The sequence below is a fragment of the Chlorocebus sabaeus genome, chromosome 24 (genome assembly GCF_047675955.1).
Source record: "Chlorocebus sabaeus isolate Y175 chromosome 24, mChlSab1.0.hap1, whole genome shotgun sequence".
Classification (NCBI taxonomy): Eukaryota; Metazoa; Chordata; class Mammalia; order Primates; family Cercopithecidae; genus Chlorocebus; species Chlorocebus sabaeus.
Window position 1 is genome coordinate 69,187,422 of NC_132927.1, and position 282,007 is coordinate 69,469,428.

Consider the following 282,007-nt stretch of genomic DNA (forward strand, 5'->3'; position numbering starts at 1 on the left):
CTGGTCTTGAACTCCTGAGCTCAAGCAATAACACCACCTAGGCCTTCCAAAGTACTGGGAATACAGGCAAGAACCACCATGGCTGGCTGGAAAAATCTCTAAAACAAAGTTTTCACATTAGGTCTCAAGAGTGACATCCAAGAGACATTAGCCTTGGGACATGTGTTAGTGAGAGTTCTTTCATTTACAAAGGATGAAAACTTAAATGAGCTTAAACACATTTTTTTTTAATGTAAGGGAGGTCTTATCCTATAAGTAGATGATGTGACTTGGAAGGAGGGGTAGAGTTGCCATTAGGCAAGGTGGGTTTGGGGTTGGCCCAATTTCAGGCTCCCTGGAGTACAAGGGCGTGAGCGAGGGGCATGGACCTGGGAAAGGGGCTGAGTCAGCAGGGCTCAAGCCTCCAACAGACTCAGGACTGGGAATAGGAACGTGGGTGTCAGAAACACACCTTGGGGCCAGGAGGCAGAAGGTGCCAACATACTTGTGGGCTGGTCCTCCGTGGGTCCCTTAAATCCCAGTGCCCTTGAGCTTCTGTTCTGTCCCCTCCACTCTCCCCAGCCCATCCTCCCCATTTCACATCAGTGCCTCTGGACTTGGTCTCAGGCCCTGACCCTCACCACAACCAATACTACTTCCATCTGCTCCAGGTCAGGTGCTGCCCTTCGGGACTGCAGCCACAGGCAGCGCCATCCACTTTACCACCTGAGCCTGAATCCAATCTTCACCTCTTCCCCCCTCGCCAAGTCACCTCCTAACAAACCCTCAAATCTGCATTCCCACAACCTCCACCTTGCTCCCAGCTGTAACCCCTCTTCCCTGGATGACAGAAACCACCCTCAATTGGCCTCCCTGCTGCCTGTTTTACCTTCCCCTTTTCTATCCACACCTGCAACATTTGCGCAAGTCATCTGCCTAAAACAGATGTCGCTGGGATACTAATCCCACAGCCAACCTGAGCTCCCAAGATGCCAGCAGCTCCTTCATGCTGCACGCTCTGACCCTGAACTCCATCCTGCCTTAGGCTGCAGGCTCTGGCTTTGTGCAAGGAACCAGGATGCCGGGGGCAGGATGGAGTCAAATCACCGGCAGTTTATTTCTTCGTAAACAAAGAAGGTCTGAAGCAAATGGCAAATGTGAAAATGTGAAACCTGGATTCTTTTCTGTATTTAGGAACTATTTCATGATTTTAAAATACATTCTCCGTAATCCCAGCACTTTGGGAGGCTGAGGTGGGCGGATCACCTGAGGTTGGGAGTTCGAGATCAGCCTGACCAAAATGGAGAAACCCCATCTCTACTAAAAATACAAAATTAGCCGGGCATGGTGGCGCGTGCCTGTAATCCCAGCAACTTGGGAAGCTGAGGCAGGAGGATTGCTTGAACCTGGGAGGCAGAAGTTGTGGTGAGCCGAGATTGTGCCATTGCACTCCAGCCTGAGCAACAAGAGTGAAACCCCATCTCAAAACAACAACAAAAAAAATTCTCTAAACGCAGGGGAGCGGGGCATGATCCTATGTAGTAGGTACTGTTGTCCTCACTTTACAACAAGGAAGCTGAGGCACAGAGAAGTAAAGTTACTTGACCAGGGTCACACAGCCGATCTAAAGTGGAGACAGGATTCAGACTCCAGCAGCCTGGGTCCTCCTGGACCCTGCAGGCACGCCCTGCAGTCAGGTGGGCGAGGCAGACACAGCCTCAGTCAACTAGGAGGGGTGCAGGCAGTCTGTGGGTGGGGAGTAGGACTGCCATGGAGGGGAGGAGGTTAGGAGAGGAAACTCATATTTGTGGAGCCCTGACATCTTCCAGGCACTGTGCTGGACTCTTTATCTATATTACCTCATTTAATCTTTGCAACAACTCCAGAAAATGTTATTGGCCACATTTTTTACACATGTAGAAAGTGAAAGCTCATGCCGTGAGCCAAGATCGCGCCACTGCACTCCAGCCTGGGCAACAGGGCTGGACTCCATCTCAAAAGTAAAGAAAAGAAAGAAAGAAAGAAAAAGAAAGCTCAGGGACATGATGTGACTCACCCAGTGTCACACAGCTGTGAAGGATGGAGGCAGGATCCAAGCCCCAGGGCTGCCGGACTCTGCGCTTCTCAGCTCTGGCACACTGAGTCCCTGCAGCTCAGCTGAAGGGTCTTGGGCTCAGGACCAGGTCTCCAGTCCACTGGAGGGGAGCAAAGTGAGGACTTCATTAGCCTGGTTTATGGTAGACTTTCCCTTCCCTTGTGTTGGGGGATAGACTTCTAGTAATGCAACCTGAGGTGACCCTGGCTTTGGGGTTTCATCTTCCCAACTGTAGAATCAATCCAACCCTGGCTCACCTCTAGGCCAACGCAGGACAGCCCCGTGCCAGCCCCCCTTCTGTGTCATACTTAAAATTGACTTTCAGTTGCAGCAAGTCCCAATTCATGCCCTGCCCCCAATGGGTCAACATAAGGATTTCCACAGCTCAACAGCTCACAGCTCTTGGTGCTGGATGATGGGTGTATGGTGGGGTGGGGGCCCTTTTCCCTCTGTGGGGATAACTTCCATCTGTTGCTCAGCTCAACTCAGCAACCACCCACCTCCAGCCTCCCCAGCTAATTAATCACTCACTTTCTGTCAGCCTTGATGCGATTCGCCCAAACCACCACCCTGAGCAGCACGAAGTCTGACTCGGACTCCAATTAGCAGAGGAAGTGGCTGACTCCAGGAGGCGAAGGGGTGCACAGGGCAGAGAAGGGAGGGATGAACAGAGTTGTTGGGGGCGCAGAGAAAATTCAACGACCTCCCTGGAACTTTCATCCTTTGGAAGTCACAGAGGACAAGTTCAGACTTTCAATAAGTATTAAGTGAGCACCTACTGTACACATACCCCGATTCTTGGCATGCCAGTAATAAACAAGACAGACAAGGTCCCCATCCTGTCTTCATAGGGCTGATGTTCTAGACAAATAGAAAATACTCTGCTAGTTAGTGATAATTGCTGTGACAAAAAATGATACCTAAGCCACCCTCCCTGTCAGAGCCTCGTGGAGGTTTAAAGTCGCCTCTCACGCCCCCGTCTGATTTTTCTCCTGCGGGCACAAGCCCTCTACCTCCCCTCCCCACTCCTCATGTGGCACGTCCTTTATTATGGCGTGTCGCCTGCTGAGCCCAGCACTGGTCTGCCCTCAGATGTTTGGTATTGTTATTCTACAGAAAAGGAAACTGAGGCACACGGGAAGAGAAAGATGGAGCTGGAGTTAGAGACCAGGCCCCGGTGCCACATTCCTCCTCCTCCTGAGGGCTGCTTTCCTGTTGCAGGAGGGCGTGAGATCAGGAGGCCAAGGGGAAGCTGTGCCTCTGGTTGGCCTAGGAAGAGCCATGCAGGGAGCTGGTGGCTCACACACTCTGGACACACAGGCCACATCCACAGAATATGTGTCCTCTTCCTGCTGTTCATGCAACTGCACTCCAGCCTGGGTGACAGACTGGGCAGGAGAGAAAGCCCTGTCTCAAAAAAAGAAAAAAAAAAAAAAACTATTTATGAGCACTAGAAATGCCAACCATAGTTCCCAAATCTACAAAATAGTCAAGATAATATCTACCATCTTTTCTTTCCTTTCCTTTGTGTGTGTGTGTGTGATACAGTCTCACTGTAGTGTAGTGACGTGATCTCGGCTCACTGCAAACTCTGCCTCCCAGGTTCAAGCAATTCTCCTGCCTCAGTCTTCTGAGTAGCTGGGACTACAGGCACACGTCACCACACCCAGCTATTTTTTGTATTTTTAATAGAGACCAGGTTTCACCATGTTGGCCAAGCTGACTTCAGGTGATCCACCTGCCTCAGCTGCCCAAAGCGCTGGGATTACACGCGTGAGCCATCACGCCTGGCTTAATTTCTTCACTCACTCATTCATTTATGCATTCAATCCATGAATTTTGAGTGTGTAAGGTGTTGTAGGTTTGGAACTCAGGTCTCCTGACTCCTCAACCAGGGCATCACTCTCTTCTTCCTCCTCTTTCCTCCTCCTCCTCCTCCTCCTCCTCACACTTTCCACAAGTCTGGCTCACATTTTGGTCTTAGCTTGAGCTCTTCCTAAAGCGGAGCCTGAGACAAGGACTCAGGTGCAGGGAGTTGACATGGAATCCATGCCAGGAAACCAAAGTGAGGGCGTAGGAGAGTGAGATCAGGAAGGACAGAAAGCCACTCAGTGTGCATTACTGAGCTGGTTACCGATGTGGCTAACTGGGGCTTGATTCCACTGGGGACCATGTGAGGAATGGTGTAAAATGCACCTCAGGATTGTCTTGAATGATGATGAGGCCTGGGTGTGTACCCATGGACCACTGTCCCCCAATCCCCACGCTTTGCTGGGAAAAAATCTGAAGTACAGAAACTGAGAGACACAGTAAAGCTTTCAGTTGGGAAGCCACCATCAAGCATGAGGACAAACCACCAGGGACACAGCTGATGTCAGCGGGGGGCTAAGGGGACGAGGCTCAGAGCAACAGCGTTTACTACAGATGCCAAGGGAGAGGCGACGCCTGTCACGAAGCCACGTGGAAACCCCACCCAAACCTGGCACTGGCCAATCAAGGGCGGTGCGCGACTCGGGACAGCTGTCGCGCTATTTTCTTCCAACCTCCTTTCCCAATTTGGAAGGAGGTAACTCCTCCGCGTGAAAACAATAAGAGAAAACAACAGAACTTGGGGACCAATTGATTCAGGCGTGGGAATGGGATGGCAGGCAGCCACAGGTGCCCGAGAGGGAGGCTTCTTGCCAGCTCAGGCACAGGCTGTTCAGAAGTCAGGAAAATGTAAATGGGACATTCAAGGACACAGAAATATGTCTATTAGGACACCTTCTGTGATTCGCATGCTAGGAATTCCAAGAGATAGAGGACACCGCCCCTGCCTCTCTGAGAACCTTTTCCACAGCAAGAGGCAGAGTGCTGCAGGCAGAAGAGTCCCAGCCTTGGAAGCAGAGATCTCGGGTTCAAGTCTCGATGCCACTAATCACACAGAATATTGTGTGCAAAGCTCACAGCTGGGAGGCGCAGTGATGATGTTTGTCATCTGACCTTCACAAGCCATTGCCAGCCTCCATGTCCCACGATGCAGACGAGGCACCTGAGATCAGAGGGTGAGTCACCTGCCCCAGGTCCTGCCTCCCAAACCATCAGACCTCAGACTTGAACTAGGCCTCTTTGAGTCTCAGCTCAAAGGTCCTCTGATCTCATGTTTCTGGAATAAACCCAAAGGCAGCTTTCTGGGTGGAGACACCCACAGGAAGACCTGTGCTCTCCCGCTCTGACTTCCTGAGCAGGTGAGGAGGAAGGACACACAGGAAGGGGGGCGACCGTATGACTGGGCTGCATTTCTGGCAGGACAAACCACTCCTAGGGTATTGGAAGGAGGCAGGGAGTAAGGACCAGGGCACAGGAGTCGCGGGCTCTGGACTCTGGTCCAAATTCCACTTGCCTTCTGGCTGGTCTTGGTTTTCTCATCAAGGTAATTGGTAGGGTGCCTTCAGGGTCAATGATCTGATGGCCACAAGCTCTGAGAGGTCCACGAGGGCTGGAGGGGCAGCAAGGCCTCCCTGGGAGCTGGCCTTGGAGGACAGCAGGGATGGGAAGGGAAGGCAACCCTGTCCCCAGGGCTCTAGTGACACTGTAACAAATGAGTACAGACCCCCTGGATTTCAGCACTGAGGACCCTCCGGCTTGTTCCCTAACTCCCAGGACCTCTGGATAAGAAGTGGGCTTTCGTTGCACTCTGTCTGGCTCAAATCCCTGCAACCTTCTCACCAGACTCAGGGCCTGACTTCTACTTGGTCATGTATGAGGACTCGGGTGTGTTGAGGTGTGGGAAGAGGCTGGAGGGGAAGGGAAGTCACATGTTCCCCCACAACGTTTCTCAGAGACCTCCTCCTGTCCTGAGGCCATTGGGTGTGTCAGTGTTGCTGGAAATGCTCCCCAGCCCCCCATTCCAAGCATTTAGTCTAGGTAGGCCTTGTCGTGGAGCCAGCTTGTGGGCCTGGGCCAGGGGGCGTGTGCTTATTTTCATGGCAGCCTTATATAAAAAGCACATGGATATAAAAGATTGATGCTAGAATCAGAGACCAGCAAAAGGAAGATGGGGCTTGGGACCTGGGGAGAGAAGTCTTAACTCTCAGATTCACCTACATTTGGATCACCAGAAATCAGATGGTGACAGATATCTCTTCAATATTATTTTTGAGTGGGCAAAATCTTTAACCTTTCTCCACCTCAGTTTCCTCGTCCTGTACAGGAGATAATAACAGTGCCTCCCTCAAAGGGCTGTTGTGCAGTAAATGAATTAATACCTGTGCAGCACTCAGAATAGTGCCTGGCACATCAGAAATTCTCAATCATTGGGCTGGATGCAGTGGCTCACGCCTGTAATCCCAGCAGTTTGGGAGGCTGAGGTGTGCAGATCACTTGAGGTCACGAGTTTGAGACCGGCCTGCCCAACATGGCGAAACCCCATCTCTACTAAAAATACAAAAATTAGCTGGGTGTGGTAGTGGGCACCTGTAGTCCCAGCTGCTTGGGAGGCTAAGGCAGGAGAATCACTTGAACCCAGGAGGTGGAGGTTGCAGTGAGCAGAGATTGTGCCACTGCACTCCAGCCTGGGTGACAGAGCGAGACCCCATCTCAAAAAAAAAAAAAAAAGAAAAGAAAAAGAAAAAAGAAATTATCAATCAATGTGAGTAAATCTTTTTGGTTATTGTTATGATTATTACTATTAATTTTTTCATTCAAGTACAAGGCCTTGTAGGTGCTCAGTGTTGAATGAATGATTAAAATAAATGTAACTAGGCCGGGCGCGGTGGCTCACGCCTGTAATCCCAGCACTTTGGGAGGCCGAGATGGGCGGATCACGAGGTCAGGAGATCGAGACCATCCTGACTAACACGGTGAAACCCCGTCTCTACTAAAAATACAAAAATTAGCCGGGCGCGGTGGCGGGCGTCTGTAGTCCCAGCCACACGGGAGGCTGAGGCAGGAGAATGGCGTGAACCCGGGAGGCGGAGCTTGCAGTGAGTGGAGATTGCGCCACCGCACTCCAGCCTGGGCGACAGAGCGAGACTCCGTCTCAAAAAAATAAATAAATAAAAATAAAAAAAAAATAAATGTAACTAGATAAAACGTTAGAAGTAGATGACATCAAAGATTGAAATAAACACTTGCTTTGGCCTCATTAGTTATGATCTGGTGTCTATGGAAACTGCTAAATATTGAGACTCAAAATAGATAGCTTTTCTCTGCACAGAATGAACCAAGGTGTGTGTGTGGTCTCTGCACTTTGTATCCCAAGATGAACCACCTCATTCATCTCTGTCCTCCAGTGAATCCTTCAAGAGCAGGGCCTGTGGCTAACGGGCATTCAGAAACCAAGTGTCTGGCTGTTGGTACACAGCAAGTCCTCATTCCTATTTGTTGAACGCGTGAACGAATGCATGAATATTGTCTGATCAACTCAGGAAATGGCAGGACTGAGCCTTCAGATAAAGGACCTCAGAGCCTTCTTTAGGGAGAGGCTGGGGAAGGCAGACAGTGATTACTTCTTGCAGAGGATTAAGTGGTGAAGAGCCTGGGCTTCGGGGACAATCAAATCTGGGAGGAAATACTGTCTCAACCACTCCCTAGCTTCGTGAACTTAGGCAAGCTGTTTAATTCCTCCAGGCCTCAGTTTTAACATCTATAAACTGGGCCTAATAATGTTTACTTGTTGTACAGATAAAATGGTCCAATGCACATCAATATCTGTTTCACCCTAGGAAGGGAGCCGTACCATCTTCATGGTAGACACGGGGGTAACAACAGTCCTCTCTTATTTCAAGGGTTTCGGAACCACCCATGGTACAAGTAGTAATGAAAGAGTTCTTTGTAAACTGTAGAGCTCTGCACACGTGAGGAATCATGGGGTGGCTTGAGTAACAAGGAGTTGCAGAGAGAATCCGAACTTGCATCCCTGCTGGGGAAAGCATCCCAACTAGTAGTGATGGGATTCAGAAATGCAAAGACCAGAAAACTGATGGGGAATTTTAGCTGCAAGACAGGGACTTGGGAGTCAGGCCGCCTGGGTTCAAGACCTATCTTTGCCTGTCTACTTTCTGTGACCTTGGATGAGTGACTTGCTCTTGGGAGGCCTCAGTGTTCTTCTTGGGGAAGCTGGGAGGACAGTGAATAGTTCATGGGGCCATTGTGGGGATTAAAGGGGACAGAGCGTGGAAAGTGCTCTGTCCAGCATTGGGCTGCAGGAAGTGCCCAGCAAACAGGGTTGCCCCATTTCTCACATTCTCCTTCTCCCATCCACTCTCAAGGCTCAAGGCCTCCTGCCTCAGCTTGTCCCTTCTCTGGTTTGCAGAGTCTAAGGAGAACATAAACTAGAAGAACAAGCAAGGGGAGGGCAAGTGGGGTTGACCAAACCTTACAGGCAGGGTCACATGGGGCAGGGACCGTTGTTACCTCCATTTCACAGGGGTGGTCACTGAGACCCCGCTATTTTGACATGTGTATGCACCAGGATGCACACCCAGGTCTGTCCACACGTAAAGCCTGCATTCATTCAGCTCTTCCAGGATCCCACGCCAGCTCTGACTCCAAATGCCGTGGGGGGCCCTGGAGCTGGGGAGGAACACGTGGACAGAAAGCAAGTGTTTCTAGGGCCCAGCCTGGCACCCCCACCCCTACCTACCCCCACCTCCTATCATCTCCTTCCCCTCTACCCCCCACTATGACCCCTGCCCAGGAGAACTCTTCTGGGCAGGATGGCCCTGCCAGCCTCTCAAGGACATGGGATGGGGCAGGAATCCCCAGCTTGGCCTGAGTCCTTCTCTGCCATAGACAGCAGGTTGTTAGATAATTGCCTTTGTCCCTTATCTCATTCTCACTCTTTATTACTTCCCTGGGGAGATGCTGCAACCACAGCCTCTCTGCAAATGAAGCCAGCCTCCTGGCTGCAAACACAGGCTGAGGGACCACGACTGGGGGAGGAGTGTGAACTGAAGGGGAGAACATACCTTCAGGTGACAGGGACACCCTGTCCCTCAGCTCAGGGCATGCTGATAGGTTCTGGGAGGCTCCTGGAAGCACACCCAGTGCTTTGCAAAGAAAGCATTGGATCCAGAGAAGAAAGAATCTGGCCATGGGCTCTGCCCAGACTAGCACTTAACCCCTCTGGGTTCCAGGTTCTGTGTGGATGAGATGAGGACAGCGATGCTCTCCCGTGATGACCAAACCAGCTTGAAACTGGGAGGCATTGGCTGTTTTGCCTCTGTTCTCGTGGCAGCCTCTGTTTTAAAAACAGCTTTATTGGCATACATTTGTGCATGTTTAAAGGGTGCAGTTTGGCAAGTTTTGACATATGTATACACCTGTGAAGCCATCACCACAATCAAAACAGTGAGCACACACCCCTCACCTCCCAAAACTTCCTCTTGCGCCTTTCCAATCGCTTCCTCTCTCCTCGTTCCTCCCTCTCCATCCCCAGGCAACCATAAACCTGCTTTCAGCCACTGCAGATTCATTTGCATGTCCTAGAATTTTATATAAATGGAATTATCCAGAATGTATTCTTTTTGTCTGGTTTCTATTTTGAGATGCATGCATGTCATTGCATATATCAATAGTTCATTTATTTTTATTGCTAAGTAGTATCCCATTATGTGGATATACCACAACTTATTTATTCATTTATCCATTGATAGATATTTGGGTTGTTTCCATTTTGGGGGTATTACAAATAAAGCTTCCATGAATATTCATGTACAAGTATCCAAACACTTTTATTTCTCTTGGGTAAGTACCTAGGAGTGGAATGGCTGAGTCATTTAGGAGGTATATGTTTCATTTTTAAAGAAACTGACAAATTGCTTTCCAAAGTGATTGTAGCATTTCACGTTCCCACCAGCAGTGTATGGGAGTTCTGCCTGGTGTGGGGGCACATGCCTGTAATCCTAGCACTTTGGGAGGCCAAGGTGGGTGGATCACCTCAGGTCAGGAGTTCGAGACCAGCCTGGCTAACATGGTGAAACCCCGTTTATACTAAAAATACAAAAAATTAACCGGGTGTGGTGGCATGCACCTGTAATCCCAGCTACTCAGGAGGCTGAGGCAGGAGAATCACTTGAATCTGGGAGGCGGAGGTTGCAGTGAGCTAAGATCACACCATTGCACTCCAGCTTGGGCAACAAGAATAAAACTCTGTCAAAAAAGGAAGGAAGGAAGGAAGGAAGGAAGGAAGGAAAGAAAAAAGAAAAAGAAAATACCACTGGGACTGGGCATGGTGGCTCATGCCTGTAACCCTAGCACTTTGGGAGGTCAAGGAAGGAGGATTACTTGAGCCCAGGAGTTTGAGACCAACCTGGGCAACATAGAGAGACATCATCTCTAAAAAAAATTTAAAAAAATAAAATAAAATAGAAAAGAAAATACCAGTAGGCATAAAGAAATTTTTTTTAACACCCACAAACCTACCACCTTAAACAACTATTGTTAACATGATGTGTGTCTTCAGACATTTTTCATGTACATAGGAAGTTGTACCATACATGTCTTCTGCATTTATATATCATGAATATTTTACCATGTTGTTACATTTCTTTTTGTGTTTTGAGGTGGAGTCTCACTGTCACCCAAGCTGGAGTGTAGTGGTGTGATCTCGGCTCACTGCAACTTCTGTCTCCTCGGTTCAAGTGATTCTCCCGTCTCAGCCTCCCAAGTAGCTGGGATTACGGGTGCCCACCACCACACCTGGCTAATTTTTGTATTTTTAGTACAGACAGGATTTCACCATGTTAGCTAGGCTGGTCTCGAATTCCTGACTTCAGGAGATCTACCCGCCTTGGCCTCCCAAAGTGCTCGGATTATAGGCATGAGCCATTGTGTCTGGCCATGTTGCTATATTTCTAAAGCATCAGTCCAAATGACTGTATAATACTCCATTGTGTATGTGAATTAGTTGATCCCCAATAGATGGATATCTGAATGTTTTCCATTTGGGGGCTTTCATAAACATTGCCATAAGGAACTTTTATTTTATTTTTCATTTTATTTTATTATTTTGGAGACAGAGTCTCTGTCACCCCAGGCTGGAGTGCAGTGCCATGATCTCGGCTCACTGCAACCTCTGCCTCCTGGATTCAAGTGATTCTCATGCCTCAACCTCCCAAGTAGCTGAGACCACAGGTGTGTGCCACCACACTGGCTAATTTTTTTTTTTTTTTTTTTTTTGCATTTTTAGTAGTGATGGGATTTTGTCATGTTGTCCAGGCTGGTCTTGAACTCCTGAGCTCAGGTGATCCACCCGCCTCGGCCTTCCTAGCACCTCCCAAAGTGCTAGGATTACAGGTGTGAGCCACCACACCCAGTCTGAACATCTTTATATACTCATATTTGCATCCTTGATGAATGTCTGGGTTCGAGGGTATGCACATTTTAAGACTTTTTTTTTTTTTTTTTTTTTTTGAGACCGAGTCTCGCTCTGCCGCCCAGGCTGGAGTGCAGTGGCCGGATCTCAGCTCACTGCAAGCTCTGCCTCCCGGGTTCACACCATTGTCCTGCCTCAGCCTCCCGAGTAGCTGGGACTACAGGCGCCCGCCACCTTGCCCGGCTAGTTTTCTTTTTGTATTTTTTAGTAGAGACAGGGTTTCACCGTGTTAGCCAGGATGGTCTCGATCTCCTGACCTCGTGATCTGCCCGTCTCGGCCTCCCAAAGTGCTGGGATTACAGGCTTGAGCCACCACGCCCGGCCTAAGACTTTTAAATTAATACCGCCAACATATTTTGGTCACTTTTAAAATCTGAGTGTTTTGGCCTGGATTAGTGATATCAACACATTAACCACTCCCCTCTCTTTCTTTTTTTTTTTTTTTTTTTTTTTTTTTTGAGACGGAATCTCGCTCTGTCGCCCGGGCCGGACTGCAGTGGCCAGATCTCAGCTCACTGCAAGCTCCGCCTCCCGGGTTCACGCCATTGTCCTGCCTCAGCCTCCCAAGTAGCTGGGACTACAGGCGCCTGCCACCTTGCCCGGCTAGTTTTTTTTTGTATTTTTTAGTAGAGACGGGGTTTCACCATGTTAGCCAGGATGGTCTCGATCTCCTGACCTCGTGATCCACCCATCTCGGCCTCCCAAAGTGCTGGGATTACAGGCTTGAGCCACCGCACCCGGCCTCCCCTCTCTTTCTTACACCACATGAAGAAGCCAAAACTTTTCATTCATTCATTCATTCAGTCAATCAACCTTCCATATCATCATTACCATCCTTTTCATCTTCCTCCTTTCCTCTTCCTCCAAGGCACTGGCCAAGAGAGACCCTGCCTTCCTCTGAAGCAGTCTCACCAACTGGCTCAGAGCTCTCTGAAGTCTCCCCAGGCACTAGAGAGCAAGCTCTGTGAGAAGAGGGGCCCTGCCTGTGTTGTCAGTCACCGCATCTCCAACACCAAACACTGGGCCTGGCACGTAGTGAGTGTTCAAATAAATAGTTGTTGAATTAATACATGAAAGAGTGAAATACTAAATGGTCATTGAACTGAACTGAGTATTCTCCCAAGTTAGTAATGGGGAGGGTCTTCTGCTTGTGGGGCCCACTCTTATCGCAGAAGGACATCCCAAACACTTGCTCCTCTGCACACAGTTCCAACTGGCAGATGAGAAAACTGAGGCCCAAAATGTTTAAGAACTACGCTCAAGGTTGCAAAGTGAGCTCTGCTCAGAGAAGCACCTGCATCCCCACGCCCCTTTCCCAGGACTAGGTTTTCTTTGTTAGTTAGGAGGTGAGGTCGGGCTTGGAGGTCCTGGAGTGTTTGTTTGTTTGTTTGTTTGTTTGTGACACAGTCTTGCTCTGTTGCCCAGGCTGGAGTGCAGTGGTGCAATCTTGGTTCACTGCAACCTCCACCTCCCGGGTTCAAGAGATTCTCCTGCCTCGGCCTCCCGAGTAGCTGGAGAACTACAGGCATGCACAACAACACCCAACTAATTTTTGTATTTTTAGTAGAGAGGGGTTTCACCATGTTGGCCAGGCTGGTCTCGAACTCCTCAAGTGATCTGCCCACCTCAGCCTCCTAAAATGCTGGGATTACAGGTGCCACACTCACCCCCACCCCGCATCCGGAGTTTGCTGTATGCATCTTTTGTTCTTCCTTTCTGCTATCAGCAAGGCTATGAGGGACACAAGGTGACGTCCTGAGGACTTTTCTGGCCCTGTGATTCTGGGACAAATGCACTTGAGGCTCGGCTCCCCACCTTTGTAAAAATTCTCTGGCCTCTCAGTATCATTGGTCTGTGCCTACTGTGGCATTTATTATTTATTAGCACTCAAAGCCTCAGGAGGAAGATCTCTCACTGGGATCTCAGGATGAGGTGGCTGCAACACCCGGGAAGTCCAGGCTTAAGATAGGGATTTATCTACCCACTGGCCCTGAACCACTTATCCTGGAGCTGGGAGCCAAGGGGACTGATAGGAGAGGGAGGCTGTGGATTCTTCTAAGCCCCTTCATCAGGGATATGACAGCAGCTGGAGGCCTCTGAGATCCTCCATGCTGGGAAGGCTCCCTGGTTCTGAGGCCAATTCAGTAGCCTTTGCTGTCCTCAAAACCTCCTGTTCAGGCACAGACCTACTCCAGAATGTGTAGACACCACCCCACTGCTTACATTTGGGACCAAGTGCTTTTTATCCTGTGACTTCCACCAGGAAAGCTGGGCTATGGGTAAGGTCACTGCTACATGAGAGATGAGGAACAGGTGTTTTTGGATGCCCTTCTGTGATGGGAGCGGGTCTCACAGGCAGAAGCCCTCCGCTTATTACTAGCAATTGAAGTAAGGCCATCCCTGAGAAACTGCCTTTGAGCTTGATGCAGGGAATGACCTAGATTTTCTTGTTTATTTTAAAGAACTTGGGAGGAAACGTCCACGGAGATGTGGGAGACAGGGGCATTGAATCAGGAGCTACCATTTCAGCAAAGAAAGGGATCTCTGAGGTAATCAAGTCCAAATCTTCTGCACCATCACTCCCACCATTTTACTTTTTTTTTTTTTTTTTTTTTTTTTTTGAGATAGAGTCTCGTTCTGTCACCCAGGCTAGAATGCAGTGGTGAGATCACAGCTCACTGCAGCCTCCACTTCCTGGGATTAATTGATCCTCCTCCTTCAGCCCCGTGAGTAGCTGGGGCTACAGGCATGTGCCATCATGCCTAGCTATTTTTTTTCTATTTTTTGTAGAGATGGGAATCTCACTATGTTGCCCAGGCTGGTCTTGAGCTCCTGGGCTCAAGGGATCCTCTGCGTTGGCCTCTCAAAGTGCTGGAATTACAGGCATGAGTCACTGTGCCTAGTCACTGCCATAATTTTAAAAAGAGAAAATTGAGGCCAATATAGGTGAATTGGCCTAAGTTCACCCAGTCAGTAAGAGATAAAGCTAATACAATGTTTACAAAATGATGCAAAAACGTGGGAATGCACTCCTTCATGGAGTACACTGGGTCTTAAAATCATAAAAATATTGTGAGGGACATGATGGAGGAGACACATGACTCCACCTCCAGTTTCTCAGAGGTGAAACATGTCTGACTATTGGAAATATGATAAAGTTCCATGAATTTTTGAGAAACAAAGCCATGATTCTAATTAATCTGTCGTTATCTGAAATTTTCAAAAGTTTAAACAGCTAGAAAAAAAAAAGTAAGATGTTAAAACTATAACCCCTGGGAGTGTTTAAGTAAGAGTCACCAAACCAGTACCCAGCTTTCCTCCGCAGAAGGTGTTGGTTCAGGACCACGGACAGCAGCCTGAGAACCTTGAGCGCTGCATTCCGCCCACACTGGAGCAAACCCACAGAGCATCTCTTGACCTACTCATCTTTACATGAAAAGCCAATGTGAGTACTATTCACAGGGTGAAACACAGGCAGGGGATCCAGAAAGGACCCCCCGTCATCCCCATCAAACACCTCCCAACCAGTCTCCTACCTTGTGAAAAATGCCATTGTCCTCATATTTGGGTTAAGCTATTTTTCACCTCCATGAAAAAAAAAAAATAGGTCATATGCCCATGGATGTAGGGTCCAGGATGGTTTGAAGCAATGTCCTTCCCCTAAAAAGGCTTGAAATCTAGTTGGGCAGATAAAAGATCTGCATAAGTGACAGGTGCGGTGGTTCATGCCTGTAATCCCAACACTTTGGGAGGCCAAGACAGGCAGATTACTTGAGCCTAGGAATTTGTGACCAGGCTGGGCAATATGAGGAAACCCTGCCTCTATGAAAAAATACAAAAATAAGCCGGGTGTGGTGGTACACACCTGTAGTCCCAGCTACCCCAAAGACTGACGTGGGAGGATTGCTTGAGCCCAGAAGGTAGAGGTTGCAGTGGGCAGAGATCATGCCACTGCACTCCAACCTGGGTGACAGAGTCAGACTGGGTCTCAAAAAAAAAAATTCATACAAGGTAATCTACACAAAGAGAAAAACAGTATTTGGCAAGAGCCAAATAGTGTTGAGGATAGTAAGTGCTAAAAGATCTCAGCAGACAGTGATCTCTTGAGGTGGAAGGCATGGAGTGGAATTGAGCTGAGCCTTAATGTTTGGGGAAGATGAATGAGCAAGAGGAGAAGGCATTCCTGGCCAGGGCACATGTGGAAAGGGATGGAAGCAGAAACATGCATGGCACGTGAATATGCCACAGGGGAGGTGGGACCCCCCTAGACTGGTGCAGCTGAGGCTGCATTGCTGATGAGGGGATGAGAGTGGGATAACAAGAGAGAAAGCCAAAGAAATATGAGAGGATCATTCTGAGGGTGTAAATTTCTAGTTTTTCTGGAAGATAAAAGTGGTTTGGTGCCATTGCCCCACCTGCATGGATCCCCCCATACAGCAGAGAAAATGACCGAGAATGCCTGACATGTGGCACCTCCTGTTGGGAGTGAGTTGGGGTGGGGGTGCTGAGCTTTGATCACAGGGATGAAGTCCTCATCATGGAATTCAGACGCAGAAGGAAGAGAAGTCTTCTTGGGCAGGTGGATGAAGATAAAGACACCAGGTCAGTGCCTGGACTGAACTGGGTCCAGGTAAGGAGAAAGGTCCACGATTAGGGCCCATCTGGCCCTGGCTTCTCTGCTGGCCCTTTGCAGGTTGGGGATGCATGAAGAGAAATGGGTAACCAGACCGCTTAGTCTCTGAGCTATGGGGATGAGGGCAGGGCCGAGGAACAGCCTGTCCTTTAGTGGGGAAGCCGCTTAGCCAACTGATTCTGAAGCATCATTTGGCAGAAGACAAGGGGACTCAGCTCTGCCTTGCAGGCGCCACCATTAGGGAGTGCACTGTGCATCCTCTCTCCAGGCCAGAGCTCCCCAAAGACCTTTCTGTCTGTGCCTCTGACCCCCAACTGGGCTGGCTCTGGAGGGGCAGGGTCTGAGGACTAAGGTCATGAGCTCACCCTCCACTCCTCAGTGGAGAGCAGGAGCAGCACCCCTCAGTTCACTAGGGGCCCCCATCTCCTTTCTGGGCTCTCCTTCAGGGGGCACTAGACACGGCCATGGGCAGCTCAACCATCCTGAACGTTAGAGATCCTCGGCCACCTGAAAAACTACATCCCAAAGCTACGAGAAGAACAGGCAGGTGCTGCCACTGAGTCCACAGTCATCTAAGCCAAACCCTGTGTGATGCGCCTGATGCACAATAACTCCACGAGGCCCCACGAGAGCTCTAGGAGGTGGGCACTGATATCAACAGCCCCATTTTCCTAAGGAGAAAACAGTGGCTCTCCCAGAAGCTGTGCTGCCGAGTGCTGCTGATGCTGAGGCTTGCAGGGTATGGCTGACTTAGTCAGTCAGCTGCAAATGGAGCCAGGTGAACCCAGGGCTGCAGCTGAGGACAGAGCCTGGGGGAGAGAGGGAAGGGAAGAGCTATGACATCCACCTGGGGACAGTCACAGGTGCTGAACACCCTCAAGGGCCAGGAACTGTGCTGGGACTTCCTCTTCCGTTGCCAACACCGCTGAGCCGGCCCTGACATAGTAGCCACTGATAAATGTTGGTGAGACTGAATCCTCTTAGTTAAATTTATAGAAATCACACAAGGGATTATTTGGGTCATTTTGTAAAAGAGGAAGCAGAGGCTCAGAAAAGTGATGTAATGTTTGCAAGGCCACACAACGAGTATAGAAGAGCCAGGGTTTAACCCAGGTTTCTCTGGCTCCAAAGTGTAGCTGTTCCCACCATTCTTAGCTGCTTCTGCCACCCAGCAAAGACCTCTAGGGACAAAAACTACCTTGAAGTCACTGGAAGGTTCCTCCCTAGGAGGCCCTACAGGTCAACCATTTCAGAACCCACAGAGTTGAGGGGTTGGAGCCTGGGCAGGGGGTCGTCTCTTGTTCAGAGACTTAGCTACTGAGCCCATCTTAGAAGCACCTCTACTTTGACCTCCCTCTCCACCACAATGACTTATCTAAGCGGCCATGCCAGTGCCTCCCACGATCTTCCACCCTGGACCCAACCTGCAGCTTCCTATGTTCTGGTTTGCCTGGTGTGAGTTTGAAGTTTGCACATCGCTAAGCAGTTCCCCCGTAGCGCCTTCTTTATGGAGCCTCTGCAGTCCCATCTCTCGGGTGATCTCCCCTTGGAAGCAGAAGCCCTGACCCAGCGGTGTCACCCTAGAAGACGTCATGTTCAAGAGGGATCAGCATGCCGCTGGACCCCGGGCAATATGGCCCTGGGAAGGAGAGGAGGCGGGGCACAGGCAGATGTATCTCGCCTCTCAGTGTGGGCCAGGCCTGCTTCTTCTTCCCAGCCTGCTGTGCCTCGTGCCCCAGCCAGCCTCGGTGTCCAGGGCTTGGTGTGCCTGGCATCCTCCCCCAACCTTTCCCAACACCCTCCTGGGCAGAAGCCTACCGAAGCCCTCCTACACCCACTGAGGAGGCCTGCAAACTGTTTTATTAGATTAAAGCAAACATCTGCTGAAGAAGAAAAGCAAAACCTTAATTGGAAGCCCCCAGGGATGTTTGCAGAGACAGATGGGAGAGGATATAATGAAATCACCTCGCTCTGGCCTCCACGCAGACCTTGTAGATAAGGCAACATTGCCAGGCAACAGGGCTTTTCCACCTGGAGGTCTGATAAGGGGCTTGGGGGAGCTGTGTGTTTGGAAAATATGATTTTGTAAGTGGGACAAGGGTGTATTGACTCTGCTGTTCCATGGCCTGGGCCCCAACATCAGATAAGCAGCTGCCACTTTCCCTGGGGCACAGGCAGGACCCCCTGGCAGGAACCACTCACATGGAGAAGTCCTGAGCCTCAGCCAGAGGAGCAGCTCACCAAAGGGGACACTTCTGGCTACCAGGGCCCGGTGGTGACAGTGGCTTTCTCTTTTCCTCTCCTAGACTCTGATTCAGGCCTCCTGGGATGGAGTTGGGTGCTAGGGCTGCTGGGAGTTTGCTAGATTGGAGGGCCCATCCATAGGATGCATTGCAGACCCCAATGCCTCACGCCCTCCCCACCCATCTTCTCCCAGTGACTCCCGCCCCTCTCAGAGTAAAAATCAGAGACCCTGCCAAAGCCCACTAAGCCCTGCACGATGCAAGCCCACACCACCACATCTCCTACCACCCTGGCCTCGCGCTCTCCCAGCCACCTCGGCCTTTTTGCTCTTTCTCAAGCCTGCCAGGCATGCCCCTGCCCCAGGGCTTTTGCACTGGCTGTTCACTCTGCCTGGAAAGTTCTTCCTCCATACGCCTACGTGGTTCGCTCCCTGGACCCCTTCAAGTCCTCATTCAAGTTGCTGTCTTAATGAGGCCTACCTTGGCCACTTAGTTAGTGAGACCCACGCCCTCCCACTCTGGTATTTTACAGCCATCACCACCTTCTACCCCACTCTTTTATTTATTCTACCCCACTCTATTATGGGGTATTTATTACCCCATAATAAATACTGCACGTATTTATTATGGTTTGCTGTTGATGTCTGTCTCAGCCTAGGACATAGGCTCCAACAAGGCAGGGGACTTCCCTCTTCTCTTTAGTAGCATATTTCAAGAATCCGGAACAGAGACAGGAACACAACAGGTGCTCAAGACGTGTTGGTTGAATGTCTCCCCTTCCCAGACCCCAAACAACTTTGGTAGAACTGCGGAAAAAGAGATCCAGGGAGGCCAGAGTGTGGCAGGGCCTGGACTGCTCGTCTCCAAGGCAGCTGAGCAACCCTGGGCGAAAGCCCGTTCCCCTACAGCACCATCACACCTGGGGGAAGCCCGTTCCCCCACAGCACCATCACACCTGGGGGAAGCCCGTTCCCCCACAGCACCATCACACCTGGGGGAAGCCCGTTCCCCCACAGCACCATCACACCTGGGGGAAGCCCGTTCCCCCACAGCACCATCACACCTGGGGGAAGCCCGTTCCCCCACAGCACCATCACACGGGACATTCGGGGGAAAGCAACCTTTTCCGGGAAGGAAAACCAAGGCTGGGAGCTTAGCTCTCAACCCAACCCTGCTATTGATTTGGACTTTCTGTGTGACTTGGGACAAGACACTATCTGTCTCTGAGACTCAATTCCCCCTTTTGTCAGACAAAATTAGCATCTACCTAAAAGCAATAAACTTCCACATTTATCTAAAACCAATAAACATCCACATTACTGTGTTGGGGACCCACAGCCTGAGGTTAAATCCTTCCTCTGCTACTTGCTAACTCTGTGCTGTTAGGCAATTTAGGTAACCTCTCTGACCGTCTACCTCCTAATCTATAGGTGAGGATAATGATAGTGACTGCATCACAAGTGTGTGAGCCTTTCACCTGCATGGACTGCTTTACTCTTCACACACTTGTGAGCAATTTGATCATCCTCCTCCTCATGGGAAATCCTGGGAAAGTGGCTGGCACAGGCCGCTCAGGAAGTTGACAGTAGCCCCAGGATAGGCTGTGTGTCAGGCTGACCCTAGAGCCCAGGGCTCTGCCCACCCCTTCATTCTGTCACTGCACCTTGGTTCATGGAAGGCCGTGTTCAGTTTCCCAACCAAGTGCATTCTGGCCTGGGCCAACCCTCACCTTTTGGGCCACAACCTTGGTCGGAGGCATTGCAATGACCTGGAGCTGACAAGACACCTCGTAGGTAGGACAGGTGTATAAAGAGCCACCCTCCACACTAACACCAACCAAGCCCCAGAGCCAGGGATGGAGAATAAACCTGCCAGGGCCTGAGAAGGGACAAGGCTTGAAGGGCACTGAGTTCCATGTGGTCACAGTACCAAGGACCATTGGAGGAACGGGAACACAGTCAGACCACCCACACCTCAGACAGAGCGCTGGTGCAGGTCAGTGTCTTAGCTTGGGTTCCCTGAGACAAGGATTGAGTGCATGTGGCTGATAAGGAATCCCTGGTAGAAGACCAGGGAGGGAAAATGGGGCTGGAGGGTGAAGGGGTCGGGAAGGGAAAGGAAGCCAATGAAGTGTGTGCTATCAGTAAAATGCACGCTGTCAATAAAGTGGGCACTATCAATAAAGTGTATGCTCTCAATAAAGTGTGCTCTGTCAATGAAGTATGCGCTGTCAAAGTGTGTGCTGTCAATAAAGTGTGCACTGTCAATAAAGTGTGTGCTGTCAATAAAGTGCGCTGTCATAAAGTGTGCCCTGTCAATAAAGTGCACGCTATCAATAAAGTGTGTGCTGTCTAAATAAAATGTGTGCTGTCAATAAAGTGCACACTATCAATAAAGTGTGTGCTGTCATAAAGTGTGCCCTGTCAATAAAGTGCACGCTATCAATAAAGTGTGTGCTGTCTAAAAAAAGTGTGTGCTGTCAATAAAGTGCACGCTATCAATAAAGTGTGGGCTGGCTAAATAAAGTGTGCACTGTCAATAAAATGTGTGCTATCAATAAAGTGTGCAATGTCAATAAAGTGTGCGCTGTCATAAAGTGTGAGCTGTCAACAAAGTGCATGCTATCAATAAAGTGTGGGCTGTCTAAATGAAGTGTGTGCTGTCAATAAAGTGTGCACTATCAAGCCAGACATCACTGCTGGGAGATGGTACCAAAAAATCCTCCTCAGAATTATCCCACCCAGGGGTATTTACAAGAAAAAAGCCTGATATCACTGACTGAGGGCTGCTCCTGGGGGTAACTCCCTGAACTTGCAGCTTTCTGCAGCCTTCTGGGTTTTTAGATTGCAGTGAGCTGAGATCGTGCCATTGGACTCCAGCCTGGACTACAGAGCGAGACTCTGTCTCAAAAAAAAAAAAAAAAAAAAAGAACCTGTGTGTGGACACAGAAGGGTACATCCCAGCAGTGGGAGATTGGTCAGGGCCCTCAAAGCACCAGGAGACATGGGCAGGGCTCTGACCGCACTGTTAAGAGTTAGACTCAGGCCTGGCTTGTGGGGGGCCCCAGGGGATCCTGGCCAGCTCTTAGCCTGCATCTCCCCATGGGGGAGAGAGAGGGCTACTTTTGGGACCTCTCTTGGAATGAGCATTCTGGGGAGCTGAACATCTGTGAGAATCCTCCCTGGATCCCAGAAGACCAAGCTCTGGCAGGGGCTCTGGTGCCTCTCCCCTCCTGTTCACCAGGTCCAGTGCCTGTGGTGCTCCCAGAGATGCTGGTTGGACACCAGCTCTGCCCCCTGCTCTCCATCCTCCAGGTTAGAACCAGCCACCTTCCTGCAGTCAACATCCCCACAAGATATTGAGAGTGATTTTTTTATTGTGGTAAAATATCGCCAACCTAACATTTGCCATCTTAACCATTTTTAGGGACACAGTTCAGTGGCATTAAGTCCAGTTACGTTGCTGTGCAGCCATCACCACTCTCTATCTCCAGAACTTTTTCATCTTCCCAAACTCTGTACCCATGAAACACTAACTCTGTTTCCTCCTGCCCCTCAGCCCCTGGCAACCAGCATTCTATTTCCCATTTTTGTTGTTGTTGTTGTTTGTTTGAGACAGAGTTTCACTCTTGTTGCCCAGGCTGGAGTGCAGTGGTGTGATCTCAGCTCACTGCACTCAGCCTCTACCTCTTGGGTTCAAGCGATTCTCCTGCCTCAGCCTTTTAAGTAACTGGGATTACAGGCATGTGCCACCAGGGCTGGCTAATTTTGTAGTTTTAGTAGAGATGGGGTTTCACCATGTTGGTCAGGCTGTTCTCAAACTCCTGACCTCAGGTGATCTGCTCGCCTCAGCCTCCCAAACTGCTGGGATTACAGGCATCAGCTGATTCACCCTATTTAAGTATAACCACACCCTCTCTCAGCACAGCCCTCCCCTTCCCTGCTGACAAATTATGGATGTTACTTCTTATTCATTTTCTGTCTTCACCATCTAGAACGTAGGGCTCCTGTCTGTTCTGTTTAATGCTGTACCCTCAATTGAGTACTGTTCTAGGATGTTCTAAGCACATAGTAGATGCTTAACAAATGGTCGTTGAATGAATACATAAATGCATGAAAGTGGCCATTTCAGTCTCCTTTGAGCTCCCACCAGGTTCTTATTTAGGGACAGGTGTGAGCACAGGTGTGGGACAGGAAGTATTAGTAGAAAGCAGCAGCAGCAGATGGAGAGGGGTGGGCAGGAAGGAGGGACTCTGGACGATGCCAGCCAATGATAAACCGTCACCCAGATCCCTGGTTCCCTGTGACACTGGGGTCAGGTGGTGAAGAGCTTCCAAAATGGCCCTGAGGGTGAGAGTAGCAATGTGGCTGGAGCATCGAGGGCCCCAGAAATAAGGGAAGCCAACCAGGAAATTGACCTTTTACATAAAACATCTAGGTTTTGAGAATGCTCAGGAAGAGGTGAGAGCTGTTCTCAAATTCAGATGGGCTGCCAGTGGCAAGAGGGCAACCCTAAGGGGTTGCACTAGGGCTAACGAGTAGGTGTTGCAAGGACTCCTATTTTGGCGGATGTAATAAGAACTGGCCCCCACTCCTCCCTCACTACCCAACAAAAGGTGTCCCACAGTGGCTTAAGCTTCCTGGTGAAAGTGAGCCCCCAGTTCCCATGTGCATGCAGAGCCCAGGATTCACTCACCCATGGCTTGAACCTTCAATGGATACATTCAACAGTTACCTGTCAAGTGCGTTTCCTCTGTGCCAGATTGTGTGGCGCTCAGCCCTGTGGAAGTAATGATGACTAAACATTATTCAAATAAATACACATTCAACAACAAAGTGTGAAGGCACAAAACTAGCTTGCCAGAGAGAGAGCCTCACTCAGATAGGGGATCAGAGGCCCCTCTAGAGCCTCCTAGATATTGGAGGGAGCCATGAGTGATGGGCGTGCCTCCAACCTGTGAGACCAGGGGGAGCACACCCCGGGCAGGAGGCACTCCGGGAAAATAGCACGGGGTGCTAGGGGTGCTAGGGCTGCCAGGGAACTCAGTACACATGGAGGAAGGTAAGGTCCAGAGATCGGAGTGACTTGCGCAGGGACACACGGCAAATCGGTGGAACCGTCGAGGGGTGGAGAATGAGCCACAGCCCCCCTGTCTCCCATGCCACCTCTTAGAAACCAGATACCCGCTTCGCGGCCAAGACCCACCAGCTCCGAGCGGCGGAGGCCAGAGGTAGCGAGGCGTGAGGTTAGAGGTGGGGCGAGCGGGGACTGGACCCCCAGGGGGTGGGGAAAGGGGCAGGGGGCGGCACCGCTGACGTCATTTCCGGGGTCGGGGTATATAAGCGGGGCGCGCGGGCGCTGCTGCTGCTGCTGCTCTTCCCACTGCAGTACTCGAGCCCCGTGCAGGGAGCTTGCGGGAGGATCGACCGACAGACGGAAGCACGCCAAGGCACTGCGCCCCCAGCCCCGCGCCGGTGCCACCGCAGCCCGACCCCGGCCGCCAGTCCAGCCGCCCCTCGCCCGGTGCCTAGGTGCCCGGCCCCACACCGCCAGCTGCTCGGCGCCCGGGTCCGCCATGCGCTCCGCCGCTGTCCTGGCGCTTCTGCTCTGCGCCGGGCAAGGTGAGCGAGAGCGAGGGGCTCGCGGGAGAGGGTCCCGGGCTCCTCTGCCCACCTTGAGGTCCGGGCACCGCGCAGCGCCCAGCGCCCCTCCACATCTCCCTTCGGGCGCGGCGAGTTTTCAGCACCGCGGACAGCGCCGCCGCCTCCCGCCCGACCCTGCAGTGTGGCCTCTGCCCGGGACCCACAGGACACTTGGGCCTGACTCCCAATCCCGCGGGGCAAGGCCCCCTTGTGCCCACCCCTTGTCTGGGCTTGGCGCCTCGGCTACATCAGGGCCAGTGCCGGTTGCGCGGTGGCCGGCCAAGGTCATTCGGGGAGGTGGGAGGATGGCTGCTCGCACCCCTCCACCCCTCTTCCCCTTTCATCTCACTCTCCCCTCCTTTCTGCCCTTGACTTCTACTTCTCCATATCATCCCTCACAATCCCCCTCCTCCATCTCTTCCCCTCCGCCTCTGGGGTCTCTCCCTTCCCCTCATGTGTCTCCCACCCCAGTCCCACTGTGCAGCCCTTGGCCTTGTTTTGATAGCGCTCCCTGCTCCAGAGCACACCAGCTCCAGAGCAGGAGTTTCCCAAGGGGGAGGGGGAGGACCTCTCCGTGCAGCCTCTGGGGACCACCCCACTGTGGGCAGCAACCAGGGAAAGGAAACAAAATCAGCCCCAGCCTCTCTTTTTGGTGGGAGCAGTTTTGAGGGGTGGCATTGGGTGGACCGGCCCCAGTGAGCCCAGTCGGGAAGGACTGGGCTCCACTTGGAGCAGAGGAGTGACCCCAGCACTCTCTTCTTCTTCCCAGTCACTGCCCTCCCTGTGAACAGCCCTATGAATAAAGGGGACACCGAGGTAAGAAGGGGTGCTGGGGATGAGGGGTAGGAGGCTCCAGTGGACACTTCGCAGCCAGTTCTTGGGCAGCTGCAGGAGTAAGTTCGGCATAAAGCCAAGAGCCAGCACTGCGGCTGCTGAGCCTGTGGGGACAGCTTGCAAAAGAAGATATCAAAGATTGCTTGCTTTCCCTGCTGTCCTGCTGTGGGGACTTCCCCAGCTTCCTCTGAGCTGCATGTGCAGCAGAAGAGGCCTGCATCTTACCTACTGGGCCGAGGTGCCTGACCTCAGGCTGTCTTGAACACTCTGAATCCAGTAGGCCCACCAGGGGCTGGTGGGGGTGGCTTCTCTCTAGTTGTGGTTGTCCACAGACCTGTAAAAATGGCCTTTGCCTGCCTGGCTCTCGCCTCCCCCTTTACTCTTTCTTTCCCCCTGAAAGGCTCTGCCAGCAACTACCCACACCCAGCAGGCTCTCCAGCCCTGGCTCTCCCAAAGGAACACAATGAAAACATCTTGATCATGGCTCCTGCACCCACGGTCCCGCCATAGGGGCTAGTCATGGAGGTCACCCAGGAAAGGGCCTTAGGAGACACTGGTAGGGGTTTCTCTAGCAGCAAGAGACACGCCACGCTGGGTGTGTACTTGGAATTCATTCATGGCTGAGCTGGGGCTGTTTTTTCCAGGCTTTAGTGCTCAGCCGAATCTTCACTTGAGGGTCAGAGAAATTTCTACTCCCCACCTTCCCAGAAACTATTTTCTTCCAGTAGACACCACAGTTAAAATCGAAACCGTCCAAGGGATTCCAACCTCTGTTCAATTATATTTCCTAGGTTTTAGTTGCAGATAAGACAGAACTTAAACCTCTACCACTCATTCTAGCTGTGTGACCTTGGGAAAATTCCTTAATTTCTCTGAGCTCTGCCTTTTTCTCCTTTTCCTTGAGGGGAGGTGTAAAGAGTAGGAATCATGGATGTGAATTGCCTAGCACATAGTAGGTCCTTAGTAAATAGGCACTGTTATTCCTACAGCTGCCTTGCTGATCTCCCCATCCCTCTCCAGACCCTTTACCCAATTCCTGCCTCCCAGAAAATGCCCTCACGAACAGATGGTTATCTGATATTCCCAGTACAAAGTCCGGGGTTGCAGGGAGATACAGGGTACAGGCTGCTGGGCTCTCCTTGCCAGATCCCTTATGGGAGACACTCTGGTCACCATATTATACCCAGCAGTCTGTGGTCAGGGGCACCAGAACAGCTGGTTAAGACCTGAAGATTCCATATAATGTTGTTGTGACTACACACATTATAGAGCACTTGCCAGTTTGCCATCTTGGATCCTTGGACCGGTTGCCTTGGCATCCCGTAGACACAGCCTCCCACCCGCTCACTCCGCGCCGGTGTTGCCTGATGCCTGTCTGACACCTCCTGCTCTCTACTCAGCTCTCGGCTGTGGAAGCAGGGCTGGAGTTGTGAACCCCTCCCTGGGCATGCTGACACTCCATGCTTAAGAGAGTGTTTTTCCATCTGTACCTCATTACCCTGGGAGAGCAGTTGGGAAGGTATTCTCACTCCTGTTTTACAAATGAGGACACTGAGGCTCAGAGAGGTTAAGTCACTTGTCCAAGATCACACAACTAGGATACCACATTACAGTGGGCACCATCATCAAAGATCACTCATTTATCAGGTGCCTAATTATCCACAGCACCTTTGCGGGCACAGGATAGGACTTTCAGAGGTGTGGCTGTGGTCGACCTGGGACGTGCTCCCAGGTGTAGTCAATGTTTGCTCACATGCCGCCAGGGGATTCATCCATCCCATGGTGAACATGGAGTGAGAATATGAAGCTGTGACTCCTCGCATGTGACAACACCATGGGTGTTGGCAGACAGTAACCTACATCCTATTTCCAAACAAGGTAGAGACAGGGAAGGTCTTTGTCTCCTCTGGGCAGTCCAGAAGGACTTCCTGGAGGAACTGACCTTTGGACATCTTCACGATCAGAGCACTTTCGTAAGAGCACTTTTGTAAGACATCCTTTTAGTGCCCACAAGCAGCTTTCTCATGTTTAGAGAAATAGCACTTGGGGATGAGAAGGTACCAGGTACCATTCCCTACAACCCATTCTCACCATGATCCACCTTAGAGGGGAACCTGCTGGCCATGTGGTTGGAGTGCCTGACACGTGGTAAGCACTGTATAAGGGTTTTCTATTATCATTGCTATCACTGTCTGGCTAAGAAAGCAGAGCTGTGTACCCGAGCCAGGGATCATGGACTCCCAAAGACAAAAGCAAATACCCTCCGTCCTCACTAGAAATTCACCTTAGAGCCTCCAGGGACTGAGCCCCATGATCAAACCAACCCCAACCTGCCCCCGCACTCTGTTCCCAGGTGATGAAATGCATCGTTGAGGTCATCTCCGACACACTTTCCAAGCCCAGCCCCATGCCTGTCAGCCAGGAGTGTTTCGAGACACTCCGAGGAGGTATGAACTGGAAGCTAGGGGTGAGGGCTGCTGCCTGCTGGGCTGGGAGGCTAGGACATGGGTGTGTGGCTTTTGGTGGAATTAATGATTTAACTCAACAGTCACTGACTGAGTGCCCGTCATGTCCAGGCACTGCACTGGGGTCTGAGGTGTATAGACAGTTGGAGGGGTTGTAGCCCAGGTGCTTACAGACTGGCAGAGGGGATGCATATGAACATAATTAACTAGAACTCCAGGCAAAATGAAACCAGGGCTGGAACAGCAAGCCCCAGACTGTGAGCTCCCTATGGACAAAGATTTTGTGTACTGTATCCCAGTGCCTAGAACAGCCTCTGGCTCCTGAAGACACCCTCTAGATGTGTGATGAATAAAGGAATGTTATGGGTGGACATGAGAAGGACAAAATCTTTCCAGGCAACCAGTCAAGTTTTTACTAACTGCTGGATAGAGCCAGCAGCATTTGGGTTGGGCTTTAAAAGAAACATTGGAAACCGACGGGTGGAAAAATGAAGACAAGGTTGTCCAGGTGTGGTAGACAGTGTGAGCGCAGGCATGGAGATGGGAACCTATTGTATTTAAAGAGACCCCCACTCATCCTCAGGGGCTGCCACCCCTTGGCTAAGGTCTGGGTGCTGGGGCAGTGGCTGACTTCTCTGATGTAGTAGGAAACTGACACACACCTTGGAAAGGAGGTAATTTCAAAAGTGTTATCTCAAGACCCAGTCTTGCTGCCGCCACCCTAGTTTTGAGTTTCCAGAGTAAATTCCTTGTGCTCAGCTGAAAATATTGATGGTAATCTCTTTCTCGGCCGTTCTCTGGAAACCACCCGTGACGACTCTTCTTCATTGCAGATGAACGGATCCTTTCCATTCTGAGACATCAGAATTTACTGAAGGAGCTCCAAGACCTCGCTCTCCAAGGTATTTTCCAGCCACTGCACATGACTCTGGGTAAATTCCAGTAACTGAGAGTCAGAAAATGTGGTGGAAGGTTCAGCAAGTTCCTCTCTGGGACTGTCATTTCCTTTCAATTATAAAGCGGAAAAGCAGGATCCGCCGTGCCACCTGGCTCAATCTGTTATTGGTATTGTTAAAGAAATCAAGGCCCAGAGAGGTTGAGTGACTTGTCCAAGGTCACATAGTGAATAGAGACATGCCAAATGCAGCTTCCCTAGAACCCATGGCCTCTGCAGTTCAGTCATTTTAGGAAGTAACTTTATGCAGTAGTGAGCCGTTCATCGCTGATGATGACATTCAAGCCAAGCCTGGACAGGATACTGGGGTGGAGGGTGAAGCTGTCATCATCCCACAGTTAGCCTCTGTGCCCAGCCCCCCAGCTCCTTCCAGGCTTGACGCAAAGCACAGCCCTACCCTCGCAAACCGGGAAGCCTGAGTTCGGCCCTGCACCTGCCCCAGCTGACTCCCTGTGGGAAGTGGCAATTTCCACCAGGGCAGGACCACTGGTGGTGGTGTGTCTCTCCCTGAGAACAGGGCATGATAGCATGAATCCAGCATCTGCTTCCCAACGAAGCAAGAGTGTTTTTCAGGGCTGGGCTTGTGTCTGGGGTAGGGTGGGAGTATGAAGGCTGCTCTGGCTCCAGGATGGGCCCCACTCTGAGGCCTCTGGGGCAGACCAGGCCATGTGTGAGAACAGAGAGGGCTCTGGGGAGGAGGCGTGTAAACACAGCCACAGCAATAGGATTCCTATGGCCTTTTCCAAGCTAACACACTGTTCTTCCTCCCACTCACGAGCCAGCCTGGGTGGCAAGCACCCATCTCCTATTGTTGTTGGAGGGGGCAGGGTGTGCTGGCGCAGCTGGGACTATTACTACCTGGATGTTTATGTCAGCATCAGTGACCTTGGACTAGTGTTTTTTTTTTTTAATTAAGCATTAAATATTTTATTATAATATGATAACTTTAAAATTAAATATTGAATGACTAACTGATTACATTTAAATAATTAAATAGATTGTCAACAGAGACTATTATAGGAGAATGTGTCCTGAAACATCTGTATTCACATACACATGTGTATCCAGTATAAGCAGCATCCAATATATGTATATATGACTGTTTTCCGTTCACAGAGTCCTGGATGTATTTCTGTCCATCCATCTATCCATCCACTCCCTCTTGGGCTCCAGTAACATCTTCTGTGTGCCTCTGTCTTAGCATTTACCACACAGCAACCCTGTTTTCTAGATAAGCACCCAACTCTTGGAGAGCCCAAGTTGCCCAAGGAGCTAGGAAATAGCCAGAAGGGAACTGGAACCCATATTGCCTGAGGCCAGGGCTGGGCATGGTCCCTGGCCCACAGCTGCCACGGAAAGCCCATTGTTGGGGAAGAAATGAGCCCAGCTGCAGAGCTGGGCTAGCTGAGGGGCCAACATCAGGAATTAGGCACAGGTGTGGGGACAGTCAGAGGAGGCAGCAGCGGCGTGGGGAGAGGGGTCTCTGGGTCACGGCAGCAGGCGCCAACCCTGGGCTCAGATGTGGGCACAGGGCTTGGCCTTCTCCTGGGGCCTGGACTCACAGCGTCCAAGGGTAGCAGGGCTTGCCTGAATCAAGAGCTGCCACCATTACTGCCTGCTGCAGGGTTCCTAGAGCTACCGGCCAGGTCCTGAGGGGTTCCCCACCCCCAACTCCTGCCCCTGGGCCCCATGCTCCATCTGAGCCTTTCTGGCTGTGTGAGGCCACAGCACACTTGCTCTGGCCTCCCGGGGAGAAGCTGAATCTGGCGAGGCAGGGTGGCTGCCTGAGGGCCCAGCTGAGAGACAGGAGGGACGCCAAGCCTTCACCGCCCCATCAGTGTCTCATTGGGCAGGCCCTGAACATGATGTACCCAGTTTACAGATGCGGAAATGGAGGCCTTCACTCTTATAGATGAATATGCCAGGGCTGGAACCAATGGGACTTTTCCCTCTTTTTCTCATACCAGGTGCCAAGGAGAGGGCACATCAGCAGAAGAAACACAGCGGTTTTGGAGACGAACTCTCAGAGGTTCTTGAGAACCAGAGCAGCCAGGCCGAGTTGAAAGGTCTGTCCCAGCCAGTCTGGCCAGAGGTGGGGAAGGGAGGGTGGCAATGGGAACAGTGGCTATGATGGACCCAGGGGTCCAATGAGTTGGGAGCCCCACCCATAATCCCTTATTTCCCTCTCGATACAAGTGGGAAAAGTGCTGCCCAGACAGACTAAGTCCCTTGCCCAAGGTGAGTGGCATGACCAGGGGTTTCAATCTGGGCCTGCCTCACACCAAAGCCCTCGCTCGGTCCCGTTTGCCCAGAACAGAGGCTGACACTCTAGGGCAGGAGGTCTCTGGCATGGCAGGTGGACAACTTCAACTCTGGGTCTACTCAGTGGCTGGAGCAGAGCCCCCGCCCCCAGTGCCTGTCCTCCTGGGAAGCGGTGGGGCCTCAGAATAGCCAGGATGCAGGAGGATCACAGACAGACTAGGTGTGAAATGTGAAATGAACCCATATCATCTTTCTTGAAACCAAAGAGCTTCTAGGAGTCCAAGAGGTCATGGCTTAGGTCAGTGTGACACTCTGAACCATCCTCCCTGCCTCGGGAGAGCCACAAACCGGCCCCGTGGCGCCTCTGCTCTCCATGTAGAAGATGGGCCGGTAAGGCCGGTGTTCAGGAGGTGTATCCCGGTGTCTCCCGTCTGGGGCTGAGAGGGAAAGCCCTCAAGTGAGGCCCAGGTGCCCTCACATTGGCTGAAGCTTTAATGAGGCAGGCCGCCATGTGTCAGTGCAAAGAGATCCTGAACTTGGCATTTGGAGGCTTGGGTTCCAGGCTCAGCTCTGCTGCCTGCAAAATGCGTGAGATGGACAGGTCATCTTACCTTTCTGCAGATCATTTTGGGTTTCTGTGAAATAGGCATGGGAGCACCTTTCACCAGAGTCCTGGTGAAGCTCAGATGGTGGAATGTACTTGACAGCACTTTGTTCAGTGGTCATTATTCTAATGACGGGAGGAATTTTTACTTATTCAAAGGCTGTCTTTAAGGCAGCCACGATAAAATGCCTTTTAACAAAACCCTAAAATTTTGCAGAATTGAGCCCTTTCACAGGACGCTGAAGACAGAGAAGCCCCACATGGAGGGGAGAATGAAGTTGCAGACATGGTGCCTCTTACACAGAGAGGTTAAGCAACTTGCCCAAGAACACACAGCTGACATATTAATTTTCAGTTCAGGCTTTATCTCCTGGATTAATTCTTAAGGTCTGGATTTTTGTTTTTTGTTCTTTGAATAATAACCTGTTTTTTTTTTTTTTTTTTTTTTTTTTTTTTTTTTTTTTTTTTTTTTTTTTTTTTTTGAGGCGGAGTTTCACTCTGTCGCCCAGGCTGGAGTGCAGTGGCCGGATCTCAGCTCACTGCAAGCTCCGCCTCCCGGGTTCACGCCATTCTCCTGCCTCAAGACTCCCGAGTAGCTGGGACTACAGGCGCCCGCCACCTCGCCCGGCTAGATTTTTGTATTTTTTAGTAGAGACGGGGTTTCACCGTGTTAGCCAGGATGGTCTTGATCTCCTGACCTCGTGATCCGCCCGTCTCGGCCTCCCAAAGTGCTGGGATTACAGGCTTGAGCCACCGATAATAACCTGTTTTAAAAGTCAGGATTAAAAAGAAAGAAACAAATCCAGCTGTGCTCAGATCAAGCCTGGACATGGACAGAGGGGTAACCCTAATCGTTGTCTGGGCTGGGCTCGCTGGAAGCCAAGAAACATAATGAATATGATCTGAAATTAGCCTGTGGGGAGGCCCCACACGTGGTCCGGTCCTCAGGGCCTGACTTGGCTGTGCTGTGTCTGCAGAGGCGATGGAAGAGCCGTCCTCCAACGATGCTATGGAGAAAAGAGAGGATTCCAAGGAGGCAGAGAAAAGTGGTGAAGCCACAGACGGAGCCAGGCCCCAGGCCCTCCCGGAGCCCAGGCAGGAGTCCAAGACTGAGGGGAACAATCAGGCCCCCGGGGAGGAAGAGGAGGAGGAGGAGGAGGCCACCAACACCCACCCTCCAGCCAGCCTCCCCGGCCAGAAATACACAGCCCCACAGGCCGAGGGGGACAGTGAGGGCCTCTCTCAGGGTCTGGTAGACAGAGAGAAGGGCCTGAGTGCAGAGCCAGGGTGGCAGGCAAAGAGAGAAGAGGAGGAGGAGGAGGAGGCTGAGGCTGGAGAGGAGGCTGTCCCTGAGGAAGAAGGCCCCACTGCAGCGCTGAAGCCCCACCCGAGCTTTGGCTACAAGGAGATCCAGAAAGGCGAGAGTACGTATGATGGCGGAGACCTCAACCAATGCATCTGGGAGAGGGGGATGGGTGGGAGGGGAGCCTTCTCCATAACCTCATTCCACCTTCATAACAACCCTGAAAGGTAGGTATTAGCTCCATTTCCCACTTGGACAAATGAGGTTCAGAGAGGTTAAGTAACTTGCCCAAGATTTTGTAGTAAAAGCTGAGGTTCTACCCCAGATTTCTCTGACTCCAAAACCATGCATTTCCTACTATTCCACATAGCCTGCCCCCACCAACCCTGGAAGCTAGGGGTGGGTGATGGATGGGCTGGCTTTGGGAACAGAGACCATGGCAGGAGGGCACAGGCTGATCTGGGAACAGTGTCAGCGTCCACTAGGGTTTAGGAGAGGCCCTGGCTCCCCCTGCAGGTCTTTCCTCACTCTCCAGCTGTCGGGCTTCTGGGGTGAGGATGAGGGGAAGAGGCAGGCTCCAGCTAACCCACCACTCTGAGCTGAGAGGGTCTTGCAAAGCCTGGCATCAAGAAGGTTTCTCCCGCTAAGTGTCATCACTGTGGAGAGGCTGGGTTGGGCCCTACGAGCCAAGGTCTGTGGCCCTAAAAGTGGCCACAGCAGAGGCCCCCGGGGAGTGGCAGAGACTGGGAAAATGGTGGTCCCCCCACCCATTCTTCTGCTCTTGCCCACCAGCTGCTCCAGGTCGGTCAGAGGCTCTGGCTGTGGATGGAGCCGGGAAGCCTGGGGCTGAGGAGGCTCAGGTCCCCGAAGGGAAGGGAGAGCAGGAGTACTCCCAGCAGAAAGAGGAGGAGGAGATGGCGGGGGCCCCGCAAGGCCTCTTCCGGGGTGGGAAGAGCGGGGAGCTGGAGCAGGAAGAGGAGCGGCTCTCCAAGGAGTGGGAGGACTCCAAACGCTGGAGCAAGATGGACCAGCTGGCCAAGGAACTGACGGCTGAGAAGCGGCTGGAGGGGCAGGAGGAGGAGGAGGACAACCCGGACCGCTCCATGAAGCTCTCCTTCCGGGCCCGGGCCTACGGCTTCAGGGGCCCTGGGCCACAGCTGCGACAAGGCTGGAGGCCATCCTCCCAGGAGGACAGCGTTGAGGCAGGCCTGCCCCTCCAGGTTCGAGGCTACCCTGAGGAGAAGAAAGAGGAGGAAGGCAGTGCCAACCGCAGACCAGAGGTTGGTATGGGGCGGGAGCCAGCTCGGTGCTGGGCCGCAGAGAGTGGGTCCAGCAGGGGCAGCCACACCCAGACACACTGCTCCTACCCCACTGAGGGGACACGGCCCCCTGGAGTCTGGGGATGGAGAGATGCTCAGACCGGGGGCTCTCAGGGCAGGAGAATGCCTTGGCTCCCAGGGGGCATCCAGCAAAGCTGGCTGGGAGGTGGGAGGAGCTCAGATCAGCCTGTGGCAACAGGGGAGGCGCCGAGTGGGGACTTTGTCCCGAAGGCGGTAGGGAGCCTTGCAGGTTGTGCCCTGGAAAAACCACGCGGTGGGTCTGGCCATGTCCCTTCCTGGCCCCCAGGCACAGCCTCCTCCCAGGCTCAGGCCCTGCATCTGGCCCATGAGGGTAACGGGGCAGGGCAGGGGTAGGGCCGGGGACCTCTTGCCTGTGGGGATCAGGTGGGAGCCACACGATGTGAGCCGGAAGACCTGGGCTCTGCCTCCTCCTGGCTGCATGGACTCGGGCAGGTCACTCCCCTCCTCTGAGCCTCTTGGGTTCCCCCATTTATGAAGTAGGGGTAAGGAGTCTCCCCTGCCCACCTCATTACCGTGATTGGAACACACAAGGGTTTGAAAACCAGCGACCCTGGAGAAGATGAATGGGGCGTGGGGACACAGCCCGCAGGAGCAGGGTGGGAGCTGGCGTCCCTGGCAGGTAGGCGGCTGGGATACCTGGTTCAAGTCTTAGTGTCCAGGTGGGAACCAGGGCTCTGTGGGAAGGCTGACACCCGTCCATGGCCCCGACCCCAAGGCTCTTCTCTGCTCACCTAGAAGAGGGTGCGGCCCCTTCTTTGGGTCCCCGACCCCTTCTCTGGGCCTGGCAGTCTGAGAGGAAGAAGGCTCCACGTTGGCAGCTGGAGCAGGAGAGGGCATCTGCCCCTGTGCCTGGGAGCCCAGGGTGAGGGACTGAGGACAAAGCTGGAGAGAATGGGGGCCCAGAGGTGCCACCAGTTTCCTTTCTCCGCAAGCACCGGGAGCTCCAGACAACAGGGCAGAGAAATGGGACCCCTGAGGCATGTGGACAGGATGGGGTGGGGGCCTCCTCGACACAGCCCAAGGGTCTTCATAGAAACTCCAGCCTCACAGAATACCTGCCCCAGGGCCTGCTTCAAGACGAAGCGGCTGCAGGGTCTATTTCCATGGCCTGCAGTGATCAATGTTGGGGTCCATGGACCAGGATGCCCTTGGCAGCAAATGACCCCTCCCAGGTCAAAGGAGGCAGCCTTCCCTGCGCTCCTGCTCTGAGTCTTGAGGGTATGCTCTGTAGGTGTCCAAGTTCTGAGGCCTGGAAACTTCTGGAGACTGGGGCATAGAACAGGGCTCAGAGGAGGGGTCCTGCTTCCCTGAACTTGGGCAGCCAGAGCTCGGGATCCTCTCACAATCAGGACCAGGGATCAAAGCCCAGCCCTAGGCAGGCCGACATGGGGTAGCTCCGCCAGCATGCAGCCCTGCCTCAGGCCCCCCATTCCCCCCAGGTGGGAAGGCTGCAGAAGACAGACCTGGAAGCCCCGGGCTGGCCTCACCCTAGGTCCTGGCACCCATGGGCCAGGCTGAGGGAAGGGGGCTCTTCGGGACACTGTAAGCTTTGTTTTCCATGTGCCCTGAAAGAACAGACTCCCACTTGTCCAGAACCATTTGAGAGGAAGTGGCACCTGGATAAGAGGCCACCAAGCACAGTGTGGGAACAGGGTCCCCGACATCAGCCACCTTCTTGTCCATAATAATCCCGAGAGCAGCAGGCTCGTATCACTGTCTCCATGACCGATGAGGCCCCTGAGGCTCAGAGAGACGAAGCCACCTGTCCAGGGCCACAGAGCTAACCCAGTGCCTTTCTGACTTCATGTGCCTTCCGTACCACTGGCCAGGCTGGCCCGAGTGACCTCCAGTGTCTCTCCTAGGACCAGGAGCTGGAGAGCCTGTCGGCCATCGAGGCGGAGCTGGAGAAAGTGGCCCACCAGCTGCAGGCACTGCGGCGGGGCTGAGACATCGGCTGGCAGGGCTGGCCCCAGGACACCTTGTGGTCCTGGCTCTGCTGTCCCCTTGGCAAGTCCTGGCCAGACAGCCCGGACGCTGCTTCCGGTAGGGAGGTAGCCTCCAGCCTGCCCAAGCCCAGGCCACTCTGTCGCCCCCCGCCCCACGCACCTTGTCTCCTACTCAACTCCTCCCTGCCCTGGAACATCCTCTGCAGGGCAGCCTCACAACTTTAAACATTGACGACTCCTTCTCTGAACACAGGCAGCTTTCTAGAAGTTTCCCTTCCTCCATCCTATCCATTGGACACAACTGCAATAACTTCTGACCTTTTGGTGAAAGCTGAGAACTCCTGACTGTAACATAATCTGTATGAGATTTATCTAAAGAAAAATAAATCTGTTCTGGGCTCTTCCCTCTGAATTTTTTCCCCTCTCAACTTAGAGTGGAGTGGTATGCACTGGATTTGGGCAAAGGGACAAAGGGAGGTTCAGTCTGCCTAGGGGACTCCTTTCTGGGCCACTTTCTGGCTGTGGGATCTTGAGCAAATGACTTTGTTAACTCTGAGCCTCAGTTTCCTCACCTGTAAAATAGGAATGCTGGCCTGCCTCAGAGTGTTTGTAGGGATTAAAGCACACTTGCCGAGGGTGTCCGGGTTCCTGCCTCTTCCCATCCCCAGTCACATCTGAACTGGGCCATGCACAGGCAGGGCCAGGTGGGGACACGGGCTCTGCTCCTGAGCCCAGGTCACCCCTCCCTGATGGTCCCCTGCTGTCTGATCACCTGTGGTGCTGGGTGGAGGCCCTGACAGCCCAGCCTAGTGCCTGTTGCAGGCCACAGGCATCAGACTCGAGTCTCTGAGCTGCAGGGCCCGCTTGGCACAACCACTGATTGTTAGGAAAGTGGGGCGTTATGTGCATAGGAATGTGGGGCATCTGAAGATCTCGTGTATGTAACGCTTCACTGGCACACAGGCTGCTCTTAGTCCCAGTTTTGTGAATGAGGAAACTGAGGCAGAGAAGGTGAAATGACTCACCCAAGTCACAGGCAGGGATGATGCTGAGAACACTGAAACATGGGGACTGTGAGGATTACTCAGTCAGGACCTGTGTGTGCTGGCTGAAGATCAGGGCCCATCATTCAGTCACTCATCAAACATTTATGCATGGCTGCTCTGGGCCTGGTAGGCCTGAGCATGGCTGCGACAAGTCCTGGCTTTAAGAAGCTCACTGCCCAGCGGGGACAGCTGCATCCTTCAACAGCCAAAGCAACCCACAGGGACAAAAGTGCACTCAAGCAGGAGGAGCACACGCCCACGCTGGAGGGCGCACCTTGCAGGCCAAAAGGAGGAGGAGGTTGGGTTCGAGCCAGGCTCTGCTGGACTGGCTGGTTGGCCTTGGCCAGTCACTTCACCTGTCCAGGTGGCAGTTCTGGGGCTGACGTCCTTGGCCTTTGCAGTTCAAACACAAGCAAGCTGGGGAGGGTGATGATCCCAGGCAGTGGTGGAGAGGGTGCAGGGAGGGGCCTCGGCCTTCGAAGGCTGCCCACGTGGTGTCTTCCAGGTAGGAACGGGAAAGGCATGGGCATTGTGGGTGGGTGAGGCTCAGAGGCATCGCTGCCACCCTCCAGGGGCCCAGGCAGAGCCAAGTCCAGAGGCCAGTTGGGATTTGGGAACCAAGTCCCTGAAGCTCTGCCTGGTGAGTCTGAGCAGGCAAGGTTCCATGGTGGGAACCCAGATTTGGACCTAAGACTGGAGTTGAACTCCCCAGCCCAGCCATTGACTAGCAGGAGTCTTTGGACAGGTGCTCCTGGCCCTCTCAGGGCCTCAGTTTCCTCATCTATAAAATGGAGACAATACTTACTATCTCCTTACCAGATGACCGTGAGGATTGTGAGCCCACACAGCATGGCCCAGAAAACCACTGCGATGGTGTTGAGTCGTTTGAGGGGTCTTGGCAAGTCTGGGTTTCTCCGATGAGGATGGGCTGCTCGTGGCGGCTGATGTGCACTGCCACCCCCTGCCCCCTGCAAAGCACAGAAGGACACCCTCCGAACGGCTGGCTCTATTGTTTATTTCACGTTTCCAAAAGGTAGGTTTACACTCCACCCCAACAGTTACAGAAATAAACACATTAACTGTACTCCACTAGACTGTTAGAAATCAAAACAAGAGCCGGGCGTGGTGGCTCATGCCTGTAATCCCAGCACTTTGGGAGGCCGAGGCGGGTGGATCACGAAGTCAGGAGTTCAAGACCAGCCTGGCCAACATGGTGAAACCCCATCTCTACTAAAAATACAAAACTTAGCCAGGCGCAGTGGTGGCAGGCACCTGTAATCCCAGCTATTCAGGAGGCCGAGGCGGGAGAATTGCTTGAAGTCAGAGGGTGGAGGTTGCAGTGAGCTGAGATCACACCACTGCACTCTCCAGCCTGGGTGACAGAGACTCCATCTAAGAAAGAAGAAGAAAGAAAGAAAGAAGAAAGAAAGAAAGAAAGAAAGAAAGAAAAGAAAGAAAGAAAGAAAGAAAGAAAAGAAAGAAAGAAGAAGAAAGAAAGAAAGAAAGAAAGAAAGAAAGAAAGAAAGAAAGAAAGAAAGAAAGAAAGAAAGAAAGAAAGAAAGAAAGAAAGAAAGAAAGAAAGAAAGAAAGAAAGGAAGGAAGGAAGGAAGGAAGGAAGGAAGGAAGGAAGGAAGGAAGGAAGGAAGGAAGGAAGGAAGGAAGGAAGGAAATCCAAACAAGACTAGTTAGTTAGCAAATACAGAGATCACAGAACACCTTGTCCCTGAAACCACCCATCCCAAAGCCACCTGCAGTGTCAAACCTCGTGGAGTGAACATGCGACCAGACAAATGAGCCAATGAACAGAAGCCATGGCGTCTGTATCTCGTACATGGTCACGTATAGTATGCATATGTACGTACACAAATTACATGCGAACTAGCTTGGGGTTCTGGTGAAGCTGCTTGTGAACAGCTTGAAGCAAACAGCATTTCTCACAAAGCACAGGTGTCAGCACGAACAGCAGCATCCTGGTGAAATCCCTGTGACTGGCTTTTCAGAGTGAGCTTCCGAGAGGTGAGTCCACACAGCCCCGGAGGAAGGGGGTCGGCCAGGCTGTGGGAGGGGACAGTCCCTCCACACTGCCAGGTCACAGATGACTCTTGAAGGGAAAATGCAATCATTTCTGAAAAAGGGGGGTCTGGGTGCTCCTGCTGGTGAGAATCAGAAGGAAAAAGACCCCAGTTGGCAGGAGGCCATGACGTCATGCTCACCAGCTCTGCCCTGAGCAGTGTGGGAGGCTCACTCACTCCAAACCACACTGACAAGGGCTGTGCAGAGAGAAGGGACAGAGCACAGACCCTTTCTCAAAAGGGGAGGACCCATGGGAAAGCCTTGCTTGTATCAGCTGAGTCGAGCTTATGCCCGGGCGGGGCAGATGACTGTGGCATCGGGGTGCGGTCAGGCTGGCCTGAGGCGGTGGAGGCTGGGCCTTTGTCAAGGATGGCTGCACTTCTCTACCTCCCAATCACCAGGCTGGAGGGGTCGTGCTCCTTTAGGGCAGCCGGCACCCAGCTCAAGGTCTCTGAATCCAATGGCCCATGAGCCACAGCTCAGGAAGCAGGAGGAGCTGCCGGGGATCCCACCGGGTGAACTATCAGGTTTTTTTTTTTTTTTTTTTTTTTTTTTTTTTTTTTTTTTTTTTTTTGAGAAGGAGTCTCATTCTTTTGCCAGGCTGGAGTGCAGTGGTGCAATCTCGGCTCACCGCAACCTCCGCCTCCCAAGTTCAAGCGATTCTCCTGCCTCAGCCTCCTGAGGAGCTGGGACTACAGATGCCCATCACCACGCCCAGCTAATTTCTGTATTTTTAGTAAAGATGGGGTTTCACCATGTTGGCCAGGATGGTCTCAATTTCTTGACCTCGTGATCCACCTGCCTCGGCCACCCTAACTGCTAGGATTAGAGGCGTGAGCCGCTATGCCCGGCCAGAGTTTCTAGGGAATAGAAGAGAGGGCAGATACAGATCCCAGGGACATCAGTGAAGCCATTCAGTGGTTGCGGCCAGTGGCCAATGTGAGTGCCCAAGAGTCAAGAACCGGTCTTCCAGGCTAGAAGGACAAAGGACAGGCCAGCTCCCTTGGTCTTGCAGTGGCCATCTGGCAGCTTTGCTCAGTGGGCTCACGTGTGAAGCTTCCTACTTGGGTCGGTCTTCCAGCCTTCTATAAAGCACATTTGGCAGTCCCCTGGGTACAGAGAGGAATGTTCTTCCCCGGTGGCTTTCTCCTTCATTGACAGGTATGAGACACAGGCAGGCCCAGGCACAGGAAGCCCCATGGAACCCGCCAGGTTGCAGCTGGGTCCAATCCCGCCAGCCATGCTGGGTGAGTGCAGGCCCAGCCCACCCATCACGTGTGGACCCAGACACCTCTGTGACACCAAGGGCAAAGCCCCAGCTCCAGGGTGGCCTCCCCTTGGCTCTGGGGGTGGGAACACCCAGCAGCTGGCACTCAGTGGGGGGTTATGTTCGCAGAATCACATCACCATATAATCAAAGCACTGTCAGGAAGAACTTGACCCAAGGCCTCGGCCCCAGGGTGCTCAATGCAGACTGTTCAGGTGACCCTCTGAAACTACCCAAGGACTCAGCCAAAGTGTGGGCCGGCCCCTTGCTCCTGGAGCCCTTCAGCACCCCATCCACGGACCACCATCAAGACAGGTGCCACAGGGCCACAAAGCCAACGTGCTGACCAACTCGGAAGCAGAAGCTTAGGAACCAGAGCCCCAAGCCACCCCGATGCTGGCGGGGCCAACTTTAGGCAACGTGCCTCCACAGCACCACACAACAGCCTTTGCTAAGTGGGCCCTTTCCTTGGACCCAGACACTCTCAGTGACTCTGCTCAGGAGGCAGCACTGCCATGCGCTGGAGGAGGCCGCCAGGGCCCAGGTGGTTTCAGTGGGTCTTTCCCTGAGGCAGAAACTCCAAGGCCAGGGACAATGAGATTGAAGGGGAGACAATCTATGGACACTGTCCTGGGATCACAGACGGTCAGAGCGCACCTAGGAAATGTTTAGTGAACTGGGCTCCATCTCCACCGCTCCCAGGTGCGAGTCCCACGTCGCTGTCCGGGCCTCTCCTTGCCGACATTCCCTTGGCTTCACTGGGCAGAGTCCACCGGCCCCCCAGCCCTAGGTGCGGCTGGCCCCTCCCTACCCGCCTTGTAGCTCCCAGGCCTTTACGAAGCAAATCTCCATCCTCCATTTCCACCCTTGGAAAATGCAGCTGCCCTGTACACCCACAGCCCCGCCCCCACCCCGCCACAGAGGGCTGTGGGTGCCGCCAGGACACCAGACAGCAGTTACTCGGTATCTGGGCCCTGGACACACATGACCCAGGAGGCCACAAACGGTACAGGAACACAGCCAGGAGTCAAGCTGCACACCCCATCCGTACCTGAGGCAGACTGGGATTGAAATTTTATTTTTAAAAGGTAAAGCTGTTTTATTAAACATCTTTTAAGGACTGGGAGAATGACATAACAAACTTGAGCAACATGTGTAAACACGTGTGAAATGCGGTTTGATTTCAGTAGTTTATTTTGGAGACAAAGCAGTGCAAGAGGCCGGCCACGCTTTCCTGCTTCCCCAGGGCTCAGGGTCAGAACTAGGAAAGGTGACGTACAGACATTAATCGGGGTTCAACACTCAAGTTGTGTAAACGTGGTTAGTTGTTGGGTCCTCAGTTTCCAAAAAAGCCAGGCAGTTCTGATGGCTTCTGCCCCTCGCCCAAGCCCTGTGCCTCCCTCTGCAAAGGGGGCGCCCCGCAGCCCAGCTGAGCCAGGCTGAAGGACCTCCATGCACCGGCTCGGGGGCCTCTCTTGGGACACTCAGCACTCTCTCTCGTGTCCTCCGTCTCACTGGGCAGAGGACAGCCCAGAAGCCTTTCTCTCATTTTCAAAGTAAACTGGTATCTTAAGACACAAAAACATACTTGGGGGGGCCGATGCCTCTCACCCAGCACTCCACATCTTCCAGGGGCTGTGGAGGCTTCTCTCCAGCCCTTTCTCTGTGGAGGGGCTGCCTGGACCAGGGGTCAGAGCGGAGAGCCAGTGCTTTGCTGCCAAGGTGATGGGGTGAGTCTGAGGCGTGCAGGCGCGAGGGGCGGGGGTGGCTCCCTGGCACCTGGCTGGCTCAGTGCTTGGGGCTTGCAATGAGAGGTGGACTGGGCCTGCTGGGTGAGGAGGGATCCAGCAGGTGTGAAAAGGAGTGAACCCACTGGGAAGAGGGCCCCGACCTCCACGGTGTCATGCCGAGGCTCCCACGCCTGTCCTCACCTAGGTGACTTTACGGAAAGGCAGGCTGCATCCCAGGGGTTAGAGCGCAAAGCCAGCCCCGTGGTGCTCTCTGGTCTCACCTGTCCACTAGAGGCGAGGAGGTGGAGGCCCAAAGACCTGGAATGATTTGCCCAAATCACAGCCCAAATCCTCAGCACAGGCGCCATCAGCTTGGGGCTCCCAGCCAGGCAGCTTCCTTCCGGGGCTCCAGGGAGCGGCAGTGCTGGCTTGGGGGAAGGAGGCCGCTGTGCAGGGCTAAGTGGGATGTGTGTTGGGGGGCCCAGAGGACGCCCAGCTTCCTTTCCTTCCCTTTTGTGAGGGAGCACAACCCAGACCCCAGCATGGAACTCCCCTGAGGGGTCTGTGGCCTCCTCTGGCTGTGGGGAGGGAGGGGTTAGCTACACACCAGGCAGGGTTGGGGCTTACAAAGCCTTGGTGGAGACCAGTAGGAGGAAAGACAAGGAAGGGGCAGGTCAGGGGGTGGGGAGTCAGGGAGAGGGGAAGCCACTCTCACGCGCACTGATCAACTACCCACAGCCCTGCTCAGCCACCCACAGCCCGACATGGGCAGGCTTCCCTCCAGGGTCCCCCAGGGGCCTGGTCCACAGCGGCCATGGAGACCAATAGATGAGGATGTGCACAGACACTCTCATGGCAGTCACACGCACACCCCCCACCTCCCATCCAGACCTAGTGTTGCAAACACAAGCGTGTGTAAACTCAGTGAGGTGGTCTGTACAGTAGGGAGCAGGCAGACGGCCCCGCTCCCCAACACTGGACCACCTGGTACTCTCTTCCATTCCCCCCCACCCCTCACTTAGATCATGACATCAGAAAATCAGGTTAAAAATTAAAAAACAGAAGAATCAGATCACTGGGGAATCTTAGTAGTAGCATCGCCGTTGGGAGCTGCTGGCCCAGCGGGTGTGCTCTGCGCCCCGCGCCGCCCCTCTGGGTCCCGGCTCCGTGGCTACTGGGAGGAGGCCTTGGTGGCCAGGGAGGCCACGCAGTGCTGCTGGAAGCTGGGCGACATGCCGGTGTTGCAGCCGAGTCTCTGGTGCGGCAGCTTGGCGGTGCCGCCCGCGTCGGCCTCGGCCTTCCAGGGCGCGTCCTGGCCCATCATGCTGCCACAGCAGCCAGGGCTGGCGCTGCATGTCCGCTCGCCCGTCAGGCCGCCCGCTGGCTCAGCCAGAAGCTTGCTGTGCCTCAGCGGGGCCACGTCCCCTGTGGCTGCCGTGGCTGTGCTCTGGCCCTGCAGGACAGTGGCGATGTGGTTCAGGAGGTCTGTGAAGAACTCGCTCACGCCCTCGTAGCCTGGGGGTGGGAGAGAGAGACAGCACAGGGGGCGTGAGCCAGGGGCACGCATCATGCAGAGAGGAGGAGGAAGATGCAGAACCAATGGTCTCCCAAGATGAGGCAGGACGTGCTGTCAACGTCCCAGTTACAGAGAAAACGTGAGGCTTAGCAGATAAGGGGGGTATAGGGGAGTCACAGAGCTTGGACGCCCAATCAGGTGCCTGCTCCTCGACCTTCAGCTGTTATCAGGGTGTGAGAAGTTGAAGAACGTGAACTGAGGATGAAACTTGCTTGTCCCTGTTCCTCTGGGGCACAGCTCCACGATCTCACCCACCCACCCACTTGCGTGGTAAAAGCCAGTACGTGTGCAGCGGATGTTGGTGTGGCTGGAGGTAGCAGCACCAAAGCCAGCTCCACACACTTAGAGTAACAAATACCCCTCCTCTCTTTGCGGCTCAGCTGAGTCTGGCCTCAGGCTGAGTCTCGGAGCCCGCTTCCACCCGCAGCCTCAGCTTCCCCACCTACAAACTGAGAAGAGAACCGCCTCCCACCCAGGTGGAGGCTGCTGTGGCACCACTGAGCACGGCTGGGATGTGAGTGGTGTCTGCCTCCCAAAGCAGCTGCCACCCCAGCTGAGTCTGCTTCCTTCTCACCATGAAATACCTGCAGGGAGGCCGTCTCTGTGCCCCATTCTCTGAGGATCAAGCCAAGGGACAGAAACGCTGGGCATCATTAGCAAGCTCCAGGCCTGAGATAAGCTCCACGGTGCAGCAACACGTGCTCCCCTCAACAGAGGGGAATAGAACAGAAACCGTGGTACCTGCCTGGGGCGAGCGCTTCCTAACACAGTTGCGAACGTTGGCAGAGCCCTCGGGAGCCACCAAGCAGGTTTCGGATCTCAGGTGAGGATTCTGCTGGCTTGGCTCCCCGCAAACTGTTCCAAAAGAGACTCACACAGGGTGAGCGCCCTACCTGCCGAGCCAGCTGGGAGGGGCGGGAGTTTTCAGAAACCCTGGGCTGTCCTCTGGGACAACACTGACAACCATCAGCCCCACCAGGGTGGGAATGAAGGTTTAGACGTGGGCACCCTGTGCCACCTCTTATGGGGCCCAGGGGCCTGGCAGATGAGGCTGCTGAACCTGCCCATGCCCTTATTTATTCAGCAAACAACTGCTGTGGTTTGACGAAGCCCAAGTCTGAGAGGGGATGCAGGGGTGCCCATGGTGCAAATAAAGACGGCTGTTCTGGCCGGCAAGCAGCGCCTCCCCAGCCGGCACTGTGCGAGGCCCGCAACATCCTCTCGCCTAATCTTCATAATGCTGTCTCCATTTCACAGATGAGGCGGCGTGACTGTTCACCACCACAGGGAGGGCAGTGACGATGTCCATGGTGTTCACGGCACTCGGGAGGTAGCAGCCACCGGGCTGTGGTCGCCACGGTCCTCAGCTCACTGCATTCCTGCAGCCCATTTTACAGGTGAGGACACTGAGGCTCAGGGCGGCTCCCAAGAGGCAGAGTGGGATCTGAAGGATGCCCTTGGTCCTGTGTGTGCCTTGGATACCACATGGTGGCAGGTCCTCCACCATAGGACCAGGGCAGTCCATCGGCCCTGCGCTGGGGCTGGAGGGCAGGGTAGGTGTCCCGGGCAGAGGCATGGCTGTTGGGTGCCTAGGGAGAGATGCAGCGGAGGAGCTCCACCATCAGGTCAGCGCCAGGGAAGAGAGCCGTTCCCCAGCAACCTCCTCCGTCATCCCCAGACGAGGCCCAGGGCCCAGGGCAGGGAGGCCGCTTTCTGTGGTGGTGCAGAGACAGCTGCCTCTGCAGAGGCCTGAGGATAAATGGGAGCCTGGGGAGCGGACTGAGGCATGAGCCCACAGGGCAGAGTGCCAGCTCCACACCAGCACTGTGCAAAAGCTGTCTCCTCTGTCTGCAGGGTGGGAAACTGGTTCCCACTGCAGTGAACACTGAGACTGAAACGTTAGTTGTGCCATCAGACTGTAAAGGCTGAGACAAGATTCGAACCCATGGCTGGAGCTGAGAGGTGGAAAGGCTGAGGCTGACAGTCTGGGTCCCATCCGGCTTCACCATGTGATTTTGGACAACCCACTCAACCTCCAGCCTCACATTCTTATCAGCAACACAGAGATCCTAGCGGCCCTTTGCACATCGCTTCGTGAGGATGAGTGAGGTGTCGGGGCAGGCCTGGCTCACAATGTCATCAGCACACGCTGCTGTTGCTGTTATTATTCCAGAGCCAGTGTGCTGGCCCCTCTCCCAGGCGCTGCTGGACACCCATGGCCCGAGGGGCCTCCTATGGGGTGCAGAAGAATAGGCCTGTCCCTCTGCTTGGCCCTAAAAGGGTGCTCTATGGTAAGGTGGGCACACTGAGTCATCTCCCAGGGAACCAGCTCTGCCCTGCCAGAGCCCTGGGCCTCCCCTCAGCACCAGGCTCCCTCACCAGTCTCCACCAGGCTCAGCCATAGCCCCACCCCATCTGGGTGGCCCTTCTCTTGGCTTCTCTGGAAGAACCCTCCCTGTCCACACTGGTTCACAGTGCTCCACACTGGCTCACAAGGCCATCCCTTGTCTGCACCCACAGATCGCGACCATCCACACATTTTGTGTCGGGAGGCACTGGCCTTGCTCAGGTGCAAAGCTTCCCACCCTCTCCTGTCTCCTTTCTCCTTCTAGAATTTCTCTTCCAACAGGCCTCCCTTTGCCCCCCGGCCCGCCAGCCACTGACATTGTCCCCTTTTCATTCTGCCACTCAAAACATGCTCCGTGGTTTAGATCCTGCTTCCTTACCCTGAATGTCCCCTGCATTATCCTGAATGTCCCTTGTGCCCTGGTTCCCTCACACCTGCACAGCAAAACCCCATGATTTCCCAGCTCCAGCTAAACCCATGGTTTCCTCCCCACTGCACCCAGAGGCAATGGAGAAAAATACGATTGTCCCACGGGTCTGCTCTCTGGTTCACAAAGGGATCTCATGGTGGCTGCTCCCCGACTCCCAGGGTGAGCTCCAACGTCCTCAGCTCACCACACGCGGCTCCCCTGACTCTGTCCTCCACCCTTCCTGCCCCACGGCTGCACCTGCTGTAGACAAAGGGCTCCACGGTGCCTCTCTTGGGACCTGCCCCTCTGCTCCAGTGTCACCACCTCACAGAGGAGTCCCCCGACCGACCACTCTGTCCTCCGCCTCCTCCCGACAGGGGCAAGCCCTCCCTAGGCAGGGCCGGGCAGCGGAGCTCACACTGCATCAGCATCTGGACCAGCTGGGGCACACAGCAGCCCTGGGTGACAGCAGCCCCGGGTAAACACCAACTGAATGACAGGAGCCAGTGCACTCCTCTGAGCCTTGGCTTCCTTGCTGTAGCCTGTGCTGCTGACTGCGCCTGCATATGCTCTCAGACCAGTGGAGGTGACACACACAGAAAGTGCCCAGCCGGTGCATGGGGTCAAAGTCCTGCCTCACCCCCACGACAAATAACCCCGAGCCCCCACCTGCCAGGCACAGTCTCTGAAGGCGGGAAGCATCTCCTAAACGTTTTTGCACCTCAGCAGCGAGCAAGGCTGGCTTCACCTCCACAGCAGGTGCTTAACAAGGGTCAGGATGGAGAAAGGAACAGGGGACCCCCATCTGGGGAACAGCGGGCGCCGAAGCATGCAGCCTGGTGACAGCGTGCCTTGATGTCACACCATCGTCCCCCATGCCCTGTGCTAGGGCTCTGCTCCTGTGGTCCCCATAGAACCCCTCACTGAGAGCTGAGGGGCACATGGCAGAGCTGGCTCAGTGCCAGTGGGCTCCTAGGACCCAGCTGGCAGCAGGGAACAACCCCAGTGCCTGATGCTGCAGTTCAGGGTGGCGGAGGCAATGTGAGCCTGGGAGTCTCTGGCCTGCCACCAATGTGCTGTGGGGCCTGAACAGCTTCCTCCTCTCTGGGGCCTCAGTTTCCCAAAATGTAAACTGCAGGGGGCTGTAATCCCTTCACGGTCCTTCCTGCTCCTTAAATCGAGGAGGGCCTGGGGGAGGGGCTGATCTGCTGACGACGCAGGTGGAGAGAGGTGAAGGACATGCGTGATTGCAACACTACACTCCAGTCTGGATGTTCCCCAGGTGGATGTGCACCTCTCCCTCCCTCCTCGCACACCCCGTGAGCCCATCGCGCAGGTGAGGCTGAGGCTTCTCAAGGCTGCACCTCCCTGGACCCTGTGGTAAGGGAGAAAGCTGGCTTTCGGGCCTCGGTCACCCCGCCTCACCTGCCTGGTCACCTGAGGACAATCACTGGAGGCCGGTCAGTGGAGGTGGCCCGGCCGCCACTCACCTGGGAAGGCATTGATGTCGATGACGGCGTGCTGCCCTGTCTGGTTGTTGATGATGATGTCGATGCCGAAGAGTGACACGCCCAGCGCCTGCCGCAGGGCCCGGGAGAGCTCCCGGATGACCTCATCGCTCGGCCGCTCGAACACGCCCTCGATCTTGTCCAGCTGCCGACATACACAAGGAAGTCAGGCCGTGAGCTGAGGAGCTGCGATGTCGCACCACACAGAGAGACCCCCACCCCAGGCACCACAAGGCCCTGGCATGCTTCGGGCCAGGAGGCTGGACAGACCCACTGTGGTGAGCACGGGGCGACCACTGGCCACGTCCTGCCCTCTGAGGGTTGCCGGGCACCAGGTGTGTGAGGCTCATTACCTCCTGTGGGCTCATCACAGCCTGGAAGGCCAGTGCCAGCACTGCACGTTACACACAGGGAAACGGAGGCTCAGAGAGGGTCAGGGCTGGTCCAAAGTCACACAGCTCAAAAGCACAGGGCAGAATTTGGACCCATATTTTTTAGCCTGTAAAACTAAAGCCATTTAGCAGGGAGGAAGGAGATGAAGAGTGTGGCGGGGGCTAGGAAGACATTATGGTTCAGAGCACCAAAGCCAGAACTTGAAGGCAGGAGGATGCAGGCCCCTGGGAGGGGTGGGAGAAGGAGAGAGGCCCCAGGGAGGACGCAGGGGAGGCAAAGGTGCAGAGGCCAGCAGCTGCAGGACATGGCTAGGAGCAGCTGAGGGGCAGAGCCAGGCAGAAGTGAGGAGTTCTGATCAGACCGCCACTTGCCCACCATCACGGAGACCTCCAGGGAGGAGAGGGTGAGGGCCCTGGGGCCCAGCAGGCCAGTCTTCCTCCCCAAGAAACGCTGTTTCCAAATGAACTCACCCCAAACAATGCGGGCTCCCTAAAGAGGCTGCTCTGCAGCTCCTGTCTGCCTCCTGGGGTCCAAGCTCAGCCTTCCTCAAAGCTTCCATGTGCTGCTCAGGCCATCCTGCTCTGTCCTCCCTCCCAGCCCGGCACTCCCCTCTGCCACTCACATCCTGTGCCTGTCGTGGCTGGCCTGGGATACATACTGTCATGGGCTCAGCCTGCCCCGGCCAGGGCCTCCAAGGAACTGGGGCACTGCACTGGGAAGGATTCTGGAGTCAGAGAGACGTGGGTTCCAAACCTGACAGTGAACTCCTAGCTCTGTGGACTCAGGAAACAGTACCTAGCCTCCCTGTCTCAGGTTTGCTCTTCTGAAAGAGGAAGCAACAAGGCTTCCATCTCAGACTTTATTGAGAAGGTGGGGACAGTATGTGCCTGGCTGGGAGGAGATTCATTTGAATTCTAGGGCAGGAACTGCATCCCGTCTCCTCTAGATCAGCCAAGGGAGGGCTCACACTAGGTGCTCAATGAATACTGAAGTTTTGGGGGTTGTGGGCTTAGGGGCCAAAAGGGAAGGGAGTGGCTGATCCATGAAAGACAAAAGTGAAGCTGGGTTCAAAAGCTGGACATGGAATAGCCAACTGACCCGGCAGTGTGCTCCAGGGTACACACCCCAGGGCTGAGACCGTGTACTCAAACGGATGCTGTCCACCCATGCTCGCCGCGGTGTCATTCCTACCCCAGCGTGCATCCACACATGAACGGCTGCAAAAACCGGTCTATCCACACAATGGAATACTGTTCAGCCATAAAAAGGAATGAACTTCTGACACGCTACAATGCGGAGGAACCCTGAACACATCACGCTGACTGCAGGAGCCCAGACACAAAAGCTCACATATTGTGTGATTCCATTTCTATGGAATAGCTAGGACAGGTAACGCCACAGAGACAGCAATGAGCTCAGTGGCTGCCAGTAACAAGAGGTGGGGGAAATGGGGAGTAAGTGCCTGGCGGGCCCAGGGTTTTCTTCTCGTGATGAAAATGTTTTGTTTTGGAACGAGATAGAGGTGGTGATTGGACAACACTGTGAATGTACTAATTGCCACTGAATTATTCTCTTTGAAATGGTTAATCTTATGTATGTGAATTTACCTCAGTTTTATTTTATTTAGAGACAATGTTTCACTCTGTCACCCAGGCTGGAGTGTAGTGTTGCAATCACGGCTCACTGCAGCCTCGAACTCCTGGGCCTCAGCCTCTGCAGTAGCTGGGACTACAGGTGTGTACCACCATGCCTGGCTAATTTTATTTGTTTTTTGTAGGGACAGGGTCTCATTATCTTGCCCAGGTTGGTCTCAAACTCCTGGCCTCAAGTAATCCTCCCTCCTAGGCCTCCCAAAATGCTGGGATTACAGGTGTGAGTCACTATGCCCAGTGCACCTGAATTAAAAAAAAAAAGTGAAAGCAGGTCAGCAGGGCTGGGGACAGAGCCCTGGTCACCAAGAAAAGTGGCCCTTACCGAAGCACAGGAGGCTGAAGTAGCCACTGGGAACTTCCAGGGAGGGAAGTGCTGAGCAGGGACCCACGCCCGGGCACCACCCACGCTCTGAGGCCTACACCAGCACATCTCCCATCCCGGCTCTGCAGGACACGCAGGGCCCCCCTGCTCACAACCTCAAGGCCTTGGTGTCTTATCCAGAAGAAATACTTTCTAGGGGGCAGGAGTGGCCCGGCTGTGAGAGGCACTCATCCCTTAGCACTTTTCTGTTTTTTTCTTTTTGAGACAGGGCCTTGCTCTGTTGCCCAGGCTACAGTGCAATGGCGAGATCACAACTCACCGCAGCCTTGACCTTCCGGGCTCAAATGATCCTCCCACCTCAGCCTCCCAAGTAGCTGAGACTCCAGGCGAGCAACGCTGCGCGTGGCTCATTTTTGTATTCTGTTTCGGTAGGGATTAAAGGTCTCACCACGTTTCCCAGGCTAGTCTCAAACTCTCGGGCTCAAGCCATCTGCCCGCCTTGGCCTCCCAAAGTGTTGGGATTAAAGGCATGAGCCACCACACCCAGCCACTTAGCTTTTCTGAGCCTCCTGGGTCATTCTTGCCAGTGGCGGCCAAAGGCCAAGCCTAGTGGGGCAGCTCAGCCACTCGCCCTGCAGCCCAGGGCCCTCACTGAGTCAGAGAGATGCTGGTGGACACCTTGGGGCTGCCCATTCTCTACTGTGTACCCTAAGCCATAACAGAACCCTTCTGGGCCTTGTTTTCTTGCCCCAATAAATGGGGTAATAAAAACATCTCACTGAGAGATTGTGGTGCAGACGGGAGGAGCTGCTGCCTCAGGCTCACAGCACAGGCTCGGGAGTAAGGGAGCTCGGTTCCTGCACTGCCACACGCCCCATGGCACGCCATTTACAAAAGCGCTCTTGGCTTAGCTGCAGAATCTCAGAAATCCTTCTGAAGTTGTCTGGTTATCCAAAATCAAACAGCCATCCTAGGACAAGATAAAGGCACGGAAATCCTGCCTGGGGCCCTCAATGCAAGTGATCTGGTGACATTCTGGAAAGCGAGGAGGTGACAGGGGAGCTGGGAAGGCGTTCACGGGTCCCCAGTGGGCCTCGGCACCCGGTGAGACCATGCCCGTACTGCACACCTGGCACTGTGGTGGGTGCTTCTCACCCAGGAACTCCCTGGACTCCGGAACCCTTCTGGGCCAGGAAGAAGAAACCAAGGCTCAGAGAGGTGACGCGACTCGCCTTAGCTTGGGCCGAGGCAGTCCCGTCAGAGTCTGTGCCCTTACCTAATACCCTAGACTGAATTTTGAAAAGCAAAGGGTGCGTGGGACCCTGCAAGTTAGGTGGGGCTAGGCCCATCCTCAGGGGCTCCCACAGGGAAGGGAGGGTGCTTTAAGGCCAGAGGAGGGCTTCCCGCACCAGACTCCCAGGGAGGCCAAGGCAGGACTGGAGGAGCCCCAGGTGGGCAGGGGCAGCTGGCTGTGTCAGGCCAGCCTGCGGGCGTCCAGGAGGGGCTGATGTCCCAGTGGAAAAGGTGGTGCTGACCGCATTTCCCTTTTCTATTTTTGGAAGTCGTCAGTCCTGGCAGATTCCTGACTAGCAGCCATGCGCTGAGGGAAGGAGGCGACTGCAGACCTCAGAGGTGAAGGGAAGGGCCCTGCAGTGTCTCTAGGCCCACGCCTTCCCGTTTTACAGATGAGGAGATTGAGGCTGAGGTCAACACGTGCTAATCCAAGACAGTGACTTCTGGATGGGCCCCTCTGCCATCATGGCTGCTGGCCCTACCCCTGAGAGGACACTCAGTCTGCAAATGCCAATTCCCCTCCATCACACGGGCTGCCGGGGCCCCCAGAGCAAAGCCACACAGGGAAGAAGCCCTGTGATTCTGAAGCTTAGAAGAAAGCCGTCTCTTGCACAGAACATCTTATAATATGCTCAGCCAGGCACTGAGGCTCTGTTTAAATCTGTTCCCAAAGCCTGACATGTTCCCAGGGGACATGTGTCAACATCCTGAGGATGGCGATGTTCCCTCTAGGTCCTGCCCACGCCTGTGCTCTGTCTAATGCTCGGCACACTGCTGGCTCCTCAGAGGACCCTGACACCAATGACAGACAGGCCGCCTGGGTTCTGGGGCAGCCCCCCAGGGACACGAGCACTGCCGTTGGAATGGAGGCTGGCTCGTTGGAGAGGCCAGACAAGGACAGGGAGGAGGACACCAGCAAAGTCCCCCAGAAGAGCAGTACACACGTATCCTCAGAACAGCGGGCTCCCTGGCAGAGGGCTCTGAGTTTAGGGACGTGGCCGCTGGCTCTCTGGACTTCGGGGAAACAGCAGAGGATAGCTTTTCCTAAATTCTTTGGGGTCAGGGGCTCAGGAATCACTGGTGAGGTCAGAAGTCCTAAATTCCTGGGAGATCCCACTTTGGAATCAGACCTGCTGGGGTCAAATCCCAGCCTTGTGAACGTGAAGAGGTCACCGAGCCTCTCTGATCCCATGAGGCCTGACTGCGACCTGCACTGCAGGGTACCTGGGCTGACACTGGTCACAGTGACACTCACTGAGCGGCCAGGATGCCCACTACCCACAGTGCTGGGGGCAGGGGTGACACTCCTGCCAGCCTCAGGACCACTGCAGGACAAAGGACTGAGATGGTGTTGCCTCCACAGCCTTTTGAAAAATCAGGAACGAGGCAGATGAGAGAGCAGTTCTTCCAATTCCTCACGCTGGGAGAAGGGTCAGCACACCTCCTGCGCGGGCAGCTTGCAGTGAGCGGTGTCTCCGCAAGCCCAGCGTGCCCCTCACCTCTCCCTGTGCTGGGCCGGGCTGCAATGGCTGCTAGCACGAAGGCTCGAAGCAAGCAGAGGAACACGGGTCTCTGGAACCTCCCGAAGCCCCTGGCACAGAGGCAAAGGTCTTTCCCACCCTAGCCTGCTGGAGAGCTCGGCTAAGGACCCCATGGCCACAGCAGCCCACACCTAGGCCCAGGGGAGGGCAGTTTTGGGCCAAGCCACCCCAACGGAGGGACCCACCTCCGTCAGGACTGATGACGACTCCGGCTTTGACACGTTGTGGCTGTTGAAGAAGATGGACTCACGGTCTGAAAAAGCGACAGGAAGGAGCTGACGTTAGAACCTCAATGCAGGGACCACACTGCCGCCACCTGACACCAGGGGGCAGCACCACCCCAGGCACACAACACGCGGCCCCGGGCTCTGCAGAGCTCTGGGCTCTAGTGAGCTGGGCACCATCAGGGCCTCTGATTCACCTTCTCCTCCCACATAAAAGTGACCGATGTAATGAGTCAAAAGACGGTAACCTCTGCTACCGTCTCACAGCATCACATCTGCTTTTCCCTGAGGCCCTGTTCCCAAAGTGCCCTGTCACCATACAGGGAAGGTTGTGGGGGGTGGGGAGGGCCGGGTGGGACAGCTAAACACCTGAATATCACCCCAGAGAGGGCCCAAGGTAAAGCGGTCTCAGTGTTATTTAGGCCAGTGCTCCCAGTCCACTCCCCAGCCCACAGGACTCTCTTTTGGGGAACGTGCTAGAGACATAGGGACAGGCTGCCACCAGCACGTGGGCACTTAAAATACAAAGGGTTCTGGTGGTTCTTAGCGACTTAGGGAAAAAAATAGGAAATCAGAGAACGCAGGCTTCCACAGGATCCATCCAAGAAAGCACACAGCACAATTTCTCTTTGGCACTGGAAGCTGGCAAAGAGAGTCTGAAATACCCTCACCCCACATGTCTGGCTCCTGCCTGCCTCCCACAACACCCAGCCCACTGGGGACCCGCAGAGGCAGACCAATCCCAAGAACAGTGAAAGTGCAAGTAGATCCCACAGTAGAAACGTCCTTGGGGAGTAAACCAAAGTCACTTGGGGGAACTGTCAGGTCGGTTGGTCAGAAACACACTCGTAGGCACTGGGAAGCACTGGCACGTGAATGCAAGAATTGCAGAACCATGAGCCTCAGGCTGAGGTCTGGAAAAGGCTGTCTGTCACCATCCCACAACCTCCCCCAACACTGGCACAGGACTGTCCTGGGCCGCTAGCCCCAGCAGCACCTCGAGTCCTTGCAGGGCAAGGCGTTGTGGCTCCTGCCCCCAGGATGCCATGCACATCCCTAGGACCCATGTGCGAGGACAGGAGGGCACTGGCTGAGGGGCGCTGCATGCCAGGGGCCATGCCAACGGGGCACCTGCTCTGGCTGCCAACAACCCCACCAGCTCCAGGACTCTACAGCGCCACAACAATCATGCATGAGAGAATGATTCGGGTGGAAGCCAAGCGGGCAGGCGCTGAGATGTACCTGGCGTCCTTCCCACTAGCGGGGCACAGAGGCCCGTGGCTGCCCTGGTGTGCCCGACAGTCCTCCTGCCACTCTGACCAGAGCCAGTCCAGATGGGGGGCATGAAAGATGGTCCTGGGGAGGAGCCTGGGGAAAATAAACACCCCGCAGGACATGCGTCATGAAGCCCCCAGGATCTCTACTCCCAAGGTACCGACAGCCAAGAAGAAGCCTGCGGGGATGGCATAAGCCCCATGGGCTTGAGGCTGGAGCAGGCTCGAGCAGCTGGGAGGGGAACACTGCCCACCTGCTCATCCTGTAGCCCAGCCTGGCTCAGCCCCTGAGCTCAGGGCACCTTCCCACCCATCTCCCTGCAGATCCTCAATAGCAGTTGCCCAGTGGCAGAGACGGCCCAGGGGGAAGAAGGGCCACCAAGCGCAGGTAGACACAGTATAGATCAGGGAGGCTGGGAAGTCTGCAGGAGTCACAAGGAGAACACGTGGGTGCTGAGTGGGTGCCAGGAAGGGCCAGAGCTGGGTATTCAGAGGGGCCGGCCAGTGTCTGCTGACCTGGACAGATCATGCAACCCAACAGCTTCTTCTGGTAGGAAGAGCCGGAGTCCAGGCCATTTCAAGAGGGGCTCGTTTCTCCTCCTGGCTAATTCTGTTTTTCTTTTTATTTTTTTGAGACAGAGTCTCACTCTGTTGCCCAGGCTGGAGTGCTGTGGCCCGAGCTTGGCTCACTGCAACCTTCGCCTCCCATGTTCAAGTGATTATCTTGCCTCCTGAGCAGCTGGGACTACAGGCACCCGCCACCATGCCTGGCTAATTTTTTGTATTTTCAGTAGAGATGGGGTTTCACCATGTTGGTCAGGCTGGTCTTGAACTCCTGACCTCAGGTGATCTGCCCACCTCAGCCTCCCAAAGTGCTGGGGATATAGGCATGAGCCACCGCACCCAGCCCCTCTGGCTAATTCTGACCTAGGAGCTCTGGCCAGACCATTTGGCAGGGCAGTGAGAGATGGCCTGGGCTCAGTTCCTCTCTATGTGCGGTCTGAGCAGGGGTCGGAGGGAGTGGGAGCAGCCTCCCGCGGCTGCCAGTCACCCCGGCGACGATGGACAGCTGAGGCAAGTGAGAAGGCATCAGGGAAAGAGACCTGGTGGCCAGCTCCAAGACAGCCGTTTCCTCCAATCCACCAGACCAGGGCGCTCCTCCCAGCATGTAGCGGCAAGCCCTCCTCATGACAGCACCCTGGATTTCGGGTGCCCCGTGCAGTGTGTTCCTGGACTAGCCCAACAGCGCCGGTGGAGAACTACCACCAACGTTCTACAGGGAGGGAGGGCAATGAAAGGAAGAATACGTGCTTTTCTTCTCAACTTATGGATTTAAAAAATAGGTTTAAAAGAAGAATTAAAATGATAAGATGAGCCCCCAAATATCCCAGCAACTCAGCAGTACAGCCATGAGCTGGGGCCACACTGCATTTAGTCTTATTTGCTTAATCTCCTCTCTCGGGAGGCAAATGGGATGGGAAGAATGTGTCCAGTGCTACAGATGGTGACCCAAGTCATCTTCCAGTTGCCATGAGTATCATCTCTGCAGAGGGACCACCTGAGCTGCCCTTTCCAAGTGGCTTCCCTCACCCAGTGGTATCCCAGGACACATTCTCTTTCCCTCAGAACCCCTCATCTCAGGCCACAGCTGACCCTTTTATTATTTCTCTCCTTGTATGCAGTTTCTCCCACCAGAATACAAACTAGAGGGCAGGAAGCTGGGTGCCTATCTAGTCCCTGACTGGATCCCCAGCAGCTCACGCAGGGCTGGGCACATGGTAGGTTTGACAAATGCTGTATCGCTGACTATTAAGAGGCTCTGGAGTGGAGTTCGGCAGACTATAGACTGTAAGCCCGGCCACCTGCACTTGCAAATAAAGTTTCATTGGAACACAGCCGTGCCACTCATTTACATATCTACAGCTGCTTTTGCACTACGATGGCAGCATTAAATAATTGTGATGGAGCTGGAAATGTTTATAATTAGGCCTTCTGCAAAAAAGTTTGCTGCCTCCCGCTCTACATGGTAGGAGGTACCACTCATACATGCCCAAGAGAAACAAGACTCAGGCTGGAGAAAATAATGGAAGGAACCTGAATAAAGCTGGGAGCCTGCGCCGCGTCCTCAGGGTAAAGATGAACAAGAAATAAACCCACTACACAGAAAGGGGGAGCAAAGGAACTCGCCCATCTCTACCCTGGCACAGGGTGGAGGGAGGGGAACAATCTCTCCCTGAATGCGAACCATGGGCAGAGAACACAAAATGTTCCTGGAGGATGGCACAAGCCACAACCTGACTTTAGCTCCAGCCAAAGCCTCTGCATGGATGCCACTGGCTATAAGGCACACTTGATTTCAGACGTCAACATGTAAAAAACAAAAGTGCAGCTGACAGGCAAAGGAGACTGGCAGTTGTAGAGTGAAGGCTCGTCTCCTTGTCTCTATCCCAGGTCCAGAAAAATCCCACTCAAGGAGCCCCCATCCCTGCGTGGCCATGGGAAGCTGGGGGACCTGTCATCAGGCAAAGGAAATTGGAAAGCTGGGGTGGGGGCCGGAAAGAGGCCACAGTCCCAAACCCCCTTTTCAGCTGGTCCAGCTTAAAGGGCTGCTGTTGCATTACACTTCTTATCCAGAAAGAGAATATACACGTAGAACCCACATTAGCTCCCTGGCACCATGCCCTAGAGATGGGGACACAGAATCCACTTTGGGGATGCAGAGACACACTAACAGTTACTTAGTTCACGTGAACAGAATAAACACTTCTCCTTTTTAGCTCTGTGTGTTTCTCTACTATTTGGGCTTAGTCTGCTTTTTTTTTTTTAAGAGGCAAGGTCTTACTGTCACCTAGGCTGGAGTGCAGTGGCACGACCACAGCTCACTGCAACCTTAAACTCCTGGGCTAAAGCGATCCTTCTGCCTCAGCCTCCTTAGTAGCTGGGACTGCAGGTGCACGCCACCATGCCCAGGTAATTTTTTATTTTTTATTTTTTGTAGAGATGGAGTTTCACTATGTTGCCCAGGCTGGTCTCAAATTCCTGGCCTCAAGCAATCTTCCCACCTAGGTCTCTTCAAAGAACTGGGACTATAGGCATGAGCCACCATGTCTGGTCTCCTGGCCTGCATTTTATGGCAAACCGGCAACCTAGAAATGGCCACACGAGAAGACGCACAGGCAAGGAGTTCTCGTCCTCACAGATACAGGGCAGGAGCCCGCACTCTGCTGCTAATGGTTCCCAGCGTCGAGACGGAAACTGATCCAGCATTTTGCAACCAGGAGGAAAAAGGAGAAAACAGAAAAAAAAAAAAAAAAACAACAGAAAAACCCAGGATGTCCCAAACCCTGAAAATACAGCCTTGAGTCCAGGAGCCACATGCCCAGCTAGGAAGGCCGTCTGCCCTCAGGAGGAAAATGAACACCTGCATGTTTCCAGAGTATCCACGCTCTGTATTGTGTCCACGGAAAGAGAAGAGGCATCTAGGGGAAGAAGGGCCGAGAGGGCGACCACAGCAGCTGCAGCCCCTCCACGCCGGGCGGCACACCAGCCAGGAGGTGTGGACAGCCACAGGCAGTCCCCGGACGAGGGATGCCAAGAGGACACATCTGCTTGCTCAGGTGGAGGTAAAGCAGCTGGTGTCTGAACGCTTCTGATGAGGTGGGTTCCCCTTGCTGAAAGAAATGTGTGGCTAATTTGAACAAGCCACAGCGGGGCAGTGAGTGTTCTCCAAGGGGTCCTCCTGGAAAGCTACTTATCCCAAGACACTGCCACTGTTCCAAAGGTTTCCAGAACGTGCCTTGAGATGCCTTCAGAAGCCACTAGAACATTCTTTTGAGCAGCTCCACTGCCAGCAAATCTTTAACTCAGTGTCCGTTTTTAAAATGGCTGAGGCTGGAGAGGGTGGTGAGCAGCGGGTGGAAGGAAGGCCCCTCAGTGCAGCAGGGTCCACAGGCTAATCCCTGGGGAGCTGCTTCTCAGGCCCAGTGACAACAGCTGAGAACGCCCTACGAGACACCCACGGGACCCCTAGACCACCGTCCACTGACTCAAAACCCGCTCACTGGCACAGTAGGAGTCCTGCACCTAAGAAGACCTGTGATCCGGCAGCTGCTGCTTCTAACAGAGCGTAACTCACCCTGGCAGCTACGCAGGCAGCAGCAGGCAACTCTGTCTCAGGCTTCCCCAGGGAAAATGAGACCCAAGGTAAAGACAGCTCAGTGGGAAACAGCAGGCAGCACCTGCCCTCGCCTCCCTGGAAGGCCAATACACACCATGCTGGCCACACCTGTCCCAGCGTGTTCCTCCGTGAATATCATTATTGTGTGGGTCCTCAGGAAGCGCCCTAGGGATAGAACACTTCTGGATGTGTTCTGGAGTCTATGGTGGTTCAGGTGGGTGGGGCCCCCTACAATAACCCAGGGAACAGGGACATTTTACTAGTTCCCCAAGACCTCTTTATCCACCGTACACAACTCTTTCCAGGGATGGAGCACCTCTCCATCCCACCAAGAACACAGGGTGGTGGGGGCAGTGCCGAAGGACAGGCAGCTGCTGCCACATCCCAGCTGGGCCCCCGAGTCTTGCTCAGCCCAAGATGACGAGAGGAGCGGTTACCTGATGTGCCTGCGGAGAAGTTCTTGAGTGAGGGCCTCTGGACCACAGTGTAGGACTCGCCAACCACGAACACCTTGTACAGGACGGCGTTGTGGTTGATGAAATTCTGGACCACACAGGGGGGCTGGATGGCATTCAGGCCCTCCTGGTTGAACACGATAGCCATCTGGGAAGACAAGGGGTCAAAGGCTCTGTCAGAATCCACCATCCTCTCAACCTCCAACACACAGGTGTGTCAGCTGTCCAGAGCACCTCCACCAAGGCCCATTCCTGGTCCCGTGGCATGAGGACTCCCCGAGAGGAGCCTCAACCCAGGGTGAGTGGAGTGGAGCGAAGAACACCTGGGGATGCATCCCTTCTGCCACGGGGTAGGAGGTCCTCCCTCCACTGGGTCTGCCATGTGAGATTGAGCTGGCTGTGAGCTGCACAACTTCCGACAGTGTGGAGCCACTCGTCGCACTGTGGTCCAGGGAATGGGACCCCTGAGGTTGTGTGCTACTCAACCCTCTGACATCCTAAAGGATCCTCCACAAAGACCCGGGAGGAGGGGGAAGGAAACAGATGACTCAGGCACAGGAGTCAGGAGGCCTTGGGTCAAAGCCTGTCTGATGACAACGGCTGCCTCTTGTCGAGCAGCTGTGACAAGCCGGGCTCTGTTCTGAGCACGTACACGAGTTACCTCGTGTCTCCCTTACAATGCGCCTCTGAGGTGAGCATACAACCTTTCACAGATGAGGACGATGAGGCACTGAGAGATTCAGTGACTGCCGGACCGTGAGCGAGCCCGGGATGGAATCGGGTCTGCACAGCACCCAGCCGCACCCCTACACACGGAGCCACAGGACACTCGACAAACAACAGGCCTTTGCGCTTCTGGTCCCCGACTCCTCTAGGGAAAAAGGTCCCCGACAGGAGGATCTGGTAGGGGCTGAGGTAGGGAGTGCACAGGGGCAGCTGCCAAAACCCTCTCAGCCCCGGCCAGCACGGGCTCTGCCCAGGGCCTGCTCTGAGGACAGAGGGGTGGGCCCTCGGCTTAGTGGATCCAGCTGCTGGTGCCAGGGTCACGGCTAATCCCTCAGCCCGAAGGGCCCCAGGAAGGAGCCACCAGACGGCTGGGGCTGCTGAGCAGGGATAATGGGCCCTGGACAGCTGGTTGCCTCCCCAGCTGCCACCCCTCATGTCAGCTGTCACGGAGCGCCAGCCCTACGTGCCTGGAGCTCAGCTGGGCAGGACAGACGTGGCAATCCAGGCCACATGGGAAAAACAGAAAGTGTGTGTCTGTGCTGGGAGTGCTGGGGGGCAGCGAACGTCTCCTCAGCCTTCTGACAAGAATAAAGGACAGGAAAAACACAAGCAGCTCTGGAGCCAGGCAGGGGCTGGAGTGCCTGCTTGGCACTTGCTGTGTGAGCCCAGGCTGGGCCCCCGCCCTGGTTAAGTGCCACTGTCTTCCTCTGTAAAATCATGGGTGGCTGCAGGGGTGCTCCGGGACTTTCAGCTAAGTTATAGCTAAAAAAAAAAAAAAAATTTCCACTATGGAGCAAATGAGTACCCTCACACTGGCCCCAAAACAAAACAAAAACCCAAATGGTTCTGTGAACATAAAATGAAGACAGAGTGGTTTAGCAGAAATGGTCCTGATTTTGGTTGGGTCTGGGGCTGGGAGATTCAGAGGCAGGGAGTGGGTGGGCTGGGATGCAGATGAGGACTCTGGATCAGAAGCACCTGCTGGCCTATCTAAAGCCCACCATGCACAGTGCTATTCTCCACCCCTGCTGTACTTGGCTTCCCCGGGTACCCCTGGAATCTGTGAGAAGCTTGTCCCCCAGCCTCTGCCTATCTGGTGGACAGTGTCCACCCCAGAAGGCACGTCCCTGTAATGCTAACACACCCCGTCTGTACACAAGAGTCTGCTAGGGGTCTCTGAGTACGTGGGACATGGTGGCACACCTTGTTGGCAGTGGACCCAGACAGCCTGCTGGGGAGTGTGGGGTGGGGAGGGATGCCTGTATGAACATCCTGGAGGCAGACGGCTAGAATGAGGGGTGATTTATAGCTTCCCCAGAGTGTGCTGACCCCATACTTGAGGGCTAAGAGTCCTGAGGCCCAGAACCTCCATCCCCTTTGGCAAGTACCCGGCAGGCTCCAGGGCAGCTGGTTCCGACAGCTCATCCAGCAGTCCACCCAGGCAACCCTGGCAGTGACCCCTCATCCTTCACAGAAGCCGCTACGTCTCCAATCACAAACGTGGACGGATACTCTGGGTGGCTGGGGAATTTGCCAAAGTCGCACAAACGGCAACACACAGCACCAGAATCAGTCCCAGGTGTGGGATTCCACAGCCCCGGCCCTCAGGCCTCAAGTGACTCGCAGAAGTGGCTCCCTCCTCCCCGGCTGCCCGGTTCTGAGTTAGGCTGATCTAATCACACTGATGACTGCGCTCGTGCTTCCGTCAGTAACACCCAAGCAACTGACACACAGAGGAACCACCGGGTGGTGGAAAGGGGTTGCTGGAAGGCGGGCAGGCAGGTACTGGGGCCGAGGGGGGCCTTCCTGCTCCCTCCCTGACCGGGCACATCCCAGAGGGTGCTGCCAGCACCGGGCACAGAGCCCAGGCAGGCTGCGGCAGGAGGGCCAGCACCCACAGGAAGACCACATGAGGGCTCCCGATTTCAGACAACTGACAACGGGACGGGCGGGCTGTCCCCACACTCCTTCCCATCACAGCACGCGCCACGCTACGCCAACACTGTCTACTGACAGTTCCCTGGAAGTACAGGCCAGAGACAAAGAGCAGTACATAACCCAGGAAAGGCCCATGCTGCTGAGTCTTCCCCTTTTAGTCGTGAGCTCTGGGGAGCATTTCTGTTGGTGGGGCCTTCCAAGGACAGGCCTTCCCCAGAGAGCCCACTCCGGTCAGATGCCTGTTGCCCAGCACACCTCCACATGTGCCCAGTGGGGAGACCCCAGGCAGGGCTATGTCCAGGGCAAACACAAGGCCCCAGGTGTGGCTCCTGAGGGTGGTGCGGGCCCTGGCCCCAGCGAAGCCCCTAAATGACCATCCACTCCTCTAGTCCCCAGAGTCCTCACAGGCTCCTTAGCTCTCTCTAGGGACAGGACTCACATCCTATGCATCTGTTCCCTGGTCCCTGTGGTCCTCAAGGTGGTCGGGAACATCATAAAGTGAATAAAAGAACGAATGGGTGGGTGGGTGACTCGTGAATCAAAGCATTCCATGGGGTTGATTCCAAGCGGCCCCCCCTTTCCTCCCTGGCCCGTCTCAATTCAGCAGCATGGCAGACCCCTGTGACAGTGACAGCCTTCTCGGAGCTAACAGCCCTCATGTGGGCCCAGCCCAGTGCCTGCCACAAAACAGGCCCTCGAGGAGATGACACTGATGGCCCAAAGGACAGACAGTCCTGCAGGGTGGGCTGCACTGGGGCATGACTCGCATGAGCTCCCCATGGACCAAATGTGTGCCCCAGAATTGCTACGCTGAAGCCTGCGCCCCACTGTGGTGGTATCTGGAGGTGGGGTGTCTTTGGAGGTCTTCAGGGCGGGGCCCTTAAGATGGGATTAGTGCCCCTATCAGAAGAAATTAGAGAGCTTGCTCTTGCTTTCTATCCCTCCCCATTGACACACACAGGAGGCCATGTGAGGACACAGGGAGAAGGTGGCCATCTGCAAGGTAGGAAGAGAGCCCTCACCAGAAACTGACCCTGCTGGCACCCTGACCTGGGACTTTCAGCCTCCAGGGCTGTGAGAAAATAAATGTGGCGAAGCCACCCAGCGCCTGGGGTTTGTTATGGCTGCCAGAGTTCAGACAGGCTCCACAGAGGACAGGTGGGTCCCGAGCACATCCTCCTGCCTTAGGGACAGGACAGACATTGGGGTGAGGTTGCAGACAGTGTATGGCGCCACAGCACTCCTGCTCCATTCCTCTGAAGTCCCGGGAAGGGAAGGAGGCTGTCTACCAAGGAGCCGGGACTAACAGCAGGGCAGGAGCAGTGACAGTGAGGAATCTGGCAGGGTCGCAATGAGACACGACGAGCTGAAAGGATGGGGGTCGGGGGCCACAGACAGTCAGATCTTCTTCCACTCACCTCATGAGAGTTGGTGCCATGAGCCACTCTGGTTTTGCAAACTATGGGTTGGGGAGAGAAAAGCAGAGAGAAATTAGTGAGGCCATTCACCCACAAGGAGGGGTATTTGGCACGTCTAGAAAGGAACTCTAGCTGAGACACACACTCTGGACACCTGGTCTCTGCACTGAGGGTGACGTGCGGGTAGACACTCCCAGGCCAGGCAGCAGAGCACATTGCCCTGTGCCCCCCACCAGGACCCGGTTTCTGTGGTGTGGGTGGAGGTGGGACCCAGGGCCATGTGCTCGTCCATCCCCGGGTGAGCTTAAATCCAGAGGGGACTATAAACCCCGCCCCTCCCCCATGCTGGCCTAGGCCTACAGCGCCTGCCCTCAGGTGGAGCTGGGGTGGTACGCACTGAACGGGAAAGCCAGGCCGTTCTTCTCCAGCAGCCGCATGGTGTCATCCCCGCACAGGCTCGTGAGCTCCATGAAGGGCGGTGAGCAGATCCTGTCGTCTAGGGCAGAGGGGAGGCCTGGTCAGCACAGCTCCTGGACAGCTGCCCCAGGCGCACATCCTGCAACAGCCCACCCCGCCCCAGGGGCCTTCCACGCCCTCGTGCTCCTGGATCTGACCGTCCTCAAACTCTGCAGTCCCATGTGCTCGTGTGTGTGGACAGTAACCACAGGCCTGCCGTTACACTGTCTAATAACATTTCTGTAATTACAAAACTCGTGTATGATCACTGTGTAAAATCCAAAGAGCACAGAAAAGTAAAAAATGGACATATTCACAGACATTACAACTACTACCCCACCACTGTGGCCTTTTAGCCACGTGTACATTTACACACAGAGCGCTTTATAAACAGGATCCTGTTTTGTAACCTGAGTCCTAACTTAATAAGCCATGACCATTTTTCTGGTTCAATAAAGACTTTCCCATCATGTGATACACTTGCTTCATAATAATCGCAGTGACAATACAGCTCTTAGCATGTGTCTAGCGCTGTGCCGAGGGCTTTGCCGGCATCACCTCTACGTTTGCAAAATAATCCCATGAGGAGGAAACTGGGGTCAGAGAGATTAAGAACTAGCTGGTGGTAACACAACTGTTTCCACATGGACACTGCCTGACCCCTCACCTGCCGACTACTTAACATAATTGAGGGCATCACATGGAGCTCCAGAGGTGGCCTCCCCGGCATGCTCACTGCATTTCCGCTGCACGCTCCAGCCCAGGCCGCGCCTGGTCCCCCTGCCAATGGCTTCTCGCCCTTCACAGGTTGGCCCCTCCCAAGCCCCTCTCCAGGCCCACCCAGTGGATTCTAAGGGTGAGCCCAACTTTCTAAAACCCTCGAAAGCTGACCTATTCTCTTCATCCTGACTCATGCCCGGCACCGAGCAGAGGGAAACAAGATTTTTTATGGGATAACAAAACGTATTTGGAATTGCTCTGCTGATGATAAAACTACTGGTTTTTTATTATTGTTTCTTGTCATTGTCCCCCTTCCCTGATAAGACCACAGAGGTGGGACCACCCTGTACTTCAGGGCACAGGGGCCAGGAAAGGCTGAGCGTGAGTGGGGCGGGGGCGACTGGTCTGCCACCCACAGGCTTGGAAACCAAACCAAAAGTAAACAGAGCGAGGCGGCCTGTCTCGAGCTGCTAGCTACTTGGCTGGCTAGGAGGTCAGGACATTAAATCAAGGTAGATCCAGCCTCATTTATCTCATAAAAACAAATGCCAAGAATTACACAGAGCATATAAAAGTGCTTTTATCTCCCTCCTCATCCTCATTCCCCTTTTCCCTCACTCCTACCCTCACAGTCTAAACTCCAAACAGAAAGATTTGGGGGGTTGCAGTTTCTCTGGGGCACTGGGAGGGTGGTCTGGAGCCAGCGTTTCCCCAGCCCCCGGCAGACAGTGATGCAGGCCCTCTGCACAGAGGCCTATTCAATCGGCAGCAGTCCCTGACAGTGTGCAGAAACAGAGGCCCCAAGGTCATACAGTGGTCAACGGCAGAGCCAGGACAAGGAGCCAGGCTCACCTGGCAGCCCAGGAGAGGGGAAGTCAGGAAAGTTAGGGCCGGGGGCGGGTGGGGAGCTGGTGCTCAGCTGAAAGCCATTTTCCAAACGAGGCCCCAGGCCGGGTGGGAATGCTGTGAGGGCTGGCAGGCCCTCCATGGCTGTCAAGGGAGGAAGCAGTCTGTGCAAAAGCCTCCTTGCTGCAAACACACAGCCCCTGCAACCCAGTCCCAAAGGATATGGTGCTCAGGCCTGAATGAACCGGAGGGTTCTGCCGTAGGCAGGCTTCAGACGGGCGCTCACCAGCCTGGGCTCCACCCTTGGCCCCTCCTCCCACAGGAAGATCTGGAGGCTGCTGGGGTCAAACAGGCCACCTCCTGTAAGAGCTTCCAGGCTCCCTACGGCCCTCAGAGTTTTTAGAGCAGGTGAATCAGCTTGGCTTTCAATTTCAATGCCCTCCTCAACTGTCCCTCCCCAGCCTGGCCCATCCAAGCTTTTACATAATGTCACTAGTGGCCAGTAGCCAATGTCTCAAAACACGGCATGTGTTCCATGCCAGACACTGTCCCACGTAGTTACACAGTAACTCATTTACCCTCATAAGAACCCCACAAGGAAGCACTCCTGTCCCTTAGAATTTTACAGATGAGGAAACTAGGGCACAGAGGTGGCATTTCCCTGCATAGAGTTCCACGGTGAGCCAGTGGTACAGCCAGAAGGTCATACCCGGTCCATCTGACTCCCAGGCCCCTGCTGTTGGCTACAGCCTCCCTTGCAGAAAAAGTGCCCATGGAGCTCCCTGGCTCCAGGGGTTCCTAACAGCGTGCTACTCTGCTCTGTGGCAAACCTCGTAACAATAGCAGTCGCAACACACAGAATCAACCAAGGCAATACACCATATTAATAAAGGACAAAAACCACACGATCATCTCAATGGATGCAGAAAAAGCATTTGAAAAAATCTAACACACTTTCATGGCAAGAACATTCCACAAACTAGGAACATAAGGGAGCTTCTTTAACCTTCTAGAAAAACCCAGACTCCTCAGTGAAAGACTAGACACTTCCCCTAAGATCAGGAACAAGATAAGGAGGTCTGCCTCTGCCACTTCTATTTAACACTGTACTGGAGGTTCTAGCCGCGGGCATTAGGCAAGAAAAATGAAACAGCATACAGAGTGGAAGGGAAGAAGTGAAACCATCTCTATTTGCAGATAATAGGATCTTATACATAGAAAATCCCAAGGAATGCACATATTTAAAAAACCTCCAAAACCATTAGAGCTAATAAATGAGTTTAGTAAGGTTGCAGGATACAAGAAAAGCAACTGTACTTTTTTAATTTTTAAAAAGGATATTTATGGGTCTGGTGTGGTGGCTCATGCCTGTAATCCCAGCACTTTGGGAGGCCAAGGCAAGCAGATAACCTGAGGTTGGGAGTTCAAGACCAGCCTGATCAACATGGAGAAAACCTGTCTCTACTAAAAATACAAAATTAGCCGGGCGTAGTGGTGCATGCCTGTAATCCCAGCTACTCAGGAGGCTAAGGCAGGAGAATCGCTTGAACCCGGGAGATGGAGGTTGAGGTGAGCCGAGATCATGCCATTGCACTCCAGCCTGGGCAATGACAGCGAAACTCCATCTCAAAAAAAGAAGAAGAAGAAAAATATATATATATATGTATGTATTTTAGACAGGGTCTCACTGTGTTGCCCAAGCTAGAGTGCAGTGGCACGATCACAGCTCACTGTAGCCTCAACCTCCCAGGCTCAAAGGATCTTCCCCACTCAGCCTTCTGAGCAACCGCACTACCATACCCAACTAATTGGTAGAGACGGGGTCTCACTATGTTGCCCAGGCTTGTCTCAAACTCCTCGGCTCAAGTGATCTTCCCACCTCAGCCTCCCAAAGTGCTAGGATTACAGGTGTGAGCTACCATGCCTGGCCTCAACTGTATTTCTGTACCCCAGCAATGAACAATCCAAACATGAAATTAAGAAAACAATTCCATTTACAAAAGCATCAAAAAGAAATTTAACAAATAAATGTAAGACTTAAACACTGAAGACTACAAAATACCACTGAAAGAAATCAAAGACTTCAATAAATGGAAAGATACACAAAGTTCATTAATAGGAGATTCAATATTGTTAAGTGGGCAATACTCCCAAATTGATCTACAGACTCAGTACGATAACCATCAAAACTACAGCTTTTTCTATGCAGGAAATGAAAAGCTGATCCTAAAATTCCTATGAAAATGCAAGCGACTCAGGACCACTAAAATATCTGGAAAAAGAAAAACAAAGTTGGAGGACTCACACTTCCTCATTACAAAACTTACTACAAAGCTAGAGTAATTGAGGCAATGTGGTACCAGCATAAGGATAGACATAAAGATCAATGGAATAGAACAGAGAATCCGGAAACAAACTTGTGCATCTATGCTCAACTGATTTTCTACAAGGGTGCCTAGACAATTCAACGGGCGGAAAGAATATTCGTTTCAACAAATGGTGCTCGGACAACTGGATATTTACATGCAAAAGCATGAAGATGGAACCCTACTTCACATCATACACAAAATTAATTCAAAACTGATCATGCTCTCATTATAACAGCTAAAACTACAAAACTCTTAAAAGAAAACATAGATGTGAACCTTCATGACCGTGAATTAAGCAATGCCTTCTTAGATAGGACACTAAAAGCAAAAGCAACCCAAGGAAAAATAGAATAAATTAGGCATCATCAAAATTTAAAATGTTTTGCTTCAAAGAGCACTATACAGAAAACGTAAAGACAACCCACAGAATGGGGGGAAATATTTGCAAATCATGAGAAGGGTCTCGTATCCAAAATATATAAAGCACTATCAGCAACTGAACAATCAAAAGATATCTCTATTTAAAAATGGGCACAGGATTTGAACAGAAAGTTCTCAAAATAAGACATATAAATGGCCAATGAGCACATTATTAGCCATCGGGGAAATGCAAATCAAAACCACAATGAGACACCACTTTACACCTACCAGGATGACTACAATAAAAGAGACCAACAGTAACAAGTGTTGCTGAGGGTATGGAAAAAATTCCAACCCTCATCCATTGCTGGTGGGAACAGAGAAACGGTACAGCTGCTTGGGGAACAGTCTGGCAGTTTTTCACACAGTTAAACAGAGTGACCATATGATTCAGCAATTCCACTTCTTATGCCCAAGAGAATGGAAACATATGTCCACACAAAATCCTAAAAATGGTTCACAGCAGCATTACTCATCATAGTCCAAATGGGGCAACAATCCAGAAGCCCATCAACTGCAGAAAGAATAAACAAAATGTGGTCTACCCACACAATGGAATATTACTCAGCCATGAAAAGGACAAAGCATTGAGACACGCTACAACATGGAAGAACCGTGAAAACACTGGGCTAAAAGGAAGAAGCCAGACACAAAAGGCTACATACTGTAATACAGATTTCATTTATCTGAAACGTCCAGAGCAGGCAAATCCATGGAGACAAAAAAGAGAAGAAGTTGATTGGTTGAAGAAGCTGGGGAAGGAAGGAGCTGGGAGTGACTGCAAATGGGTACATTCCTTTGGGGGTGATGAAAACGTTCTAGAATTAGTAGTGATGACTGCATAATTTTGTGAATATAATCAAAATTACAGAACTAGATGTACACCTAAAAAAGGTAAATTTGGCTGGGCACGGGGGTTCACACCTGTAATCCCAGCACTTTGAGAGGCCGAGGCGGGCCGATCACCTGAAGTCAGGCCAACATGGTGAAACCCTGTCTCTACTAAAAATACAAGAATTAGCTGGGTGTGGTGGTGCATGCCTGTAATCCCATCTACTCGGGGAGGCTCTGGAAGGAGAATCCTTTGAACCTGGGAGGCGGAGGTTGCAGTGGGCCTAGATCGCATCACTGCACTCCAGCCTGGCAACAGAGTGAGACTCCATCTCAAAAAGAAAAAAAAAAAGTAAATATATGATACATAAATTATATCAATAAATTACAGGGGAAAAAAAACTAGTAGCAGTAGCTGTCATCCAGAGTGCTTGCTCTCTGCAGGACACTGAGCTAAGTAAATGCTTCACAACCACGGTCTCCTCCAGTCCTCCCTATACAAGCACTAAGTCTTGTTCCCCATCTCCACTGGGTCCACAGTGAAGTCAGAGAAGGAACAAAGGGAGCCCATCTTCCTCCAGAGATGTCTGGAGTCCAGATGAAATGCAAGAACAAGACATTTCCAAAGAACGGGCCACATCCAGTATCAGGCCAGACAGCCCCCTACCCTTCTGAAATCCCAGGCTCTGGTGCATAAGACAGCAGCCTAGGTAGGAGCAGGAATTGGGTGGCCAGGAAAGCAGGGAGGTCTGCATGGTCATTCTTGTTCATTCATCCCAGTCTGGAGCTTGCTGACCACACTCTGAGCGGCAGACACACCGGCTGCCTGGACCACTCCTGCTCTGGCATGGGGTCGGGGCTCAACTCAGACCCGTCCAGCCACACTGCTAGGATGAGCTCGTATTCCAAACTCAGGCACCAGCCTTCGCTGAAGGCAGTCTTGAGCCCACAGAGCACATGCTAGGAAGGACTCCATCTCTCAGTGGCTGCAGACTGTTTTGCATCCTGAGCTGCCCCGGCTTGGGTTGCTGGGCGTGGCAGGCTGCAATGTCTGCACTGCTTGAGTCAGTTTCTGGTAGCCAAAAGCATCCTGACACATCCATGAAGTCGGAGTAAATAAGAAACATAGAGTACTACTGTTCCAATAACCATTCACCAACAAAAAAGTATGTTGAGCCTCTACTAGATTCCAGGAGCTAACAATATAGCAATAAATAAAACGGAAGCATCCCTGTCCTTGAGGAGCTTCCATTCTAGTGGAAGGGACCCAGACAATAGTCTAGAGAGGTAAGTGAAATGTATCACTGGCCAGAGCTGGCAGGGAAACATCAAGCACAAAATGGGGGTGCCGGGGGTGTTGGCAGAGGTGGGGTATGCGATCTGAACAACATGGTGAGGGGCACCTTCCAAAGACGGGGGGAGGGAGCCAGAAGGGCTGCATATCTGGGGGAGGCGCACCCAGGCACAGGGAACAGCCAGTGCAAAGGCCCAACCTGCTGCTCTTCGGACGCACGAACTGGACCCAGCCTGAGAATGCTCCGGCAGCGCATGAGGCTGGGAAGGAACCAGGCCCGGCTGTCTCCACTGGCAGGTGGCGCCCAGGTGCACCCCCACCATCTCGGTACCAGCAGACAAGCCCCTTCTGCCTGCCTGAGGGACAGCGACAGCAGGGGTTCCTCCCTGTCAATCACGAGAAGCTCACAGCGGTGGCGCCAGCAGCTCTTCTCTCAGAATAGAGACAGAATGAAGACTCGGGAAGCCAGAGCGGGGAGCCCGGGAGGCTATTTCTGGTTCCCTGAAAAAGGCCACTGTTGCTTATTTCTCTACCATCCTTATTTTTGGATGGGAGGTGGAATGAGGCTTTCTTTGGTTGGATGGTGGGTTGTGTTCTTTTGAGAGCGAATATCAGCCCATGGGAAACGGAAATGCTCCCGTCTTCCCTCTCTGCCTCTCCAAATCAGACACCATGAAGCAGGAGGGCACGCGGAGATGGGCAAGTCCCAGCCACAGCCTTCCATAAGTCCAGAAAGGGGAGGGGAATAGTTCAAGGCCACACAAGTTACCAGCAGAGCCAGGAACAGGCTGGCCTCCCGCGTCACACCTTATTACCCATCCACTCCACCAGGTGATTTCTCCCTCATCCAACTGGTAGCAGCTACAGAACTTACAAGAAAACGAAAGTTCAGTGACAAACAGGTGAACCCAAGAGGACAACAGGGGTGGAAGGAGGAGGAAATGAGCACCTGAAGGGGCAGCTTTGAAGCCGGCCGGCCCGACAATGGACCTGGGGCAAACTTCCACTCACTGAAACCTTGGGCACATGACCTAACTCTGCTGAGCCTTGCTTTCCTTGTCTGCAAAATGGGAGTGTTGCTTCCCTAGAGAGCTGCTGGGAGGCCTGGCACATTACAGGGACCCAGTGGGGGATGCCCTCAGGGGAGCAGGCCGGTGTTGAATAGCGGCTACTGGTCCACATCCCAGGGCACCCCTGCACATAGGAGACCCCAGCTATGTGTGCCTGGGACACCGGGTCTTAGAGCTGGGCTCAGTCCTGCTTCCTGGGCCACTGCCGATTCCTAGGGGCCCATTTTGTATGGCAGGAAACTGGGGCAAGAGGGACCACCATTGTGTTGCTGACAGCAGGGTGAGCAGATTCTAAGTTCTCGCAGCATCCTTTTTTTTTTTTTTTTTTTTGAGACAGAGTCTTGCTCTGTCACCCAGGCTGGAGTGCAGAGGCACTCACTGCAAGCTCTGCTTCCCGGGTGCACGCCATTCTCCTGCCTCAGCCTCCTGAGTAGCTGGGACTACAGGCGCCTGCCACCATGCCTGGCTAATTTTTCCGTTTTTTTTTTAGTAGAGATGGGGTTTCACCCTGTTAGCCAGGATAGTCTCGATCTGACCTCGTGATCCGCCCACCTCAGCCTCCCAAAGTGCTGGGATTACAGGCGTGAGCCACTGCACCTGGCCTCGCAGCCTCTTTTGAAAGCGGGGGTTGGAGTGAAACTCACGCCCAGACTTCTCAGGCCCCAGAGTCCATACAGGTGCAGCTCTCTCAGCCCCACGTGCCCTTTCTTTCCCCTCCCGGCACCAACCCATGGCCTGGGAGACTCCTGCTTATCCTCCAACACGGGTCAGGCACCCTCTTCCTGCTCACCTGGGAGCAGCCCCCTTGCTGTGCCACCCAAGGGCCCCACGCTGCTCATCTTGGCCAACTAATGATGCATCCACCTCCCCCACCTTACTGGGCACGCTGCAGGATCCGTCGAGGACCTGGGCTGTCTGGGTTTGAATCCTGGTTCCATCTCTTATCAGCTGTATCACCCTGGCCAAGAAACTTTGCCTCGCTGTGACTCAGTTACCTCACTGTGCCTCAGTTTCCTCGCTGTAAAATGAGGACTAGAACAGCACCTAGTTCAGAGGGCTGTTACCCCTCCCCCCACTCATTGTCGTGGTCCCACTGCCCTCACTCAGAGGTGGCCAGCATCCAGCAGATGCTGAGGACAGGCGTCATGTTTAAAGCCGGCACTAGCAGGTATGCATGAAAAGCTAGCTGTATTACTGTCGTCATGACCTGGACCGTCATACACAAGGTCTACTGGGGAGGGTCCAGGAAGCAGGTCAAATGTCAATAACACACCAAGGAACATGGGCATCCAGCACTGATGCCACAATGCCCAGGGTCAGGGAAGCCAGGGACACTGCAGGGAGGAAGCCGTCGCGGCAGAGAAAGCCCAGGAAGCAAAAGGAGGGCCAGCCCAGTTGCTGTGACTGGGACTGCCAATGCTCTGATCTGATATCTGTAAACTAGGCCAGCGATGCTGCCCACCTCCCAGGGTGGTTGCAGGGACGCGGTGAGGCCACGCCCATGAGGGGCATTTGGAATGATTGAGAATTGTATTATCCAGCCCTGTTTCCATGGATGCCCACCCTCCCTGGGGTGCCTGGTACCTACCAGCACAGTGCCCCCAGCCTGCTGTGGCCTGCCTTCCTTGGACACTGATGGAACAAGTGCTGTGGCCCAGCACCGTGACCCCTTCCCAGCTCCTGGAATCAATGTTCCTGAAGTCTGTTAATCCAGAAAGCCCCTTGTTGGTCCCCTCACTACATACTCATCTTCTCTGCACACAAGCTCCTCTGCCCACAAACCACCGTCCTACAGCTCTCACCTGTACTGAGGCAGCTCCCAGCAAGGCATCCATGCCCCACGAGTGAAGCCCACAGCCTTTCTAGGCCTCCGCAGCCTGACTCTGCACCTTCCTGTGATGGGCTGAGCGCTGTTTCCAAGTTCATATTGAAGCCCCAATCCCCATGCCTGAGAATGGGACGGTACTGGGATATAGGGTCTTTAAAGAGGTGAAATGAAGTCACTAGAGTGGGTCCTAATCCAATAGGACTGGTGTCTTTATAAGGAGATTGGGACACAGGCACACAGAGGAAGACCATGTGCAGACATGGGAAGATGACAGTCATCCACAAGCCAAGGACGGAGGCCTCAGAAGAAGCCAACCCTGCCAACACTCAGATCTGAAACTTCTGTCTCCGGAACTGGGCAGCAGTACACTGCTGTTGTCTAAATGCAGCATTGTCATGCAGCCCCAGCAAATGAATATACTTCCCAACTCTTTTGTTTGCTTGTTTGTTTTTTGAGACAGAGTCTCACTCTGTCACCCAGGCTGGAGTAGAGAGGCGTGATCTCAGCTCACTGCAACCTCCCCCTCCCGGTTCAAGTGATTCTCCCAGCTCAGCCTCCCAAGTAGCTGGGATTACAGGCACACGCCACCATGCCTGGCTAATTTTGTGTCTTTAGTAGAGATGGGGTTTTGTCATGTTGGCCAGGCTGGTCTAGAACCCCAGACCTCAAGTGATCTGCCCGCCTTGGCCTCCCAAAGTATTGGGATTACAGGCATGAGCTACTGTGCCCAACTCTTCTCCCACTGCACAACCCAGCCAAACCCTGGCGCCAGGTGGATATAGTGTCCCCCCTATACCTCTGAGATGGCCCCCACTCCATGTCTCACTTGGCCATACCCACCCTTCCAAGCATCACAGAATCCCAGCTCTTCTCCAGAGCCCCCAAGAACACGCTGTCCCATGCTGCTGCCTCGCAGTGGCACTCACCCTGCAACTGCTACCCGCAGTCACGTTTTTCTAATACCTTTTCTGGCATTGCTACCGAGTTTTATTGTTTATCTCCTGTGCCCTATTAAATTTTCACATGTGGGTTCTGATTCAGTAACTAGGCAGTATGTTCCTTGGGGACAGGAGAAGGCAGGTCTCAGTAAGAACCAGCTCTCTGGCACGTGTACATGCGTGAAGATAAGTTGATGGATGGGATAAGTGAGCCGTGAGTGCTGGAAACAAAAGGAGGAGGGAAGCCCAGTGTTGGCACAGCCCACAAAGTAAGAAGGAGGGGCCTGCAATCTCCCGCCTGGCCACCCTGTGGCGCTGTGGGTCTGGAACAGCCTTGAAGATGGTTGTGGCAGGACTGGAAAGAGCCCGCCCATTTGTTAAGTGCAAGTGCTCCGGACTCATTCAGGTCCTGGACTCATCGTCCAAAGTCACCTTCCCTCTGAGGTTATGTAGTTGGGGGGCGGGAACCACATGCTCTTGAATTCTAGACAGGGAAGATGTTCTGTGCATCCGGGTGAACCAAGTTACAGCCTGACAGCAGCTCTGAAAACAACCCAAATGGCTTTTTGGCCGGTGATGACAATGGCAGCCACCCAGTAACACCCACAGTCAATTCACAGGCACGCAGGCAGGAGGGCAGCGCAGGCCTGAACCAGGAGGGGGACGCCAGGAAGGACCTAGGTGAGAGGCCCCGGGATGAGAGCGACAGAGAAACAGAAGTGGTCCTGATCTGAAGGGACTTAGAGCCAGACAAGAAGGGCTGGATGCACCCTCACCACCAGAGCACGAGGTCCTGCCCACCTGGCCTGGCTGGAGGGCTCCAGGCATGGCATTCTAGAAAGCCATGTGCCCTGCCCGCAGGCAGGGCCCCTGCATGCCCCTCTGGGGTGCCTTGATTGCCCAGGCCTCCACCCTGACCTCTTGCAGATCGGCAGAGCACCGGATCCCTCCAGCTACGCTGAGGAGCTGCCCTTGCCCTGTGCCTCCAGGGCACATCCCTAATACCTCCAAACTGTCCCTCTTGCTTAGGATGAATGACTCATCTCTCCCTGAAGTTGGGGGCCCCTGGAGGGTGGGGCCCCTGCAGGGGCTGGCACTGAGCAGGGCTGGATTTGCAGGGGATTTGGGGGCTTCAGAAAGGATGGAAACAATTGGATGGCAGTGACATCATCATGTGTTAAAGGTCTATGACCAGTCCTGGATGAGATAAAACTGGAATGACATGTTGCGTTTTGTTTGTGAAGACATTAAAAGTTCCAGATCCTGCAGCTGGCATGCCCTGGGGATGTGGGACAAGGAGCCTGACTCGTGGAAGCCACCTGAAAATCTGTGACGGTCCTGGCTGGCTCCTAGGAGCAGTGGACCCTCAGCCTCGCAGCCCCGTGTAGCTAATGCAGCAACCCCAAGGGCCTTGGGCAGGCCAGGCATGTGTGCAGCGGTGCATACACGGAGGACACAGAGCTACGAGCCCAGGTTTCAATCCAAGGTGCATGGTCTCAGGAGCTCCCCAGGAGCTAGCATCTCTCATGGGCATCAGGCATAAGGACACAGTGGCCCTCTCAGGTGCCCCCGTGGGACAAGGGAGGAGAGAAGGCACTTCCCGTGCTGCTTAGGCACTGAGGAATTCAGAGCTGAGGGCACTCAAGGCCAATGGCAAAAGGCCCATGGGGCCTGGGTCACTGAAAGGCAGACTGGAGCGAGGCTTCCCCAGCAGGACTGGGCACTGCCCAGACGTCCAGTTCACTGAGGAAAGGAAGGGTCACATGAGGACTGTGGTCACAAGAGGAGCGGGGGTGTGAGAGAAGGCCAGGCCCTCGCCACAAGGACTAAGCAGTGACTTCAGAGTCTCAGGGCACAGGGGCTAGGGCAGGACTGTGTCTCCTCCCTGGGACCCACCATGAGGAGAGGGTAGGGAAGTGGCATCTCCTGAGTGTTGGCACACCTCATGCTGTTGGGAGGGGGCAAGGGAGAACTCGGGAGGTGTGGCCTGTGAAGCCCAGCCTAAGGCTGAGCCGCTGCCCCATGCTCCCCCACGGCTCCCACGGCCTTCGCAATCAGGTCCAGGCTCCTTGCCAGCCTTGAAGTCCTCCATGGCCAAGGGCCTGCCTATCCTTCCAGCTCCTCCCTCCTTCCAAGCTCTGGGCAAAATGAGCCTTGCTCAGTTTCTCAATCAAGCTCTGCCACAGGGTGCAGGCTCAGTGCCCCAGGCAGTACCCCTGCCCTAGTACCCAGTTCCTCCGACATTAAGGCTTGCTGGGTGTCTGCCTACCTGACAGAGGCAGGTGAGGCGGGAGGCCTGGTGGGAGCAGGGACTATGCCTGCCTTGCTCACCTCTGTGTGCCTGGGACCTGTCCTAGAGCCTAGAACACAGCAGGCCTGCCATGGTGGGACAGTTAATTCTTGTCAGCTTGACAGGGCCACAGGGTTCTCACATATCTGGTTAACATTGTTCTGAGTGTATCTGAATGAGATTAGCATTTGAATTGGTAAATTGAGTCAAGTAGACTACTTTCCCCAAAGTGGGTGGGCATTGTCCAATCAGTCAAAGGCCTGAATAGAACAAAAGGAGGGGTAAGAAAGAATTCACTCACTTGGCCTCACTGTTCAAGCTGGGACATCAGTCTCCTGCAGTCAAACCATAAATTATAGCATCAGCTCTCCTGGTCCTCAGGCCTTCGGACTTGGACTATGATATGGTTTGGCTGTGTCCCCACCCAAATCTCATCATCCCCATATCATGGGAAGGACTCGGTGGGAGGTAACTGAATCATGGGGGTGGTTACTTCCATGTTGTTCTCATGATAGTGAGTCCCCATGAGATCTGATGGCTTTATAAGGGGCTCGCCCCATGCTCCCTTGCTTCACTCTGCACTTCTCCTTGCTGCCGCCATGTGAAGAAGGACATATTTGCTTCCCCTTCTGCCATGATTATAAGTATTCTAAGGCCTCCCTGACCCTGCAAACTGTGAGTCAATTAAACCTCTTTCTTTTATAAATGACACAGTCTTGGGTATGTCCTTATAGCAGTGTGAGAATGAACTAATACAGACTATAACTTACACCACCAGCTCTCCTAGCTCTCAAGTCTCCAGTTAGCAGATGGCAGACTGTGGGACTTTCAGTCTCATGCTTCTTTCCATTACATGCTTTCCATTACAAAGTGGACCCTAAATGCTGTCCCCTTGAATGTGAACTGGCCCTAGAGCCTCACAGATAAATAGAATATGGACTCTGGATGCAAGGCCACAGGAGGCTCTCTTTCTCGGGACACACTCCTAGGTCCCTGAGCTGCCAAGTCAGTAGTCTGGCTACTCTGTCACCATCATGCTAAGCTGCCATGCAAGACTGCATGGGAGAACCACCCAGCTGAGCCCAGCCAAGCTGCAGATTCATGAGCAAAATAAACACCATTATCATTTTGGACTTCCATCTAACAGATAACCAAAATGAAGGCTCATGGAAATGACATGTTGGGCACGTAACACAGCACATGCAGGGCTTAATGTCAACAATAACCAGACATGCAATGCAGTGTGCTCTGCTCCATCAACAAGCACTTGTAGGCATCAACTCGTGTCATCTTTATAGCAATGTCATGGCATGGATCACTATCATCACTCTATTTTGCATATGAGAAGCAGAGGCCCTGAGTGGTTGCATGTTCAAGATCAAAGCCAGCATGTGGCAGGCCAGGATGCCCTTGACCGCTGGGCAAACCACTGCATGATAGCCTTTGTCACTGATCTCCAGTCTCATCATTCTCACTTAAGAACACTGAGTCTGGAAAGAGGTAAGGAAGGCTCTTTTCCCACTTCACGGACCAGGAAACAGAGGCACTGGGCCAGCTGTGCTTCCCAAACACTGCAGCCAGTCCCAGGAGCTGCCTGGCTGAACACTCCGTACTGTGTGAACTTGAGACAGTTACTTCACCTTTTGGTGCCTTAATTTCCTGATCTGTAAAATGGCAATAAGAGCAGTCCTGCTCATAGGATTGCTGTAAGGATCAAACAGGTTAACACACAAAGCACTTAAAACAGAAACCAGCATGCAGAAGACACCAAGTATCAGATCCCAACATCCTTTCCATCATCATCGTCATCATTATCACTGGTATTTATTTGAAGGTCTGCCATTTAAAACCATCCAAGATCACCTTACAGAGCCTATCACTGCTCTGCAGCCTGACATGGCACTGGGGGAGGCAGGGGAGAAAGAAGAGTAGAGAATACTGGAGGAGTGACATGCTTGCTTCCTCCTGCCCAAAGATGGAACTCTTGACCCTCAGGCATTAAGGAAGGTAGAGCCTTCTCATCCATCTATCTATCATGACAGAACTCGAACTCAGATCAGCAGCAAACTTCTAAGCCAGCCAACATGGTTTGGCTCTCTGTCTCCACCCAAATCTCATGTTGAATTGTAATTCCCAGCATTGGGGGAGGACCTGGTGAAAGGTGACTGGATCATGGGGATGGATTTCCCCCTTGCTGTTCTCAGGACAGTGAGTGAGTTCTCTCGAGATTCAATTGCTTAAAAGAGTGTAACACTTCACCCTTCTTTCTCTCTCTCCTGTCACCATGTGAAGGTGCACCTGCTTCCCTTTCACCTTCCGCCATCACTGTAAGTTTCCTGAGGCCTCATCAGCCATGGCTTCTGTACAGTCTGTGGAACCGGGAGTCAATTAAACCTCTTTTTTCCATAAATTACCCAGTCTCAGGTAGTTCTTTATAGCAACGTAAGAACAAACTAATACAGAAAAATGGCACCAGAGAAGTGGGGCACTGCTATAAGGATACCTGAAAATGTGGAAGCAACTTTGAAACCAGATAATGGGAAGAGTATGGAACAGTTTGGAGGGCTCAGAAGAAGATAGGAAGATGAGGGAAAGTTTGGAACTTCCCAGAGACTTGTGGAATGGTTGTGACCAAAATGCTGATAATGCTATGAACAGTGAAGTCCACGCTGAGTAGATCTCAGATGGAGATGAGGAACTTACTGGAAACTAGAGTAAATGTCACTCTTGCTATGCTTTAGCAAAGAGACTGGCAACATTGTGTCCCTGCTCTAGAGATCTGTGGAACTTTGAACTTGAGAGAGATAGTTTGGGGCATCTGGTGGAAGAAATTTCTAAGCAGCAAAGCATTCAAGATGTAGACTGGCTGCTTCTAAAAGCCTATGCTCATTTGCAAAAACAAGGAAATGACCAGAAACTAGAACTTATATTTAAAAGGGAAGCAGAGCATAAAAGTTTGGAAACTTTGCAGGTTGAGCATGTGGTAGAAAAGAAAAACCGTTTTCTGAGAAGGAACTCAAAGCTGCAGAAATTTGCATAAGTAAAGAAGCCCCGAAGGCTAATAGCCAAGACAATAGGGGAAAATGCCTTCAGGGCATTTCAGAGACCTTCACAGCAGTCCCTCCCATCACAGACCTGGAGGTCTAGAAGGGAAAAATTGTTTTGTGGGCTGGGCTCAGGACCCTGCTGCTCTGTGCAGCCTCAGGATATAGCACCCTGCATCCCAGTTGCTCCAGCTCGAGCAGTAGCTAAAAGGGGCCAAGGTACAGCTCAAGCTATTGCTTTGGAGGGTGCAATCCTCAAGCCTTGGCGGCTTCCACATGGTGTTGGGCCTGCAGGTGTGCTGAAGGCAAAAGTTGAGTCTCTGCCTAGATTTCAGAGGATGTATGGCAATGCCTGGATGTCCAGGCAGAAGTCTGCTGCAAGGGTGGAGCCCTCATGCAAAACCTCTGCTAGGGCAGTGCAGAGAGTATGTGATGCTAAAGACCCCACAGGGGCACTGCCTAGTGGAGCTGTGAGAAGACAGCCACCATCCTCCAGATCCCATAATGATAGACCCACCAAGAGCTTATACTGTGTCCCTGGAAAAGCTGTAGGTACTCAGTGTCAGCCCATGAAAGCAGCTGTGAGGGCTGTACCCTGCAGAGCCACAGGGGTGGAGCCGCCCAAGTCTTGTAAGCCCACCCCTTGCATCAGTGTGGCCTGGATGTGAGTCATGGAGTCAAAGGAGATTATTCTGGAACTTTAAGACTTAATGACTGCCCTGCTGGGTTTTGGACTTGCATGGAGACTGCAGTCCCTGTAGTTCTTGTTTGGGCTAATTTCTCCCTCTTGAAATTGGGTCTATTTACCCAATGCCTGTACCCTCAGTGTATCTTGGAAGTAACTAACCTGTTTTTTATTTTACAGGCTTATAGGCAGAAGAGACTTGCCTTGTCTCAGATGAGACTTTGGACTTGGACTTTTGAGTTAATGCTGGAATGTATTAAGACTTTGGGGGGCTGTTGGGAAGCCATGATTGTGTTTTGAAATGTGAGAAGGACATGAGGCTTGGGAGGTGCCAGGGTAGAATGATATGGTTTGGCTCTGTGTCCCCACCCAAATCTCATGTCAAATTGTAATTTCCAATTTGGGGGAGGGACCTGGTGGGAGGTGACTGGATCAGGGAGGTGGATTTCCCTCTAGCTGTTTGTGTGATAGTGAGCTCTCAGGAATTCTAGCATGTAGCACTTCCCCTTTTGCTCTGTTTCTCTCTCTTACTGCCATGTAAAGACATGCCTACTTCCCCTTCACCTTCTGCTATGATTGTAAGTTTCCTGAGGCCTCCCTGGACATATTTTTTGTGCAGCCTGCAGAACTGTGAGTCAATTAAACCTCTTCATAATCTCTTCAGAAATTATCCACTCTCAGGTAGGTTTTTTTTTAATCCATTTTTCCCCCCCTTGGAGACAGAGTCCCACTCTGTCACTCAGGCTGGAATGCAGTGCACAATCTCAGCTCACTGCAGCCTCCACCTCCCTGGTTCAAGCAATTCTCATGCCTCAGCCTCCTAAGTAGCTGGGATTACAAGCGCACATCACCATGCCTGGCTAATTTTTGTATTTTTAGTAGAGATGGGGTTTTGCCATGTTGGCCAGGCTGGTCTGGAACTCCTGACTTCAAACAATCCACCTGCCTTGGCCTCTCAAAGTGTTGGAATTACAGATGTGAGCCACCATGACAGGCCTCAGGTTGTTCTTTTTTTTTTTTTTTTTTTTTTTTTGAGATGGAGTCACGCTCTGCCGCCTAGACTGAAGTGCAGTGGTGCGATCTCGGCTCACTGTAAGTTCCGCCTCCCGGGTTCACGCCATTCTCCTGCCTCAGCCTCCCGAGTAGCTGGGACTACAGGTGCCCGCCACTATGCCCGGTTAATTTTTTTTTACTTTTAGTAGAGACAGGGTTTCACTGTGTTAGCCAGGGTGGTCTTGATCACCTGACCTCGTGATCTGCCCACCTCGGCCTCCCAAAGGGCTGGGATTACAGGCGTGAGCCACCGTGCCCGGTCAGGTTGTTTTTTATAGCAGTGTGAGAACAGACTACACCAGCCCTAGAGGAGCACTGAGATCTGGGTCATCTCTGGGCAGACCACACAGTTTGATGCAGAATCCTCATGTTTAGAATACAAGGCTGGATCTGGGGCTTGCCAGAACAAGTCCAGAGAAAACACAAAGGGAACATCACCCAGCCCTGACAGTGTTCTTGGCTGAGCCAGAGGCCCTGAGGCAGCCGAGTGAACTCCATGACAGAAACTTATCTAAATGCTTGAGGGGAGGGGAGAAAGGTGGAGGGCTCTGGCCTATGACAAGGCCAACAAGTCTACTCCATGCCAGGTGGAGGGGGCCTGTACCACCCCATGTTCCAAAACAAGAAAGGCTCTCATGAAGAGGGACCATCTCTGTTCCTGGTGATAACTTGGCCTTTCTTACTTGCCTGGCCTTTGTCTGTGTTGTACCTGCCACTGGAATGCCCTCCCTTCTCATCTCTGCCTGTTGAAATGGAATCTTTATCACTGAAGCCCTCGGATTTGGCCCAGACTGGGGACTTATTACTGTTGGGGGCCTACAAGGGGTCCCTCTCTCACAGGTTTTTTTTTTCTTTGAGATGGAGTCTCACTCTGTTGCCCAGGCTAGAGTGCAGTGATGTGATCTTGGTTCACTGCAACCTCCACCTCCCAGGTTCAAGCAATTCTCCTGCCTCAGCCTCCCGAGTAGCTGGGACTACAGGCATGCGCCACCATGCCCAGCTAATTTTTGTATTTTTAGTAGAAATAGGGTTTCACCATATTGGTCAGGCTGGCCTTGAACTCTTGACCTCAGGTGATCCACCTTCCAAAATGCTGGGATTACAGGCATGAGCCACCGCACCTGACCTCTCTTGTAGTTTTTCTTGGCCGCCGTGGAGACACCTGGCCCACCCTTGGAGCCCCCCAGCACTGTCCTGCCCTGTGAAGCTGGCACCACAGATTGTGGTTATGGCTTGTCCTGTGTTTCCTTCTCCTTAACTCATCCCAAACAATAATGCCTGCCCTGATGCCTGCCAATGTTCCCCCTCAATTTCTGGCCTCCACCCCATCTCTTCCTGACCAGAGTCGCCACCCTCACCACACCCTCAGCATCTTTTCCTGAAGCCACAGCAGCCTCCCAGTGGCCTCCCTATCTCCCCCCGCAGGCTAAGCAGAAACTGGCCCTGGAGGCCCTCTGGGCCTTGGTGTGGGGGGCTCTCCTGCAGCACCAATAGCCCCCATTTCTCCTGAACATCCCGCTCTCTCCCTGAAATGGTTCCTGCCTTCCTCTAATCGAGTCCGTTATTTCAGAGCTGCTCTAAATACTACCTCTGCGAGAGCCCCACAGACAACCAGGACCACCCCTTCCTGTGGCCCTGAGCCCATGACCCCATGTGCCCCAGGCCTGTCTCCCATGGGAGTGGGATTTCTGCTCAGAGCCTCCCCCAGTGCATCTGTTTCTTACATATCTGATTCTTGAAAACGTTCTTCCCTCCTTTGCACACTTATTGAGCAGGTACTATGTTCCAGGCCCTGATCTGGTGATTCATGGTCCCCAAATACATACTCGCCCCTGTCCTCAAGGCTGTCATGGTCAGGTGGGGAAGAGAGTGGGCAGCAGACAATGATAAAACAGTGGAATGAATGTGCAATGAGGGCAGCAAAGGGTCTGTGGGTAGGGAGGAAGGCACTCAGACCCACGCAGGGAAGGGAGTATGTGGCACAGAGGGCTTCTGGGAGGAGGTGGCCTGAACCAAACCCCAAAGTTAGAATTAGTCATGGGACCAAGAGTATTCCAGACAGGCAGAACACCATGGACAAAGGCCAAGGGTGAAGAAGGGTGCCCCTGGGGTTCAGCTTGGCTGCAGTGTGGAGTGCAGGGGCAGTATGGCAAGAGACGCCGCCCAGGAAAGGGAGTGGGCAGGGGCGACATGCCCCAAGACACCCAGCACAGGTGACAGGGCCTGGAGAGATGCAATGATAGCAATCAGATTCCATTGAACTTAGAAGTATGCAAGGAAAAACCATTGTATTTACTCAGTGTGGCAGGTAGACTCTAAGGTGACCCCAAGACCCCCTGTGGGTGGGCGACACCCTGCATGATCGCCAGACTGCATGCATGATGGATGGGTTCTCCTCTGGGACTCGGGTATGCTGCATTGCTGCCCTCAGAACAGGGAGATGGTCTGGGTGACTCTTAAGGCATCACACACACAGCTGCTTCTCTGAAGAGGAAGCTGGAGATTCAAAGCACAAAGAGACTGGCCAGCTGTGGCCGCCTTGCAAGTAGAGGGGTATCGTGAGAAGAAACGCAGGACCTGTAGGAGCTGCTGGCCAGCAAGGGTGGGAACCTCAGTCCTACAGCCACCAGGAACTGGATTCTGCCAACAAGAGTTAGCTTGGAGGTGGATTCCTCCTCAGGGCCTCCAGAAGAGCACCTGCCCCTGCAGACACCTTGATTTCAGCCTGTGACACCCTGGGCCAAGAGCTCAACCACACCATGTGGGCTTCTGACCCACCCACCTGTGAGATAATAAACAGGTACTGTCATAAGTCACTCAGTCTGTTGTCATCTGTCATGCAGCAATGGGAAAGTAACACATCCAGCTACTATCAGCTTTCAAGGGGGAAACACAATTGTGATATTTGGAGTAACTGGGGGGAAGGAGGGGGCATTTCGCCAGTGGCTACAGCCCCCTACCCTGCTCTCTGAAGGCATCTAAGAGATCCTACGGCCTTGCCACAGCTGCAACCTTCCTGCTAGCAGCTGGATCCTCACTTAGCTACCTGGTGACAGGCGAGCTGTGGACAGAAAACACTGGAGGACAGGAAGATAAGACAACAAATGCCACAGGTGCAACGTTACAGCCCAATACAGCAAGCCACAGGCAGGGGAAGAGCAGGTTTCCTCAAAACCACCTGACTCAGCTAGTGACTCATTTCATCTTATGTGACCAGAGAGCTGTTTGCAACCAGAATGTCCAAAGCCCAGGAAAAGAGGAGCCAGACACTGGCCCAGACAGAGACAGACATTTCAGCGCCCGATGTCTGAGTCTGGCGGCAGTAGCTGGAAACGTGGGTAGACTCTGCGGCAGCTGCTCCCACTGATTTACAGCCCCTTCTGGGCCCAGGCAGACGCTCACTGTCCCCGCTCAGCTCCAGCTCCCGCTCCCAAAACATGGCAGCCTTTTTACTTTCAAGACATTTTAAAAATGTTTGGAGGGCTCTTTCTGGTAGTACCTATTCTAAAAGCAAAGCATCTTAGCTTGGCCCCAGAGCAAAGATGATGCTTACATTGATGACCCCATCCATAATTTTTAACAATGGGACAATTTTCTTCATACAAAAAGGGCTCTAAGTAATCAACAAGACCAACAACTCAACTGAAAAAAATGGGCAAACAACAGGCAAAGATTCGTTCATAGAAGACATGCAAATGGAGCCAGTGAATCCACGATGGGACACTCAGTTGTGCCAATAATGACAAACACACATCAGACGAGCTGGGTACGGTTTCCCCAGGCAGACTGGCACCATCAGGAGTGAAATTTGCTCAAACTTTTTGAAGGGCAATCCAGTGAGATCTGCCAAAGTGAGGAATGTTTATAATCTTTAGCTGAGAAATCCCACTTCTAGGGATTAATTATACAGAAATATGCAGGGAGCTGTTTACTGCAGCCCAGTTCGTTTTAAAAACAAAAATCTAAACAAGACTGGAATGACCTTATGGGTCCAATATAAATTAGGATTCATTCATTCATGTGTGGAAATATTATGCTGCCAGCAAAAGGGGCAGACCTGATCCCCCTCATCTTCATGGGCTGACATGGAAAGAAGCCAAGCAAGACACATGCTCGGGGGGGACAAAGAGCTGTATCAGGACGTGGGTAAAATGACCCTGTTTCTAAAATGCACACATTGCACCAGAGCCTACTGTAATGAAAAAATAAAATTAAAAGTGCACATATATCTCTACATGTATGAATAAGAAGGGTCTAGAAGGATAAGTTCCAAACCACGAACAGCGGCTGCCTCAGGGAAGTGAGGCTGGAGTTAAACAGATTCAAGAAGCACCAGCAATTAGGGCCCACACACTAACACAGGGAGCTCAAGAACAGACCTGTGCAGCGCCAGAAGCAAGGGCGGCCAGGAGGCACCCAGTCAGGGAATTCCTGAGGGTGTTGAGTGCAACAGTCTCTTAAGAGAAGCGCCAAAGACAGGAGGGGACTCTACAGTTGATTGGATGGAAAAGGCTAAATTCTGCAGAACTTCACTGATTCTATGGCATGTTTTCCATATTTTCTATCTCTGAAATTGAGATGTGTCTCATAATCGATCTTTCACAACTTCCTTAGGATTTTTTCTTTTTTATAGAATATAAAGTATCAGTGCATCTTACAATCGGTGATGAAATTCAATACACTGCCCCTGGACTAAAGATTCATATTAACACATTACTAAGGCTCTGAGAAGTCCTGCAGCAAAGAAACACGTAATCCTGATTCTCCAACATATCTGACACTTTTCTCTTTTCCTTATTTTGCCTTTCCCTTTGTTCACACATGAGATTATGCTGACACTCCACAAGGTGCCACCTGGTGCCCTGTGGATGTCTGCAAAGCTGCAAGGGGATCTTGTCACTTTCCAGGGCAACTGGGGTGGTTGGGACACAGTTCTTACAATTCTGTATGATGACTGTTCGGTAAATACCACAGTAACAATGGCAAGACCCATCCATGGAGGCTACAAGAGAAGGGCAAAGGTATGAGAGAGAGTCTGCAAAGAATCCTCTTAGAAGGTTCTTGCCAACTACAAAGGAAAAAACAGAAATGTAGAGTGGAGAAGCCTGGTGGACTTCAACCAAATAACTGCTGCTGAGCAGACAGAAGACATCATTGTCCTCATGTGTCTCCTGATATGACACACTAGGGAGGGACTGGCACTGCTGGGTGGTGTTCCTGCTGAAAATGTATGACCTTGACCTAGTCACGAAAACACCAGATAAACCCGAATTGAGGGACACTCCACAAAATAAACAGTCGAGGTTCTTCCAAAGTGTCAAGGTCAAAACCTGAGGCTCCATCCCAGACAGCAGGAAACCACAGAGAGCAACAGCAAGATTGGATCCTGGACCAGAAGATGGGTATTAGTGGGACAACTGGGGAAACTGGAATTCATTTAGGCCTTTCAATTACTGAATAGTTATCAATGTGGTCTTCCTGGTTTAGATAATCATGGTCAGACAGGATGTTAACACTGGAGGAAGCTGTGCAAAGGGTATATGGGAACTTTGTGTACTATCTTTGCAACTGTCAAAATTTCTTAAAAATTACACTAAACATACCTGTGCAATGTGAACTTTATTACAGTAAATCTAGAATACATCATCTAGTAGCCAATAAAGAGATTTTTAAAAGCCCACTTGTGTTACGTGATGGGTCACCCTGAAGACATTCTTGTCTGGGGAAATGAACCTAGGCTACAGATTTGCAAACATGGGGCTGGGCGTTTGGGCAGAATGGACAGAGGGGAGCAAATGCCTGGCAGGGTCTGGTCTCATGGGGGTCACTGCAGGCCTACCATCAGGGCGCCAGGGGCTGCTGCCTTTAGCACTAAATGCAAGTTCAGAAACACAGGACTCACAGGGTCACAGCACACAGGGTGTGGTCTGAAACTCACAATGCACTGTCTGCCCGGAGAGCTCCCACCGATTGAGGGATCCTTACAACAACCTGTGAGGAAGGTGCGCCAACATTATCTGCCTCCCCATTTTACAGACAGGAAAGCTGGGGCTCAATGCAGTTAAATAACTTGCCTAAATGCACACAGCTGGGTGTTCAGGAGAGGCTCTGAACCCAGGCAGTCTGACTTTAGATTCACTACGGCACTGCTTCTGAAAAGACCCCTGCAGAGATGTGGGTCCCATGGACAGAGCACTGGAGTGAGAGTCGGAAAGGTGCCGAGTGGTCCTGAGTCAACCATGCAACCATTCGGGGCTTCTATTCTCATTGTTGAGGATGTGGAGAAGAGCAATTTTTGTAGGGTTTTGAGAACTCAAGATCTCTTTCAGCTGGAAAAACACTAAGTGAGCCATAAATTCACACTAAAGTGTAAATGGCTGCTATTGGATACTTTCTGATCAATCTGACCAACAAGGAGGTTTTGAGTACCCATGTGCCCTGCTTATATTCCAGAGGAGCCAGGAGACTCAGTGTGAGGAGGGGGAAGAAGGTTCCTGGGAGCTGAGTCTGGAGGGAGTTAGTCAACACAGCCAGGGGAAAGGAATTTGGGGTGAGAGCCAGAGTCCCAAAGACAAACAGTCTGTTCACCAACTGGCCTAGGATCAGTGGCAGTGCCCTAGTAGAGTGATCAGAGCCAGGTGATGTCACTGGGGGAGTACCTCCTAAAGGAGGGGTGCCTGTGGGTCGAGAGGAGAGAGGCGTTTTCAGAAAGCTCTGCAGGAAGGCCTGGGGCAGGCCCACCTGGACCAACGGGGGTATCTCGGACAGAAGCCACTGAGCTGGATGGCGCTGGAGGGGTTGGTTCTGCGGGTGGAGGGGCCTTCTTGTTTTGCTGGAGAATGGGTCCCTGCCGTGGTCTTAAAGGCCCAGCAAGGTTAAGCTCTGAGTGAACAGACAGGAACATTCTTCCATAGATGAAGGTGCATCTCTCCTGCAGGGTGCCAGCCAGCCTCCATGACAGCTCAGTTCACTCCTGTGAGTCTCTCTTGGGAGCCTCCAGACCAGTGCCCTGGGCCACAGCTGTGGAAATGAGGAGCTTGGCAGAGAACCCAGCATCTGTTTCATCTCTGCCAGGGCCCTTAGGAGGCCTGGACCTGACCACCTCTCTGGAAAAAGCTGATCCAGGCTCCAGGGCCACTGTCCTCCAGGCACAACCCCCAGCCCTGGTGGGACAAAGGGGTGAGGCTGCCAGAGGGAGAGTGGGGAGGCTCTCATTACTCTCCAGGGACCCCCCGACACCCTGCTGCAGCTAGGCCAGGGAAGAGATGGCACGGAAAGGGCCGCGAGTAGGCCTGTGGGCCTGATGTGGAGCTGGCTTTGGCTGTGGGGGTGCAGAAAAGGGGACGGGGTAGGGTGATCCTGGGGGCATGCTCCCTGAGGCCCTGTCCTGCCCTGAACATCTCCTGGCCCCTGCTGCCTCAACTGAGAGCCTGGCCAGCAGGACTGATGCTTCCAGGATTCCCGGGGCCCTGGGGCTGACACAGCCTCGTCTTAGAATGTGAATGCGTGGATAGCTGCACAGGCGGCCCCTGGCTCCAGAGGACAGGAGCAGACCACACGGAAGCGTCAGCCAAGGGCAGGGAGATGGGAGGGATTCTGAGAATCAGCTGTAAAACAGATGTTTGTTGTAAAGGAACAGGGTGAGCTTTGGCATCAACATGGAGCTCAGCTTGAAGATGCACCAGCTCTGAAACCTCAACTAAGTTACCACAACCTCTCGAAGGTTCCACACCCCCATCTGTAAAGGGGGAACCCTGCAGCTGGGGGAAGGAGCAGCTTCGAGGACAGGAGGAGCCACCTTCGCAGGCCAGACCTGGTCCCACATGCTCTGGGGCACCATTTCCTCCTCGCCCCACGACTCCCGGACTGGCGGAGGGCACTGGCCTCCACACAGCACGTGCCAGGAAGGAGGCTCATGTGGACTCAGACCAGGGCTGGCCTCGGTCCCAGCTGCCACATCGTGCCGGCGAGGCACCTACCCGGCCTGGTCCGCAGCTGGCACTCAGCTGCCCTGGGGCATGGGAGCCACAAGCACGATCCTGCTCTGCAGAGCCTCCCCTGCACCCAAAGGGCGGGTCTCAGCCTGGGTGGCGGCAATAGCCTATGTGGAAACAAAAACAATGGTGCTTCCACACATCCCCTAAGTCCAGGAAAGGGAACTACAAGCCAAGCGCCTCCCCCAGAGGCCCCTACCTCGCTGGCACCCTGTTCTCCCTCATTCCGGACCCCTTCATGGGGCATGCTGTCCCCTCACCTCAGCCCCGTGGTCTGGGCAGGCTGACACTGGGGGAGGCATGGGCAGGTACACACCGAGGGGTCGCTCTGCCCAATCTGGGGTGGGGCCACCACCTGAGATGCCCACTCAGCACAACCGAGGCACTGGCAACCTACTTCCCAGATGAGCGAACAACTCAAGGGAGAGTGACTGGCCCGGTCCCCCAAGGGGCTAAGATTGGAAGCCTCGTCAGCGACAAGGTCCTTCTTTCCTGCCATGATGTGTGGCTGCCCTCAAGTGTCATTTCTTGGACCCCAGAGGGCACCCCCAGGGACGATGGCCATGCCACCAGCACTAGGAGAGCCTGGGCAGAACTCGCCTGCAGGCACACAGCCCCAACCCTACCCATCTTCGCCTCGGTCCCTCTCCCGTCAGCCACAGGGGAGCTGGGGGCGTGGGAGGGGTACACACAGGGGTGAGGGGCTGGGCTTGAGAACCACTGGCTAAGAACAGACCCACACTGTGTGGGTTCTGATCCCAAACCTGCCCCCAGTAGCTCTGTGACCTTATGTAACTTCAGCTCAAAGCCCCTCAGTATCCTCACCTCTAAATTGGAGGTGATAACAGAACCTTCCTCATAGGGTCATTAAGTGGATTAAATTAGCTACTATCTGTAAAGTATTTAACCCAGCGCCTGGCACGCTAAGCACCTGCCTAAGCGCTGACAGACGCACAGCTCAGAGAGGCCACACAATGCGGGGGAAGGGGGCGGGGGCAATGGGCAGGGTCTGAGGCCTTGACTCCAAGCCCCCACCCCACTGCAGCTCCCTGAGGGTTGACAGTCAGTTCCTGCCTCTGGGAGCAACTCCCCACCAATCACAAACACCCATCCCCAAGGCAGAAGCTTTTTGGGGAATTATTTCTCCAGGCTCTAAGGAATGTTACTTTCTCTTTGCTTGGTATCTACATTACTCAATTTCAATCCAGCTTTCAAATGGCCTCTAAGATGAGCCCTGATTAAATTCTCATAAAACCACAGGCAGAAGCATTCAATCTGTGGTATGCACCCCCGTCCCCAGGGAGGCCTGGGATCCCAAACAGGCCATCTGTCACCCTCAGAGCAGATGTGTGAGAGCTTCTAAGAAAAGGAGAAGAGGAGAGACACCCGTCACCCCAAAGCAGTCAGGGCTTTCAAGGACCTCTCCAGCCTGTTGCCCCATGGTCAGAGACCTGCTGTCCCTGCAGACAGGGACACAAACCCACGCCTTGCAATTACGGCCCAAGTGCCTTCTCACACATGGTGCCTTCTCAGCCAGTTCAGGAGCCAGCTGGAGCCTTGCCCAGAATCGCTCAACCTGGGGTGGCACAGCCACACCTTGGCCTCGGGGCTTCCATCTCTGGACCCTGGCCCTGGGTGGCAGAGTGGGCTGCTGATGGGAGAAAGGGCCTGCAAATTCAATGTTTGTCACTGCAGCCTCCTCCCTCCCTCCCCAAGGCCTGCACCAGGGAATGCTTAATTTCTAGGAAGAATTAAGTGCTTGGTTTGAATTGAATCCAAGCTCACTGCTGCCTGTGCCTCTGCCTAGGGGTTGTGGGTGTGGGGAGGAACGTGGGTATAGGTATAGGCATGGCTGCCTCCCAGAAGCAGTCATCTATGAGGGGAAGTTGGAGCCCTGGCATGCTGGGGTGGGTCATTCTGCAAGCCAGGATGCTGGTTGCTACAGGGAGGAGACTGCTGCCGAGGTCACAGACTGAGGCCAAAGCCCCAGCCAGAGGAGAAATTCCAAGGTCAATCAGCCATGGGAAAGGTAGGTCCTCAGGCAGGGACCCATGTTTTGGAAGGTGACAACATGGAAGACTGCTAGTGCTCCCCTAAAACTCATTCTAGCCCTTCTTCCATGGTGATAAAACCTGAGTTCTAGCTGGGCATGTGGCTGCTCAGAACAAGGACTCAATTTCCCGACTTCCTTGCAGCTTAGGATGTGGCTAATTCTGGCCAATGTTGGTCCTGTAGCTTCCAGAACCCCTCCTTAAAAGAGAACTAAGCCTTCTTCTCATTTGCTTCCTTTTTCTTAGTCGTCCTCTCCATCCTAATGTCTAGATCTTGGATATGAGGGCTGGAAATACAGCCATCACCCAGGACCAGATGGGCAGACTACAGAAGAATAAGGAGCTAGAAGGAGCCAGGGTCCCAGCCCCTGCACCCATGCTGGATGGCCTAACTCTGGGCTTTTACATCAGAGAGAAAGGAAGTTCTGTCACATTTAAGCCACTGTTATTTTAGGTCTGCTGTTAAAGTAATTTGAATGCTAACTGATACTAAGTGGGTGGGTTTGAAGCTGCCAGAGCCGAGGCAGAGAAATGACCCTGCTTCCCCTCCAGGCTCTGAATGAGACAAGGATGAGCTCTGGAAATGTGGAACTGAGAAGGCGGTGACCTCACAAAGGCTGCCCGGAGACAGCGAGGTTGGGAGCTCCCAGCAGCAGGCCTCATCTGTCTCCTGAATGCAGAGCTGGGGTGGGAGAGGCCCTCCATGGCTGATGCTCTGCAGGGAGACAGATGGCCCACCTAAGCACAGACCCTTATCCAAGGGCTCCGCCTGCTATTCCTGGGAGAGCCTCCCCTTGTGCCATGGCCCAGCTGCCCAACCCCACTGCAAAGCAGGGGCTCTGGTCATCTCCCTCCCCCTGCTCATCAATGAGGATCCTAGCAGTCCTGAAGCGCCCACCCATCCCCCACCAGCTCTGTTTTCCCCGCAGCTGTCCAGATTCTCTGAAAACAGAGACAGCAGCCTTAGTGCCAGGGAGGGTGACAACCGGAGGAAGTCTCGCCAAGCCCCTTCTCCCAACACAAAAGCATGTCACTGGATTGCTGTGATTATCTGAGGGAACTTCAAGGGTAATTATGGCCATTTACAGTATGCCTGAAAGGGCTGAGTGCCTCCAGGAACAGCAGGGAGTGGAGGAGGGGGGCCCAGGGTGTGCTTCTCAGGAAGGCTCTCTGCCTCTGCAGCTTGTGGGGGCATGCAGCAGGGACCCACCCAGCAGTGCTGGTGAATGGACAGCCACTGGGAGTCAGGAAAGGGCTCCAGGAAGTCCCAGCCTCTGACCACCCTCCTGGAAGAATACGAGCCCAGGCACGGGGTGCATGATAAGGAAAACCCAGGGTGCAACATTCATGGCCCACCCACCCTACACTTCCTGCTGATCTAGGACCAAGCGTGTGTTAGGGTTTGGTCAACAGCTCTCTCTCTGGACCTGTTGGGGACTGGGCCCTCTCCTGGAACACCCACAGCTCTCCCCCTTACGGGCAGCTCCTGAACTTTCTAATCTCCCAATGAACTAGGACACACCCCGCTTAAAATTCCTGACCTGATTCCTAACTGCCTCCACGAGAGGCCCAATTCCGAGCCAGGCAAGTGGGCAATGGAGGTACCTCCTGGGCCTGCCTCTCGGCGTGTGACTTCCTACGGTCCACCTCATCATCACTGGGTTCCTACTCCCTGAACACAGCATACACGCTCATACCCCGGGCCCAGGCTCACTCTTGATCCCAAAGCCCTGGTCTTCTACTCCTAAAAATCTAGGATGTGAAGACTCAATTAGGATGCTGGGGTCCTGCCATCATGGTGGGAGCAGCTGGAGCGGTTGCTGTTCCCGGGTGACCCAATGGGCCAGTCCCATGCTAAGTGCTCTGCAGACATCATCCCGGGTATCCTGACCCCTGACCCCATGGCTGAGCCAGGTATCACCCACATCTTCCAGAACACCAGCAGAACTCAAATGATTGATTTGACTGGGACCACGTGGCTAACAAGAGCCCAGACTGGGACCCACACACAGGCTGCCTCCCTCCAGAGCCTGTGCCTTTGGCTCCAAAAGGCCCTTCAGCAGCACCGTCTCGAATCCCATCCAAACTTGTCACTCTTCAAATGGACTTGTCCGGGACATGAGATGCGGCTGCTGGTCTGCCACCTTCTTCCACTAACTGGGCCTTCTCATGTTCTAATACAGCCTTCTGCTCTTCACACAGGCAGTGTCCAACAAGCATACCTTCTGGAAAGAGGCTGACTCCCTTTCCCAACATTTGACCAAACCTCCACCCATGGCAGACTGAGATGAAGGCGACCCCAGAAGGGAATGTACAGCTCTTTCTTCCCATCTGGGAATCTGGATGGCTCCAGGAAGACAGTGCAAAGGGAGGGGAAGTGCACAGCAGAGGCCCATCACTCCAGGCCCAGCAAATAAAGGTTGCTGGCGTGTGCTAAGAAAGCCTGCTCACATGGGGCACCAGGACAAAACCCCCATTCTCTGCACCCACCAATGTGTCAGGCATTCAGGGAAAGAAGCCTCAGGAGCCCTTCCAGGACAGCCAGATCCAGCAGCCAGCTCTTCTGCAGGGCACATTCCTTAGAGAGGGAACCGAGGACTCACCCATTCTCCAGGCCAGGGTCCTCGGTGGTACCCATTTCAGGTTCTTCTAGATCCAGGGCCCTCTGGCCATGGACATGAAAGTCAAGCTCAGGAGTAGGGGCCAGGGAGCCTGAGTCAGAGAGACCTGGCTGGATGCTGGCCCAGCCACCTGAATGCTGTGTGACGTGGCACGTCTGCTAACCTCTCAGAGCCTCTGGGATTCATCTGTAAAATGGGAAGGCTTATCATGCCCACTTCTAAGTGTACCAAAAGGGAGAATACAAGGAGAGGGCCTAACCCAAAGGCAGGAACACAACACATACCCAATAAATGGTGGTCTCAGACTCCCATGCAGATGGTGTGCCTCTGGAGCTGTGAGCCAAAAGGTACCCACTGGTCCCCCCAGTCACCATCACAGGAAAATATGCCCAAGGCCAAGTCACCATCCAGGTCAGCGTTCATAGCCAGGTTAGGCCTCAATCATGGTCTGTAGGGCAGGGAGCAGGGGCTGCCTCCTTGACCCCAGGATAAATCCTCACAAAGCCTGAGGGTCCAGGCCAAGCACTTTTCCTTAAAATTAAACAAGAGCTCCCAGTAGGGCACACTTGGACCAAGCAGTGAACTAGAAGGTTACTGTTAACAGGAGTCTCTCCACAAAGTCTTTCTCACATAAACACCCTGAGAATGCAGCCTTGAGTTCTCTGGCTCTGCCTGCCCCAGGGGTGGGGAGGGGTCGGGGTGAGTCCTCAGGGACAGGAGCCTGCAGTTGGCAGGGGAGGCGCTGCAGCGAAGAGGGAGGCCCCTGCCCTCCAGAACAGAGTGGACCTGTGAGGTCCAGCAGCCACATTACATCTCCACGTGTTTGATTTAAGGCCTTCAGTTTCTGTTTGTGTCCTCTGCCCAGTTACATAACTCCACTCACCTGCCTGCCGCTGAGCTGTCTGCACACACTCCTGCTCTCCAGCCACTGTGTTACCAGGACACTTCAATGTCACCCATGGGTTCAACATAACAAAACAAAACCCTCAGAACCCCTTTCCACAAGAGCACCCTGAGGCTTTCATTTCCTCACTGCTGGTCACGGGAGAACGCAAGGACCTCCCCAGAATGACTGCCCCATGGAATTCAAATGCTTCCTGCCCCAAAGTGCTTAAAAAGACAAGACCCCTCTCTCTCCACACCTCAGGCTGTGGCCACTTTGTGACCGCAAAGATGGCCACCTGCCATGGATGCGGTGCCACACATGTCCCTACCTTCCATGTAGGCCTCAATCTTCCGGATGAGCTCGTAGGACTTGGAGCGGTCGAGCAGGGTTCTGATGGCAGGCAGCGGGTCCAGGACGATGGTCTCAGGGTGGGCATCGATGTACTCCTGAAAGGGAAGCACGCTGCTCTGGTTAGAGTGGGGGAAGGGCCAGGTAGCATTTCACCCCTCGTGCCCTCTGCACATCCATCCTGTCCTACCCTCCAGCCCTGGCTTTGGTGGAGGGTGGTGCATTCCAGCACTGGGGCATTGCAAGCAGTTACCCTGAGATCTGAGAGATCAAACTCAGAAATAGAGCGCCACGCGGAAGACAGCGAGGAAACCTCAACCAGGCTCAGGGCAGGCCGCCTGACTCTGGACAAAACCTCACCCGGAAGCAGATCCACTCCAGGCGCTGGCTCCTCTGGGAGTGGCAGCCCTGTGCCCACACTGATAGGGACTCTGAGGCAGGGCCGGGGGAGTGGGATGAGGCCAGGAGTCATCAGACCGTCTGTGGGAAGGTGTGGCAGAGAGAAACATGCCACAGGGTGGGCACCGGCCACCCAGTACTCCTCAAGTACTGCACCTCCATACCTGCTAGCTTTGGGGTAGGCACGAAGGAAATGCAAGAGAAACTGTGACAAAAACCAGTCTCTAAGGAACTTACTATCTTCTTAGGAGAATAACCCTTACATGTGGGGAAGACACTGTTGTCCAGAACAGAACTCAATAAAACAACAGGCAGAATCCCACACCACCCTGGTGGGCCAGACTAACCCAAGCTGACATAGCAAAGGAGCCCACCCTTGCCCTCAACCTCCATGATTCTAAGGACAAAACTGGAATGCTGGCGTGATGAGAGGGGGGTCTCAGGGGAAAAGCTGGCCTGAAGAAGGCCTCAACCAGCTGCTGCGGGTTGAATTGTGTCCCCCAAATACACGCTCAAGTCCTAACCCTTCAGCACTTGTGAACGTGGCCTTATTGATAAGGAAACAGGGTCTTTGTGGATGGAATGGAGTTAGGACGAGGTCATGCCGCATGTGGGTGGGCCCCAATCCCCTGGCTGGATTTCTTAGGAGAGAAATCTGAACACAGACACAGGGAGGAGGCCGTGTGGAGACAGACAACTGCAGTGACGCACCTACAAGCCGAGGAGGGCGGAGGGTGCCCACCCCCACCAGGAGCCAGGAGAGGGGCAGGGAAGCTTCGCCCTCAGGGCCTCAGGAGGGAGGCACTGCTGACGCCCTGACTGGAGCTGTTGGCCCCCAGGGCTGGGAGATTCCCGTAGTGTTAGGCCTCCCAGTTTGTGATACTTGGTTATGACAGTCCAAGGAAACGGACACACCAGCATGATTCCTCCGCCCAGCCAGCCCCTGCCCTCCATTCACCCATTCCGTAGCCTGTCAGTGAGGCCTGCACAGCCGGGGAAACGCACCCCAGTGCTGCCTTCCTAGTGAATCTTATGGACAGAAGGAAACAGCCATTTGGAATCACTTTTCTTCAGTGAACTTACTTTGGTCCTAGTGACCACCTGTTAAGCCAAAAGCCACTTTTAACACAAAAACCAGAGACTCATATTCCCACTTCTGCTCTGAAATCGGTCTCTCCTTGGATTTCGCGTCAGTGTCTGGCCCTGGGCTCCTTTCCGTCTTTTGGTCTGAAGGTTTAAAGACTTCAGCAGTGGCTGGCGTAACCTAGGGGAGGCCTCGCGTTCCAGTCCTCACGCCTGTGACTGTCCTCACCCCTTAGCCATCCTCTCCCTGCACACAAGTGTGAGGACCTAGAGACGGGGCAGGAGCGTCACAGCTCCCTCTGGCCGTCAGCAAGCCACTTGGCCACCAACCTGCTGCCTGTAGACAGTGGACCAGGCACTGATGGGGGAGAGCCCATGTCTGCCGCCCACACAGAGCATGGGGACTAGCCGGAGAGTCTCCTTAAGGAAGGTTTTATGCAGAGCTGCCCTGGGGCCAAGCAGCCACGCCCAGTGCCTCTCACCTGACAGTCCCAGCCTCACCCAAGCGCCTGAACCTGATCCCTCATCTCACTTGGGGGCTCTCCATGGGCAACTACCCCTCTCGGCACCATTCCGTCATCAGAGCCTGTCCTTTTAAACTCAGTCCATGCTTCCACGAGAGCAGGTCACTCATGAGGCCCTCCCCGCCGAGACTCACACATATGTATGAAATCATATTCATAGCACAACATTAACAGCTAGGTGCAGTGGCACAAGTCCGTGGTCCCAGGTACTTGGGAGGCTGAGGTGGGAGGATCACTCAGGCCCAGGAGACTGAGGCTGCAGCAATGTACAATGATGCCACTGCACTCCAGCCTGAGCAACAGAGTGAGACCCTGTCTCCAAAAAAAAGGAAGAAAGAAAGAAAAAGAAATGTCAATATTAAAAGGTCATCCACTCAAGAGACTTCACATCCCTGACAGTGCTCTGGGCATTATGTGGGGTGCAGCAGATACTTGGATGATCAAAAGCCTTCTCCACTTCACCCCACCAGATCTACAGTCCTGGCCAGCAAGTTCATGTCCTCGGTTATGAGCTAAAGGCACTTGGTTGTCCTCACTCCCCTACCCTAAACACACCAGGAAGAAGCCTGGTGTAGTGGGAAGGCTATGTGACCAGGAGTCAAGAAACCCAGGTGCCCAGTGTCATCACCTCTCAGAGTCACCGTTGGGCAAGTCACTTGGCTTCTCAGCATCTCAGTCTCCACATCTGTGACATGAAGAGTACTGCAGATGCCCTTAGGGTCTCTGTAAAGATGGTCTCTAGTTCTAAGGGTGTAAACAGACCGAGTAAATGAAGAGTGTATTTGTAAAGGTAAACTTGAAGGCTGCACAGGAAAGCTGTTCTAGAACGGGATGGACCACTAGCTAGAGGCATTCCAGGTCATGGGAGGGCCACCCACGCATTTGCTGCCTTCCTTCCAAAAGGGGGCCAACAGCCGAGCACGTGGATGGGACGAGCCAATTCTCCCTCGGCAACTGAGGCTGCTTAGAACACAGACATGCTCCTTCCTCCCCTCAAAGTACCGAGAACAGTCTCCGCTCAGTTCTGAATAAATGAGGGCGATTCTGATTCCATGTTTATGCGTTAGGACAGTGACCTTTAAAGAGAGAACTCAGATTCATTAAAACATGAAGTTAAGCCAAACTCATGAGGAAAGAGGCTGCATGAAACCAAAGGGGAAAACATCTGACAAGCAGGCGCCAACAAGCTTTTGACCGGGCATGAAAGCATCGGCATTAACAGAAGAATTCCTCCTAAACACGATCTCTTCTAGGATGGGGACAGAGAGGACAAAGAGTTTTCCGAGTCGCCTCGCTATCCACAAGTGGACTTCGTGCCAAGCTTTCCAGCTTATCTATTATACTGAGGGCCTCGTGCATTTTTCACAGGTCTCTTAGAATTACCAATCTGCTGGGCGGGTGAGCACCCTGTACCACTTTATCACCACTCAGAGGAAGAAAGGCACAGCCATCTCCACGGCAAATGGTAAGCACATGTTCCCTCGCAGGGCCTGCTGGCTAAAGGACACCAAGAGCACGATCCTGGAGCCAACAAGGGCAGCCTGGCTCTAGGCAGACATTCAGCCCCCACCAGGATGAGGGCTGGAACACACCTGGGGCAGAGCATCATGGTGCCCGCCCACAGCACAAGCTCCCTCAGGCCTTTTAGAGGCCCCAAGCCCATGGAATGATGCCAACAGGGACAACCAGCCCTTTGCTAAGCTGTCACTGAGAATCTGAGCAGAATGAGATGAACGTCAGAGGTACTCTTTCCTCCTCCATCCTCACAGGCAGGAAATGAGCAGGGGGTGAGACACAGGGATTTGCTCCTTCTAATGGAAAATGCCGTCAGAGTCCTGAGTTCAGATTCTGCCTCTGATGCTGACTCGTCCTGGGCAAGGTCCACTCTGAATAAAGCCTACCCGAGGTAGCTGCTGTGGGCATCATGGAGATCATGGATGCAAAAGGAGTTTGTAGACACAAAAATGAAAGGATTCTCATTACCCTGCAACACCTGGGCTCCTAGGGCCAAACCCGACACAAGGTCTTGGCTCACCCTGCCTTGCCCTGTGCAGCTGACCCCAGGGGAGCCAGCCATGCCCATGGAAGGGGGCTGTGGTTCTGGCCCATGCCCACCCTCCTGTTGATGCCAGGGTGCAACGCAACCTCCCACCTCCAATCCCGCTGGTAGCCCAGGCTCCAGGCAGTGACCTTCCAGAGCATTCATTTTTCAGAGATGCAACTCAAAAAGGACTTACAGATTAAATAGGAATCTGGGATGTGTTTCAAAACAATCTGGGTCGGGGGCAGGGACAGAAGTAGGTGAGGGACGGATGAAATGAGAGTGGCTGCAGCTGCTGACGCATGAGGCTGGGAGGTGGTACCTGGGAGCACGTTGCGGCATTCTCTCTTCTCAAATATTTTTAATTTCCCATAGCACAAAGTCTGGGGGGAAATGGGAGGCAGGTAACCAGATCTTCCCCTTCTACCCTGCACCCCTAGGTGTGCCAGAAATGGATTCAAACACCAACACTATCTTTCAAGAAGAAACAAGAGCCAGCTACCCAGATGGGAAACACAACGAGAGATTAATTATAGTAAGGATAATAATAATAAATAAAAATGATCATAATCAGTAATCATTTAAAAATAAAGGCAGTGGCCACTTACCTGGGACTTGCTATATGCACACTGCTGGACAAAAGGGTTTTCAAAAGCACTGCTTCTTTCAATATAAAAACCCTATTGGGTAAAGGCCCAAACTATAAAACTTTTAGAAGAAAACACAGTCATAAATCTTCGTGACCTTGGATTAAACAACAGTTTCTTAAATGTGACCCCAAAAGTGCAAGACAGAAAAAGAAACAGATGAAGTGGACATCATGGAAACTGGAAACCTCTGTGAGTTCCAGCCCGTATCTGCCCTAGGCCTGTGCTCTGAGGAGAGGCTGTGCGTGGCCCGCCTGCCAGAGGCCCAGGGGCCCAGACTGACCCCCTAAGCCAGCAGGGACGGCCGTGCACAAAGCAAGTCCTGATAGGTCTTGCAGCACCTTCCCATATTTGGGGGTCCCCCACAGCACAGTGAGGATGGCAAGGCTTCTCCCCATTTTTCTCAGGACCCTGAGACTCAGAGGTTTTGGTCAGAGACAAAGTCCCGGGCTCCGCTCTGCCCAGACTAACAGCTTGCTCCTTTCTTCACTCAGGACCCAGGGGCTGAAATTCTGCCCACTGGGCTGCATGGCCTGAGCCGAGCGGCTACAGGGTAACCTCCATGGCAGGGCTGGGAAGGTCCTGCTCCACACGTTGCTTAGGAAATCTCTCCCCCAGTGGGAAGGGAGGCTGGAAGGGAAGAAAAGGCTCCACACAGAGCCTGGAAACCCCTCCTCCTTGCTGGGCCTCAGCTCCCTTCTCTGTAGAGTAAGGGTTGATGGCATGAAAGGGCGGCATGCCAGGGAGCTGGAGGCCACCAGGCCCGGTTAACTGGGCCTTCCTCATTGTGAGCCTGGGCCTCACCTGTAAATGGAGATTGTACTTGTTCCTACCTCATAGGATTTTTATTAAAAACAGCCTGATTGAGATATCATTCACACACTATGCAATTTACCCCAAAGCAAGGGTTTTTGGAATATTAACAGGGTTGTGCAAACGATCAGCTCAATTTTAGAACGTTTTCATCCTGTCAGAAGGAAATCCCATTCCCTTTCACTCTCAGCCCCAAGTCCCAGCCTCTGGCAACCACACGTCTGCCTTCTATCTGGGTAGATCTGCCTATTCTGGACATTTCGTTTAAGCGAAACCATGAGATATGTGGTCCTTCGTGATTGGCTCCTTTTGCTCACACCGTGTTTTAAAATGCATCCTTGTGTGCGGCAGTGCTTCGTTCTTCTTTAAGACCAAATAGTGCTTCACGGCGTGGGTGTAGTGTCTTTTGTTTGTCCATTCATCACTGGATATGCAGCGTGCCACACCCAGAGGAAACTTCCCCGCCGACTCGAGGATCCACTGCATCAGGGCCTGTGTGTTCAGTTAACACTCGGCCACCCCATTAACACCAATGATTCTCCCCTTGACAGAAGAACTGAAATTACTTCCTTATGACTGTTAAAACTACTCCTAGGGGCTTTCATGGGAAAGGAAGTGATCCTGGGCTCACTTAGCGCAATCTCACTCCCCTGACTCCTCCTGAGAGCACAGCCAGGCCCAGCTGAGGGTCACAAGGCCTGGCCTTTCCACCAGCTCCTCTGTACCCAGCGCCAAGTGAAACCCTGGAAGTTTCTGGTTCCTGAAGCCTTGGCATCTTGACGGGGGTCCTGCCAAGATTCCAGGGTGAGTCATAAACATGCTCACCAAGCACAGGTCACAGACCTATACACCTTGCAGGAATGGACACATTTCCCCTCAAAACAACCCTATGTAGATCCCGTTAGCGGCTCCATTTGACAATCAAAGAAACTAGGCCTGGCCAGGTGCAGTGGCTCACGACTATAATTCCAGTACTCTGTGAGGCCAAGGCAAGTGGATTGCTTGAGTCTGAGAGTTCAAGACCAGCCTGGGCAACATAGCGAGACCCTGTATCTACAAAAAATTAAAAATTAGCCAGGGTGGTGGTGTGCACCTACTCAGGAGGCTGAGGTGGGAGAATCATTTGAGCCGGGAAGTTTGGGGCTCCAGTGAGCCATAATCACGTCATTGCACTCAGCCTGGGTGTTACAGTGAGACCCTGTCTCAAAATAAAAGAAAAAGAAAAAAGAAAACAAAGTAGGGCTCAGAGCACCTAGTGGGTGGCCAGGGCTCTCCCTGCCAGCAGTGGCCAAGACGGGGTCCGAACCCAGGGCCTCTGGCTCCACAGCCCTCCAGTCAAAGACCCAAGGCATGGAAGGCCTGGTGAAATGAAAAGCATCTCAACTCTAACTAGGGCCAGGGTTGCTCAGCAGCATTTCAGGAGAAAGGGAAGCCTTTCTCATGTTCGCTACCCAAGGCGAGGCCGCCAGCCTGGCAGTCCAGGGAGGCCGGGTGTGCTCCATCTGGGGTCAGCATGAGGTAGAGCATCCAAGAAAAAATAGTAGGTCTAGTTTGCAATTTCCTTTCCCAGACAGAAAGGCACAGAAGGTCAGAACTAGCAAAACCCAGATGGACCCTTCATCCACCCCCCATCTTTTCGGAAAGGGAAAAGGAAGTGGCAGTGAGGCCAGGGTCGCAAGGGAGCGTGGCAGAGCTGAGATTGCAGCTCCATCTCCACTGTTCCTCCCAACCCACGGTCCTCACTGGTTCCTTGTTCTCTCAAAGCCACAGCTGGACCAGAGGCTCTGCATCTCTTCCCAGCCCTGAAGCAAGACGGATGTAAGCAAATGGAAGACACACACCCCTTAGGACAGTAAATACGTGACATAACTGAAGGCCACAGACCACAGGACCTCTGTGAGGAGGGTTCGTGTGGCACAGAGGGAAAAGGGTGTCAGGGCCAGCACTGCACTTATGTACAGGAGGGCTCCCAGGGCAGCTGCTGAATGAAGGAGTGGCCCCTGCAGGGGGAGGACTAACAGATACAACAGTGTCAAGAGCAGTTGTACTTTTGAAGGCAGAAAGTGTGGTTCCGCAGAAAGCAAAGCCTCTCCCTGGGAGGTCAGGTCACATGCGGATAGGGGCGGGGGCGGGGCAGGCAGGCTAAGCAATGCTTTCTGGGAAGGACAAGTAATGAACTCTCTTGGCAGACCACTGCAGCCGTGAAACTAACCCCTGCTGATTAACTTGTCATCAACCAAGGCCAGCCGAACATCCCCCAGGCAAAGCCTTCCTGGCACCTCCCAGAACACCTGCCTGTTGATTACAGCTTACAGAAAACCACATGCCACAGACAGTCCTGGGAAATCCACACTAGGCCTGGGTGCAACAGAATGTGCCAGGCAGCCAGGCTGGCACAGGGTCGGAGTTGGAGATGCATGCAGGTAAACCTTGGAGGTGGGCTCCCAAGAGCCAAAAGAAGGTTGCAGCAGCATCCACTGTGCGCTGCGACAGGACCATCAAGCCTAGTTACCCAAGGTGCCATTCACAAAGCCTACCACTGGATTGTGCAGTGTGCAACCTATGTAACAGCCCCTGACAGTCAGCCAAGGCTTCTGCCTGCCCGTCACTGTCAGATAATCTTTTTCACAGCCCAGCTGCACCTGGCTAACTTAACCCCAACACATGGGTCCTAGGGCACTGTGCCAGTTGAAACAAATGCAGAGTCAAGTTACAAGTCCGAGAACTGCCATTCACTTTATGTGTGTTTCTGAAAGTCACTTAAGTTATCTGTATCTCAGTTTCCCATCTGTAAGATGCGTGGGCTAGAATAACTCAATTATAACATCCTTTCTGCCTCTTAAGTTCTAGATTATTTGATTCTGTGATGTGAGGAACAAACCAAAAACAGAGCTGTTAGCTCCCTGAATGGAGCCAGATGCCCCCCAGGCCCGGAGACATTCAAACAGAGGAGCCAGGGAATGCTGTCCTCAGAGCACACCCACGGCACGGTCACTGCACACACCCCAGTTGCCTGCAAGCCAGCGAGATCCATGCCCGCCACAGGTGAGGGAGGGAGGCCAGCAGGAGGCACACCCTGACGGGCCGCGGACAGCTGCGCGTTGGCGACAGGCACCAACCACCAGCCCAAGCAAAGCTGTCCTCTGAGGCTGCGGTTCCCTGCGGTCTCTGTTTCTCCTGGATTCAGTCCTAGTGTGTGAGGGCATTTCCTCACTCCTTCTTTCCTAACTTTTCTAAAACGGCCCCTTGGGAGAGTTGAGCTCTCCCATCAGCAGACACTTGGGTCTTAAGCAACCCTCATTTGTATACCAGAGAAATCTCCCACGTCTGAGCACTCAGCCTGAGGCCTCCCAGACAGTACAAGAGCAGAAAGAGTGGCAGCCTCTGAGAAGCACATGTGTGAGAATGAGTGCGTGTGAGAGCTTGTGAGTGCGTGTGTGTGTGTGCGCGTGTGTGGTGATGGATGTCACCTATTCACTATCGAGCAATCGCATTCTCCCCACCCTCCCAGAGGCTACTAAGTGGCGGCCATGTGGCTGAGCAAAGGAGAGGCGTGGGACTGACCAGCAAAAAAGGAGCAGGGAAGTGTGGGTGTGGGGGGGGCACAGGGCTGGGGGCTGGGGAGGAGCCTGCTGAGGCTGGTGATATAAACCACAAAGGGCCACAGGCATGGCCCGGGGCAGAAAGGGCACTCCAAGCAGAGGGGACAGCAAAAGCAGAGGTCTGGGGTGGGGGAGCCCAGCACATTCGCAGGCCTGCTGGAGGCCTGGCAGGACTGGGGCAGACGGCAGTCTCAACATGAAAAGTGAGGACAAGGTAGAGAGCAGGAGATGGGTCAGCTGAGGAAACTGACCAGCTGGTCAGTTTGGACCTGACCCTAAAGCAACAGGGTCCTGAGCTGGGAAGTGACAAGGATAGCTATGGGTTATGGAGTGACCAGTCCAGCAGCCTGCAAGGCCACAGGATGGAGCTGGGGATGGATGCAGTCTTGGCGGTGTGTCAGATGTAGTGCTGGCCTTAGGGGTATGTGTGCTGGACCTCGCTGTTCAGGAAGAACTAATGGGCTGCCTTCATCTTTTATACAGTGATCTCTGTGATTTGGTAGAGCTGGCAAAAGGAAAACTCTGATGCAATCTGCCTCTAGGCCTATTAGCTCCTGCGAGCCAATATTTAAATCCCTGAGCTCAGGCTGGGGTGGTCAGACATGGAGTGCAGAAGAGAAAAGTGAGCGTGAGAACACAGCACCAGACAGAGGCAAGACGGCCCAGACTCAGGGTCTGGCCAAGCCAAGTGTCATGGAGGCAGCATGACACCACCCTTCCCAAGGCCTGGAGCTCCCCGAGGTAAAACCAACAGGCCAGAGGAGGAGACTGCCAGGATCCTGGCACCCTCCAACACTCTGTGACTCCATGCCAAGGTAAACTGATTAGAGACGCTTCCTAAGGTGGTGGAAAAGGGACCAGTCCTTAGTTGGTGGCAGTGTAACTGGCTTCTGCAGAGAGAAACCGGACAACAGCCAAAACTCAGAATGCACAAACTCAGCATCCCGATTCCTAGGTGTTTATCCTACAGAATTTCTCACCTGTGTACCCAAAAACACATGTACTAGGCTATTCACTACAGCATGTTTCTAAAACATGATCAGAAATGCCCTAGGTGTACACCGGTAGAGAGCTGGCTTGGTAAAGGAGAGGAAGGCCGTTTAACATGCAGCCGTTAGAATGAGGCTACCTGCAAAAGACTAAGATGAGATCACTTCCAGGGCATACCGTATAGCCCCATTGTACAGGAGCTATGTAGCGAGGAAGACTGTCTGTGTTCAGTCCCACAGAACCCCCTGGAAAGGCTCCAGGCCACTGGAACCAATGGCTGCCCCCCAAGAGGGGAAGTGGCTGGCTGGGCAGCAGAGGGACTCTGTTCACAAACTTGTTCCAAATGCACATGCCAGCTCGTTCAGGACTGCTGAGAGCCCAGCAGTGGTGCACAGGGCAAGCCACACTTAGGATCCATCAGACTCACAGTCCATGTGCAAGCTGGTCAAACTCAGTGTCCCAAGCCCAACAAGGGGTGGGGGAAATGCTAGAGCCCTGGGAAGGGCTGGGGAAGCTTCCCTAGAGCAGACACCAACAACCCATCCCCTCCCTGGTGAACAGAATGAATATAGAATAAGGGATTCAAAGCAACCAGGCTCCAGGCTCCAGGGTCAATGAACTGTACACGATTCTCCATTCCAGACTGGGGGAAGACATTAGAAGGGGCTGTGTGGGGTGGAGCAGGGCAGGGGCCTGAGCACCCAAACGGGGCACCCTGAATGTGATTCTGCATGCAGACCCCACTGTGTCTCCTGTGGCCTGCAGGTCACAGGCACTCCCATCCTGAAGGTGGGTGCCACCCACCCACAATGGTCACTTCAGGTCATCCTCCCACCGGGGCTACTGAGGCATTACAGTGTCATGCACCTCATTCAGCCGCCTGGCACGTGGTGTGAGCCACGGCTGGGAGAAACCGCAGGCTCTCTGGGGGAGAAACGTTGTTCAAGAGCCAGCAGAAAGACCCATGCAAAACAATGATTTTCAGGCCAAAACATAACCCTGACCACTACAGAGGAGAGGGCTGGAAGGAAACAGAACACTATTATTTGGAGACAGCAAACGCCCCCTTTTTCCAGGCCTGCCACTGAAAACAATACCTCCCCTCTCTCCCCAGATTTCACACCAAACTTTTATGAGCTTTCTCCACCTTCTGTCAGCGGGAGGCAGGCAAGGTGCCCAGCCAGAGCTATTTCCCTGACAAATGTCACGTGCTCTCTGTCACAGCACCATCGCACTAGTCAGGTCCTCTAGGCGACCAGCGAAGGGAAGGATCCCACAGGATGAAGGGACAGCTGGGATTTCTACACAGATGGAGCTAGAAGGGGTCGGTCACCTAGCCTGCTGTCACAGCTACCAGCTGAACAAGAGGAGGACAAGAAAGGGGCTGCCTGCCCAAGGTCACACAGAGTTGGGTTCCACCAACCTCAGCAGCAGCCCAACACCCCCTAAGCGCCTGTCTGAACCCTACATGCATCCCCACGCACCCGCTCAGGGGGGCCTGGGCAGCGGCCCCTCCCCTGTGTACAGTAACACACAGGAGAGCAGCTTCCCTACATCAAGGCCAAAGGTGGCATGCCTGCTGGAGCCCCACCCACCTCAACCTGGCCCACAGTTGCCCGGCTGAGTCTGACTTTCAGTTCCCAAAACAAGCCAATGCCTCCTGGCAGCCCATGGACTCCCATGCCTTGTCCATGTGATGCATTGCTGGGTTTGCAAACATGACTCACAGCCAGCAGGGCTTACAAACTAGTGTCTGCAGGGAGAGAACAGTCATCCAGAATCAGGGCACAGTTTGCGGCGGTGCTGCTGACCTAGGCCAACTGGGTCACTGAGGCCAGAGGACCCCTGGGCTCCTCACCTCTGCATCCAGCCACCCCAGTCTTCTAGTTTCTGGTGCAGGCTCTAGGTGCACAAGAAGAGAGACAGCTCCTGCTGCCAGGGGTGACCTGGCTACGACACCTACCCTGTGGATGGCACTGGCCTCGGTTCCACATATCAGCCATCCTCTTCAGTGGCTGTGGGCATGCGCAGAAGTGGGAGTCGTCCTGCTGCCCCGGGAGCTCCTCCTTGACCTCTGACTACTGCAATGGGCAGGGCTCCTTCCTCCTCAGAGAGCTTGGGGACTAGAAAATGTCACATTGTCTGTGGCTCAACTTGGGGCCATGAAAGAGGGGAGCTGGTATGATATTTCGAGTCCTCAAAGAGCTACCCATCGCTCCCAGGGGGCCACCAGGCCCAGACTCAGCCTGGCTCCTGCCAGTTCCCAGCCCACTGCAGACAGCCCTAGCCACCGTGCTCCGGCTGCGCCTGGCTACTGTGGGTCCTTGCGGCTCCATCCTATCTCACTGCAGGGCCTGGCCAGGTGCTGCCCCCTTGCCTGCTCCCCTCCTGATTGTCCTGCCCTTTAGGCCTCAGCTCAATGTCAACTCCTCAGAGGATCAGTAACAAGGACCTCTCTGTTCTCCCAGGCCTCGGTGTGTTTTCTCCTAGTACTCGCCATCACTGGGGCTGTGTTACCTTGTCCTCTATTTACCTAGGTTTTGTTGTCATGATCCAATGCACTCACACTTGGATACAGCTCCAGCAGGGCAGGGGCTGTGTCCACCAGGTCTTATTGATTGTTGCATCTGTAATGTCTTTTAGGAACTCTGGCAGACAGTAAGTTCTCAACTAAGACTTGCTGAATGAACATCATTGTTATTGATAAATGATCTCACAGATCAGCGGAGAGACAAATGGGTAAGGGCCAGGGCCAGATCAAGGGCTGGCTGCCAGGAGGCGTGGGAGGCCTAGGGCAGGGACCTACAGGGAGGGGCTCAGAGGATATCCTCATGCCTCACTCTCTCCATCCCAGAAGGCCGAGGTCAGCAGAGGCCCAGCGCATGGTTTACCCGGCCAGTTGTACTCTTGGCTGGTGAGGTGGCAATGGGATTTATTACATGAAAACAAAGGCAGCCACAGTGGGCTTTATCCCGGGCACACAGCCTGTATAGGCAGCACAGAAACATGATGGGAAGTCATGCCACCACACAAACCAGGAGGAAACAGAAAACAGGGTGTCCTTTCTGTCGCAGGTATTCATATTACTGAAGAAAAGAAGCCACAAGATGCTAGTCGTCTTGGTGTGCGATTCTAAACACTAAAACCCAGAAACTGTACCCAATAGGGCCTCAGGGTCCACACAAAAATCAGGAATGACTTGACTGGCCTGCCTGAGCTCTCAGAGCTGCTGGACCCATCTCTTACAAAACGCGGCGCCGCTTAACCACGGGTGGCGTGGGCTCCCTCCACCAGGGAACATCTGGAGAGATTTCTGGTGGGGAGTGCTGCTTGCATCTGGTAACGAGCAGCCGGGAAGGCCACTAAGCACCCTGTATTGCCTGGGATAGCCCCTAGCAGCACAGAATTATCCAGCCCAAGTTGTCAATCATGTTGAGGTTAAGAAATCCAGAAATAGTGTGCATAAAAGTTCTTTCTAAAACTTTGGGGACAATGTATTATTGATAAACATTAATATTTCTAAAACTCAACAAGCCCCCAGACCCTGAGCTGAAAAACTCTGACTGTCCACACACAAGCAGAGGGGTGGCAGCCCACATGCTGGCTCAGAGCTCAGGCTTTGGGGTGCCCTCTCCTGCCCCTGTCCCAACCGAGCTACACAAAGTCTAGCTCTGCTCCTGGTTGTAAGAGGGCCACATGTCTTCCTGAGGACCAGGCTTGCTTTCCACAAGGGAAAGCAACTGCAACAGGCTAACGGCACAGAATGGTCCCACCCTCCCCAAAGCAGAAAGGGCGATTCCTGGCCTGGCATTGGTGCACAATGGACAGATCGTGTGGCTAGACACCACGGGAGGAGTCGCCTATGACCCAGGGCAGCAGTTATCGAGAGGCTGACCTCACAGCCACCCCAGAACAGGACGTGATCTGTTTCTCTGGGACCAGGGCCACCAGATGCGTCCAACTCTGCCTCCCGTGGCATTTGCTGGCCAGCAGTCTCATTGTCACACGGTACCAGCTGTGTCAGAGGCAATCCCAGACGATGACCTCCTGCCAAGGTGGCCCTGAAATCACCAACCCTCACACCACCCACAGAGCCATCAGCTGTCACCAAAGCCCCTCCAAGCTATGATCCTGGCCTTGCCGCTTTCTACCTGACCCTGGGCAAGTGACTTAACTTCCCTGGGCCGCAGTTGTCTCCCACTGAAAAATGGGGAAATAATTCCATTATCTCAGGGACTGAGATGAGGACCACAGACATAAGAGATAAGAATGGCCCATGGCAGAATGGGCCACATGGTACATGCGTGGCAACTAGGGAGCCCTCCCACGGCTCCCTGGTGACAACACAAACCCCTTCCAGGGGCACACGGTTCTTACTCTGATCCCACCAGTCAGCAGGCACAAAGGCAAAGCCGACACAAACCCACTTAGATTCTACAGTGTTATTTATCCTCGGATAGGCTTAGATGTTATCTTCCAAGTCGGATTCGAAGACCTAGAACAACAAAAACCTTTGTTTCTTCTACTTCCTCTCCATCCCTGTGCTGGCGACTGCTCAATAAACATCAGGGGCCGACAGGGTCTGATTCAATGCAGCTGTGAAATCATATTTGGGGTAAATGTGAGCCGAGGCCTTGGGTAGTCCTTTGGAGGCAGACGCAACAGCTTTGAAGGTCTTCTGTGCCATCCTGCACCTTCCCTATGCAGTAGGCAAGGGGACCGAGGCCCAGGTGGGCCAGCAGGTGAAGGGTGGAGCCAGGAACAGCACTCGAGTCCCTCTGACGCCCACCTGGCCCTGCCTTTTAGGCATTTCCGCTGCCCTAGCACAGAATGCATCTCCCACCTGGGGACACTTTCATAATCACTGCCTCACTGACTCCAATTAGGACTGAGAACTCTCAAGTCAGCTGCGGCCACAGATAAGGCTGACAGAGTAGTCCTACTGTCGCTGTAATAATAATATTGACATAAGCCACGGTGACTGACGGTTCACTAGGCGCCAGGCCTGTACTGAGTGGCTTGCACGCGTCATCACACCCCAGGCACTCACAGTAAGTGTGGCCGACCATTACACACACGTGCAGCACTCACGCCATGCCAGCACTACGGGCATCGCAGGTATTAATTAGTTTACACTAACAATAACCCTAACAAGGCATTTTAGTCGTTTTTAAGAAGAAAAGGGAACTATGCAGTATTGAGTTCCCTTGCCTATAGGGAGGTCCAGGGAGATGGATGAGTCCGTGTCACGACAAGGTAGACACTGAGAGCCAGCACAAGCCTCACTGCCTTCTCACCCCCTGCTGTGACGGCTGTCATTTCAGACTGCAAAGCTGTGCCTACCCCTCTGTGACCATGTGGCGCAAGCCAAGCTCAGCCTGTGCTGGGTGAGGGGAGCTGTCTATCCCTGCAGTGAAACCTGGCCTCACCTGGCGGACTAGCAGGGAGGACCTCAAACGTCACCCCCTCCCACCAGCTCCCAGTCCCACTTGCTTCCTGTCCCCTCAGGAGGGTGGTGGGATCGGGGAGGCACTATTGAAGGCTAAACATGGTTTCCTTCCAGGTAAAACACGGAAAGAACCAGTGTGGCCAAGTGTGCATTCTCGTCCTGCATCCTTTGGGGCAGGAGCTTCCTTCCCAGATCCACTTCAGATCGTTACACACTGAGAGGAGCCAGGAGGTGAGTGCAATTTTGTCCTGTGTAGGCTGGACAAGGCTCAAGCTGCTCAGAGGCCGGCCTATCACGGCAGCAGAGGGAGGGGACGCTCAGGACCACATGCAAGGGCACCTGGGGCTGAGATGGGCACAACACTGAGCCTGGGGCCATGAGCTCCTTCTTCATCTTGGAAGCACCCGGGTTCCAAGGAGCAAACAGTGTCCTCACCTGCTCAGAGTTCATCTTGCACTGGCAATCTCCCCTTCGAAGCAGGGCCTCTCTCTTGCCAATTACATCTGATCGCATCACCACCATCCCCGCCCCACTCTCCCTGCAGGAAAATTCCAAGCTGCACAGCCTGGCATGAAAAAGCTTTGGAGCTCTGGCGTTGCTGCACCCTCTCCAACCTCGCTGACACCTGGAGACATCGCCACACATGCCCATCAGGCAGTGCCATCTGCCTCATGAACCCTCCTGGCCTCCTCCCTCCCTGCTCCCAGCAGCCCAGCAGAGCCACATCCTCCCTCCACAAGCCCATCAGGGCACTCCATGAAAGGCCGTCCCAGTACATGACCAGCACAGGGCATGTGCCTCCACCTAAACACTTAGGCACTGCAGGCGGCAGTGGGAACACCAGCTGCTGGGAGCAGACACAATCCCTGCCCCAGTGAAGGGACAGACAATAGCCACTGATAAAGAATTACAAACTTCTGAAGGGCATCAAGAAACAGTGCTAAGCTGGCAGGGCCTGGGACAAGAGATGTGTCATTAGTCAGCTCACAAGGGAGGATGTTTCTCGGGAAGGGGCACTGAGCTGACGGAACAGCTTGTGGAAAGATGCCGAGGTGGACACGCATCAGAGCCTGAGCAGTTGCTGAGGAGGCCAGGGAAGGAGTGGGTGGGGCAGATCACTGAGGCCCCATGGGTCAAGCTGGCAATCATGGCCTTAAGTGTCACAGCAATAAGAAAGCATGGGATGTTTTAAGCCAAGCTGTGCTATGATCAGACCCATGTTTTTCCTAACTCACCACTTTAGGTGCACTGAGGTCAGTTCTGGGTCTGCCCGCCAGCCTCCCCTCTTGGCCAGGAGCTCCTGGGCTACTGCAGAGGACCCTCTCCTTGCAGTCTGTCTGCAGACTGGGAGTTCAGGGAACATCTGGGGGACAATTACCGTCCTTCTGATAAAGACAGGGAAGAGGCAGCAGTTGAGACTGAAACCTCCTTGTTAGTTCTAAGCTTATTCAGGCAGAACCCCAGGAAGGTCCCCCGAGGCAGCCCCACATGACCCATGGATTACAATCACTGCAGCCCTTCAGAGGCAATTCTGGGGCTAGAAGGGGCAGCAGAAAAGGAGGGCGGGCCCCTTTCCTCCCACCCTGCGTCCACACCTGGCAGATGGCTCTGGGCGCCACGGCGAGGAGAAGGCTCATGTTGCTCCCCTGGGGAAGCCACTCACCAGGCCAGGAGGCCCCTAGTGTCCCCAGGCCCAGGGCAGGGATCCTCTTGGCACGCCAGCCCCACTTGCCCATGTGGCCAGGCCCTGGGGGCCCCTGTCTGGGTCTGCACACCGAGAACCAAACCTCAGGCAGAGCCTCAGAGGCACCAGGCTGCTGGCTCCACGTGAACCTTGGAACAGAAAAACAACTGAATCATCCCAACCTAGTCTCCGAGCCAAGCCATTTAGAAGCCAAAAACACACAAAAAATCAAAAATACGCAAAAAACAAACAAACACAAACAAAAAAAATCCAAAACCCTGGGGCAGTGGTGAAGGTTCGGTGACCAGCAGCTTTAAAGTTCTGCAGTAAGTCTCTGGCCCACACCCTCCACCTGCCCACCAGGGCAGCCAGAAGCAGGCACGGCCTCCTGACTGGGAATTTCTTCCCTCCCTGGGGACCAGAGCTTTCGCAGAGGCAGCCTGGTGCAGTGCTCCGGGGCCCTGAGGAACATCTCAGAAATTTCTTTTTCTCCACCCACACAGCCCCAAACCACTTCCTCCTTCCTCCCAGGACCTGAATATGGCCTGTGGAGAAGGCCCTTCCAGCTGAGCCCCTCCTGGGGCAAAGCATCTTGCCTCTGTTTTCCTGCTCACAACAAAATGTGAGGACCCCCTGCTTTGCGTGCTGCTTCCCCTGCCTCTGCCTGTAGCACCCCTATCCCTCCCAGTCCTCAAACCACACTCATGCCTCCTTGTTAATGCCTGGAAAATAAAATTTGAAACCAAAATCTGAAAAGAAAGGGCACGACTGAGGTCAAGTATCCGCCTCCCTGGGTTTACATGGTCTGGCTCTGAACTTGCATCTTATGGCAGAGAGAGGGGGACGGTCAACGCTGACAGCCCAGTGACCAGTGGTAGGAGGAAGCCTCTTCCCCGGCCCCCATCCCAGTGCCTCTCGGTCCTTCTCTGTGCCAGCCCCGCCTGCCTCCTCTCTCCTGGGGCCTCTGGAAAGTGCAGCCCCGCACCCTTTTCCCCAAAGGATTGTTCTCTTCACAAAGGAGGAAACTTCCCACTTTATCAGATATCCGGCTTCTTACTGAAGCATAGACGGCGATGAAAATTTATCCCAGAAATACTGGTGCTGGGAGGTTATAGTGAGGTCATAGCAACCATCCTCCAAGACCCAGCCAAGACCCTACCTGAGAAACATATCTGTGGCTGCCTGACAGCCTTAAGCCACAGGTCCCCATGCTGCCCTCCACACATTCTCCCTGTTAATATTCTTTTCTGCCCAGAAAAGGAACACAGTGGGCACTCTCATTCACTGTTTGGACATCATCTGCCTGGGCTGTGGGCTGTGTGTGTGTCTGGGGAGCAGGCAAGAGGGATAAGAGCCTGGGAGCAGATGTTCCAGAACTCCGGGCCCAGGCTAGCCGGGAGCTGTGGCCCTCTCTCTAGGAAGAGCAACCGTGTGGGTGTGATGAAGTGGCACTCAGCTACAACGGGAACTTCACACCCACAGGCGTTTACTCCTCCCAGCAACCTGCCCACCCAAGGAGGAAGGAACTGAGGCTAGGGGGAGGCAAGTGGCTCCTAAGTTTTGGAGCAAGGATCTGCCTTGAAGACAGTTTGACTCCCAAGTCCTCCACCTCATCCGTCTCTGGAGAGGCCACACAGCACGTGAGGAGAGCAAGCTAGCGCAGGCTCTAATCCTACCTGGACCACTTTCTAGTTGCCCTGCACCTGCTTCCTCATCCACAGGACAGGAATCATCGAACCTTACAGCTTACGGGAGCAGGTGGGTCAACCACCGTGAAGCGTTTTCCAGCAGGGCCTGGTATGCGGTAACTGCTCTGCAGTGCTTTCGGAGGTAACGGTAATCAGGTATCTGGAAGGCCACTGTCCCCCAGATGGACTCAGCAAGAGACGCGCTATCCCTGCACCAAAGGGCTGTGCGGCAGCCCAGGCATGGCTGTGCTCCTCCAGAAAATGTCCCCCGAGGGCACCATAGGAACATGAACTGGGGACTCGGGGGCCTTCTGAAGGAGACGGGGGTGAGGCAGGAGCAAATGGCTCAGGGGAAAGTTGCTGTGTGACTTGGATTGGCTGGGACCACACCCCAGGACAGTTGTGTAGGCTGGGGCCAGAGAGGAACAGAACAGCAAGCCCCCAGGATGAGCAGTGGCTCACCTGAGAAAGTCAAGACTGACCCCCGGCTCTGCCGGCTCCCTGTGGACAAGCTGCACATGTCCCCATGCCTCCGCTTCCTGCTTATCAACAAGGCTGGTGAGTCTGCACCAAGGCTGTGGGGATCAAATGCAGCACGTGGGTGAGTGTTGATCAGCCCAGCCCTGGCATGGGACACGGGCTCAGGAAGCAGTGCATCATCAGGGCACACTGCTCCTCTGTCTAGTTCCCATCGAGCCCCAGTACACTCCTCCCAACATGGTCTGAGCTTTTCTTATTCCTAGCACCCATTTTAAAAATAAGGAAACTGAGGCTCCATGAGGTCACAGAGGAGCCCAACCATGTTTTTCCCACAGTCTCCAATCCAATGAAGGAGACAGTGTCCAGCAAGTGGAATGTACTTGGGGCCACTGGCAGGGCAGACGCCCTGGAGGGCGTAACGTGTGACATGCCCTGCCCCTGAGCAGGGAAGGCCGGGAGCAGACTGCACCTGCCTCTGGGGCCACTTCCTGGTGGGAAGCAGGAATGTGCAGCAAGGAGTTGGCCAAGGAACAGGGTGAGAGCCCCAGGGAAGCAAGAGGGGCCAAGGTGGCCAACCCCAAACACACAGGGAGAAAATAGTGTCAGCAGGACGGCGACAGTGGATGACCAGGAGGCGGGCGAAATGCCCTTTGTCCTGATGAAGAAAAGTAAGGCACCAAATCTGCTCCTATCACACGCTGGAAACCCCAGCTCAGGCATCCCCATCCCACCAGACAGGCCCTAAAACAGCTACCATCTTGCCTGCATTTTCACTGACAATACAACTTTGTTTTTCATGACCTCTGAGCCGCTTTCCAGAGGACAGAATCATGTTCTTGTCCACAACAGAAAGAACACAGAACAAGTCAGTAGCCAGCATGAGAACCCCAAGGCGGTGGGCAGGTCACTGTGCGGTCAGGACCTGGGAGGCTGCTGGGGAAGTAGGGTGGGGACAGGGAAGTGACCAAGGGACTCAGCAAGATACCTCTGGCTGTGCTCAAAGCTGAGTACCCAGGTCAAAGTAACGGGCAGAGGCAGGGTTCTCCACCAAGGCAGGACTCAGTTCAAAGGCCCTCGGGGGTCCCCTTTATTAAGGGCAACAAAAGGGTTCCATCCCTTGTGCCCACCCGAGCCGGGGGAAAGGGCTGTGCGTACCTGTGCTGAGGGCGTGGAGGCCACACTAGAACTCAGTGGTGCCTCATCAGTAAACCATGTCTACACAGCCAGGGGGTGGAGACGGCCCAACCATGACCTGGTTCAGTCCCCATGCTACACCCGAGGACACTGAGGACGCACAAAGCACCTGCCCACAAGCCCATGTCTCGCCAGTGGCAGAGCCATTTCTCCAGACTATACCTCCAGAGAGCCGCTACCGCCCTAAACACGCCCACGGCCATTCCAGGGCCTCCCCTCCTCCTCCTGAAAATGCCACAGCCAAGGGCTACATGGTCCTCACTCACCTGAAACCTGTGCACCAACTCCAGGGACTGGCTATCATTCTGGTCAGCTTCAAGGATGACGTCGGTCAGCTTGTGGATGATGACGTCCAGGGGGCCCTGCTCCTCAATTGGCCGGCTCAGGTTCAGCTGCGAGGCAGGGAACACAGACAAAAGCAACAACTTCAGCACCTAAGTCCACTGCCCCCATCCTCTTGTCCACCCCGGGGCACATCACCAGAGGACCCTCGAGCCTCCCTGTAGCACTCTGGAGATGGGGCAGGAGGGCTGACATGGAAAATATAGACAGGACAAGCAGGACAAACCCTCCAAGACCCCACAACTCTTCTCTCCTGCTAACTCCTCAAGGGCACGGCCCACGTTTTTACTTCTGTTCCCCAAGCCCCACGCTACCCAGGACGCAGAAGACACATAAGAGGAATCAAGGCGACAGTGTCAACAGGCCAGGCAAGTGATGCTGAGAAATGGCTTTACAGAGAAAGGCTTTTCTGAACACGTCCCATCTGCCCAACCACCTAGGGAAACTAGGGCTCCAAGGGGTTAAGTAAATGACTAACGTCACACAGCCTGATCAGAACTTAGATCTAAGCGGATACTGCTTCTGCTAACCTATAAAAAGTCTTGGCAAAGCTGTGGTCCTCAGGAATCTAGAAGTTGCTGCTTCGAGCGACCAGCCGCTTGCACTTCACACTGAAATCTGGGCTCATCGGGAGAAGCGAAGGCGTGCAGGGCTGCCTGCAATCTGTTCCACGCTGCTCCCCTGCTTTGCTGGGGAAGGTGTTTATTTTTGCAAGTGCCTGAGGTTGGGATGATCAGTCCCCAAGGCCTCTGGCCAACAGACAGTCAGCGTCACCTGACCCCAAGACAGGAACACCTGCCAAAAGCCGGGGCAGCCTGACACCCGCTGCCTGGCCTGCCACATGCCTCCCTCCCGGCCCACAGCCACCACCACCTGCAAGGCCAGTGCCTCGGAGGCAGCGGCGCCAGCCCGGCACCTGGCTGACCCCCAATTTGGCCTCAGCAGAGGCCAGAGAAGGTCACAAGCCCCACCCCTGCTCTCATCCCCACCCCCAAGTGGGTTTCCCTCCAGGATTCAAGGCTGACTGTTTTAAAGATGTTACTAAAGACATCATAATGACAACTACAAATGGTCACTGGCAGTCGGCACCACGCTCAAAGCTTGCGTGCATTTCTTTCATTGTATTTAACAACCACTACGAGAAGTGATTTTACAAATGAGGAAAGTGGAGGACGGAGACTTTAAAAACCTGCCTAGGGTCTCACAGCAGGAAGGCGGTGGAGCGGGGACACAAATTCAGATCTCAGGCTGTGCTTCTCACTCCATTCCCCCGCTGCCTGTCCCCACAACCCCGCTCCCCATGTCTGCTCTGTGCCCTAGGCAGCTGTCCTCTAAGGCCACAACCACCTGGCTGCCTTCTCCTCTGGCCAAGTCGGGCCAACTGGAGGCACAAGAGAAGATGGGCAAGAAGGAGAGAGGGAGGGGTGTACTTGCAGCATCCTCACGCCCCGACCCCCTGCCATATTTCTGGCAGGAGTCACAGCCCCCATGGAGCAGGGCAGCCCCTCTCTCAATACTACCGCCTTCCCTATGGCTCCAGGTACATTTTGGTCCCCTTGTCCCCTCAGGCCCAGGGGTGGTGACAGCTCTCAGGGCTTGTTAGCAGGGAACTTTGTCCTGTGCTGGCTCTCAGGCCTGCCCGCACCATGTGATGGTCCCTTACTAAACTCTTCTCCGTTGCACCCCCGGAACGCGGCAGCTCTCGTCTGCTGGTGTCTTTAACTCGTCTTTCTTACTGTTTGCCAGGAAAGATGTTAAGGGATTTCCCCTATATATAAAAAAAAAATCCTTTAGACCTCACAATAAGAAACTACTAAGGAATGCTGCTCCCTCCCCATGGTGACAGGCCTGTGTACAAAACAACACAAAATAAAACCAAAACCAGGCTAGCTGAGAAGTTGCCCATCTCTGGGGCTCTTGGGTGAAGAAGGGGATGGGAAAGACACTTCCCAGTATCTCCTGAGACCTGGCATTGGCTCATCCTCACGGCAAGCCCAGGGGCCGGGGAAGACGCTCCCTGCTGCACAGACCAGGACACCAACGGCCCAGGAAGGAAAATGACCAAGCAGGGCCATGCAGGTGGAGTGGCCAGGATAGAGACTGTGCAGCAATGCCCACGTGTCAGCCTCCACAAGCAGCCCGCTGACTTGGGCTCGCCATCCCCTGGGGCCTCAGTTTCCCCTTTGATAGAAAGAAGAAACTGTAAGAGCTTTGCTGGGCTCTCATCACAGATTCCAAATCACACTCCACCCAACACCTCTTCCCAGAAAAAGCAGAATCTGAAGGAAGGTAGAGAGGCCATGGGCAGAGAACACTGGGCTCTCAGACAGAGCCAAACACCAACCCATTTCCACTACAGTCTGTGGCTCCAGTGGGACAGGCACCACAAACGAGAGGCCAAGACAGCTACGAGCGCAGGGGGAGCCGGGCCACAGGAGCGACGCATCCGGGCCTGCAGAACCCCCAGGCCCACCAGGGAGACGGGACACCACATCTCCAGACAGCCCTCTAGGTTTCCCTGCCTGGGAGAAACTGTGGGGTTCCCTTGGTGCTGGGGAAGGAGGTGAGCAGAGGGGACGCCCTGGTGTCCTCGCCTGGCATCAGCCTGAGGCCCGTAGACCTGACAACCGTGGCTGTTTGGAAAATAAGCTCTCCGCATCCCCGGCGCGCCACTGAAGGTAAACAGCTGAGCTCTGGAAACGGGCCACCCTCCTTTGTGTATTTTCCAAGCATTTTCATGCCAGTAAAACCCTTTTGTGAGAAGAGCAGCTTGGGACACACATCAGGCCTAGGCCGCTCTCAGGTGCGGCTGCCTCTCGCTATGGCATCTGTGCTGGGTACCAGCAGGGTTGTTGGCAGCTCTGGTGGCTCTTCCTCAGGTGCCTGACATGCCACAACTGCTCTGAAGGGGTCTGTCCCCTGAACACACTGCAAACGGGCCGAGGTCTCCCTCCGCTGGCTGGAAAAGAGACGGGCCCTTGGGTGCGGCCCTATAGGAGAAAGGGCCCAGCTCCTGAGACTGGGGAGGCCATGGAGGAAAGGACGCTGTGCAGGGGGATGCCCGAGGGGGAAGGGCACCACAGAGGCGTGTCTCGCAGATGCCATGGGGACAGGAACTCATTTCAAGGTTGTCATTCTGCTTTTCTGACCACACTCTGCCCCCAGAAAAGAGAACATTCCCGGGGGCTTCTTGTCCTCCTCAGAGGATGGGGTCTGGATTGTCCCTCTCAGCAGGAGCAAGAGTGTCTCAATGAAAGGCTGCCCGCCGGGGCCTGAGGTCTGTGGGTGCTCTGTTTCCAAGTCACGCCATCTTGCAGGGCCCATGCTGGATCCTGCTCTGTGTGGCGCTTGGAGTTCAGAACTCGGAGAAAACAAGGGGCCACTGTTTCCCTCAGGGACGAAGGCAGAGACTTACTAGAGGTGGGGGCAGGGCCGGGAGACGGGACAAAGGCCTGCAAACCCCAGTGGCCCCAAAGTCCTCTTTGACTTCCAAAATGATTAACCCAATCGTACCCAGCCTGGTAACCACGCTGAGCTAGGTCCTGACGCTCCGTCTCTCCCAGGACCTGGAACTGGGGAGGGGTGGCCAGGTAGACAGGCCTAGAAACCCATCCCCAATCCACCAGCTTCTGAACAAGAGCAGGTCACTGAGCTGTGGAGTACCTCCGTTTCCCCAGTCATAAAATGAGGGTGCTATTAACCCTTCCCTGCACCTCACAGGATTGTTAAGAGTCCCAGAGCAAAAGTTCAATCCTCTTTCACATTTCTCAACTCATCTCAGCCCAAACAGGAAGAATTAGTGGCTCCCTTGTGTTCCCCATAGCCCCAGAACGCTTTGCACATCCCTCCAAGATTGCACCATAACCCCAGTTATGAAGCTGATTCTTTAGTCCACTGTCTCCTGCTCCAGAGCTGGAGGCTGCTCTTCCTCTGTGGTATCATATAATCTTTCTGACCCAATTCCTCAATTTCTCAGTAACTAGTTTCCAATTACTCAGGTAATGGAGAGGGCTGTGTCGCCACCATCCTCTAGGAATCTCAGTTTCCTTGTCTTTAAAGCAAGAAGCCTCGCGATCCCAGCACTAGCACCCAGCTCTTGCACACCTGCTTGGTGCCAGGCTCTGCTCTAAGCACTTTACATGCAGTGAGTCACTCAATTCTCACAATGGTCTGAGATGGGGACTCATGAAAGGCGCAGGGTGGTTAAATAACATGTCACAATCTCACAACTTCACACCCACTCTTAGCAGTACCTAGCCAGTGACACTCAATAAATGTCAGCTATTGTATTTCCCTATACTTACTATTCTTATTATTACTGACCAATGGAAACTTCCCAAAAGTTTTGTCCCAACCAATAAAGGGTGAGAGGGCTGAAGTCTGACTTATTCCTCTGACCTCTCCATGGATCTGAGAATCTGGGACAGAACTGCCATCGCCAAAGTTCAAAGGCCTTGCCAAGCAGAAGCAGGTCTCTCCAGAAAGAAAAGTCAGATCTGGAAACCTCATGGACAGACTTCAAAAAGGACGCTGTGGCCGGACATAGTGGCTAGTGCCTGTAATCCCAGCACTTCGGGAGGCCAGGCGGGCAGATCACTTGAGGTCAGGAGTTTGAGACCAGCCTGGCCAAAATGGCGAAACCCCATCTCTACCAAACAACACAAAAATTAGCCAGGTGTGGTGATGGGCACCTGTAGTCCTAGCTCCTTGGGAGGCTGAGGTGGGAGAATTGCTGGAACCCAGGAGGCAGAGGTTACAGTGAGCTATCACGCCACTGCACTCAAGCTTGGGAGACAGAATAAGATCCTCACTCAAAAACAAAAACAAAAACAAAAACAAAAAGAAAGGAGCTTGGCCTTGGAGGACTCCATGCCAGTGGTGTGTTTTCAATGGGTTTGATTCCAAACGAAGCCTGGAAAAGAGGAGATGGAGGCCTTCCCCTGGCAAGTACAACTCTCACTCTCAAAGGAGCTCCAGAGAGGTTAAGAGCTAGAGGTCACCGGGGGCTGCCACCAAGACCAGCAGGCTGGGACAAGGACAGTACAGGTCACCCTAGCAGCCTCTGCCCCAGGCTGGGGAGGGAAGCTGTTGAAAACGCTCTCTGACCCAATTCCCTGATTCCTGAGTAACTGGTTTCCAATTACTCAGGTAGTGGGAAGAAACAGCAAACTCGTGAAGGCATAAGAGTGGGTAACTTTTCTCTATAAGATAAAGGGTCAAGACAACTAAATGGCCTGAGGATGGTGCTACCTTGTAGAGCCGAAGTTCTGGGAATTTATGAGCTGACATTAGACCCAGAAAAGTTACACCCATTCAGCAAGCACAGCTCCTTAAGAATAGGACTGGCCCTGAGTTCTCAGGAAGGGCCAGTCCTGTTCTGCGTTCTCAACACTGGGTGTTGGAGGGCCAAGTCCAAGAGCAGGCAAAGGATAAGCACACCCACTCCTGGGATGCTGGCCTAAGGAAATGATCAACAGGTGAAGGCCACTTCTGGCCTAGGGAGAGTCACTGACCACATACTGACAAGAGAAAAGACACAGAGCGCATGTGCGAAAATGGGGTGCTGGCTAATGCTGGGCATGCCACCACAAAGGGCCAGTCACAAGCCACTGAGATGGTGTGGCTGGGCACAGTGGGGCACACCTTTAATCCCAGCTACTCATGAGGCTGAGGTGGGAGGATCGTTTCAGCGCAGGAGTTTGAATCCACCCTGGCCAACATGGCACAATCGCATCTTTTTTTTTTTTTCTTTTGAGACAGAGTCTTGGTCTACCATCAAGGCTGGAGTACACTGGCATGATCTCCACTCAATGCAACCTCCGCCTCCCGGATCCAAGCAATTCTCTGGCCTAGCTTCCCGAGTAGCTGGGATTACAAGCGTACACCACCACACCCAGCTAGTTTTTGTATTCTTAGTAGAGATGGGTTTCACCATGTTGGCCAGGCTGGTCTTGAACTCCTAAACTCAAGTGATTCACCTGCCTCAGCCTCCCACAGTGCTGGGATTACAGGCGTGAGCCACTGTGCCTGGCCATATCTCTTAAAAAATGACAACAACAACAACAAAAGCAGTCACTGAGATGACAATGAAGAGGTCTTGATAGAGATAAGGGTAGGTGCTTGAATTACAACCACATGAACCAACACTTACTGTGGAAAAGGCTGATAAGAAAACCCAGAATATGAAAATAAAAGGACTGTGGGTAGCAGCCGCTTTTCTGTTTTTGTTTGTTTGTTTTGTAGAGATGTGCTGGGTTTCACCATGTTTGGCCAGGCTGGTCTCAAACTTCCGACCTCACGTGATCTGCCCACCTTGGCCTCCCAAAGTGCTGGGATTACAGGTGTGAGCCACCACACCTGGCCTATCAGCCCCTTTTCTGGACACAAGGCAGGACTGCACTTCCTGAATCCCTGGTAAATGGGTGATCATGTGACTCGTTGTGGCCAATGAGCTGTGAGTGAAAACAGAACATGCTGTTTCCTGGGCAGAGCCCGTAACTGCAGGAGTGAGGTCTCCAGAGCCCTCTCTCCCCTCTGGTGCAAGACCAGCGACCTTCCAGATACGGCTGCTCAGCTGTGGATCTCTGAGTGAACAAGATGGACAGAGCCTCTAGCTGGCCCCGTGGACATGTGGCATGAGTGCGGAATAACCCACGGTTTTCAGCTAAGATTCTGAGGCTGTGGGTAAATACAGCACAACCTAATCTGTCCTCATAAAATAGGTGGTCCCCCTACCCCAAGCTTTTCTTTTTCATTTGTTGAAACAAAGGAAGGATGGAAGGGAAGGGAAAGGGAAGGGGAGAAAAGCAGATTAAGGCAAATAGGCCCCGACAGGTAACTGCAAGGTTGAGAACGGAATTTAGTTGTGACTTTTTTCACATTGTAGTTTAGTATTTGGATGAGAGAGGAATGGGGATTTATCCTGTAAAAGGAAGATAACTTGTCAGAGTCCTTAGGAGCAGAAGGCAGGAGCCTCAATAGAGCCATATCACGGACGTGGCTACTCCCCAGCATCCCAGGAAAGCTCACCCCAGCAGTCCCCTCAATCTGCCAGATGAGTCCCTCGATCCATGTGTCTTAGCCGAGGGGCTGCTTCATCTGTGTTATTGTTCACGGTGGCACCTGAGAGGCTACAGTCAAGAGCTGATAGGAGCTAACCCCTCCCTCTGTTGCCAGGCACCAATCTAGTCCTGTCCTGGGGGGAAAGTATGAATCACAGGCTGGCAGAAAAAGAAAAAAAAAGGGGCATAAAAGGGCTGGCAGATCTGGACCCACAAGGCAGGAATCAGAGGCCACGTAACAAAGTCTGACCGCTCTCTGTGTGTGTTGTGGGGAGAGCGGAGAGGATCCCACACATTAACCTCCTGTTGCCAGGCCTGGAGGAAGGAACTTGCAGAATCCTCTTGCCCGCAGCACTCCTCCATGGGTGGCCAATGCTCTTCTTCCCAGGCCACCACAAGCACAGAGGTGCTCCCTCCCCAGGGAGAAGGATGATGCCCAGGGGTCAGAGGGCAGGGGCTGAGCCTCCAGCTGTGCAGCCTGGGAAAGGGTACATCCCTCCCCTCCCCAAGCCTGCTTCCTCGCCTGCGGAGTGAGGGTAAAGAAATATCCTTCCTATAGTCGTGATGAGCACACAGCCAGGGCCAGCCGTCGATCACTTCCCTCTATGACCAGAGCTGACTATGCTGCACTGGTGTCAGCAAATAGGACTTTCTTCCTCACATGAGGCTGAATGTTCTCTGGCCTCCTTTGGCTTTCCACCAGCATGATTCTGATCATCACCTCCACCAGAACTACCGGGGCCCTTATATTCCAGGTGCTGCACTGAGCAAATGACAGACCTAATCTCCTAAGTACGTAAACTCCACGTCCTTAGGAGGCAGAGGCCACTGTCGCCATTTCACACATGAAGCAAGGAAGTCAAGAGGAAAAACAACCGAACTCAGGCTATATAACCAGCAAATCTCCCCCAACACCCCCAGGTCCCTGTGGCTCCAGGACACAGGCTCCTGAGCCTTCTGCCTTCATCAGGAAGGGGACTGGGCTGACAACACAGCTGGCTGGACGTCCTTTCCTGACTTGCAGGGAGTGAGACTGGGGGCAGCTGTCATGTGGTCTGAGATACAATCTGAGGGGGCCAGAAGCAGGGAAGCACCCACAAGCATAGCGTTGCCAACCCAGACTTGCCCCAGCTCCAGGAGAAGAGGACAATTCTGAAATCCTAGTTGGCAGGCCTCAAGTTTTCAACCACACCATCTCCTGAGAGCCACCTGGGTCAGGAAGCGAGAGCCTGTCCAGGGCTGGAATCAGGGTCTTTCCATCCTGCCAGCCACCAGCACAGCACACCACTGTCAGCTTCGTGAAACTCTCCAAGCTGAAGGGCCTGGCACCAGCATCCCAACCCGGAAAACAAGGGCAGGAACGGAGGCTGTGGGGGCAAGCAGGCAGTGGTAAGGCCTAGCACCGCCCACGTTGTTGTCATTCTATTTTAGTTGTGGTGGTTTTGCCAGGCATAAAATCTTGACTTTTCTGTAATTCAAATGTATAAATATTTTCATCTTTTGATCTTTGCTCCCTAGACTGTTTTTTAAATCAGCCCATGGTTTTCTCAACTATTTTTACATTTTAAGTTGTTATCATTAAATCTTGGATCCACCAGGAGTTGTTTCAGTGGAAGACTGAGGTGTGCATCTGTGTACATTTTCTTCCCGACGGGCACTCAAGTGTCTCAACAACATTTACTTACCCATCTTTTACCCACTGTTTTCAAATGCCAATATTTTCATAATTCCTACATATTTTGTACTCTCCATTAATTTGTCTTGCATCAATACCACATTGATTTGGTTTGGTTTTCTTTTTTCCACACTGTTTTAATTACAATAGCTTCATAATACAGTTTAATGCCAATAAGAGCTAGGTCCTCCATTTTTCACAATTTTCCTGACCAGTCATGCTCATTTATTTTTCCTACACACCCTTACAAACAGGACTTGGAGCTGGGAGCAGTGGCTCACGCCTGTAATCCCAGCACTTTGGAAGGCCAAGGCAGGTGGATTGCCTGAGTCCAGGAGTTTGAGACCAGCCTAGATGACAGAGTGAGACCCCATCTCTAAAAAAATACAAAAATTAGCCAGGCTGGTGGTGCACACATGCCCATGTCTATCATTCTACTCAGGAGGCTGAGGCGGGAGCGTGGTTTGAGCACAGATTGCACCACTGCACCCCAGCCTGGGTGACAGAGTGAGACCTTGTCTAAAAAAAAGAAAAAAAGAATAGGGTTTGGATGGAGAATTAGTTATATTTATGTATCAATTTAAGGAAAACCCATGGTTTGGTCATGAATCCTCTTAACCAGGAACACCACATTATTATATTTGCAGCTCATATCACAAATGACTAATCTCTCTCAAATATAATTAAGATCGTACAAACTGATTTTTTTAAAAAAGACAACCTAACACAACAGAAAACATGAACAAAAGATATGTTTGAATGTAAGTACAGAAAATTAACTACAAAAGGCTCCCAATATATAAGTACTAGAAAATACTCAACCTCATTCATACAACAAATGCGAATTATAACTACATTAGGATATCATTTTTTTATGTACCAGATTATTGAAAGTCGGAGAGACAGATAACACGTGTGTCGGCCAGGGCTGGGGGGATGTGAATCTGACCATCTTAACAGGCAGCAAGTCGGTAATATCTGTCACAATTTAAATGCATAACCTTTCTCATCCAGGAGTCCCACTTCCAGGAGCTGATCCCACAGGGTGAACTCACCCACATAGGCACTTACACACATTGCTGCACTGTTTGTAATCGCCAAAAATTAATAACTAAATAAAAGTCCAACAAGAAGGGACTGAATCACTTATGATGACCCATATGGTGGAAGACCATGCTGCCACAGAAGAGAACGGGGAGTGCTTTCTGTAGTGACATGGAAAGATCTCCAAGAAGGTGCCGATCACTGAGTATAGGACGCTAGAATATGTATGGGGAGGGAAAAAAAGGGTTACACAAAATCAACATTTGCCTGTACAGTAAGTCTTCACTGAACATTGGGGATAGGTTCTTGGAGGGTGCGGCATCAACTGAATTGTACAGCAGGTCCTCAAATAACATCAATTCCTTCAACGTCACTTTTTTACAACAGTGAGAAAAAAATTGGTTTCATTATATGTTTTGTTTAAAGTCACAGTCCTCAAGAACCTATCAAAGACTTAAGTGAGATCTTACTGGATATGCACAGAGTATGTGGGGATGTGCACAAGAAACCGGTCAGAGTGGCAGCCACCACAGGGGAGAGGACCAGGGAGCTTGTGGGACCAGGGTGAAAGGGAGACTTCTCATCATGTGCTCCTGGAAATTTAAAACCAGTAAAATGTCTTATTTACTTAGTGAAAGTTTGTAAATTACCAACTGAGCAGTCTCTAGGAAGAACACACGTTTGAAGTCTGGGAGTCAGACAGGCTTAGATTCAAATCCAGCCAATAATTAACAGCCATCGAGCACCTCTGTGCACCCAGCCCAGCTCTAAGCACTTCGCAAGAACTATCTCACTTAATCACCTCAATGACCCCGTGAGGCAGAGCCGATTATTATTCCCATTGTACAGATGCGGACACCAAGGCAACTCGCCTTCATCCACATAGCTAATGAGGAAGGAGCTGGGAGGGGCCAGGCCAGGGAGGCAGACTCGGGGCTACACAACTGGAGAACCACACTCCAGATGTTCCAATACAGGGACACGTCTACAACATGTGCACGCACGTGGACAACCGTGTACATGTGCCTCTCAGGACTCCTCCGGAGATCTCAGAGCCCATGCACTAGCCACTGAGTGAGCAAGAGAGTCATCAACAGAAAACAGAAATGATTTCCACTGCTGTCCAACTGCCCTTTCCCACCAAATGGCACACATGACAACCTGAGTCTCACCCAGGGCCACCTGACCCAGCTGCTCTGGCTGAGCACAAGAGGCTCACTGAAAAACCCTCCCTGCTCTCAGTGCCCGAGGAATCCTGGCTCTCCTCTCTCCAACATCTGGCCTGAGGCTTCAGTACTTTCCAAGTCACCTAGAGTGCAGTGGGGGAAAAAAGGGGCTGGTGCTTGGCTTTCTGCACTGAGAGGACCTCAGTGGGAAACTGGCACTGTGGGCTCACACATCTGCTGGCTCCAGCCAGAAACCTGGAGGCTGCTCTCCCATAGCCACACACTCAACTTGCCCTGGTTCCCTTGCATGTGCACAGGAGCCACAGGACATGTCCTGGCCAACAGAATGGGAGCAGACATAGTGGGGGCTTCCAGGCCAAGCTAGTTCAAGTGTATGATGAACAGCATGCCTTCCCTAGACCCCATTCATGTGGCTGACGAAAAACACTTGGATAACAGAACAACCTGATGGAGTGAACCCAGATTGAGTCACTGCTTGGAGGGGCCACCAGTCTCCACTGGACTGTGACATGACCAGGAAACCAACTCCCAGAGGTACAGGACAGCCTATTTTAACACCTTTGCTCAGCCTGTTGACGAGCTCTCCAGCCAGGACAATCTCTCCCCAGGCACTGCTCACTGTGTGCCTATGCCAAGGATGGCTTTGGAACTCAAGTCCCAGGTACTGGAAGCAATGGAGCAGCGGAGGCAGCTGTGGGCAGACCTGGGCCTTCAGTCAGTGATCTTCAACCCCCTTGAGACACTGTTTCCTCACTGGTACAATAGAGCCAATGACAGCTGCCACCAGCATTCCACAAGACCATGTTGGTGAAGCCTTAGCACCAAGCCTGGGCCAGAACAGGGCCCCTGCAGGCACCCTCCCCAAGCAGGTGTCAGCTCTCGGACCCTCCGGAACCTCATCAATCACAGTTCCCATTGGACCTCCCACCTCCAATGCCAAATGGTTCAGCCCACCATTGGTAACCGCCTTCAGGTTCGGCTTCGGCATTTCTAAGCCTCAGCGTCCCAGGCACGATACTGGGGCTGTGGCTCCTCCCTCCCATTGAGAACGTTTCACTGCCTCCTCACAGTGGTGCCTACTCAGGGAGAACAGAGAGGCTCAAGCTGACTGAGCTTGCACCACTGATGAGCCACAGAGCGTTCTCCTTAGCCTGTGCCCTCTCCCTGAGGACAGGGACTATGTCTTATTCCTCCCCATGTCCCCTGTGTGGCCCGGCACCGTGCCCAGTTGTTCTAGAAACCAGCAAACATGGACTGAATGGATTCCCCAAGGCTGGAGAGATTGGTGCCATTCACCTATCCATACAGTATGTACTGGGCATTTCCATAACCACCCTCCAAGGACACGTTATCCCTGCTTTGCACCAAAAAAATGAGGACAGGATGAGATGAGGGAACTTGTGGAAGGTCACTGAGAGTAAGGGCAGGCCCATGTTTTCTTACCACTCCCTTCCCTACAGCCAACACCTCACACTACCCACCCCTCGCCTCCACCTGGGGCCTAGACCCCTGGGGACCCTGAGCTTAGTTACGTCTGTGTTGGACTCTGGAGGGTATGGTGGGGGAGGTAAGAATCTCCTGGTTAAAGAATTCCACGATGTCCCAAGCAGCCCGGGAGTAAGCCACACATGCCCTGGGCCTGGCAGGGTAAGAAAAAGCAAGCCGCCTCTGGGCAACAGAGTAGTCAAGGACACTCGAGCCACCCTAGCTTCAGTCCCAGGGTGTACCTTGTAGAGAGGAGACACGGGCCACAGGAAGCTCAAAATGCACACAAGCACCAGGCAGCTGTGCTTTCAGCCAAGCTGGCAGACCATGATCCCTGTGGGCCAAAGATGCCACGGCTCTTACAACAAGCACACACAAGGCAGGAGACGGCCACCACCCTTGGTCACCGGCACGGCTTCCTGGGCATGACTCTGGTCCTCCCAAGCAGGCCATGAGCATCTTGCAGGCCCCTTCCTCTAGAGCCAAGCATAGTGAGGATCGGACAGTCACAGACACTGACCCTCCCAGGCCCAAAGAGAGTGGACAAGGCAAGGGTAACAGAGGAAGCCACCGACAGTCCCCAGCCGATTGTCTTCGGTGCACCACATCTGACTGTTCCAAAGCTGAACACGTGCTGTGGCGAGGGATCGATTTCTATCTGAGCTCTCGGCCAGATGAATTCAAAGGCTGCTACCCCCTTCCAGACACCCAGCTACCCTGTCTCTCTGCACTTCCCACAGAGGATTTCAGATCCAGGACTGAACCACCTGGATCCCAACTTCCCTCCCAGATGGTAAGCACGAAGTTAGCGCGCAACGCATGCTGCACTCCCTTCCAACTGCCAACGTGGGAACTGAGGGTGTGAGAGTGGCACCCCGCATTTACACTCAGTAGAGCTGACTGAAGAATGTGCAAAAATAAAATGAGGTGACACGTCCCACTTGACAAATGCTGAAAACATCAAGAATGCAGTCACAGCCACCCTTCTTGCTTCTGCCCTTTATCCAAGATGTAAATAAAAGAGAAACCGTTACTGCTTCATGAATCACACACAAAAGCCTGTTCTTTACTCTGCTCCGGTTTTCTCAAAGCCTCAGTTTGTGTGAGTGATGGATGGGAAAGACAACAGGCCTTGTTTTCTTCCATTCGTTCATTCATTCATTCATGCACTCATTCATTGAGTAATTAAGTGAACAGAGTAATTTTGTGCCTAGCATTGCTCAAGCTCTGAAGATACACTGTGAAGACGACCACCAGGTCCCTGTCCTCAGTGCTCATACTCACACCCTAGTGTGGGAGACAGACAAACAAGTAAATGAAGTGACTGCAGGCGCCACCAAGGGCTGCAGTATCAATGAAGTGCAGAGGGCATGATGGGAAAGGGGGGCACTTGTCAGAAGGCCTGGTACAGGCTAAACTGTGTTCCCAAAAAACAGTATGTTGAAGTCCTAAGCCCCAGTATCTCAGAACATGACCTTGTTAGGAAATGGGGTCCTTGCAGATGACCTTTGTTAAGATGAGGTCATACCAGAGCAGGGTAGGTCCCTAGTCCACGATGACTGGTGCTCCTATAAGAAGGGGAAATTTGGGCTGGGCGCGGTGGCTCAAACCTGTAATCCCAGCACTTTGGGAGGCCGAGACGGGTGGATCACAAGGTCAGGAGATCGAGATCACCCTGGCTAACACGGTGAAACCCCGTCTCTACTAAAAAATACAAAAAACTAGCCGGGCGAGGTGGCGGGCGCCTGTAGTCCCAGCTACTCGGGAGGCTGAGGCAGGAGAATGGCGTGAACCTGGGAGGCGGAGCTTGCAGGGAGCTGAGATCCGGCCACTGCACTCCAGCCTGGGCGACAGAGCGAGACTCCGTCTCAAAAAAAAAAAAAAAAAAAAAAAAAGAAGGGGAAATTTAGACATAGACCTCCACAAATGAGGAACATCGTGAGGAGACAGAGGCAGAGATGAGGGTGATAATTCTACATTCCCAGGAACGCCAAAGACGGCCGGCAATCCACCCCCAGCAGGGAGAGACGGCTGGTACAGGTCCCGCCGCCTCAGAAGGAGCCCTGCGTGGGATCTCAGACTTGTCACCTCCAGAACTGGAAGGGGTGCATTTCTGCTATTTAAGCTGCCCAGTTTGTGGCCCTTTGTGACAGCAGCACTGGCAAATGAATCCAAGGTCTCTCTAAGGAAGGGCTGGGCAAGAAGAAGGCCCAGGAGAGACCTGAGGAAGAATGTTCTGAACTAAGAAGAAGGCAAGTGCAGGGGTCCTGGGCAGAGGAGGCCAGCGTGGGTACAGGGGACAGGGGACAAAGAGGTGGGGGCACAATTAGGAGTCAGGGTCCTCAGAGTAGGGGAAGCTGGCAAAGGGCCATGAGTGAGGGAGTTAGATGCCTCAGTCCCTTTGGAGAGACCGCTGTGAAAGTTAACACAGGTGAGGCGTCAGCACCTTGCCTGGTACAGGCTGTAAGCGCTTCATACATGGCAGTTGCCATTTTTATGGCCTCATGGAACAAGGGACTTAGATAAGATTTTCGGAAACCATGATGCTTCGAAGAGAGCAGCGGGCCAGGGTCAGGAGCCTGGCATTGACTTGCTGTGGAACCTCAAGCCATCATTTCCCTTGTCTGGAACCTGGGGGCCTGGGCTTTAACGAGGGCCCCAGACCCCCTAAGGTTCCCTGGTCTGGCTCCAAGAGGTGGTGGTATGAGAATAAGTGCCCATCTCCAAGTGGGATTCCAACTTCATGTCCCCAAACTTCTCCCCTTCCATGCCCTGGCTTCCGGCCTGGGATGTTTATTTTTGCTGACAACAAAAAACATATTTCAATGTTTGCTTTATCTCCATGTTCCCCCTAGAATGGCAACTGGCAGCCCCGGCCACAGGTGGCAAAGAATTCTCCAAGCCAAAAATATTTTCTATGCATCCTTTTTAACAATAAGGAGGGGAAACTCTGACTCAAATTCCTACAAAGCCTGCACAGATTATTATTTAAGCCCTGAAGCTGTACTCTTTCTATATTCATTGCTTTCCAGTCCAAAGAGAGCATTCCTTGAGGCAGTTTTCCAAACTGGTATTTGATATAATAGTAATAAAGCAGCCGGGTGCAGTGGTTCATGCCCGTCATCCCAGCACTTTGGGAGTCTGGGGCAGGCAGATCACTTGAGGTCAGGAGTTTGCAACCAGCCTGGGCAACACGGTGAAACCCCATCTCTACAAAAAATAGAAAAGTTAGCTGGGCATGGTGGCACGTGCCTATAATTCCAGCTGCTAAAGAGGCTGAGGCAGGAGAATCACTTGAACCCAGGAAGCGGAGGCTGCAGTGAGCCAAGATTACGCCACTGCACTCCAGGCTGGGCGACAGAGCGAGACTCTGTCTCAAAAAATAATAATAATAATAAAGCAGCATTAACTTTTTTTTAAACATTTCTTGAAAAGGGGAAGTTCAGTACTCAAAATCATTTGCAAAGACTCGGTTGTGTCAAGCTAAGCAGAAGCTTTGCTACAGGACTTCTCAGGTACTTTAATATGTTCACTTGCATAGAGATGTGCAGAGACAAGGAAGCTGACGCTGAAACCCTTGCATACTCACTTGGGAGAATTCCAAAGAATGCTGCCAGGTCACAGAAGTTTACTGACCCACATCTGACCTGCCCCACCCTGGATGGGAGGAAGTCCCCCGGGGACCATGTACACACCAAGCTGGGCGGGGCAGCTTGATGCCCTTGAATATCTTCCGATTAGCCTCATCTAGAGGGCACACGTCCACCCAGCTCTGGCTGTGACCCTGGTGAGTCGCTGGGACTCATGAAGGGGCCATCGTACTCGGCAGACTGCAGCGTACTCCACAGCTCTGAGCAGCTGCTCAGGGAAACAGGTGACAAAGGCCAGCACGGATTGGATCACGCACCCTGCAAAGCCAGCCCTTTTCTCCAGGGGGTGAGCCCTCTGGCAAAGGAGCAGGTGGGCTTCATCTCCCTGGGCAGCAGTTGTGAGCTGCTGAGAAGGCATGGACACAGAGACCCCTACAGAGACTCAGGGTGAAAGCAGATCTGTGCCAATGCCCTGCCAGGGCTTGGGAAAGGTACAGGCATCGGTTTTCCCAGGGTCTACAAATGAAATCAGCACACTCAAATTTGTAAATTTGTTGGGTCCCAGTTTTTGTTCAGAGGCCTGTGATTAAGTGTCATTTGTTATTCCTGCAATCCTACAGATGAGAGTAGGACCGACGGCCATCTCAGCCAGACCTAGGGACAGGGTCAAGGGAGGTTTCCTGGGGTGGGTGATATTAACATAAACCAATTGTGCCTTCGCACAGCAGTGCCTCAGTGGCTCTGAGGCAGCAGCCGTGTGACCTGTGAGCCTTGTGAAAAGGAGTAGAATAAGAAAAGCTGGATCAGTGTGCAGGGCTGCCCTGCCTTGCTGCAATAACTTCCTAACCAGAGAAGGAAGGAGGCTTCCTCAAAGCCCCACAGCAGCCAACTCTCCCCAACATTTCCCACCACCTCCTCTGGGCCGGGCCTGCTGGGCATGGACATCAGAACCAGGGTCTAGAGAGGGAACACTGATGAGTAATCAATCAACAGTGACCACCCAGGAGTGAGGGCCCCAGGGCAGGGCTGATAGAGGAACAGCGGGAGCCTTGGGAAGGGGAGGCTCCTGCTGAGAAAACCAAACAGCGTTTCATGGAGGAAGCTAGGCCAGACAGGAGGTAAGAGGTACGTGTCTAAGGAAAGGCAGAGAGGAGAAAGAGGCACTGGAGAGAGACAGACACACCCCCACTGGTCCCCAGGGCCTCAGGAACCAGGGAGGGTTTGTCCTGGAAGAGAACGGCGTGCGTGCATGTGCGTGCATGTGCGTGTGGGTGTGTGGCGCGGCACAGGAGGGCTCGTGGGCAGCACAGGGGTAGCCAGGTGGAGAAGTCTACAGCTAGGGCAGGAATGATGCAGGGGAGGAGGCAGAAAGAGAAGCAGGACTGCACAGCAGCTGTGGGACTGGGGACTGAGGGGCGGGGGCATGCACAGGACCTCTTCTGGTGAGGGGCAGGGGTGAGGCACCAGCTAGCAGCCTTTCTCCAAACTCAGGAATGGGGGAGAAAGAGTGGGCTCTGATGCTGGGGACCCGCAGCCCCCTATCCAAAGTGTAGCCCTAAAAGCCGTCTAACACTTACCCGTGGGTCCTGGTAAGCCCTGCCCCGACATCTTCCTCCCAGGTGCCCTCCCCCACATCCTGCCCTCAGCACACTGAACTGGGAGGTGGCTTTAGCCACACAGCAGCTGCAGCAGCCGGGAGTTCCTGTGGCAAACTACCCCCACCACCCCCGCCCCCCGTCAGAGCAGGAAGATGCTCTGGAAAACCTACCCCGACCAGAGGCAAAGTGACTGGGCTCACAGAATGCAAAACGGCTCTTGATTCTGACCCAGAAAACTCTTCTGGGGGCCCAAAAGGCCCCCTCAGAGGGCCACTCTGGCCCCTCTGCCCAGTCTGTGCCTTCACTCCTGTACTCCAGTGCTTTTCCTCTCTGAGAACAGAATGGGGAGGCGGGCTCCACCACAGCTGGCCCCCCTGGGCTGGGAGATCTGTCTGCTCTCCTCCCCACTAGAGGGCAGGCCAGCCTGAGCTGCCTGGGGGCCCTGGGACCTCTCACATCCCGCGTGAAGGTGAGGACTCAGTGAAAACCTATGCCTAAGTGGGTACATAACGACCCACCAAGCAAGGGAGAAGCAGACACTGAGAGGAAGCGGCAGCTGCGCCCACTGAGGGATGGTGAAGAAGCCAGGTTAGCAGCAGATAAGGCTGGCATGGCCCCAGGACACATGTGCAGTGGGCAGTGCCAGTGCCCAGGGGGTTATGCCCCATGTGGGCCTGCGCCATAGGGCCGAGGGTTCAGTGGTTCCCTCCAACAGTGGTCCTGGCCCTCCTGTCACCTATGGAGCCTGGCAGGCCTTCCCTTCTCCAGCCCCACCCCAGGTAGCACTGACGGGCCTGGCCTCTGGGCACCTGCACCTAAAAAGCAAGTCCTATACGGTGCACACACCTCCTTCTTTTGGGTCCTTCCTCTTCTCTGCTAGGTTCTAGAGGCTTCAGGACAACAGCCTGCTGTCCTCTGCCCACCGCCCCCTCTGAAACACACAGATGAGCTCACCTGAGCTCTCAGCTCACTAGGCTGCTGATCTGTGGGACCTTGGTCACATTATGCTGCAGATATTCATTCAACAAATAGAGACCAGGTACTCGCTGTGGACTTAATGCTGCACCAGAGCAGCAGGGATGGCCTCAAGGGCAGACATGGCTGGCAATCGGGCCAGTGAGGCAAAATAAAATGCAGGCTCCTCCAGAATGACCCAAAAGTGTGCAGTGAGCACACAAAGGCAGGCACAGGTATTCAAACTGGGCAGTCAAAAACCGACTCAAAGGAGATGGCAGGTAAGCTGAGCCTTGAAGGACAATGGAATGCCTCCCTCATCTCCCATGGGTGTGTATATCTGCACATGTACACCAGAGAGCCCCAAATCACCAGTGCAGACTGATGTGCTATAGAAATTCTGCACTGAGAAGCCAAGGAGAATGGGAGGTCAACAAATGGCCAAAGAGGCCACACTGCCTAGGAAATAGGACGGGAGGGAGGGAGGGGGCTCAGGCCGCAGAAACCCATCTGGCTGCTGTGACACCGGTGAGTGGGAGGCAGTGGTCTACTAGGCGCTGCAGAAGGCGAGGGATGGAAACAACCACGGCTGCCCAGGGCCTGATGCCCAGCAACACCATGAACAGCCGCCTCACCCTCCTGGGTACCAGGAGATGGCAGAGGCAGGTTTCAACCCACCCAGGTCAGTCTGGACCAGAGCCTCCTGCTTCAGTTACTGGGCCTGTCACTTCCCACCAGAAACCAGCTGGGCCCAGGGCCTAGCCAGGAGCCCAGAGAGGTCCAAGGCCTGGTCTGAGGGTGGTGGGCCCAGGTGGATGTACGTGGTGCCAAGCAGCTGCCTCTTCCCAGCCTGACTCCAGCATTTGATGACTAACTTGGATTTTTCTCATTCCCGAGGAGCATCCTCAGAGCTTGGAAACAGGTGGGAGGAGTACTCACCAAGCCCAAGGCTACCCCTTCCAAGAAAGGGCTACAAAAGCAATGGTGGCGTCAGTGAGACCTGCCCCTCCCCAGGAGCCCAAGGTCGGTAACTTCGGGAGCTACGGGGGGCAGAGGCCACAACCGGAGGAACACTGTCCCTGTCCTGCTGGGAGGAGCCCCTCCTGTAGCAACCAGCCCTGCTCCAGGAGGCCCACATGCTGCAGTGGACTGCAATGTCTAAAGGGCATGCGGCTGAGGCCACAAGGTAATGCTCTGTGACAGCGTGGGAAGAACTGCAAACATCTCACTAAGGTTTAAGATACACCAAAGATGCTGAGAGAACAAACGTGACAGGCTCCTCAGTATTCACAGCTGCTTTCCTGCACATCAGACACAGACAACAACGACAAACACGTGACCTCCTCCGAGAGGCTGGTGGGAGCACGCGCCTCATCTGACCCCCGCAGCTCTTGCTGCTTGCTGGTGGCAGCTTCTCCATACCCCGTAACCCCAGGCCAGCCTCCCCAGTGTTCTGAGGCCCGCACCCCTCATGACTCATCAGGCTCAGCACCCCAGCGGCCGAGAGAGGGCTCTCCCCCAGGAACACTGCCCCTATTCTCTGGGCTCTGGGATCATTACCAACAACCCACACTGCATTCTCTCCCACTCATCTCAATACTGCAGGGGAGGGTGGGGGAGGATGTGGCCCCCAGAACTTGGAAATGCCAAGAAAAATCCCCCCAAAGCAGAGCAGGGAAGGGCTGAGAGATGCTGACAGCTGCCAAAAAGGGACCTACCTGCTGTCAAGGGGTGGAAGCCCCAAACCTCAGTGCCTGTGACTGTCAGAGAGCTGTTAAAGCCACGGAACACACAGAGCCTCCCGGCTGGGTGACAATGCCCTGGCTGTTCCCCCGGCCCCCACCCCCTAACAATGCTCCTTTTTTCTTGGGCACTGACCCTCACTTGTCAGGGCTCTGTCCTCAGAAGAGCCCGCAGGGCCAGGCAGCTGGACTAGGGAGGCCCTGGGAGGCTGTTCCCTTGCTTCCTGGGTGGCTCCTGCTCTGAGCCAGGCCAGTCTCAATCCCTGGGGCCTACACAGGAAGCTCCTGAGTCACAGCAAACCTCCCTGCCAACCCCCTGACCCCGGGACAATGGCACCTCCATGCCCTTTGCATGGTCAACAGGGCAGTGTTGATAGGAAAAGAGGAGACCAGCACTTCTCAGCCCAGGATGCCAGATCCTGCCTGCATTTCACCATGGGTGTGTGTGGGTGTGTGTCTGCCTTTCTTTCAAACAGATGGTCAAGGTCAAACTCACTGAAAATTCAAAGTGTGGTAAGAGTTATTAAAGGTATTTCAAGGAATATGACAGCTGGGTTTCACTGCTGGAATAAACAGCAGCCACTGGTTAAAGGCCTAGGTAAGCTTCAGGATGTAGCCCCAGGCCCGAGCAGCCTAGATGCACCTTACACGTTCACCTGAGCAGTCACCTGCAAGGCTGGCTCCCACTTCACAACAGGAGTCCAAGGCCAGGCCTAAGACTCAAGAACTCCCACTGGCAAGCCCAGGGGCTGAGATTCAAACTCAGCTTCCAGACAAGGTGTGGTCTGGATGCTGAAGACAAGGAACACAGAGGAGTGCCACCCGGGGCCCTAGGAACCCTGAACGGGGCCCTAGGAACCCTGCAGTGGAGATGGTAAGACTCAGGCAGAATAAAGATAACAGCTGTGTCTATAAAGTAATGCAGCTTTTCAAAAAACTGTCTTTTTTCTCTGATCAAATTTCCATTGTAAGGGATGTTTACATCCCTAGTTATTTACTCAGGGATCGAAAAATGTTAACTTAATCTCAGAGATAGCCCATAACATTTGTATTACATAACATACTCCTCCAAGTTTTTAATATTTATCTTTGCTAAAACTGAAATTATACTACACAAACATCTGGATCCTACTTTTAAATTAACAAACTATAATGAACATATTCCTGTGACATGACATATTCTTCCTCCTTTGTTTTTTTTTTTTTTTTTTGAGACTGAGTCTTACTCTGTTGCCCAGGCTGGAGTGCAATGGCACAGTCTCAGCTCACTGCAACCTCTGCCTCCCAGGTTCAGCCTCCCAAGTAGCTGGGACTACAGGCGTGCGCCACCACACCCAGCTAATTTTTGTATTTTTCGTAGAGATGTGGTTTTGCCATGTTGGCCAGGCTGGTCTCAAACTCCTGACCTCAGGTGATCTGCCCACCTCAGCCTCCCAAAGTACTGGGATTACAGGTGTGAGCCACTGCATCCAGCCAACATTGCATATTATCCTAAAGCATTATGATTAAAAGGTAAATCAAGCACAATTTATTTAATCAATTCCCTACCTTTTAATGTTTGGTTGTTTCTAATTGTACAATCATAAATAACAAAGAAAAAATGATTAAATTATATCCATATACTCTCTTTTAGAAGGGAAAGAAGAGTGGGATATATGTGGGGTTTTTTTTATTTATTTTTTGTTTGTTTGTTTGTTTTTTGAGGCAGAGTTTCACTTTGTCGCCCAGGCTAGAGTGCAATGGCGCAATCTCGGCTCACTGCAACCTCCACCTCCTGGGTTCAAGTGATTCTCCTGCCTCAGCCTCCTATGTAGCTGGGATTACAGGCGTGCACCACCACACCCGGCTAATTTTTGTATTTTTAGTAGATGGATTTCACCATGTTGGCCAGGCTGGTCTGGAACTCCTGACCTCAAGTGATCCAGCTGCTTCGGCCTCCCAAAGTGCTGGGATTACCGGCGTGAGCCACCGCGCCCAGCCAGATAACATGTTTAAAACTGGAAAACCATTCTTCTTAAGACAAAGACATAAGCTCCAAGCAACCATCTAAAAAAATGCATCCAGTGGAAAATGGCATTTCCTGGACATGCCAGAAAATAAGATACTCTAATACTGTTCCTAAAACCTGTGACCTATTTCTTGCTCAGTTTTTCTGTGAACTGAGTCCCAAAAGATGTCCCAAGTTGGCAGTAAGTTCCCTTTGCTACCACCACTGATTCTGCTGCCATGGCTACAGTGTCTGCCTGCATACGCCCAGCTCTCACAGGGGTGCTGCCAAACTCAAGAGCCCACCACTGACTTCCCCTTTCCTACTAAACGATGCCCAGAGTTCAGGGCCCAGGCCTTTTGGGCAGGCTCTGGCCCCAGCATGCTTTGGGCTCCCTCTCCCCTTTGCTCCACGCTCACGATACCCAGAAACACCCCCCACCTCCTTGTTCTGCAGAGGCTGTTCTCTCTGCCTTCTCAGCTACTCAACCTTCTCCCAATCCATGTCAACAAGACGCCTCCTCTTTTTTCACTGGGCATGGTGACTCACACCTGTAATCTCAGCACTTTGGGAGGCCAAGGCAGGAGGATCACTTGAGCCTAGGAGTTCAAGACCAGCCTGGGCAACACAGCAAGACCCCTCGTCTACAAAAAAAAATTCAAAAACAGAAACCTCCTCTTCCACCCTGTGCCTGCTGGAGCCTTTTTATCTTTACAAACCAAAGGGGCTTGGTGTCAGATCCCCCAACTCTAGAATCTTCAATCCGCTGCTTGCAGACCTGGCTAGTCACTTAAACCCTACTGTGCTTCTGTGACCACTGAATGGAGGACCAGGATGCACCTACACCTCACAGGGTCACTGTGATAAGTCGCTGAGGCCGTCTCGGCCCCACACCCACCAGCAGGCCAGCAAGTTGTCAGGCTGGTATTCAGCCTCAACACTTGAGGAGCTAAACTGGGAGTTCTCCCTGCCAAGTCTCCCTTGCTGTCAGTTTCAGTACACGAAGTGCAGGGTGGTTGGGAGGGGACAAATGGCACCTTCGCTTCTCCAAGGCCACTGAGTGTTCTTACTGGCCCTCTGCCCTCCCGACAGGGCCTCCTCCAGAGGGTGACCCGGAAACTCCAGATGAGGTCAGAGCGCACGCGGGTGCTCCTGCCAGCCCCTGCTGGGAGGCACCCCACCTCCAACTCAGGCTGATGGGAAGAACGCCCAGTGCCACTTCTATTAATTCAGCCAATGTTTTGTTCTTTTTGGTTAGACTGCCTTAATCTTTAAAACCACATATCCACACATCTGGCAGGCTCTTTATGCTCATGATTTCTCTCGGAGGAGAAGCAAGACGGACTTCATAGCCACTTACAGACCAGATAACTGAGGACTCAGAGAGTCTATGTCAGGGTGGACAATGCGGAACCTGGGCTTCAGCTACATGAAGCAGGGCTTTGCTTCCTCCTATGAGAGCAGGGTCTCAGCCCAATGTCCTTCACTGTGGCCTGGGGTACAAGGACAGAGCAGCGGTGGGGACAGGAGGGGAGGTGAGGTGGAGGAGAGGCAGTTTTGGTTCACCTTGCCACTCCCCACCTGCATGGGCCCTCATCACAAACAGAATGAGGTCCAGGCCCCTGGCCAGAGCACACATGGTCCCCTGCCACACTGCTCAGCCCAATACCGCTGCCCAGGCACCCCACAGACACTGTACACACCAAATACTTGGAGTTCCCCCAAATGCTAAGCTGGCTCATGCCTTGAGGCTTCCTGCACGCAGTCCCTCCTCTTCCTCAGGACCTGGTGAGCTCCCAGCCTTCTCTGAAGGGGCCGTTCAATCCCCCTCTGCCCTCCCGCAGGAGGCCACCGGGCACTCCCTGAGCAGGAAGTAGCTCTGTGCCCCCTCTGGGTCACTGCCATTCTCTTTCTCTGGTGATTACCTCCCTCTGGGTGGGGCCGTATGCAGTTGCAGGAAACAGCCAAGCTTGGGAGGCAGGAGAACTAGAAGCAAAGTCCTGGCCCCATCACCTGGATGGAAGGCCCTGGGAACTACTTCACCTCACCAAGGCCCCGTCTTCTGTCCTGTAAAAAAAAGGAAGGATCCTGCCTATGTCTCGAAGTGTTGTGCACATTCAACAAGATAGGATGTCTATGCACTGAGCTCAGAGGAGAAGCTCTCCAATAAAACTCTACCACTCCCCATCAATACAGAGTTTCGGGGGAGATGGTTGGTCTTATACAACTGCCATGAACCTAATCCCCTGACAGGAGGGGGCTATATTGATCAACAATTGGCCAGGCGCTGTCCTCCAACGTTTACTCCTCACAAAGGCCCTATTCCACAGACACTAGCATCATTTACATTTCAAAGAGGCTATAAGGTGAGGGCCAGGCTGCCACCCGCCCGGCCAGGCCCTCTGTCCTACAAAGTACCTTTCAAATGCCCCCTCCTCCAAGAAGTCTTCTTTGATTCTTCCCAGCAGCCAGAAGTGGCAACCCTGCTCTCTCTGCACAGTATTGCCTGGGTATCCTTCCCTCCTCTCAGTATGAGTTACTCTGAGGCCCAGAGACCAGCAGGTTCCGGGATGTGAGCACCAGAACCTTCCTGAGGCTGACCAGAGCAGCGAGGGACCTCACTAAAAGGCCACTGTGCAGGTCAGAAAACACAGGAAGCTGGGAGAGCCACGCTCAGAAACCCGGCCCCTGCCAGGGAGGCCGTTCACCCAGAGAAGCACAGTGAAAGCGGACCCTGCGGCAGGCAGGCAGGCAGGCAAGGACCCCTGCCCAGCCCACACCTGAACACACAGGGCACAGAGTCCCATCTGGCACCTGCCTCTGCCACTGAGCCACCATGACGAATGCTCCCTGTCCTGCTTCCTGAATCCCAGCACCAGGGGGCGGGCCTGGCTGGCAGTCCTGTGCCTGCACCTAGTACTACAGGTGATGAGAGTTCCTGGCCCTTCCTGTCTGGCCTCCAAGACTCATATGGAAGAGAATCCTCAGATGTAAGCTGGGAGGGGGTTCAGATGCTAGGAACTCCCAAAACACAGCAAATCTATCCTGCAGCCCCCTGTTAACCATACGCTCCTGGTAGCAAGGACCCTATCTCACCCAGCCTGTGTCCCCCATGGTGTCTAATCCTAAGGGCCACCTACAAAATGACAATAGTAGTGACTGCCTACCACACAGCTGCCAGGTGCAGGTGTCATGCTGGGTCCTCACCACGCCCACTGCAGGAGGTACAAATCAAGTCATTTTATAAGGTAAGGAAATAAACCTTGTAGAGAACAAATGACTCAAGTGCCCTGAATCTCATAGTAACAAATCCAAGATGCCAACACAGGTACAGCAAACTAGAAACACGTTTCCTCTACTCTGCCACCCTGCTGTTCTAATAAATGTTCACTCAGTGAATGATAGCCATATATGAATAGAAAGTGGCTAAGAACAAAAACAGTCCCTCTCTCCCCAGCCAAGCAGTTTCGATCCTAATCCCTGGGTGGGCCTTGATGCTGGGGATTTTAGAACATGCCTGGCACATGTTCAGGTCACCAAAACCCTCCTAACATGCAGCCATTTGCCAAAAGGATTTGTTTGAGGCTGTGATCTCTCTAGTTTTGAGGGTGCTGACCGGATACCCCTAACAGGGACAGGGTTGGGAACTGGAACAAGGTAGAGCTGAACTTAACACGGCTTTGAAGCAAAGATCCAGAACTCAGGCCAGTGCCCCACCTGCACGTCTTGCTGGGCCTGACAGGGCACTGGGGCTTGTGGGGTGGCTGCAGCACTCAGAGGGAAGAACTGGTGGGCAAAGAAAGGGAGAAGAGCCTCAGACAAGGAGAAGGAAATTAAAGTTTCCATCGTGGCCAGCTGCAGTGGCTCACACCTGTAATCCCAGCACTTTGGGAGGCCAAGGCGGGCAGATCACTTGAGGTCAGGAGTTCGAGACCAACCTGAGCAACATGGTGAAACCCCGTCTCTACTAAAAATTCAGAATTACCCAGGCGTGGTAGCGTGCACCTGCAATCGCAGCTACTCGGGAGGCTGAAGCAGGAGAATTGCTTGAACCCAGGTGGCGGAGGTTGTAGTGAGCCGGGATCGCATCACTGCACTCCAGCCTGGGTGACACAGCGAGACTGTCTAAAAAAAAAAAAAAGAAAGAAAAAAAAATTTCCATCTTAACTCTACAAATTGACTTGAAGTCCAAACTCTTTCTCATCCAGCTACTGCCAGCTCCCCACCAAGGCCCACACTTTGGGGAAAACCCTTAGAAACTTCTTGTCATTGGTAAAAAAAAAAATTGACCCAGGACTGGTCACATGGGCCACAGGTGGTTTCACAGCACACACAGAACCCAAAGCTGGGGCTCACAGAAGCAAAATAACTTGCCCAAGAACACACAGCTAAGGAGGTCGGATTGAAATCCACCCCAATTTATGTGCACAGACAGAAGGGGAGAAAAGAGATGTGGGGCAGGTGGATTTCTGAGGGCAGGAAATACCAGTGGGAAAGCCGAAGACAGCAGAGTACAGACTGCAAAAGCCCAGTGCTCTCTGGAGTCACCGCAGAAAGCGCTGAACACATTCAAGGCTCAACCCATCAGGCACTCTTTCCTTTGAGGCTGTTTCCAACAGGAAATTCCAAGTGTCCCTGTCAAGCAGGGGAAATGCCATCCTGGGTCCAAGGCAGCAGGGCAGCCTCCCCGCCCCGCCCCCCGCCCTGCCCAGCCCCACCTACAAGAAGAACAAAGTGCACCAGGCAGGAATGTGCACTCAGGCCATAGCCAGCCTCAGCCTGGCTGGGAGGAGGCTCATTCTTATCTGTGGCTTGATTAAAACAAGCTTGGATTACATCACAATCTTTAAGCCCCAAGGCTGGGGGTGTTGTCACCAGGAACCTGTTCCAGGCGCACGTCATGCCCAGGCCACCGCTCTCCTTGCCCTCATCAGTGGCAGGGCTGGCATCCTGTGAGGGGCCCTTCCCAGACCACAGCCCCATCCTTCCTCTCCCGCCGCCCACCTGAAGGCCCCAGTATGCATCCTCTTACAGTTCTGGCTTCAACTCTGTTCCTGAGACCTTTACTGCCCCAAGTCCACTACCCTGAGTTCTGGGCAAATGAAAAATCTTTTCCCTTCCCCAGAGTCCTCAAATCCAACCATTCTGGAACCCGGCTTGTGGATGGCTAGGCTCTAGCCTCCCTCCTCTTCAGTCCCATCACCTTGGGAAGACAGAGCCAGAGGGTACTGAGGAATTCGGGTAGGAGGGGGGGGTGGGGAGGTGAGGAGGGAGTCCTAGGAGCAAATGGAGGGGCACAAACTGAAGCGCCCACGGGGCAAATGTAAACCAGGAGGCTGGTGGTGTGGTACAACACAGAATGGTGGGGCCTAAGGGCAACCAGCTTAAATACTGGCAACAAATTCAAAGGAAAGAATGTAACATTCCTGTGTGGGCCAAACAGATTGCATGCAGGCCCAGGTATATCTGAGTCACCCGTGTGTAATCTGGTCCAACCCCTCCACAAAGATGGGAAAGCTGAAATCCAGACACAAGGAAGGGACCATGAGTAAGTTTGTGCTGGCGAATACTGAGGAAGTCCAGCATAAAAATTAAACCAAAGCCTAGGCCGAACACTGGCGTCCATCTGCTTGGCTGTGAACCTGGTGAGGATGCTGCATTTGGCCTGGCAGCAGATGGAAACTCTGGAACTCAAGGGCCATGGGTGAGCCACAGGACCCCCAGGAAAAGGACTGAGAGCCGGCCATGCAAGCCCCTGGGACTGACCCAGACACGGAACTGAAGACGCAGAACCGACCAATGCGGCGGCAACCATCACCCAACTCCATGGGGCTGTAGATCTCAGAGGAGGTAGGACAGTGGCCCAGGGGACAGCAACACAGCAGAGAGGGAAGAAGGGTGTGGCCTCTGTCTATGGCCTGGCCAGAAAGGCCACCGCAAGCACCAAGGCTAGCAAAGGAGGAAGAGGAAGAAGCAAGAAAACCCCTGACATGGTGACGGACTAGCATGGGCCGCAAGTCAGGGTTGTGGTTCTTTAGGGTACATCTTAACAGGGTAAGCGCCTTAAATGCCCTTTCCCCACCAACCTGACAGGGTTTAGCACCAGGGATCCTGGCCAGGACAGGCCCCAGGGCTCTAGGATCTGTCAGATCAGGAAGAAAGGGGCATTTAAGGTCTCCCTCCTGTAAGATCTACCTTAAAGAACCAGATCCCTGACTTTGCAGCCCAGTGCCATGCTGCCTTTGAGCCTGAAATGGAAGTCTGTGCCTTAGTTCCAAGTCACCAGGCACTGGTTCCTTGCCCTTGCAGGCACAGGGCATTAAGATCAAACCAAACCTCCAAGCCTCACCTCTCACAAATAAGTAGGGGCCAGTTACCCTCTGGGCAAGCCCTCAGGCCCCTATCCCTGCCAGTTAGCAGCTCGGCCTCCCACAGCACCTGAGGGCTGGTCCATGCAGCCAGCCAGGAAACCACAGAGGCCAGGTCAGAGTGGCCTTTTAATTCAACTCCCGTGGCGACCCCGAAGAGCACTGCCGCAGACTGAGAGGCTGGAAGTAGGCTAAGCCACCCCTGCCCCATGACAAAGGCTCTGCAGCAAATCACCAGGATGGGGGAAGATTAGTGCAAAGTGGGTGGAGAGTCTCCCTGAAACGTATGACAGCACTTAAAAACCAATCAGAGGCTGGGCATGATGGCGCATGCCTGCAGTCCCAGCTACTCAGGAGGACGAGGTGAGAGGAGGATCACTCGAGCCCAGGAGTTCAAGGCTGGAGTGCGCTATGACTGCATCGTGAAATAGCCACTGCACTCCAGCCTGGGCAACACGGTGAAACCCTATCTAAGAAAATCCAATTAGAGACCTTGGCTTACATGCAATCAGAGAACTAATTAACAAGGACCAGTAATTAAAATTAAGTTACACTCTCTACTTCAGTTTTTTTTTTTTTTTACTGTTTCAGAACTAATTTCAGGATCCAGTTTCTAGCCTAGACACAACCCAATCCACCCTGGGCCAGAACTGTCAGAATACCTTTCCTGAAACTGTTCTCCTCAATTACCTAAACACCTTCAATGGCTCCCCAATGCCCCCAAATGAGGACCCACGTTGCCTCTGGCTTCCTTTCCACACTCACGTCTCACTGCCTCCCAAGCGGCTCACTGCTCTGGTGGGACGGGTCCACCCGTGGTCCGTGAGCCGGGCAGGCCTCAAGCCCTCACCAGGCACACAGAGAGTCTTCTTTGACCCCATCCCCACCCCGTGCTCTTTTCTTCTGCAAACCTCCCAGTGTGGTCTGAGGCAGTCAAGCCGCACCCCTTCTTCCTAACTCTCAGGGCATCTTGACTTCATCGCCCAGGCTGACCACAAGCTCCAAACAGGACTTTCTTGTGGCCATTGCTCAGGTCCTAGGCATGCACAAACCCACTCACAGGCACTTGGCTGAGAGAAATTTCAACCATTAGGGCTACTCCCATTTTCTCTTCTGAGGAGGAAGAAACTGAGGCTCAGAGAAACAGTGCTAGCCTGGGGACCCACGATGGGACAGCAGGGTCTGCACAGGGTTGGCCTGGCTCAAGCCTCCTTTCCCACATGGCCCCATGTGCTCCAGATAAAGGCAACTATGAACCATGTCCCCGTCATAAAGGAGATAAGACATACACACGGGATATGGTGATTGCGCAGGACGCAATTTAGTGCTCAGACTTTCCTAAGTGCTCTGGGCTTTGGGACCTTCGGAAAAAGGCTAGGGAAGCAGGGATGGCCCAGCAGCCTGGGGAAAAAAACAAAAACAAGCAAACAGAAACATCTCCAAATGAGTGGTCAAGCGGAAAGCACGGGGCAGAATCAGGGGACTGGTGTTTTTCCATTTCTTGTGGACCGCAGGCTCCCACAGCCTTCTCCCACAGAAGATGAAAAGCTAGTGAATGAATAAAAGCAGCAAACGATGGTTCATTATCATCAGAGCTCTGTCACTACCTAGCCCGCCCAGGCTGCAAACCCCCATCAGAAGCTCTGCTCAGTGGAACCCCCTCAAGGCCACATATGCAGCCCAGTGCCAACGCTATCTGAGGCCCATGCTCTAGCCCAGAGCAAGAGGCCAGTAGGGAAATCACAAGGGCCTCCCTGCTTTGGGTCTCCTTTCTCTCTCCATCCACCTCCAACTGAACTAAGTATCCCTCCTGCAGAGCCAAAGTCGGGAAAGAGGGGACTGAATTGGGAGAGAAGACTCAGACCAATGGACCACTCCGGACCGGAAAGCTAGGGCCCTCAGGCCAGGCCGGGCTTCTGGGGAACCATTACCACCACTGCTTTTGCCAAGTTTCCATCTGTGGCCTGCCCTCAACTTAGTTCCCTTGGAGAACCTTCCTCCCTGACGTTTAAGGCACGTAACTCCAGGGGGCTAACCCACACTCACTTCAGAGTGGGCATGTGATATAGACCTGGCCAGCTAGAGTATCATGTCATCCAGTCCAAAGTGGCTGCTGGCTCAAGGACGGGTGTCATGGATTGAACTTTGTCCCCCAGCAAGATAAGCTGAAGTCCTCGCCTCTGGTACCTATGAACATGACCTTACTTGAAAACAGGGTCTTTGCAGATAAAATTAAGTTAAGATGAGGTCATCAGGGTTGGCCCTAAACCATTATGACTAGTGTCCTTATAGGAAAAGGAGAAAGCCAGGTAAAGCACAGACACCCAGGCAGGGATGGCCAAGTGGGGATGGAGGCAGAGACTGCAGTGATGCTCCCACAAGCCAAGGCTTACCTGGGACTATGAGAAGCAGGCAGAGGCAAGGAAGGGTCCTCCCCCCGGGGCTTCAGAGGGAGCAGGGCCCTGCTGACACCCTGAGTCTAGCCTCCAGAACTGAGAATGAATTTCTGTTCTCTTAAGCTACGCAGTTTGCGGTGACTTGTTATGGTATTCCTAGCAGGCAAATACGACATGTATGAGACCCAAGCCAGGCCAACCAGAGCCAGCCAGCACCAGCCAGCCTGGCATCTCTTCCTGCAGGGCTGTTAAGCCAAGGGGATGAAGCTGCGGGCAACCAGTTTCACATGACTTGGCACAAGCCCACCCAAAAGGACTTTCACGAGGAGCATGAAAAGTAAAGAAATATTTCTGACGACAACACACGTGAGTCCTTAAGGGCCTGAAACCTGCCAGACCTATCTTTGGACCTTCTGAGACATTCGGGCCAATAAATTCTATGTACTGACATTTCCTTAAGATTTTTCTTTCATATTGACAACTGCTACTTACAACCTGAAGAGGCTTTACATTTTCTCATAACATGGTGTGATTTGTTTTCTGACATAACATGTCCAAATGAACAGAGTGCCCAGCGGTCATCCTTTTGGGCACCTACACTTTCTGACATCGATGGTAGTAACACTCAGAGCACTGCCACCCTTCTCTTTGGCAAGCACCTTCGGCCTTCAAAGCTTTGTTTCAATGATGGCCAGTCCTTATGCCAAGGGTGCATTTGGTTTTCGTACAACAAAAAACAATTTCGACAAGCTCAGAATCATGAGTGAAGATGTGTCTGGTTTTAAGTGCTGACTAAAAATGGCTTTAATCATAAGGATGGAATGTTAGGAGGGAGTGGAGTCTCTAGGGTGTTTCAACAGCTTGACATGAGCAAGAACCCAGGCTCCTTTCAAGTTTCTATTCTGCCATGCTCGCCATGGTAGACCTTTGTCCGCATGCCTGTCGCCTCATGCTCACAAGACAGCTGCCAAAGCTCCTGATACTCCCACAAAGTATCTGGAAGGGGGCAAGAAGGGGCCAGGGCAAAACAGCTAACCCTTTGAAAGAGAAAAAACACTCTTTCCCAGCTGGGCGCCGTGGCTCACACCTGTAATCCCAGCTCTTTGGGAGGCCAGGGTGGGCGGATTGCTTAAGCTCAGGAGTTCAAGACCAGCCTGGCCAACACCATGAAATCCCGTCTCTACTAAAAACACAAAAATTACCCGATATGGCGGCACACACCTGTAACCCCACCTACTCAGGAGGCTGAAGCACGGGAATTGCTTGAACCCAGGAGGCGGAGGTTGCAGTGAGCCGATATTGCACCACTGCACTCCAGCCTGGGGGACAGGGCAAGACTCTGTCTCAGAAAAAAGAACTCTCTCCAGTCACGTCTCACTGGTTAGAAGTGCACATAACAGGGCCAGGCGCGGTGGCTCAAGCCTGTAATCCCAGCACTTTGGGAGGCCGAGACGGGCGGATCACGAGGTCAGGAGATCGAGACCATCCTGGCTAACATGGTGAAACCCCGTCTCTACTAAAAATACAAAAAACTAGCCGGGCGAGGTGGCAGGCGCCTGTGGTCCCAGCTACTCGGGAGGCTGAGGCAGGAGAATGGCGTGAACCTGGGAGGCGGAGCTTGCAGTGAGCTGAGATCTGGCCACTGCACTCCAGCCTGGGCGACAGAGCGAGACTCCTCTCAAAAAAAAAAAAAAAAAAAAGAAGTGCACATAACATGGGCACCCCCACTGCAAGGGAGGCTGGGAATGAAGATCTCATAACAGGCTCAGGCCAATCATTACTGCCACCCAGACGACAAGGGACAGTGTAGACAAGGAGAAGTGAAGATCTGCTGGGAAGGACACTTTGCAGATATTAAAGATACTAAAGAATAACAGATTCCATTTGACCCTTAAAAGCCCTACAAAACCCTTTCTGTGGCTTCTAGGTAGACCCTGGGGGAAAGTCAGCAATACACAAGAATCGCGTGTGGAAGGCCTCCTGCATGCAGGGTTCTTTGCTCGGTACCAAGGTGAGTGCCCGCAAGGAGCCCACAGGTAAATGCAGTCAGCTTGGAGGAGGTGAGGGGACAGAGGGGAAGCCAGGAATGCTTCTGCCAGCAAGTGACATCTGGCTGGAGTAGGTTGCGACCAGCACGTGCAGAGGCAGGGAGAGTGTGTGCAGCTGTTGCTGGTGTCTGAGTTGGGAGTGGCAGGGGGTGAGGCTGCCTGGCTGGCAGGACCAAACTGGGAAGGGCCTCGTCAACCATTCTCCAGGGCTTAGACTTTAACCTAAAGACAATGAAAGGCCACGAAAGGTTAGATCAGAGGAGTGACTCAGATATTATCGATGAAAGATCATTCTGCCAGGTGGGGGCTGGGCTGAGGGAGCGAGAGCCCGGAGCTGGGGATGCCAGCCAGAGGCTTGGCAATAATGGGTAAGGCGGACTGGGAGACTGACCGGGGTCACAGAACAGAAGGATGGGGGTCGGGGGTGGGTAAGGAAATATCCAGAGGGAAAAATCAACAGAACCTGGAAGTGGAAAAGATGGGGACGTGGACGGACAGAGGCACCGGGCTGGCTACTCGGGTGGGAGATGGCGGGGAGACCTTCACGAAATCTAAGAAAACACAGCACAAACAGGTTTGGAAGGGACAGCGGGAGTCAAGTTACAAACACGGTCCCTCCAGGCAGAGAGACGCTTGGCAAAGGTTCTAGGCCTGCCATGGGGGTGGGCACCGACAACCCCTGCTGCTGAGAAGTGCAACTCCTGCTCAGCTTCCCTTTCGAGGAATGGCCTTCCCGGGACAAAACAAAGGCCAGGGGGCAGCAGGCCGGAGGAAATACTCTCACTGCCTTAAATAGAAGCAAACCATCTGGCCAGTTGGAGAAAGTTTACACAAGGAGGACCGGGTTGCACTCAGTGCATTTTAAAGAAAGCCCAGCGGACACACGGGTTCTCCCACTGGTGCTGCCAGCCTGGAAAATCACAACTGAGAGTCAAGCAGGCAGGATCGGCTGCCTCACCTCCAATTCCCATGTGTGGGGTGGGAGGAGGCATTTCCACTCCCCTACTTCCCTGCAAGCCCCCGACTATGTCCTGTCTAGGGAGACCCTGTTGCCACACAGCAAAAAATAAGTGACTCACTCTTGAGTACCACATGCTCCAAATGGTTCTCCAAGAACACCCAAGTGGCAACTTCTGTCCTATCCAAGGCGAGAGAGAGGAGCAAGGGCTGATGGCGGGCACCCAGGGGTCGCAGGTGGCCGAATACTGCAGCCGGCTTTTGAAGGCATGGATACACACTTTGAGGGCCTGCCTTGGCTCCTGCACCCCACCTCAGGTCGTGTTTCCTCCCTTTACTCCCTCCACCCAGAAAGGTGACAAATCCAAGCCCTGGATGTGAGAGGGGCTGGCAAGAGTAATTCTAGAAAGATGGAGTCAGGTGAGGAATGGTTAGAGACCCAGGGAGCCGAGTCACAGGACCTCAGTGACCCCATGGCAGGCTTACCGAGACCTCCAGTCACTAGCATCAGGTAGACCCACACGTTTAGGGGAGGAAGTGAGTGTCGCTGGCCCATCAGCAAGCAGAGCTGGCAGAGGTCAGGCGAGCCCAATGCCCAGCTCTTTAATAAACGCGCCCTGCAGTGCCGGAAGAGACTCAAAGTCCATCCAAGACCGATTCTGTCTTCCCACTAAACTGGAAGCTCCTTAAGGGCCGGGACGTGGCAGTTTTGCTCTCAGCTATATGCCTAGTGCTCAGTATGCGGCCCGGTCTGCCTGGGCACTCAGGACACCTGATGGACAAGGAACCAATCAAACGGTGATGGCCACACTCCACCCCCAGGACCTGACAGCCAACAGTCGCCACCACCTGGCAGGCCCACAGCTCTCTGCACATACACATGCCTCAATTTCCCACTACAGGGAAGTTGAGGGTCCCAGGACTCTGCCCCAGACACCATGGTTTTCAAACTCTCTCTGACCTCAAATGTCTCTCCTGAAACGAAATCTAACATGCAGACTCCAGATCAAAGTTAGACACCAGATCAAACACAGATCAAGAAAGAGTGGCTGGGCAAGGTGGCTCACACCTGTAATCCCTGCACTTTGGGAGGCCAAGGCGGGTGGATCGCTTGAACTCAGGAGTTCGAGACCAGCCTGGGCAACATAGTGAAACCCTGTCTCTACTAAAAATACAAAAATCAGCCAGGTGTGGTGGCACATGCCTGTAATCCCAGTTATTCAGGTGGCTGAGGCAGGGGAATCACTTGAGCCTGGGAGGCGGAGATTGCAGTGAGTCCAGATCATGCCACTGCACTCCAGCCTGGGTGAGGGAGTGAAACTCTATCTCAAAAGAAAAAAAAAGAAAGAGCTGCTCAGGTGAAGGGAGTGGTGAGCAATTCATCCCCCGTGAAAAGCAGGTACCCCTTCAAGGAACCCCTAGGGGTGCCTCAGAGCCAAGCTTGAAAGCTAATTCAACGAGACCAGAACCCACCCTGTGCCTCCAAATGTCTCAGCGTGGGAAACAGAAGACAGCAGGTGGGGCGGAAGCCCTTCCATTGGAAAGCTAACTCACTCCCTAATCCCTGCCACGGTTAAGGCTATGGGGTACTCACCTCTACAGTTTTGGGCTAAGAAACGCCAAGAAAAACCGCCTATTTCAAGAACAACTCTGTTGTGAGAAATTCCAACACATTCCACTCTGAGAGCACCAGCATTTTCACCCTTTTGTAGCTGGAACTTGCACCAGGGGAGAGCCTTCATCTCTGCCTGGAGGGACCACGTGGAGGAAGGGGAATAAGACAGCAGAAAGCACAGAGACTTGGGTGGCAGAGTCCCCAGGCCAAATCCCAGCTCCGCCATTTAAAAGATCTGTGACCATGGGCAAGTTATTTAACCTTTCTCAACTTCAGTTTCCATATCCAAAAGGTAGGGTAATTAATCGTTCCCGCAGCTTGTAGGACTGTCTTTGGGTTTACATGAGGGATTTTTTTTCAAGTGCTTTATAAACCACTCCCAAATGTTAGCTCTATTTACACTGATTTTATTGCTGGGCTCCTAGGAGGCCAAAGGCAACAGACTTAGTTTCTACTAAAGGTCTTTTATTACAACAGACGCCAGGCATCTAGGGCGGCCTGTTGTCTGAAGAACAGCCTGCTTCTCCCATAATCCCAGGCTCTATACAAGGTCGAAGTCTCAATGCCAGGCCCTAGGTGACACTCCAACCCAGGGAGGCCTGGTCTGGGTTGTTCTTACCCTAGGGGTCTTATTTGTCCTGCTGTGAGGGTCAAAGGAACCCCGAGTGGGGGCAGGTGGGGAGATCCTTCAGTGGGGCCAGAGACTCCCTAAGAGTGACTCAGTGGGCTGGAAGTTCACCCCCGAGCCTCACTGGCCTTCTGGCTCACTCTATATTCAATATAATACCTGCCCGCACCACCACCCTCCCTCCAAACCCAGGTCCCCAAGGGGCTGGTAGTACAGGAAACAGCCCCACATTTCCCATCCCAGGGTTAGTCCCTCACTCGGAACTGGGAAAGGGGCCGGGCACAATCTCCCAGATGCCCCAAAGACTTGGAAAGCACTCTGGTGGCTTTCTGAGCAGGCACATCTGGCCCAACCACACCTTTCGTCACCACTGTTTAAAACCAGTGGTTCTCAGACAGAGGGACTCTCCAGCAGGGTCAACATCACCTGGGTACCTGTTACAGATGTGGATGCTCAGCCCCCTCAGACCTACTGGCTCGGAGACCCTGGGAATGGGGCCAGCCACCTGTTTGAAGACGTGCTCCCTGGGGGTTCTAGTGCACACTCAAGTTTGAGAACCATTACTTCGATCCAGTGGTTCCCACCCGCCCCTCTCCTGGTTGCCTGTTGTCAGAACCACCTGGGGGCCTCATGACAGCCAATGCTCAGGAGCTGCCCCAGAGATCTGGATGTAATTGACGCCATCCCATCAGCACTTCTTTTTAGAAATGCTTTAAAAAGAACAGGCGGTGCAGATGACTTCCACGGCAGTGAAGCTGCTCTGTATGGTACGGCAATGGTAGATGCAGGTCACTACACATTTGTCCAAACCCACAGAATGCACTACACCAAGAGTGAGCCCTACACACACGGGGGACTTCGGGTGATCCTGATGCATCCAGGGAGGTTCACTGACTGTAGCAAATGTTCCAGGCTAGTGTGGGATGTTGACAGTAAGGGGGGCTGCGTGTGTGTCAGGGTAGGGCAGATACAGGAAATCTCTGCACCTTCCTCTCAATCTTGCTGTGAACCCAAAACTGCTCTAAAACAGAGTCTATTAAAAATCAATCTCCCAGGTGACAGTGATTCCAGTGGTCTCTGGAACCTGGGCTGATGCCTGGGAGGTAGACAGAACAGCCAGGCTTCAGAAACAGCAGGTGAAACCACCCAGTTGCGGAGTCATCCGGGAAGGTTCTAGAGAGAGGGAAGTCAGACTGACAGCTAAAGTAGGGAGAGATGGGTGGGGGAAGAAAGCGAAGAGCAAAGGCTCAGAAGTACTTCCTTGCAGCCCACCCCGCACTTCATGCATCCAACCCTGATTGAACGTCTTCCTTCCCCACATCCCCTCCAACCTGTCAGTGGGTCAAGTGCTGGCCTGGGATTCACCCCACTTAGAGGCAGAGTCCCCACTTCTAGCGAGTGAACTGAGCCAGTCACCCATGTGTAGCTGCTTCGACCTCATCTGGAAACAGGGTACTGTGGGGCTGGACTAAGACACAGCCCAGTGCCTGGCACAGGGCAAACAAGTAACAAACGCAGGTTTTAATAAACGGGTTGACAGAAACTGGAGCTGACATCTGCTGCATGGAAAACAGCATCTAGACAACGGGTGATCTTATCTCCTGCCAGTACCACCTCTCTGGCTTGGAGGTTAGACTTAAAGTACAGGAGGGAACCCTGTATCTCCTTGCCCAGAAACAGAGCCTATATTCCCGAAGACACGCTAAAACCATTGGGACCAAAAAAAAAAAGTTCAATCTGTACATGCTCACTGTCTATTCTAACTAGACACTGGGCCAGGGCTAGGGGTACAGGACACATACTCCCTTGATTACAGAGAGGCTCCAGTCTAGTGAAGAGCAAGAAAGATGCCACTGGGGCTACTGGCTTCTAACCAGGCAGCCCATCCTTGGAGCATGCATCCCTCCTGGCAAGGGGAGCTTCAGGAGGGGCAGTGCCCATGTCCTGATATGCACAGAGGCTTGAGAACGAATGTTCTAGAGAATCTAAGGGCATATATTACAGAAAACAGCACTCTCTCTGCCTCTCATGGCTTTTTTCCCCCTTTTGTTTCTTTTTTTTTACAAGCCTTTCTCTGAAGCATAACACGATAAGAAAGCAAGCACATGCCATAAGTGAACAGCTTGAATATTCACAAACTGGCACCCAAGAGGAAGACTGAGGACAGTTGCAAGACACCAACAGGCTCCTCACATTCCCACCCGGCACCTTGTCCCCAAAGGTGACTGCTAGCCTGCCCCCAGTCCCCAGAGAGAAGCTTGGCCTGGTGAAGATCTTCACGTAAATGGACTCAGACACTGAATATGCCTCTGCGCCTGGCATCTTTGGCCATGTTTCATGCCTATGGGACTCATCTGTGGTTGATTCTTACTGCTGTATTCGATACAATTCCATGACCTGACGATAACACAGTTCACGTACGTACCCAGTCTACGGCCAGTGGGCATGCATGCTGTCTCCCTTTGAAGCCATCAGGAATGCTGCTGCTGGGAACACTCATTCTACACGTGTCTTTTGCTGGACACAGCCCTCCTTTCTCTTGGGTATATGCAGGGGAGGGTTTGCAGGGTCAAAGGGTCAGCATCTCCTCAGCTTTAGCCAAGCCATGTTCCCAAATCCCACACCAACCCTCAGCCCCTTACTCTGCTTCATTTTTCTCCCTGTCCTCCTCCCCCACCTCACTTGCCACCCACACATATTTCTGTTTTCAGTCTCTCAACCTAGACGCGAGCGCTCCATGAAGGTAGGGATTTGGGGTCTGTTCACTGGGACTCTCCTGAGTCTTGGCAACTGGCTGGCCCAGAGCAGATACTCAAGGGACATACAAAGGACACCTGAACTTCTGCACTCACCTGCGCATGAGCTCGGGAATCCTCTCAGCTGTCCCCTCCCATGCCTCCCTGCCACACTGCCTTTCCAAAGTCCAGGGACCCAGCCTCATCCGGTCCTAGCCCCAACTGCCAGTCAGGCCTCGGGGAGAAACTGAAGGTGCCCAGCGGTCCCCACCATTCCCCGGGCAGAGCGTACAGGCTCTTGGGAGAAGTCCAGCCTCAAGTCTCAGCCTTGTGAAGCCAGCTGACTGGAGTAGCAATGACTCCACAGACCTTCCTGAGCACTAGCTGGGGTCTGAGCACCCAGCAGATGGGAGGAGCAGCCAGGGCACCCCGTGAGCTCACAGCTACGGAGGTGAATCAGGCAGCCTGATGAGGCTAGGGCGGGTGAGGTGTTTAGGCCACAGGAGAGCTCCAGTGAAGCTGAACCTCACCCGGTCTGGGGAAAGGAGGGAGGGCTTCGCAGAGGAGGTGTCTCAAGAGTTGCCTCTTCCAAGATGCCCAGAGTTCCCCAGATAGAGAAGGCTGGGGTGGACGGTGTGAGTAGAGACTGGTGTGTGCGAAGCAGGAGAGTGGCCTGGGTGCAGCAGGGTTGACGGGCAAAGCCCACGCCTGGTCAAACAGAGGGAACTGTCTGGGAAGGAGTCAGAAAGATCATAGGGGAGGATGGTGGCAAAGACCAAGAACCGCCAGGCCAAGGCCTCTGGGGTCACCCAAGGGCAGTGTGGCCATGAGGGCTTCCGCAGCTTACCCATGCTGAGAAGGCGCCTGCAAGCTTGGTGAACTGCAGACTGACTCAGCAGGTCTAGGGGCCCGGGAGTCTGCATTTTTCATGGGCGCCCCATCAGTGCAGCTGCCACTAGTTTCCAGACCACACTGGGAGCAGCAAGGGCTTAGGGAAGCAGAATTAGGAGACCTCAGCAGTGCACCCCCAAGGGAAAAGGGACCAAGAGGAGCGTGGCAATGTTAAAGAGGAACCAGGGTCTTAAGTTGCTCAGCCCACCCATGGCTGGGTCTCAGTGCAGCCGCCACAACTCTACTTCACACCGCCAGCCCATTCCAGAATGTTCCACGCCACCTTGGAGCAGTGCCCCTCCTCCAGAGCCTCCGACCCTGGCATTGCCATGGCAACAGCCCACAAACAGGGGGAGCCCAGGCTTCAGTGCCATAAACAACTCTGACAGATTCAACAAATAAAGATGTACTACAGCAATTTGTGGGGAATTTATGAGAAATTAAAAATTCAACTTGGACAATAAACAACTCATTTCAGAATTTGCCCCACTTAAAGTTAAATAAACTGCATGCGAGCATTTTTCAAGCATGATGTTTCAAGGCTAAAAACAGGCCTTGCTGGGAATGCTTCCTGAGCCTCCAAAACTGGGTGCTGCTGGGAGAGCACATCACGTATCTGCTCACATCACAGGGCACTTTTACAGCTTAGAAAGCACCTGGCTCACCCTCCGGATGTTCCCAAATGCCACCCAGGAGACCACAGGCCGAGAATGAATAATGCTGTCAGGATTACGAGCCTCAACAGGCGACCTGCCCAGAGCCCAGTGACTCCCCAAGGTCACAAGGCTGGTCAACGTCAGAGATAGCATGCAAACCCATCACCCAGACTCCAAATCCACGGTGCATACACAGGCAGCCACGTGCGCATTTGCTATACACAGAAACACCGCACCCAGGTGCCGCCCAATGTGGAGAGCTGGCTGGGTTCTCTGGAAATCTGTCCTGCTGAAACAGCTCCCAAAGAGCTTGCTTCAAGCAGACTGACAAATTCTCGCGCGCACACACTCGCTCACACCTTCACTCACTCACACACACTCGCTCACTCATACTCACTCACTGCCCAGAGGGCGGGAGGCCTCAGATCCCTGGATTCTGCAGTATGAACAGGGCAACCTCACCAAGCTGACTTCAAGATTAAAGGCTAAGAAAGGGAACAGATGTGAGAGTACACCTGGGAGATTTTCTAGCCCCGCTTTCTGAAAAATCAGGGATTCACAGAAGGCGAAAGTGAAACGGGACCCATGAGATCCTATCAGCTGTCAGAGAGAGAAAAGAGCAGAGCCCAGCCCAGGCCATGCAGGAATAAGAGGCAGAGGTGGGGATGAGAGGCAGAGCCAGTGGGGAACCCAGTCTCCAGCGGGGAACGCAGTCTCCTGTGGCCCTGGCCTGCAACATAGGCAGCCATGGCTTCATGCTCTCCCATGGGGGCCACACGACTCAGGGCTCACCCACCAGGCGCCCTCCTGGTCATTCTCACCATGCTTGGTGGTGCCAGGCACCTTGATGGAGAGAAAAAGGATCATGGCCCATGATTCCGGTGTCACCACAAGCTGTCTCTCAAGGGGTTACTTACTGACAGGTGGGAGAAATCCATCAGCCGAGCGAGAGCCCTCCCCAGCTCCCTGCTCAGATCTTCCCAGGTGGTCCCACACCTGTCTGTCTCTCTGAGCTACTGACGCAGAAGAGGTCAAAGACTTGGTCATCTTAGACTCCCCAGAGGGCAACAGGGGACCTGCCACTGGGGCCTGGGTGAGCGCCCAGCAACAGAAGGAATGAAGGGCTGAGCCCCTGTTAGGGCCCTGGGCCTGCAAGCCCATCAGCTCCCTCAAAGGATCAATCATAAACTGATTATAGAAATAAGCCCATAAGACGATGGCCACAGGGGCATCTGGGAGGGCCAGGCTGGAAGGTCAAAGCCAGAGTGGCCATGCTGGACTCTGGGTAGGGACAGAAGAACTGGGTCTCCTCTCACAGAGGACACGGGACACATTGCTGCTCTGCCTTCAGGTCCACAGGGTCATGAGGCAGGGGTGGAGGGGGTGCGGGTCATGAGGAAGGGTGGAGGGGGTGTGGGTCACAAGGCAGGGTGGAGGGGGTGCTGGTCACGAGGCACGGGTGGAGGGGGTACAGGTCACAAGGCAAGGGTGAAGGGGGTGCTGGTCACAAGGCAGGGGTGGAGGGGGTGCTGGTCACGAGGCACGGGTGGAGGGGGTACAGGTCATGAGGCAGGGGTGGAGGGGGTACAGGTCACAAGGCAGGGGTGAAGGGGGTGCTGGTCACAAGGCAGGGGTGGAGGGGGTGCTGGTCACGAGGCACGGGTGGAGGGGGTACAGGTCACAAGGCAGGGGTGGAGGGGGTGCTGGTCACGAGGCACGGGTGGAGGGGGTACAGGTCATGAGGCAGGGGTAGAGGGGGTGCTGGTCACGAGGCAGGGGTGGAGGGGGTACAGGTCATGAGGCAGGGGTGGAGGGAGTACAGGTCATGAGGCAGGGGTGGAGGGGGTGCTGGTCACGAGGCAGGGGTGGAGGGGGTACAGGTCATGAGGCAGGGGTGGAGGGGGTGCTGGTCACGAGGCAGGGGTGGAGGGGGTGCAGGTCTCAAGGCAGGGGTGGAGGGGGTGCAGGTCATGAAGCAGGGGTGGAGGGGGTGCGGGTCACAAGGCAGGGGTGGAGGGGGTGCTGGTCACGAGGCACGGGTGGAGGGGGTACAGGTCACAAGGCAGGGGTGGAGGGGGTGCTGGTCACGAGGCACGGGTGGAGGGGGTACAGGTCATGAGGCAGGGGTAGAGGGGGTGCTGGTCACGAGGCAGGGGTGGAGGGGGTACAGGTCATGAGGCAGGGGTGGAGGGAGTACAGGTCATGAGGCAGGGGTGGAGGGGGTGCTGGTCACGAGGCAGGGGTGGAGGGGGTACAGGTCATGAGGCAGGGGTGGAGGGGGTGCTGGTCACGAGGCAGGGGTGGAGGGGGTGCAGGTCTCAAGGCAGGGGTGGAGGGGGTGCAGGTCATGAAGCAGGGGTGGAGGGGGTACAGGTCACAAGGCGGGGACGGGCGCTGGTCATGAGGCACGGGTGGAGGGGGTGCAGGTCACAAGGCGGGGACGGGTGCTGGTCATGAGGCACGGGTGGAGGGGGTGCAGGTCACGAGGCGGGGACGGGTGCTGGTCACGAGGTAGGGGTGGAGGGGGTGCGGGTCTTGAGGCGCGGGCGGGTGTAGGTCTCAGGGCAGGGGCAGGTGGTGGTCACAAGGCAGGGATGAAGGGGGTGCGGGTCATGAGGAGGGGTGGAGGGGGTGCAGGTCACGAGGCAGGGGTGGAGAGGGTGCGGGTCATGAGGCAGGGGTGGAAGGGGTGCGGGTCTCGAGGCAGGGGTGGAGGGGGTGCGGGTCACAAGGCAGGGGTGGAGGGGGTGCGGGTCACAAGGCAGGGGTGGAGGTGGTGCGAGTCATGAGGCAGGGGTGGGGGGGTGCAGGCAATGAGGCAGGGGTGGAGGGGGTGTAGGTCACAAGGCAGGGGTAGAGAGGGTGCGGGTCACGAGGCAGGGGTGGAGGGGATGCGGGTCACGAGGCAGGGGTAGAGGGGGTGCAGGTCTCGAGGCAGGGCTTGAGGGAGTGCTGGTCAAGAGGCAGGGGTGGAGGGGGTGCAGGTCCTGAGGCAGGGATGGAAGGGGTGCTGGTCACGAGGCAGGGGTGGAAGGGTGTGGGTCCCGAGGCAGGGGTGGAATGGGTGCAGGTCCCAAGGCAAGGGTGGAGGGGATGCAGGTCACAAGGCAGGGGTAGAGGGGGTGCGGGTCGTGAGGCAGGGGTTGGGGGTGCTGGTCACTCCCTGCTCACCCCCATCCACGCTGCCCAGCTCTGAGCCTGGGAGACTGACTGCCATAGAACGCAGCATTCAAGATCCAGGGCTTCCAGCTGCACTTGGCCAAAAGGGCTCACTGACAGGAGACCAGAGGGCAGGAGGAGGGAGGGGCGGGGTATTTAGTCCCCTCTCTCTCCCTGCTTCAGTGACATGCCTGGGCAGTGGCTGTGGCTTGCTATGACTGCCATCACAGAGCCTCTGTGACACTTTCTTCACCTTACCTGCAGCCCAAGGAGCAGGAGCAGCTCCTCTCTGCTGCCAGGCTCTGGGTGCCTCACCAGCCCCCGCTGCTCCCTTAACCCTGCCCACAGCTCAACAAACAGCCCCTGCTTTCAAGGCTCTCTTTGAACCACTGAGGGTGAGCTCTGCTTCCTGCCAGCTCCCTGGCTGATATGAAGAGGAACGTGTTCTGGGTCACCACACATATAGGGTCAGAAGACAGGGAGCAAACTTGAGCCAGAGAGATGAGCACAGAACCATCAGGCCGCATGGGCCAGGCATGGACCCTCACCAGGAGAGAGGCCAGGCTGAGGGGACACAGTCTGGAAAAGGTGAGCGTCAGCATGGGGACAGTGACACAAGCTCAGAAATGGAGGGGACCCTGCTCTGCTGCAAAAGGCCCATGCTTACAAGGTATTGGGGTGCTGATTGTGTGGTAACCTTGGAAAATTCAGGAAGGCCACATGAGGTTTTTATGAGGAACCAGAGAGGTCTGGTTAGCACGGGGGCAGGGGCAGGGGTTGGAAGGGTCAGAGTAGAAAGAGCCTAGACCATAGGAAACAGCAGATCTGAGTTCAAAGACCCACAGTGATTGGTGCTTGGAGCTCTGTGACTTTAGAAATGTCACAGAAGCAAGTGACAAATCTGAGCCTCAGTTTTCTCACCTGCAAAATGGGGAGAATAATAAATCGATCCCGTCTCGCAGAGCTATTCTGAGAACTAGGAGGATAAAAGTAAAAATGTCCAAGGCAGAGGGGGACACAGGCTCCACAATGACAAGGATTTTGGTTCAAGGTCAGGCAGCCGGGGTTCCCTGGCACAGTGACCCATACCCACACCAAAAGTCCCACTCCAAATCTGGACTGGCTCCATACCACTAAGGAGCCACTGGAGGGATCACTCCAAAAGACAACTTAACTTGCAAGCTGCTATTTGATACTCTTCAGAAATTAACTTTCCAGACTGCAATTCCCCAAATGACTCCTAACCCTCCACTACTAGCTGCAGATTCCTCAACACAGAACTGGGGCCAGGCTGTGTGATAAGTACTTTAACGCTGTATCTCAATTACCCTTCTTAACCTTAGAGGTTGGTGCTATGACAACCCCCTTTTCCAGGCAAGGAGGCTGAAGCACTCTCAGTGCTGGGAAGAAGCAGGACCAGAGGCCACCCAGAGACCACCCACCTCCTCCAGAGCCCAGCACTCCTTGCCCCTTTCCCTGGGTGAGGAACAATCGCAAGGGGAAAAGGCCATGGGCACAGCTGCAGCTAGGCCACGGCCCCCAGCACCATGGGCAGAGAGAGGGGGTCTGGGGCAGGAGTGAGAAAGGAGGGGAGGGAGGGCACCTGAGAGAGAAGTGAGTGCTGTATGTGTGCCTGGTGCACAGGAGATAACACAGCATTCAAATCTGGAAGCACAAACTCCCACAAGACCTTCGCTTTCTGTCATTCCCCAAAATGTATGGGTTTGTTTGTTTCATCAAGAAGTATGTATTCCTCCTACAGACTATAAAAACAATATATACAACTTACTTCTGTAACCCAAATAAATAATCATCACAGGCTTGCCCCGACAATATCAAAAGTGGATGTTTATCACAATACTATTTATAGAGGTGAGAGACCAGAACCGTGGCCAGCATCAACCAAGGGACTCAAAGAACTTCAGTTACAATCAGATAATATTATGCAGTCATTTAAAAAGCAAGCCTAAGTAGACATTTAACAAAGGGGGAAGCACTAAGAGAATGCTAAATGTGTTTGTGGGGACAGATTACAACAGAACCACAACTTTGTTTACAACTGCGTCAAGGCTGGTGGCTCATGCCTGTAATCCCAACACTTTTAGAGGCCGAGGAGGGCAGATCACTTGAGGTCAGGGGTTCAAGACCACCCTGGTCAACATGGTGACACCCCATCTCTACTAAAAATACAAAAATTGGCCAGGCATGGTGGCACGTGCCTGTAATCCCAGTTACTCTGGAGTCTGAGACAAGAAAATCGCTTGAACCTGGGAGGCAGACGTTGCAGTAAGCCAAGATCAAGCCATTGCACTCCAGCCTGAGTGACAGAGCCAGACTCCGTCTCAAAAAAAAAAAAAAACAAAAAACTGCGTCAAAGCTGGGCATGGTGGTGCACACCTGTGGTCCCAGCTACTCGGAAGGCTGAGGTGGGAGGACTGCCTGAGCCCAGGAGTTCAAAGCTGCAGTAAGCTATGATCACACCACTACACTCCACCCTGAGTGACAGAGCAAAATCTCATCTCTAAAAGTTTAATTAAAAAAAAAAAAAAAAAAATTTTTTTTAAATGCATCAATGTGTGTGCCATTTTTATGTTCAAAGGACATGAATAAAGTCACACTTTATTCACATTCTAGTGTGCTGGTTATCCTTGGGCTGGGGGAAACACATTTTGTTCCCACAAGCTACACAGGAGGCTCTCCAGACCGTCCTGAAAGACACTTTCAAACCCGCTTCTAGAGGGTCAGAAAATCGTGCAGGACACAGGTCAGGCACTAGCGGGCGGTCCCTGGTCCCGCAGCAGGTCTATGCTATTTGAAGTCGTAAAACAGGTCAATGGTGGCCCAGTGTGAGGGGCTGCCTGGCTCATGGTCAAGGCAAGGGCCTGGCCTATCACACACCAAGGCGTTTCATCTTCTCCCCAAGAAGATCTACTCGGTGGGCAGGGGTCCTTGTCCCTGCTGAAAAAAGGAAGGCACTGAAGGCTCAGACGGCAAAATAAGTGAGGGTCCTGAGCAATCAGGCGGAATATTCGGTCGACAGGCAAACTCATCAAGTCCTACCCTTGCCAGGCCCCAAAGCCCTGGCTTAAGGGAGGGCCGGGCCTGGCATTTATCAAGATTTATCAAGTTCAGTAAATATGGGCCCCCACCCCACCCCCATCTCCCATCTCTCTCCCATGCCAGACCCTTCTCCAAGCCCCACTCCTTGGCCATTAGCTCAGTCCCAAAGGCATCCTTGCCCATCCCGGCTGCTGATGATCCTGTCAAAACACTGTAAATAACTTATTTCTACTTGGCAGGGCCTGCAGCAAAAAGACTGCCTGGGCAGGGAAGGGAGTGAGCCAAGGTCTGCCTCCAAGCCAGGAAACCCACATCCTCCTGCCCAGGGACCCCCTGATCCCCCACCCACCTGAGATGGCAGAGACACACAGTGGAGGCCAAACTCCTGCCCAGTGAGACAGGGGTGTGAGCTTCACAAGACCCCTCGAGTCATCTCAGGAGCAAGGAAACCAGTGAGCTTCCCACTCCCCACAGCCCCACACAGCACACTAAGCCCTGTCCCTGACCTCAGGCTACCCACGCCTCCCCTAGGAGGACCTGAGTTCTAGAAGAGGCCTTCTCACCTGCCCTCCCCTCATCTCAATCATCCATCTCGTCACCATCCGGTAGACGGGCCTCAGAGAAGTTGTGCCACTGCCCAGGGCTGCACAGCTATGGAGGGATGGAGCTGGAACTAGGGAGGGGTCACTGGACTCTCACTAGGCAGCCAGGCTTCAGAGCAGAAGAGACACTGGCTATGCCATCACACCCCTGGAATCCAATCCCAGCTCCACAGCTCACATGCTAGCAGTGACAAGCCCACCTGTGTGAGCCTCAGTCCTCTCACCTGGCAAGTGGGACACTAACCCTGGCACCCAGTAGGCGAGGCACACACAGGAGTTCTCACTGCTGCTGGCTGGGCTGCTCAAAGAAGCCCAGCCCAGAGACCAAACGCACTTTGGAACTTTTATGTGTGCATTCTAGAGCTCTGAAGCAATCCTACTAGGTGCTTACTGCCCAGACACCAGGGCTGGTGACCTTTTAAAAAAAAAATTGGCCGGGCACGGTGGCTTATGCCTGTAATCCCAGCACTTTGGGAGGCTGAGGCGGGTGGATCACGAGGTCAGGAGATCGAGACCATCCTGGCTAACATGGTGAAACCCTGTCTCTACCAAAAATACAAAAAATTAGCTGGGTCTGGTGGTGGGCGCCTATAGTCCCAGCTACTTGGGAGGCTGAGGCAGGAGAATGGTGTAAATCTGGGAGGCGGAGCTTGCAGTGAGCCGAGATCGCGCCACTGTACTCCAGCCTGGGCGACAGAGCAAGACTCCGTCTCAAAAAAAAAAGACAACAAAAGAAAAGAAAAATTAAAATTTTTGTAGAGATGGGGTCTCACTATGTTGCCCAGGCTGGTCTTGAACTTTAGGCTTCAAGCAATTCTCCTGCCTTGGCCTCTCAAAGTGTTGGGACTACAAGCATAGGCCATCACGGCTGGCTGCTGGTGGCCTTCCTGCAGAGAATCCAGCTCTAAATGTTCCCCCAGGACACCTGATCAAAGCCCCCTCTCAGACCTCGGTATCCCATTCCCACCGGAACCCTGGGAGCCTACCCAGGCAGCTTCTGTAGAAGTGCTGAGTGAGCCGCACGCACCACCGCCAAGTTTCTGGGACACAGCTGCAGGGCCGGGCACCAGCAAGCCGGGATCTCCTTATAGGGTATACTCTAAAGCCATTGCATAAAGCTCAAAAAGAGAAAGACTCAGATTGACAGTCGAGCTGGAAAACAGGCCTATGGAAGGAGAACCAGACACCAGGGCAACCAGGTCCCTGAAAGGGCTGTCTCTGCCCACCATTTGTGCAGAGCATCAGAGAACCTAAGGCAAAGACGGGAGCCACTGTGCTTCCCAGGGGAGTTCTTGAGCTGGGGGCGGATCAAGCGGAAGGAGAAAGACAGAGCCAAGTTACAACTCTGGATTTACACAGCTTTTGGAAAAGCCATGATGCATGTACGGGGAATCCCTGGGACCTCCCCTGCCAATAATGAGCTAGCATGGGAGGGGGTCATGGGGCTAGGGTCAGGGGTTGGCACTCCCTGGGGGTGATGCCTTCACCCCATTGTGGCTAGACCCGGGGAGATCCAGAAAGAAGGAAAACGTAAATCAGCCCATACCCCCAAATGCACCCCAGCCAGAGCAAAATGTGCTCTAACCCCAGGGGGCAAGCTGGGAGCTCACTCACTCACAGCAGGAGAATCATCCCTGGTCAGCCCTGCTTTAGCCAAACCAAACAGACATAACTTATGCTACAGACATTTCTGACATTTTTACTCATGATACTAAATCAAACAGAAGAGATCCTTTCATTTTGGCTCATCTGCCCATCGCATCCTTTAAATACACAACATACCTCATTCAGACTCACATTTCCTTGGGCCACTGATGATGACAGTGAAGGTGGTGCAGGTGGCACCAGTAAATAATCACAAACAGCTCCTTCTGAGGACAGCAGCCATCGTTAGCAAGGAGTTGGTCTCAAGTTTTGAGGCCAGAATGGCACAACAGAGAAAGGGGGTCCTGCTGACACACACTGACTAAGGCTCTACTCTGGTATACTGTGTGGCTCTTTCCATAACAGAAAGCTTTAAAAACAATGAATACGCCCTCTAGAACCCCACTGCCTGGGTTCCTATCCCAGCTCCTGCACTTAATAAGCATGCAACTTTGGGCAAGCTACTTCATCTTTCTTTGTGTTCATTTCCTTTTTTCGTAACAGGCGATGACAATAGTAAATGCCTAACAATAAAGTATAAGGAACACACAAATTAATATATGTAAATACAACCAAGGCTGGCACAAAGTGTGTGCTCAATCGGAGGTGGCCTTTTCTATCACTAGGCAGTGTAGGGGACTGGTGGTCACACCTCCGTCCTTATAGAAGTACTGGCTGCAGTCTGACGCTGCCTTGTAAAGCCCTGGGTCCCCCAGCCTCCCGCTTCTTGCACAGAGCCAGGCATGGGAGACACCATGGTACACAACCAAATCACTGGCCTGAGAGATATCCTTGTAGGCACTGTCAGTGGGAGTGCAAAGAGATGCAAACAGGCTACAAGTCATTTGGCACCACCACCCTGTAAGATCTCAATGCCCTAAACTCCATGAAGTCACTTCTAGCCCACAACCCAATGAAACAGCCTGAGATGTGACTTAGGTCCCCAAAGATTTAGGTCCAGAGACACCCAGGGCAGCACTGTTAGTAACGGCAAACCAGAAACAACCTAGAACTTGAGACACTGGAGCAAAGAATTGGTTCTAGATGCTGGGACATAGGGATGGTGGGAAGCTGGTGCAGCCACTCTAACAGCAATTTCCAAGGTGTTTAAATGGCACAGGCAAATGCTCAACCATTCCCCCGACTAGGGGCACAGAAAAGCCCAACCTGAATGCACATCATATAGAAAAAAGAGCGTATTTTATGTAAAAATTGCTTTAATAATTATCTCTGGGTTTTCATTTGTAAGCCTATCTTGACTTCCCAAGATTTCCATGAGTACATATTACTTAACGAGCAAAAGAATAATCTAGAATTATTTTTAGTAAACACAGACCCTCAAGGCCTGCCACATCCTGTGTAGCAGAACAGCTCAGTCTTTAATTCACTCTCCCAGTAGACACAGCACACATCAGGGCCAGAACATGCGCTCCTCGGAGACCAGCAAGTCCCAGCCGCAGGAGGACACACCAACAGGCGGCTGAGCTTGGTGTGTGTGCATCTGTGTGCGTGCGTGTGTGTGTGTGTGCGCGTGTAGAGCGGGGCAGAGGCGTCTGCTGGGAAAGCAGGGGAGGTGTCACTGCCAAGGTGACATTTAGCAGTTTTTTTTTTTTTTTCTTGAGACAGAGTCTTGCTCTGTTACCCAGGCTGGAGTGCACTGGCGCCATCTCAGCTCACTGCAACTTCCGCCTCCTGGGTTCACGCCATTCTCCTGCCTCAGCCTCCCGAGTAGCTGAGACTACAGGCGCCTGCCACCATGCCCAGCTAATTTTTTGTATTTTTAGTACAGACAGGGTTTCACCGTGTTAGCCAGGATAGTCTGGATCTCCTGCCCTCGTGATCCGCCTGCCTCGGCCTCCCATAGTGCTAGGATTACAGGCATGAGCCACTGTGCTCGGCCGACATTTAGCAGTTCTAAAAGCATGAATAGAAATATGAGAGCAGGGAAGGGGCTGAAGAGGGAGATGCCAGCTCCTTATTCAACTGAAATACTCAGGGACGCTTCCTGGTCTTTAGAACTGACCTGAAGCAATGCATCCCCATTTCTGGCTTTGACTACGATGGTGCTGCGCCTGTTGGTCATGGAGCACGGTCCAGGGCCCTCAGGTCAAGACCCTCCTCCTCAGAGTCTCGGCCCTGCGCCAGGCCAAACGGGAACTGACTGTTGAGGAGTCCAGTGTTTGTGTCCAAGTTTCTCCATCTGCGCCCAGATTCCCTAGAATCACACTCTGAGTAGCAACGCTATGGATACCTTCACCCCAGAATGCCAGGACAGTCAGCTACTTTAAGAGCAGAGTCTTGCTTCTGGCCCTTTCTAACCCCCATTCCATCCCTTCGTCTTTCCCCTGTGTTCTTCATTCCATCTCTTTTCTTTGCTTTTACGTAAAATGCTTATCTGGCACGCTCCACTGAGGCCACGGAATTCTTGACATTTGACGGCCAAGCAAGGGTGGAAGGTACCAGGGAGATCCAGTCCCAACCCTGCACGGTGTGGTGAGGAGGGCCTGGGGTTCTGGAAGCCAGCCTGCAAAAAGGCACCCAGGCACCCTGGAGCACAGAGAGCCCCACCTGCCCTGGCAGAGCTCTGTTGTCTTGACATGGTTTGTGGGAACATTTTTTTTTTTAAAGGATTTGCTCAAGTTGACTCGGTGCATCAAAGGCTGGGGAAAGAACCGCCCTAGAACTGAACGCCACAGCCTTCGGAAGCCACGCAGGACTGCAACACGATGACAGCTTCTATTTCTAACAGCAAACCTAAAAAGCTCAGGAACCAAAATAAAACGGATAGAAATGAAACCACTCAGAGTATATCGACAGTACTCAAAGCAACTCACAAGCATTTCCCCACACTGTCTTCCGAATGTGATTTTTTTTTTTAATGGCCACATTGCAGAACTGCTATGAACAGACCCTGATTTATATAACCCTTCCCCCCACCTCACGTATCATCATTATTAAAAAACACTGTGGGGATCATGCTTTCACCTAAGTTTGTATTATTTGTTATCTACATAGCCTAAGCAAATAGTAAATGTTAGAGAATGAAAATAATTTTCAATGTTTAGGGGAAAAAAAGAAAAATACCTCATTTCAAATTAAAAAAAAAAACCCATAAAATCTATCTTTTAAAAAATGAATGAGTAAGCTGGAATCCACAATAGTGAGAAACCCAGAAGTGATACAGAGGGGAGGCAAAAAAAACAAAAACAAAAACAAAAAAAACCCTATATTCTCCACCCTGAAACAACGTATCTTTCTCAGCAGCCCAGTTTCATCTGCAGCTGTATTTTCCCCACTCAAATGCCACCATTGTTCACAACAACAGATGAGTAAAAACCAGTTAATATTCCTTCAGCATCTCTTAGGTGTCTTCAATCCTATGCGCTGTCATCCCTTTAAAGAAGAAAAAGATCCACAGCCAGGAAACAGGCTCAGAAACTCAAACCCAGGTCTCTGGATCCCACAGGGAGGTGAGGCACAGTCAAGAGCAATCTGTGTCCATTACTTGCCTCAAATGACCACATGGAAACACTGTGTGCAGAGCCAGCCCCCTAAGCCCGTGGCGGTTCCCCTTGGAGGTGCTGGGGTCTGGGGAGAGGTCAGAGTCAGGCTCACGTGAATTTCAGAAAGCCACTGCCCAAGATAGGGGTGGACTGCATGATGCCATGGGCTGTCCCAGCTTCAAAGATGTCAGAACCCTCCAATAAAGGCCACAGCAATCGTTATTCCCAAAGCCCTTTATGCTTGGCTCCAGAGCACACGGCAGAGAAAACTGACAGAAGGAAGAACGTTCACGGGTGTCCACCCCTACCTATGCCCCAGTGGCCTGGAAATAAAATCCATCAAGAGCACCGGGGCCAGCCAGCTGGGGTACTGGAGAGTATGGGTGGCAGAGGGAACCCTGCTGTGGATTGATCATTTGACACTGTGTTCTGCACACCTTTTAAAAACATGTTGGTACCATGTGAAAATATAACCTAAACAACAAGTACATTTTTAATGTTGAGATGGAGAATTTAGCACCTGTAATCCTTCCGGAGATGCATACTATGCAACCACATGAGTCCCCTCTGGCTCTGAATTCAGAGAGCAGCTACCGACACAGGCCTCTGCTGCCTGTGCTCAGCACACACATCAGAAAGCTGGCACAGGCTTTCCCTCCCTGGCGGCTGCTCCTCCTGCACCCCCATGCCCAGGCACTCCGGCCAGAAACAAAGGAGGAGTCTGGGGACTGATCCTCCCCTCTCACATCCCACATCTACCTAGGTACCACGCCCTGCCATCTGTCTCCTGCTGCCCTCTGTCACTGCAGGAGCCCCAGAAGAGCACATTACCCCTCACTAGGCTGCAGCCACAGCCCCTCTCAGAAAACTCTGCTCTCTGGCTTTCCAGTGCAGCCCTGTCTAATCACCCTCCATGTACCCTCCCCACAGCTCTTCCCCCATAGCCTCCAGTTGGAGCACCCAGCTTTCACCTGCAGAAGCCCCTCCATGCCCCCGACACAGCACCCCATGAACAACTCACCTGGCATCGCTACTCTCTCCAGCCTGGTCTCTCACTAGCCCCCTCAAGCCTGGGGCTGCAGCCTTTCCAAGCTATTGTCAGTCAAAGGACCCCCTTCCCCAGCTGCTCTCTGTGTGTGGGTCCCCGCCGTGCTCCCTGTCTGTAAGGCCGTTCTAACACCTCACCTCCTGCCAGCCCCTATGCCTGGTTTATTCCATGTCAGGAGGTATGGCCTCCATTCTCTGATGGCCCACTCCTCCTACATGCCCAACCCTCCATCCCCACCGCTCCCCCACAGCTCAGACAGGCCTGCCCTGCCCCTGGGCTTGGGCATCCCCAGGATTTCCCTGCCAGTGGGCATCCCCATGGTTCCTTCGCCTCCAGAGGCCCAGCACCCAGTTCTGCCTCGGCCCCAGGCACATGGACCTTCCCTTGGGGTCTTAGTGTCTGTTTCTCAGACTTGCCTTTTCTTGGTGGTTTGATGGTCACCCACCCAACCTCCTCCCCGGAAAGTCTGGTGCAGGAAGGGGTAAAAATACATACACAAAGGTCACCAGCATGCCAGCCAGCACCAGCTGCGGAGAAAACACGGACAGAAAGGTGTGTGCCCACCGTTCACTCATTTGCAAGCTGGGGGAACTTACTTCCTTGCCTGCTTGAGAAACAGCCGCTGCACCAGAGACTGGGTTTCATAGTGTCTGAATTCTCAGGGAATTTGGATGGAGGACAGTGAATCTATAACCAGCTACTGTACTTCTCACGCTTATAGCTTGCTCATTTGCATTTTAAACTCAAACCCCGAGCCCTCTCATGCCAACAGTCACCTTCTCCCCTGATCTTTTATAATAACTGGGGAAAGGCAGCCCGGAGAACAGGCCAGGGCAGGGGTCAGGCTGCAAAACATACTTTCCTAAGGATGCCCAGGCTGGAGGGGACCCAGCAGCAGGTGGGTCTTTCCTTCAGGGTCTTCCTCCACCAAATTCAGGACTATTCCAGAAAAAGGCAGTGAGTCCCTGGATGGGAGACTGCTCCTCCTGAGCCTTCCCCACAGATTGGATTAGAGTGGAGGATGCCCTGAGGTGACAGCACCCAGCAAGACTGATGCAGGCCTTCTGCCCAGCCCACAGGAGAGCCCCAGCCCCACTCCTCAGACCACAGACGACCCAGGGGATATTTTCTCCAACACAGGCTCACTGTGTACAGGGGAAGCAATCATAGCGCTGTGCTTGACACTTGGTCATTTTAGCAACTAGGTGTTTTAGAAGGAAGCACAAGGACCCGGGGAGTGGGTCGAGCCCCGTCAGGCCTTGCCTCTCAGATAAGATCTGTTGGGTAGATGAGCTCATTGCCACTAACCAGACTCCTCTTCCAGGGAGCCTTCCAGGCTGCGTGAGGGCCCTCCTCTGTGCCTGTCTGGTGTCCCTGCCCACCTTGGTCACTGTCCGCAGACATCGCAGAGAGTTGAAGGGGCCTGGCTTGGGCCTGTGTGTGCCCCTAGCACCTGGGGCCTATCCCCAGCAGGTGTCTGGGAAACTGTTTCATGCTACTGTGTCCCATCTGCACGGCCTGGCTATGAGGGGCCCTCAGCTCAGCACTCAGTGAGACCAACTCAACACTGAAACGGTGGAGTCAGGGTGGCCCGTGCGTCCAGCATTCCCATTACCATACCACAGAGCAGGGGGCTGAGGAAACAGGCACTTGCCACCATCACTGTCACGACAAGTAGCCTCTCAGGACAGGAAGCGGAGGGCATCTGGCCCCCACAACCCTTACTATATTCTCCCCTTGTCCCACAGCCCAACTCTCTGCTCTCAACACAAAGCAGGACAACCTCTCCTTCTGAGCAGCCTGGGTCCTGGCTCCCCTGCGACTTCCTCTCCTGCCTGAGCAGCCCTGAGCAGACAGCGCTGTGTCTTTCATGATCATCATCACGTGGCCTAACAGACCAGGTCTGCAGACAAGTCCACTGCCAAGCAAGTCTCGGCGGGCAGTTCTGGATCTCAGGGGACGCACAGGCCCCAGAGTCAGGCCAGTCCAGCCCAGCCCCATCAGGGCCTCTGGACGGCCTGAGAGCAAAGCCTGGTGCTGTGCCTCTCTGAGGAGGTACGTGCCTCAGGTCTGGTTCTGAGAAGTAAACAGGGTAATGTTCTGAAGCAGTGGCCTTCGAACCAAACCCCCACAAAATAAACGTTTAAAACCACATATCTATTTGCACATTTTTAAGTTGACATGAAAAATTTCTCATAAGTCTAAATACTTGTAGAGGATGTAATTTCCAACATACTGTAAATATTAACATTTTAAAATAAAACTGTTAATGTTTCCCTTTTAAATGGATCCAATGGTATCTAAATACCATGGCGATTTGAGATTCACCATCATCCATTTTTAAATTACATAATCAAGCTCTTCTTTAACTGTTGGAAATTTAACAGTGTTCCTTTTTCCTCCACAAACTCTGATCTCCCTCAGAGATGTTTATACATCACAGTGTATTTTATGCTTGAAAGCTTTATACTGATTATCCTATTATACTACAGGGCCAAAAAATGCAAAAATCAATCTTTTAATTTTTTTTTAACTTCCTGTGACCATAAAGCTCTGTCAAAAGTGTTCTCCTGGACCGAATTATTCTAATAATTACTATAAGTATACAACTGATCAATAAGACAGAAAGATATTGCAAAACTGTATAAGAAATAACCTTTAAAAATAAACCTTATTAGGTCAGGAGCAGTGGTTCACGCCTGTAATCCCAGCACTTTGGGAGGCTGAGGTAGGCAGATCACCTGAGGTCAGTAGTTCAAGACCAGCCTGGTCAACATGGTGAAACCCCATCTCTACTAAAAAAACAAACAAACAAAAAAATTAGCTGGGCGTGGTGGCAGGTGCCTGTAACCTCAGCTACTTGGGAGGCTGAGGCAGGAGAATTGCTTGAACCTGGGAGGTAGAGGTTGCAGTGGGCCAAGATCATGCCTCTGCACTTCAGCCTGGGCAACAACAGTGAGACTCCATCTCAAAAAATAAATAAATAAATGAATAAATAAAATTTAATAAATCTTATTAAAAATACATCTATACAAAGAATGGGAATTTTTTGAAAAATTATTCCATGAATGCTCAGATGAATATTGCCTATTGCTAGAATCAAACAGCGTTTATCAATTTCATCTCCATTTTCTAATTTTTACAGATATGAGAGCAGAAACCACTTACTCAAATTTAAAAAACGGAATGGAAAGAGATTTACCATAGCAAATTCTTTGGATTCCTTTATAATTATATGCCAAGAATTACAGTAATCTAGTAATCTGTTATCAAAAATCATTCTTTTTTTTTTTTTTTGAGACAGTGTCTTACTTTGTCACCCAGCCTGAAGTGCAGTGGCACAATCTCGGTTCACTGCAGCCTCAACCTCCTGGGTTCAAGTGATCCTCCCACCTCAGCCTCCAAGCAGCCGGGATGACAGGCATACACCACCACACCCGACTAATTTTTTGCATTTGTAGTTGGTGGGCAGCCCTCAGATGAGGTTTTGCCATGTTGCTCAGGTGGGTCTCAAACTCCTGAGCTCAAGCAATCCACCCACCTCAGCCACCCAAAACAGAAGTTATTCTTAATGTGCTATCAGCTGAGGACACCATCAGGTCCTCTTTGAATTTTGCTGCAAGCAAGGAACTGGAAATACCTCCCTGGCCCCAGGATGACAATGACTGTTCACTGTACTTGACTACTGGGAGGGTTTTATGCCCTGAGGTCTCACACCTCGGTCAGGTCTGCCTGTGGATAGAGTGTACAGTTCTCCTGCAGACAGCCAGCTTCCAGTGTGCCAGGCCCAGTGCCAATTACCTCACCCAAATTAACTCAGTTCTCACAATGGTGCCAAGGGACCAGCACCATGATTATCCCCATTTTACAGATGAGCAGAAAGACACTGCATCGTTAGGCAACTGGCCCAAGGTCACACAGGCAGGAACGTGACCCCAGGCGGCCCTGCACCTCACAGCGTGCACACTCTTCTGCAGAGCTGGGAGAAGGAACGAGCTGAACAGGCACAGGGGTAGCAGGGAAGGAGGGCCCCTGAGCTCCTCAGCCTTAGGCACAGGCACAAGAGGACACTGAGATCTGCAAAATCCACTTTCTTAAATATGCCCCCACACCCACCTCGGGAAGGTTACACACAAATGCTTCCTTAAAGTAAACCCACAATGCCTGGTACACTGGAGTCCTCGATAAAAGGACTGTTATTGTTGCTATTAAATAACAGGAAGAGAAACAACTCCCATGACCAACCGACCTCCCTCCAGTCACCAGCGTTTTGCAGTCTTGAGTCCTGACTCTTGGCCCCAACATGCTTTTTTTTAGATAGCAGCCAAAGTCCAGGTAATAAGAGGAATGGAAGCATTTAGTAAATGGAGAACCAACGAACATGCAGAGGAGACCGTTCGGCAGAAAACCAGGGGCCACAGGCTTTTGAGACAGACAGACTTGTACTCAAATCCCAACTCCACCACTGCCGGCTGAAATCCCCAAGAGAAGGCACAACATTCTGAGCCTCAGTTTCCCCAACACTACAGGGTTCTTAACACCACACCATCCCTGGGTGGCTGCACAGAACAAGAAACGTCCCTCAGGGACCAGACAGAGGACACAAGAAGATGGCTGGCAGCAAGGGGACACACATCCTCTTCAGTCACCAGCACCTGAACCCAGAGGATGGCAAATGCCCCAGCTCCCAGGGCCCAGCAGCCTGGAGATCCTGTGCACAGAGGCCCAGCTGATTTTGAAAAGCCTCCCATTTTTGCAGTCTTTCTCAATGCCTTAAAATCTAAAAGTTCTCCAAACACAGGGATGCCAGGAGGAGGTGAACAGAGAGGTATCATGGTAGGTTTTATTTTCAGATGCTGGAGTGGAAACTGTCCAGTCTGGCTTCGCTCTGGTGCCCAGCCACCACTTCCTCCCCCAAGCCACCACTGAAATGAACAGCATACATGTCTAGAAAGATTTTGCAATGCTTCTTCTGCCCCGGACATTCTGACACAATGGCTCCAGTCTCCTGTTCCTCCCACAGACCGAGCGGATTAAAGATTTTAGTCTAAATCTTCCTGGAACGCCATACAAATGAAACTCGCCGACCCCTGTTCATCTCTCATCCTGTCCTCGAGCGGTGGGGGTGACACCCACTGCGTGACAGTTTGAGGTCGCATGTGAACAGGATCAGGCATGGGGGAAGGCTGTCTTGCCCTCTCAGGCAGTGTGTTTGCTGGGGAGCGCCTGAACTCACTTCCTCTGAAAATGGCTTCCACAGCAGTTCCCCCAAGTGGCTGGGTGGAACCACAGGGCAAGCTGGGGCCTTCCTGAGCACAGTGAGCCCCAGCTGTCAGTCTCAGGCTTATTGTGGGTAAAGTCGCATCTGTAAAGGATCCGTGGCTTTCCAAGTGAACCATTATGGAGGGATAAAAGGGAAATGGAAGCCACCACATCCTAGAGCTGCAATGGTTAGAGATCATCTAACCCCATGATGAGATGTACAACCACATCTCCTCTTTCCACACCTGCACCCCTGGCAGGCACTACAGATCAATCCCTGTTCCCACCCACTCACAGATTTAGGATCCTCCAGGCCACCAAAACCAATCAATCAGAAATGGTCCCTGAACACACACCCGTAAGCCATTCCTGAATTCCAATATCCCTCACTTCATGATGGAGAAATTAAAGCCCACAGAAAAATTCAGTGCAGGTTGGGCACAGTGGCTCACGCCTGAAATCCCAGCACTTTGGGAGGCCGAGGTGGGCGGATCACTGAGGTCAGGAGTTCAAGATCAGCCTGAGCAACATGGTGAAACCCCATCCCTACTAAAAATACAAAAACTAGCTGGGTGTGGTGGCGCGCATCTGTAATCCCAGCTACTCAGGAGGCTGAGGCACGAGAATCGCTTGAACCCAGGAGGCGGAGGTTGCAGTGAGCTGAGATAGCCCCACTGCACTCCAGCCTCCACTCCAGAGCGAGACACTGTCCAAAAAAACAAAACAAAACAAAACAAAACAAAAAAACAGAAAATAAAAGAGAAAAATCTAGTGTACATCATGTAATTCTGCAGAGCCAAGAAGAGCCTGGACAAAAACCTAGAGCTGCTGAGAGGCTTCCAGAAACTACCTCCTTACCCCAAAACAAATCTCACCCTTCCAGTGATAAGTTCAACAAACTACCAGCAGGGAGGTAAGGAGGATCCTTTACCAGCCCCACCCATCAACCAGACCCAGTCTGGTCCCAGGAGCAGGGGAAACCTGGGGCCTGTGATGCTGAACCTGCAGGAATGGGGACACCGCTCTCCTATGGCCACTGAGGGAAGGCCTGGAGCTGAAGTTAACAGGGGTGGGCTAGAAGAGCTCCCCAGCGGGCTTTTTGAAAGCCCCTCAGATATTCTAGCAGGGGCCAGCACCTCTTCTGCCCTGATCTAGTCCCCAGCTTGGGTTCCCCTCTCTGCTGCTACAGGCAGATGAGGCCCATAAGGCAAGGAGATGAGATGCCAGCACAGCTGCACAGGCCACAGAGTCACCCTCAACGGGGACAGCGAGGGGAACAGAGGACATGGCCAGGTCACCATCAGGTTTACCAAGTACCCATTAGGCGCCAGGTACAGCCTTTAGTGCAAATAACACAGCCTGCCCCTCACACAGAGTCTGAGAATATTCTGATGTTTCCTTCCTCCCCCTCCATCCATCCTTCCCTCTTCTCTCCATCCATCCTTCTATCCTTCCTCCCCCTTCACCCTTCCTTCCTTCTCCCTCCATCTTTGCACCTTTCCCCTCCCTCCAAGATTGTTCCCTCCCCCTCCATCCATTCTTCCTTCTTTTTTCATCCATCCTTCTTTTTCTAGTTAATGAGCACCTGACCCAAGTCCACCCAGGGTGAGGCTACACAAAGCACAAAGACACAAAGACAACTGAATGTCTAGCTGGGTGCCTACTGCCCCCTCACCCTTCCCACACCCACCCCAACCTGACCACTGCCACGCACACCCCCCTCAGCACTCCCAAACCAACCCTCTCCCCACTAACAAAGCCACAGTAACCCTCCAAACCCGAGAAGCCCCAATTGGAGTCTTCCCAGCCCAGGGCAGAAACCACATCAAATCCACAGGGGTGCTAAAAACAAGCTGCACGTGAAGAAGAGAGAAAGCTGTGTCTGACGCTGGAGGAGAGGAGGAGAGGAGGAGAGACGGAGAGGTGGGCGCCAAGGGCCCCCCTACCCAAAGAACCACGAGGATGCGTGTACTCACCTGCACAACTTCTATCCCTCGCTTCCTGTGGAGAAAAACAAAGAAAACAAGCGTTACTCCAGCAGGCTGGACACGTCCTTTCTGAAGGTTCCCAACAGCCAGCTAAGGGCAGGACCATGAGGGGGTTTCAGGGGAGCCAGCAGCTGCGCCTCTCCTGCCACTGTCCCAGAACGGCCATGTCTTCCACTCCCAGCCACTCCTCACACCACCTTCCCGCTGAGAGGGCTGGCTCCGCAGAGGGACTTGCTGGAGTCCTCTGGAGGCCCCACACCAGCCACCTCCGTCTACTCCTGTGCCAGGCCTCTGTCAGCCGAGCTCCAGCCTGGTTGTCCCAAGGCCCCTGCCACCGAATTTACCACCGTCCCCACCACCTGCCGTCCCTGCTGAGCTCAACCCCCACGGCTCCCCCTGTCCTCCCCATCAGGTCTCACCCCAGGACCTGCCACAGCCAGTCATGCCCCAACCCATCCACTGCCACACATGGGAGGCCCACACAGTCCTGCCCCACTGCCTTCCCAACGCCCCACTGACACCTGCCCCGGCCTCACCAACAGCCTCCAAGCTGCACTCACGTCCCTCACATCCTCACGCTTCACACGAAGTCCCACAGCCACCACATAACCTGACTCTTGCCACCCAATGTTAAGAGCCTCATGGCCTGGGTTGGAGTTTGCCCAGAACACACAAAGGCTTTCTGTTGACTCCCACCCTTCCCTTCCCCACCCATTTCTTTTTGTTTTGAGACACAGTCTCACTCTGTTGCCAGGTTGGAGTGCTGTGGTGCAATCTCAGCTCACTGCAACCTCCGCCTCCCGGGTTCAAGCGATTCTCCTGCCTCAGCCTCCCGAGTAGCTGGGATTACAGGCACCCGCCATGATGCCCGGCTAATTTTTGCATTTTAAGTAGACATGGGGTTTCACCACATTGGCCAGGCTGGTCTTGAACTCCTGACCTTGTGATCCACCCACCTCAGCCTCCCAAAGTGCTGGGATTACAGGTGTAAGTCACCATGCCCAGCCTCCCCTACCCCACATTTCTTACTATGAGCCCAGGAAGTGCCCACCTGTGAGCTCTGGCACACAGGGCTTTCTCCTCCCTGGCCCTGGTGCCCACCTCACACCCCAGCCTTGAGGATTCCGCTCAGCATAGCCTCTCCAGGACGCCTCCCACCTGGAAGAACTTAAGGCAACCACTGTCTTGGCCCTTTGTTCTGGGGTATTGATTGCTATGAGCCAGGGATGAGTGCTGGTGTAGGGCCACCAGGACCTGCAGGACCCAAGCGCCCAAAACAGCATGCTGTGCACATTGTGCTGGGAAGAAAGGCCTCCAGCAGATGCTCAGAGACGGCTGCGGCCAGGCAAGGTCAGGAATCTGTGGTTTACTCACCCAAGCTCCTTGGAGCAGGGACTATGCCAAACTTTAAAGCTGTGTGTGCCCATGCCCAGCTATGATGCCCCCCTGGCACACAGACACTCCTCAACAGCTGCTGGCAGATGAAGGTGTAAATGTGTAACAATTTAGCTTAGCTCCTGGGCCCAGCACTCGGAGGGTACAACAAATGCAACCTCCACAGTCTAGGCCCTTGAGAGGCTCAAGGTCTTAGGGAGGAGATGGGCAAAAGCCCCGCAGGAACCTTTGGGCACCCCTGCCGCCTGGTTTCATGGCACAGCTGAGGCGCCACCCACTAATTCCTAAATCTGTTTGTCAGCTCATTCAGTGAGGGCTTCCTTAGCACCTTCTGATACCAAGGCACTGAGCGGAACCTCACAAAGGAGCCACTCCAAGAGACAGGAAGACAAGAGGCCAAGGAGAGCTGACCAGGTCCCACTGTGGGAAGCACCCAGCCCACCTTTCCTCAAACCCCCGACACCTCAACAGAAACCTGGGCCCCAAGGAGTCCAGTTTGAGAACCACCCTGGTTGAGGCATTCAGGGACCCTCAGCATCTCTTAGCTTCTCTGCAGTTCCTGTAGGAATGGTGGCCTATATCCATCTGCTTCCATGATTTCATGAGGGACAGGGGAGACACACAATAGCATAGCACTGGGCCACCAAAGCCCACAGCACAGTGACAGATAGCATCATGAGGAACCTGTGCTACACCAACCATCAGCTCACAACCTGCACCATTTCTGAGCACCTGTGGACACCTCAGCCCCTGCCTCATTCCCAATCATCCTGGCCCCCACCAGAGGGACGAGAAAGCTGCAGGAAGCATCACTGATGGAAACCTGCCCCAGGACACAGAGCAGAGGACCTTGAGGAGTCAGCCCAAACTCCAGCAACCCAGCTCCAGGACGGAAAACCCAAGCCCCAAATCACCCAGAGTGTGAACCGCACAATGGGAAAGGCCAGGACAGAGGAGCGTAAGTGACCCACACCAGTTGGGGCAGACTTCCACTGGGCTCTGGGCCAGGGCCTCGGTTTCCCTCTGAGTCAACCCTGCTGGCATCCGGGTTATCTCAGCATGTGACTCTCGTCTCTTTACTGAGGTCAATTCCAATCAGTCCATATTTTACATCATCCCAGGCAGTCCTCCCTCCCTTAGTCCTAAAAAAACAGGCTCTAACTCTGAAAACAGATGGAACACATAAAATAAGAAAGCAACAAAAAAGTAATCTAGAGAAAAGATCGGCTGCAATCTTAAGTGGGGTTGAGCTCCTAGGAGCCACAGCAGTTCCTCTGTCACTCAGAGCTCCAAAAAAAGGATAAACTGCAACAGTGGCAGAAAAGAGGGGGCCACCCATGTATGCTGCACACCCCTTGAAGCTCACCACTCACCAATACCTTCTGCAGCCTCATAAGGGGGTCACAGTGGTTGCCCCATTACCTGCGGAGCAAGCCGAGGCACGGGAGACTCGCAAAGTGCAGGAGCTGGCCCCGAGCAGGGCTCTCCCCACACCCAGGCGTTCACCAGGCGCACCACCTTGGGCAAGGGTGGCACCAAGCAGGGAGGCCTGGTCTCCAGCCTCCAGGGCCTCAGTGCGATGGAAGGACCCGGAGGTGGCAGGCAGAAAACTGCATCCCCTCTGGTGGTGGAATCCCACACGCACCACCACAGCCTCTTGGGAAAATAAAACAACCCATCGGGCTGATTCTTCATCGGGAAACTCCTGCAGAACAAAGGCACCAACAACCTTGATGCCCTAAGAAGCACGTTCCTGAAGTCCCACCGTAACCAGAAAGTTCAGAAATTGAATGATGAAGCCAAAGGGGAAGAGGGAGAAGGAAGGGACGTAAGGGACAGTGGGAGGGAAGAGAAACCAGAGCACTGGCTGTCAAGTGACTGACTGTTCCTCCTAAAAACCCTGGATCCACAATCCCACCTCATCACCCCACAGATAGGCTCAAGTGTACAATATGTTTCCAGTTCTGCCCTGTTAATTACCAAACTGTATGCGATAGCAAAACACTAGCAGCAAACTAAACTCCCCCAAGAGGGGACATTAACAAACCACACGCAGTCAAAGAAATAGTACGCAGCAGTAAAAAGAACACAGAAGGCCTCCATGCACCCACAAGGAATTATCTCCAAGACGTTGCTGTGTGAAAAATGTAAGATGCAAAACCCCGTGTGCTGTAGACAACTATCTGTGTTAAGAACAACATCCGGGACAAGCATGTGTGCTTGTGTACACATGGAGTGAACCTGAGGGTGCTACAGGAAAACGATCATGGCAGGGCCCCTGGTCAAGGGCAAGGGCAGCTGGGGTGGCTGAGGGACTTCCTTTTCACTGTGTCCCCTCATACATCACTTCAATGTTGTGCCAAGGGCCTATAACATGTTATCAAAAACTGGAAAATACATTTTTTAAAATTGTTTCTTAAATAGATGCTTGATAAAAGCACGAGGCAATCGATCAATGGAGGACACAAGACAGATGAACTCAGGGTGTATCGTGAAAAGCTTCCAAGTGCTGCCCAAAGAGGAGCTGAAATGAGGCCTACAGCGGGGACCACCAGAACTCGCTACGGGTTCTAAGGCCATGGAAACGGTCCAGTACTTGGAAAACAGACTGAGGGGCGTGGGCTGCAGTGTTAACTGTGGCCACGGGGCTGCGTGATGCCAACAAAGTGCTGTGGTTTTTTCTTCCTACTTCCCTGTGTTTTCGAGATTTTCTACAATGAACATATATGCTACCCTCAAAACTATAGGGAAGGTAACAATAAAAGTTACAATTTAAATTTTTTTTTTTTTTTTTTTGGGACAGAGTGTGGCTCTATCGCCCAGGCTGGAGCACAGTGGCATCTCAGCTCACTGCAACCTCCGCCTCCTGGGTTCCTGCCTCAGCCTCCCGAGTAGCTGGGACTACAGGCGTTCGCCATGACGCCGACCAATTTTTGTATTTTTAGTAGAGATGGGGTTTCACCATGTTGGCCAGGCTGGTCTCAAACTCCTGACCTCAAGTGATCCACCCAGCTTGGCCCCCCAAAGTGCTGGGATTACAGGCGTGAGTCACGGTGCCTGGCCTACAATTTAATAACTTTTAAGTTTCATTAAAAACCTGCAGCCGGGCATGGTGGCTCACCCCTGTAATGCCAGCACTTTGGGAGGCTAAGGTGGGCCTTCCAAATCACCTGAGGTCAGGAGTTCGAGACCAGCCTGGCCAACATGGTAAAACCTCGTCTCTATAAGAATGCAAAAATTAGCTGGGCATAACAGCGGGTGCCTGTAATCCCAGCTACTTGGGAGGCTGAGGCAGAAGAATTGCTTTAACCCAGGAGGCAGAGGTTGCAGTGAGCCAAGATCGGGCCACTGCCCTCCAGCCTGGGCAACAGAGCGAGATTCCATCTTAAAAAAAATCCTGCACCTGCGAATAATTTTATAGGCTCTAAACTGTCATTTTCTTGATAAATATTACATCAATATATTAATATATTAATATTAATAAAATAGGAATAGCTAAGTATAAACATGCTTTTCCAAAAGCTGGATTATTAATGAAGGGAGGATCCGCTTTGCACAAGGAAGCCTCTCCCCGGAAGTCCAAGGAGCTCGAACCCTTAAGGAAGTTAAAATACTCACAAAATGATTTGATGCTTTCAGGGGATGAGGCTGGCAATAAGAGAAGGCTTCAAGGAGGAGGCAGCATTTGCCATCTGGCAGAGCAACTGAAGGGTAACTACAGACAGGTGCTGGGAAGAGTACTTATAGAGGAGTAAGGTGAGTCCCGCGCCCTCCCCAAAGGGTGTCTGGGGCTCTGGAAGCATAAAGCCCTTTCAGGGGGCGGGGGCTGAGACGCAGGACAGAGGATAAAGGTGGGGCACGCCTCCGAGGCCCAGGATGTCACCTGGTGGCCCAGCCCTTACCCATGGGCCAGCGGGTCCCAAATGCCAGGGCAGATAACCTGAGAACCACCACTGGAGCGTGTCAAAAATCCTCATTCGAGGACACCCTGAAGCTCTGATCCAGGAGGTCTGGGGGCAGGGCCTGGTAAGGATTCAGGGTTCATCACGCCCTGGGTGCTGCTCAGGAGCGGCTGGGTATGGGGACAGCTGCTTGTCCACAAGAGTGACTCCACGGGCTTCTCTGTGACCAGTGGAAGCAGGATCTGATTTGCTGGGGGAGGACATAGCAGGGGTAGGGGGCAGCCCTTACAGGTCTTGGGAACAGGAGTAAAGGAAACCTAAGAACTAGAAATGGCTGTGAGGCTCACAGTCTGGAAGGAGCAGACCGAGGCACTGCGCCAGGCCCAGGAGACGAGAGAACGTCACAGGAAGGCAGTAGCACTCCATTGTTCAACCATGGTGGTACCAGGAAGTGATCAGAAGCCCAGGACTGAGCTTCGCAGCATTCAGAGGCTTAGATGAACATAATTCGGGAGGTAGGTGGAAGTGGAAGAGGTGGGTGAGCCCCTGAGAGCAGAACATGCAACCAGACCCCTCTGTACCCTGTGCCTCTGTTTTCTTATCTGTAAAATGGAAGAATCCTAGAACTCATCCTACATGGGCTTTAAGGGAAGCAGAGTCCAGGCCTGGCACAGTACCTGGCTCATGCCAGAGACGGCGTCTTGTGACCTGTGCTCTGCCCTGCCACCCTGCCTTCTGCCCTTACAGAACTGCACCTCCTCTAGTCCACATGACTAGGGGCGGCACACCCACTCCAGGGGTGGATACGTGACCTGGCACCTCACTTAGCAGCAGGACGGGAGCAGGATCCAAGCCCCGGTCCTGGTCCTTTACCAGACGGGTCCTGGGGGACTGTCTGCAGTGCAAATGGCACTGCCTGGAAATGCTGGAGGACACCACTGCTTCCATGTGGCGAGAATCCAGATGAGCCCAAGGCCAACCAGGAGAAAGGGCCAAGAGGGCTCCAGGACGGCAGGTTCCCTGGCCAGACCCGGCCGCATGGGGCTCGTCCTCTCTGGAGCTTCAGCTGCAGATTTCTGCTCAAGCCAGCTAAAGCTTTCTGTCACTGGCTGCTGAGCAGCAGGGGCCCTGTGAGTAACAGTGGTTACCACTTCTGAAGATGACGAAAATTAGTCTGGATGACCCAGCACTAAGGGAGAGGGGATGATAAGGGAAAACAATAAAAAGGATCAGAGCAGAAGTAGAAGAGAGTGATACGGAGCAGAGATACGTCCACAGCATCCACGCCACCACCAGGCCGCTGTAGTACCAGGTGGGGCGTCAGGAGGTAAACACAAGACACTCTGGCATAACAGACCTTATCCAGCAGCAGGTCTGCCACACAGCAGAGCAGGGCACAAAAGGCTCAGGGACCATGACCAGCAGCAGGCATGGGATGTGCCGCTGAGCCACCCAGGGTCTCAGCTTTCATATCTGTTAAATGGATATGACCTTTCCTGCCCAAGAGGCCCTCCCCAGGGCAGGTGTGGGGACCTGAGGGCTACAGCAAGTGAAGTACATGAAATGGTGAAGAAGCAAGGGAAGAAGGTTATACTGAGAACCACTCAGGGAAGTGGGAGGCCAAGCACATCCTCATCCAAGCAACGTGTGGCACAGTTCAGTAATTGCTGATTTCAGGCACCCAAATAACAAGACCCTTTGGCATCTCCAGGTACCAGGCACTGGGGAAAAAGCCCCAAGTTATGGTCCCCCTTTCCCTGCCTGCAGAGGACAGGGTCCACCGAAGCCCAGGATGTCTCCCCAGGACTTCGGGCTCCTAAACAGATGATTGGGCCCCTGTCACCCATGTGTGTTGATGGCCACACTGTTCCCTTCCTCAAATGCCATCCCCTCATCACCACCTGACCCCCCAGGTCAGCTCCTCTGGGGAAGCCTGCCTTGGCTCCCACCCTTCTCAGGCCCCACTGCCCCAAGCTGCCCACACCCAGCACTGGGCAGACAGAAAGGCTGTTGGGCTCCATAGACTGACCCCACCAGGCTAATGCTTGGTGGTGAACATCAATGGTGGCCACCAAAGCTGGCAATTTCCCTCCTGGACACTCAGTGCCACTGTGTTGTCCCTGCCCCCAGTTAGGCATGGCCACATGACTTGCCTTGGGCAATGAGACATGAACAGAGGTGACCATGTCCCCTCCCAGAAGAAGCATTCCATTGCCAGCACCCAGGCCTCCCCGACCTCAGCAACAAGGAAGCACATGAGGCTGCCACCCACCACCTGGAAACAGCGCTGGCTGAATGGTGACGAAGTCAGGCTGGGAACCAGAAAGAAACAACTGATGAAGAGGACTTTCAGCCAGTGCTGATTCCCAAGTGTGGGCAACTGTGTGTCCCCACAAGGAGATTTAGCAACACCTGAAGACCTTTTTGATGGTCACACTGAGGAAAGTGCTACTAGAATCCAGTGAGGAAAGGGCCCCTATAATGCATAGGACAGCCCCTAAAACAAAGAATGATCCAGCCCCAAATGTCCACAGTGCTGAACTTAAGAAGTGGGATACACACTGAGCCACTGCAGGGCAGATCACAGCCCCCAAGAGTCTCTGGATCCAGAGTGCATGCTGAACGAGTTGTGAGTAAACCTGTTTCCTCTGGCCTCTCGGGGCTGTTTGTCACTGCAGCCTAACCTGGCCTATCCTGACTAACAAGCACTCTTTCAGGGACACAGCTTGTGCCTTGTGTCTACAGCCCCAAATTGTTAGCAAAACACCTGCCACGCAGGCATTTGGAGGTGCAGCTTGGAAGACAACAGGGGGAGGCAGCGGCAGCCTCTCAAACCCTCCCAGGAGGGACCCCAATCTCCAAACGCCAAGGCTTGACCTAAGTCTGCCTTTGCACAAACTGATCCCCCTGCCAGGCGCCCTTCCTCAGCTGGCAAACTCCTGCCCACCCACCAAGAGCAGCTCAAGTGCCCTCCTCATCAAGAGGCAGGAATCATGGCTTCCACTGAAGACTGCTCCACGCTCGGCATCAGACCATGAGCCCCTTGAGGCCAAAGACGGCTCTTTATTTCAGCATCCCTGTGCCCCCTGCGGACCCTGGGCCTGGCAGGCTCTCTGCAAACACTCCCCGAGTGCTGCCAGGTTTCTGGGCCAGGCTCCAGTCCCGTGTCCCCTGCCTGCCTGCTCTGCGGCATCTTGGTTCACTTGCTGATTGTTTGGTAATTTGGATTTTCCTCCTATTAACAGTGCCAGAAACTGAAATGGCCCGATATAAAGACAACATACGAACAGAATTTTAAAGCCAGTACAAACATTTGAATTGTCTGAACAGCTCTAGGGAAGAACCAGATAAACTGGAAGCTGCCGTGTGTCTTTTTTATTGAGTGGGGGCATCTTTCCTTTGACTGGGGAGTCACCAACTACCTTACCTGAAGACCCTCCCCCAGTTTGGGTGCCCCACTCAGGGGAGGCAGGCAGAGCCCAAGGTCCACGCGCCCCTCAGTGCAGGCATAGCAGCCTGAGTCAGTGCACTCCCTCAGACCCAGAACAGCTTCCAGGGGTGCCTGGAAGCAGCTTTTCCCAGTGAACAGGACAGGAGTGAGAGGCAGAGTGGGTAACCCACCTTTGGCACCTCCTGGAGAGGTCATCAGAGCTGCAGGGGCTGAAAGCAGCACAGGGACTGAGGTGCCTTTGAGACTTCCCTCCTCAATTCAATTTTCAGGAAGGAGGAAGGCAGGTGAGGGCAGGAGATCACGCGAGGCAGTGTTCTGCCACATCCAAGGGGTCACCACTTCAGATGGGGAATCATCCTGACCTCTGGCTGATCACAGATGTTAAGTCTATTCCCTTAATGGCTCTCGACATCCCCACTTTTTAGTCCGAAAATTCTCGACTTGAAATCGTTTTTGAGTCTTTTACTACCCCCTTGCAGATGCAGTAATTTTTCTTTCCCCTAATTAGGGATAGGACCTAAATTGTGGGAAGCAAGGGAGTGGGCTGCTGGGAGAGGGAGGTGGTGGGGGCAGGCTGGCAGGCTTGGTTCTAGCACCTTCTCCCCTCCCCACCACCCCCACTCCCCCATCCCCGTCAGTCAGCCGGCCAGCCTCAGGGCTAATGATTCAGTTGGTTCTCTTCACAGCCGCTTCTTAATCCCAAGAATGCAAAGTCATTTAGTATCAGCCTAATGAGCGAGGTAGGCTACTGCAGGAAGGGAGCAGAAATTCCCGTGACATTTCCCTCCCTTGGACTCCCTGGGGGAGGGAGAAGCCTGCTCAGGAAAGCCTGAATTGTTCTAGCACCTATCCTCAAGGTACCCCACGCTCCTAAAATAGCAGCACAAGTGCGTGTGTCCCCAGCCTGTGTTCTGGATGCTGACACTCTTTGAAAGGCTGTGTTCCAGAGGAGACTGAAAGACTTCACCCAAATTCTGCTGCCAACACTCCTTACCTGGCCTAAGGGCTGGGGGCAGCTCCTGGTCTCTGGATCTCAAGCTCTTAAGGTTGAGTTCTTTGCCCTGCTGCTGCACCTTCAACCACAGGCAGGGAGAGTTTCCTGCTCTGATTTTGGTCTTCTCTGTCAAGCACTGGGCTGGCCTGGGAGCAGAGGCAGGCCCCAAACTGCAAACCCTGCCCTGAGATGCTAGCTGCCACAGGGCAGACCAGTGGACTACATGCCACGCCCTCTGGCGGGTGTGCCACAGGCCCTTAAATAGGACAAACACCTGAGGGACAGAGGAGGCACAGGGAAGTCTCGGTAGAGCTGCTGTGTGAGCCAGGCCCTGGAAGGGAGGGAGAGGGAAGCTGCCAGAGCATGCTGGAGAAGGCGTGCTAAGCACCAGGAGAAGGAGAGGCAAAGACCAGGTCATGGGCACTGGGGTTTCCTGGGCCCCTCTGGCCACAAGCACGAGTCAGCCCTGACCCCATCTCAGAAAACTTAAACCACAAGGCCCCTTACTCAAATATCTCCCTGGCTCCTCAGATAGTTTCAGGATGGCAGGTCAAAGGAAAGTCCCAAGGTGTCAGGGCACACGGGCTCTGGCCTTGACCTTGACCCAGTCCCTCCCTTCTCAGTCACAGATTCACCTGCAAGCCCTGAGAAGAGCAGGGTAGGAGAACACCGTATTCGCTTCCCATTGCTGCTGTAACAAATCACAAAAGTAGTGGCTAAAAACAACACAAATGTATTATTCTCTTAGGGTTCTGAGGTCAGAGGCAGGCTTCCTTTTGGAGGCTCCAGGGAGAAATTGATTCCTTCGCTTTCTCTAGTTCTACAGGCTGTCTACATTCCTTGGCTTGTGGCCACAACACCCCAACCTCTGCTTCCACTGTCACATCTCCTCTGCCTCCTTGTGATTACACAGGGCCCACCCAGGTAATGTAGGAACATTTTCTATCTCAAGACCACTCACTCATTCACATCTGTAAGCCAAGAGCAGTGGCACGTGCCTATAATCCCAGCTACTTGGGAGGCTAAAGTGAGAGGATCACTTGAGGCCATGAGTTTGATGCTGCAGTGTGCTCTGATCACACCTGTGAATAGCCACTGCACTCTCGCCTGGGCGACATAGTGAGACCCCCATCTCTAAAAGATAAAAATTTAAAAATCCCATCTGTAGTCACGTCACACTCTTTTACCACACAAGGCAGCACATTCACAGGCTCTGAGGAGTAGGACCTGCTGTCTTTGGTGGGGAGTGGCAGGGGCCTTAGTTTGCCCACCACAACCCAAAGGCTCCCACAGCTCTGCCATCCTAGGGTTCTCAGACACTGCCTGGAAGCATTCACGTGTCAAGCAGGAATGAATGAGGACTCATCAGGAGTTCGTAGGGGGCTTCAACAGTCAATGAGGAGTCGATGGGGAGGAGCCTAGCATTTGGCTTCGCACAGTGCCTGCAGATTCCCAAAAGGCATTGGGTACAGCCCTACATGGCCACAGGGGTCCCTGATGGGAATCAGGTGGAAGAAGCCCAGGGAAGGGATGTGGGGGAACTGGGTGCTGGAGACCAAAGGCTCCAGGCCTGGAAACCTTGACTATAAACTGGGGAGCTGGGTGATAATTACTGACACTTGGGCTCATCCTGAGGTCCATGAGCGGTGCCCAGGCACCTGACCCTAAAACAGGCAGCGCTTCATCAGCTACCCGAGAACTTCCAGTTTCAGAGAGGACTCCAGGCGCCTGAGCATGACCCAAATAAACGAGAGGCTAACACCCGTAATCCCCGGGCTCTCTCCTTCCCCGCCCAGGCCTGCTCTCCCTGTCCCAGGCAGAAACAGGGACAGAGGAGGTGGTGGCAGGACTAGTGAGGGCCAGGCACTCTGCCCCCCTCACACCGGATCTCAGGAGCCACTGGGTGGGTACAACGGTTGCATTTTTTTTTTTTTTTTTTTTGAGACAGGGTCCCCCTCTGTCACCCAGGCTAGAGTGCAGTGACACGATTTCGGCTCACTGCAGCCTCGACCTCCCGGGTTCAAGCGATTCTCCCGCCTCAGCCACCCAGGTAGCTGGGACTACAAGCGTGTGCCACCATACTCGGCTAATTTTTGTGTTTTTAGGAGAGACGGAGTTTCGCCATGTTGAACAGGCTGGTCCTGAACTCCTGACATCAAGTGATCTGCCTGCCTTGGCCCCCCCTAAAGTGCTAGGATTACAGGCACGAGCCACTGCACCAGGCCTCTTGTTTTATTTTTTGTAGAGACAGGGTCTCACTATGTTGCCCACTAGGTTGCTGGTCTCAAACTCCTGGGCTCAAGCAATCCTCCCGCCTTGGCCTCCCAGAGTGCCAGAGTGCTGGGATTACAGATGCGAGCCACTGCGCCCAGCCCATCAACTCTTTTCAAGTGGGGAAATTCAGAGCAGTTCAGTTTCCTGACCAAAGACTCACAGCAGATAAGAAGCAGAACCCATCCAAATACCAGTAATTCCCAGGCTCCTTCACTCCTACCCAGGCCCGCTCTCCCCAAATCTGTCAGGAAACCCTCCTCATCCCACAGCACTGTGTGACTTCCTGGGGAGAAAAGGGACCTGTGTTACGGTGGTGGGGGCGCAGGGGGCACCAGGTCTGTTGGGCATGAGGCTTCTGGGATTTCTGGAAGAGGGTCGTCCTGGACAGAGCTGCCTCTCCACCCAACCACCTGCTGCCCCAACCCTCCCTCAGAACCTTGACCCCAGGAGGCCCAAAGATGGGTGCCATTGCCCCAGGGGCCCCAAGACCTGAGGAGCAGCCCCTGAGCAGGCCTGAAGTGAAGGTCCCAGAAGGCACTTCCTAAGGTCCAGCCTCTGGCATGTCAGGACGCTATGGAATAGACATACCCTGGGTCAATCCAGCCCAGAAGCTGGGGGAGCCGGCACCCTGTTCCTCCCCTCTCCACAGGGTTGACAGTCCTTCTGTCCAATATCAAACCTTCCAGGCAGAAGGAACCCTTCCTATGAAGTAGATTTCAGCTCAACCATAGGAAGAGTTTGCTGGCTTCCAAAGGAAGGCAGTCCAGATGTGATGAGCACCCTGTGATAAGAAGGATTCAAGTAGATGCCAGATGCCCACAGGCAGGGAAGAGAGGCCAATCTGTGGGGAAGGAAGCAGGGCTAATGTTTTAGCAGCCCCACCCCACCTCTAAAGGGTTCCACCAATGAGATAGAAATCAGCTGGGTCACAGGACTGCAGCTCATGAGAATGGTAGGTCAGCTGGGCCTCTGGAGGAGGTGAGAATGAGCCTGGGGCCTCAGAGGACCCCAGTGCCAAGAGAGCCTCAGAGCCAGCTCTTGGCAGACGGACACACCCCCCATCTTCTTCCTGCCGGCCTCCAGGCCTGTCAGGCTCTGCAGCTGGAAGCCATGGCTACAGTCCCCAAACAGCTGGAATAACCCCTCAGAGCCCCACGCAGGGGGTCACAGCTGCCACCAAGCCAAAGCCAAGAGGCAGGATCCCGGGCATTAGAGAGAAATGTCCAAAGAAGGATGCAGAATTCCAGAAGGGCAGAAGAACTGAGGCCAGCACGGGCAGCCTCCCACTCCCTGAGACACACAGCTCTGCGGTGCAGGTCACTGGGCAGCCTCCCCGCTGTCCCTGCACACACACTCTGCACCTTCTGCATCTGAAACCCAGCTCGTCACCTCCTAGCCGCTGCCCAGACTCACCCCTTGGGCTTCCCTCACCCCTACCACTCGGGCCTCTGCAGCAGGTGCCTACCTCCTCGCCCAGCAAGTCTCGCCCCATCTGCTCCTAGCACACTGGGCTTCCTGCCCTGGCCCCACGGGTCGGTTCTTTCACACTTCTGACCACCTGCCCATGCTGTCCGCCCCTTGAACGCCCCCATCCCTGCCTACCATGGACAATATCGGAAGCCTCTTCCTCGCACCATCCTCTCAGAGGGCGGTCCAAGAGGAAGGACACGGAGGAACCCAGGGTGCTGGAAAGGGCAGTTGGACCGAGACCTGAAGGGCCAGCACACGGTGTATCCTCCTGACCTGAATGCCTCCCACGTGAAGGACAATCCACAGAGTCCACTTTGTGCCAACCCTAAACATCCAGCCCATATCCCCGACTGGTGTGCTAGCAACCATCCTGGAGAAGCCCTACTTGTCAGGATCAGAACTCAAGATAGAGAGGAATGAGCCCCATCTGCAGGGGGTGGGCAATGGGGGCTTTTCTTTTCTTTTTTTGGGCAGCGTTTTCTGGAACTAAATTCTTCCTGATGAGGAATAAAACTCCAGGGACAGGAGGAATGGGGACCTGAGGGGTAAGACGACTCCTGTGCCAGTTTGGTTACCTGGGCCAAGAAATGCTTTTTTTTTTTTTTTTTTTTTTTCCTGAAACTCATCCGAACTGGATTTTCTGTCACTTGCATTCAACAAGAGCCCTGGCTGCTTCAATGTCCAAATCGAAACGTCATCTTCCATCATTTCCATCACCAACCTGCGCCTCCAGTCTTGAAAACAGACCCATCCTGTAGCCAAGCCAGAGGTCCCCATCGTCCTCCCCTGCTCTTCTTCCTCATCCCTTCCTCCGCAATCACTGTGGAAAGGTTTCCCTGGGGCTTGCAGGCAGCCAAGGGCCGGCGGTCCCTCTCCCAGGGAGATGGCTCACCATGTGCTGGGAGGAAAGGCAGAAAGAGGAAGGCAGATGGCCTCTCAACTGAGGAGGGAAAAAGAGAATCCCCAATAACACTAGCTGGCTGATTGCATATAATTATGAAGAGAAAAAGTTCTTTAAAATTAGCTTCCCAAATACAGACATAATTTCAAGTGTCCCTCGCGGTGTGATTACAGCGCCAGTCCAACAAATGTTTTACCGTCAGTACAGAATGCTCAGGCCCCTGCAGGCAAAAAAATAACAAAGCCAACAACAGCACCAGGGCCAGACAGCTCCCACAGAAGCACTTCCAGCTGCCCAGGAAAGCACCAGGCCAGGAAGCCCAGCCCAGAACCAGTCTTGCTCCCCTCTACAGCTGGCCTCCAGCTCTTCCCAAGAAGGCACCAGGCACATCATTCTTCATTCTCTCTTTCTAATCTTCAGGGCCTTTGATGTTCAGACTCAAATGCCAAGAGCAACCAGCTAATGTCAACAAGGATGGCTTCACTTGCTGTGTGCCTCCTATGCTGGGCTCTACGCATCGGTTTTCCCATCTGGAAAACAGCATGGCCAGGCGTGTAACTCAGGACACTGCCGGAGGGTGGAATGAATGAGGCTGGCACATAGTGGCATCCAGTCAGTGTCACCAGCTCCTCCTCGAGCTCCTCCCCGCCTCCCATTTAACCTCATTCAGATGTGGCACCTGGAGCTCAGAAAGGCTCCAGGAACCATTCAGGTAGTCAAAGAAGAGCAAAGAAGCAAACCTAGCTCTACCAAGTCCAACCTCCATACTCTTGTCACACTGGATCCTTGCTGGGCTTGAGGGATGATGGGAGGTGCCACTCCTGGGCAGCACTGGCAGGCCGGGTGCACTCGGACCTCGACTGCTGCTTGGCCCTCCTTGGGACCCTGGGTTTGGGCCTTGATTTTAAAGCACCACAGGCTCTGGCACGGTGTCCAATCCCCATGGCTCCCTTGTCCCCTAGACTCTCCACCTCATAGGGCCCCCCCGTTTTTACACAGAAGAGAGCCCAAGAACCCTTTTATAAGCAAGGCCCAGAACTGAGAGGGACTTATCTGAGTTTATAGAGAAGTCAAGTCAGGGGGAGATTAACACACTGTCACCAGGCACCCACGCTGAGCCCAGCATGGGGAGGGTGGGCACACTGGCATTCCCAGCCTCCACCTGCACCCATGGAAAGGCTACCACAGCCCCATTCCAAAGATGCAAAAATCGAGGCTCAGGGTCCCCCACAAGGACCAGAGTGCCAGGATTTTCCATCCAGGCCTCCTGACCCCCAGACCTAAGGTCCTTACGGCACCACAGAAGCCTGGAGCAGGAACCCAGGCGCTCTGACTCCCAGATCACATCAAGCACACGTGAGCACACAGCCACGCAGGCCTTGACATGGGTGAGGGAGGACAGCACGCCAGTCCCCAAAGCAGGCCTGACCCACTGCCTGGAAACAGAGCTCACCGGGTGGCAGTGCAGCCAGGCTAGGACAAGAAGGGAATGATGAAGGACCCTCAGCCAGCACTGGTCCTCAGTGGAGCAATTTTACCCCCTACTCAGAGGACATCTGGAAGTACCTGCAGACATTCTTGGAAGACGAGAGTAGTACTGGCATTCAGCGGGCGGAGGCCAGGGATGCCGCTGGGCACAGCTGATGGGCAGAGCCTGTGGGGAACCCAGCCAAAGCTGGGCCTAATGTGGTCCTGGCTGATGCCCACTGGGCCAGCCAAGCTTCCACCCCATGATAGCCCGGGCACCCTCTGCCCAGCCCCGCTGCATTCGACTCAGCCTCCAGGCACCAGGAGACTCCAGCATGGCAGGGCTCAGGCCAGGGGGCTGGGCTGAAGAGCGCACTCCCCTGCCTCAGCCGAACCCACCAGTCACACACTCACCCACCCCCCAGCCAGGGCGCCCCAGACCATAACAGTCTTTCCCTAGAGGAACCTCTGTCCCAGATCCGACTGCCACTTCACTTGGTCTTCACGATGATGCCCCCAGCTCTCCACATGCTCATTACCACGTGACCCCTCACCAGGATGGCTACTCAACAAGCAGGATGCCGTTCTGTGACCAGTCCAGGCCCGCATGGGCTCAACACCCATCTGCTGACAGCACAACAGCAAATACCCAATCTGTGGGGCAGACATGACCCACGCCTACATGCACACGGCAGAAAGGACAATGGACAGTGTCCACAGGGTTCTAGGGCCTCCAAGGGCAGAGCTGAGCTGGGGTGTGCGGGCTGCCCTGGGGTATCCTGGCAGCCAGGCCATTTCAGCCCTCTGTGTTGTAACTGTGCTAGTCCTCAAGCCGCCCTTAGGGTGGGGGGATGCAGCCCTCATCCCAGTCAGAAGTCTGAGTGCTCCAACATCATCTTCTCTTCCTCCACTCCCCAACCTCCCCTTCCTCATGAAGTCGGGCCTTGACTTCAGTCCTTCCTTCCCCGCTCTCAGCCCTGCACTGAGGTCAACAGTTTCCCTAAACCAATGTTTGCAAACATGAATGTGCCGTCTGTACTGGCACCTTTTGGGGGCCCTTTTAAAACACAGATTCTGAGTCCGTGGATACAGGGTGTGTGGCGATGCTGAGGAACCAGGAGTGCTGAGGCCGCCAGGCCCAGACAGACAACATCCTGAGTAGTTGAGGAGTAGCTGAGGTGCTAATGAGTCCTCAGACCTGGATGGACTCTGAAGAGTCGATATCCACCGCCACCGCACTATCTAGACCACCACTGCCTGGACAATCGCAGCAGCCTCCCCCGCCCACTCCCACAAGCCCCCAGCCTCCACCCAGCAGCCAACCTCACACACCTGCTATGGCTTCCCCAGCCTTCAGGGCAAAGCTCAAGCTTGTATGGCTTATAGGATCCTGTGCAATCAGGCCTCAAAGGGATCCTCACCCCGACTGCCAAGCTCTAGGCAGACTAAACTTCTCTCAGCTCCTGGGGCGCTCCAGCCAGGCCCCCACCGCCTCAGCTCCACCTCTCCCGGGAGGAGGGAGGGTCTGGGGGCATCCAAGCTCTTACACCTGGGTGGTCCAGCAGAGGTCAGTCAACCTCTGTGAGGAGCCTCAGTTTCCTCCTCCGTTCTACCCGAGGATATGTGGGGCCTCCTCCTCCTCTTCCCTGCCTAGAGCAGTCCCTTGGGGCAGGGGATTGGAGGACAGACACTGGCAGGTGGCTGCTCTGTGGGTGACTTAAGAATAAGACAGAAGGGGCCAGGCGCAGTGGCTCACGCCTGTAATCCCAGCACTTTGGGAGGCCGAGGTGGGTGGATCACGAGGTCAGGGCTACACAGTAAAACCCTGTCTCTACGAAATATGTAAAAAATTAGCCGGGCGTGGTGGTGGGCGCCTGTAGTCCCAGCTACCTGGGAGGCTGAGGCAGGAGAACTTGCAGTGAGGCGAAATCGTGCCACTGCACTCCAGCCTGGGCAACTGAGCGAGACTCCGTCTCAAAAAAAAAAAAACAAAAAGAGTAAGACAGAAGGAAGCAAGAAGCAGAGCTGAATCACCGCCGGTATGGGCTTTTCCAAAAACTCACCTATGTCCACGGCTCAGAGGAGGCTGAGAGGGGACATCCTCCCCAGGCCAGCCTATGACGTCTCCCCCAGACCAGCAAGCAGTGCCAGGCCACACACCACCCATACACCTAAGTCACCCAGGGGGTGTCAGCTGGCTGCAGCCCCTGGGAGCTGGGTGAAGCCATCACGTTATCAGTGCATGCCCTGTGCTGGGTGCTAGACACAGACTCCTCATCTCCCCTCACACCAGCCCTACGATCGTCTCCCTGGTGGAAGCTTAGGGACACTCAATGACCTTCCAGGTCCACCAAGCTTCCCAGTGAAGCAGCCAGGACCTGAGCCACTGAGCCCGCCTGCTCCATGTTCTTCACCACTTGACATGTGTATGTCCACACCTGCCAATCAGAGCGTTGGGACAGGATCCACTGCAGGCACAGGGAGAGGCAGGGGGTGCTCCTCCCCTAGCCAGCGCACCACTTCCTCAAGGTTCTCGGCCCAGGCTTCCAGGGGCTCCCCGCAGCCACCCACCTGCACTGGCCCTACATGCCCAGAGTCCATGTTTGGAGGACTCCTGGCTCCAAAGAGTCACGCCTTGGCACAGGCTTGCCTGCTTTCTCCACTACCTTCCATCATCTGTGAACAAGCTCCCTGCGCCCTCAAACATACCTCTCAAGGGTCACCACCCGCGGAAAGCTTTCTTCCATCTTCCCAGATAGAGAAACTTGCCCTGTTCCTCGAGCAGGGTTCATCTAACCCTTCACCTCCTGTCTCTGACTCCCCACCAGATGGTGTCCCGGAGTGTGGGAAGAACTCAGTACTCCAGCACCTCACATGGTGTCTGAAACCCAGACCACAGCACCACCACCACAGTAATACCATCCACTGCTGATTGGGGCCTACAATGGGTTATCTGTAGTATTTGTAAATAAATCTAGCAGGCAGTGGAACTTTATACCATTAATAATTATTTCAACCGACACACCGACCACAGAAGTTAAGAAGTGCTTTGTTTATCCTACAGACAGAGAAGCAGTCTCAGAGAATCTCCATAACTTGCTAGACAGAAGCAGAAGCAAGTTTGACCCGGTCCCTCCGATTCCAAAGCCAGCTTCTGGGCCCTGTGGCAGGCAGCTGGAGGTATGGGAAGTAACGAAGCCGCTGCAGGGCACAGTCACAGGCATCTGGTCATGTCTGGTCTTCGAGGCTGAGCACGGCCCCAGGGACACTGGGAGCAATCCTGTTCATTTAATATCATCAAAGGATAACAGGCATAGATAGGCCTGGGTGCCTTATCGGCACCACTCAAAGCTTCTAAAAGGGTCACCTAGAGTCACAGACTAGGGTTTTTTTTTTACATAAATTCAACTTTTATCTTAGATTCAGGGGTACACGTGCAGGTTTGTTACAAGTACAATGTGTGACACTGAGGTTTGGAGTATGAATGATCTCATTACCCAGGTACTGAGCATAGCACCCAATGGGTAGTTTTTCAGTGTCTACTGTTCCCATGTTTGTGTCCATATGTACCCAAAGTTTAGTTGGTTAGAAAGCCAAACCAGGCCGGGCGCGGTGGCTCAAGTCTGTAATCCCAGCACTTTGGGAGGCCGAGATGGGCGGATCACGAGGTCAGGAGATAGAGACCATCCGGGCTAACATGGTGAAACACCATCTCTACTCAAAAAATACAAAAAACTAGCCAGGCGAGGTGGCGGGCGCCTGTAGTCCCAGCTACTCAGGAGGCTGAGGCAGGAGAATGGCGTAAACCCGGGAGGCGGAGCTTGCAGTGAGCTGACATCCAGCCACTGCACTCCAGCCTGGGCGACAGAGCGAGACTCTGTCTCAAAAAAAAAAAAAAAAAGAAAGCCAAACCAACATTTGGCTTTCTGTTCCTGCATTAATTTGCTTAGAATAATGGCCTCCAGCTGCATCCATGTTGCTGCAAAGGACGTGGTTGTGTTGTTTTTCATGGCTGAGTAGTATTTCATGGACTATGTTGTGGGGTAACTTGATGAGAGCCTTTGCCTCCCACCTCCTGTAAAATAAACTCGAACTGCATGCCGGGGCCTGGAAAGCACTGAGAAACCTGGCCCTGCCTGCTTCCCCACGGACCTCACCTCCCAGGCCTTGCCCCGCCATGTCCTCCAGCCACAGCTCACCAACACACCAAGCTCTGGCTCCCTCCCGAGTCCCTAGGGCCTCTGCACTCGCTATTCCCGCTTCCCCTGCCTGAGATGATACAGCTCCAGCTTTCTGCAGCTGACTCCTTTCTGACCTGTCAGCGGCAGCCACAGCTCTCTCCTTGGGAAAGGGCTTCTCTGACTATGTGAGCACAGTCCCCAGACCCCTTCATATCACTGTTATCACTTCATTTTCATCCTTGTCACTGGTTGACATGTCTGTACCCTCCCCATAGCCCTCAAAGACAAAAATTCCAAATGACAAGACCTTGTCCATCTTGGCCACCATGAGGCCACATGCACCACGAGGCCTGGCACAGAGGGAGGTTGACAGATGTCTGTAAACAGCTCTGCGGGGGATGTAGGAGTTGTTCTAGTGAAGAAACACACAAGAAGAACAACAACAGGGAATCCTGGGTCTGGATGCAATCTGGAAACAACACAAGCACCCAGCAGCACGAGGAGGAGACAGTGCAGGAGCTAGTCCTGGCTGCAGATTCACCACTGGTTTCCCCACTGAAAATCCCAAGGGCTCTCTCAGTTGGAATGTTCTAGAATGTAGGGGCTTGAATGTTCTAGAATGTATGGGCTCCAATGTTCTAACATCCTCCTCTTCCAGCTGAGAAAAATGAACTTCTTCATGGAAGTTGGGGGTTGCCACACAGATACCACCAGGCCCTAATCCAGGAACAAAACTTCCCACCACCACACAGGACACTGATGCCACTGAGTCCCTTGGTCAGTCACCCACAGAGCCTTCTCTCTGTCAGCAAAGGCCAAGTTCCTGGAGGACCAGGACTGACAACACCTGGTTCGGTAGAGCTGGGCACACAGCGGGCACTCAGAAAAGCTTTCTGAATGACGACAGTTGTTCCTTATGAATCCGACTTCTCCGCCCCTCCCCATGCCCAGCCCAACACCATCTGGGCACCTGCCAGGTACTAATTCGGGAAAGGTCTATGGGCTGCTGGCCAATGCGCAGGCCCAAATCACACACTCTGTGTGCAGACATGTTCCCAGGGCTTGACCCTCCCTGTATCCAGGCCCTTTGCAATGACTTTGCCACCACCGCCAAGGGGTAAAGTTTATTTTTTTACCCTTGAACGTTAGCTGGCCTTGGGTCTTGTTTTGGCCAACAAACTCTGGAAACGCAAACGGGCCTCCAGAGGCCTTGGAAACATCTTGTTAGTGTCAGGAACAAGTCCAGCAGCCTGAGGAAAGCCAAGAAGGAGGCCAGGTCATGCCCAGCGCCTTCGGTTAGCCAAAGGCCAAGCCCCAGGGCAGAGACCCCTTACCAGACTGCAAGCTGACTGCACACATACAAGGGATTCCTGGCAAGGCCAGAGCTAAGCAGCAGAGCCCATAGAACTGTGAGATGAAAAACTGCTTATTGCTTAAAGCTGGTAGTTTTTAGGATGGTTTGTTATGCAACAATAACGGATAAAAACTTTTACCTACACGTAATGGAATCAGAAAGGGAAGGAAGACATTTATATTCACAAAGATGTCCAATGCATCTGTATCTACAACAGCAAGAAAATGGGAAACATCGGCCGGGCACGGTGACTCACGCCTGTAATCCCAGTACTTTGGAAGGCCAAGGTGGGTGGATCACTTTAGGTCAGGGGTTAGAAAACAGCCTGGCCAACATGATGAAACCCTGTCTCTACCAAAAGTACAAAAATTAGCCGGGCATCATGGCGTGTGCCTGTAATCCCAACCACTCAGAAGGCTGAGTCAGGAGAATCACTTGAACCTGGGAGGCAGAGGTTGCAGTGAACCAAGATTGCCACCAATGCACTCCAGCCTGGGTGACGAGCAAAACTCCATCTCAAAAAAAGACAATTAGCCAAGTGTGGGCTGGGCCCAATGGCTCATGCATATAATCCTAGCACTTTGGGAGGCCAAGGCAGGCAGATCACTTGAGGTCAGAAGTTCAAGACCAGCCTGGCCAACATGGTGAAACCGTGTCTCTACTAAAAATACAAAATTAATGGCCAGGCGCAGTGGCTCACGCCTGTAATCCCAGCACTTTGGGAGGCCGAGACGAGTGGATCACGAGGTCAGGAGATTGAGACCATCCTGGCTAACACAGTGAAACCCCGTCTCTACTAAAACTACAAAAAAATTAGCCAGGCATAGTGGTGGGCACCTGTAGTCCCAGCTACTCAGGAGGCTGAGGCAGGAGAATGGCGTGAACCCGGGAGGCGGAGCTTGCAGTGAGCCGAGATAGCACCACTGCCCTCCAGCCTGGGCAACAGAGCAAGATCCATCTCAAAAAAAAAAGAAACAAAAATACAAAAATTAGCCAGGCGTGGTGGTGGGTGCCTGTAACGCCAGCTACTTGGGAGGCTAAGGCAAGAGAATTGCTTGAACCCAATTCTCAGGAGGCAGTGGTTGCAGTGAGCTGAGATCACGCCACTGCACTACAGCCTGGGCGACAGCGAGATTCTATCTTAAAAAAAAAAAAAAAAAAAAAAGGCCAGGTGCAGTGGCTCACACCTGTAATCCCAGCACTTTGGGAGGCCAAGGAGGGCAGATCATGAGGTCAGGGGTTCGAGACCAGCCTGGTCAGCTTGGTAAAACCTGGTCTCTACTAAAAATACAAAAATTTAGGCAGGCATGGTGGTGCATGCCTGCAGTCCCAGCTACTCAGGAGACTGAGGCAGGAGAATTGCTTGAACCTGGCAGGCGGAGGCTGCAGTGAGCCGAGATTACGCCACTGCACTCCAGCCTGGGCAACAGGGCAAGACTCCGTCTCAAAAAAAAAAAAAAAAAAAGAAATTAGCCGAGTGTGGTAGCATATGCCTAAGGTCCCAGTTACTCAGGAGGCTGAAGCAGGAGACTTGTGTGAGCCCAGGAGCTCAAGGGGGCAGTAAGCTATGACGGCACTGCTACACTCCTGCCTGGGTAACAGAGCAAGACCCTGTCGCAAAAAAAAATTAAATAAGATTACAATGCAATAAATCACAAGCATAGACATTCAGTAGATCTATTCTGAAGTAATTTAAAATGATCACTGTCTATTGTACTTTTTTTTTAAGTCCTTAGCTTTTAAAGATCACACTACAGTTATTTTTTTTTTATTATTATTTTTTAAATTTTTTTTTGAGACAGAGTTTTGCTCCACGGCCTAAGCTGGAGTGCAATGGCGCGATCTCAGCTCACTGCAACCTCTGCCTCCCGGGTTCAACCAAGTCTCGTGCCTTGACCTCCCAAATAGCTGGGATTACAGGTGCGCGCCACCATGCCCAGCTAATTTTTGTATTTTTAGTAGAGACAGGGTTTCATCATGTTGGCCAGGCTGGTCTTGAACTCCTGACCTCAGGTGATCTACCCACCTCAGCCTCCCAAAGTGCTAGGATTACAGGCGTGAGCCACCATGCCTGGCCCCCCACACTAAAGTTGTTTTATATGAAATTATATGTTTGAGATTTGTTTGAGATTTGCTTTAAAACAATATGGGGTCCAGGCATGGTGGCTCATGCTTAATTGTAATCCCAGCACTTTGGGAGGCCAAGGCGGGCAGACAGCTTGAGCCCAGGAGTTCAAGACCAGCCTGGGCAACATGGCAAAACCCAGTCTCTATAAAATCTACAAATATTAGCTGGCCATGGTAGTGCGTGCCTGTAGTGCCAGTTATTTGGGATGCTGAGGCGGGAGGATCGCCTGAGTCCAGATCAAGGCTGCAGTGAGCCATGATCACGCCACTGCACTCCAGCTTGGGCAACAGAGTGAGACCCTGTCTTGAAAAACATAGTAATAAATGGGGAAGGCCTGGCAAGGTGGTTCATCCCTGTAATCCCAGCATTTTGGGAGGCTGAAGTGGGAGGATCAATTGAGCCCAGGAGCTCCAGAACAGCCTAGACAACATAGTGAGACCTCATCTTTACAAAAATTAACCAGCCTTGTGGTGTGCACCTGTAGTCCCAGCTACTCAGGAGGCTGAGGTGGATCAATTGAGCCCAGGAGGTTGAGGCTGGAGTGAGTCCAGGAGGTAAGCCCAGGAGTAAGCCGTGACTGCACCACTGCACCACCGCATTCCAGCCTGGATGACAGCACGAGACCCTGTCTCAAATAATAATAATAATAATGATAATAGGGAAATAAAACAAGAGCAGCTATAAGTTAATAATGGTTAACACTTGGTATTAAGGGGGAGGGAGATGCTTATTTTATTATAAGCACGTTTATGTATATGTATTATTTTCATAATAAAGTATTAAATTTAAAAAGGAACAGTCTAAAGACTATACAAACATGGAACTTGTTGACACTACAACACTGGGTGCAGAAAGAAATCAAAATGCTCCATATACGAGGATTTCAACTCTCCGAGTGTTAGATACAAAAAGGGGAAAGAATATACAGAAAGGAAATGGATGGAGGGTAGAAGGATGATTTGTCTCTTGAAATTTTTATTTCATGATGTTAAATTGTCTTAAGAGAGGACCAAGCCGGGCGTGGTGGCTCATGCCTGTAATCCCAGAACTTAGGGAGGCCTAGGAGGGTGGATCACAAAGTCAGGAGTTCGAGACCAGCCTGGCCAATATGGTAAAACCCCATCTCTAATAAAAATACAAAAATTAGCTGGGCGTGGTGGCAGGCACCTGTAGTCCTAGCTACTTGGGAGGCTGAGGCAGGAGAATTGCTTGAACTCAGAAGGTGGAGGTTGCAGTGAGCCGAGACCACACCACTGCCCTCCAACCTGGGTAACACAGTGAGACTTCGTCTCAAAAAAAAAAAAAGAGGACCAAAAATTCAGGAAAAACATGACACCCTTTCATTTCCTTCAGCTGGGGCTCAACGTGAATCAAGGGCTGGCTGGTGGGGGGCCTCTCCCAGAAGCATGTGGGACTCAGGGAGGGTAGATTTTGCTAGAAGCCACAGGAGGTAGCTGAGGAAATCCAGACTTGGCTGGGCTGCGGAGAGGACCCTCACCAGCCCGCAGCAGGCCCCAGCTCCCTGCCCCAGCTGGCCTCAAGGCAAGGAGAGTACCAGGTGAGAGGGTATCAACCAAGATCAGTCCTCCCTAGTGCAAGAGTCCACAGCAGCAGCCCCTCTCTCAGATCAGTTTAGAGATAAGAGATGAGGACCGCCTCTAAAACACATCTTTAGCCAGAAAAAAAGAAGAAAAAAAGGCTTTTAAAAGAACATAAATTATAATCAGACTAGCCATTATCTGCTAGAAACCACCTCTACCAATTCAGTCTGCATCTCTTCTGATTCCCCAACCCACCCCAAAACTGGGCACTGATACCCCCATTTTCAGATGAGGAAAGGGAGGTCCCCACCTGCCCAAGCTCAGCCACCTGCCCTGGGTACCAGGCTGGGCTCAGAAGCCTGGAAGAAGACTAGGGCCAGCACGCCTGATGGCCTCCTTCCCGAACATCACCTGTCCTGGGGCCACATGCTGGGGGGGTGCAGGAGGTATGGGACCTGCACATGCTGAATGAAGCCCCTCCCAGCCTAGCCCTGGGGGGACAGTGACTTGTGCCACACAACCTCCCCACTGCCAGGAGGGATGCCATGGGCTAAACGTTTGTGTCCTCACAATATTCAGAGGTTGAAACCCTAATCCCCAACGTGATGATACTAGGAGTTGGGGCCTCCGGGAAGTAATTAGGGTTAGACGAGGTCACAAAGGTAGGTACGGTACCCAAGGTGCAATCAGTGCTCTTCTAGGAAGAGACCAGAGCATGCTGTCTCTCCTCCCGTCATGTGAGCACAGTGAGAGCGCAGCTGTTTGCAAGCCAAGTAGAGAACCTTCACCAGAAGCCAAATCTACTGGCACCTTGGTCTTGGACCTCCAGGCTCCAGACCTGTGAGAAATAAATGTCTGCTGTTTAAACTACCCAGTGTGTGATACTTGTTACAGCAGCCCAAGCTGACCCAGAGAAGGAGAGAGAAAGCACAAGCCGGCAGGCCAAGAACTCCAAGAAATGACTGACAAGGGTTCTTTTTCGATCCTGGGGTTGTATTAGAACAGAAAAGTAAAGTTATATGCGCATATTATTTTCAGAACACAGACGGTTCAAAGTCAGTGTAGGTATAGAATCATCTACAAGCTTTATTAAATGAAAATAAGTGAAGTGTGGGAGGGCCGTCACGTATGTGCCTACACGCATCTGTCTTCATACCTGTCTGCTTGTAAACAGTACGTATCTGAGAAAACACACAAAAAGGTGGCAACATGGCTGCCTCTGGGGACTAAGAGTTGAGTGTGAGGGAAACTCACTTTGCACTATATGCCCTTGATGTAATTTGGTTTGGAGATTCTTTTTGTTTTGTTTTAAACATAGGGTTTCACCATGTTGCCTAGGCTGGCCTCGAACTCTTAAGCTCAAGCAATCCTCCCATCTCAACCTTCCAAGGAGTTGAGACTACAGGCATGCCACACTTAATATGATTTTTGATCACGTACAGTAGTACCTTTTTTTTTTTTTTTTTTTTTTTTGAGACAGGGCCTCACTCTGTTGTCCAGGCTGGATTACAATGGCATAATAACTGCTCACTGCAGCCTCCCACTGATCCTCCTACCTCAGCCTCCCATGTAGCTGGGACCAGAGGCACACATCACCGTACCCCACTAATTTTTTTTTTTAAAGAGACCCAGATCTCAAAACAAAAAAAAAAAAAAAAAAAGGAAAGAAAAGAAAAAAAGACCTGGATCTCACCATGTTGCCCACACTGGTCTTGAACTCCTGGGCTCAAGCGATCCTATTGCCTTGGCCTCCCCAAATGCTGGGATTACAGGCGTGAGCCACCATACCCAGTCAGTAGTACTTTTTAACAAAAATGTGTTTAGTGCTATTCACAAGTCAGTTATGACCTTCCCCAAGAGACTGCAAGGCATTTCATGGGTCAACTCACCAACTTCTTGAACTTGGTTTCCGTTTTCACCAGCGGATAAACGGCAGCAACCCCTCCTCACAGTGTAACCTAACAGACCCGACCGAAGTGCTTCCCTGAGGTTTTCATTGTCCAACCAGACAGGTCCACCAGCCCCACCAGCTAAACCAGAAGTAATGGGTCCCAAACTCATTTCCCAGAGCCTCTGAGCTAGAAGTCCTCAAATAGAGACCACGGTGCTGGGCCACACAGCTAAACGGCAGAGCAGGGGTCTGAGCGCTGGTCCCAGCTTCTGCCACCTTGTGCAGCACCGAAAGGCCCATGAAGCTACTTCAGGGCTGTCCATGCGGCCACAACCAAGGCAGGGCAGAGCGGCTTCCCTTCCCGAGCTTCCCTCCAGCACTCCCATGCAGCCACCTCTGAGAATTCTGGAACACCAAGCAGAGGCGCCCGCAGCTGGTAAGCAGGCCCGGGGCAAGGGGCTCTGTGCAGGCCTTGCCCTCACCTGCCCCATTCATTTCAGAAAGGAACCATGAGGGACCCACACTCTAACCAGGGCCTGTCACCCTGCACTTCTCCCAACCTCCAGCCTAGCCCCTTTGCCCGGGGCCCTCAGAACTGGGGCCTTGAGGTATGGAACATCTTGGGTTTGTGGCCACCAGCCACTCACCATCCATTTCCTCTCCCCTTCCGGGTGGAAATAATCCAGCACGTCCTCCCCACAGTTCCCACCAGGCCTGCTCAGCTGTGAGGGGCCAGGGTCTGGCTCAGTACATCGGAGCAGAACGTCCTGGACAGGAGTGGCCCTCCCCAGACCAACACTCCCCTCCAGCTCCGACAACCCCCAGCCACTAGTTCACAGCTGCTCTAGGCTCTCAGAATTCCCAGGATCCAGCAGAAAGACACCTTCTCAACCTTTCCCAAGCAGGACAGGGTCAAACAGCAACAGGCTAATTATGTTTACAAAACACAAGGTTGTTTAGCTCCAGAACACTCCAGTGTCAAAACACCAAGGTTCTGCACAGCGACAGCGGGGCAGGGAAGACGTGGTCCTTCTCCCAGAACTCAGGCAGTCTTTCCCAAGGCCCTGAAAAACCCCAGCCCACAAACAGGACATCAGCCCTCCAGTATGCCCGCCCACCCACCCAGCCGGCTGCTGGGCACAGCCAGGACCCTCAGAATCTGCCTGTGTCAGACTGGCCATGGGAATAAGCCAGACTCAGGTTTAACTGAGGCACAAGGTGGGGTCCAAGAGCCGCTTCGGGGCTGCCTATGCAGCCACAGCCACAGGGAGGCCCCGAGCAGCCTCCCTTCCAAAGCTTCCCACCAGCACTCACACCCAGCCGCCTCTGAGAATTCTGGAACCCCAAGCAGAGGCGCCCAGCAGAGGGTAGGCCAGACTGGGGATCAGACTTGTGGGGCTACCTCCACTCCCTTCTTGGGAACAAAGTCCTGGCCCTGGACTCTGTGTGCAAACCCTCAGGCCCCGTCCAGGTCTTTGCAAGCCAGGTCCAGAGCTGGAAGCTGAGGGAAAGCAGCCTCCAGCCTCACTCTGGCCAGCCACTGAAGCCCAGAACCAGGGAGCACGTCTACCCCCACCTCAGCTGCCAAACAACCTCCCCTGCCTCTGGGGAACAGTGCCCCCACAGCATCCTTTTGGGGATCCACCCTGCCCACACTCAGGCCATGTAGAAGGGAATGAGGCACTGCATTCCCCAGCCCCAGCGAGAATGGTTCAGAGACAGGTACGTGGCCCAGGCTGACAAATCAGAGGCCACCAGAAGGAATCCCCGTCCCTGTGGAGCTGGAGCATGAGGGATGTGGGGCCCTGGAGCCAACCCGACCAGCTCTGAATCCCAGCTCTGCCCCTACCAGCTGTGTGACCCCAGGCAAGCTACTTAGCCCTTCTGTTAGAAACAGGAATGCTAAAACCATCCGCCTCCCAGGGCTGTAATGTGGATCGAATGAGATCACACACCTACGGAACGCCACGGTGCCTGGCTGAGAATAAGGGTTGAGGGTGAGGACTCACCTTGTACCACATGGGCCTGAGAATGAAGCCAATGTAAAAGAGACCAGGGAAGCAGGGAGGGGCCGGGGGGGAGAGAGAGAGACAGACAGACCAGGCCCTACTGGACTGTCGCCTGAGCCTACCTGCACCTGATGCCAGAATGCCCCAAGGACTTGACTCAGGAACCAATACATCCCCTTTGTTACTGAACCCGCTCAGCACCGAGGCTCCTGTCAGAACCCATCCACCCCTGTGACTCTAGGAATCAGCCATACAATCAACTTCCTGCTCAGATCATTAGCTGACGAGACCCCAGTGACTCACTACATCTGTTGGTTGAGAGTAAGAGGACCGGAGCACACAGCAGCAGAAACAGAGTTGCAGCCATGTGGCCCAGTCCATGGGTCTCACTGTCCACGGGGTCCCAGCCTGAAGCTCATGCAGAGGCACTCACAGAACTGCCCAAGTCCCAGATGGCTGCGTCAGGGAAGCGGCACCTCCCCACCCCCCTACCCTTCCCAGGAGAGCATCCCAAATCCAAAGAATTTCCTGCCGCATTTCCAGCAAGGCTAGGAGAGTCCTCAGGGCTCATCAACAAAAATAACTCATCCTGGCCAGGGATGGGGTCCACCAGTGATGGCCCAGAACAGAACACACCCTGCCTCTTCACACTCCTAGAGGTTCCCTGGAGGCCACAGGAGATGTACTTGTGGGCTGTGAAGCTGTCAGCCCAAAGCTCTACATGTGTGACCCTGCAAGGCCGCCACTCTGAGCTGCAAATTCTCATTTGCAAAGGCCTCTTCTGGCTCAAAGGTTTTCAAAAATTACTCCTCTTTTAAGATTGTGACTCTCTGTACCTCACCCCACAGTGGAGGTTTACTCTGATACCACCTGACACAGGTGAGTGAGGAGCCACCTTCTCCTTCTTCCTTCCAAAGATGGCCTCTGCCCTGCACAGAAGGGAAGTTCGCATGTGCTGACTCCCTCCTACGCCTGAGCACAAGGCCACCTCTTACTGACAAGGAAATTAAGGCCCAGAGAGGAGCCGAAACACACCCACAGTCATCCTCCTAGTAAGAAGCCGAGGCCAGGCACGGTGGTTCACGTCTGTAATCCCAGCACTTTGGGAGGCCAAGCCAGCTGGATCATTTGAGGTCAGGAGTTCGAGACCAGCCTGGCAAATGGGGTGAAACCCCATCATTACTAAAAATACAAAAAATTAGCTGGGTGTGGAGGCGCATGCTTGTGATTCTAGCTACCCAGGAGGCTGAGGCAGGAGAATCGCTTGAACCCAGGAGGTGGAGGTTGTAGTGAGCTGAGATCGTGCCACCGCACAAACTGATGTTTAAAACCCACTCCCAGGGTGATCGGCTATGAAACCCCGGGAAGGTCACTTACCCTCTCTGAGCCTCGGTCTCCACATACGTACGGACTGAGAGCCTCAAACAGCCACATGTTAGCGCTCAGCACCACGTCAGGCACGAAGCTAGAGCTCCCGAGACAGGAGCCACTGCTGTTTCTGGAGCAAACGGTCCTTATAACACTTAACCATGCAGGGCAGGGTGACTGCAGGCTTATGTGCATTTCTGGAGGAAGAGTCCCCTGCCCCTGCCACTGGCGCCACACTACAGGCACCTCTGTCAGCTCCCCCAAAAGAATGAGGCACATTACTCACCAGGAGGGCTCCTCCTGATATGTAGACAAAGGTCAGAAGCTGGGTCCTGGACTGGCCTTTCCACAGCTTCAGGCATCCTCAGAGCAGCCAGAGGACGGGGCACCCAAATCTCCGCAAGCACAGGCCACAGCTTGTCTGCGCCCAGGTCAAGGTATAAAAAGGGTGCTTGGGAGCTGATTGTGCAGGAAGCAAAACCTTTCTCCAACACGATCCGAATGCCACCGGACACACCTTCCTGCAGGGAGGCGGCAAAAGCCTCTGGTGGCGAGGACATAACTCCTTTTCTTTTCAAGGATCCCATGATGAATGTTAGGACTTTAAAATCTTAAAGAAAATAGGCTGGGCCGGGTGCGGTGGCTCATACCTGTAATCCCAACACTTTGGGAGGCTGAGGTGGATAGATCACCTGAGGTCAGGAGTTCAAGAACAGCCTGGCCAACATGGTGAAACCCTGTCTCTGCTAAAACTACAGAAATTAGCCAGGCATGGTGGCACACACTTGTAATCCCAGCTACTTGGGAGGCTAGGGTCCGAGAATCGCTTGCACCTGGGAGGTAGAGGTTGCAGTGAGCTGAGATTACACCACTGCACTCCAACCTGGATGACAGAGACTCACAAAAAAGCAAAAGAAAATAGGCTGGCTAGGCACAGTGGCTCAAGCCTATAATCCCAGCACTTTGGGAGGCTGAGGCGGGCGATCAATCGAGCTCAGGAGTTAGAGACCAGCCTGGCCAACATAGTGAAACCCTGTCTCTACAACAACAATGGCAAAAAAAGAGAGAAAGAAGGCAGGGAGTGGTGGCTCACGCCTGTCATCCCAGCACTTTGGGAGGCCGAGGAGGGCGGATTATGAGGTCGAGAGATCGAGACCATCCTGGCCAACACAGTGAAACCCCGTCTCTACTAAAAATACAAAAATTAGCTGGGCATGGTGGCACGTGCCTGTAGTCCCAGCTATTCAGGAGGCTGAGGCAGAAGAATCACTTGAACCTGGGAAGTAGAGGTTGCAGCGAACCGAAACTGCGCCACTGCACTCCAGAGCCTGGCAACAGAGCGAGACTCTGTCTCAAAAAACAACAAACAAAAAAAAGCTTTAGTATCAGTCAGGCCAGGTTCCAACCTAAGCTGCCCTGCCTGTTAGCTCTATAACTACTTGCTTGGGGCTTTTTTTGTTGTTGTTCTTTTTCTTTTTTTTTTTTTTTTTTTTTTGAGACAGAGTCTTGCTCTGTCACTCAGGCTGGAGTGCAGTGGTGTGATCTCGGCTCACAGCCATCTCTGCCTCCTGGGTTCAAGCAATTCTCCTGCCTCAGCCTCCTGGGTAGCTGGAATTACAGGTGTGCATCACCATGCCCAGCTAATTTTTTGTATTTTTCGTAGAGATGGAGTTTCACCATGTTGGCCAAGCTGGTCTTGAACTCCTGACCTCAGGTGATCCACCTGCCTCAGCCTCCCAAAGTGCTGAGATTACAGGCATGAGCCACTGCGCCTGACCTGCATGTTCTTTCTGAGCCTTCATTTCCATATCTGTAAGATGGGTGGGGGTGCAGAGTGAAGAGGAAATTTCACCCAGACAGAAGCCAGCAGTCCCACATCACTCTATTCCTCACGGAGAAACCCATGAGCTGCGTGCAGTAGCACACTTGTAGTCCCAGCTACTCAAGAGGCCAAGGCGGGGAGGATTGCTTGAACATAGGAGTTGGAGACCAGGCTGGGTAACATAGTAAGACCCTGTCTCTTAAAAAAAAACAAAAAAACAAAAAAGAAAGAAAAAGAAAAATAGGGCCAGGCATGGTGGCTCACGCCTGTAATCTCAGCACTCTGGGAGGCTGAGACAGGCAGATCATGAGTTCAAGACCAACCTGACTAACATGGTGAAACCCTGTCTCTACCCCATCTCTACTAAAAATACAAAAATTAGCCGAGTGTAGTGGCAGGCGCCTATAATCCCAGCTACTCAGAAGGCTGAGGCAGGGGAATCACTTGAACCCGGGAGGCAGAGGTTGCAGGGAGCTGAGATCACGCCACTGCACTCCAGCCTGGGAGACAGAGCAAGACTCTGTCTCCGTCTCAAAAAAATAATAATAATAACAAGAAACTCACGAGCCCAGGACCCTGAGAGGTGCGTGACCCAGCACACTGTGGGCAAGAGCTGCTCAGTGGCGAGACGACTGCCCTAAAGCTCTCCCTAAGACTGACCCTGTGGCTCCAGGAGACTGTGGTGCTCACTGCTGTATCAATCCCCAGAACCCAGGAGTGCCCAGCATGCAGCAGGCACTCAGTAAGTACGTGGCATGTGAGTGCATAAAGGAATGAATGGGGTGTTTTTTTAAAAGAAGATGTCACGGCCCACCCCAGATTCGTTCCAGGGGAGGGGGAGGCCTGGGAACCTGCACTAGGACAAGCACCCCAGGGTAGAGACCGGATGTTTCCTCACCTCCGCAACCCAGCCCTCGACTGTTGGATGGAAACAGGGTGTGAGGCAGAAATGAAAGTGAAACTGCCACAGGAGCATTCTCTCTGCACCCACCTACCATGCCCCGCCCTGCCCAGGAAGCAGCAAGCTGACCACTGGAGGATCCCCCAGAAGAAGATGGGTGGCAGCTCCCAGCAGAGATGTGTCAGACGCCCCAGGCCCTGCCTTGGGGGCGGCCTCTTGGGTGGAGGGGGAATCCTATCATTTGGCCCTAGGGCAGGTGCACTACACCCGCTTTACAGTTGGGAGGGCAGAGGCTCAGGGCAAGTCTCATGCTCCAACTTCACTGCCATCTCCACCATGCACTATCCCTCTGGGCCCAACAACTGCACACAAAGAATGCTCAGGAAAAAAAAAAAACCCTTGAGGCCGGGCACGGTGGCTCACACTTGTAATCCCAGCATTTTGTGAGGCCAAGTTGAGTAGATTACCTGAGGTCAGGAGTTCGAGACTAGCCTGGCATGGTAAAACCTAGCCTGACATGGTGAAACCTCGTCTCCACTAAAAATACAAAAATCTCCTGGGTGTGATGGTGGATGCCTGTAATCCCAGCTACTGGGGAGGCTGAGGTGGAGGTTGCAGTGAACCAAGATTACACCATTGCACTCTGGCCTGGGTGACAACAGTGAAACTCCATCTCAAAAAAAAAAAAAGAAAAGAAAAGAACCCCTTGATTTTCCTGACACTGGATACCACACCAATCCACGGCGGTTGGATGCTGTGCTGAAGACAAAGGCGACCTGGCGGGGTGGAAACAGCATGGTTTCAGGAGTCACCCATCCCTGAGGGTGAATCCAAGCTGTGCCACTCACAGCTGAGTGACCAAGCACCTCGCCTCTCCCTGAGTCTCAGGGTTCTCATCTAGCAAATGAAGACCCCTCACCCATCCCGGAGGGTAGTTATCCCATCTGCAATAGTGCCTGACCCCCAGGGTAGGTTCTCAGGATCCTCTGAGATCTGGCATGAGCCATGAATGTACAAGGGGGCAGAAAGGAAGCAACACAGCCCCGCCAAAGCACAGCAGGCCACCTAAACAAGCCCAGAGTCCCAGTTTCTGGCTTGGGCTCCAAGAGCGCCCAGAGGGACCCCAGGCCAATGAGAATGATTGCTAAGGAGTCCATGGGTTTGCAACATCAACTGCCGAGGAATACGCCACAAGTGTCTATCTGGCCAGGTCAGTCCCAGGAATGTCTCCTGTGCAAAACTAGCTCCTTTCTATACACTCCGGGCAAACCAGCAGCCATAGGCAAGAAATCTGAAAAGGCTTCTTTTGAGAAGGAATTTCGCAAAAGGTAGCAACAGCAGGTAGAACTGGGCTGGGCTGACGACCTGGCGCCCCTGCCACGTTTCCCTCCTGCATGAGGGGGTTCCAATGAGGCCTCAGGTGAATGCTGCTAGACTGGAGATTCCCACGGTGAGCTCAGGGTACAGAGACCCAGGAGCCAGCGTGGGAACCTCTGGCTCCAGCACACCTCCTGGAGGGGCCCTGCCCCCGAGAAGTCTGAAGACACTGCTTCAGCCTTGGCTAACTCGGTGCTTCCCCATGCCTGACAGTTTTGGGTTATGGTCTAGTGAGGCACTTTATGAAATGACAGTGAGTAGTTTCCCGTAAGAATCACCAGGGTACCTCACAAGGAGCTCCCCAGTCCCTTTCTCAGGGGAATCTTCATCTCACAGGGAAGGTAGACTTCAGTGTACTTCTCCCCAGTGCCCCTGGTGTCTTTTTATTTTTTTTTTATTTTTGGAGACGGAGTCTTGTTCTGTCACCCAGGCTGGAGTGCAGTGACGCAATCTTCGCTCACCGCAACCTCCACCTCCTGAGTTCAAGCGATTCTCCCACCTCAGCCTCCCAAGTAGTAGCTGGGATTACAGGCACCCACCACAACACTCAGCTAATTTTTGTGGGGTTTTTTTTTTTTTTCTTTTTTTTGAGACAGAGTTTCACTCATGTCGCCCAGGCTGGAGTACAGTGGCGTGATCTCAGCTCACTGCAACATCCACCTCCTGGTTTCAAGCGATTCTCCTGCCTCAGCCTCCTGAGCAGCTGGGATTACAGGTGCTGGTCACCACACCCAGCTGATTTTTTTGTATTTTTAGTAGAGACGGGGTTTTGCCATGTTGGCCAAGCTGGTCTTGAACTCCTGACCTCAGGTGATACGCCCACCTCAGAATCCCAAAGTGCTGGGATTATAGGAGCGAGCCACTGTGCCCAGCCCCTGGTGCCTCTTTTGTTGGGCAAGTTTGACAAACAAGTAACTTGGAGGAAGATTTGATGACTGTCAAAGAGCACACACGTCAGGCGTGGCTTCCCTCTGCTCCCTTGGGCACCTGAGGCCTAACCTGATCCTTGAGAAAGGTCAGCGACCCACCCACCACCAATCCATCCACCACCACCCCACCCACCACCACCCCATCCACCACCACCCCACAGCCCAGAGCGACTCATTTCCTGAACACAAAGGCTGGACTGAGCCAGACCTAAGGGGAGCATTTTTGTCTTCCTATCCCTGGCCCCGAGGGCATAACTGCAGCCTCCCTCGGATGGGAGGAAGGAAACGGTCAGGAAACAAGGTTCTAGAAGGACACCCCAACACCTCCTTGAACCACCCTGTCTAAAGTGGAAACCAGCCTCAGTTCTGCCCAGAGCTGCCCGCCATCCAGTCCACATGGAACCCAGGGCTTATGGCAGAGGCAGGCCAGAGTGTGTGGCCTCTACACAGTGGACACCATCCACCCTGTGAGTTCTTTAGCTCCTGGAGAGAGCTCTAGGCCCCTTTCGCTGAATGTCGCCTCCTCAGAGAGGCCTTCTCTGACCACAGAGTGCTAAAGTGGCTACAGTCACTGCACCATGGTTCTCTCCTGTTTGCAGGTTTCCTGGCTCTACTCACACCTTGCAGATTTCCAGTGCATCTGAGAGCTGGTTTGCCTTCACCTCCTGCAGGTGTATATGCCGGCAAGGACTGGCACCCAGCACAGGCCTGGCCAGGGCAGATGCTCAGGACTTGCCCATGAGCCCCTCCGGAACCTGGGACTTACCACCTAACTCCCTCCCCATCTCCCCCACCCCTGGGGTTTCCTTCCTGACCCAGAGCATTCCAGAGTCACAAGTGGCTTTGGCTGAGCCATAGGGATATGAAAAAGGTTTCCAAAAACCACCAGGCAGTTATTAATCCACTAACATACTTTTTTTTTTTTTTTTTTTTGAGACAGAGTCTAGCTGTGTCGCCCAGGCTGGAATGCAATGGTGCAATCTTGGCTCACTGCAATCTCTACCTCCCAAGCTCAAGCAATTCTCCTGCCTCAGCCTCCCAAGTAGCTGGGATAACAAGCACCTGCCACCATGCCCTGCTAATTTTTTTTATTTTTAGTAGAGATGGGTATTCACCATGTTGCCCAGGCTGGTCTTAAACTCCTGACCTCAAATGATCTGCCCTTCTCGGCCTCCCAAAGTGCTGGGATTATAGGTGTAAGCCATCACACCTGGCCGCTATCAGATTCTTTTTTGAGTTCCTATGTGCACTGGTATAGGCACTGGGGTTTCAGCAGTAAATAAAGCTGCCAAAATCTCTACCTTCATGGAACCAACTACTTAAAAACAAGACAGACTTAAAATAAGCAGGACGATGAGCAAGTCAGAGAGAAAGAACAGGCCCAGTGGTGGGGGCCTAAGTATCAGTGAAGATTCTGACGGCATGAGAGGAGAACGAAGACATCTCCCTGAAGCTGTCTGGGAGGGTCTTTGGCCTGTGGGTCTCGATTTGCCCTCTGGGGCAGCTGAGTCTGCAGGTGGCCTCTGCCACAGGTGTGCCCTGGAACACCATGAGCAATTAACAGGGTGGGGCACCCAGCACTCAAGGGCCTGGAGAGGTAGGGGATGCGGAGGGGGGTCCGGAGTCTGGGGCTCCCTTGTGGGAGTGATTCTCAACACTCCACGGCTCCACGGGATCTCTGACATGAATCTCAGATCCACCCCACCGAACCCTAAAAGCGGCTGGGGGAGCACTCCCCGGGGCCATCCGGAGGACGTGCCTATAGAAACCAGCCCATGGGGCTCTGCTGGGGAGATGCAGGCCACAAGGGAAGCTGCTTTCTGAGCAGGCTCCAAGCAGCACGACGAAGTCCCAGAAAGATTCAAACAGCCCCACAGATATGGCCTGGCCACTCTAACACACACCGTGGGCCGCAGCCGGGAGGTAGGGCCTGTTCACAAGGAGGCTTTGGCCAGTGGTGAATGGGGAGCACTCGGTTTGGAGTGAGGCAAGTTCCCCTCCCACATTTCCACTGTGTGACCATGGGCCAGCTCTCGGGAGTCCCACACCCTCTCCAGAGCAAGGCCACACACACCCAGGCCGGCTCTCCAAGGGCTACCAGAGTGGGAGAGGCTGGGCTGGGCCCAATTCATGCAGGATGGGGAAGGTGTTTAAGACAGTGACTTTGCAAGAGAAAGCAGAAGGAGGTGCACAGCTCCTGAATGCTTTGCTTTCTAAAATGAGTGTTACTTTTTAAAAGGGAAGTGCCATAGCATTCTCTCAAAAGTAGCTTTCCAGCTGAATTCAAAATGAGTGGGAACTGAAACCCTATTTACATCCAACTGCTCAGGAACTGTGCTCTTGGGGCACTTGACGAAGTATTTACTGAATGTCCCAAACCTGCTAAACCATGTAGGAGAAATAACCGGTAAAGGCAGGATGGCCCAGTGGTTAGAAACACTGGCGCCCAGCCCGCCATGCAGGTGCACCCAGCTCTTCCAGGTGCCTGCAGTCAGCCCCCAACAACCTAAACTCCTCAATCTCACTATCTCACTAAGCAAAATACGAATCCAGAGGACCATCTCACCCACAGATTTGTCCCAGCGCTGAGCACAGGAGGGTGTGCAATGCAGGCTCTCCCATTCACTGTCACTGGGACTGACATAGTGAAATTTGTGAGCAGTTTCAGAACATGTATGAAAAAGCTGGGCGTAGTGGCTCATGCCTGTAATCCCAGCACTTTGGGAGGCTGAGGTGGGCAGATCAATTGAGGCCAAGAGTTTGGACCAACCTGGCCAAGATGGCAAAACCCAGTCTCTACTAAAAATACAAAAATTAGCCGGGCGTGGTGGTGCATGACTGCAGTTCCAGCTACTAGGGAAGCTGAGGCAGCAGAATCACTTGAACCTGGGAGGCGGAGGTTGCAGTGAGCCAAGATCGTGCCACTGCACTCCAGCCTGGGCGACTGAGGGAGACTGTCTCTCTCTCACACACACACACACACACACACACACACACACAAAGTATTAAAAAGTAAAATGCCTGTGTCCTCTGACCCAGCCCTCCTCATCTAGCAATGTACACCCAGGCAAGGGGACAGGGTATTGTCGTGCTGCCCATACCAGCAGAAACCAACACCAGGGGAAGACACATGTTCCATCCTTTTAAGAACTGGACTGCACAGCTGTTTTTAAAAAAGAGGCAACGATACAAAACTGTCTCCAAATGAAGCAGTGATGTGGAGTTTCTCCAAGACACACAGTCCTATGCAATGAGCAAGAGCACAACAGTAGATACACATGGAGAGACCCACACCTGCATGTGCCCCTGTGTATGCATAAACGCCTATAGAGACAGACTGCCCCAGGGAACTGGAACGCAGGAATGAGAAGCAAACGGGGCTGACATTTCATTGTATACTTTGAGTCTCCTGAATTTGTTTTGATATGTGCATGTCTTAAATATTCAAAAAGATACAGAAAACAATAAATGATAGCTAGTAATAGTAACAAGATTACTAGCGGAGACTTGGCATTTTCAGGAAACCCCCAGAACAAACTCTTCTCAATCTCCAAACTTGAAAATATACAAGTAGCACTTTAACATAAATTTCTCAGTTTCCGCATCCATAAAGTAGGTGGGGACAGCACCTCCGCCTCCTGGGGGGCTGTAAGATTCAGGTGGGCCATGTGCTAAAGGAGAACAGAACCCTGCTGTGATGCTGAAAGGCCACCAGGAAAGCCAGGTTCCCCTTCTTAGCTGTGCCCACTGAACGGTTTCAAATCCACAAACCCCACATCCCTGCAAGATGATCAGTTCAGCCATCACGGCCTTCAGGGTGACTTGCAAACTACCAAAACTAAGAACACTAAATCTACAAAGGCCAAAGGTCCCTGAATAGAGAGGCATCCGTGGGCAGAGACCCACTCGCTCACTCCACAGGGATGATGACAGCAGCGGCTGCCGCCACTGACAGAGCTCCAGGCACTATACTGAACCCTTTAGCCAATTCCCTCATTTGATGCTTGCAACCCTAAGCTAAATTATTACCCTCACAGATGAGAAAAGTGAGGCAAAGACGGGTAGGGAATGTGTCGAGGGTCACAGGGCACGTGGGCAGTCAGCCACGGAGCCAGGTCTGAAACGGAGGCAGTCCCTTCGATAGACAACCCGTGTACACACGGACGCTTCCTCCCACATGAAGTTCTGTTTGCTCCCCAGAAGGCTGGTAGAAAGTGTTCATTTGCAAGGCTGGGTTATGAATACTCCCTATGCACTGCTGCAAAGAAAACCTAAGTCAGCACCTCCTCCCACCTCTGCACCCCAGAAATGGTGGTAAATCCAGACATTAAAACAAATAAAAAAATACCCACCCACAGACCAGCATCACTTAATCCTGGAAAAGATCCTCCTTCCTCCCCCCAGAGAATCTCCCGAAAGAATTCCAGACCAGAATGCTAAGCCATCCCTGCAGAAAAGGGCCTTGGAGATGGCCCTATTTTAAAGGAACAAATGTAGGGCTCAAGGGGAAGGGACAGGCCCGGTGGCATGCTACACTCTCACTGGCACACCTCCCAAGCCAGTTTGCTGTTGACACCAAACTCCCAGCCCCGTGAGAGCAGGGGCGGACCTGGGCTACCTACCGAGGGTGCTCATAAACGTGAGCATTAATGAACACCTCAGTCCCTTCTAAGCTATTGGGACAAATGGGTCCCTGGTGGGAACCCAAAGTCTGAGATTGCTCCAGAAACACGTTTCTTGCAAGCCGAGTCAGCCCAGCTGGCCTCCAAGTCTCTGGAGGATGAGAAACTCACAGACATTCTTGTGCTTCTGGAGCCTCCTGGAAGCCCCAGCCTAACCTGGGCAAATAAACAAGGAAGCCACATTCTCAGCACAAAGGCCTCAGGAGTGGACTCGAGAAAGCCCTCCAATTGGCTGTGCAGGTCCCGTATACTCCCAGGGCCTCTGTTTCCTCATCCCTCCATCCCAATGAGGGATGTCCTCATCCCTCATCCCTCATTCCTCATCCCTCCATCACTCATCCCTCCATCCCTGGGCTGCTGGAAGGATTAAATGAGATGAGGTCCCTGGAAGCACTTCATTAAAAATCAGCAATTATTACAGTAAAGGCAGATGAAGTTCACCCAAATTTTATACGGAAAGCTTCACTAAGTCATGTGCCTCTTTCGCCCCCACCTCCTGCAACGTAGGTTCAGCCACAGAAAGAATGGAACAGAGAGGAAGAGCTGGAGGAGAGGAGGAGGCACAGAAAACACGAGCTGAGGAAACTGGGGCCAGCCAGCATTCCCCAATGAGGCACTGTAGAGAACTACAAAATTTAAATTTAAATTAATATCACCCAGTATTTCCAACTAACAGCTTTAATTTCTTCACTCCCCCTCTGAAGCCCCTTCTGAGCATCTAGAAAAAGCCACAAAGGCCGGGAACGCCTGTAATCCCAGCACTCTGGGAGGCCAAGGCAGGTGGACCACCTGAGGTCAGGAGTTCGAGACCAGCCTGGCCAACATGGTAAAACTCCACCTCTACTAAAAATACAAAAATTAGCCAGGCATGGTGGCAGGCGCCTGTAATCCCAGCTATTCAGGAGGCTGAGGCAGGAGAATTGCTTGAACCTGGGAGGCAGAGGTTGCAGTGAGCTGAGATTGCGTCACTGCACTCCAGGCTGGGTGACAAAGCGAGATTCTGCCTCAAAAAAAAAAAAAAAAAAAAAAAGCCACAAAGAGGGGCTGGTGTGGGAGACCTACAGGGTTGCTCCTAGGCTAGGGAAGGCAGGTGGGAGGGATACAAGAGAACACAACCAGAGCCGTGTCCACGTAGAAAGGGGAAGAAACAGGATGGCAACAGGAACAAACAGTACTACTGACAAACAAGTAGATTCAAAGGCCCATCTGCTGGCTAGCAGAGCCCCATCCTATCAGAGTGTACATCTGAAAAGGTTGGCCCCTGTCCCTGCCTACGGCAGGTGGGGCACTTCCCATGAAGTGGCTCTAACCACCCACTGTTGCCATCAACGTGCCCTACCCCCCAAACCCTTACACCAGGACAAGGGTTACACTTGCAGAGGGGCTCAGCCTTGTAAGGAATGTGTCCTGGGGGCTAAATAGAAAGCCACCAGACTCCTGGAAAGATAATGCGGGGGACTGCCTTATTGTCGGAGATGCCCAATAAGAAAGGCAAGTCTCAAGGTAGCCAGGTTGGACCCATTCTAGAAGTTAAAGGAAAAGAGCAAGAGTCCGGAACCTGCCCCCTCTCTTGACGGGTTTCCCCACCTGTAAGACAAAGGGGCTGGATGAGATGATGGCCAACATCTCTTCCTGCTCTGAGATCAGATTTTTACAAGGCCAGACATTCAGCTAAACAACCCACACCAGGCCAGACCACTTGGGTCATTCTTTGCCCAAACATTCAGAGCAGGGCCATTTTCTTTTTCTTTCTTTTTTTTTTTTTTTTTTTTTTTTTTGAGATGGAGTCTTGCTCTGTCAACCAGGCTAAAGTGCGGTGGCGCGATCTCGACTTATTGCAACCTCCACCTCCCAGGTTCAAGTGATTCTCCTGCCTCAGCCTCCTGAGTAGCTGGGACTACAGGCGCCCACCACCATGCCCAGCTGATTTTTGTATTTTTAGTAGAGACAGGGTTTTACCATGTTGGCCAGATGGTCTCGAACTCCTGACCTCGTGATCCACCCACTTGGCCTCCCAAAGTGCTGGGATTACAGACAGGAGACACTGTGCCCGGTCCAGAGCAGGGCCATTTTCAAATACCTTTAGACTTTTTCATTAGGGAATTCATAGACAATTCATCACCAGTCAATACAGAAGTCCTGCGCCCCCAGATTCTGAATGTGGAAAACATGATCATGTCGTTTGCACTGTCTCTCAGTCACTAAAGTCTGATCGGCCCTCACACCAAACAAAACCACCTCACGGGGCTCCCTGGTCACCGGCTCAACAGTTGCAGCATTTTGCAGCCAGTATAGAAATGTGGCCACCAGGGGGCACTGCCCTGAAAGTTATAAAGAAGAAACGGAAAAACTCTTTTTGGTGTTTTCTTTTCCTTCTTAGGCTTAAGTGATAAAATATCTAAAGCTTCCCTAGTGAAAACACCAAGTGAGCTTCCTCGGGTTCTAAAATGGCCCTGATGCCTTCTGCCTTCTTTGAAGCCAATATTTTGGCCAAAGGAAGGCAACTAGACTTTGAAGACAACCCTTTCAGAAAAATTAATGCTCTACCCCCCAGAATGTTGATACCATAGCTTGCCCTGAACCTCCCACCCCTTTAAAGGAAGAATGTCTACAAGGTCAAGCCAATTGCAGGTCCAGCACGAGGACCTAGTTGTGAGTCTTGGTGAGGAATATTTTGCTAGAGACTCCTAATTACCAAGTAAAACAAGCCAACCCAATGACAAGCCTCAAGCTTGAGTTGCAGACACAAGATGACACAAATACAGACAGCAGTACAAAGGGTGCGAGGTATTCACTGGGATTTCCCAAGTCTTATATGACTGCAGGGGGAGCTCCGGTGCCTCACATCAGAACTGGACTTTGAAAAGATGCCAAAGGGGCTTCTCCAAATTTCTTCAGTGTCTTAGAATGCCCTTCCCACAAGACAGTGTACCCGCGGTACAATGTTCAAGTACCCTTTTGTAATGTTCCAAGGGTCCTAAGACTCATTTTCAAAGCTCTGGCTTTGAGCTCCTCCTGATTTCTTCATGAATTGCTGGGACCACTCTGCACGCCCTATCCATCATGAAGAGGGAACTGGCCTGGGAGAGGGCAGCCAACCCCATCCTCAGACCAAGGCATAAAGAACCAGGCACTATCTTATACAAGCTGTGCACCTCTGGCTGCAGGAAGAGCGCCTGCGGGGCTTGCACGGGGCAAAGGAGCAGCAGGCCCTTGGGACAGGCATCAGGTACACAGAGGTGCTGCCAGGCCCACCTGCGCATGCCAGCTCAGACCAGCCACTCGCCCTAGGAGCACCAGGGGATACGGAAATCCAACTGTTCAATTCTCCAACATGTGTGGGGCCCCCACAGGGACAAAAATGCAAGTAGAGCCCATTTTCAAAAATCAATCTAACCAGCTGCATCACAAAAGGTTTCCACCTGGAGTTTGCAAAAGGCTTTCAGAGCTGGATTCTCTTAGGCTTGCACTGAGAAAAGGACTTAACTGCTTCTCAGAGGCGAAGCCACAGTTGTGGAGCAAGGGAAGGCCTACCTGACCCAAGACTCAGTAGTTCTGTAATTTATTAAGAACGTGATCTGTTAAACACCGGAGACTCCGCCAAGGAGCACTAGCACGGTGGGAGCAGGGGCACACAGCCCAGATGGCAAAAGGCCACTCCACACTACGGGCATTTACCCAGCACCTTCTAAGCACCAGCCACTCCCTAACTGCGGGACCCCAAGCGAGGTACCCCGCTCCTCTGCCGATCGGTCCCCCTTCTCAGACACGTGGCCCCGAATCACCACCCTGGCCAATTTGCAGGGCTGCTGCGAGGCTCTAATGAGACAGCAAATCGCCACATACATGCCAAGAATTGCTACTCGCTTCAACTGGGCTTAACCTCATGATATGCAATGACAGTCTCAAGAGCCGAGCACACGCGGGGCACATAGTAGGTGGTCCACAAACGTGGGTGCCCTTTCTTCACGAAAGGGAAGGGGGTGAAGGAAGAAAAACACTCCGGTCCAAAAGTACCCTCAAGCCCCTAGCCCACAGCGTGGATGCCCCGATTTCCCAGGTCCCTCCGCAATCCTCAGCAGCACTCCCACCGCGCCCTGGGCTGCTGGGGGCCTCCCCAGCCGGGTCACTCTGCACCTGAGCGCCCCGGTCTGTGCCACCTCGCCCGCACCGGCCACCGCTTTCCTGGAACGCGGCCGGCGGCGGCCACCGCCACCTGGCTGCTTGGACTCAGTCTCCCCGCGCGTCACTTCTTCCCGTTTGGCTCCGACCTCCCAAAACAACCGCTGAGGCTGCACCGGACTCGGGCCAGGGGTCCCCGGGCACCGGCGCCGCGTCCCTCCTTACCTGCACAGCTCGGCGAAGGCCTGGAAATTGAGCTTCTTGATTTTCTTCTCGCTCAGCCAGTAGCCAACTCTCTTCCCTTTCAGAAAGGTCTGCATCTTCCTCCTCGGGCGGGGAGCCTGGGTCCGGAGGAAATCGCCCACAGGCCGAGTCTGGCGGCCAGCGCGCGCCGCGAGCTAGTGGGCACCTCCTCCCGGCGGCGGGGACGCGGAACGGGGATCCGAGCTGGGGCGCGCAGTCCTGCCGCGCGGGGCGGGGCGGGGCGCGGCGGGCGGCCGGGAGGAGGGAGCGGCGCTCAGCGCGGAAGGCCACTGGCTGGGCCAAGCTGCTACCGCCCACGCCCCCGCCGCCCGCGGGCTCGCCCTCCCGCCCACCGGCTCGCGAGCGCCGCGCCGCCCGGCCTGCCGGCTGGGGCAGGGCTGAGCCTGAGCCGGTGCTGGGGCCAGGGCCCGCAGGAGGGGAAGCCGGGCCTCCGCAGACACCGCCCCCGCCCTGCCCGCCCCCCCGCCGCGCCGGCCCGAGCCACGCGCCCTCCGGCGGCGGCAGAAGCGCGGCCTCCGAGCCCTTCCTCCCTCTTCCTCCCGCCCGGGTCCCCGCCCTCGGACGTTCCGAGCTGGGCCGTATTCCCCGGGCGCGCTCGGACCCCGGCGGGGCGCACGCGGCCACCTGGCCAGGCTCGCGGTCCTCACCCGCCGCCGCCGCCGCCACTTCCTCCTCGGCCTAGTCCCCGCGCGCTGTCCTCCGAGAAGGGCGGCGGCGAGCGCCCGCGCACTCGCCGCCCCTGCCCGCCGCCGCCCCGCGCTGGCCCGGCCGCCCCGCTTGAGCCCGCGGCGGCAAGGAAGCCGGGGGGCGGCCGCCAGGGGGCAGCGCCGCCCGCCGCCTCTTAAAGGCGCCGCGCCGGCCCTCGCGGCTACCCGGCGCCTGTTTGTGTCCCCGGGTGCAGGGCGCGGGGCTTCCTGGGGGTGGCCGTGGCCGGGCGGTCTTCGGGAAGGGAGGCGCGGTGTGGGCGTGTTCTGCCTGGCCTTTGGGGGCGACCGAGCCGCTGAGTTTCGGAAGCGTCTCTGTACCCCCAGCAGGGTTCAGCGCCCCCAACGCAATCCATTGCAACTGCGCCCGGACGGAGACCTTCCAGGAATTCGCCCCTTCCCTCGAGGAAGCGGACCCCGGCCCAGGATGGGGCCCCCGGGGAGGGGGTGAACAAACACTCAGGGGCCCTCGTAGGCGTAGGACGTGACCACAGCTCCACTCTGGGTCCCCTTCACGGAGTGGGGAAGGGGCGGGTACTGGAGGCGACAGCGACAACAGCGGCCGTCCCCGGAGACCCCTTCCTCAGGGGTGCGGGTAAGCGTCGGCGCGGGGAGTCACTAAACCCCGCCTACCCTGCCCTTCCCTGCGGGGCAGCTAGAGAGCTTTCCTGCCTCAAAGGTCTCTGGGTTTGGGAAGGAGAAATGGACTTCTCTCCCCAGGCCCAGGCAGGAAAAATGGATTCCCGTGGAGGGAAGGCTCAGGAAAGTTTGAGAGGAGACGTTGAAGCTGGCCTTGGAAATCAAGGAGATTTTGATGGAGCTGGAAAGGGGGAAGAGCTTGAATTGAGGCTGGGAGATACGAAAGAGCCAAGTTGCCAGAGGGTGACAAAGACTCCCCTTGACCACACTTGAGTCAGGTTCCTCCGAGACCTCTTTCTGACCAGGCCGCGACCTTGGGCTGTCCTTGGCCTTCTTAGTCCAGTTTCAGCAAGAATCCTGCCGTCAGGAATATCCCTACGCTTGGTATGTGGTCACCCTGGTCAGCCTACATTAAGAAACTCCATCTCAAAAAAAAATAAAAGGAGACAAGCTTCTCTCTGTGCTGCCCAGGCTGGAGTGCAGTGGTGCAGTCATAGCTCACTGCAGCCTCGAATTCCCCTGTTTAACTGATCCTCCCACCTCAGCCTCTCGAGCAGCTGGGGCTACACTGTGTTGCCCAGGCAGGTCTTGAACTCCTGGGCTCAAGCTGTCCTACCACCTCGGCCTCCCAAAGTGCTGGGATTGCAGGCGTGAGCCACCACGCCTGGCTTCCTTGCCATCTTTAATGAGAATCTGATTAATTTTTTTCTTTAACAAGATAGAGAAAAAGGATGGGGTGGAGAGTGGAAAAGGCGATGGGTGGGACACAGGACTCCTCCAGGGGGGCCAGCTAGGGACGGGTACTGGCAAGGGTACTGGAGTTTCTTAAGCCATGGGAGCCTAGAAGGGAAGTGGTGACAGGTTCCAGGGTCAGCTCTGTGGCTTAGAATGCCTGGTTCCTGGGGGGGCATGGAAAGCTGGATAAAGGGAAGATCATGGCAAGGACCCCTAGGGCCGAGGCATAAAATGGATAAAAGAAGGCTAAGGGAGTAAACACGAAGGGGATGGAGGCTGCAACAATAAACTTGACAAATGAAGTCAACAGTAGGGATTACAGGCATCAACTTTAAATGTCCTGCTGTTCTTAGGAACTGAAAGACCAGTTGAGGCTGGGTGGTTCAGGAGGGTTCCTGGAATTCCCTCACTCCTTTGGCAAACACATGAGAGCCCAGGGTGTGGCGCAGGAAAATGGGCACAAGCCATTGATTAGAAACACAGGGTGAGGCTCGGTGTGGTGGCTCATGCCTGTAATCACAGCACTTTGGGAGGCCAAGGTGGGCGGATCACCTGAGATCAGGAGTTCGAGGCCAGCCTGAACAACATGGAGAAACCCCATCTCTACTAAAAATACAAAATTAGGTGGGCATGGTGGCGCATGCCTGTAATCCCAGCTACTCGGGAGGCTGAGGCAGGAGAATCCCTTGAACCAGGGAGGCGGAGGTTGCAGTTAGCTGAGGTCGCGCCATTGCACTCCAGCCTGGGCAACAAGGGCAAAACTCCATCTCAAAAAAAAAAAAAAAAGGAAGAAAGAAACGGGGTGAGAGCTGAGAGGGAAATGGGAAGGAAGATGGCAATCTGTCCCATTTTGCTGCGTGACTGGGGACACTGTGGCATTGGATCTTGAAGGATGAGTAGTTCAGTGGGGGAGGGAGGCAACATGCCAGGCAAAGGGGAAAACATTTTCAGAGGGTGAAAAGGCAAGAACACCGTAAATAAGGGCACGATAAAATGGAGCTGGGCAGGAAGATGAGGCCTGAGCAACGGACCAGGGGTACTTGGGAGAGACCCTGAAGACAGTGTGTGTGTCGTCACCTCTGAACAGCAGCTGGATGAAGTTCTTTTTTTTTTTTTTTCTTAATAGTATTTTATTTCACTTTATTTTTTGAGATGGAGTCTCAACCTGTCGCCCAGGCTGGAGTCCAGTGCACCTCCCGGGTTCAAGTGATTCTCCTGCCTCAACCTCCCAAGTAGCTGGGACTATAGGCACGTGTCACCACGCCCGGCTAATTTTTGTGTGTGCCCGGCTAATTTGTGTGTGTGTGTGTGTGTGTGTATATATATATATATATTTTTTTTTTTTTTTTTTGAGATGGCATCTTGCTCTATTGCCCAGGCTGGAGTGCAGTAGAGCGATCTCAGCTCACTGCAAGCTCCGCCTCCCAGATTCACGCCATTGTCCTGCCTCAGCCTCCCGAGTTGCTGAGACTACAGGCGCCCGCCACCACGCCCGGCTAATTTTTGGTATTTTTAGTAGAGACGCAGTTTCACCGTGTTAGCCAGGATGGTCACGATCTCCTTATCTCATGATCCGCCCGCCTTGGCCTCCCAAAGTGCTGGGATTACAGGCATGAGCCACCATGCCCAACCTAATTTTTGTATTTTTAGTAGAGACGGGGTTTCACCATGTTGGCCAGTCTGGTCTCAAACTCCTGACCTAAAGTGATCTGCCTGCCTCTGCCTCCCAAATTGCTGGGATTACAGGCGTAAGCCACCACGCCTGGCCGGGATAAAGTTCTTTTGGTATCTTCATCTGTAAAGTGGGGATAAATGCCCCACCTAGAGCCACTGAGAAGATTTAAAGGGCCAGCAGAGAACTTGCCTGGAGGACAAAGTATATACAAGGGCATGGCCATCCTCAGGCTCACAGGAAGCCTCTTATTTAAGGCCCACCCCAGGGCCCTGCGTCCTTCCCCTGATTACAGCCTCCCCCAAACCCTTCTTCCTTCTGGCCTTCTGAGTTGGAGCTAGGTAAGGCTTGTCCTCACTGGGACTTCCAAGGTGATCACAGATGTCCTCTGTCTCCAGCTCTCAGCTGAACTACTCAACTTGCTGTGTGACCTTGCAGGCCACTTAGCCTATTGAGGCCTCAGATCCTCTATCCTACGTCAAAAGGTAAACCTTTCTCCCCGAAAGGAGTTGAAAATACAGCCAGGTGCGGTGGTGCACACCTGTATTACCAACTACTTGGGAGGCTGAGATGGGACGATCGCTTGAGCCCAGGAGTTCGAGGCTGTAGTGCACAATTATCACACTTATGAATAGCCTCCACACTCCAGCCTGGGCATCATAGTGAGACCTCATGTCTAATAACTAAAAATTTATAAGGCCGGGAGTGGTGGCACACCTGTAGTCCCAGCTACTCAGGAGGCTGCAGCAGGAGGATTGCTTGAGCCCAGGAGTTTCAGGCCATCCTAGGCAATACTATGAGACCACATCTCAAATAAATAAATAAATAAATAAATAAATAAATAAATAAATAAATAAATAAACAAACCTGCCACCCTCATTTGCCTTCTTTGGAGTTAAAAAAAAAAAATACAAAAAAGAGGGGGCTATGGGGCCTTAAATGTGTGTTGTTATGGGGGCAGTGGTGGAATGGGGAAAGGGTAAGAGTAGTGATGTCTCCCATTGGAACGGGGAGAACAGTCTTTAGCTTCACAGAGACCTGGCTTGGGGGTCCTACTTCAGCTCTTCTCAGCTTGGGCAAGTGACTTAAGTGCTGTCTCCGAGCTCCAAGTGGGAAGAGTAGTGCTTAAAGGATTGTGGTGGCCAGGTGCCGTGGCTCACACGCCGTGGCTCACAGCACTTGGAGAGGCCAAGGCAGGCAGATCATCTGAGATCGGGAGTTCAAGACCAGCCTGGTCAATATGGTAAAACCCTGTCTCTACTAAAACTACAAAAATTAGCCGGGCATAGTGGCAGGCACCTGTACTCCCAGCTACTCGGGAGGCCAAGGCAGGAGAATTTCTTGAACCCAGGAGGCGGAGGTTGCAGTGAGCTGAGATCGTGCCACTGCACTCCAGCCTGGGGAACAACAGCGAGACTTCATCTCAAAAAAAAAAAAAAAACAAAAAAAAAAACAAAGGATTGTGGTGAGGACTAGAACAGAGTATGAGACTTGGTTCTTAGCAGGCCGTCAGAAAAGGTGCCTGTTAATGTCTTGTCCAAGGATTTTTCACTTGAGCCCCAGGTAAATCCTGCTACCCAGCCCCAGGGCTACAGGAACCCCTGCAGCTGCCAGACATTATGTACATAGTGGTCAGAGCTTTCAACAAACTCTCAAAGGGTCTTGTAAACCACCCCAAAAGTTGAGTCACTGATTACTTCAACTTTCTCTTTTTCCAATAATGAAACGGGCCCGGAGAGAAGGGGATTTATTCAAAGTCACAGAGCAAGTAGGTGAGAGTTAGAACGAGGATCCTAGAGCCAAAGGTGTACACACACACACACACAGAGCTCACCATTCTTCTGGGGATCAGGAGAAGGAGGGAAGGGGTGGGTTCTAGGACTGAGACCCCTGCCTTGGGTGGAACAGGATCTTCCCGCTGCTCAGCTGGAACCAGGGTCCTCCCCACTGTTCTCTGAAATCCTGGGCCGATCATTCTATGTGTTTATCTTTGTTTTAAGGTCTTGGTCATCCCACAGGGAGCTCAAGGACTAGGACCACCGTTCAGAGACGTCCCGCCTTGACTAAGGGAGTGGGCCTTTTTGCCTACCCCACCCCTGCCCAATCAAACAATGTTTGGATATGGGCTGATTCCAGGAATGGACATGACATTGGGCTAACTATTTATCTGATTCACTACTTGTCAGTTTCTTTCATTTCCAGGAAACCCATCAACTCTTCCCCACTTGACTGTTCTGAGCCAGAACTATCTAAATCGGATCTGATCAGGCTACAGTTACCCTCTTCCTCTACGCCCCCAGCTTAAACCGCTTCCCACTGTACTTGGAATAAAGCCAAACTCCTTGACAAGGCCAAGGCCTCCTAGCTTCATCTCCCTCTCTATTCCCATTCCTCTCTGCCTGTCATGCTGGCCTCTTTTAGTCCCTGTGCTCCCTAGGGCCTTCAGACATGCAATTCCTTTTTCTGGAATGTTCTTCCCTCTCTTTGCTTGTTAGCCCATTCACCAGCTCTCGGTTCAGGGGTCACTTCCCTGCTGTTTCAGTCATCTAGCTCTCTGTAACTCTAGGGGTGGTGATAATTACATTTGACTTTTCACACTGCTTGAGTGCTTGATTAATATTTGTCCCCACCACTAGACTATAGCCCCTTGAGGGCAGGGGCTGGGTTATTTTCTGCTCAGCCCTGTATCCCATAGCATACAAGTAGGCTCACACCTATAATCCCAGCACTTTGAGAGGCTGAGGTGGGAGGATCACTTGAGCCCAGGAGCTCAAGACCAGCATTGGCAATGTGGCAAGACCCATTTCTATTAAAATTTATTTGTTTATTTATTTATTTAAGATGTATCATTCTGTCACCCAGGCTGGAGTGCAGTGGTGCAAACTCGGCTCACTGCAGCCTCTGCCTCCCAGGTTCAAGCAATTCTGCTGCCTCAGCCTCCCAAGTTGCATGGGACTACAGGTGTGCACCACCACACCTAGGTAATTTTTGTATTTTTAGTAGAGATGGGGTTTTGCCATGTTGACTAGACTGGTCTGGAACTCCTGGCCTCAAGTGATCTGCCTACCTCTGCCTCCCAAAGTGCTGGGGGATTACAGGCATGAGCCACTGAGCCCAGCCAAAAAAAAATTTTTTTTTTTTTTTTGAGATGGAGTCTTGGTCTTGTCACCCAGTCTGGAGTGCAATGGCATGATTTCAGTTCACTGCAACCTCCACCTCTCAGGTTCAAGCGATTCTCCTGCCTCAGCCTCCCAAGTAGCTGGGATTACAGGCACCTGTCACCACACCCAGCTAATTTTTTGTATTTTTAGTAGAGATGGGTTTTCACCATGTTGGCCAGGATGGTCTCAAACTCCTGACCTCAGGTGTTCCGCCCACCTCGGCCTCCCAAAGTGCTGGAATTACAGGCATGAGCCACCAAGCCCTGCCATTTTTTTTTTTTTTTTTAATTAGCCAGGTGTGCACATGCCTGTAGTCCCCGCAACTCAGTAGGCTGAGGTGAGAGGATCGCTTGAGCCCGGGAGGTTGAGGCTGCAGTGAGCCATGGTTGCAATACTGCACTCCAAGCCTGGGTGACACAGCAAAGCCCTGTCTTAAAAAAAAACAAAAAAAACAAAAAACAAAACTAGATGATGCTAAGAATCTGGATTCTCTCTGGATTCTAAATGAAGCCAAGCTGCTTCTAAGAGCCCTCTGCATGCAGAGTGCTCAGGAAATATCGACTGAATGCAGGCTAGGTAAGTTCCTCTAGGTGGTCCCAGACCTCTCAGGGGAGAGGGACAATGATTGACACGGAAGTTAAATTTGCTAGTGCAAGACACAGTGGCTGGGCGTGATGGCTCATGCCTGTAATCCCAGCACTTTGGGAGGCCAACACGGGCAGATCAATTGAGGTCAGGAGTTTGAGACCAGCCTGGCCAACATGGCAAAAACTGTCTCTACGAATAATATAAAAACTTGGCTGGGCACGGTGGCTCACTTGTAATCCCAGAACACTGGAAGGCCGAGGAGGGCAGATCACCTGAGGTCAGGAGGCCTCGGCCTCCCAACGTGCTGGGATTATAGGCGTGAGCCACTGCACCCGGCCGTGATTGTGTATTATCTGTGATTTATTGACTGTGTGACTGTGGCAAGCTAGTAAATCTGTCCAAACCTTAGTCTTATCATTTATTAAATAGCAGTGATCATCAGACCTAGTTCATAAGATTATTAAAAAGTTTAAATGAAAAACAAATTTTCATAAAATGTTTAAAAAGAAAAGGCTGGGTGCAGTGGTTCACACCTCTAATCCCAACAATTTGAGAGTCTGAGGTGGGAGGATTGCTTGAGGCCAGGAGTTCAAGACCAGTCTAGGCAACAGAGGAAAACCCAGTCAAGAAAGAAAGAGAGAGAGAGAAAGGGAGAGGGAGTGGGGGAAGGTTCCTACCTCAGCCTCCTGAGTAACTGGGATTACAGGCGTGCACCACCATGCCCGGCTAATTTTGTGTGTTTAGTAGAGACAGGGTTTCACCATGTGGGCCAGGCTGGTCTTGACTCCTGGCCTCAAGAGATCCACCCACTTCAGCCTCTTAAAGTGCTGGGATTACAGGCGTGAGCCACCATGCCTGGCCGACAAGGTCTTATTTTGTTGCCCAGTTTGGTCTCAAACTTGTGGCTTCAAGTGATCCTCCTGTCTCAGACTCTCAAAGTGCTGGGATTACAGATATGAGCCACCATGCCTGGCCCTGCATCTTTTTTTATATACTTTTTAAATTTATTTATTTGTTTATTTATTTTGGAGATGGAGTCTTGCTCTGTCACCCTTGCTGGAGTGCAGTGGCACAATCTCAGCTCACTGCAATTTCCACCTCCCAGGCTCAAACGATTCTCCTGCCTCAGACTCTGGAGTAGCTGGGATTACAGGTGCATGCCACCATGCCCAGCTAATTTTCATATTTTAGTAGAGATGGGGTTTCACCAGATTGCCCATGCTGGTCTCGAACTCCTGACCTCGGATGATCCATCTGCCTCAGCCTCCCAAAGTGCTGGGATTACAGGCATGAGCCACCGTGCCCAGACTTATTTTATTTTATTTTATTTTATTTTATTTTATTTTATTTCATTTTATTTTATTTTTGAAACTGAGTTGTGCTCTGCTGCCCAGGCTGGAGTGCAGTGGCATGATCTTGGCTCACTGCAACCTCCACCTCCCAGATTCAAGTGATTCCCCTTCCTCAGCCCCCCCAGGTAGCTGGGATTACAGGTGCCTGCCATCACGCCTGGCTAATTGTTGTATTTTTAGTAGAGACGGGGTTTCTCCATGTTGAACAGGCTGGTCTTGAATCCCTGACCTCAGGTGATCCGCCGCCTCAGCCTCCCAAAGTGCTAGGATTACAGGCATGAGCCACTGCGCCTGGCCACATTTTATTTTTTTTTTTGTTAATTTTACTTTAAGTAATACAGACAGGTCTCATTATGTTGCCCAGGCTGGTCTTGAACCTCTGGGATCAAGTGATCCTCCCGCCTCGCCCTCCAAAAGTGCTGAGATTATAGGCATGAACCACCACACTCAGCCTACATTTTTATTTTTATTTACTTATTATTATTATTATTAGAGATGGGATCTACTATTTTGCCCAGGCTATTCTAAAACTCCTGAGCTCAAGTGATCCTTTCACCTCAATGTCCCAAGTATCTGGGACCACAAGTATACACCACCATGCCTGGCCAGGTGATGTAATGTGGTGTGTATGGTAACTGGTAACCGTGTAGTATAATGCAGTGTGTATGCGGTGTGTTTTTAACTTGCTATATTAGTTTGTTTTCACACTGCTGATAAAGACATAACCAAAACTGGGAACAAAAAGAGGTTTAATTGGACTTACAGTTCCACATGGCTGGGGAGGCCTCAGAATCATGGCGGAAGGGAAAAGGCACTTCTTACATGGTGGCAGCAAGAGAAAAATGAGGAAGAAGCAAAAGTGGAAACCCCTGATAAACCCATCAGATATTGTGAGACTTATTCACTATTACGAGAATATCACAGGAAAGAACTGCCCGCCATGATTCAATTATCTCCCCCTGGGTCCCTCCCACAACACGCGGGAATTCTGTGAGATACAATTCAAGTTGAGATTTGGGTGGGGACACCACCAAACCATATCACTTGGGTTAAAAACCCAAGTGTAGGGGCTGGGCTCGGTGGCTCACGCCCAGCACTTTGGGAGGCCGAGGCAGGCGGATCATCTGAGGGTGGGAGTTTGAGACCAGCCTGACCAACATGGAGAAACCCCATCTCCACTAAAAATTAGCCAGGTGTGGTGGTGCATGTCTGTAATCTCAGCTACTCGGGAGGCGGAGGCAGGAGAATTGCTTGAACCCCAGAGGCAGAGATTGCGGTGAGCCAGGATCACACCATTGCATTCCAGCCTGGGCAACAAGAGCAAAGCTCTGTCTCAAAAACAAAAAACAAAACCAAAAAAACCCCAAGTGTAATGCAATGTATTTGGTAGGCTACTGCTAAGTAAAGAAAGTGAGGAACTATGTGCACATAGATGTGTTTGTGTGAATGGAGAACGTCTCAGTCTGAAAAGATGCACAAGAAACCATTTGTCTTTTAAAAATAACATTTATTTTTTGAGACAGAGTTTCGCTCTTGTTGCCCAGGCTGGAGTACAATGGCATGATCTCGGCTCACCACGACCTTGGGCTCCTGGATTCAAGCAATTCTCCTGCCTAAGCCTCCCAAGTAGCTGGGATTACAGGCATGCGCCACTAAGCCCAGCTAATTTTGTATTTTTAGTAGAGATGGGGTTTCTCCATGTTGGTCAGGCTGGTCTTGAACTCCTGACCTCAGACGATCTGTCCACCTTAACCTCCCAAAGTGCTGGGATTACAGGCAATGGCCACCATTCCCAGCAAAAATAACATTTTAAAATGGAACCCAGTTAGTGTTACATACTTTAAAACACTGACTGAGCACAGTGGCTCATGCCTGTAATCCCAACACTTTGGGAGGCCGAGGTGGGTGAATCACCTGAGGTCAGGAGTTCAAGACCAGCCTGGCCAACATGGTGAAACCCTGTCTCTACTAAAAATACAAAAATTAGCTCTGCATGATGTCGGGTGCCTGTAATCCCAGCTACTCAGGAGGCTGAGGCAAGAGAATTGCTTGAACCCGGGAGGTGGAGGTTGCAGTTAGCAGAGATTGCACCACTGCACTCCAGCCTGGGCAACAGAGCAAGACCCTGTCTCCAAAACAAACGAACAAAGAAGAAAACATTAAAAACAATTTTTTGCAGTTATCTAGAACTCAATTTATATTCAGTTATCCCTAATTACCTCTAAAAGTTTGCTTAGTTTTGACTGGTTTGTTCCAGCCCAGGCTTTGCATTGCATCTGATTGTGATGTCCCTTGAGCTCCTCTGATCGGGTCCTCTTGTGACAGAGACTGGATTGATTGTCCTGCAGAAGATTCAGTCTTCTGCTTGCTTCTTCATTGTGCCATTTAACTTGTTTCTCTATCCCTTACATTTGCTCTAAACTAGAAGTTAGATCTTTTTTTTTCTTTGAGACAGTCTTGCTCTGTCACTCAGGCTGGAGTGCAGTGGCATGATCTTGGTTCACTGCAACCTCTGCCTCCTGGGTTCAAGCAGTTCTCATGCCTCAGCCTCCCAAGTAGCTGGGACTACAGGAATGTGCCACCACGCCTGGCTAATTTTTGTATTTTTAGTAGAGACAAGGTTTCACTGCAAGCTCTGCCTCCTGGGTTCATGCCATTGTCCCACTTCAGCCTCCTGAGTTGCTGGGACTACAGGTGCCCGCCACCACGCCCGGCTAATTTTTGGTATTTTTAGTAGAGACTCAGTTTCACCGTGTTAGCCAGGATGGTCACGATCTCCTTATCTCATGATCCACCCGCCTCAGCCTCCCAGAGTGCTGGGATTACAGGCATGAGCCACCACACTCGGCCGCCAGGCACTTTTAAAGGACCAGATCTCTCATGAAATCAGAGTGAGAACTCACTTATCTGGTCCTTTAAAAGTGGATAGCCCCAGCCATTCATGAGGGATCCATCCCCATGATCCAAACACCTCCCACCAGCCCTCACCTCCAACAGTGGGGATTATATTTCAACATGAGATTTGGGCAGGGACAAATATCCAAACTACATCACTGCTATTCTGACTTTTATCACACAGATGAGTTTTGCCTGTTTCCGTAATTCATACAGACAGAATCTTACAATATGAATTCTTTCAGTCAGCCTTATCTATGAGATACATCCATATTGTTGTGTGTATCACATTTGGTCCCCATTGTTGACTGATTTATTTGAATGAATCTGCCATGGTCTTATTGTTCGTTCCCTTGCTGTTAGACCTCCTAATGGTTTTAACGCCAATTGATACTCTTACCTAAGTCCATTATTTCCTTGGAGGTGACAAAACTGATCAGACACCGAAGTCAGCTGTCATTCCTGAAAAAGTGGGATAGGAGAGATTTAAACTGACTTTGCAGGTCTAGTGGAAGGGAAGTGATTCTATTCAAGAGGTGCTCATTTAGTGTATACACAGCTACCCTGAATCTGGTTTCCAAAGAACTCTTAAATACCTGGCTTCATGGCTTTCTATAGCCACCCTGCAGAGAGGGGCATGCTTTCCCCACCTCCTGGAATGAGGGTCTTGATGGGTGAAGTGTCCCCTGGAAGTCACAGAGCAATGGCAGGGTGGGACTTTCCCCCTCATATTGGGCTTTTCCCACCATTCTTCTTACTGTGAGGTCAAGGAAAGTAGTCTTGTCGAGACCTCCAGAGGAAAGAAGGAAGGAAATACTCAGAGAGCAAGGTGGTACCCTGGAGTTTTGAAATCCTGCTGGCTGTAGCAACATGCCCTTTGTACAGACTGATAAATGGAGGCAGACAGAGAAAGCCAGCAGCAGCCGGCCCTGCCTGCTGCCCGGGCAGGGCCAAGTCCCAAGATCACAGCCTCCCTGGGCAATGCTGGCTCTCTGCTCATACCATTGTTTCATGCCCAAAGTCAAAGTGGTGAAAAAGCAGTGGCCAGGCCCGTGCGTGGGGTTTGTCTCCATGACACCCCCCTTCTATGACAGCTGTTCTCCTACCAAGGCCTGGGAAATGTTCCTCTCAAAGCCATTAGCTCCTTCCATGCCAAACATTTAGTGACATTCCTTTAGTCCTCTGTGGCACTTAGAAAACATAGCTATTGAGTAACTATATTAAGAAATGCCATCTACAGCCCACCCTTGGCCAGCCCCAGAAGCCCCAGTGACGTCCACCCTCCAGGGTCATGGGGAAGGAGGCCCCTGCTGGCCTCTTGGGTCCTAAATTGCTTTTCCTGGCACAGTCTCACTCTCTGGGCTCTGCTAGACAGACTACTGCAATGGGACCTCATTTTACAAAAACCCTAGATTTAAAAAAAAAAAAAACCACCAAAAGTTCACAGCACACGTGTTTCAGCAGTCAATGCTTCACCAGCCCCTCCTGGGTCTAAAACAGGATTCCATCTACAGTCCTGCACCTTGAACACTGCTTTCAAACTCCTGTCAATCACAGAAAGGGAAGTGTCACACCCACAACCAAGAATTGCGCTTCTCCAACTTCAGTGAGCATGTGAATCTCCTGGGATTTATTTTTATTTTTATTTATTTATTTGTTTATTGAGATAGGGTCTTGCTCTGTCACCCAGGCTGAAGTACAGTGGCATGATCATAGCTCACTGCAGCCCCAACCTCCCGGCTTCAGGTGATCCTCCTGCCTCAGCCTCCCAAGCAGCTGGGACCACACCCGGCTTTTTAAAGTATTTTTTTGTACAGAAGGGGTCCACTATGTTGCCCAGGCTTGCCTTGAACTTGTGGGCTCAAGCAGTCCTCCTGCCTCTGCCTCCCAAAGTGCTGAGATTACAGGTGTGAGCCACCGTGGCCAGCCAGGGAATCTTGTTAACATGAATATTCTGATTCAGTGGGTCTGGGGCGGGGCCTGACATTCTGCATGTCTAGCAGGTGATGCTGATGCCTTGGGTTCACTGGTCACTCTGAGCAGCAAGATACTAAAAATGAGAACAAAACACAAGTTCCAGGGTTCCCTGGTTGCATATTAGAATCACCAGGCAGCTTTAAAAACAGATACCCCTGTCTGGATCCCACCTCAGAACAACTGAATCAGAATTATTGGGGGAGGGCCGGGCACAGGGGCTCACGCTTGTAATCCCAGCACTTTGGGAGGCTGAGGTGGGCAAATCACCTGAGGTCAGGAGTTCAAGACCAGCCTGACCAATATGGTGAAACCCTGTCCCTACTAAAAATACCAAAATTAGCCAGGCACGGTAGTGTGTGCCTGTAGTTCCAGCTATGCAGGAGGCTGAAACAGAATTGCTTGAGCCCTAGAGGCAGAGGTTGCAGTGAGCTGAGATTGCACCACTGCATTCCAGCCTGGATGACAGAGCGAGACTTGGTCTCAAAAAAAAAAAAAAAGAATTATTGGGGGAGAAGGGGCTTGGAGGGGAAGTTGGACCCCCAAAATAAACAACAGCTGCACCTCACATGTGCCAGTGATAATGATGTGCAGTGAAATGAATCAAACCCTCTGCATCTAAGATCAGCATCAGGAAATGCAAGAGACAGGTCTGCCCTGAGGCGTTTAGGTGCCCATGGAGATTGGGAACTATTACACTATACCAAAATATGGGGAGAAATAAAGCATAAAATTGTCATCATCATTTATAATCAGGTACTCAATATTCTCTCTCTCTCTCTCTCTATATATATATATATATATATTTTTTTTTTTTTTTTTTGAGACAGAGTCTTGCCCTGTGTCCTGGATTCAAGCGATTCTCCTGCCTCAGCTACCCAAGCAGCTGGGATTACAGGCGCCTGCCAACACACCTGACTAATTTTTGTATCTTAAGTAGAGATGGGGTTTCACCATGTTGGCCAGGCTGGTCTCGAACTCCTGACCTCAAATGATCCGCCTGCCTCGGCCTCCCAAAGTGCTGGGATTACAGGTGTGAGCCTTGGCACCCAGCCTTCTATATATAAGTATATAATATGTGTGTGTATGTGTGTGTGTGTATATATATATACTTTTTTTTTTTTTTTTCTGGGACAGAGTCTTTCTCTGTTGCCCAGGCTGGAGTGCAGTGGTGCAATCACTGCAGCCTCAACCTACCAGACTTACATGAGCCTCCCACCTCAGCTTCTGGAGTAGCTGAGACCACAGGTGTGCACCACCATGCCCACTTAATTTTTTTTTTTTTTTTTTTTGAGATGGAGTCTTGCTCTGTCGCCCATGCTGGAGAGTAATGATGCAATCTCAGCTCACTGCAACCTCCACCTCCCGGGTTCAAGCAATTATCCTGCCTCAGCCTCCCGAGTAGCTGGGATTACAGGCACTTGCCACCACACCCAGCTAATTTTTTTGTTAGTATTTTTAGTAGAGACGTGGTTCCACCATGTTGATCAGGCTAGTCTTGAACTCCTGCTGAGGCAGGAGAATCGCTTGAACCTGGGGGACGGAGGTTGCAGTGAGCCGAGATGGCGCCACTGCACTCCAGCCTGGGCCACAGAGTGAGACTCTGTCTGAAAAATAAAATAAAATACAAAATTTAGCTGGGTGTGGTGGCGTGCACCTGTAATCCCAGTTACTCGGGAGGCTAAGGTAGGACAATCGCTTGAAGCTGGGAGGCAGAGGTTATAGTGAGCCAAGATCATGCCACTGCACTCCAGCCCGGGCGACAGAGCAAGACAGTGTCCCGAAAGAAGATAATAGTTCATGACAAGTGAAAATTATGGGAAATTCAAATTTCAGTATCCATGAATCAAGTTGTGTTGGAACACAGCCACACCTATTCCTTTAAATCTTGCCTGTGGCTCCTTTCCTGCAGCAAAGACAGAACTGAATAGTTGCGACAAAGACCGTACGGCCTGTAAAGCCTAAAATACTTATATCTGGCCCTTGCCAGAAAAGGTTTGCTGAACCCTGCTCGAAATGGTTTCACTGTTTATAAATTCTCCACTTTTCTTTTTTTTACACTCAAATGAGTACTTTTCTTACCCCAACACTCTGCTAAATTTGAACATGTATGTAGTTGCTTTTGTAGGGCCAGCTAACATAAACCAATCGGTTGCTTCGCCAAGACTTTTTTTTTTTTTAAGGATAGTTTTGCTTTGTTTGATACAAAGTCTCACTCTGTTTTCCAGACTGCAGTGCAGTGGCACAATCTCAGCTCACTGCAACCTCCGCCTCCTGGGTTCAAGTAATTCTCCTGGCTCAGCCTCCCGAGTAGCTGGGATTATAATTACAGGATGCACCACCACGCCTGGTTAAGCTTGTCGGAGATTTCTTGTACTGGTAGATGGATTCAAATCTATGGATGCAAACCTATGGAGCATTCGGGTGTGGGAAGCCATAAAGACATTTACAACAGAAGGAGGTCTCAGAGGCTTCGTTTTCTCACACACGTAACAACTGCTAGTTTTCCTTCCTGGAGTCTGGGCCATGCCTGAAAAAGGCAAACTAAGAAAATCAAAGTGACAAACTGAAGACAGTGAGGTAGCACTACCCCCAAGTTATCCCATGTGTCTGTAGCATAGATTAAGCATTTATTTAGCAAACATCTGTTGATGCCAATTACACACTCTGCAGTCAGAGAGGAAAGAGGCAGTTAAGTGTGTGGGTTCACACCTGACGTCTCAGCTACTTGAGAGGCTGAGGCAGGAGGATCGCTTGAGCCCAGGAGTTCTAGGCTACAGAGAGCTGTGATTATGCCACCACACTCTAGCATGGAAGACAGAGCAAGAGTGTCTGTTAAAAAAATAAATAAATAAAAAAAAAAAAAGGTGTGTTATTTTTTTTTGAGACAGAGTCTCACTCTGACCCCCAGGCTGGAGTGCAACGGCACGATGACTGCTCACTGCAACCTCCGCCTCCCAGGTTCTATCATTCTCCTGCCTCAGCTTCCCGAGTACCTGGGATTATAGGCCCCCACCACCACGTCTGGCTAATTTTTGTATTTTTAGTAGAGTCAGGGTTTCACATGTGGGTCAGGCTGGTCTCAAACTCCTGACCTCAGGTGATCCACCTGCCTCAGGTTCTCAGAGTGCTGAGATTACAGGCATGAGCCACCGCACTTGGCTTTTTTTTTTTTTTTTTTGAGATGGACTCTCGCTGTCTCGCCCAGGCTGGAGTACAGTGGTGTGATCTCGGCTCACCACAGCTTCCACCTCCTGGGTTCAAGCGATTCTCCTGCCCTAACCTCCCAAGTAGCTGGGATTACACGGGTGTACCACCACCATCTGGCTAATTTTTGTTATTTTTAGTAGAGACGGGGTTTTATCATGTTGGCCAGGCTGGTCTTGAACTCCTGATCTCAAATGATCCGCCCACCTCAGCCTCCCAAAGTGCCGGGATTACAGGTGAAAGCCACTGCACCTGGCCATGTTTTAATTTTAAAATATAATTAAAGAGAAGAGGCGCTGGGTTTGGCCCCAAGAAGCTCATGGACTAGTGGAAAAATCAGGTAAGTGTGTCTATAGCCATACGGGACCATGAGGAGAGGGCATCCTGGAAGACATCCTGGGGGAGGTGAGTTTAGAACAGCGAATGAGCATTAGCAGGTGTTATGTAAACATGCTGGCTAGGCATGATGGCTCATGCCTGTAATCGCAGCACTTTGGGAGGGCAAGGCAGGAGGATCACTTGAGCCTAGGTATTCAAGACCAGCCTGGTCAATCAACATAGTGAGACCCGTCTCTAAACAAAATTTTAGAATTAAAAAATAGACCAGGCATGGTGGTTCACTCCTGTAATCCCAGCACTTTGGGAGGCTGAAGCTGGTGGATCGCTTGAGTCTGGGAGTTGGAGACCAGCCTGGGCAACATAGTGAAACCCATATCTATGAAAAATACAAAAATTAGCCAGGTGTGGTAGGCTGTGGTCAGGCTACTCGGGAGGCTGAGGTGAGAGGATGGCTTGAGCCCGGGAGGCAAATGTTGCAGTGAGCCGAGATTGTGCCACTGCGCTCTAGCCCAGGTGACAGAGTGCAACCCTGTCTCAAAAAAAAAAAAAAAAAAAAAAAGAAGAAAGAAAGAGAGAGAGAGAAAAAGAAAAGTGCTGTAGCCATAAGATCCTTGAAGACAGGATTCGTGTGTTTCTCAGTCCCATGTCCTGACTGCTATTGGTTGCAGGCATTGGCAGCTAAGAGGCACTTGTTAAATATTATTTTTAATTCATTGGAAAGTGAGGAGGGAAGATGAGAAAATAGCAGGGTAGGCCTTTGTGTGACAACCTGGGGTATATCTGGATTCCACCTGACTAGAAAGAAAGGAATGATTTTTCTTTTTTCTTTCTTTCTTTCTTTTTTTTTTTTTTTTTTTTTTGAGATGGACTCTCACTCTGTCACCCAGGCTGGAGTGCAGTGGCGAGATCTCGGCTCACTTCAAGCTCCGCCTCCCGGGTTCACATCATTCTCCTGCCTCAGCCTCCCGAGTAGCTGGGACTACAGGCAGCCGCCACCATGCCTGGCTAATTTTTTGTATTTTTAGTAGATACGGGGTTTCACCATGTTAGTCCAATGGTCTCAATCTCCTGACCTTGTGATGTGCCCACCTTAGCCTCCCAAAGTGCTGGGATTACAGATGTGAGCCACCACGCCCAGCAGAAAGGAATGATTCTTAAAGACTTTTCAGTTTTTTTTTTCAGTGATGACATTAATATATACTCATTAAAGGACTTTTGGGAAAAAAAGAGACTGTGAAAGAAAAAATTACTCAACATAATCACAGTTAGCATTTACTTCTTTCCTGTGTCTTTCTGTAAATAGGCAATATGTTTTTAATGTTATATCTATACTTTTCCCTCTCTCCTCATCATACCTTAAGTATCCTCTGTTATACCAGCCTTCATAATCATTAGTTTTAATGACTGTCTCATATTCTGCCTAGTGATTATTTAAGCCATCAACTCACTTCACTAGTTCCCTGATATTAAGCACCTGAGTTATGAAAGACTTTATCCCTAAAGCTTGCTTGTGAGTATGTACTTGGAAACTGTTAATCATAAGTGAATAATGGGTCAAACTCCTTCAGTAACAAGAAGTCAAAGATATCTCCTAAAGGCTGAAACTGACTTTAACTTCTGCTGTAGCTTTTAAAATGGTGATACCCATTCAGCAGCAGCTACTTCTTTGATTGTCTTTAGTGCAAAAGGGACTGCATTTTCATATGTAACGAAAGCCCAGAATTATAAGCACGAAGTCCCCCTATGACAGGTACTCCCTTTAAAGACTCCCGTCAGCCTGGCCTGGGTTGTTTACCGTATTTATCTATGTATTTATTTTTGAGACAGAGTCTCACTCAGTAGCCCCGGCTGGAGTGCAGTGGCGTGATCTCGGCTCACTTCAACCTTCACCTCCCAGGTTCAACCAATTCTTCTGCCTCAGCCTTCCAAGTGACTGGGATTACAGGTGTGTGCCACCACGCCCAGGTAATTTGGTATTTTCAGTAGAGATGGGGTTTCGCCATGTTGGCCAGACTGGTCTCAAACTCCTGACCTCAAGTAGTCCTCCCACCTCAGCCTCCCAAAGTGATGGGATTACAGATGTAGGCCACTACATCTGGCCTCTTTACCATATTTATGTGCAACCCAGAAGGTTGCAAATAAAAATACAAGAGGCCTGGTTAAATTTGAATCTCTGATAAACAATGAATTATTATTATTATTATTATTTTTTAAAGATGGGGTCTCCCTCTGTCACCCAGACTGGAGTGCAGTGATGCCAGCATAGCTCACATCAGCCTCATCCGACTAATTTTTGTATTTTTTGTAGAGACAGGGTCTTATTTTGCTGCTCAGACTAGTCTGGAACTCCTGACCTCAAGAGATCCCTCTGCCTCAGTCTCCCACAGTGCTGGAATTAGAGGTATGATCCACCATGCACAGCCAATAATGAATAATTTTTATAGTATGTTCCAAATAGGCTGTGGGATGTACTTTTTAAAATTATTATTTTTATTTATTTATTTTTTTAGCAATGTCACTCAGGCTGGAGTGCAGTAGTGTGGTCATCACTGCCGCCCCAGCCATCCAGGCTCAAATGATTCTCCCACCTCAGCCTCTTGAGTGGCTGAGACCACAGGCAGGCGTCACCATGCCCGGCTCACTTTTTTGAATTTTTTGTAGAGACGAGGTCTCGCCATGTTGCCCAGGCTGGTCTCAAACTCTTGGGCTCAAATGTTCCTCCCACCTCAGCCTCCCAAAGTACTGGGATTACAGGTGTTCACCACCACGCCTAGCCTATTTTTAAAAAAATATTCACTTTTTATGGGAGATTACAGTTTAACTTGGCCTTCTGTATTTTATCTGGCAACCCCACCCCTGAAGAGCACTGTCCAACTTTGAAGCCAACTCAATGTGACTTTTTTTTTTTTTGAGACGGAGTCTCGCTCTGTCACCCAGGCTGGAGTACAGTGGCCGCATCTCAGCTCACTGCAAGCTCCGCCTCCCGGGTTTACGCCATTCTCCTGCCTCAGCCTCCCGAGTAGCTGGGACTACAGGCGCCCGCCACCTCGCCCGGCTAGTTTTTTGTATTTTTAGTAGAGATGGGGTTTCACCATGTTAACCCGGATGGTCTCGATCTCCTGACCTCGGGATCCGCCCATCTTGGCCTCCTAAAGTGCTGAGATTACAGGCGTGAGCCACCGCGCCCGGCCGAATGTGACTTTTATCTTCACCTGTAGTCTGTTTCTTCTTCTCTTCTCCTGGGAGCGGGACTATCCATGTTGATTGGGTGCCAAGGGTACTAACCCGATGCCATATTAGGAAAGCCGGGCATGGCCTCCAGGAGCTGGTTTGTTTGTTTTGTTGGGTAAAGATTTTGCCTGCTTACATTAGCGGGTAAAGGTTTGTTTTCTTTTGAGAGAGCCAGAAATATCCAGGCAGGCCTGGTCCCAGCAGGGTTGGTGGAATAGATCTCAGCAGCTTCCTCCATGTTGTGCCTAGGAAAGCCCCTGGAGGATTTTTAAGGTCAAGTGGGAAGAGGAGGGAAAGGCATCTTGGTCTTTTGTGTGTGTGTGTGTATGTGGAGAGGGCATAGGTTATATGCAAATAGCATCTTCGTGTTGGAAAGCCTGGCTTGAAGCTTCTGGACGACTTTCCTGACATGCTCTGCTCACCCAGCATTCCCCTCCACCATGGCCCCTCGTTCTGTATCCATACCCCTGGCTTACAGAAAGTTCTTCCTCCCTTTGTGCCTAGCTTTCGATTCCCTCAGGGTGGCATCACATCTTTTCATCTTCTAACCTAAGACGGAGGCCACCCTGAGGAGTGTGAACCTTGACCTTCATCCCTGTCTCTGGCTGTTGTTTAGGAGTGCCGGGTCATGTCAGGACACCTGGAAAACCGGCGAACTCTCCTCCCTCGGAAGGTCCTTCTCACCCACTCACCCACTGGTCCTCTCTCTCCAGGCTGGAGCAGCCCCCTGTCCCTCCAGTGGAAGCCCCTCCCCCCATGTGGATGTTGTCCTCAGGGCCTTCTCCAGGCCATCCCGGGTACACCTGGCCCCCTGGCTGGCTCAGAGCAAAGCTGAATTCCCTCCTGAGGAGGTAGACGGCAGTCCATGCGGCCTTGGGTCCAGTTTGTCTTTTTGGCTGTTTCTTCCTTTTTTTTCTTTCTTTTCTTTTTTTTTTTTTTTTTGAGACGGAGTCTTGCTCTGTCACCCAGGCTAGAGTGTAGTGGCGTGATCTCAGCTCACCACAACCTCCGCCTCCTGGGTTCAAGAGATCCTCCCGCCTCAGCCTCCCGAGTAGCTGGGATTACAGGCATGCACCACCGTGCACCATTAATTTTTTTATTTTTAGTAGAGATGGGGTTTCACCATGTTGGCCAGGCTGGTCTCAAACTCCTGACCTCAGGTGATCCGCCCGCCTTGGCCTCCCAAAGTGCTGGAATTAGAGGCGTGAGCCACCACGCCTGGCCTTGGCTGGCTCTTCCTTACTCACTTGGTCGATGAGGAAACTAGGAAGCTGAGGTTAAGGGGCTGCCCAAAGTCACACAGTCAGCCAGTGGCAGACTTAATACCTTGAACCCAGGTCTTCTGGCTCCTAGACTAGACTTCTCTCGACTGTAACACACTGATCTGCCTGAAGTATGTCCAGAGGGGTATATAGCCTGGTGGCTCTGTGTGTGGACAGCAAGGGCCTGGTATTCAAAACCCAGGCCTTGAGCTCAGTGGGTGTGACATTGAGAAAATTGCCCAGCCTCTCTACTGAGCCTCAGTTTCCTCATTGTCAAGTGAGGTTAATGACAGTGCCTCACCAAAGGGAGTTACTGAAGGATCGAATGAGAGGACACTTATGCAGCACTGGCGCAGCGCCTGGCTGGCAGGAACCATTGTCAGTGTAAAATCGAATTAAAATACAATGTGAGCCCAGGCACGGTGCCTCACACCTGTACTCTCAGCATCTTGGGAGGTTGAGGCGGGCAGATCACTTGAGGTCAGGAGTTTGAGACCAGCCTCACCAACATGGTGAACACCCTGTCTCTACTAAAAATACAAAAGTTAGCCAGGCATGGTGGTGCACACCTGTAATCCCAGCTACTTGAGAGGCTGAGGAAGGAGAATTGCTTGAACCTGGGAGGTGGAGGTTGCAGTGAACCGAGATCATGGTGGGACAACAGAGTGAGACTCCATCTCAAAAAACAAAAAAACAAAAAAACGAAAAAACACAATGTGAGCAAAGAAAGAGATTCAAAAATCTCTATGTTTTCCAAAATCGGGAGTTGGATTTAAAAGCGACTGAAGGTAGGTCACTTTGAGTAATTTCAGCTACTCAGGAGGCTGAGGCAGGAGAATCACTTGAACCTAGGAGGCAGAGGTTGCAGTGAGCCAAGATCGCACCATTGCACTCCAGGCTGGGCGACAGAGCAAGACTCCGTCTCAAAAAAAAAAAAAAAAAAAAAAAAAAAGAAAGAAAAGGAAAGAAAAGAAAGAGAAATGATTCCGAACACTCTTTAACATGGAGTTCTAGGGATGGAAACTAGGGAGGGCTTGGATACCACTCATTTATCCACTCCCCCTTGGCGAGCCCAGTCATTGCCAGGCGCTGTTGTAGGCATTGGGGGTACCACCAGCAGAAGAAACAAAACCTTGGTCAGGCGCAGTGGCTCACACCTGTAATCCCAGGACTTCGGGAGTCCGAGGCAGGAGGGTCACTGGAGCCCGGGAGTTCAAGACCAACCTGGGAACATAGTAAGAACCTGTTTCTAAAATATATGTGTATATATATGCGCTTTTGCGGCTCCCCGCCCCTGAGCCAGCCGCCCAGCCTCCCTTGCGGTGCCCGGCGTGGGGAATGTCCCGGGTGGAGCTGGCGGAGTTGCAAGCTCTGATCCACCCGACGCGGCCATGTGTGCTGGGCCTGTCTCACGGCCCACCGAGATGGCCGAGCACTTGGATGAGGCCGTGAAGTACTACACCCTAGAGGAGATTCAGAAGCATAACGACAGCAAGAGCACCTGGCAGATTCTGCACCACAAGTGTACGATTTGACCAAATTTCTGGAAGAGCGTCCTGGTGGGGAAGAAGTCTTAAGGGAACAAGCTGGAGGTGACGCTACTGAGAACTTTGAGGATGTCGGGCATCTTTGAGATGCCAGGGAATTGTCCAAAACATATATCATTGAGGAGCCCCATCTAGACGACAGACCAAAGTTAAACAAGCTTCGGAAATTCTCATCACTGCTGTTGATTCTAGTTCCAGTTGGTGGACCCACTGCGTGAGCCTTGCCATGTCAGCAGTGGCTGTCGGCTTGATGTATCGCCTGTACATGGCGGAAGGCTGAACCTCCTCAGAAGCCAGTGCAGGAAAATGCTGCTTTAGACACAGGAGAAAAGAAGCCAACACTAATTGCTTCAACTGACAGAAACCTTCTCTTGAAAAAAATAATTTTAATATATCTTTTTTTCTTTCTTCCAACATTAGAAACAAAACCAAAAGAACTGTCCTTTCCGCTCTCGGATTTTTCGAGTGTGCCTTTTATTCATCTACTTTATTTTGATGTTTCTTTACTATGTAATTTACTTATTGTAAGCATGTTCTTTTAAAAATATATCTGGCTTTTAAAATACAAAAATATAGGCTGGGTGCCGTGTCTCATGCCTGTAATGCCAGCACTTTGGGAGGCCGAGGCGGGTGGATCACGAGGTCAGGAGTTTGAGACCAACCTGGCCAATATGGTGAAACCCCGTGTCCACTAAAAATACAAAAAAAATTAGCCAGGCGTGGTGGTGCATGCCTGTAATCCCAGCTACTCGGGAGGTTGAGGCAGAAGAATCGCTTGAACCTGGGAGGCAGAGGTTGCAGTGAGCCGAGATGGCGCCACTGCACTCCAGCCTGGGTGACAAGCGAGACTGTCTCACACACCCACACAAAAAAACAACCCTATATATGTGTGTATATATGTATACACATATATATGCATATATATACACACACACCTATATACACACACACGTACACACACACACATCATTTTTAAAAAGAAAGAAACAAAGCCTTGCCCTCCTGCAGCCCACACTCTAGTCATGGAAACAAGCTTTTCACAAACAAAAAAATGCATACTAAAATCTCACGTGGTCAGGGGTGGGTGAGGAGAAAGAATAAAACGAGGGCCTAAATGTGGTTCTTGCCCAGGGTGGCAGCGCCGCCTAGCGTACATTTTTGAAATTTCTATAGGTTTTTTTCTAGTTGTCCCATTGAGTGGGGGCACAGCAGGCACTCAGCTGGCTGGAGTCAGACGCACCAGACAGGCTGCGATGCACAAGATAGTTGGAGAGGTGAGGGGATGAAAACTGATCTCCTCACGTGACTTTAGAATGTCGCAGCAGACATCCACGCATGTGAAAATTCTGTTTATAAGTATTTGAGCCTAGAACCTCACTTGGTTTTATAATCAAGCACGAAGTATTTTGTACACAGATTTATCACTCAGTGAATTTCCAGGAATTCAAGAACCTTGTACATGGAGGGAAGGTTGTACTTCATTTTGTTTGGAAATCCACCGAGAGTTGTTTACTGTTTGAGGAAATCATGTCTCTGCCAATTTCAAGTCAACATCTCACAACCTCAGTCTACGTATATTTGCAGATAGCCACCAGAGCATTCATTTACTGAAGTATGTATTCAATTATTAAAAGTTAATTTCTGCCAGGCGCAGTGGCTCACGTCTGTAATCCCAGTACTTTGGGAAGCCAAGGCGGGCAGATTGCCTGAGGTCAGGAGTTCGAGAACAGCCTGGCCAACATGGCGAAACCTCGTCTCTACTAAAAATGTAAAAATTAGCCAGCTGTGGTGGCGCATGCCTGTAATTCCAGCTACTCAGGAGGCTGAGGCAAGAGAATTGCTTGAACCTGGAAGGCAGAGGTTGCAGTGAGCTGAGATCATGCCACTGCACTCCAGCCTGGACAACAGAGTGAGATTCCAACTCAAAAAAGAAAAAAAAAAATGTTAATTTCCTGACTGGGCTCAGTGGCTCACACCTGTCTGTAATCCCACCACTTTGGGAGGCCGAGGCAGGTGGATCACCTGAGGTCAGGAGTTCGAGACCAGCCTGACCAGTATGGTGAAACTGTCTCTACTAAAAATACAAAAATTAGCTGGGCGTGGTGGTGCATGCTTGTAGTCCCAGCTATTCGGGAGGCTGAGACAGAAGAATCCCTTGAACCAGGGAGTCGGAAGTTGCAGTGTGCTGAGATCATGCCACTGCACTACAGCCTGCACAACAGAGTGAGACTCTGTCTCAAATAAATAAATAAATAAAATTTTAAAAGTTAATTTCCTTTTCTTTCTTACGTAAATTACACTACATCCTATTGATTTTTTAAAGTGTATGCTTGGGTAGGTTTTATTGCCTGTGAATTTATTTCATGCTTGTAAAGGGGAGGGCACATAACAAAGTGTTATAAAAAAGGCGTATTTGATCTCACTGGTGGTGGGCTGAGAACCAGGGGAGTGGAAAGCGGTCGAGCAGGTCAGAGGTCAGGGCAGATGTGCCAATGAGCAGAGGCAACTGGAGGAAGGCATGAGCCATGAGCATGTCTGGGAAAGGCTTCTGGAAAAAAGGAAGGAACAGTGAGTGTCAGCTCATTGTCCTGCAGGGAAAGAGGGATGCACCATAAGGCCTTGTCAACTGCAGCAAGACCATGAACTCTCTTCCCATCTCCTTGGTCAGTGCTGAGGATTCAGAATTGAACTAGCAGGACACGAATGTCCCAGGGTCAGGATCAAGCAGGGAGAAACATCATCTGATTTCCGTTTTTTTTGAAACAGTCTCGCTCTGTTGCCCTGGCTGGAGTGTCGTGGTGCAATCACAGCTCACTGCAGCCTCGATCTCCTGGTTCAAGCAATTCTCCCACCTCAGCCACCTGAGTAGCTGGAACCACGGGCAGTTGTCACTATGCCCGGCTAATTTTTTTTTTTTTTTTTTTTTGGCAAAGATGGAGTCTCACTGTTTTGCCCAGGTAGGTCTCAAACTCCTGGGCTCAAGCGATCAGCCCATTCTCTTTTTTTTTTTCTTTTTTGTGACAGAATCTCGCTCTGTTGCTCAGGCTGGAGTGCAGTGGCGTGATCTCAGCTCACCACAACCTCCACCTCCCAGGTTCAAGCAATTTTCCTGCCTCAGCCTCCTGAGTAGCTGGGACTATAGGCGTGCATCACCATACTGGGCTAATTTTAAAATTTTATTAGAGACGGGGTTTCACTATGTTGGTCAGGCTGGTCTTGAACTCCTGACCTGGTGATCCACCCACCTCGGCCTCCCAAAGTCCTGGGATTACAGGTGTGAGCCACTGTGCCTGGCCCGATTTCCTCTTCTTGTCTTTTCTTTTTTAAAAAAAAAAAAAAGAAAAACCTCACCATAGCTGCCTAATGGAGAGTGCCTGGGAGACTACTGCAGGAGTCCGGCCATATTGTGACTTAGATCAGGGCAGAAGAGACGGTTGGATTTGTGATATAGTTTGAAGGCCAGACCCACAGAATTTGCTGACAGAAGTGTGATTAAAAAAAAAAAAAATGCATGGTGGCGCATGCCTATAGTCCCAGCTACTTACTGAGGCAGGAGGATGGCCTGAGCCCAGGATCTTGAGACTAGCTTGGACACACAGTAAGACCCCCATCCCTTTAAAAAAAAATTAAATTTAGTAAGACCCCCATCTCTTTAAAAAAAATGAATTTAGTGAGACCCCCATCTCTTTAAAAATATAATTAAATTTAGTAAGACCCCCATCTCTTTAAAAATAATAATTAAATTTAATAAGACTCCATGTCTTTAAAAAATAATTAAATTTAGTAAGACCCCCATCTCTTTAAAAAAAAATTAAATTTAGTAAGACTCCCATCTCTTTAAAAAAATAATTAAATTTAATAAGACCCCATCTCTTTAAAAAATAATTACATTTAGTAAGACCCCCAGCTCTTTAAAAAAATAATTAAATTTAGTAAGACCCTCATCTCTTTTTAAAAAATTAAATTTTAAAGTTGAAAAAATTTTTAAAAAAATACTGTAGTCAAGTGCCTGCCCCTCCAGAAAAGACGGTAGAGGGAGACAGCTGGCTAACCCACAGGGGATATTCAGGTTTCCAGTTAGAAGGTTATATTGAGAAAGGTTTCACATTTTGAAAACACAACAGATCTCTAAACATACAAAAGATGAAAGGTTTTTTGAAAACTTATTAGTATATTTTTAAGTTGGGAGGTAGGTTTGAGGGCAGGAGAATTGTTTCATTGTTATGTTTTTTGAATTACATAGATATGTTACATATTTTCTCTTGTGTGTGTTAAATATTACATAACAATGCCTTTTGAAAAAGCTTGGCACTGACATCATTTATGAACCTGGGGCTTTATTTCCTGGACAAAACCAGAACTGGCCAGAGGATGGGCAGCCTCAGACAGGCAGGTGGAGGCCAAAGGAACACTGCAGTGGAGGACAGGGCGGTGGCGCTGGAGTTGGAGAGTTCCCGAATTAATATTTACCGTGTGACCTCAGGCAGGTTCCTCCACTTCTCTAGACTCAGTATCCTCATCTAGAAAACAGGGACAATAATAGTGCCTCCTACTACTAGTGCTGTGAGGACTCAGAAGAGGTAACAGGCCGGGCACGGTGGCTTACACCTGGAATCCCAGCAATTTGGGAGGCAGAGGTGGGAGGACTGGTTAAGCCCAGGAGTTCGAGACTAGCCTGGGCAACATGGCAAAACCCTATCTCTTCTAAAAATATTAAAATTAGCTGGGCATGGTGGTACATGCCTGTAGTCCCAGCTACTCGGGAGGCTGAGGCAGGAGAGTCCCTTGAACCCAGGAGTTCAAGGCTGTGGGATTACACCATTGCACTCCAGCCTGAGCAGCATAGTGAGACCTTGTCTCTATGTTAAATAAACAAAATTAGCCAGGCATGGTGGTGCACACCTGTGGTCTCATCTACTAGAGGGGCTAAAGGGGGAGGGCTACTTGAGCCCAGGAATTCAAGACTAGCCTGAGTAACATGGTGAAACTCTGTCTCTACAAAAAATACAAAAATTAACCAGGTGTGGTGGCGCACACCTGTGGTCCCAGTCACTTGGGAGGCTGAGGTGGGGGAATCACTTGAGCCTGGGTGGCCGAGGCTGTAATGAACCATGACCACACCACTGCACTCCAGCCTGGGTGACAGAGTGAGACCCTGTCTCAAAAGAAAAGAGAGATCATATACACAAAGCCTCCCACACAATGCCTGGCACATCAAGTCATGCTAACACAAGGTGGTAGATGTTGCTTTCATCATTGCAGTGGCATTTGAGGATGGAGTTAAAAGAAGGGGGTTGCCAGGCACGGTGGCTCACACCTGTAATCCGAACACTTTGGGAGGCCAAGGCAGGTGGATCACCTGAAGTCAGGAGTTCCAGACCAGCCTGACCAACATGGTGAAACCCCGTCTCCACTAAAAATACAAAAATTAGCTGGGCGTGGTGGGGGTACTTGTAGTCCCAGCTACTCTGGAGGCTGAGGGAGAGGAATCACTTGAACCCGGGAGGTGGAGATTGCAGTGAGCTGAGATCGTGCCATTGCACTCCAGCCTGGGTGACAAGAGCAAGACTCTGTCTCAAACAAAACAAAACAAAACAAAAAGAAGGGGGTCGGTTGGATGCTCTTGAAGAGCAACTACCTTAGCATCGGGCACCCTAGAAGCGGTTAGACCCCCACCCTGGGGATGTTGGAGAAGCTTCAGGTTTCGTACCGTCGGCCTTCTTCAAAGGTGTCTGGCAGTTCAGTCTCTTCCATTACCTTCTTTCTACAGGCAGGTCACAAATTCAATGTTCCATCTTCCCCGAGGCCCAGTGTTTTCTCCAGGAGGTGAATTCATGTTGCACCTATAAGCAGTCTAAATGGGAAGCCATATTGTAAGGACGCTATTTGATGGGCAAGGGAAGCAGAGGAGTTGAGACTATTTTGTTTAAAACTTTTTTGAGACAGCGGCTTGCTCAGTGACCCAGACTGGAGTGCAATGGCACGATTATGGCTCATTGCAGCCTTGACCTCCCAGTCTCAAGTGATCCTCCCACCTCAGCCTCCTGAGTAGCTGGGACCACAGGTACATGCTATCAGGCCCAGCTAATTTTTTTATTTTTTGTAGAGATAGGGTCTCATTTCGTTGCCCAGGCTGGTCTCAAATTCCTGGGCTCAAGTGATCCTTCCACCTAGGACTTCCACAGTGCTGGGATTACAGGCATGACCCATGGCACCCGGCCAGATTGATACTATCTTAACTTGTGACTCTGGTCTCTTCCCCTTTCTCTTGGTCATGTCTGAGAACTTGGCCAGCTTATCTGGGAGGTCAGGCAGGAGGAAGAGAACTGTGTGGGCAGAGGATGGGTTCACACAGGGGACTGAGCAAACATGGTCCTCAAGTTCTTCTGCAGCCTCAAACTCCTGGGCTCAAGAGATCCTCCCACCTCAGCCTCCCAAGTAGCTGGTACTACAGGCATGTGCCACCACGCCTGGCAATAAAGTATGTTTTGACAGGTGAGAAAACTAAGTCTCAGAGAGACAAAGTGACTTGCTCAGTCACAAGCCATAAGGGACGGAGCAAGAATGGGAAACCAGATCTCTGAGACCCCAAAGTACAGGTTCTTCCTTCCCCTGGTACCACATTTGAGGTGCTCCTCCTCCTTTGCCCAAGGCACTTCCCCACACCCTGAGCCCCCTCATCCCATGGGTGCTGGGAATATACGGGCCATGGTGACTCTTGCTCCCCTGCTTCTGCGTGTGCCAGGCCTATCTTTGGTTGGAATCTTTGTCCCTTACTAATGCTAATAGCACACCTTTGTGCTTAGACAGCTGGGTTGTGGCTGTAGCTACACTGTGATCTCTTTTTTTTTTTTTTTTTTTTTTTTTTTTTTTTTTTTTTTGAGATGGAGTCTCACTCTGTTGCCCAGGCTGGAGTGCAATGGCGTGATCTCAGCTCACTGCAATTGAATTGAATCCTCCCGGATTCAAGCGATTCTCCTGCAATGGCGTGATCTCAGCTCACTGCAATTGAATTGAACCCTCCCGGATTCAAGTGATTCTCCTGCCTCAGCCTCCTGAGTAGCTGGGATTACAGGCGCCTGCCACCATGCTGGACTAATTTTTGTATTTTTAGTAGAGATGGGGTTTCACCATGTTGGCCAGGCTAGTCTTGAACTCCTGACCTCAAGTGATCCTCCTGCCTCAGCCTCCGAAAGTGCTAGGATTACAGGCATGAACCACTGTGCCTGGCCACCGTGAGCTCATGACTAGAAATTAGGTGTTGGGACACACCTCAGTCACACCTCAGTCATCCTTCTACTCAAATAACACAATAATAGGTACTTCCCTTGAGAAGCTCCTGTGTAGTAAAATACTTGAAAAATCAACATAAATTTGAAAATGCTAAATCCTGAGATAGGAGCATGCTTGGGGTAGAGAGGCACGCAGGATGCAGGAAAGACTTCTGAGTAAAGAAGATATTTGGTCCACGAATATCTTGAAACAACATGCATATGTTTTTGTGTCTGTGTGTTTCTTGCAGGAGAAAGTCCATGATCTTTATCAGATTCTCCAAATGATCGACAGCTCATGGAGCAGAGAGTCTGGGCCACAGGTTGAGAAGGCTAAGTGGCCAGGGCATGGGGACGGGTGGCATGAAAGAGTCTGGAGGTACAAGGAGGACAAGGGCCACCACTCAGAGGAGCACGGACGCCACTCTTAGGGCAATAGACAGTTATTGCCTAGGTGGGTCTCGGTTTTTCACATGGCCTGTGTCATCTAACCCTCAGAGTTCTGGTCTGTCTCACCATGTCTAAGGGACACAATGAATAGCCGAGAACAAGCTTCCTACAAACATCAGGGGAGGCTTCTCACAGGCGATCTATTGGGTCTTGAAGCATGAAGAGGAATTTTCCTGGCACATGTTTTAATCAGAAAGACTCTAAGCTGTAAGTTACAGAAATTCCCCAGAATGGCCTTAAATCCAGTGCCATGCCTATAAATGTTTAATAACCAGCTCTTAGGGAGGGATACCTGATTGGTAGTAATTACCAATTTCTGTGGTATAAATACTGCCCCCATGGCAAATTTCTTTCTTTTTCTTTTTCTTTTTTTTCCCTACTGAGACAGAGTCTCTGTCGCCCAGGCTGAAGTGCAGAGGTGCAATCTCTGCTCACTGCAACCTCTGCCTTCTGAGTTCAAGCAATTCTCCTGCCTCAGCCTCCCGAGTAACTGGGATTACAGGTGCTCGCCACCATGCCCAGCTAATTTTTGTATTTTTAGTAGAGACGGGGTTTCGCCATGTTGGCCAGGCTGGTCTCTAACTCCTGATCTTAGGTGATCTGCCCGCCTCCCAAAGTGCTGGGATTACAGGCATGGGCCACGGTGCCCAGTCCTCCCCATAGCCAATTTCAAGCTACCAATGTGATGTCACTGAAGAAGTATGCCCACCTGGCTCGCATGGAGGAGGTATGCCCAACTGGCCCACATGGGCATGGTGAGTGGCTCTAGCACATCACCACTTCAGTCCCATTGACTGTAAGAATCTTGGTCTTAGCCAAGTGGAGTGGCTCACACCTGTAATCCCAAAACTTTGGGAGGTCGAGGCAGAAGGATTGCCTGAGCCCAGGAATTCAAGACCAACCTGGGCAACATAGTGAAATCCCTGTCTCTACAAAAAATTTTTTAAAAATTAGTCAGGTGCGGTGGAACGTGCCCATAGTCCCAGCTACTCAGGAGGCTGAGGTGGGAGGATCACTTGAGCCCAGGAGGTGGAGGTTGCCGTGAGGTATGAACATGCCACTGTACTCTAGCCTGGGTGACAGAGTGAGACCCTATCTTGAACGAAAAAAAAAGAACAAAACACAAAAACGAAGAATCTTGGTCTCATAGGAACCAAGACTGGAGATGCCGCTGGGATCTCAGGATTGGACTGGAAGCAGAAACTGGTGTGTTTCAGTAGCTCTAGGCCATCCTTCTCTCTCTCTTCATGCGCATTCCTTTGTGGTCATTCTGTCTCCTGTTCCAGCAGATTGACTTTCTCTGCTCCCCAGTCCATAGAACAAAGAATTTCCATTGCTAACACTCTCCGGGTTTTCATGTCCCTCCTGAGAGAAAAGAAGCCAGACCAAGCTTGGCCTCTTTTAGTCCCAACTTCAAATTCCCTAAGAAGGAGCCCATTGGTGCATCCTGGGGTCAGTGTCCAACCAGCTGTGACTAGAGGGCTGGATGTTATTCCAATATGGCGACCAAGACCTTGGGTTCTGTAACCACAGGGTGTGGGGGCGGGGAAGTGGGAAGTAATCAGAGAAAAAAGAAGCAAGATCTGAGTAACCTACTCATTAGGGATCTGGCCCACAGAAAATGGGGAAAATTAATCATATCATATTTCACAGTATCTCCTCTAGCCTTTTGAACTATCTGTCCAGGTAGTCACTAATTCATTCATTTATATTCATTCAAGAATCCATTCAGCAGGCCGGGCGCGGTGGCTCAAGCCTGTAATCCCAGCACTTTGGGAGGCCGAGACGGGCGGATCACGAGGTCAGGAGATCGAGACCATCCTGGCTAACACAGTGAAACCCCGTCTCTACTAAAAACACAAAAAACTAGCCGGGCGAGGTGGCAGGCGCCTGTAGTCCCCGCTACTCGGGAGGCTGAGGCAGGAGAATGGCGTAAACCCGGGAGGCGGAGCTTGCAGTGAGCTGAGATCCGGCCACTGCACTCCAGCCCGGGCGACAGAGCAAGACTCCGTCTCAAAAAAAAAAAAAAAAAAAAAAAAAAATCCATTCAGCCTTAATTTGACATTTTTTTTTAACTTTTTTTTTTATGAGACGGGGTCTCACTTTGTCACTCAGGCTGGAGTGCAGTGGCATGAGCATAGCTCAGGGCAGCCTCAACCTCAACCTCCTGGGCTCAAGCGATCCTCCTGCCTCAGCCTCCTGTGTAGCTGGGGCCACAGGCACACATGACTATGCTCTGCTAATTTTTTAATCTTCTGTGGAGATAAGGTCTCACTTTGTTGTCCAGACTGGTCTCAAACTCCTCAACTCAAGTGATCCTCCCACCTCAGCCTCCCAAAGTGCTGGGATTACAGGTATGAGCCACTGCACCCAGTCTATTTTGACATTTATTGAATATATATTCTATATTAGAAATTCTGGTCCTGGCGCAGTGACTCACACCTGTAATTCCAGCACTTTGGGAGGCCGAGGCGGGCAGATCACCTGAGGTTGGGAGTTCAAGACCAAACTGACCAACATGGAGAAATCCTGTCTCTACTAAAAATAAAAAAATTAGCTGGGCGTGGTGGCACATGCCTGTAATCCCAGCTACTCAGGAGGCTGAGGCAGGAGAATCGCTTGAACCCGGGAGGCGGAGGTTGCGGTGAGCCAAGATCGCGCCTCTGCACTCCAGCCTGTGCAACAGAGTGAGACTCTGTCTCCAAAAAAAAAAAAAAAAGAAAGAAAAAGAAAAAGAAATTCTTGAGGCTAAAAACGAAGGGAAAGATGAGTAAGATTTAGTTGCTGCCCTCAGAGTTTGCAACCTGGAAATAAGGCAAAGCATCCATAATACAACATGGAAAAAGGTTTGCAGGAAGTATGTAGATAGGGCTGATCCCCAGAGGACTCAACGGGGAGCTGTGGGAGGCAGCCTCCAAGTTGGCCCCAGGGATCGTTTCTCCCATACCACACCCTGTTTACAATTCCTGGGCCTCATCTGCTCCCTATTCCTGGTACCCCTGCTCCTGACACTTGAAAAATGCATACCTGGAGATTAAGGTTGGTGCCCACCCCCACAGCGATTGGGTCAAAGGAGAACACACGTCCCTCTATGGACCAATCACAGTCTGCGAGGCAGAGCCTAGGACTTAGGCTGAAACTATGGGAAAGGAACATTCTTTGCACTTAGGAACAAGCCAAAGCTGCTGATGGCAAACTGCCTCCGTGGAGGGAGAGGCTGCGTAATGTGGAGGAAAGAAAAGCCTAGAGGTGGGCAGAGGAGCCTCCTCACGCATTGCTTCAGCACTGTGCTTCGTACACGGACGTTTCTACTCATGCCAGCCAGAGTTGGTAACTTGTCTTGAGTTCCCAGAAAGCAGAGCTTGAGGTAAAGGCCTGTTTGCTCCTACTCTATAAGGGAGGGCCATCTCAGAAAGCACAGAGGAGAGACCATGGGAGAGAGGAGAGAAGGAACCACAGTGGCTATGAGGCTTCTCCTCTTGAAAGTCCATTGGAGATGAAAAGAGCCAGAAATGTATCCACTTTCCCCATCTCCCATCAGTCAAAGGTTTGCTTCATGGGGCATTAACTTCCCGCCGCCATCACCCCTGCAGGCTGCCGGCTAATTCCTTTGCAGGGACTGCTGGCAGCCCTGGAACTGACAGGTGGGAATTAAACAAGTAACTGCAACGTGGTGAGGGTTTTGAAGAAAGAGCACAGGGTAGCCAGAGGCACTGGCTCATACCTGTAATCCCAGCACTTTGGGAGGCCAAGGGTGGCAGATCATTTCATGTCAGAAGTTTGAGACCAGACCTGCCTTGGCCAACGAGGTGAAACCCTGTCTCCATTAAAAATACAAAAATTAACCAGCGTGGTAGTGCACCAACAAGGTGAAACCCCGTCTCTAAGAAACATAAAAAAAAATAGCCGGGCATGGTGGCGCCTGCCTGTAGTCCCAGCTACTTGGGAGACTGAGGCAGGAGAATTGCTTGAACCCGGGAGACGGAGGTTGCAGTGAGCCCAGATCGTGCCAGTGCACTCCAGCAAGGCAGATCACAGTGAGCCAAAGTGAGACTGGGGAAAAAAAAAAAAAAAGCAAAGAAGGAAGGAAGGGGAGAGAGAGAGAAAGAAAGAAAGAGAGAGAGAAAGAAAGAAAGAGAGAGAGAAAGAAAGAGAGAGAGAAAGAAAGTGAGCACAGGGTATTCTGGGCGTGGGTCAGAAAAGGCCTTCTAAGGAGGTCGTGAGTCCAGATGCTGACCCAAAGGAAGAGTAGGCGTCAGCCAGGCCAAGGGGTGCAGACAGGGAAGAGTCATCGGGAAGTGAAAACCACATGTGGGGACCCTTGAGGCCAGAATGAGCACGGTGTGTTTGCGGAACTAAAAGAAGGCTGACATTGCAGCAGCACTCAGAGCAAGGCAGATCACAGTGAGCATTTATAGAGCACCAAGTATACACACACGGATGTAGCCACCTATTGTTTGAGCTGCCCTGCCCCTTCTCCCTTTTTTTCTGGGAGCTGTGCCTTCTTCCTTCCTGCCCAGGCACATGGTTACTATAGGAACAGCCCTCTGGCCGTTGATTGGACTAGAGGTGAACACCTCACCGAGGCGGGACAATCAGAGCCTAGGCCTGAGAAGACTGGGGAGGTCAGGGCCTAGAGGGTGATTGAGGCTGTCAGTGCAAGGCTGGGCAAGTTGCACGTTAACTCAGGAGATGTTGGCAGCCAGGTTTTCAGTGGACCAGGAAGCGATGAAAGACACTTCTGCAGAGGTGTTAATGAGGCAGGCAGGGAGGTGAGGAAATGTGAGAGCGCCTGGTGCCCGGTCATCCTAGACGTGGCTGCACCCCTGCCCTGGAGCTGCTTGAAACAAAGCTCGCTTGTTGCTTAAACTGCATCCAGTGGGTTTCTGTCAGTTTCCTAACAAAACAAGTCCTAACTCATACCTTACCAAGTGCTAGGGCTTTATAGATGCATAAATATGGCAGGGTCTCTGCCCTGAAGAAGGTTATAAACCAATGGGAGAGACGGACACGTACTCTAAACATTAACTGCAGGGTGATAAGTGCTATAATGAAAGTTTGTCCAAAGCAGGGAGGTTGTGCAGAGACAAATTAAGATTACAGATGTAAAAGGATTTCGAAAAGAAAAATGTGTTATGTAAGTCCCCTAGAATTATACTTGTGAAAATCAATTGATTTCTGCTTTCAATTTAATTGAGAACACAGCCACTTCATTTTCAGAATGACGCTGTTTTGTAAGGCAGTGCTGGCCTGTAATCTGGCAATGGGAAAATTATCCAGGGTCTCATGCTTTTATTTCGTCATTTGTGTTTGGTGAGTGGACAGATAAATAACCTCGCAGTTTCCCAGAGAATCAGGAAGTGTTTGACGGTTTGCCCTTGCAGCCTGTGTTGCAATTTTCGTTTTCTTTTTTTTTCCTGAGACAGAGTCTCACGCTGTCACCCAGGCTGGGGTGCAGTGGCGCCATCTTGGCTCACTACCACCTCCGCCTCCTGGGTTCAAGTGATCCTTGTGTGTCGGCCTCCCAAATAGCTGGAATTATAGGCGTGCACCATCATGCATGGCTAATTTTCGTATTTTTAGTAGAGACGGGGTTTCGCCATGTTGGCCAGGCTGGTCTCGAACTCCTGTCCTCAAGTGATCTGCCTGCCTCGGCCTTTCAAAGTGCTGGGATTACAGGCGTGAGCCACCGTGCCTGGCCCCTGTATTGCAATTTCCTGCCCTGCCTGCATCAACCTCTCCTTGACTCCACGAAATGAAAAGTCTGCTGATGCACTAAAATAAAATCTTGCAAGTGAATCACTGATTGAGTTTGCTGATTGACATACATACCATTGCCACGTTAACCACATGACAGTGACATTATGTCTGGAGAGAAGGTGTGACCCTTTCCACCTACACAATCTTCAAAATCATCCCATTCAAGGGTGCCTCATAATGTTTGAATAATTTGTGAAAGAATAATGATATCTTATTGAGAAATACCTTCCCTCTACCCTCATCACAGGCAGACACCTGTTTATTCCTGTTGGGTTTTTTTGTTTCTTTTTTTTTTTTTTAGATTTAGAGAGGGTCTTGTTCTGTTACACAGGCTGGAGTGTAGTGGTATGATCACAGTTCACTGCAACCTCAACCTCCTGGACCCAAGTGATCCTCCCGTCTCAGCCTCCCAAGTAGCTGGGACTATAGGCACGCACCACCACTCCCAGCTCTTTTTTTTTTTTTTGGAGAGATGGGGTCTCACTATGTTGCCCAGACTGGTCTCCAAGTCCTGGCTTCGAGTGATCCTCCCACCCTGGCCTCCCAAAGTGCTGGAATTACAGGCATGAGCCACCATGCTTGGCCCTCCTGCCAACGTTTTGATGGTGGAAATGAAAACACAGGATGTCCTTCGGTGTCAAGATGACCTAAGTTCAAATCCCAGTTCTACTGATGGCCAGCTGTGTGGTCTTGGGCAACTTAGCCTCCCAGAGCTTCAGTTTCCTCAGCTGTTGAAGAAGAAAAAAAAAAAAAAACCCTGACAAAAGATGAGTGGTAGGTGGAGAAGACGATGGAATGAGATAGGCCTCCAAGGGTTAGATGGGAGAAGGTGAGGCCAGGCGTGGTGGCTGATGCCTGCAATCGCAGCACTTTGGGAGGCTGAGACGGGCCAATCACCCGAGGTCAGGAGTTCGAGATCAGCCTGGCCAACATGGTGAAAACCTGCCTCTACCAAAAATACAAAACTTAGTGGAGCATGGTGGTGCATGCTGGTGGTCACAGCTACTCAGGAGGCTGAAGCAGGAGAATCGCTTAAACCTAGGAGGCAAAGGTTGCAGTGAGCCAAGATCTTGCCATGCTACTCCAGCCTGGGCAACAGAGCAAGACTCCGTCTCAAACAAACAAACAAACAAACAAAAAACAGAGAAGGTGGGTAAGGCTGGGAGGGCAATACTTCTTTCCCAGCCGAGGTCATCTCTTAGGCATCAGAATCTGATCGAGTCAGTTACATTTCATGAGAATGGCAGGTTTCTGAAGACTTGTATCATTTACAACTCAAAAACTCAAGAATAATTTCTCCTAAGAATAGCTCTAAAGTTGGGGGGCATGATCCTCAGAACACAGATTCTACAGCCATTGCAGTATTGTTGTGCTTTCGTTGAGCCTTTGCTGTCTGTATCACTGCTAGTATTTTGCAAAACGCTCACACATAAATTACAACAAGTGCTCTCACAGGGATCGGAGCACCTCCTCGCAGCACTTTATCTCAACTAACTGTTCTGTAGCAGTGATTACAACACCGATGATGCGCTTGTCAGCTGGAATGCTCCAAGACCACTAAATGAAGCTCCAGCATGCCTGAGTCCCAGCATGCCTGGATGCTGCTGCTCCCAGTGGCTGACTTGGGATAGGATGTATATTTCTGTTTACCTGCTAGAGTGGTGCCCATCCCATGGGACCATCATAAACAGTGTACAATTCAGAGTCCCACCAGTTTTGAAATGAAAGGATTCTTGATTTTTTTCCTTCCTTCCTTCCTTCCTTCCTTCCTTCCTTCCTTCCTCTCTCTCTCTCTCTCTCTTTCTTTCTTTTTGATGGAGTCTCTCTGTTGTCACCCAGGCTGGAGTGCAATGGCGCTATCATGGCTCACTGCGACCTCTGCTTCCCAGGTTCAGGCGATTCTCTTGCCTCAGCCTCCCAAGTAGCTGGGACTACAAGTGTGCGCCAACATGCCCGGTTAATATTTGTATTTTTAGTAGAGACAGGGTTTCACCATGTTGGCCAGGCTGGTCTCGAACTCCTGACCTCACATGATCTGCCCACCTCGGCCTCCCAAAGTTCTGGGATTACAGGCATAAGTCACTGCGCGTGGCCAAGGAATGGAAATTTATACCTCAGAAAAGAAGGAGAGTGCCACTTAGTTATGCTTTCTGGGGAAAAAAAAAAAAATGAAGGCCAGGTGCAGTGGCTCACACCTGTAATCCCAGCACTTTGGGAGGCCGAGGCAGATGGATCACAATGTCAAGACCATCCTGGCCAACATGGTGAAACCCCATCTCTACTAAAAATACAAAAATTAGCTGGGCATTGTGGCACACACCTGTAGTCCCAGCTACTTGGGAGGCTGAGGCAGAAGAATCGCTTGAACCCAGAAGGCAGAGGTTGCAGTGAGCCAAGACTGTGCTACTGCACAATTTGCTGGGACTACAGGCATAAGCCACCATGCCCCTCCTCATTTGAGCCTTTTTAAAGAAGTTTGCAGCTCAAGCTTCAAGGAGGAGCAGTGGCAAGGCAATCATACAGGCCGGGTGTGGTGGCTCACTCCTATAATCCTAACACTTTGAGAGGCTGAGGTAGGAGGATCGCTTGAGCCCACGCGTTGTAGACCAGCCTGAGCAACATACCAAGATCCCATCTTTTTTTTTTTTTTTTTTTTGAGACAGAGTCTCGCTCTGTCGCCCAGGCTGGAGTGCAGTGGCCGGATCTCAGCTCATTGCAAGCTCTGCCACCCGGGTTTACCCCATTCTCCTGCCTCAGCCTCCCGAGTAGCTGGGATTACAGGCGCCCGCCACCTCGCCCGGCTAGTTTTTTGTATTTTTTAGTAGAGACGGGGTTTCACCATGTTAGCCAGGATGGTCTCGATCTCCTGACCTCGTGATCCGCCCGTCTCGGCCTCCCAAAGTGCTGGGATTACAGGCTTGAGCCACCGCGCCCGGCCCCCATCTTTACTTTTTTAAAAAAAACAAGAACGCCGGGTATGGTGGTGCACACCTGTAATCCCAGCACTTTGGGAGGCTGGGGTGGGTGGATCACCTGAGGCCAGGAGTTTGAGACCAGCCTGATCAAGATGGTGAAACCCCATCTCTACTAAATACAGAAAATTAGCCAGGCATGGTGGCCCATGCCTGTAATCCCAGCTACTTGGGAGGCTGAGGCAGGAGAGTCACTCGAACCCGGGAGGCTGAGGTTGCAGTGAGCTAAGATCATGCCACTGCACTCTAGCCTGGGTGACAGAGTGAGACTCTGTGTCAAAAATAATAATAAAATAAATAAATAATAAATTTTTAAAAATTTAAAAAAGGAGCCAGGTGTGGTGGTGCACATCTGTAGTTCCAGCTACTCAGGAGGCTAAGATGGGAGGAACACTTGAGCCCAGGAGTTCAAGGCTGCAGTAAGCCGAGATCGTGCCCCTGCACTCCAGCCTAGGCAACAGAGTGAGACTCCGTCTCAAAATTAAATAAAAACTTTTTTTGAAAAGAAAGGCAATCGTACATCTTATGGGGTTTGCTTTCAGACGGAGCCCCACTCTGGCCAGGTTTGCCCCAGGCTTCCTAGAGGAAGCCCACGTCCTCACATGTAAATGAGGGGCCTACATTTGTCCTTCGAAACTCACCCCCAATTTCTTTCATCATCTGGGGTCTTCCCAAGCTGTTTCTGCAGCTCAGCAGTAGGTACTTCCAAAGCCCATGCACATGGCCCCTGAGCAATCTCTTTTTTCATCCTAATTCCCCTCCCCAAGTAACTCAGGGTGGTGCTTTTCCAACTGGCATCAGCAGCCGTATTCCTGGGGATCCACAAGCTCTGCCAGAAGTTTTGAATGTTGTGTTTTCATTTTTGGGTTATCTGGGTTACTACCCCAGAACTTTTGTGCCTTGCACAGTTTTGTTTTGTTTTTGTTTTTGTTTTTGTTTTTGTTTTTTTTGAGACCTATTCTTCCTCTGTTGCCCAGACTGGATTGCAGCGGCATGATCTTGGCTCACTGCCACCTTCGCCTCCTGGGTTCAAGCAATTCTTCTGCCTCAGCCTCCTAAGTAGCTGGGATTACAGCCACCACTCCTGGCTAATTTTGGTATTTTTAGTAGTGGCGGGGTTTCACCATGTTAGCCAGGCTGGTCTCAACCTCCTGACTTCAAGTGATCCGCCTGCCTCAGCCTCCCAAAGTGCTGGGATTACAGGCGTGAGCCACTGCACCCAGCCTGCACGATTTTATTTTATTTTATGTTATGTTATTTTATCCTTCCCATGAGTGCTCAGGATTTTAAAACCTGCTTTTCCATTTGGGTTAAGATCCTGTTCACTGCAGATGGGTCAGTGTGCAGTATCACTAAAGGCAAACAATTCACCAGAGTTCAAGTATGAAAAAATGGGAAGAGAGTTGTGTGGTTCTGTGAGATGAATTTTGCAACTTTCACCTTCTTCCCATCCAAATTACAGTCTGCATTAGCAGTCCATATGGTAGTAAATAAACAGTAAAGAAATTTCATTTAATATTTTCTGTGTTATATTTTGGGAGTATATGATTAAATTGATTGGCTCATTAAAATAACGGATAAGTGGTTGAAAGAGAGTTTATCGTTCACATCCAGAAAAAAATCAATAGTGATTATGTCAGTGACTCAAATCATGATCCATTATCCAGTACAAAAAAAAAAGAGAAAAATCAAGTTGAAAATACATCTTTCTTCCATTAAACCACATTATCAGTGATTCACTTTGATTCTCTTTCAGTGAAACATCATCCATCCGTCAGGTTGATTTAAAGTTGTTAACTTTAGTTCATGAGTTTTTGTTTGTATTTTTAACTTTATTCTAGTTTAAAAAGCTGAGGCAGAATATGAACTTTTTTTTTTTTTTTTTTTTTTTTTTTTTGAGACAGAGTCTCGCTCTGTTGCCCAGGCTGGAGTACAGTGGCATGATCTCAGTTCACTGCAGCCTCTGCCTCCCAGGTGCCTCAGCTTCCAAGTAGCTGGGGCTACGTGTGCGCATTACCACGCCTGGTTAACTTTTTGTAGTTTTAGTAGAGGTGGTGTTTCACCATGTTGGCCAGGTTGGTCTCCAACTCCTGGGCTCAAGTGATCCGCCTACCTTGGCCTTGCAAAGTGCTGGGATTACAGGAGTGAAGCATTGCACCCGGCCAGAATATGAACGTTTAAAATATGGAAGTTTAAGTTTTATTTTTCTTCCTTCTCTTCATTGCCTTGGCAGGATTCAACCTGCTCTGGGAAGGGAATCCCCCACACCCTCGCTGCCTCCCATCCCAATCACACACTGGTGTGAATAGTTTCCTTCCCTTTCCAGTAGCATGTGAAGAATTAGTCCCTCCAGCCCGAGGGGAAGGGAAACCAGTTTCCAGTGGGTAATGACTTAGCAGTCAGTTTTATTGGGCCATCAGGATCTACCAGGGAAGAAAAGAGAGGCCTTTGTGTGAAGCGAGGGAGAGGGGAAGAGGGAGGGACTTCGAAATGCACTGTTGAGAGCCACACCAGCTTCCCAAGACCCTGGGAGCAGCACCTGTTGGTCTGCACACAGGATGGAGTCAGGTTCTCACCAGGGACAGCCCAGCTGGGGTAACGGCCAGCAACACCACAAGACTGTCCTGTCCTATCTGGCTCCAAAGTGTGGACTCTTCTTTGAAATACTCCAGGACCCCTGAGAGCCCTGAGGGTATGTCTGGCTACCCAGTGGTGGGAACAGGAGGAGGCCCACTCCCGCAAGCGGGGATTATAGGCTCAATCTGGAGGCGCCCAGTCTGGGACAGTGACTGGGGAGGACCCCGTCAGGAAAACCATGAGGAGTGTGCGGTGGAGCAGGGTGTGAGGTGCTGGGGGAATCTGGAGGCAGGGACTGTCTGCTGTTGCTAAGAAAGCAAGGACAGGGGTGTGAGTGTCAGAGAGGCGGCCCCTTCTCTCTTCCTTCTGCCAGTCTTTCTCTAGATGGGCTGCCCCTGCCAGAAAGCCAGCTGGCCAAGTAGTCTGGAATGTGGTTTTCAGAGTCCCAGCCCCAGAGCAAGTGGACAGGTGGACTTCGGGATGAGAGACACTAGGTCAGTGGCCACCTCACTACTTCAATTCTGGCTGATAGAAGCTGAAAAGGAATGTACCAAAGGCTACTGGGCATCTCACAGAACTGGTTTAAGAACCCAGATCAGAGGCTGGGCGCAGTGGCTCACGCCTATAATCCCAGTACTTTGGGAGGCTGAGGCCGGTGGATCACCTGAGGTCAGGAGCTGAAGACCAGCCTGGCCAACAGGGTGAAACCATATCTCTACTAAAAATACAAAAATTGCTGGGTGTAGTGGCTCACACTTGCATTCCCAGCACTTTGGGAGACCAAGGTAGGCAGATCACTTGAGGTCAGGAGTTGGAGACCAGCCTGGCCAACATGGTGAAACCCTGTCTCTACCAAAAATATAAAAAATTGACCGGGTGTGATGGCTCATGCCTGTAATCCCAGCACTTTGGGAGGCCAAGGCAGGTGGATAATGAGGTTGGGAGTCCAAGACCAGCCTGGCCAAGATGGTGAAACCCTGTCTCTACTAAAAATACAAAAATTAGCTGGGCACAGTGGCAGTCACCTGTAATCCCAGCTACTTAGGAGGCTGAGGCAGAAGAATTGCTTGAACCTGGCGGGGCAGAGGTTGCAGTGAGCCGAGATCATGCCACTGCACTCTAGCCTGGGCAATAGAGTGAGACTCCATCTCGAAAAAAAAAAAAATTAAAAAAAAATTATATATATATATATTTAGCAGGGTGTGGTGGCGGGTGCCTGTAATCCCAGCTACTTGGGAGGCTGGGGCAGGAGAATCGCTTGAACCCAGGAGGTGGAGGTTGCAGTGAGCTGAGATAATGCCACTGCACTCCAGCCTGGGCAACAGAGCCAGACTCCGTCTAAAATAAGTAAATAAATAAATAAAATAAAATACAAAAATTAGCCAGGCCTGGTGGCACGTGCCTGTAGTCCCAGCTACTTGGGAGGCCAAGGCAGGAGAATCACTTGAACCTGGGAGGTGGCGGTTGCAGTGAGCCGAGATCACACCACTTCATTCCAGCCTGGCAGCCTGGGAGACCGACGGAGCAAGACTAGGCATCAAAAAAAAAAAAAAAAAAAAAAAAAGACAAGAAAAGAAAAAGAAAAAGGAAAGAAACCAGATCAGAAATTAGGTGGCTGGGCACACTGGCTCTTGCCTGTAATGCCAACACTATGGGAGGCCAAGACAGGAGGATTGCTTGAGGCTAGGAGTTCAAGGCCAGTCTGGGCAACATAATAAGAACCTCCCCCACCGCCGCCCGCTGCCCCACCACCGCCTATTTCTACAAAAATAAGATAAATTGGGCGGGAACCACAGCCCAGATCCAGACTAGTAAGGACACCACTGCCATCTAGCTGTTGCTGCCATGGTGTGGTAGATTCTATTATTTTCCAGAAAGGATTCTTTCTCTCGCCCCGCTTTGTGCTTCTCTGTGGGCAGAGTATATTGCCCTGCGCCCACTGACTTTGGGTTGGCTGTGTGACTTGCACATACTAATGGGGGATGGGCAAAGTGACCTTGGGCCGGTTCTGAGCAGAGCGCTCAGGAGGCATCCTGGGTTCCTGCCCCTGCTCTTGCACTCCTGCCGTCTTGCATGAGAAGAGCATACCCCAGGTAGCTGGCTGCTCCTTCAGCCTGGGGTCTGCAATAAGACATGTGGATCACACCTGATCCCAAACTACAGTCTGGAGCCCAGCCCATCAGATTCCAGCAGAAGCGACCGATCATCTGACCACCCACAACTGATGCCCAGAACTGTGAGAAACGCATGCTTTTTGCTAGAAGCCCCTGAGATTTGGGGGTGTTTGTTATCACGACAAAAACTGACAGAAAATACAAAAAATACATGTGACCAGCTTTAAGAATCTCTCCAGGCCAGCTGTGGTGGCTTGTGCCTGTAATCCCAGCACTTTGGGAGGCTGAGGCGGGTGGATCACTTGAACCCAGGAGTTCAAGACCAGCCTGGCCAACATGGTGAAAACTCATCTCTATAAAAATACCAAACTTAGCCAGTCATGGTGGCACACACCTGTAATCCCAGCTACTCAGGAGGCCGAGGCAGGAGAATCACTTGAACCTAGGGGGAGGTTGTAGCCAGCCGAGATCGCGTCACTGCACTCTAGCCTAGGGGATAGTGGGAGACTGTCTCAAAACAAACAAACAAACAAACAAATAAATAAATAAAATAAAACTACCAAAATTAGCTGGGTGTGGTGGTGCATGCCTGTAATCCCAGCTTCACAGGAGGCCAAGGCAGGAGAATCGCTTGAACCTGGGAGGTGGAGGCTGCAGTAAGCCGAGATCGCGCCACTGCACTCCAGCTTAGGCGACAGAGCAAGACTCCATCTTGAAGAAAAAAAAGAAAAAGAATCTCTCCACCCCCTGCTGCTTTGCATCCCTGGCTCCAGATACAAAATCCTATGTGGCTGTACCCCATTGGCCAAACCCGGGTCATGCATCTGTGCAGCACCTGCCGGGGAGACTGAGAACGTGTGTATTGGGTGTTTGCATTTTCTGTAGAAGGGGGTGGGCTGCCACCCTCCCTGGCCCAGTGAGACTCATGGGGTGGGTGGCCAGGGCTGAATGGTGTCCTCCAGGAATCCATGTCCGCCCAGAACCTCAGAATGTGACCTTATTTGGAAGCAGGGCCTTTGCAGATGTAATTAGTTAAGTTAAAATGAGGTCATACTGAATTAGGGTAGGCCCTAATCCAATAACTGATGTCCTTATAAGAAGAGAAAACAGAGACACAGAGAGATACACAGGGAGAAGGCCATGTGATGACAGAGAAGGAGACTGGAGTGATGTCTCCCAGCCAAGGGACGCTGAGGATTGCTGGCACCCACCACAAGCGGGGAGGGGCACAGGATAGATCCTTCCTACAGCCTTCAGCGAGTGCATGGCCCTGCTGAAACCTGGAGTCAAGACTTTTAGTCTCCAGAACCGTGAGAGATTCGAATTCTACTGCTTCACGCCACCCAGTTCGGGGTGCTTTGTGACAGCAGCCCTGGGAAATGAATACAGTGGGCAGATCCTCAAATATAGGAAGGAGGTGATGAGGGAAGTCATCCGTTTACCCCCATAAAAAAGATATGTTGACAAGGCACGGTGGCTCACGCCTATAATCCCAACATTTTGGGAGGCCGAAGTGGGCAGATCACGAGGTCAGGAGACTGAGACCATCCTGGCTAATACAGTGAAACCCCATCTTTACTAAAAATACAAAAAATTAGCCAGGTGTGGCACGCACCTGTAGTCCCAGCTACATGGGAGGCAGAGGCAGGAGAATCACTTGAACCTGGGAGGTGGGGTTTGCAGTGAGTCGAGATCATGCCATTGCACTGAAGCCTGGCAACAGAGCGAGACGCAGTCTCAAAAAAAAAAAGTTACGTTTTCTTTTCCTATACACATTTCATTAATATTCTGTAACAATAATTCAAGGGAAGGACTCTTTGATGTTTCTTCTTTTAAAGCAGGTGGTGGCATGCCCCTGTAATCCCAGCACTTTGGGAGGCTGAGGCAGGAGGATCACTTGAGCCCAGGAGTTTAAGGCTACAGTGAGTGATGATCACACCACTGCACTCCAGCTTGGATGACAGGGAGATCCTGTCTCTAAAAAAGTAAAAAACTGGGCCAGGCACGGTGGCTTACGCCTGTAATCCCAGCACTTTGGGAGGCCAAGGTGGGCAGATCATGAGGTCAAGAGATGGAGACCATCCTGGTCAACATGGTGAAACCCCATCTCTACTAACAATACAAAACAAATTAGCTGGGTGTGGTAGGATGCCCCTGTAGTCCCCGTTACTTGGGAGGCTGAGGTAGGAACATCACTTGAACCCAGGAGGCAGAGGTTGCAGTGAGTTGAGATCGCGCCACTGCACTCCAACGTGGTGATAGAGCCAGACTCCATCTCAAATAAATAAATAAATAATTGGCCAGGCACAGTGGCTTATCCCTGTAATCCCAGCACTTTGGGAGGCTGAGGCAGGCCGATCACTTGAGGTCAGGAGTTTGAGAGCAGCCTGGCCAATATGGCAAAATGCTGTCTCTACTAAAAATACAAAAAAAATTAGTGTGGTGGTGCGTGCTTGTAGTCCCAGCTACTTGGGAGGCTAAGGCATGAGAATTGCTTGAACCTGGTGGCAGAGGTTGCAGTGAGCCAAGATCGCACCACTACACTCCAGCCTGGGTGACAGAGCAAGACTCCATCTCAATAAAAAATAAAAATAAAATAAAATAATAAAAATAAAAATAAAAATTTGAAGCTGACTGTACATGAACTTGAGGAAATGTAGGCACAGTGTTCCCTGGGCATGATAGCCTCTGTGGAAGGAGTTTGGCATTTGAGGTCTCTGTCTTTTCCTAGATCCCATCTGATTCAAAGGTAATTTCGCCTGGAGATGGTGTTCAAGACCTTTGGGTGAAAAACAGGTGCCTTTTGAAATAGTTCAAATTTCAGACTACAGGTGCTGCTCTGGGGGCAGAACGCCTGGGGCTGGAGTTTGACATCTGAGCAAGACCTAAGCTGATTCATTAGCCCCAAGTCACATTCACAAATCTTAACATAATGAAACAGTGCACCCTATTGTACTATCTCAAAACCATTTTGGAACAATGTGGGAAATAGAAATACAGTAGTCCTGTCTTATCTACAGTTTCACTTGCTGTGGTTTCAGTTACCTGTGGTCAACTGGGGCCTGAAAATATTACACGCAATAAGATATTTTGACACACAGAGGAGACAGAGAGACCACATTTACATACCTTTTATTACAAAATTGTTAAAATTGTTCTATTTTATGTTATTGTTGTCAATCTCTTGCTGCTCCTAATTTATAAATTAAACTTTATCATAGTAGCTGAGCCTGGTTGCACACGCCTGTAGTCTTAGCTACTCGGGAAGCTAACATGGGAGGATCATTTGAGCTCAGGAGTTTGAGGCTACAGTAAGCCTTGATCATACCACTGTACCCCAGACTGGGCAACATAGCATGACCCCATCTCTACAAAAACTTTTTTAAAAATTAGCTGAGTTTGGTGGTGCATGCCTATAATCCCAGCAACTGGGCAGGATGAGGCCATAGGATTGCTTGAGACCAGGAGTTTGAGGTTACAGAGAGCTATGATTATACTGCTGTACTCCAGCCTGGGCAACAGTGTGAGAACCCATCTCTTAAAAAAAAAAAAAAAAAAGACTGGCCGCGGTGGCTCACACCTGTAATCCCAGCACTTTGGGAGGCCAAGGCGGGCAAATCACGAGGTCAGGAGATCGAGACCATCCTGGCTAACACGGTGAAACCCCATCTCTACTAAAAATACAAAAAATTAGCCAGGCGTGGTGGCGGGCGCCTGTAGTCCAGGTCCTTGGGAGGCTGAGGCAGGAGAATGGTGTGAACCCGGGAGGCGGAGCTTACAGTGAGCCGAGATTGCGCCACTGCACTCCAGCCTGGGCGGCAGAGCGAGACTCCGTCTCAAAAAAAAAAAAAAAAAAGCCAGTTGTGATAGTTCACACCTGTAATCCCAGCACTTTGGGAAACCAAGGCAGGAGGATCGTTTGAGCCCAGGAGTTCGAGACCAGCCTGGGCAATATAGTGAGACCTCATCTCTTAAAAACAAACAAACAGGCCAGGCACAGTGGCTTATGCTCGTAATCCCAGCACTTTGGGAGGCCAACCCGGGTGGATCATGAGGTCTGGAGTTTGAGACTAGCCTGACCAGCATGCTGAAACCCTGTCTCTACTAAAAATACAAAAATTAGCTGGGCTTGGGGGTACACACCTGTAATCCCAGGTACTCGGGAGGCTGAGGCAGGAGAATCGCTTGACTATAGGAGGTGAAGGTTGTAGTGAGCCAAGACTGTGCCACTGCACTCCAGCCTGGGTGACAGAGCAAGACTCCATCTCGAAAACAACAACAACACAACAACAAAACATAGATATGTATATATGTATAGGAAAAGGCATGGTACACTAGCCACAGTTTCAGGCATCCACTGGGGATCTTGGAACGTATCCCCTGTGGATAAAAGGGGAATATTGTATATTTCTTATGTGTTTTTTTTACAATTGAAATTCAACAAGGCAATGGCATGGAGACAAGGCAGGAGACTGCTTTAATGAAGACACTTCGGAGGCATAGCAACCAAGTGTCAGGCATGGCTCTTGTTTTGAATCCAGATTCCTATAAACCAACTGTAAGAAGATACTTTTTAATTTTGGTGAGTAGATATTTTTGACATAATTGGGGAAATTTTAATATGAACTGGGTATTGGATGATACTAAGTCATTACTGACAGTTTCGTCATGTGTGCTATAAGTGTTAAAAGAAAAGGTCTATATTTTAAGAAGTACATGCTTGGGGCAAAATGCCATCATATTTGGGATAGCTTTACAAATTTTATAACAGGAGCTGGGTGCGGTGGCTCATGCCTGTAATCCCAGCACTTTGGGAGGCCAAGGCAGGCAGATGCCTGAGGTCAGGAGTTCGAGACCAGCCTGGCCAACACAGTAAAACCCCATCTCTACTAAAAATACAAAAAATTAGCCAGGGGTGGGAGTGCGCACCTGTAGTCCCAGCTACTCAAGGGTCTGAGGCAGGAGAATCGGTTGAACCCAGGAGGCGGAGGTTGCAGACAGCTGAGATCGCACCACTGTACTCCAGCCTGGGCAATAGACTGAGACTGTGTCTCAAAAAATATATAATGGTAGACCCAAATTTTAACCATTGTTTTTGGGCAAGAGGTATGATTTCTTTTTTTTAATTTTATTTATTTTCATTATTTTTTATAAAGACTGGGTCAAACTATGTTGCCCAGGCTGGGCTCAGACTCTTAGGCTCAAGTAATCCTCCCACCTTGGTCTCCCAAAATGCTGGGATTACAGGCATGCGCCACCACACCTGACCAAGAGATATGATTTCTAGCAGCCTGTCTATTTGTCCTCAGTAGGAGAATATTTTGAAAACAAGCAGATAATATTTTAACAAATGGAAGAAGTAATAAAGCTAGTCACAAAAGTATTTAAAGCCTGTAGAGAAACATTTGGTTAAACACTGTATATTGAATGCACATGTTATCTCTGTTTCTACCTGAAACTCATCCAAAATGACAGTCAAGGATGAAAACAAATATAAACCTACAACAAGGAGAAGTGGGTACGTCGACTGCCGAGGAGTGATGTCAATATGTTTTGGAATATGGACAACTGTTGTTGTTGTTGTTGTTGTTGTTGTTTTTGAGACGGAGTCTCTCTGTGTCGCCCAGGCTGGGGTGCAATGGCACAATCTTGGCTCACTGCAGCCTCCCGGGTTCAAGTGATTCTCCTGCCTCAGCCTCTCGAGTAGCTGGGATTACAGGCACCCACCACCACGCCCAGCTAATTTTTTTTTTTTTTTTTTTTTTTTTTGGTATTTTGAGTAGAGATGGGGTTTCACCATGTTGGTCAGGCTAGTCTTGAACTCCTGACCTCAGGCAATCCACCCACCCTGGCCTCCCAAAGTGCTGGGATTACAGGCATGAGCCACCGTGCTCGGCCTGGACAAGTGTTGAAGGAACAGTCCCTGCAGAGGGGTCTACCAAGTGAAAACATGTCTCCCCCGCCGGAACTTCCACAACACTAGGGCAGCGGGATGGACACAGGACAGGACACAGCCACACACCATGGTCTGAAAGCAGAGGGAGTAACGGGTTGAAGAATGGCCCCCAAAGATATCAGGGCCTAATCTCTGGAATCTATGAACACTACCGTGATTGGAAAAAGGGTCTTTGGGCCAGGCACAGTGGCTCACGCCTGTAATCCCAACCCTCTGAGAGGCTGAGGAAGGGCGAAGGATGAGAATTGCTTGAGGCCAGGAGTTTGAGACCAGCCTGTTCAACAGACGGAGAGCTCATCTACACAAAAATAAAAATTAGTCAGGTGTGGTGGTGCAGGCCTGTAGTTCTAGCTACTTGGGAGGCTATGGTGGGAGTATCACTTGAGCCCAAGTGTTCAAGGCTACAGTGAGCTATGATCACACCACCACATCTCAGTGCCTGGGTGACCAAGCAAGACCCTGTCTCAAAAAAAAAAAAAAAAAAAAAAAAAAAAAAAAAAAAAAAAAAAAACAAGGAAGGAAGGAGGGAAGAAGGGAGGAAGGGGAGGAAGGGAAGGAAGGAAAGGAGGGAGGCAGGGAAAGGGTCTCCCAGCTACTTGGGAGGCTGAGGTGGGAGAATTGCTCGAGCCTGGGAGGTCAAGGCTGCAGTGAGCTATGATCGTACCACTGAACTCCAGCGTGGGAGACAGAGCAAGGCCCTGTCTCAAATAAACAAGTAAACTTTTAAAAAATTTAAAAAAAAGGTGGCCGGGTGCGGTGGCTCACGCCTGTAATCCCAGTACTTTGGGAGGTCAAAGCAGGTGAATCACGAGGTCAGGAGATCGAGACCATCAGGCTAACATGGTGAAACCCCATCTCTATTAAAAACACAAAAAATTAGCTGGGTGTGGTGGCAGGCGCCTGTCATCCCAGCTACTCGGGAGGCTGAGGCAGGAGAATGGCGTGAACCCGGGAGGCGGAGCTTGCACTGTGCGGAGCTTGCGTCACTGCACTCCAGCCTGGGCAACAGAGCAAGACTCCGTCTCAAAAAAAAGAAAGAAAGAAAGAAAGAAAGAAAGAAAGAAAGAAAGAAAGAGGTCCCAGAAGAAGGTGTAGGGGTGAAAGAAAAAAAAAAGCTGGGTGCAATGCATCATGCCTGTAATCCCAGCACTTTGGGAGGCCAAGGCAGGTGGATCACTTGAGGTCAGGAGTTCGAGACCATCCTGGTCAACTTGGTGAAATCCCATCTCTACTAAAAATACAAAAATTAGCCAGGCGTGGTGGCGTGCACCTGTAATCCCAGCTATTCAGGAGGCTGAGGCAGGAGAATCACTTGAACCCAGGAGGCGAAGTTTGCAATGAGCTGAGAGTGCACCACTGGCACTACAGCCTGGGCAACAGAGTGAGACTCCGTCTCAAAACAAAAATGGAAAGAAAGAAAGAAAGAAAAGAAAGAAAGAAGAGAGAGAGAGAAAGAGGGTCTTTGCAGATTTTCCCCCCTACAATCAACAAGAATTAATTGCCTTTTTTTTTTTTTTTTTTTTTTTTTTTGAGACGGAGTCTCGCTCTGTCTCCCAGGCTGGAGTGCAATGGTGCAGTCTCGGCTCATTGCAAGCTCCACCTCCTGGGTTCAGCCATTCTCCTGCCTCAGCCTCCCGAGTAGCTGAGACTACAGGCGCCCGCCACCACGCCAGGCTAATTTTTTTGTATTTTTAGTAGAGACAAGGTTTCACTGTGTTAACCAGGATGATCTTGATCTCCTGACCTCATGATCTGCCCATCTTGGCCTCCCAAAGTGCTGGGATTACAGGCATGAGCCACTGTGCTCCGCCAACCGCAGATATTTTTAAGTGAAGGAATTTTTTTTTTTTTTTGCTTCGTCACCCAGGCTAAAGTGCAAGTGGCATGATCACAGCTCACTACAGCCTTGACCTCCCAGACTCAAGCTCACAATTTATCTCTTATGGTTTATTTTGTTTAATTTATTCAAGAATCTGTAAACATTACACAAATAGGAAGTATTCACTGGAGAAAAGCAGAAACTTCATTTTAAAAAAGGTTAAAATTGCTTATAATTCTGCTACCCACAGATAACTGCTGTTAACAGTTTGGCATATGCCGCTCCAGACTTTTTTCGTTATAAATAATTTATATGTATTTGCCAATACAAAAATGAGTTGTTCCATAAATACTGTTGTACTCTGCTTTTTTCTTTTTTCCTTTTTTTTAAATTTTTTTTTAATTTTTTTTTATTTTGAGATGGAGTTTCACTCTTGTCGCCCAGGCTGGAGTGCAATGGCACAATCTCGGCTCACTGCAAACTCTGCCTCCCAGATTCAAGTGATTCTCCTGCCTCAGGCTTCTGAGTAGCTGGGATTACAGGCACCTGCCACCATGCCCAGCTAATTTTTGTATTTTTAGTACAGATGGGGTTTTGCCATGTTGGCCAGGCTGGTCTCGAACTCCTGACCTTAGGTGATCCACCCACCTCAGCCTCCCAAAGTACTGGGATTACAGGTTTGAGACACTGCACCTGGCCTTTTTTCACTTCATGGTGGGTTGTAAACCTATTTGTATGCAAAAAAATTCTTCTATTAGGTTGAAACATATTAAATTACCCAAATTCAAATAGTTTTGACCTACAAAAACAGCAACTGCAATACTTGCAACTCAATGCAAGTTTTTTGTTTTTTTGTTTTTTAATATAGAGATAGGATCTTGCTATATTGCCCAGACTGGAGTGCAGTGGCTTGATCGCGGCTCGCAGCAATCTTGACCTCCTAGACTAAAGCAATCCTTCTATCTCAACTTCCCGAGTAGCAAGGACCACAGGTGCACACCACCACGCCTGGCTAATTTTTTTTTTTTCGTGGAGATGGGAGTCTCACTATGTTGCCCAGGCTGGTCTCCAACCCTTGGGTTCAAGCAATCCTTCCACTCCAGTATCCCAAAGTGCTGTATTATGGGCATGAGCCACCATGCCCAGCCCTCAATACAAAATTTTTAATAGCTACTGAGTTTATAGTCCTTTGGACATTGCATAATTTACTTAATCTGTTAGTTATTATTGGATATTTACATGGTTTCTGATTTTTTTCACAATTATAAAAAATATTGCAATGAAAAACATTTTAGTCCATTCTTTGTAGACATCCTTATTTAGTTTCTTGGGATACATTTCTATAGAATATGTTAGATAAAAGGAATGCACACTTTAATAGCTTTTGTTGCTGGGTATGGTGGCTCACACTTGCAAGCCTAAGGGAGGCTGAGGCAGGAGGATTGCTTTGAGCCCAGGAGTTCCAGACAAGCCTGGGCAACACGGCAAGACTCCATCTCTATAAAAATAAAAATAAAATGGCCAAGTGTGACGGCATGCACCTGCAGTCCCAGCTCCTCAGGAAGCTGAGGTGGGAGGAACGCTTGATCCTGGAAGGTCAATGCTGCAGTGAGCTGTGATCATGCCACTGTACACCAGCCTGTGCAAAAGAGTGAGACAAAAGCAAAAAAATAAAAACCTTTGTTAAATATTCATGGTACAGTTGCTTAGAAACCAAAAGCTGGTTGGTACAAGGTAAGTCTCCCCACTCCGACAGAGGTATGAGAGTGTCAGGGGCCAAGCAGGTTATTGCTTCTTGTTTTTCTGTTTCTTTTTTTTTTTTTTTTTTTTGAGACAGAGTCTCCCTCTCTTGCCCAGGCCGGAGTGCAGTGGAGCAATCTTGGCTCACTGCAACTTCTGCCTCCTGGGTTCAAGCGATTCTCCTGCCTCAGCCCCCCGAGTAGCTGGGATTACAGGCATGCACCACCACCTCTGGTTAATTTTTGTATTTTTAGTAGAGACAGGGTTTCACCATGTTGGCCAAGCTGGTCTCGAACTCCTGACCTCAGGCCAGAGTGCTGGGATTACAGGCATGAGCCACTGCACCTGGCTTATTGCTTATTCTTAAAGGACACACAGAAGGGAGGGAAGTGAGATCAGGAGGGAATCAGGGAAACCGAGAAGCAGCTGGACATTCACGGCTTGGAGTAGGGAAGATTTAGGAGGCACTTGTGCATGTACGTTAAAAAGGTGAACATATGCTGGCTGTTCACCAGTGAACCTCAAATGGCCTCTGGCAACTTTTAGAATGGACACAGCGCAATTCTGTGCTTATTACTCGGATACATGAAGGAATGGACGGAGGATTTTTTCTCTTTTAACCTAGTTCTAATAGAGGAATTTTGTCATTTGTAGGTAAAATATAAAATAGAAGTAACAAAAATATAGGCTTTTTCTCTGCATAGGTAAAACTAACAGCTGTCAGCAGCAGCCTCTAAGACAGCCCCAGTGATTCCTGCATCCTGGAATCCACACTTATGTTTCTCTCCTCCCCTTCAGTATGGGCTGGGTTACCGACTTGCTTCTAATGAATAGAATATGACACAGCAATGGGATGTCACTTTTGAGATAAGATGATTAAAAGACGGTGGCTTCTGCGTGGGTGGTCTCTCTCACTCTCTCCTGGATCACTTGTTTCCAGGGGAAATCAGCCCTGTGTCATGAGGCAGCCCCGTGGACAGGCACACGTGGGTGAGTGTGAAAGAGGATCATGTAAGACATGGCTACAGCCCTGGCTGGCTGCTCTGCTGCAGTCTCTGAGAACCAGAACCACCCAGGTAAGCTGCCCCCAGATTCCTGATCCACAGAAACTGTGAGATAACAGCTGTTAAACCATTGCTGCTTTCAGACACTAAGTTCCGGGTTAATTTATGATGCAGCAGTGGTGAAAAGAGACAAGAGCTATCTACTGAGTATTCACTGTGCCATGGCTGACAGCGCTTCACAGGTACAGGTTCATTGGATCCTCACAATGACCCCGTGAATGAGTTTCATTGTTATCCCCATTTTCAGTTGAGGAAACTGAGGCTCCAGGCGGGGTTAATAAAGTTGCCCAAGGTCACAGAGTTAGAAAATGGTGAAGCTGGAATATTTTTGTTTTTGGAGACGGAGTCTTGCTCTGTTATCAAGGCTGGAGTGCAGTGGCACGATCTTGGCTCACTGCAACCTCTGCCTCCCAGGTTCAAGCAACTCTCCTGCCTCAGCCTCCTGAGTAGCTGGGATTATAGGCATGTGCCACCACACCTGGCTAATTTTTTTGTGTTTTTAGTAGAGACAGGGTTTCACCATGTTGGCCAGGCTGGTCTTGAACTCCTGACCTCGAGTGATCTGCCCTCCTCAGCCTCCCAAAGTGCTGGGATTACAGATGTGAATCACTGTGCCCAGCCTGAAGCTGGAATCTGACCTGGGGCAATCTGGCACCAGAGTCTATGCTCCTATGAAGACAGTTTAAAAAACAGCTGCTCATATTTCACTGGCTAGATCGGAATTATTTGCCCATGCCTATAGCAAGCAGTTTGGCAAAGGATACCAAATCATTTCAACTTTTCAGATTTACCACTCTTTCAGGAGGCTGAGACAGGAGGAGCACTTGAACCCAGGAGTTTGAGGCTGCAGTGACCTATGATTGCACCACTGCATTCCAGCATAGGCTACAGAGTGAGACCAAATCTCTAAAATAAACAAGCAAAAACAACAACAACAAAAGATTTACCACCCATTCTTTCTATTAGGGCTGGGGAGAGGTTGAACTTCCTCTGATATTAACGGTTCTGTAAAGTGGGTGAACAAATCTTAATTACAAAAGAGGAAAAGGGTTAATAGTTGCTGTGCTGGGTGGTAGCGAACAGTGTTGTCTCTTCTGTAGCATAAGTTATGGTGTATTATTATTATTATTGGAGTGATAATAATAATTATTATTATTATTAATAATTAATAGAAGAGAGGTAATGGGTTGGGTTTAGGAAACAAGGTGAGAAACAGGTTCACCAATGATTATATTCATTTCCTTATGCCTACTCTTGCTGAGGCAGGTGGATCCCTTGAACTCAAGAGTTTGAGACCAGCCTGGGCAACACAGTGAAACCCTATCCCTACAAACGATGGCAAAAAATTAGCTGGGCACGGTGGTGCATGCCTGTGGTCCCAGCTACTCCGGAGGCTAAGGTGGTGGGAGGATTGTTTGGGCCCGGGAGGTCAAGGCTGCAGTGAAACATGATCGTGGCACTGCACTCCACCCTGGGTGACAGAGTGAGACCTTGTCTCAAAAAGAAAAACCAACCAAACAAACAAGTAATATTGACTGGCTGGACATAGTGTTGTGTGTGGTCCCAGCTACTCAGGAGGCTGAAGTTGGAGGACTGCTAGAACCTAAGAGTTTGAGGCTTCAGTGGGCTGTGTTTGCACCATTGCACTCCAGCTTGGGCAACAGAGTAAAACCATGTCTCAAAAAAGAAAAGAAATACTGATTACCTTCCAAGTGTATTGGGCTGATCTAGGGATGTGATACTCCTTGAAGAGGAGTATAGAATCTAGTGCGAGAGTTAAAAGCACACTCATCAAAAGATATGCTGATAATATTTGGAAACGCATATTAAATGACAAATATTAAGAACTTAGAGTCAGTTTATAACTTACTTATTTATGTTTTTGAGACAGAGTCTCACTGTTGCCCAGGCTGGAGTGCAGTAGTGTAATCTCGGCTCCCTGCAACCTCTGCCTCCCGGGTTCAAGTGATTCTCCTGCCTCAGCCTCCTGAGTAGCTGGGATTCCAGGCGTGCACCACTATGCCCAACTAAGTTTTTTGTATTTTTGGTAGAGATGGGGTTTCAGCGTGTTGGCCTAGCTGGTCTCAAACTCATGAGCTCAAGTGATCTGCCCACCTCGGCCTCCCAAAGTGCTGGGATTACAGGTGTGAGCCACCGTACCCGGCCCAGTTTATAGTTTAAAGATACTCAAAAGAATCCTCTGAGTACCAGAGTTTTAGAGCTAAAAGAGAGCACAGATTTTGTAGGTAAATAAACTGAAGTCCAAGAGGAATTAAGCATCTCTGCTCAGGTCACAGAGCAAGACAGAAGCAGCCTCAGATTCGGGTTCCCAGGTGGGCCCCACCTCTACTCAGCTTCGTGTCCTGGAGCAAAGCCTCTCACCCTGTCTGAGCCTTACATGCCTCATCTGTGGAATTCTGCTACTGTCGACCCAACCTCTGACTCCCAACCCACCTTGTAGGGTGGTGACTTACAAGCCTGCTTTACAGTGAATTAATGAATAATTATCAGTAAATCAGTGTAATATATGACACTAATTTATTTAACATACTTACCCAGTTTATATGGTAATATAAGAATAGGCCGGGTGCCGTGGCTCATGCCTGTAATCTCAACACTTTGGGAGGCCAAGGCGAGCAGATCACCTGCCGGGAATTTGGGACCAGCCTGACCAACATGGAGAAACTCCGTCTCTACTAAAAATACAAAATTAGCGGGGCGTGGTGGTGCATGCCTGTAATCCCAGCTACTCGGGAGACTGAGACAAGAGAATCGCTTGAACCTGGGAGGTGGAGGTTGGAGTGAGCGGAGATCATGCCATTGCACTCCAGCCTGGTCAACAAGAGTAAGACTCCATCTCAAAAAAAAAAAAAAAAAAAAAAAAGAAAGAAAGAAAGAAAGAAAGAAAAGAAAAGAAAAGAAAAGAAAAAGAAATCTAGGCCAGGCGTGGTGGCTCACGCCTGTAATCCTAGCACTTTGGGAGGCGGAGGAGACAGATGACCTGAGGTCAGGAGTTCAAGACCAGCCTGGCCAACATGGTGAAACCCAGTCTCTGCAAAAATATAAAAATTAGCCAGGAATGATGGCAGGTGTCTGTAATCCCAGCTATTTGGGAGGTTGAGGCAGGAGAATCGCTTGAATCCAGGGGGCGGAGGTTGCAGTGAGCCGAGATCGCATCACTGCACTCCAGCCTGGGTGACAGAGTGAGACTCAGTCTCCATAAAACAAGACAAAACAAAAAACTAACACCTCTCAAAGCAGAGCGAGGCTGGCTGGCAGTAGAAGGAGAGCATGTAGGAACCCACCATAGCTCCATAGTGCTTTGAATCTCAAATTCTTTCTTTTTTTTTTTTGAGACAGTGTTTCACTCTTGTTGCCCAGGCTGGAGTACAGTGTGGCTTCAGTGGGCTGTGTTTGCACCATTGCACTCCAGCTTGGGCAACAGAGTAAAACCATGTCTCAAAAAAGAAAAGAAATACTGATTACCTTCCAAGTGTATTGGGCTTATGTAGGGATGTGATGCTCCTTGAAGAGGAGTGTAGAATCTAGTGAGAGAGTTAAAAGGCATACTCATCAAAAGATATGCTGATAATATTTGGAAACGTGATCTCAGCTCACCACACCCTCTGCCTCCCGGGTTCAAGTGATTCTCCTGCCTCAGCCTCCCGAGTAGCTGGTATTATAGGCATGTGCCACCACGCCTAGCTAATTTTTGTATTTTTAGTAGAGACGAGGTTTCTCCATGTTGGTAAGGCTGATCTCGAACTCCCGACCTTAGGTGATATGCCTGCCTCAGCCTCCCAAAGTGCTGGATTACAGGTGTGAGCCACCGTGCCTGGCCTGAACCTCAATTTCATTCTCTTTAAAATAAGTGACTTTCAGAAGTTGATCTGGTTTCCAATGTTGAGAGACACACTAGCTGGGAGTGAAGTGGAATCACAAAGAATGTTCTCACTTAAACAGACTGGGATCAATCCATTTGGTGAGGCCAGGCCTCTGACCAGTGAATTAGAAGATTCTAGAATGTCATGGACCTAAGGAGAAGTCATTGTCCTAGACTGAGTACTGAAAAATATTTTTCTACATACAAGCTGGAGAAATGTTCTAGTTTTCCAGGGTTAGATATGACCCTGTTTACATAAGAATCCCTTTCCCTGCTTTGGCTTGGCTGCGGCCTGCCCTTCGTGCTAACTGCCACCTAGTGGTGTTTCAATGAATGAAATGACTTGTTTTACTGGTTGGCATCTCAGGTCATTTGTTATTACCATGCCTATGGTGTATATATCTACACAGATTTTTTTTTTTTTTTTTTTTTTTTTGAGACAGGGTCTTGCTCTGTCACCCAGGCTAGAGTGCAGTGGTGTGATCTTGGCTCACTGCAGCCTCAACTTCCCCAGGCTCAAGAGATCCTCCCACCTCAGCCTCCCAAGTAGCTGGGACCACAGGCATGCACTATCACGTGTGGTTTTGTAGAGACAGGGTTTCACTATGTTGGTCAGGTCAGTCTTGAACTCCTAGGTTCAAATGATCAGCCTGCCCCAGCCTCCCAAAGTGCTGGGATTACAGGCATGAGCCACCTCACCCAGTCCTTCTTTTTTGAATTATTTTTTACTTTTTGCTGAACCATCTAGGAACCCAAGATATGTGTGTGAATATTTTTTTAATAGTAGTTTTAGGCTTACAGATAAGTTATAAAGAGCGCAGAGAACTCCTGATTTCTCACCTACTTTCCCCTATTGTTAACACTTTACATTTCCATGGTACATTTGGCACCCCCAGGAAACTAATATTGACACATTTCTGTTACCTCTAACTTCCTGACTATACTTGGATCCCACTTTTCCACTCATGCCCTTTATCTGTTCCAAGATCCCTTCCAGGACACGTTATATTTAGTTCACCACCTCTTTTCCTTAGTCTCTAGTCTGTGATCTGTGATGGTTTCTTTATGGTTTCTTTCTTTTTTTTTTTTTCTTTTTTGAGGTGGAGGCTCACTCTGTCACCTAGGCCGGAGTGCAGTGGCGCAAAGTCAGTTCACTGCAACCTCCACCTCTTGGGTTCAAGCAAATCTCCTGCCTCAGCTTCCCCAGTAGCTGGGATTACAAGGTGCCCATCACTACGCCCAGCTAATTTTTCTATTTTTAGTAGAGACAGGGTTTCACCATGTTGGCCAGGCTGGTCTCGAACTCCTGACCTCAGGTGATCTGCCCGCCTTGGCCTCCCAAAGTGCTGGGATTACAGCGTGAGCCACCACGCCCAGTTGAAACATAGCTATTTAAGGGGAGCATATTTTATTTTACGTGATTCCATAAACGTAACTTAAACAAAAATTATGTAGTGTTTACCAGATACATGTCAGAACACTTTAAGAACAGCTTTCTGGAATCAGACTATGAGCTCTTACCCCTGGCATTGAATCTCTCTGATCCTCAAGCTTCTCATCTGTCAAATGGGGAAATAGCAGGTTTCTGAATAAGGTAGCATAGAATACATTAAGATGGAACTCTGGAAATGTCTGAGCCTGCTGCTCACTAGCTGTGAAACCCTGGGCAAGTTTCTTAGCTTCTCAGTCTCATCTGTAAAATGGGGAAAATCAAGGACTGAGCTCGTTGTAGGACCAAATGTGTTCACTGGTGCTCAGTATCTGCTGTTCAATGCCAGCTATCATCACTGACCCTGAACAGACCTCCAGGGCAGGGATTGTAGTCTAAATCTAATGACATAGTCTTAAGCCCTCAGCTCAGTGCCTCACATATGGAGAGGTGCAACCTGTATTAATACTCATGGGTGCACACATTCACCATGTCTGCTTCCCACTACTGAAGGGGGGTGAGTGGCCCGTGTCACAATGCCTTGTACACTCCAAATGACTACACAAATATAAACAAGATCAGAATTACACCTTCTAATCTATTCAGAGTCCATATGACATCTAATATTTAT

The 282,007-nt window shown here is 52.0% G+C and overlaps 2 protein-coding genes, 2 long non-coding RNA genes and 1 pseudogene across 7 annotated transcripts; 3 read left to right on the plus strand and 2 right to left on the minus strand.

Moving 5' to 3' along the window:
- Positions 1-1,266: 1,266 nt before the first annotated feature.
- Positions 1,267-23,549, minus strand: LOC140710128 (uncharacterized). The gene is made up of 3 exons (XR_012091039.1): positions 23,514-23,549; positions 23,004-23,087; positions 1,267-2,174 (listed from the first exon to the last, which is right to left on the minus strand). It is a non-coding gene; the product is annotated as an uncharacterized lncRNA (long non-coding RNA).
- A 115-nt stretch (positions 23,550-23,664) lies between these two features.
- On the plus strand, positions 23,665-36,092 carry CHGA (chromogranin A). Its single transcript, XM_007987644.3, has 8 exons — positions 23,665-23,929; positions 24,720-24,766; positions 27,138-27,231; positions 28,083-28,151; positions 30,172-30,270; positions 32,048-32,494; positions 33,166-33,653; positions 35,597-36,092. The coding sequence occupies exons 1-8, from the start codon at positions 23,884-23,886 to the stop codon at positions 35,678-35,680; spliced, it is 1,374 nt and encodes a 457-aa protein (XP_007985835.2). The 5' UTR covers positions 23,665-23,883; the 3' UTR covers positions 35,681-36,092.
- A 5,007-nt stretch (positions 36,093-41,099) lies between these two features.
- ITPK1 (inositol-tetrakisphosphate 1-kinase) lies at positions 41,100-221,208 on the minus strand. Of its 3 annotated transcripts, XM_073011279.1 has the most exons (11): positions 220,997-221,208; positions 176,601-176,625; positions 115,654-115,779; positions 94,774-94,891; positions 63,447-63,545; positions 63,050-63,090; positions 58,950-59,115; positions 53,023-53,090; positions 47,619-47,781; positions 43,217-43,311; positions 41,100-42,174 (listed from the first exon to the last, which is right to left on the minus strand). In XM_073011279.1, exons 1-11 carry the CDS (start codon positions 221,089-221,091, stop codon positions 42,085-42,087), a joined length of 1,086 nt encoding a protein of 361 aa, XP_072867380.1. In that variant the 5' UTR covers positions 221,092-221,208; the 3' UTR covers positions 41,100-42,084. The 3 variants fall into 3 exon arrangements, with proteins under 3 accessions (XP_072867380.1, XP_037840340.2, XP_037840343.1); XM_037984412.2 differs by having other exon boundaries at positions 41,100-43,311; XM_037984415.2 differs by lacking the exons at positions 115,654-115,779; positions 176,601-176,625; positions 220,997-221,208 and adding an exon at positions 111,577-111,737 and having other exon boundaries at positions 41,100-43,311.
- LOC140710127 (uncharacterized) lies at positions 44,085-46,607 on the plus strand. Of its 2 annotated transcripts, none has more exons than XR_012091037.1 (3): positions 44,085-44,195; positions 44,630-44,769; positions 46,506-46,607. It is a non-coding gene; the product is annotated as an uncharacterized lncRNA (long non-coding RNA). The 2 variants fall into 2 exon arrangements; XR_012091038.1 differs by lacking the exon at positions 46,506-46,607 and adding an exon at positions 45,227-45,332.
- Positions 221,209-244,218: 23,010 nt separating the features above from the next.
- On the plus strand, positions 244,219-244,621 carry LOC103229581 (cytochrome b5-like; annotated as a pseudogene).
- Positions 244,622-282,007: the final 37,386 nt, after the last annotated feature.

Coding starts and splice junctions, on each gene's coding strand:
- ITPK1 (XM_037984412.2), bottom strand. CDS start 221,091: ATGCAGACCTTTCTGAAAGGGAAGAGAGTTGGCTACTGGCTGAGCGAG. Junction 53,091..58,949: donor CTTCTCCGCAGGCACATCAG/GTAACCGCTCCT, acceptor TCGCTTTTTCAG/ACCGTGAGTCCATCTTCTTC. Junction 43,312..47,618: donor CGACATCAATGCCTTCCCAG/GTGAGTGGCGGC, acceptor TCCCACCCCCAG/GCTACGAGGGCGTGAGCGAG.
- CHGA (XM_007987644.3), top strand. CDS start 23,884: ATGCGCTCCGCCGCTGTCCTGGCGCTTCTGCTCTGCGCCGGGCAAG. Junction 24,767..27,137: donor TGAATAAAGGGGACACCGAG/GTAAGAAGGGGT, acceptor CTCTGTTCCCAG/GTGATGAAATGCATCGTTGA. Junction 28,152..30,171: donor CCAAGACCTCGCTCTCCAAG/GTATTTTCCAGC, acceptor TTCTCATACCAG/GTGCCAAGGAGAGGGCACAT.